This window comes from Schistocerca nitens, chromosome 4 (assembly GCF_023898315.1).
Source record: "Schistocerca nitens isolate TAMUIC-IGC-003100 chromosome 4, iqSchNite1.1, whole genome shotgun sequence".
Classification (NCBI taxonomy): Eukaryota; Metazoa; Arthropoda; class Insecta; order Orthoptera; family Acrididae; genus Schistocerca; species Schistocerca nitens.
Window position 1 is genome coordinate 576,474,445 of NC_064617.1, and position 254,948 is coordinate 576,729,392.

Here is a 254,948-nt window from a genome sequence, read left to right on the forward strand (position 1 = left end):
TCATTCTCGGAACAGTATTGCTAAGTTATGTGCAGAATTTCAGGATACGTTTTCTCAGGGCTTAGGTGAAACTAATAATTTTGTTGACCATGTCACAATGAAGAGCAATGCACAGGCACGTTTTGTTAGACTTCGTCCTCTTCCTTATGCTCTTCGGGAACAGTCCATAGCACCCATTACTGTCAGTCACTGGGCGTCCCCTCCCCCCCCCCCCCCCTCCTCCCGCTGTTACTGTGAAGCAGCCGTCCGGCAGACGCCGGTTATGCTCCGGTTTTAAGAAAACTGTGAATCCTCAAACATTATTGACAGTTATCCCTTGCGACAACCAGAAGAAAAGATGGATGAAGTATGTGCTCGTCGTTACGCTTCCAAAATAGATGTACGCGACGTTTTTGCAAAATCCTCTGCATGAGCAGTCAAAAGAGGTCTTTGTCATTAACATCCATCTGGGTCTCTTCAAATTTTTGAGGTTGCCGTTTGGCAGTGCTTCCACACCAGCTGTATTTCAGCGCTTGCTGGAGCAGCTGACTACGAAAGTTGCTTTACGCTCTATGATAAAGACTTTAGCAGTCTTCGCACTCTGTTTCAAATACTGTCTGTAGCTGATCTGAAACGTAACAGAGACAAATGTATGTTTTTCTAGACCGAACTTGAGCCACATTTGCTTGCTATCCATGACCTTATATCCCCATGCAATGTGTGGTAATTGCCGTCTGTGTTAGGGAAGCTCACACATTACACCCGGTTTATTGCTAACGTCATTCAAATGGAAGCTCTCCTGCATTTGGTTGTGCAGGAAGAATGTTCCTTTTGTTTGGTTGCAAAAGTGTCAGTTTTCTTTCCAGAAATTGAAAGATGCTTTGATTAGTGATCGAAGCCTTGTTCGTTCTTATCCAGTCAAACCTGTGGTCTTGGCTATGGATGATCCTCTCACAACATCGGTGCACTTTTGTCGCGTAAATTTGTTGCTGTTGACAGGCCAATTACCTTTACTTCGAAGTTGTTGAACGAAGCTCAGTGCAGTTATTCACAAACTGAAAAGGAGCCTCTCGCCATTGTATATCACTGTTTCACCACTATCTTTTGGTAGGAAACTTTACTTGGTGACTAACCATATACCTCTACAATCTTTATTTACCCTTTCTTAGTCCCATCTCGCACAGCGCAGAAGCTGCAACGGTGCGCTCTTTTTTTCCAATTACCAATATGAGATTGTACATAGGACCACTTCTAAGCATGCCAATACAGATGCACATTGTCACCTCCCTGTCGGTCATGATTCCACATTCGACGAGTCCTCTGTTTCTTGTTGCAGCAATGATACAAGACACTGATGACTGCAGAGCTTTCCGCTTAATCACCGGAAACTTGCCTGGGCCACAGCAGGGGATCCTGATTTGAAGATTCTGTTGCACTGCATCCTCAGTTGTTGGCCGCATTCAGCCAGACGGGTTCGTAGCTCTGTAATTCACCAATGTCTCCAGCCTGACGTGCTTCGTTTGCTGAACCAGGGTCACTGGGGCGTCGTTAGCAACTACCAGTTGGTGCGACGTCAATGCACTTGGCGTGGTCTGGACGTGCAACTTGAACATTCGACTTCTCATACCGACCCTATGCTGAACATCTGTCAGCCCCACCTCAGCAGTTTTTTCAGTGACCCAAACCTCAGGCAATTTGGCACCGTTTGTACTTGGATGGCATGGGACCTTACTGGAATATATGCTGGCTCACCGTAATTGCCACTTTCAGCAAATTTCCCTTCGTGATTTCTATGCACTATACTACGGCTCGTTCTACAATCCAAGCCTACTGGTCGACAATGTGCCTCGAGGGTTTGCCTGCACTGACTGCGACTGACAACGGACATCAGTTTGCTACTGTCGAATTTGAATGGTTTTGCATTGCTTCTGGCATCAACCACAACATGACTGCGCCGTTCCACCCACGATCCAATGGCAAAGCTGAATGCTTTGTGTGAACATTTAAGCAACAGAAGCACAAACGTTTTGCCTCCCGCACATTGGATCAAGGTCAGTTGATCTTCTTGCCTTCCTACCACTCCCAGCCACGCAACAGGTCATTGCCTACGGAGATGTTACATGGATGGCGCTACTGCACGTTGGTTCCGTTGCTGCACCCGTTCCAGCGGGAACCACTCACTCCGCACAGACAGGCAAAGTTTCACACTAAGATTTGGCCTTTTATAGATTATGGGGCAGGCAGAGGCACTGGGAGCGAGGCACCATCGTACGCATTCTTGGATTTCCCTCTTTTTACTGCAGAGACTGCGAGGATTGCTGAGACTCACCAGAATCAAATTCTTCCGTGTTAATTGCGTAATCCTGCCGCAGGCTTTATACTTTCAGATTCCGTGCCTTCCTGGACACAGCAGACACTGCTGCATCCAGCTCCTGCAGTCGACGCGGCCTCGACACTGGTCCCAGAACCAATGGAATTCCACACCCTTTCACTATCGTCGCTGTCTCGAAAGGCAGAGTCGCCTGGGGATGAGCCCCTCCTCCCAGTGGCTGCCACATCTCTCCTTGGGTCCCTCTGTGGTCATCGAGATGCCTCCATCTTCGTTTGCTGCTCTGCCCTGCAAAGGGCTGCGTGACCTCTGCCTGAGCGGGCCCCGGGCACACGTCAGGTCCCTGCAGGGGCTTGGCCCAGTCTCAGTTTTGGCTCCCGTCTCTTCATTAGTACCTGCATCCAGCCCTTCACCATCGTCGTTCACTCATCTACACTACACACTGACTGCGAGCGGGTCTGTCAACACCTGCTTTCTTTGCGATTGGAATTACTATATTCTTCTTGAAGTCTGAGGGTATTTCGCCTGTCTCGTACATCTTGCTCACCAGATGTTTGAGTTTATATCGATACCGCTCTACAGGCGTCGTGAAGTTGGCAACAGAATTGCAACTTTCCGTGTGATGCCAACAGCGGTCTCGTGGGATGTGGAGTACCCAATGGTGCCCACCCACTGAGACATGCTTCCAGCGGCTCTGACCTATGAGTGCCCTCTTCTGCCACAGTAGACAGCCCATATGCACTTGGAGCCAACTGACTACGACAGCATCGTTTGTACTTAGTTCAGGGAGTCTCATCCTCGTTGACATTATGATAGCTCAATTTTATTCCTTGCTGCAATACTTCTAATGAACCTTCATTCACTTGGTGAAATAAAAGTTAAGTAAATCTTCTGTTTACAATGTTCTGTTTTTCTCTAATCATTTCTGTTCTGTCCTGCTCTCTTACAACAACAATTCCCGCACCACTCTTTAGCCCACCTCTTCTTACCGTTGTGTATGAAATCTTACACAACACTGTAAATATAGTATACAGATATTCAGCAAGTAGAGGCAGGATTTAGTTGATAATATTTGGAAGGTAATAACTCTGTAAGATGTGGAAAGAAGAGGTAAGAGTACAACCGGACCGAATATGGACAAGAAAAGAATGATGTCGCTTATAAATGTTTAACTGCATACGGAATTGTGTCTTTTCTCCAATACTAAGGAATACAGCACATAGTATGCTACTCTCTTTCTAATCTTACTGGGACAGTACTCGAATCTGATATGAGAACACTGAGGAGAGAGAGACTGCTCAGTGCCACGGTCATAGCTGTTGTTGTTGTTGTGGTCTTCAGTCCCGAGACTGGTTTGATGCAGCTCTCCATGATAATCTATCCTATGCAAGCTCCTTCATCTCCCAGTACCTACTGCAACCTACATCCTTCTGAATCTGCTTAGTGTATTAATCTCTTGGTCTCCCTCTACGATTTTTACCCACCACGCTGCCCTCCAGTGCTAAATTTGTGATCCCGTGATGCCTCAGGACATGTCCTACCAACCAATCCCTTCTTCTAGTCAAGTTGTGCCGCAAACTTCTCTTCTCCCCAATCCTATTCAATACCTCCTCATTAGTTACGTGATCTACCCACCTAATCTTCAACATTCTTCTGTAGCACCACATTTCGAAAGCTTCTATTCTCTTCTTGTCTAAACTATTTATCGTCCACGTTTCACTTCCATACATGGCTACACTCCACACAAATACTTTCAGAAACGACTTCCTGACACTTAAATCTATATTCGATGTTAACAAATTTCTCTTCTTCAGAAACGCTTTCCTTGCCATTGCCAGTCTACATTTCATATCCTCTCTGCTTCGACCATCATCAGTTATTTTGCTCTTCAAATAGCAAAACTCCTTTATTACTTTAAGTGGCTCATTTCCTAATCTAATTCCCTCAGAATCACCCGACTTAATTCGACTACATTACATTATCCTCGTTTTGCTTTTGTTGATGGTCATCTTATATCCTCCTTTGACGACAATGTCCATTCCGTTCAGCTGCTCTTCCAAGTCCTTTGCTGTCTCTGACAGAATTACAATGTCATCGGCGAACCTCAAAGTTTTTATTTCTTCTCCCTGGATTCTAATACCTACTCCAAATTTTTCTTTTGTTTCCTTTACTGCTTGCTCAATATATAGATTGAATAACATCGGGGGGAGGCTACAAACCTGTCTCACTCCCTTCCCAACCACTGCTTCCCTTTCATGTCCCTCGACTCTTATAACTGCCATCTGGTTTCTGTACAAATTGTAAATAGCCATTCGCTCCCTGTATTTTACCCCTGCCTCCTTTAGAATTTGAAAGAGAGTATTCCAGTCAACATTGCCAAAAGCTTTCTCTAAGTCTACAAATGCTAGAAACGTAGGTTTGCCTTTCCTTAATCTTTCTTCTAAGATAACTCGTAAGGTCAGTATTGCCTCACGTCTTCCAACATTTCTGCGGAATCCAAACTGATCTTCCCCGAGGTCGGCTTCTACCAGTTTTTCCATTCGTCTGTAAATAATTCGTGTTAGTATTTTGCAGCTGTGACTTATTAAACTGATACTTCGGTAATTTTCACATCTGTCAACACCTGCTTTCTTTGCGATTGGAATTACTATATTCTTCTTGAAGTCTGAGGGTATTTCGCCTGTCTCGTACATCTTGCTCACCAGATGTTTGAGTTTTGTCAGGACTGGCTCTCCCAAGGCCGTCAGTAATTCTAATGGAATGTTGTCTACTCCTGGGGCCTTGTTTCGACTCAGGTCTTTCAGTGCTCTGCCAAACTCTTCACGCAGTATCGTATCTCCCATTTCATCTTCATCTACATCCTCTTCCATTTCCATAATATTGTCCTCAAGTACATCGCCCTTGTATAGACCCTCTATATACTCCTTCCACCTTTCTGCTTTCCCCACTTTGCTTAGAACTGGGTTTCCATCTGAGCTCTTGATATTCATACAAGTGGCTCTATTTTCTCCAAAGGTCTCTTTAATTTTCCTGTAGGCTGTATCTATCTTACCCCTAGTGAGATAAGCCTCCACATCCTTACATTTGTCCTCTAGCCATCCCTGCTTAGCCATTTTGCACTTCCTGTCGATCTCATTTTTGAGACGTTCGTATTCCTTTTTGCCTGCTTCATTTACTGCATTTTTGTATTTTCTCCTTTCATCAATTAAATTTAATATTTCTTCTGTTACCCAAGGATTTCTACTAGCCCTCGTCTTTTTACCTACTTGCTCCTCTGCTGCCTTCACTATTTCATCCCTCAGAGCTACCGATTCGTCTTCTACTGTATTTCTTTCCCCCATTCCTGTCAATTGTTCCCTTATGCTCTCCCTGAAACTCTGAACAACCTCTGGTTTAGTCAGTTTATCCAAGTCCCATCTCCTTAAATTCCCACCTTTTTGCAATTTCTTCAATTTTAATCTATAGTTCATAACCAATCGATTATGGTCAGAGTCCACATCTGCGCCTGGAAATGTCCTACAATTTAAAACCTGGTTCCTAAATCTCTGTCTTACCATTATATAATCTATCTGATACCTTTTAGTATCTCCAGGATTCTTCCATGTACACAACCTTCTTTTATGATTCTTGAACGAAGTGTTAGCTATGATTAAGTTATGCTCTGTGCAAAATTCTACCAGACGGCTTCCTCTTTCATTTCTTAGCCCCAATCCATATTCACCTACTATGTTTTCTTCTCTCCCTTTTCCTACTGTCGAATTCCAGTCACCCATGACTATTAAATTTTCGTCTCCCTTCACTACGTGAATAATTTCTTTTATCTCATCATACATTTCTTCAATTTCTTCATCATCTGCAGAGCTAGTTGGCATATAAACTTGTACTATTGTAGTAGGCATGGGCTTCGTGTCTATCTTGGCCACTATAATACGTTCACTATGCTGTTTGTAGTAGCTTACCCACACTCCTATTTTTTTATTCATTATTAAACCTACTCCTGCATTACCCCTATTTGATTTTGTATTTATAACCCTGTATTCACCTGACCAGAAGTCTTGTTCCTCCTGCCACCGAACTTCACTAATTCCCACTATATCTAACTTTAACCTATCCATTTCCCTTTTTAAATTTTCTAACCCACCTGCCCCATTAAGGGATCTGACATTCCACGCTCCGATCCGTAGAATGCCAGTTTTCTTTCTCCTGATAACGACGTCCCCTTGCGTAGTCCCCGCCCGGAGATCCGAATGGGGGACTATTTTACCTCCGGAATATTTTACCCAAGAGGACGCCATCATCATTTAACCATACGGTAAAGCTGCATGCCCTCGGGAAAAATTACGGCTGTAATTTCCCCTTGCTTTCAGCCGTTCGCAGTACCACAACAGCAAGGCCGTTTTGATTAATGTTACAAGGCCAGATCAGTCAATCATCCAGACTGTTGCCCCTGCAACTACTGAAAAGGCTGCTGCCCCTCTTCAGAAACCACACATTTGTCTGGCCTCTCAACAGATACCCCTCCGTTGTGGTTGCACCTACGGTACGGCTGTACGGCTATCTGTATCGTTGAGGCACGCAAGCCTCCCCACCAACGGCACTGTCCATGGTTCATGGGGGGAGGACGGTAATAGCTAGTTAGAGGAAAATATGTTTGACGGGAGAAATGTGCGCCACACCATTTTGAAAATCAAATTTTTTCAGGGTACGTGTAAATGGTAGAAACCATGATGTAACTGTCGTAGAAGAGTTACGTGAGTTTCCTTTGTTATGGAAGACAGCTCTTGGAACAGCACCTTAAAAGTGGAAGATGAAATGTTTTTGCATGTTGTGTATCGCCTCACCAGGGAGTGGCGTGCAGTTTTGTTTATGGTCTCACAGTAGAGTGTTTTTGTCTCTCTTGGAAGGGACAAGAGGTATCACAAGGTGGACTGCTCTGCGCGAAGACGTACGAGCACACCACTACATTGTGGATAAAGATGTGGTTTTATTTTGTCTGCTGTGAAGCGCCGAGGGACGTTAGAAGGTGGCTCGCTCTGAAAAAAGAAGCATGAGCGCAATGTCATTTCATGGATAAAGGTGTGACTTGACAAAAGGACGATGAATGGAAATTACGTTGCTGGCACGTAGTATGTTAGTGTAATGGGAGGCCTGGTGTTTTTATAGTTGATGGGGGGAAGGAAGTTACAAGTAAATGTAAAACTTGAATACATGAAACAGATGCAACGTAGTTTATTACAATGTCAGCTGTAATTGTAAGAAGAGGAAGTATAGAGATATTTGTACTAAAATGATTGAAATAAAATGAAGTAGTGTTCACTAACAAAGGGAAACCGCTATGGATAAAGGGACGTGACAGGAGAAGCGCCACAGAAAAGGATGACAGTATGGAAAAGCAGAATAGAAAAAAGTAGTGAAAGGTATTAGAAATGCATTTTAAAGAAGGAACGTATTAAATTACTCTAAAATTTCTTATTGTGCTGTGTCATTTTATTGTTCTAACGAACTTCGCAACAAAGAAATGCTGGAAATGGCGCCCACGAACAAGCCTTAACTTATAATGCGCACAGTCGCGTATTCTGCCCTGTTGACAGATGCTACACTACTGGCCTTTAAAATTGCTACACCACGAAGATGACGAGCTACAGACGCGAAATTTAACCGACAGGAAGACGATGCTGTGATATGCAAATGATTAGCTTTTCAGAGAATTCACACAAGGTCGACACCGTTGGCGACACCTGCAACGTGCTGACATGAGGAAAGTATCTAACCGATTTCTCATACACAAACAGCAGTTGACCGGCGTTCCCTGGTGAAACGTTGTTGTGATGCCTCGTGCCAGGAGGACAAACGCGTACCATCACGTTTCCGACTTTGATAAAGGTGGGCTAAAATGGCTCTGAGCACTATGGGACTCAACTGCTGAGGTCATTAGTCCCCTAGAACTTAGAACTAGTTAAACCTAACTAACCTAAGGACATCACAAACATCCATGCCCGAGGCAGGATTCGAACCTGCGACCGTAGCGGTCTTGCGGTTCCAGACTGCAGCGCCTTTAACCGCGCGGCCACTTCGGCCGGCGATAAAGGTGGGAATGTAGCCTATCGCGATTGCGGTTTATCGTATCGCAACATTGCTGCTCGCGTTGGTCGAGATCCAAATACTGTTAGCAGAATATGGAATCGGTGGGTTCAGGAGGGTAATACGGAATGCCGTGCTGGATCCCAACGGCCTTGTATCACTAGCAGTCGAGATGACAGGCATCTTATCCGCATGGCTGTAACGGATCGTGCAGCCACGTATCGATCCCCGAGTCAATAGATAGGAACGTTTGCAAAACAACAACCACCTGCACGAACAGTTCGACGACGTTTGCAGCAGCATGGACTATCAGCTCGGAGACCATGGCTGCGGTTACCCGTGACGCTGCATTGCTGACAGGAGCGTCTGCGATGGTGTACTCAACGACGAACCTGGGTGCACGAATGGCAAAACGTCATTTTTTCGGATGAATCCAGGTTCTCTTTACAGCAGCATGATGGTCGCATCCGTGTTTGGCGACATCGCGTGAACGCACATTGGAAGCGTGTATTCATCATCGCCATACTAGCGTATCACCTGGCGTGATGGTATGGGGGGCCATTGGTTACACGTCTCGGTCACCTCTTGTTCGCATTGACGGCACTTTCAACAGGACGTCACATTTCAGATGTGTTAAGACCAGTGGCTCTACCCTTCATTCGATCCCTGCAAAACCCTACATTTCAGCAGGATAATGCACGACCGCATGTTGCAGGACCTGTACGGACCTTTATGGACACAGAAAATGTTTGACTGCTGCCCTGTCCAGCACATTCTCCAGATCTCTCACCAATTGAAAACGTGTGGTCAGTGGTGGCCGAGCAACTGGCTCGTCACAATACGCCAGTCACTACTCTTGATGAACTGCGGTATCATGTTGAAGCTGCATGGGCAGCTGTACCTGTACATGCCATCCAAGCTCTGTTTGACTCAATGCCCAGGCGTATCATGGCCGTTATTATGGCCAGAGGTAGTTGTTCTGGGTACTGATTTCTCAGGATCTATGAACCCAAATTGCGTGAAAATGTAATCACATATCAGTTCTAGTATAATATATCTGTCTAATGAATACCCGTTTATCATCTGCATTTCTTCTTGGTGTAGCAATTTTAATGGCCAGTAGTGAACCATCATAACATCCGCAGGCAACGAGCAGCTGTGTATCTGATAACCTCGAGCCAACATGCGTCGATATTCCACCTTTGGGAATAAACATCCGTACTGAGAAACCTTAATCTACTTTAATTCATAATATGCTGGCACTAGCTCTAAATACGAGGGTAATTCCAAAATAAGGTCACCTATTTTTTTATAAGTACATAGACCTGTTTATTTCTACAATGGCTTACATCAGTATTCAGCTTGAGGATTTAGCTATTTTTGGACATAATCACCATTTCTGTCGATGCATTTTTGTAGACGCTGTGGCAGTTTTTGTATGCCCATGTCATACCAGCTAGCCGCCATGCTGTTCAGAAAGTTATGAACCTCATCTTTCATCTCGTCGTCGGAGCTGATCGCTTCCCCGCCAGATGTTCTTTTAACCTAGGGAACAGGTGATGGTGACGGCGCCAAATCAGGACTAAATGGTGGGTAGGTGATTATGTTCCACTGAAACTGTTGCAGGAGGGCAACGGTTTGCCGAGCGATTGGCGAGTGTTGTCATGGAGAATGTGTACGCCCTTGCTCAACATTCCTCTTGTCCGGTTCTGAATTGCCTGTTTGAGTTTTTTCAGAGTCTCACAGTACTTGTCAGCGTTAATTGTACACATTCTCCATGACAACGCTCGCCCACACAACGCTTGGCAAACCGTTGCTCTCCTGCAACAGTTTCAGTGGAACATGATCACCCACCCACCCTATAGTTCTGACTTGGCGCCCAGTGACTATCACCTGTTCCCTAGGTTGAAAGAACATTTGACCGGAAAGCGATTCAGCTCTGACGACGAGGTGAAAGAAGAGGTTCATAACTTTCTGAACAGCATGGCGGCGAGCTGGTATGACATGGGCATACAAAAACTGCCACAGCGTCTACAAAAATGAATCGACAGAAATGGTGATTATGTCGAAAAATAGCTAAATGTTCAAAGTACAGGTCTATGTACTTATAAAAAAATAGGAGATAACCCTCGTACGAACAACTCATGGGTGCGTAACACGTAATAAGTACTAACGAGGATATTGCATGCGAGGTGTAGGAATTAGTTGTTCCTAATCAATCTATTTTTGATTTTTCTACCATGTAAACAAGTAAACTAATTCATTATAGCACATTAGGAGACAGTAATGAATTAGGATATTTTCAATGCTTTTGTACATTACAGCCCTTTGTCGCCACAGATTTCGTTAACAATATGTGAACTACTTGAATACAAGTGAGAGTCTTGAGCAACTTTTGTAAAATTGTGTAGCAGCTTGTTGCTACAGAGATAAATCTTGAAGGGTCTCACTGTTGCTTGGACATGAAATTTTGTGACTGCAGTCAGGAGAGTGTTCTAGAGTATAGCCACCCACTACACTTCTGGTTAATTAGACTTCAGAGCTCCGTGTACACAAAGCTCCCTGTTGCATGGGAAAGGCGTCTACTCCGAAGAATAAATGAAACCCGTGAAATGTAGGTGCAGTTATCACCGACTCGCCAGTACTCTCTATTTGAAGCTATGACGACGAGAAGTAAAAACTCGTTTAAGGTGAAATGAATATAAAAATTGGCGGGATGGAATTACATAGTTAGTTAAATTTAGAACATGTTATAAGTTTAATTAGTGAACTGAATAAAATTAACGCTCGTCAGCTCACTAAGTGAGCAATATTACTGTTATTATAATCACTGCCTGTTAAAGGTGATAATCTTACGTGAGAATGCTTGGTTTTGTTACAAGGCGAAAACAGTGCAAAAATGGTGAATATTGTTCTGGTGATTTGAAATGGTATGTCACAGTGATCAGATACCTTTCAGTTAAGTAGCAGCTCATGGAAATCAGTTAGTGACAATCAAAGAAAGACAAAATCCTATCACTAGTAAACAGTTATGTAAGTGCAAAAATTGTTGACGTTACTCAATGTATTGCTTAATCGCTTTAGTTTTACTCAGAAAGGTATACATGTTTATTCATTACTGCATGCTGTCATCTAGCTTGAAAACTATCGTGATGATAAGGCGTAACGGAGTAATCACTTTCCTGTGAGTTACACTTACGTAATTAGCAAAGTCCAAATTTCGACTGTAAAAGATAGCAAATTTCGTGATGTGATTTTACGGATTCATTGGTTTCTTGTAACTTCAACTTTTAGTGCTATTCATTAATGATTTATGCTAATTACTTTGTACAATTTCAACAGTTATTGGCTCAAGATGTTAGCACATTTTGGACTGATCGCAGTTGCACAAAAATAAAAACTTATTTATCCATGGAAAAGTGCAACAAAAAGTATCTTTTACTGAATTTTACTTTGTTAAGCATTGTTTTTCAAACTGCTGTTTACTAGACTGAAACACTTGCGTTAATTATTGTTTTGCGAATTACTGAACTTTTAATTACTATTATTTCTTTAATAAAAACACAGTAATAGTTTCTCAATTATTAGCTCCCTCTCGGACCATGAATAATGGTTAGAGTGGATCCTACTTACGTTATATAGTTTGCCTTAGCTAAAATTAATAGTCAGCACTTGGAATAACTCGGTATTATTCAAACACGCAAATGAACTAGACACTATCTGGCCGTATACAAGTCTGGCCAAGTAATAGTTGGATCATGCTTCAGATTGAGATGTCACACCGGCGCAGTGTAAGGCACTGATCGTTGACAATGTGTAGCTCCGTAACAGATACAATTGCTCCCAAGGTACTCTTCGTAGTACTTAACATCTTCTTGCAGTAATTGTACTGTGCCCACTTAATGCCGCATATTTCGCCTCCTCACCAAATATTCGCTAAATCATTACATATTTAGGCACCGCTGCAATACGACCATTTCTAAACACAAGAGTCGCAGCGCGATTCCAATCGACTTTCTCACTCTCTCTCTCTCTCTCTCTCTCTTCTCTCCTACGTTCTGCTCTGCACTCTACTCAGTTGCTGGTGCGATTGCGCGCCCAGCGGTAATGCAACTGCCAGTTAACTATACTCTCTGCCGCTGTCGCATCGCCCTGACTATACCAGGATGTTTACTTACAATTAGCTTACAACCAACATTTATTTAACTTCACAGTGAGAAAACATTTCATTTCACCATACAAACGTTAGTACGCTTATTTATAGACTCTGACTGGTAGAACTGCAAGCAAAAAAAATGTGGTAGCCCACTGAGTTGTTGTGATGGGAGGGGATAAAATTTTATTTCATTCTGTATGTGAATGTCCTTGTATTAGTTTTTGTAAGTGTTTCGATCTCTAAAATCTTATATATTAGTGAGTCCAGATCGTGGATTTTGGTGGTCTTGGACGGGACAGGCACGTGGTTCATCATCGGGACACGCGTACATACGGGGACAGAACGGGACTGTGGGAGTGGGGTGCAGCATGCCTAGCACTGAGGGTGGATGGCGACCAGGCGACCACTGACGGCGAAGGTGTAGACCGGAGCACGCTGCAGACCGGCCGCGGCCTCTCAGCTCGACAGGTGGCACGGTAACACTGGCTGATTCCCTGAGGATTACGAGGTGCATTCAAGTTCTAAGGCCTCCGATTTTTTCCCTAATTAACTACTCACCCGAAATCGATGAAACTGGCGTTACTTCTCGGCGTAATCGCCCTGCAGACGTACGCATTTTTCACAACGCTGACGCCATGATTCCATGGCAGCGGCGAAGGCTTCTTTAGGAGTCTGTTTTTACCACTGGAAAATCGCTGAGGCAATAGCAGCATGGGTGGTGAATGTGCGGCCACGGAGAGTGTCTTTCATTGTTGGAAAAAGCCAAAAGTCACTAGGAGCCAGGTCAGGTGAGTAGGGAGCATGAGGAATCACTTCAAAGTTGTTATCACAAACTAACTGTTGCGTAACATTAGCTCGATGTGCGGGTGCGTTATCTTGGTGAAACAGCACATGCGCAGCCCTTCCCGGACGTTTTTGTTGCAGTGCAGGAAGGAATTTGTTCTTCAAAACATTTTCGTAGGATGCACCTGTCACTGTAGTGCCCTTTGGAACGCAATGGGTAAGGATTTACGCCCTCGCTGTCCCAGAACATGGACACCATAATTTTTTCAGCATTGGCGGTTACCCGAAATTTTTTTGGTGGCGGTGAATCTGTGTGCTTCCATTGAGCTGACTGGCGCTTTGTTTCTGGATTGGAAAATGGCATCCACGTCTCATCCATTGCCACAACCGACGAAAAGAAAGTCCTATTCATGCTGTCGTTGCACGTCAACATTGCTTGGCAACATGCCACACGGGCAGCCATGTGGTCGTCTGTCAGCATTCGTGGCACCCACCTGGATGACACTTTTCGCATTTTCAGGTCGTCATGCAGGATTGTGTGCACAGAACCCACAGAAATGCCAACTCTGGAGGCGATCTGTTCAACAGTCATTCGGCGATCCCCCAAAACAATTCTCTCCACTTTCTCGATCATGTCGTCAGACCGGCTTGTGTGAGCCCGAGGTTGTTTCGGTTTGTTGTCACACGATGTTCTGCCTTCATTAAACTGTCGCACCCACGAACGCAATTTCGACACATCCATAACTCCATCACCACATGTCTCCTTCAACTGTCGATGAAATTCAATTGGTTTCACACCAAACAAATTCAGAAAACGAATGATTGCACGCTGTTCAAGTAAGGAAAACGTCGCCATTTTAAGTATTTAAAACAGTTCTCATTCTCGCCGCTGGCGGTAAAATTCCATCTGCCATAAGGTGCTGCCATCTCTGGGACGTATTGACAATGAACGCAGCCTCATTTTAAAACAAAGCGCATGTTTCTCTCTCTTTCCAGTCCGGAGAAAAAAAATCGGAGGCCTTAGAACTTGAATGCACCTCGTACAAGCGGCGCGTCTGTCCGACACTTGCCAGCTAACATCAGGCAACTTCGAAGGGCTGATACACTCCGGGCTTGTTGAGACGCCACCACAGCGAGTGGAAACTACAGCTAAAAGCCTTCTCAACACCGGTACCTAAGTACCGGGGCAGGAAATATTTACACTAACAAGCACAGTCAGTAAACGGAACGTATTTCGTCTTCTTCCAAGAGATCATCAGCTGGACAGAGAGTAACATCACAATCACTACCTGTACCTCTATTGTGAGCTAGCACCAACTCCTAAGACACCACAGCCGTATACAATGGCTTGCGTTCCGAAAATGATCTGATCTCTCAGCAAACACACCTGCAATTCTGTAACTGAGCATTTCCTAATTTTAACCACAGTGGTAACGAAACAAGAGTAGAACAACATGAAGAGATGAAGGGTAGGTGCAAAATCAAAATTACGAGAGCTGAAGAACACGAAAGAAAGACTACGTACATACACATATTTATCGCTGGCCATTGCAGAACAAATCGTAGGGCCACCAAAGATACACCTGACTGTCACCCGGCTTTGCGCATATATTATTTGTCTTTGGAAGTACACAAACGGTAACTGAGATAGTAGGATCAGCAGTATGCCCATTAACCTACGCGCATCTCTGAGGGTCAGAGTACATCCTCCGAGAGCCATTGTAAAAGCGAGAGTCCTTGTTGAATCGCCAGAGAGCCAAGGGTCTACGGATTATTCTTCGCCACATTTCTCCTCACATGAACTACCCAGTTTGCAACATTATGGAGATGGTATCGGTAGATTCAGTAAAACTTTCTAGTTCATCTTTACAATCTGTTCATACTGTTCATAAAATGGTTCAAATGGCTCTGAGCACTATGGGACTTAGCTTCTGAGGTCATCAGTCCCCTAGAACTTAGAACTACTTCAACCTAACTAACCTAAGGACATCACACACATCCATGCCCGAGGCAGGATTCGAACCTGCGACCGTAGCGGTCGCGCGGTTTCAGACTGGAGCGTCTAGAACCGCTTGGACACGTTCATACAATATTTCGATAGATAACATTTGTAGAAAGACTGTAAGTTCTGTAGACAAGAAATATTGGTAGGATTTTACAGCTTATTGAAAATTATCTGCAATGTAGACTTACAACCAAATCTACAACCACACAGTTGTCAAGGAAACATAAATTATGGTAACAGACAAAAAGCATATCACATGTAAACAAACCTCTGAGCACTAGTATCATAGAAACAGTCCATGTTAATTTCCATAACGAAACAAAAGATGAAGATTACAAATTGTGCAATACTGTTAAATTATTAATTAAATGTCCGCCCCTGCTAGCTGAGTGGACAGCGCGACGGAATGTCATACATAACGTCCCGGGGTTCGATTCCGGCTGCGTCGGAGATTTTCTCCGCTCAGGGACTCGGTGTTGTGTTGTCCTTATCTCATCATTTCATCCCCATCAACACGCGTCAACTCGAACGACTTGCACCAGGCGAACTTCTACCCGACGGGAGGCCCTAGCCACACGGCATTTCCATTTCCATTAATTAAATCATCTTTTGTAACTCATCCGAACACTTAGAAGACACAGACACTGAAATGCTTCCTAGTTTTTGTTAGCTCTATTCCAAATAGAAATTGGCCAAATTTTAAATACGAAAATTGCGTCGTAATTTTGAATTCAAAAGCATCGTTGAGCCTCAGAATCGTTCACACGAAAATTACTTTTATTATTTATAAATCCTGAGGGAGAACATGAAACAGACGTAATCTGTTCGTAGAAAACAGAAAACTGCAAAAAACCGGTTTGATAATCAGAGTGGGAGACTCGCCAAAGTCAACTTAAGTATACCATTGTCAAGACAATATCAACATCATATTTCTGTAAATAAATACCAATATTTTCTGTAAGCATTATTCTCAGCCACTCATATAAATTCGTGCTTAGCTATCGCGCTACGTCTTCACTTGCTGTCGTACCAACACAAATTATTAAAACTTGGAATATTGTCTTCTTAGTGAATAATATAAGTGGATTTGATTTACTGACACATTAGTATATCCTGCAAACCATTCATTCTTGCTGCAGAGCGAGTTTTTGTATGTGTAATTAGTTAATCTTGGATATATTCGTTCAACGGTATTATTTTTTGTCAGTTAAGACTGTGAAAACTGAGAAAGCTTTTCAAAAACTATTGGGGAGGGAAACACACACACACACACGCACACACACACACACACACTCACATTCGGCTGTCCTACCCCCTCCCCCCCTCTCACCCCCCGGTCCCATCTGACCCGGCCGTGAAGCTCAGAAGCTCATCCCACGTCAATACCTTTCTGCACTGAAAAAATAGAAAGAGAGAAACGTCTTAAATATTATTTACGTTACAGGATATCAGAAACGTTGTTCAAACGAAAGCCCTCCTCAAAGCGTCACAGTGAACGCAACGAAATATTAGTGGGACGAACTGTTATCCGTTTCACAGTGACTGACCACTGCTTTTCAGCTCATCTTATGATTACACAGTATGACTAACAGAACATGACGACTGCAATAGCAGCTTCGACGAAGCCAGCAGCGAAAGCGATTAAGGTAGATTTTACTTCATTCATTATTCTTTCCAGCAAAATTCATTTGAAGTAATAGATTTTGGTAAACGTAGGCTTCCGCGGCTGTTGTCATAGTCAATAAGATTCTTCTGGGTTTGAGGCCGCATTTTCATGTGTAAAATTCCGACGTTTCAGCGACTGTTGCAAGGCGCCTTCCTCAGGTTGTATTGCTAACTGCAGTTAGCAATACACCCTGACGAAGGCACCTTGCAACAGTCGCCGAAACGTCGGAATTTTACACATGAAAATGCGGCTTCAAACCCAGAAGAATTTTACTGACTAATAGATTTTTCTTTTGCTTTTAAAATATACATGTCATTGTCAATGTATTGAGATCTGCTCGTGTATCGAGTGTCCACATGCAATTTTCCATTTTATTGCCCTCTATTCGCAACAACTGAACGCTGCAGTGCTTTATTAGGATGTGAATACGACGTTGCCATTTTTCACTGAGGCATAAGTGCTAGTCGCCTATGACAAATACGCTCCATCACAGCATCGTATAGAGAACAAATGGCTCTGAGCACTATGGGACTTAACATCTATGGTAATCAGTCCCCTAGAACTTAGAACTACTTAAACCTAACTAACCTAAGGACAGCACACAACACCCAGCCATCACGAGGCAGAGAAAATTCCTGACCCCGCCGGGAATCGAACCCGGGAACCCGGGCGTGGGAAGCGAGAACGCTACCGCACGACCACGAGATGCGGGCGTATAGAGAACAACTATTAAAGCATTTGTTTTACAGAGTCTTCATTGACAAACACGGAGTATTCACTAATAATAACTTAATTTATAACGAAAAGAAAAATTCAAACTTTACACACGTGCTTCCTCAGTTGCAATAGCTGCAACGATAATCTCTCAGCATCTTTTGTTTGATAATACAACGATTTAACGACTAGTCAGAAAACAATGGAAATCCGCCTGCAATTATAAAAAAAGCCTATTCTCCAACTCTGCAGAATAAATTTTTTTCTGATAATTACGTTTTGGCATTTACGACTCATCAAAGTAGGTATTCGCCACATAAATACGCTTCTCTGCAAAACTTAAGGACGAAGTAGATAAAGTAAAATAAAACATTAAGTACTCGGTAGCAACGCATGAAAGTTCGGTAGGATGCTGCCAGAGGTCTCCCTGTCGCCACAGAAAGTTGGGCAACACATGGCAGGAGATCAGTGTGACTATAGTGACAAGTGGGGCTTGATTCGCAGCATGAGGCGGTTGAAGGTACGGAAAAAGTCAGTGTATATCAGTGAGGGAGCGATTACAGTGTGCTCTGATGGTATTCTTCGTTACAGCATGGCCCGGAGACGATATCCGAAGAGCGCCACACGGGGGACAGCAACCGGAAGAACGACGATGTGTGACGAGCGTAGGCAAGAAGCTTTGTACTGCATACAGCGTTGTTCCGAACCTCATGGCTTATTGCCCGAAGGAGAGAGGGTGGTCGACCACGGTCAATTACAGCAGCAGGTGACCGCTGATCTATATAGCAGTCAAGAATGAACCCTGATCAAACGCGCGTCAAATTGTAACCACATTTATCAAGACTGCACGACACTCGCTCTCAGGGAGCACGGCGACTGCATCGGTGTGGTCTCTTTGCATGACGACCAGTACGTCTTGTTCCGTTGACACCTGCGCATCGGCGGCACTGGACCAACGAGGAGTGGGGTCCTATGCTCTTTTCGGATGAGAGCAGACTCAGTCTGAGTAGTGATTCTGGACGTACCCTCATAAGGCAATAGGTGACAAGATGTACTGGCCCCAGGAACATTATTGGACATGAGCGTTTTGGAGATCCAACTGCTATGGTGTGGGGACGCATAATGTTGCATGGGCTTAATGATCTTCAAATCTTCGAACTCGGTACACTCACCGGTCGACGTTATGTGACACTGTACTCTTTCCTCACTTGTGCCTTTTCAGGTGTGCATTAGGCTCTCACTTACATTTTATGTATGATAATGCGCGATCGCTGCCAGCAGCGCAGGTGGAGGAACTCTTAGAATGAGAGGATACTCGGCGAAAGAAGTGCCTTGCGTGCTCCCCGGATTTAAATCGCATAAAGTGCGTGTGGGATGCATTAGGAAGATGTACTGCACCAACTCCAACCCAGCACTACGGGAAGAACGTAACGCTCTACCATAAGAACTCCTTACCAACACTGTGGTGAGCATGGGAGTGTTTTGTAGAGCATGCACTGCCGTCCGAAGTGGCCACACACCCGCCTTTTCTAATGTCCAGGAGACCATTACAAATCGCCGTGAGTTCTGTGTAAATTTTGTCTTTGAACAAGAGTATCATTTCCGTTCATATCATTGATTTTTTCTTAAAAGTAACTTCTGCACTGAACTGTAACAGCCTTTTTCTGTTCACGGTCCAAGTTTCATAGAAAAATGTGTTACTTGGCAGACACATCATGTGAAAGACGGTTTTGTCCTTAAGGTTTGCACACCTCGTATCACCCCATTTTTCAACTCAAACGTACTATCCATACAAGAAATTAAAGAAGATATTTCCATGATAACAGGAAGGTACAACACATCGACGATCACCATGCGGTGTAACCAGCATATGAGTTCAAAATGAGGGGTCAGTCGTTGTGAAATGGGTAGTAGTGCTGATGATACCTACGTCCTCAGTTAGCTCAAGGCACAGGCAAAAGTTATTCACAATGCGTGATAGATGCCAAACAATTTTGTTCTTAACAAAATCTGTCTTTTGAAATTCTCTTTTCACCCACGTTCGATTTAAACACACACCAAAGTGACAAAAGTCATGGGATAGAGATATGCACACATACAGATGGCGGAAATATCGCATACACTAGGCACAAAAGGGCTGTGCATTGTCGGAGCTTTCATTTGTAGTCAGCTGAATCATATGAAAAGGTTACAGACGTGGTCATGGCCACACGACGGGAGTTAACAGACTTTGAGCGCGAAGTGTTAGTTGCAGCTAGACGCATGTGACATTCCGTTTCAGAAATCGTAGGGGAATCCAGTATTCCACGATAAAGTGTGAAGATTGTGGCGAGAATACCAAATTTCAGGTATTACCTCTCACCACGGACAACGCGGTGGCCGATGGCATTCACTTCAGGCCACCGAAAGCGGTGGCGCTTCCGTAGAGTTGCGCAGACCCCACGAAGCTATAGACCCAAGTTTTCAACAATACACTGTGCAAGCTGTTGGTGGCTCCATAACCGTCTGGGCTGTATTTATACTGAATGGACTGCGTCCTGTGGCTGTACTTGGACAACATTTGCATCCTCTTACGGACTTCATGTTCCCAACGAACAATGACATTTTTATCGATGACAACGCGCCATATCACCGCGCTGCTATCGTTCGCGATTGGTTTGAAGAACATTCTCGACAATTCGAGCGTCCAGTTTGACCACCCTGATCGCCCGAAATGAATCCCATCGAAAATTTGCCAGCCGAAACCGAAAGGCCAGTTCGTGCACATAATATTGCACCAGCAAAACTTCCGCTTTAGAGACAGCATGTGCTCATTATTTTCTGAAGTCGACTTCCATCGACTTGTTAGTCCATGTCACTTCGAAATGCCGCATTACGCCGGGTAAAAGAAGATCCGACACGACATTAGGAGGTATTTCACGATTTTTTCACCTCTGTGTAGGGAGGCAGTTACATTCTAATGTTCTGCGCTTGAAACTGAAAGTCACGGCACAGTAAGACTTATATTGTAATGCATTTACGTTATTCACGCAACGGAGAATTTAAAACTCTCAGCTATACCTATGTCGTCTTCCTTTTTCGGCTGCTATTCTATTGACATACCGCAATGCCGTATCCGAGCTTGGTGACAGTCTCTGTATATCAAAAATAAACTGGAGACGTTCCCTATAACAGCAACAGAGGTGGACATAATACCGTTGTTCCTGCGCTAAATGACCACCTCAGCCATCATGGTGTCTTTGCACTGTTCCTAAGAAGAGGCAGCGATTTCTCTCAGTGTGAATAGCGAAAGCAGAGATGGAAGAGTCGTGGTAAATGTCTGTTGACTGCGGAGACCCCACTTGAAGCCGATTACGTAGTCCATAAGGTGACTAAAAACATAGCACTCCAGACACTGTCAAAATGCGCGATCCCACGGGTCGGCCTGTTAACGGTACTGTACCGTAGGGAGCCATCAGCTCAGTTCCCGTCGTCGCAGTAGGCCATTTGCCGGCATAAGCCCCTTGCTTTCGCCAACGACTTCAATTAATTGGTGCGGTAAGACCCTTAATGCTCCCAAGAGCTCCTTCTCGGCCGTCGGAAATGGATCGCGCTTAAAAGGATCGGCGCAAGCAGGCCCACAGGAGCGTCGCGCGCCCCCCAACACTCCACGATTGTGCTCTCCGGGGAGGCCCTCGAGGGAGGCTGCAAAGCACAGTTTCTAGCAAACGAGTGCGTCTTACGCTGCAGCGCCACTGCTTCTCAAACACAGTCAGTAACTCTGAAGAGCTCGTTTTGTGCTGCTGCTGCGCGATCGCTTCCACTGTCCCACACAAAAAATGCGACGCTTCCCTAGTCTTCTGCAAAATTTTCTGTCTCCCTTCGTTGAGTGGCCAGTCAACACACTTCACTCCTCCAATCAGTCAGCAAGGTTTGTTGCTGTTCTGCCACGGAAAGTAACATGAGTTTATCTATGATGTACCTACCTCCTGTCTAATTTTGAGTAATGTTTACTTTGGCAATACCTACCGTACTATATGTCATGTTGAGGTGCGAAATGTTCTTATCAGCTTCAACTAGTGCATCTACTGTGCAATAATTCACCTGATTGCCTGAAGACGCATTGTTTCTAGGTAACATTTTCTTCTGTCCCCAGGCGGCTTTGATTCCTTCGGAGATCCACTTCACAGCATTGAAGAAAACCTGAAAAACTCTTCTCACACGGAACATGGTAAAAATGTTAATAGTAGGATAGCAGCAAAAGCGTCTAGCACCAGTTTAAAAAAAATGGTTCAAATGGCTCTAAGCACTATGGCACTTAACATCTGAGATCATCAGTCCCTAGACTTAGAACTAATTAAACCTAACTAAGCTAAGGACGAACCCATCGAAATGAAAGGGAGTTTCGTCGCTAAACCAAACCATACAATGAATACTAATTCCCATCATGCTCCGCAGCCAACCGTGTAGCTTGCACGTTCTAACGCAAACAGTTGAGAAGTTACGATGATTTTATTTCATACAGATCGATAATTGTCACACCGTGTATATACAGGGTGTTACAAAAAGGTACGGCCAAACCTTCAGGAAACATTCCTCACACACAAAGAAAGAAAATATGTTATGTGGACATGTGTCCGGAAACGCTTACTTTCCATGTTAGAGCTCATTTTATTACTTCTCTTCAAATCACATTAATCATGGAATGGAAACACACAGCAACAGAACGTACCAGCGTGACTTCAAACACTTTGTTACAGGAAATGTTCAATATGTCCTCCGTTAGCGAGAATACATGCATCCACCCTCCGTCTCATGGAATCCCTCATGCGCTGATGGAGCCCTGGAGAATGGCGTATTGTATGACAGCCGTCCACAATACGAGCACGAAGAGTCTCTACATTTGGTACTGGGGTTGCCTAGACAAGAGCTTTCAAATGCCTCCATAAATGAAAGTCATGAGGGTTAAGGTCAGGAGAGCGTGGAGGCCATGGAATTGGTCCGCCTCTACCAATCCATCGGTCACCGAATCTGCTGTTGAGAAGCGTACGAACACTTCGACTGAAATGTGCAGGAGCTCCATCGTACATGAACCATATGTTGTGTCGTACTTGTAAAGGCACATGTTCTAGCAGCACAGGTAGAGTATCCCGTATGAAATCATGATAATGTGCTCCATTGAGCGTAGGTGGAAGAACATGGGGCCCAATCAAGACATCACCAACAATGCCTGCCCAAACGTTCACAGAAAATCTGTGTTGATGACGTGATTGCACAATTGCGTGCGGATTCTCGTCAGCCCACACATCTTGATTGTGAAAATTTACAATTTGATCACGTTGGAGTGAAGCCTCATCCGTAAAGAGAACGTTTGCACTGAAATGAGGATTGACACAATGTCGGATGAACCATTCGCAGAAGTGTACCCGTGGAGGCCAATCAGCTGCTCATAGTGCCTGCACACGCTGTACATGGCACGGAAACAACTGGTTCTCCCGTAGCACTCTCCATACAGTGACGTGGTCAACGTTACCTTGTACAGCAGCAACTTCTCTGACGCTGACATCAGGGTTAACGTCAACTGCACGAAGAATTGCCTCGTTCATTGTAGGTGTCCTCGTCGTTCTAGGTCTTCCCCAGTCGCGAGTCATAGGCTGGAATGTTCCGTTCTCCCTAAGACGCCGATCAATTGCTTCGAACGTATTCCTGTCTGGACACCTTCGTTCTGGAAATCTGTCTCGATACAAACGTACCGCGCCACGGCTATTGCCCCTTGATAATCCATACGTCAAATGGGCATCTGCCAACTCCGCATTTGTAAACACTGCACTGACTGCAAAACCACGTTCGTGATGAACACTAACCTGTTGATGCTACGTACTGATGTGCTTGATGCTAGTACTGTAGAGCAATGAGTCGCATGTCACGACAAGCACCGAAGTCAACATTACCTTCCTTCAATTGGGCCAACTGGCGGTGAATCGAGGAAGTACAGTACATAGTGACGAAACTAAAATGAGCTCTAACATGGAAATTAAGCGTTTCTGGACACATGTCCACATAATATCTTTTCTTTATTTGTGTGTGAGGAATGTTTCCTGAAAGTTTGGCCGTACCTTTTTGTAACACCCTGTAGATACGAAGTTACGAAAGTTTACAATTCAGTCAGTATTCAGTGCAATGACTATTCCGTAGATGACGAGTCCTGTCCTCTTTGAACGTTTGTAAATGGGCTCTGTGCATAGATGATCGAATTTAATTAGACCCGCCGCTGGAACTGCCAAGAGACGAGGCTTGCATATCGTTGGCAGCGGCGTAAGCGTTCCGTGGCAGCGCCCTCTTGCCGCAGTGGCGGCTGAATGGAACGCGGCAGTGTGAATGCTGGCTCGCTTGTTTTGAAGTGCGGCCGATCGGATGGCGGCCGATACCTCAATATCATGGTTTCCATTGTCATTCAGTGTCATACACTCTGGTTTCTTCGTGTCCACTTTTAAACCTCAGATGAAATATTGTACACACAGATTCCCCAGCATATTTTCGTTACTATCTTCCGTATCACCTGGTCATCAGCGAGACGTAAGGGAGGATATGGTTCATCATCTCCGACTGAAATTCTCATCGGACTAAATTTGCTTCTCCAGTCTTTATTATTTCTTCTACAGAAACTTCAAACAAAGGAGGAGTTAATGTTCACCCTGTCAAAGCCCTTTGCTAATTTCGAATTTCTCTGATTACACATTACCCAGTTCTACTGAAATGGTGCCTCTACAACATAAGGCTGGAATTAAATTAATATATAAGACACTGATATTCCTCATTCTACCACTACCATATGTGGACGCAGCTTGCCGTGTGTCGAGGATCTCCCTTAAGCCCGTCTCACACGGAGCAAGGTCCGGCGTAAGTTCGCGAGATGGCGTGCATGCCTGCCGGCTTGCAGGGAAAGGAGCTGGCTATCTTCCATGCCGAAGCTCTCCCACGGTTCAACATCGGCAGCTAGTTGTGTTATGATCAGCTGCATGTTGTATCGAACGAAGATGGCTGCTTCAGGTACAAATGTTATTAGCGGTTTTGGTGCTAAACGATGCAGAAATGCATGCTAATGAGTGAACAAGAAAGAAAGAATGGACGAAAAACTGGATTAAGAGGAGAAACGCTGGAAAACGTGTGCTCTCCGTGCTTCATAAAGAGTTGAGGTTAATTCGCATAACACCTACTTTTGTTTGAAAAGTATCACCATGTCATTACTGTTTTTATTTTATAAATATACCGATAATGACTGTTATATACGACTTTATTTTATAGGATAGAAGATCGTACATCCTTTGCAAATTTTATACGAATGTATGTATTGGTATTTCCAACTCTTTCGAGTGCCTCTGCACGCAAGTGTTTATTATAATAGTTTGCGCTTTTCACGACGTATAGACACTGTTCTTCCCTATAAGTACATATCAATGCTTCAATCGCTTACTTGGACCACTGCGGTGCCATTATTTAATAATTATAAGAACTTCCTACCGCACCTCACAACAGCAGAAAAGCGACTATCAACAAAGGCTCCCCGCCCAAGCTTTCCGCGTCTGACGTCACAAACGAAACGCCTCATGATTGGCCAACTCAGGTAGCACGCAGGGAACCTTGCAAGAAAAATAGCACCGGACCTATCCTGGAAATCTTACAAGGTTCCCAGCAAGGTAGCCCGCTAGCAGACGACGGAGCCGGCAAGGTAGCCGCCGCGCGAGCCAACAAGGAAACTTACAGCGAATCTTGCTCCGTGTGAGACGGGCTTTAGTGTGCATCTCGCGGCATTAAGCAGATTACCTTCCAGATTATACTGTATTTAGTACATGTCTCAGTTAGCACATAATTCTTTTGGAAAATGTCTTTGCGAGGTAACTTGCTGCGCGTCAGAGCCAGAGTGACGCGGAAGTGCCGTCGCGCGTCACGAGCCTCCATAGGTCGCCCTCCAGCGAGCAATTCGCGGCGGCAATATCCTGCTGGGTGGCGTGTTTGCGTGTTTGCCCTGCCGGGGACCACGCACGGCTAATCGGCTATACGAGGTGCGGGGGCCGCCCACAGAGGTTCCGCGCTCCGCCGCTCGGCGCGCTGTAAGCACCCGGCAGGTACAGTAAGTTCGACAACCGCCTGCAGCTGGCGCTGGCGTTCACGCACGCAGCTGGCCGCCAGCCCCGCACGTCTGCATCCAAAAATACTCGCTCTCTGCAGCGCCAGCATGTGGTGTGTTTGGAAGCAGCAGCCGACGCTTGTTTACGCCACATGTGCTGCGCAAGCAGTGTTCGTCACACAGTTTGTGACAAGCAAGTATTAGCGGAGTTACGAGCGGTGCTCAATAAGTAATGCAATATATTTTTTTCTGAAAGCAAGTTTTTTTTGTTTTTGTTTTTTTAGGATTCCAATACACAATGTTATTCCTCACGCTTTTAGCTACAAAACCATATTTTTCAATATTATCTCCATTCAACGCCACAGTCTTGCACCACTTTGCTGGGAGGGTCTTTATGAGTGGTTGGTACAACTGTACTGGTCGACGCCGGAAACAACGTCTTGCTGCATCACTAACCTCCCCCACGCGCTTTCCGCACTTTCATTGGGCCAAACGGATAGAAGACTAAAACTGCGAGATTTGGGCTGTAGGGAGTATGAGGAAGAAGAGTCCAGTGAAGTGTTGTGAGCTCCTCTTGGGTGGGCAGACTTATGTTAGGCCCAGTGTCGTTATAGAGAAGGAGAAGTTCGTTTGCATTTTTCTGCCGACGGACCCTCTCAAGCTGTGTCTTCAATTTCCGAGTATAGAACAACACACTTCAGAGGTGATCGGTGCACCATGAGGGACGAGTCTGTGAGCACTACCAAGAAAGACGTCCATCTGAGCAGCGAGGTGTTTGATTGTGATCCGACGATTACCTCGAATGAGAATGTCTGCAGGTCCCAAAATTGTGAGACTCAACAGCTGTGTGCAGCCGGCCGGCACGCTGGAGGTCAGACAGCTTTGCGTGACTTTGTTACGATGATAACACATGCCATGGCTCGTAAAGTACGCGTTTTAGAGCCCACATTTAGTTAACAACTTCTGAAAGTTGCTCACCTACAGTTTTAGCATGTATTCCACAGTCAAAGGTATCAGAGTGAGTTTCGCTTACAACATTCGACTCGGTCGTTTACGGATCAGGGTCTCTTATATCAAGTTGACACGTCTGCCGTTCTCCATCATCCCCTGAAAGTTTGTAACATTATTTCGGATTCACCCGTCTATAAGTTTAAAAGGAAAAAACAAACCATGAAACTTGACAATGTATGTACCCTACGGTATCGCTAAAGACTCGATCGATAAGTTTTATTTTCGACAAACGACAGGTTTACAGTTACGTTTTGCCTATGGACTTATAGTAAGGGAGAGGCGCTATAGATTTACACTGTATGGTGCTCTGAAGCCGACACCGCAGTGTTAGATGCCCCAAAACATTAGCGGACTACTGTTTATACTTACATCGTGTTCTTAATTTCTGTGGTGTGCACGCAACAGTTGTTTTAAATAGAAACAATTCTACTGCTTTCGTGCATAACACAATTGGTTAGTTTTGGCTGAATTGGGGGGGGGGGGGGGGGGGGAGGAGACCAAACAGCGAGGTCATCGGTCCCATCAGATTAGGCAAGGATGGGGAAGGAAATCAGCAGTGCCCTTTCAAAGGAACCATCCCGGCATTTGCCTGAAGCGATTTAGGAAAATCACGGAAAGCCTAAATCGGAATGGCTGGACGCGGGTTTGAATAGTCATCCTCCCGAATGCGAGTCTAGTCAGCTAGCCAATGCGCCACCTCGCTCGGTCATAACACAGTGTCACGAAGAGCAAATAATACGACGCGTTTGACCTCCTTAGTGTAACTTTCTTTTTGTTATATGTCTCGAATAACCAGGAAGAGATGTATTTGATGTGAAAAGGCTGCTTTCGTAATCCAGAAAAATACGAATTGACAAAAACGATGACCACAAACAGTTCTGGAGTCATCAGACGGTGTTCACTGTATGTTGGCAGCAAAGAAGGAAACTACGTTTTCTATTGTAAGTTTCCTGGAACAATTTGTGAGTAAATGGAGTGACATTTTACGACAGATAATTACCGTACCGAGTGAGGCAGTGCAGCTCTTAGGACACTGACCTCATATTCGGGAGGATGGAGCTGCTTTATGTGGCCATCTTGATTCGGATTTTCAGTGCTGTTCGTAGATCGCTAAGGCAAATGCAGTGATGGTTCCTAATCAAGGCCACGGCCTGCCACCTGTCCTATCCCATTAGGTTGCCTGTCCTATCCTATAGGAGTACATTATGTACGCTGCGTGTTATATTTTGGCCTATTGATTGATACTGTATTACCCTGACAAGTCCTATATTACTCTGAGACGATCCTTGGATGAATAAAAACAAATAAATTAATGTTCGATCTATGTCTTCTTCGCGTCAATTCTGAGAATATAGTTTGCTATGTTTGTTCGGTTTCCAAACTTTCTTTCTCACAGTTCTCACTCAGAGAGCTTTTTGAGTTGAATTAATAGGGAATCTAAAGTCAAATGATAGAAATAAAACGACTACAGTAATAGTAAACAGCACAACAATAACAGATCTACAAAAAATAAAATGTCGCTTGAAGAGTCCGCTTACAAATGAAATGTGATTCCTTAGACTATAATCAGAGTGATTAATACACCTGTAAATGACACAAGCTGCAATTATTCTTTTATCAAAGCACATTCATCAGAACTTGATGTTCGGAACAACTGACGTGGTGGACGTCGACTATAAATTCGTGACGTTATCACAACTCCCCTAATTATAGCTCCGTGGTCTTAAAGCTGACTAGGATTGTCTCTACCACTGATGTGTTACCTTTCACCATGCCACTTTTTCACAGCACTTATGTGGCTCTGCCACGTCCGACTCTTCAGTCGGCAACACTCAGCGGAATCAGAAGCATTACTGAAGACATCCAATGCAGCTCTGGACGAAACGTCAGGGACGAAAGAGTTCGGTGGACTACAACTGTACACCCTGGAAGATTCACCAGCGATTAAGCCACATAACTGTAAAATGATTCTTCTAACTTAATTAACCTGTGACATTAACAGGCATGTTTAATTTCAACCATTGACAAGCCTACACGATGTTATTCTCTTTCCGGTAGAATATATAAGTAAAAGATTGGTTTTAAAGATGAAATTGTGTGGTAGAGCATGTAAGTTATTAATTATCTTTATCTTACTGAAATATCCAGACAATCTGTCATGTTCTTGAAACTTGAGTGTCATCTTTGAAATTAGGTATGTTGAACGTTTGAGAGTTACTTCAATGTAATGTCATATACAAAAGAAATCAACGAAATTCACATATATATTGCAAGTTTTAGCGAAAAGCTAGGTATATCAGTCTGTAATTTCGTATACATTTGATCACAGTTTCGCTAGTTTCAATTAAAAAGTAATTAAAGCTTCCAGAGGTATGCGTTTATACAAGCTCTAATAAGGAATCTGTGATTTGGAAATGTGCATTGACATAGTGATAATGCACTGCGATCTAAATACGAGGAAGGAACGAAGCTACACGTTCTCTGCGTCTTGCATGGCATTTATTACGAAGGAATATGCTAACATTGTCGTTCGATACTGTTTCATTTCGTAAATGTTAACCTTGAGCTTTATCCAGGTATTAGATGTTTTCTGTATAAAGCAGTACAAGAATAAATACATTTAATATTACAGGCGCAGTAATGCACGAACTACGGCGTTGTTGCGTATTTCCTGGGTCGTGCTGTGCGAAGGATAAATTTCACTGAAAGACTGAACAGATAGGACCGTTGCTTGCAATACATAAAGTCAGTAAAGCTGATTTTTTCCTCAAGCATACGTTCGTTTATAATTTATTAGTATTTTTTGCGGAGACAGTGAAGCGACAACAAATTCTATCTTCGCGTGCATTCAGCAACAGTGACAGTAAGAGCTTGCGATCAGAGCTAGATTTGCTTACGTAAACATTGAAGGCAAACGGCTATGATGAAGTTTTCTTAAACGAAGCGGTAATGATAATAGTGCAGACAAGAAGAACATGAAACCTGTTAGATATGCTGTAAACTTACCTACAGAGACTACAATAACCGACCACATAAGCGGAATCCTTCGCAAAAATGGGACACAATCTTCAGTCAACACAAGATGAAAGACTTCTTCCGACCTACGACGGACGTACCCGACCGTCTCCACGTTTCACGAGTGTATGCTGCAAAGTATATGTCGGCGAAATTGGAAGGACAATGAAGGAAGGTGTTGAGAGCGCGAATACTATACACGTTTAAGACAAGATTTGAAATAAGCGATAGCAGAGCACCAAGAAAAATGTGAACAGATTATGGATTTTAAGAGTATTCGCGTGCTAGACAGAGTATGTAAAATTTATTAAAGTCCCTGAAACAGTAGAAATATCGAAGAATGAGACGGTGACTACAGGCTTCCGTCTTCGAGGCTACTCGCTGTCACGGTAGTAAATACCGAGCCACAGCGAGTGAGGAACAGAAATAGCTATCAGATAACAATTACGGTGATAAAACCACAACAATATTTTGAATTCACCCCTCCTACCCCCATCCCATCTTTCAGTATGTACCCAATGACGACGGCCTACCAATAGTAGCCTCAACATTTTTATCCAATAACTACAATGCTCCAAAAAAAAGTGCAGGTAAATAGCTTCATATAATTGAACACTACACGATCTTTTCTAGTGTTCTGACATCCAAGAGCTCAGTGCAGTCCTGAAGACGAGCTAAATACAGCAGTCTTTGTCACCAATATAATGTTGATTAACATCTCGGCACTACGACTTTCGGGATATCGCAGTATCAGATCTGTCAAAAACCATGTACAGTCCTATGTGGCGTCTTACTACGTTATGGGAGGCCATCAGCGCCAAACAAGAAGCTCCTAGGACAGGGATCGAAACGTCGATCATTGGAGAAGTTTGTAGAAGATGTGACGCAGCCTAACGACTCGTGCTTTATCATCAGTGATAACGGGCACGAAAGCCTGGAGACTTACGTAACAACAAACAGCTCGTTAGCGCCACGTATAGGAACGCTTCACGGCCCTACACAGTCTTTACTTGTAGCCCATGGAACCTTAGAAATGCAATTCTAATTACAGAAGAAGCTGAGAGTTGTTGCTGGCGTAACCTCGTGAGGGGCGAGAGAAGTTTTGCTGAGATTTTGATATGGGTGTTTTCCGTCACACAGACAAAGCATCGGCGCCAACGGAGCGCCGTCTAGTAACTGTGACATTGACGTAGTCGGAGATCTAAACCATCTGTTGTTTTCTTGCAGCAAGTACGAAGTTGCGAGGGAACGATTTATGCTGCAGTTAAGTTCAAAACATATGCAGTTCCAAGGAAGATTATGCTCCTTTTCAGTAAGAACAATGCGCAAGTTCTTACAGCAACTATTGAAATCATTTCAAACTGGAAATTTGCTATTTGAATTTGTCGGTAGTTTAATGCATAATGATAGCACTTTCGGATACGATATTCTCTATTGTGTTTCATGTGGTCTGTGTTTTAGCTTGTATTAATATCTGCTGAGCATTCTAGATGGTTGTTGAAAGATATTTTTTCTGAAGAAATGATCTTAAAAACTGGGTGTAACTAATTTCAAACACAAGAACGATACTTGCAGTGTCCAACTGGCTACACCTCAATGGGATGACATTAAGGTCATATACACAAAAATCTAAATACAATAAATAAAACAAGAAAACGAATTCCTTTCCTGGTTTGATGCGGCCCGCCACGAATTCCTTTCCTGTGCTAACCTCTTCATCTCAGAGTAGCACTTGCAACCTACGTCCTCAATTATTTGCTTGACGTATTCCAATCTCTGTCTTCCTCTACAGTTTTTGCCCTCTACAGCTCCCTCTAGTACCATGGAAGTCATTCCCTCATGTCTTAGCAGATGTCCTATCATCCTGTCCCTTCTCCTTATCAGTGTTGTCCACATATTCCTTTCCTCTCCGATTCTGCGTAGAACCTCCTCATTCCTTACCTTATCAGTCCACCTAATTTTCAACATTCGTCTATAGCACCACATCTCAAATGCTTCGATTCTCTTCTGTTCCGGTTTTCCCACAGTCCATGTTTCACTACCATACATACAATGCTGTTCTCCAGACGTACATCCTCAGAAATTTCTTCCTCAAATTAAGGCCGGTATTTGATATTAGTAGACTTCTCTTGGCCAGAAATGCCTTTTTTGCCATAGCGAGTCTGCTTTTGATGTCCTCCTTGCTCCGTGCATCATTGGTTATTTTACTGCCTAGGTAGCAGAATTCCTTAACTTCATTGACTTCGTGACCATCAATCCTGATGTTAAGTTTCTCGCTGTTCTCATTTCTACTACTTCTCATTACCTTCGTCTTCCTCCGATTTACTCTCAAACCATACTGTGTACTCATTAGACTGTTCATTCCGTTCAGCAGATCATTTAATTCTTCTTCACTTTCACTCAGGATAGCAATGTCATCAGCGAATCGTATCATTGATATCCTTTCACCTTGTATTTTAATTCCACTCCTGAACCTTTCTTTTATTTCCATCATTGCTTCCGCGATGTACAGATTGAAGAGTAGGGGCGAAAGGCTACAGCCTTGTCTTACACCCTTCTTAACACGAGCACTTCGTTCTTGATCGTCCACTCTTATTATTCCCTCTTGGTTGTTGTACATATTGTATATGACCCGTCTCTCCCTATAGCCTACCCCTACTTTTTCCAGAATCTCGAACAGCTTGCACCATTTTATATTGTCGAACGCTTTTTCCAGGTCGACAAATCCTATGAAAGTGTCTTGATTTTTCTTTAGCCTTGCTTCTATTATTAGCCGTAACGTCAGAATTGCCTATCTCGTCCCTTTACTTTTCCTAAAGCCAAACTGATCGTCACCTAGCGCATTCTCAATTTTCTTTTCCATTCTTCTGTATATTATTCCTGTAAGCAGCTTCGATGCATGAGCTGTTAAGCTGATTGTGCGATAATTCTCGCACTTGTCAGCTCTTGCCTTCTTCGGAATTGTGTGGATGATGCTTTTCCGAAAGTCAGATGGTATGTCGCCAGACTCATATATTCTACACACCAACGTTAATAGTCGTTTTGTTGCCACTTCCCCCAATGATTTTAGAAATTCTGATGGAATGTTATCTATGCCTTCTGCCTTATTTGACCGTAAGTCCTCCAAAGCTCTTTTAAATTCCGATTCTAATACTGGATCCCCTATTTCTTCTAAATCGACTCCTGTTTCTTCTTCTATCACATCAGACAAATCTTCACCCTCATAGAGGCTTTCAATGTATTCTTTCCACCTATCTGCTCTCTCCTCTGCATTTAACAGTGGAATGCCCGTTGCACTCTTAATGTTACCACCGCTGCTTTTAATGTCACCAAAGGTTGTTTTTGACTTTCCTGTATGCTGAGTCTGTCCTTCCGACAGTCATATCTTTTTCGATGTCTTCACATTTTTCCTGCAGCCATTTCGTCTTAGCTTCCCTGCACTTCCTATTTATTTCATTCCTCTGCGACTTGTATTTCTGTATTCCTGATTTCCCCGGAACATGTTTGTACTTACTCCTTTCATCAATCAACTGAAGTATTTCTTCTGTTACCCATGGTTTCTTCGCAGCTACCTTCTTTGTATCTATGTTTTCCTTCCCAACTTCTGTGATGGCCCTTTTTAGAGATGTCCATTCCTCTTCAACTGTACTGCCTACTGCGCTATTCCTTATTGCTGTATCTATAGCGTTAGAGAACTTCAAACGTATCTCGTCATTCCTTAGTACTTCCGTATCCCACTTCTTTGCGTATTGATTCTTCCTGACTAATGTCTTGAACTTCAGCCTACTCTTCATCACTACTATATTGTGATCTGAGTCTATATCTGCTCCTGGGTACGCCTTACAATCCAGTATCTGATTTCGGAATCTCTGTCTGACCATGATGTAATCTAATTGAAATCTTCCCGTATCTCCTGGCCTTTTCCAAGTATACCTCCTCCTCTTGTGATTCTTTAACAGGGTATTCACTATTACTAGCTGAACCTTGTTACAGAACTCAATTAGTCTTTCTTCTCTTTCATTCCTTGTCCCAAGCCCATATTCTCCTGTAACCTTTTCTTCTACTCCTTCCCCTACAACTGCATTCCAGTCGCCCATGACTATTAGATTTTCGTCCCCCTTTACATACTGCATTACCCTTTCAATATCCACATACACTTTCTCTATCTGTTCGTCTTCAGCTTGCGACGTCGGCATGTATACCTGAACTATCGTTGGCGGTGTTGGTCTGCTGTCGATTCTGATTAGAACAACCTGGTCACTGAACTGTTCACAGAAACATACCCTCTGCCATACCTTCCTATTCATAACGAATCCTACACCTGTTATACCATTTTCTGCTGCTGTTGATATTACCCGATACTCATCTGACCAGAAATCCTTCATCTCGTGGTCGTGCGGTAGCGTTCTCGCTTCCCACGCCCGGGTTCCCGTGTTCGATTCCCGGCGGGGTCAGGGATTTTCTCTGCCTCGTGATGGTTGGGTGTTGTGTGATGTCCTTAGGTTAGTTAGGTTTAAGTAGTTCTAAGTTCTAGGGGACTGATGACCTAAGATGTTAAGTCCCATAGTGCTCAGAGCCATTTGAACCATTTGAACCAGAAATCCTTGTCTTCCTTCCACTTCACTTCAATGACCCCTACTATATCTAGATTGAGCCTTTGCATTTCCCTTTTCAGATTTTCTAGTTTCCCTATCACGTTCAAGCTTCTGACATTCCACGCCCCGACTCGTAGGACGTTATCCTTTCGTTGATTATTCAATCTTTTTCTCATGGTAACCTCCCCCTTGGCCGTCCCCTCCCAGAGATCCGAATGGGGGACTATTCCGGAATCTTTTGCCAATGGAGAGATCATCATGATACTTCTTCAATTGCAGGCCACATGTCCTGTGGATACACGTTACGTGTCTTTAATGCAGTGGTTTCCATTGCCTTCTGCATCCTCATGTCGTTGATCATTGCTGATTCTTCCGCCTTTAGGGGCAATTTCCCATCCCTAGGACAAGAGAGTGCCCTGAAGCTCTATCCGCTCCTCCGCCCTCTTTTTGACAAGGCCGTTGGCAGAATAAGGCTGACTTCTTATGCCGGAAGTCTTCGGCCGCCAATGCTGATTATTTATCAAAATTTAGGCAGTGGCGGGGATCGAACCCGGGACCGAAGATGTTTTGATTATGAATCAAAGACGCTACCCCTAGAGTTATCAGTGCTCGAATACGCCAATCATCTTCCCTTGAAGCGTTATAGTCTTCCCGGCTGCTCTGAGTAATTTTATGGAGCGATTGTTTCAAATATTTTGAGACGGATAATGCTGGAAGAATTGCAGGTGTTTCTAAAGGCGAATAATTCGTCTCATATACTGATCTAGTTTCTGACAGGGTCGGAAATTAGCTAACAACGTCATTCGCAAGTAGGTTTTTATTCGCAAGTAGCTTTTTATTCGCAAGTAGCTTTTTATTCGCAAGTAGCTTTTTATTCGCAAGTAGCTTTTTATTCGCAAGTAGCTTTTTATTCGCAAGTAGCTTTTTATTCGCAAGTAGGTGTGTATCCTTTTCTAAAGGAACAAGTGCAGCAATCCTTCAGTGTATAACAAAAAGTTGCTCTATTTGCATACACAACAAGAAATATACACAAACCTACACGTACACGTTCGCATTCGCAAACAAGGTGGAGGGACAGGATTATTTAAATATCACACCCTACCAGAGTTATGCAGTGCAATCGATCTTTTAGATTACGTTGTTAACGGGAACCTATCGCCTTCATTTTGTCATGTATAGAACTTAACGTTTACTGGGTGTAATGCTTGTAGGTGACATTCTGAGAAGGATCAGTTGTGACAGAGTGAAGTATTGCAATTTACTGACGGATAGACACTTCCGTTGTTCAAATAATAAGTACAAATGAAATTTCGCTCATTACCTCTAACTTAATTACATTAAAATAAGTGTGTGTGGCTTAGGGTTGAACGTAAAAAATTTTAACAGCAGATATTTTTTGGTAGTTATCATGAAACAAATGACAAATTAAAATAGAAAAAGGTAAAGCGGCACAAGCAAACTCAACAAACGGTGCTAGGGAGTATTTAGCAGTTACTGATTACCTGGTGACGGTCCACTTTTACTTGGGACATTCAGAAATGTTTGGTACTACATTTTTTTATTTTATTTTATTTTTACCAGGAGCCATTTACTGGAAAAACGAATACAGATTATATTACAGGTACTCCCTGCCAATGTCTACGCACTTTTGCCATGCTTGTGGCAGCTTCTATTGGCGTGGAAAATCATTCTTCTGGGGCATCCCGGAGCCACTGGTGGACGAATGAATGGTCATTGGTGGTGAACTTCTTACTCCACATGATCTCTTTCATTGTGTAGAATAGGGCATAGTCGCTAGAAGCCAGAACAGGCGAATATGGAGGATGTTGCACCACAGTAAACTTTGTTCAGACACGGTGGCAATGGTCTGGCTGCGCATTGTCTCGCTGGAGCAGAATGCGACGGCAGCAGTTTCCGTGGCATTCTGCACAACTGATCACTGTTGACGGTCGTATTTGGAGGGAGCCAGTCCACCAGCAGTATCTCTTCCAGCCACCTGAACATAGTCGTCATTTGTTTCTGCACGAACAGTCTGGCCATGACTTGTTGCTACGAGGGCTCTGCTCCCTATCCTTAGACTCGTGTTTCTTTTCTGAAGTCTTGTGGAAGAACGATACGGCGACCAGACGCTCGAAGAACTCTGCTGGATCTGCGCTTTACTGTTGCACGAATTGTTGGCATATCTCCACACGCTTCTGTTTCTCTGCAATAGTGAGAAAATGGGGCACACCTCTTCAAATCCTCATGGATAATGGGGTGGAGGGTTCCCCGTGATGGACCTGCTGCCTTCTCTAGCTCATCTTACCCCGCATATTTCTTTCAGTGCGTCAAATAGAGCATGGTCACCAGGAGTCTGTTCTGGCAAATATGGAGGATGGGGCTGCACAGTAAACTCTAGTTCAGGCACTGTGGCAACTATCTAGCGGTTGGTACATGGCCGCACATTGTCCTGTTGGAGCAGAACGCAACGTTCCCATTTTTCGTGGCGACGTTGTTGAATGCTTCGGCGGAGGTGATGCAGTGAACTGCAGTGCCGATCGCTGTTGAGATTCGTATTGCATGGAAGCCCATCTACCAGTAGTTTCCTTTCGTGATCCCAGAACACAGTCATATTTTGTTTACATATGTACATGACTTCTTGGGACGAGGGCTCCCAGTATTCTTCCACTCCATAGACTGGCGTTTCTCTCAAAGAACACTGCTGGATCTGCACTGTTCTGTTGCATCAACTGTTGGCATATCTAGAAACTCTTCTCTTTCTGCATATTTGTGAGGGAGTGGGGCACCCATTGCGCATACGCTTTCTTCATCTTCAAGTTCTCGTGAATGATGGTGTCGAGTGTTCCCCGTGATGAACCTGTTTGTTGCCTTTTCTAGTTCATCAAACATGATACGCCTGTGCCCTGTTACCAAGTCATTGACTAGCTGGACATTGTTTGGTTTGCGTGCAGCTGCTGGACTCCCAGTGCTTTTAAGTCTTTTAGTAGTGTCCCTGCCGTTCCTGAACTGTGGTACATAATAAAACACGGACCTGTGATTTGATGTTGTTTCCTCACATATGGCGACTAACCTCTTGTGGATGTCTAACTCAGTCACTCTTCTCTCCACAGAAATCATACTGCAAACCGTTGCCCATGGTCGTCTGCTTCCATATTGCAATCCGTAACAAATGCTGCTGCAGTGCGCCACGTACGGGGAGCAGCAACACCAGCTAGTGGCAGTAGGTAGTACTGAAGTCTATTTCAGACTGCTGCTTTGATGGAGTTAAGAAGGGGGGGGGGGGGAGCGCCAATCAGTACTGAACAAACTAAATACATAGTTTTGGCTTACTACAATGCGTTACAGTTGACTACAATTCGAGGCAATCTGTGAGCACTGGAATATATGAGGGTAGTCTGTCCTTTAGTCACAGAGGGTTGAGCATAAACACCATGAGCTTATCTTACGCGTCGATTTAGCAATACCTCACGTAACCTGTACGGTCATTTACATATCGGTGGCGATTTTAATACCCGAATGTAAAGCATTCTAATGAAGGCGGTCTCATTTCCAGAGTCTCCCCGTGTGTAGTTCTTCCACACATTTATTAATGTTTGCAACACCTTACGGTCGCAGGTTCGAATCCTGCCTCTGGCATGGCTGTGTGTGATGTCCTTAGGTTAGTTAGGTTTAAGTAGTTCTAAGTTCTAGGGGACTGATGACCTCAGAAGTTAAGTCCCATAGACCTCAGAGCCATTTGAACTATGATGAACATGTAGAACTGGAAGATAAGGTCGTGTTAAATGCGTTTCGTTAAAAGAGAAGAAGTTTAGATTTCAATGTACGCTCGACGTCGAGATTTTTCTAACGCAGTAATTGCTTCGATTGTAAAACGGCAGACAACGAAATCGGTTGTGGTCCTAATTAATGGACCATCCAGGCATTCGCTTTATGTCATCTGAAGAAACTACAGAAAACATAACCAGGAATACCCGGACGAAGATTTCTACGCAGCTTCTCCCGCAATAATTGCACCATCTCGCAGAGTATGTTCAGATTAATTTCGATTTGTTCTATTGACTGCTACTTTTTCTGGATAGATTCCCAAGAACCGATTTCTGATTATTGACATCGAACCCGCAGCTCGCTGATAACTTCGCTCTTGAGCGCTCTAGATCACCAGTTTACGTAAAGCTGCTTAAGGTCGTTGTTATATTTACAGTTGCACGAGAAAGATATGATTCGTGTTCACATTTCATAGCTTGACAGCATATTTCTTTCCCCTGTAAATTTACAGAATACGTTACCAGTCCCTTTGTGAACATCTGAAAGTCAAAGAGGTACCGGCTCGGCAGACGGAAGCGGTAGTTAACTTCTGCCGCTGAATAATCTTATCGTTTCCTAATTGTTCTGACGATGTAAGCAGTTGTAACACGCACCGCTACGTGAGAAACCTCACTCCAGAGGGGAGGCTCTGCAGTAAATACAATTACCAAGTTCTGGAACGTCAACTGGGACTGCGAGATCACACAGCTGAAGCGTACAATGACTGAAACCGACTCTCTGCGATCCAAGTGTGTCTAGTGTTAACTTATTCGGTTATTCTTCTGTTACCACTACAATATCAGAAGCCGTATTTCACGCTTAGCAGCGGCCTTTATCAGATTTCCATCTTATGTTTGAACCTCGCATTGAAAAGTTCGGGTAGAGTCGTAAAACACTTTACTACAGGGACACGTAGTTCATGCTGAGTACAAAATGATGTAGTAATTGTGCCCATCATCAGCAACACAAGTACACAGTTGAAATATATCTCTACCTTTTCGTTGTTATTTTAAAGTTTTAAGTACTCGTGATGATCCAACGCGCAAACGCCTCTTCTGCATTTTTCTTCTGTTGCTTACGTTTTCTTAAAAAAAAAATTATTTGTATTTTTTTTGCCTCGTGGACATCATTCAACTTTTCCGACTATTACCATTCCGTAGACGGCTACAGCGTTTCCTTTTTACTTTTAATTCTTATATTAAACTTCGCTGATACAATTCGCTACCTCCTGAGGAAAGGTACACTAGGTAATACATAAAATATATTACAACCGTCGATGTTAGGCTGTTCATACCGAGATATCTTAGAACTTGAAACTTCCTGGCAGCAAAAACTGCGTGCCGGACCCAGACTTGAACTCGAAACCTTTGCCTTTCACGGTAAATTGCTCTCCCAACCGAGCTACCCAATCCCGGCTTACAACGTCTCCTCACAACTTTACTTCAGGGAGTAGCTCACTCATCTCCTACCTTCCGATCTTCATAGAAGTCCTGCCACGAAACTTGCCGGACTACCTCTCCTGGAAGAAGGACTGTTATGGAGACATGGCTTAGCCACAGCCTGGGGGAAGTTCCCAGGACGGAGTGTGCGCTGATATGAAACTTCCTCGCAGATTTCATCCGTCACGTAGTTTTAATGTGCCAGGAAGTTTCATCATACCAGTGTACATTTTGGTGCAGAGTGAAAAATTTCTTTCTGGCAATATAAGAACTTGAACTCAAATAAACTCTTCAAAATGTATTGTGAATAATGTGCATATCTGTGAGCGTGTTGCCTCCTGTACACAGTCAGATACCTGACTGAAAGTTTTTCAAAGGGCGACAAGAGAATGAAATACATGAATTTCAGTAGGTTAATTGTCGCGACAAGAAAACAAACTACGCTGATAATGGAGTACAGTTTCTTTTTAAGGGCAGCGTGTGATACAGGAAACTGCTAAACCTGTAGTCTGATTGAATTTTTACCTGTACTGGATCATCATCTAATATCTTATAAGCAGTGATGTATGAAGCCGTTGAGTAGGTTGGTTGGCGTCATTGTTCTATGGCAGGAGATTGATCAAACCCGCCCAATTTTTACGAGAAAGTGTTAAGTATAGTATTGAAAATGATCAGTAAAAATATCTTACGGGGGTCTAGCTTCTGTTAAAGAAGCATTTATCGAAAGTGCGCAAATAGTGTTCGGTCGTTCACCTTCGAACAATTCGCCTCAAACTTTTGTTAGTTAGCCGCTGAAAAACATCCAAAAGACAATGAAATTTATTTATGTGACAAGGAGGTAGGATGGTAATCACTTTTAAAAATTAACGTGGCTAAATACGCTGTGGTGACAAAAGTCATGGGATGCCTCCCAGTACCGTGCCAGCCCCCCTTTTGTCCGGTGTAGTGCGGCAAATCCACGTGGCATGGACTCAACAAGTCGTTGGAAGTCCCTTGCAGAAATACTCAGCCATGCTGCCTCTGCAGCCTTCCATAATCGCCAAATTGTTGCTGGTGCAGGATTTTGCACATGAGCTGCCCTGCCGATTAAGTCCCATCAATGAGCGATGTTATTCATGACGCGCGATTTGGTGGCCAAATCATTCGCTCGAATTGTCCAGGATGTTCTTCAAACCAATCGCGAAGAACTGTGTCATCCATAAAAATTCAATCGTTGTTTGTAAATGTGAAGTCCATGAATGGCTGGAAATGTCACCAAGTAGCCGAACGTAACCATTTCTAGTCAATGATAGGTTCAGTGGGACCAGAGGATTCAGTCCATTCCATATAAACACCACCAACATAATTATGGAGCCGCCATCACCTTGCAGTGTGCCTTGTTGACAACCTGGGTCCATGGCTTCGTGGAGTATGCACCACATTGTAACCCTGCCATCAACTCTCACCAACCGAAATGGCGTATCATTCGACCAGGCCATGGTTTTTCAGTCCTATAGCTCCCAACCGATATGGTCACGAGCCCAGGAGAGGCATTGCAGACGATGTCGTGCTGTTGGCAAAGGCACTCGCATTGATCGTCTGCTGCCATAGCCCGTTAACGTCAAATTTCGCCGCACTGTCCTAACGGATATGTTCGTCGTACGCTCCACATTGATTCCTGCGGTTACTTCACATAGTGTTGCTTTTCTGTTAGCACTAACAACTCTACAGAAACGCCTGTGCTCTCGCTGTTTAAGTAAAGGCCATCTGCCACTGCCTTATCCGTGATAGGAGGCGATGCCTGATATTTGGTATTCTTGGCACCCTTTTCAAACTGTGGTTCTCGGAATATTGAATTCCCTAATGAGTTCCGAAATGTAATGTCCCATGCGTCCAGCTCCAACTGCCATTCCGCGTTCATGGTCTGTCGTGAGGCCATAATGACGGCGGTAACATTTTCAGGTGAATCACCTGTGTACAAATGACAGTTCCTTCAGTGCACTGCCCTTTTGTAACTTGTGTGTATGCAATATCGCTATCCCATGACTTTTGTCACCTCCGTGTATATTAAATAAAGCGGTTACTAAGCCAGCAAATGCAGACGGGCTTTGCTTGAATGTTGTCAGTACATGCTCAGAGGGCAGAGAGAGTAAGAAGGAAGGCAGAACAGAAGTGAAGTAAAATTTATCGTGTTTACTCAGAAACATAAAACTCCAATCCCCCCACAGTTCTAGAAATTTCGTTAAGCATAAATATTAACTATGATAATAAAGTTTCCGCTTGTTACTTTACAAGTAACACTCCAGCAAAGTGTGTCATCAAATACATTCCAGAACAAATAGGCTTTTTATAAGTTAGTTAAATGAAAAAAGGGTAATCCTCTATCACCCTCTTAAATGCTTCGACTTGCAGTGGCAAAGTATACACTTCGAGCATTTATTTACAGTAGAGATAATTTGTTTTTCACCACAATACATATATTTAAGCTTTTAGTAAGAATCAACAGTTTCGCTACAAGTTTTACAATTGTGAGAATCATTTGAAGACAATTTGGATGAGCGTGTATGCGTAAGTAAGTGAGCAACGGCAAGATTGAGATAACATTTTAGCGCTTGATGAGACCTTGTATTAGCTTATATGGCTACTTTTAAGTTCTCTCCCTCCCCATTAGGACACAAGTCACGGAAAAAAATCGGTGCGACTAGGGTTATTACATCTAAGCTGATATTTTTTAACTTTAGAACATTTCACATGATGTAGCAGAAATAAAAAGATATGTGACTGAAAATGTTTGACATGATTTTACATACTTTTCTTGAGTTCTAACTTTGCGCTCATAGATAGATCCTACGTAAATTATTAGATTTGTTCATTTTTTAAAATATAGATTGCTCAACAAAACTCATTGTGTTTCTTTGCTTACTACATGCATAGGTTTCGTTGGAGAGTCCTGTTGTGGTGAATGTAGTTCTAAGTTAAAAATCAGATCGTTATGGTTTCACTGACGGCTGAGGAAACGAGGCATCGCAGTATAGTGTATGTGGAATGAGATTCCGTCGTTGCCATGCGACGACAAGTCGACGACATCGTTGCCAGTTGATGTCCCGCAACAAATCCAGGCGCTGCAGTCGCGAAGGACAGCCGACAATCATAGAGTAGGTTTGACAGGCTGATGGTCTTCAAACAGCTCACAAGGCAATTCATAAAATAATAGAATCGGCAGCATCATTTTTACATGAAGGTTACATATACTTTGCTGCCCTGAAATAGAGATTGATTAGTACATTTATTTTATGAGAAAATTTCAGTTGCATGCAAGTACACTCATGCGATCGGAATCCGTTTGGGACTTACGTTCTTTACTGATCAGAGGTTGGTAACCCAGATTGCTTGCCCTACTTGCTTGAAACTAAACCGTCTTTCCCAGTTCATCTACATCTATACTCTGGAAACCATAGCGAAATGCATAGAAAAGGGTACGTCCATTTGTATCAGTTCTTTGAGTATCTTCCCGTTTCATTTGCGTATGGAGCACTGGAAGAATGATTGTTTTCAATGCCTCTGTGCATGCTGTAATTATTCTAATCTTGTCCTTAGGATCCCTATGTGAACGATACGAAGATGTTTGTAGCATATTCATAAAATCATCATTCAAAGCCGGTTATTGAAACTTTTAGTAGACTTTGTCGGGACAGTTAATATCTATTTTCAAGAGTCTGCCAGTTCAGTTTCTTAGTATCTCTGTAACACTTTAATTACGTAATTGGGGCCGATCTTGACTTCAGTTTCCCAACCAGGTCAAACAAACCTGTGTCCATTCGTGCAGCCCTTCTCTGTATACGTTCAGTATCCCCTTTTAGACCTATTTGGTACGGGTCCCATACCCCTGAGCAGTATTCTGTAACCGGTCGCACGAGTGAGATTCTCCTTCGTAGGTTGAACCCATTTCCCCAGTATTCTACCAATAAACCGGTGTCTACCCCCTGCTTTACTCACAACTGAGGCTGTGTGATCATTCCATTTCATATTCCTCCAAAATGTTACACCCATGTATTTGTATGCTGTGGCTCATCGATACTATGATACTTAGAATACTACGTTTTTTTCGTTTTGTGAAGCGCACAATTTTAGATTCCTGAACATTTAAAGAAAGTTGCCAGTTTTTGCACCACCTTAAAACCAGAGGAAAAAAAAGCAACCTTATCAAGATCTGACTGAATATTTGTTCACCTTTTTCAGACAGTTCTTCATTATAGATATGTACAACGTCTGCAAAAAGTACAACACGAACAGCAAGGGTCCCAGCAAACTTCCCTGGGACACAACCAAAGTTACTTTTACATCTGATGATGACTATAGATTGAAGATAATCTCCTGCATCCTCCCTGCCAAAAAGACTTCAACCAGTCACAAATTGCACTTGCTATCCCTTGTGATCGAATTTTTTACAATAAGCGTAGGCGTGATACTGAGTCAAATGCGTTTTGGAAAACAAGAAATACTGCATCTACCACACTGCTTTGATCTAAAGCTTGCAATATATCAGGTGAAAATAGTGCAAATTGAGTTTCACATGATCAGTGTTTTCAGAAACCATGACAGATGACGTGGGGGAGGTCATTCTCTTCAAGAGACGTTATTATGTTTGAGCTCAGAGTGTGTTCTAAGATTCTGAAACAAACCGATGTCAAGGATATTGGACGGCAGTTTTTTGAATCACTTCTACTACCCTCCTTATTGACGGGAGTACTAGGGTAAGGACGCAAGAGCGCAGTTTCGATATCAAACTGACAGGAAAGTGAATTGATCAATTAATTACCCTACACGCCCACCCACCCCTACCCACACAATCACCCACCCTACAAATGTCATGTGTTTTCCCCCGCCAACATGTGGGTCCCTGCCCGTCCCCTTTCCCATCCCTCTCCCTCCACCTACTACACCTACCCTATTGGCGGGAATTTCGAATTTTGAAGCGGAATTCCGTATTTTTTCGAGAATTTCGAATTTTTGAGGGAATTTAATTGCCCCTGGGCTGTGCTGGAATCTCACCTCATCCCGCACAGGGGAAATGGTGAGAAATTAAAATTGCAGTGCCCTTCCCGGGACATGAACCGCAGTCCTTCTGGACAGAAAGCCTAAGCGCATCGCCTGTCGCGTGGAAACTGCCCACAAGCAGGAGAGAAATGTTAGGTTAGAGCACTTTATTTATTTTCCTTGAGAAACTGAAGTAAAGATTGGACCTAATTACGTAATTAGTCACAAAGCCTAATTACACAACTATATGTGCAGTGCTACACAAGCAGCAACTAAAATCGCAATACAGCTCAAAAATTGACAATTCTATACAACTGGTGTTATCCTTTGCATCCTGGAACGAGAGAGTTTCAAATGGCTCTGAGCATTACGGGACTTAACATCTGAGGTCATCAGTCCCCTAGAACTTAGAACTAACTAACCTAAGGACATCACACACATTTATGCCCGAGGCAGGATTCGAACCTGAGACCGTAGCAGCCGTGTGGTTCCAGAGTAAAGCGCCTAGAACCGCTTGACCACACCGGCCGGCTCGTAAGAGTTTCCCTTCTCCATACTTACAGAGTGCGCATCCCCAGCAGCGTAATTTATAGACGAACGGTTAGTAAGTTACGGATTCTAACCGCAGCAATCTGCTGTTGGACAGCTCTCCACACACATATATATAGAGCCTAAGCATGCATATTACTAATTGTGAAGTCGCGATTCAGACCACTTGTTCATTATTTTCGACAGTGTTTACATCCTCTACAAAATCATTTTGCGAAGAGTTTCTCGTAATTTGCAGTGGATGTACACCGACCATGCCTTTCTACGACACCAAAATAGAGTAGAATGAAGTAGTTTTATCATTGTAAAGTTTGTCACTGTGGTGATTGGGATAGGAAACTTGCAGGGTGGTTGTATGCCTGACATTAGACAAACATATCCTATGTTAGAGTATTAAGAGCATTGCATCCTGCATGACTAATATTTCAGAAACACTATTGCTTTAACAATATAGCATTTTTAGGTGCAGAACCTTATAGCCATTGGAGTGCGTCTTTATGCTCTACGATTGTTTCTCTCATGCCAGTACCTTCCTGGTACTGACTCCAGGACACTGAAATAATACTACAGAATTGATAACACAGTTGATTTACGTCAAATGTTTCAAATTTCATCCATTTGGAGCTCTATCATGTATAAACCACACGTTTCTTCTTAATAATATTTTATATACCATAATACTCTCATGTCTACTATACACTGATAAGGTGTGCTATCCTCCTAGACAGGCACATATCTGGAGGGATCCTGTGCACTTGGATGGGTGCCATGGGTAAGACGTGTGGAATAGTCTTCACTGAACAGCAGTTATGGACAAAGCTTGCTTTGTTCCTTCACGAGATGTGCGACGTGGTAAGCACAACCCTCATACTTCTGGTCAGTTGCAGATTAAATTGGCGATCGTTTTACAGGAGGTTTGGTCAGGGACAATGGGAGAAGGGACCTGTCAATATCCGTCTTTATCCTATGAGTGCAAGAATACTCTGTGATGTCCATCCACACAGGAAAAGATGGCCAGTCATAATAGTAAAACCTGCACTATGATTGATGTGGAAATATTTACGAGTAGATAACATAAATGCATCGGTATACGACGCTGTCTGGTATTCTTTGGTGTATACGACCAAATGGACGTATTGCACAGTCATTTATCTGCATTACAAATTTAATTTATGGTACTTGTAGAGTTGTGGAGGGGTGATTTAGAGATGATACAGAAACCGGGAAGCCTTGTGCTCTGTCATTGCCTGGTGTTGAAGTAACAGAACAACTGGTAAAATTGCTAAAACTGATCGCGGTATCAACTGCAGTGCATATTACAGTACATCACCCCATATCAATGGTCTCTTCCCCATCCCATCCATCCACTGGTACGATGTTGATTACAACACAACAGTTCACTGATACCACTTGGTTGAGATGGAGCATGAGATTAAATGTAGAGCTCAACACCTTCAGAGAGTTGTTTGGAAGTGTTCCTCAATGCCGCTGACTCGTGCTATTTCCATATGCTATGATGCCCTCCACGTTTTTTCGCCAATAAGATAATAGTACCTCTTTTTATTTCCACTACCTCATACATGTTGTGAACAGCACCTTCTGGCTATGGTCAGTACCAGAACAATAATCATATATACGACTGCAAAATGAGGAAACAGTGCTCTTCGAAACAGAAGACAGAGATATCCCTGTCACTGTGGAAGATGACATCAGCTGTACAGATCGTCACCTCAGACAGCTGTTTGGGAATGCTCTACAATGCTGCAAACTCCTCCAGTTTCCCTATGTTACGATGTCTTCCACATTTTTGTCAATGTGAAACACCACCTCTTTGTTTTATTTCTACCATCTTGTGTGTTGTGTGAATTGCATAGCTTACACTATGCAGTATTTAGCTTTCTGTGAGAGCTGATGTATCAAAACATGTTAATGTCGGTTTAGCACCTGACACAGACCTTGAAGTTATGGTAGTACAAAACTGTAGTCATACACTGCTTGGATCCGTTACAGCTTAAAAAACGATGTATGAAACTGTTTATGGAAGAACAACATAGGAACCCTGTCTTGTAATTGATAGTTTGTTGGATACAGCCTTCATCTGCTACAGGCATCAGGTATGTGCAAGCAACTTCGACCACTGGCCACCTGCTCTAATGGAGCAATATGTGTATAAGTAATACAGTCGGATATCAACAGGTAGACTCCGGCCGGTGTGGCCGTGCGGTTCTAGGCGCTTCAGTCTGGAACCGCGTGACCAATACGGTCGCAGGTTCGAATCGTGCCTCGGGCATGGATGTGTGTGATGTCCTTAGGTTAGTTAGGTTTAAGTAGTTCTAAGTTCTAGGGGAATGATGTTAAGATTTTAAGTCCCATAGTGCTCAGAGCCATTTCAACAGGTAGACAGTATTTGTTTTGTAGGTATATTGGAAGGGAGAGATGCATTAAGTCTTATAAGATGTTCTTTTACAAAGAGTGGTATAACTGGTTAAAGTTTGGATGCAGACTCTTCATAGTTTGTTACCTACATTGGATGTTACAAAATAGCAATGAAGAGTGCGCTCAAACGTACTAAATGACTGCAGAGATGTTGATGTATATTGGTATTTTATAAGTCTGAAATGAATGTAAAGTCACCGTGCGTGATAATTTGCAATTTGGACATGTAGAATGCTCTTAAAAGTATATCAATTTTGCTCATAACACTAATAGAATTCGATTGTATTTATTCTCATGACATCGTAACTGTTTATATTATTATCATCACGACTGCATGTTTAAAAACACATATTATCACAAATCTTGTGTTATTTCATACTACATAACCTCTAACTATAAAGTATATACCACTTGAAATATAGCTCATTGTAGAACCTAGAAATGATAATGTTTTCCCTGACTTGTGAGTATGTTGCGTGAAACATGCTATTCTATGATGATCAAATTGCTTATGACACTAGAATGCAAGAATCGGCTGGTATTGCAAAAGATTGTCTGCTGGATGTAAGAGACTAGAGGGCGAGTTATGGAAAAAAAGGTCAGATGTTGCAAAATAACAGTGGGGAGGGGCGAGAGAGATGGGAATTACATCATGCAGTAGAACATAAAAACTATACCGATTTTGCGCACAAAACTTAAAGAAAATGGACTGCTCCTATTTTCATGGGAAAAGGAAATTTCTTATCGTCGTGACTGTGTGTGTGTTTTTAGTAGATGCTCGCTTATGGGAGATGCATTGATATTAAATATAATTGTTAGAGTGAAGTGTTTTCACGCTCAGAATGGTGGGCACTTGAGGGGATGCTGTGGGTGACGGTCCAGTGTGTGTGTGTGTGTGTGTGTGTGTGTGTGTGTGTGTGTGTGTGTGTGTGTGTGTGTGCGAGGAGGGGTCTTCCAACACAGCTGTGCTCTGACAAGAGTGTAGTTACATTTTACATGAACAAGCAAGTTGTGCTCATCATTTATCTCGCATTGTTTGGTGGGCATTATAACTACTTGTGCCAGTGGAGAGCTGCCGCCTCTACCACCCAGCCAAGTGCCCCACCGTGGGTGCATTGTACTGAAGACTGCCGCCAGTTTGGAGGGAGGCTGCTCTGACAGCAGCTGGCCGAATACTTTGCTCCCAGATACGGAGGGGGCTATGGCCTTTAGAGGCAGTACCAGACTGCCTTTAGAGGCAGTACCATTTGAAAATGTCTGTACACCTACCGTAGGTGGAGGGAGGGAGGGAATAGGAGGGATGAGGGGAGGTAAGGGTGCCTCTAATTCCACTACTTCCTGACCGCACAGCAAGGAGAATGCACATTCAGCTGCCGCCTCTCTCTCTTGTTGCAATCTTACGGGGTGACGATTTTCTTTAGTCCCCCATACCTGCATTGCGTTATGACCCATTTGAATTCTAATTTCTTTCACTACTATTTTGATGTGTAATTAGATCAGTGAAGCATTTTCCATCAATTGTGTTAGTGTGCAGTGGCTTCGATTACCTAGGCTGCGGGGTGATTGCCGAGCAATGTGAGGGGACGCGTCTGTAGTGAACTCTGATGTCAAACAGTGACAGACCTAGCTGTCACCTGTACGCTTGCAGGTAATACACTTATGAAACTCCTCTCCGTCCAATGCCAACATCTCGGCAGTTGAAGACAATTCAGCCGGCCATGGTGGCCGAGCGGTTCTAGGCGCTTCAGTCCGGAGCCGCAAGACTGCTACGGTCGCAGGTTCAAATCCTGCCTCGGGCATGGGTGTGTGTGATATCCTTTGGTTAGTTAGGTTTAAGTAGTTCTAAGTTCTAGGGGACTGATGACCTCAGATGTTAAAACCCATAGTGCTCAGAGCCATTTGAACCATTTTTGAAGACAATTCCCACCAAAACATAAGGATAATAACTTCCACTGCAGACTTTTCCCACCAGCTTGTAGGTGAAAGGTCGAGTATGAGTATGTCTGTCACTAGTTTATAGTGGTATTGTGAATTTTTTTCCCGGTAGACGAACACCAGCTGTATGACATCATCACTTTTTGAGCTGTATCGCAATTTTAGGCGCTTCTTGTGAAGCGCTACGCATATAGTTGTGTAATTGGGAGCGATCTTTATGATTCATTACGTAATTAGGGCCAATCTTTACTTCAGTTTCCCAACATAAATAAAGTACAATTGCACAACCTTTCTCTCCTGCATCTGGGCAGTTTCCAAGTGTTGGGGATTGCACTTGGGCTTTCAGTCAAATTCCAGAAAGGGAACCGCAAAATTGCGTGTGGAGGCTGGTGTGGGACGTCATTACAGCTCTTGGACAATGTATTTCTCATCAAAATTCGAAATTACCACAAAAATTCGGAATTCCTGTCAGAATTCGAAATTCCCACCAATAGTGTAGGTAATGGAAATGTCATGTGGCTAGGCCCTCCCGTCGAGTAGACCTGTCGCCTGGTGCAAGTCTTTTGAGTTGACCCAACTTCGGCGATTTGCGTGTCGATGGGAATAAAATGATGAAGATAGAGACAATACAACACCCAATATCTGAGTAGAGAAAATCTCCGAGCCAGCTGGGAATCGAACCCGGACCCCTTGGTATGACAGGCCATTGTACTGACCACTCTGCTATTGGGGCGGAATACGGTAGGTGGGGGAAGGGGAAAAGTGGTGAAGGGGAGGGGGGCAGGGACCCATGTACCAACTGGGGTAAACACATGACGTTATCTGGGGTGGTGATGGGTAATTAATTGATCATTTAACTAATTTGCAAATCAATTTTACATCAAAATTGCACTCATGCTTCCCTTACCCTATTCTTAATAGGTGTTACCTGTGTTTCTTGCTGTCAAAGTATGTAGCATACTAACATTTAATAATCACTGGTGTGATCATCACAGGGAACTGGCTAATGTCACGGTAGTGCAAAAACGTGTGTAACATGCATGTGATACTTTACACACAAGCTGCAAAGATTAACATGTGACAACACTATTGTCTCTGCAGCGTCATTACTAGGGGCTATCAGTGGGGCAGGCGGTACCTCACATCGCTCTCATGAATGTTTGTAAGGGCTTGGATTTCTGACCACGGTGTGTGTGGATTAACCATGCGATTTAACCTTACTTCTAGATCGTCAGAGGTGATTACGCTGGCACGGTGCATTTTCAAATGGTTTTGAACCTTTGTTTGTTTGTATCACTTAACACTGTCGCTCACGAAAGTGTCATATATTTTCTGTTTGTCTGAGTATCACTAGGTTCACACATATTACTGTCCTTTTTCCATTCATGTAGGAACATATGCTGTCTCTTTCCTTTTCGTTCACAACATCATAAGTCCGCCCCGATAGCTGAGTGGATTGCCGGCACGGTAGCTCAGCGTGTTCGGCCAGAGGGTTTAGCTACCCTCTGAGTGAATGGATCAAAGAAACAACCTGAACGAGTGTCATTGGTGGTCAGTGTGACGGATTGCCATCCTACGGGCCCGGGTTCGATTCCCGGCTGGGTCGGAGATTTTTCTCCGCTCAGAGACTGGGTGTTGTGTTGTCTTCATCATCATTTCATCCCCATCCGGCTCGCAGGTCGCCCAATGTGGCATCGAATGTAATAAGACCTGCACCAAGGAGGCAGGACCTGCCCCGCAAGGGGCCTCCCAGCCAGTGAAGTCAAACGCTCATTTCCATTATACCAGATCATAAAATTTTTCTTTATAATACATGGGTCGAATATCATTTACTGTCGTTATTTGGATTAGACTAAGTACATAATCTTTCTTTTCTGAATGTTGCAACCATGTAGCCTGATACAAGTAAATTTGTCACTTTTTCTTTTACAGCAGCAGAAATGTTGAACATCGCTACTTGGTAGATTGTCGTTCTACTCTCACATGCAATAAATCCATTCATGCTTCACCACGAATTGGACAGGAAAAAGAATCAGAAACAAATCCGAGTATACGAAAGAGAACATGCGTCTAAAAGCATGGGAAATAACGAATTCATGACCTCAAATTAAGATGAAACATGCACTGAAATATTAATGGCTCTTATTACATTGAGTACCATGATGTAACACTATTTATAGAATCAGCAACTGAAAAGTCATTTAAGATGTACCACAGAAATCACCTACTTATCTTACTCGAGATAGAGAAATACGAAATATACTTCATTCATAATAACATGATGAAAATACGTCTCTTTTGTCTTGGTATGACTTAAAACTAAAGTGATTTGTGTTGTATCATCTGTATATTTCACATTGGACAAACAAGCAAGTTTATGTGTACTACAGTTCCATTTTGTGATTACATTATACAGGAGATTTTATTTGTGTGCCACAAAAATTCATGACATGCCACAAAAATGACATTTTCCTTTTGAAACTTGCATTATTGATTTATCTGCTTTTACTGCATGTACATGCAGTTTTTAATATGCAAGCTTAACATTTTCTGCTCTCACTGGAATTGTTCATATGTCAAAACCATTTCCTTTGCAGAGACTAAAGCAAATGTCCATCCACTTTCAGTTCTTAGATAAATGTCTTACATGTACATAAAAGGGGAGATTCCCTTATCCATGTATGATCACTTATACTCTAAGAGGAGTGCTGTATATGGGTATGCACAGCATGAGAAATAATAGACATTTACAGCTTGGATCTCTGCAGTAAGCAATGCCTCACATATGCTCGTAGCAGGAAAAAGTTGTCCATGTATATACTCTCGTTCCGACAAAAATAACAAGCTATGCAGAAAATTTCTTTCCGATCTCTCACTTTACTGCCTCCATTCTAGTGCACATGATGAAATTTGTTGCATGACAATATGTTTGATGAGGAACTAATTCCATATATATCCCTTAATTACTACTGGTTTGCAAAAGAAGACATTGCCACAATGTAATCATAAATCTGCTAATTCCTTTCTCTGTTGCTCAGTAAAACATTCAAGTCCATGGTTTCATCCACCATTTTACAAAACAGGTGGGTGATTGTTGTGTACTAGCACTCATAGTTTTTATCTCTTTCACTTTAACCTCTTGGTGGAATCTCTCATGACGTTACTTGTTTCTTATTAAATTCAAAACAATCCACTTAACATCCACTATCAAACGATATTTACTGCCCGGAATGTCTATTCTCGCTTTCCTACCATGCAAGAAATCCTTACCTAATTAATCAGTTCACAGATAAGCTTCTCACCAAGACAAACATGCACCTAATCGCTCTATCCTTAAAGTATATGGTAATCTGCGCCTGCTTATGCACCCTTTGACCTTTGGCGCCAGAAGAATCGCTTATCATGCAGTTCTGCACAGGCAGAATGGGGAATAAAGGGGGGAATAACTGAGGAAAATTGAAATAATGTTATATTTTTTGTTACCACTTTCGGTCACCAACCATCATCAACAGCAGTTTTACAACATACGAGGGTCACTCCAACAGAAATGCACACTATTTTTTTAAAATCCATCTTTTATTCTACATCTTTGAAAGTTTTACAGTGTGTTGATACATCCATTAGGAACAATATTATCATTTCTCCACATAATTTCCCTCCCTCTCAACTGCCTTACGCCATCTTGGAACCAGCGCCTGTATACCCGCACAGTAAAATTCTGGACCAACCTATTGCAGCCATTGTTTGGCAGTGTGTACAAAGGAGTCATCATCTTCAAACCTTGTTCCACGAAGAGAGTCTTTCAGTTGCCCAAAGAGATGATAGTCACATGGAGCCAGGTCATGTATGTAAGGCGGGGGTTTCAGTGTTGCCCATCGGAGTTTTGTGATCGCTTCCATGGTTTTTTGACTGACATGTGGCCGTACATTGTCGTGCAACAGCAAAACATCCTGCTTTTGCCGATGTGGTCGAACACGACTCAGTCGAGCTTGAAATGTCTTCAGTGTCGTCACATACACATCAGAATTTATGATGTATGACGTCCACAAGAAAGGGTCCTTCGGAATCGAAAAACACCGTAGCCATAAGTTTTCCAGCAGAAGGTGTGGTTTTGAATTTTTTTTCTTGGGTGAATTTGCATGATGCCACTCCATTGATTGCCTCTTCGTCTCTGGTGAAAAATGATGGAGCCATGTTTCATCACCTGTCACAATTCTTCCAAGAAATTCATCTCCACCATTCTCGTACTGTTCCAAAAGTTCGCTGTATACCGTTTTTCTTGTTTCTTTGTGAGCCACTGCCAACATCCTGGGAACCCACCTGGCACAAACCTTTTTTAACGCCAACACTTTCAGTATTCAGCAAACACTTCCTTCTCTTATCCCAGCGTAGCGTGACAGTTCGTTCACTGTGATGCTTCTGTCAGCAATCACCAATTTGTCAACTCTCTGCACATTGTCTGGAGTGTGTGCAGTATGAGACATGCCACTGCGAGAACAAGCCTCAATATTGCCATGCCCGCTTTCATCACTTAACCTGCTTGCCCACCGACTAACTGTAGTGTATTCGACAGTGGCATCTCCGTACACCTTTTTCAACTTCTTGTGGATGTTTCCCACTGTCTTGTTTTCACAGTACAGGAATTCTATGACAGTACATTGCTCCTGACGAACGTCAAATGTAGCAACCATCTTGAAGACATGCTGTAACGGCGCTACACGCCGTCAGGTGGCTTGCGGAGTATGAATGTAGATGTAGATGTAGATGAACAGGTTGAACTAAGTTTGAAAACAAGTGGGAAGGATGTATCTACACACTATTAAACTATCACAAATGCAGAATGAAAACTGTATTTTTACAAAAGTAGTGTGCATTTCTTTTGGAGTGACCCTTGTACAAAAGTTGACAATGTGATAATGCCCAACAAAATAAGGAAAACATAAAAAACATAAAAGCGATCAAAATACTCATGGATATTATCGCAGATGTACATCTATTTTAACATTGCCAGTATAATATACAATCAGAAATTGTAACAAGATAAAAATGTGATGCCACATTGACACAAGGACAACTAGTGCTGTACAGGAATACAGGTCAAAGAACTTCAAGGTCAAATATGATGGTCTTGGCCAAATCGAAAGAAGTTCCAATTAAATAATTATGCAATAATCAGATTACAAAACTGAAGTGTTAACTGTTGTGCGCTTGATTGAGATTACATAAAACAGCAATAAAATAAAATATAAAATAACAGCTAAGCAAGACGGGTGATCAGAAGAATAACAAATACTTAACAACCCATTCAAAACACATAAGCGAGTGAAATACCACGTACAGATCAGTCCATGAAATTAAAATTAGTCAAGCCATGTTGTTCTTGTTGTCTTCAGTCCTGAGACTGGTTTGATGCAGCTCTCCATGCTACTCTATCCTGTGCAAGCTTCTTCATCTCCCAGTACCTACTGCAACCTACATCCTTCTGAATCTGCTTAGTGTATTCATCTCTTGGTCTCCCTCTACGATTTTTACCCTCCACGCTGCCCTCCAATGCTAAATTTGTGATCCATTGATGCCTCAAAACATGTCCTACCAACCGATCCCTTCTTCTAGTCAAGTTGTGCCACAAACTTCTCTTCTCCCCAATCCTATTCAATACCTCCTCATTAGTTACGTGATCTACCCACCTTATCTTCTGCATTCTTCTGTAGCACCACATTTCGAAAGCTTCTATTCTCTTCTTGTCCAAACTAGTTATCGTCCATGTTTCACTTCCATACATGGCTACACTCCATACAAATACTTTATATCTGAAATTTTATACACATGACAAAATCTAACCAACAAGTTTTATGAAGAAACATGGTACGCAACTAAACTTTTAGACATTGATTAGAAAAATATTTCATCCAAATGACTACACAATCACAAAATGAAATTAAAATTCCATTTATCATACAGATAATAACTAATAAAATGATATGGTATGAACCTAAACTTCAACACATTGGTTAAAAATTGTATCACCAACATTAGTACGTAGTCATAAGACAAAACTAAAAAAAGCCATTTAGCATTTCTATAAAAATTAATGAAGGAAGACATTATTCAATTATAAAATCAAAATACAGAAAAATGACCATAATATGTGACTCCTCCTACACCCACACCCACACACACCCACACACCCACACACAACCACCCACCCACCCACCCACACACACACACACACACACACACACACACACACACACACACGTAACTCCAGAGTAAAATGGGAAAAAATATGAGAGGGCTTTTAATCCTCATCTTAAACATATTGTAACAGTAATGTAACTCTCAAAGTGCTGTGAGCTTGGGGGAAGTTTATATAAAGGGGTAAGGGAAAAGAAATATATGATGAAACTTACAAAGTTATGATATAAAAAAAAATGAATACAGTTATAAAAAGTTAAAAAAGTACAGAATTAAGGGCTTTGCACCTACAAAGCTACAGAATGTACAGAAATGCTAAAAACTATGACCACAGTAATTATAGTCAGTTTAACCTACATGGGATTTCTTACCAAAAATAAATGAAAATGGAATTATGTAAATATATGGAATTTTATCAGAGTTACTGACAAAAGAGCCAAACACATTAATGACTATATCTGCATCCAATGATGATACTAACCACAAATTTGGGATATGCGTAAGAAAGGTGAATTATAAACGCAACAGTATTAATATTACATCAATTTAGAAACTGGATGAAGAAAAGGAAGATGTAAAAAAGTGAAAATGAAATTAACAGGTGATGAGGAATGTGTTTGGTAAGGAATGGAGGCTAAGGGTTAAAAGGAAAAAAACAATTTATGTGCATCCAAAACTGTGGATTAACAGCCATAGTTTTTGGTTTGCACATACGAAAAATCTATTAGGAAGATAATAAATGATAGTGGATTCTTGAGTTATGCAGAAACTAATTCAAATATTATTTGCTCTATTAAGTAACAAAAAATTAATGAAAGTGAAAAGTAAAATTATTATTCATAAGGTAAAGCCCCTCAGGTTGACAGTAAGTCAAAGAAAAACGTGTATGTGAAAGAGCCCAGTAGGCTACAAAACAAGAAGGTGAGTAAGAGCAAGCATGGGAAGGGGGATGGGATATGGGTACAGCCGAAATAGTAAAATTGGATCATAATTGGGGTAAGTTGTATTAAAGTAGCTTAAAGAGGTCCACTCAAATATTTGAAAATGGTCAGTGCAATTGTTTACATAGCTTTAGGTTTTCAAAAATGGGTTCAAATGGCTCTGAGCACTATGGGACTTAACATCTGTGGTCATCAGTCCCCTAGAACTTAAAACTACTTAAACCTAACTAACCCAAGGACATCACACACATCCATGCCCGAGGCAGGATTCGAACCTGCGACCGGAGCGGTCACGCGGTTCCAGACTGAAGCGCCCTAGACGGCACGGCCACACCGGCCGGCCTTAGGTTTTCAGTTCCACCTTCTCATTCTGGATGATGGGGGATACAGACAAAATAAAGGGAGGAATAACTGAGGAAAGTTGTATTAAAATAGCTTCAAGAGATCCACTAAAATATTTAAAACCTACAATGAAATTGTTTAAGTATCTTTTGTTTTTCAGTTCCACTTACTCATTGAGAACTTTTTCTGAATGGTAACCCTATTTGCAAAAATCTGTGTTTCTTCTAGAAGGTTCATAACCACATTCATTTCATCTCTATGCAACATCTCCATCTGATCAGCAATTTATCCAGTTTATGTCGGTGCAATCTTAAATGCAGAGCTACTATTTGGATAGAAATGTTCATTAGATCTAACTTTTTATTTCCATCCTGTTTGATCATTGCACATATTGTCACATTTCGGGATAATGATTTTGTCTTATGATTATGTAGTATTGTTACTTGATTAAAATTTTGTTGACTGTATACGATTTTAGATGTTTTGCATCTACATATTCTACATTCCTTTTATACTTTCCTTCACTCCTAAAAACTGTATATTCTTTGTATTAATGTAGTTTAATGTGTGTTTTGGTCTGATGTGGCTTGACTGATTTTAATTTTAAGTAATGAACCGTAGCTGGCATTTCACTTGCTTATGTTTTTGAATGGATTGTAAAATATTTTATATTCTTAAATTCATCAGTCTTCCTTATCTGTTACTATTATATTTTATTACATTGGCGTTTTCGGAGGTGGGCGGAAGACACATTTGATGTTACGCCGAGCCAGAAATATGCCGATTCCGTTGGATACTTTGCCGGCGTAAGGCAGGTACGGCATTGTCTTCTCGTCCTCTTCGTTCTCTCTCTGCTGGGCTTGCGCATTCTACCTGAAACCACGTCGAATTTGACTCTCCTTATATACATTCTTCTAGAAAACGTCCTTGAGGTGGTTAAGTTCTCGGCAGAATTCTGGCTCAGCGTAACATCAAATGTGTCTCCCGCCCACCTCCGCAAACGCGTGCCATGCTAGGTACAGTAAAAGATGACGTGAGACTCCGCAAACCGGGTGTTTACCGTATTCCGTGTTAATGTGGTTCAAAATGGTTCAAATGGCTCTGAGCACTATGCGACTTAACTTCTGAGGTCATCAGTCGCCTAGAACTTAGAACTAATTAAACCTAACTAACCTAAGGACATCACACACATCCATTCCCGAGGCAGGATTCGAACCAGCGACCGTAGCGGTCACTCGGCTCCAGACTGTAAATGTGGTAAGGCATACATCGGGCAAACTGTACGGACAATCGAAGAAAAATGCCAGGAACACAGAAGGCACACTGAACTGAAGCAGCCTACAAAATCTTCGGTTGCGTAACACTACATGGATACTGGAGATACTATGGAGTACGCGAAAACGGAAGTTTTACGGCAAGCCTCGTCTTTTTGGGACTGTCTTGTGTAGGAGGCGATTGAAATACATGTAGCTGATGGGCTGGTCAACAGAGACGCCGGGTTCAACCTCAGCAAAGCCTGGGACCCAGCACTCAGCCAGCCAAAAGCACAGCGCCGATCCAAAGCGACTTCCGCGAGCAACGAAGGCCACAGGACATCTGATGGTCCAGAGTTCGCATCCAGCAGCCAGGGGCTCGCCCCTCCCCACCACCACCCCACGCACCGCCGCGTGCGACAGGAGGCGGGGGAAGCGGTGGGGAGCGATCAGAGATAAAGGGGAGAAGATTCAGCGGAGACGCTCAGTCTGCAGGTATCACCTGAAGATGACAAGGAACGCTGTCGAAATATCCTGGTTTGAAAACGACTGCAGCCGGCAGGAGACCCGACAATAGTACAAAAGCTAATTCGCCGGGAAAGCCTAAGGTCATACAAAATGGGCTTGTCTAAGTCAAAACAGGGGTTTCTTGCATTTACTCGGTGTCTCGTTCACAATCTTTCGGATCTATTCTCTGCGTGTCACTTGAAAACAGCAGAGAATATTGGTGATTTGGTTGCAGATAGAGTGAGATGGTCTTTGAGTCAAATTCGAAACTTATAACCCACAACTGTACACAGTTCTCTTGTCACTGCATTGCAGCAGTGTAGAAGTTGAACGGACTCCACAATCTAATAATTAATGTATTGAGCAACAGCGTCTGACAAGGTCATCAGGACGTTATTGGTAATTCGATTACTTGGATCAAAATGTACTTTGTGATTCGAGCCGGAAAACTCTAGTATGCGCTCAACCAAAATTAAAACAAATGTGCTCATCTGTTCACAGAACTCTCCGAGCACATGTTTTTTAATATACTAGTTGTGATATGACGAGCTACTAGTTTGCAAAGATACTTGTGTGAGCTGTGAATATCTGAGTAGGCGGTGTTGCGTCCCTGCACAGTTCCTCTCACTAACGTGGTCCATGGTGTGACCTGTGCAGCACAATCAGCACGTTGACGACTGTGTGAGTTGAGGTCTACTAATCAACCTTTAAAGGAGTGAGAGGGAGAAGGTCTCCTAGGACGCTTAACACAGGTGATTTTGAAACAGAGAGGAGGAATTGTTGGTTTCGTAGAATGTGAGTAAGGTTGCAAGCACTTAAGGATTCAGTTTAAGAACAGGTTATTTCCCAGCAGTTCAACTTTATTTGGAGATGCGCCCTACCATGTTTTCATGTTCTCCTTCTTCTTCTACACTTCAAGGGTTAGGAACCTGGGCCTATACTGTCTTCACTTTTCATTGTCACCTCGTTCTTGGCCTTCGTGCACCCCTTTTTCTTCTTGGTTGGAGCAACATGGCCTTACATGTGATTCCCTCTACACTCATTCTTTGTAGGCGATGTCTCCATAATCTTTTATTTTCTTCAATCTTTTCATTAATACTGTAAATATCTAGTGCATTCCCAAATTCTTCCCTAGTAACACCTCTCACTTTCCTAAGAAATCTCATTTCTGCTGCTTGTAGTTTACTTTCATCGCATTTTTTAATGATCGTTTAATGTCCCGTCGACAACGATGTCATTAGAGCTTTTGGTGATCCATTACTCATTTGCACAAAGCAACACAGATGTAGACAGGATGTTATAAAATTTTAGTTTTGTTTCCTCTGTTTTTTTGTTCTGATATCTCTTATCATTCTGCATATTAATTGATATTCGTTATTCATGTCTTCTATATCCTTGTTCCTATCGTAGCTTATACACCATCCTAAAAATTTAAAGATAGTGTTCTGCTCCAGTAGTGTTTTATGTTTTACTATTTCTGAGCAGGTGGGGTATTTTCCATGATGGTCCATGATTTTAGTTTTTTTATTAGCATTAGAAGGTTATTTTCTCTTTTCCCTAATTGATGCAGTTTATACAGTGCTTTTTATAGCCCATCTTCACTTTCTTCCAAATTTGTAACATCATCTGCATACACAACGCTACTGACATTTCTGTTTCTATTAATCTGTACATCTAGATTTACATCTTGTCTCGAGTAAGAACTCATTCATGTATATGAACATTAAATAAGACTACTGACGGGCAACAGCCTTGTTTAATTCCGTTATTGGTAGTGATTTCTTCGGTTTTATTACTACCAGTTGTTATTATTGTTATTATTATTGTGTCTTCATATGAGCCTATTATTGTTTCCATAAGATGCCTAGGATATCCAGATTTAGTCATCATTCCCCATGTTTTCTTTCTGTTCACACTGTGAAAAGCTTTATCGAATCCAATAAAAGCTATGTTGTTGTTGTTGTGGTCTTCAGTCTTGAGACTGGTTTGATGCAGCTCTCCATGCTACTCTATCCTGTGCAAGCTTCTTCATCTCCCAGTACCTACTGCAACCTACATCCTTCTGAATCTGCTTAGTGTATTCATCTCTTGGTCTCCCTCTACGATTTTTACCCTCCACGCTGCCCTCCAATGCTAAATTTGTGATCCCTTGATGCCTCAGAACATGTCCTACCAACCGATCCCTTCTTCTAGTCAAGTTGTGCCACAAACTTCTCTTCTCCCCAATCCTATTCAATACCTCCTCATTAGTTACGTGATCTACCCACCTTATCTTCAGCATTCTTCTGTAGCACCACATTTCGAAAGCTTCTATTCTCTTCTTGTCCAAACTATTTATCGTCCATGTTTCACTTCCGTACATGGCTACATTCCACACAAACACTTTCAGAAACGACTTCCTGACACTTAAATCAATACTCAATGTTAACAAATTTCTCTTCTTCAGGAACGCTTTCCTTGCCATTGCCAGTCTACATTTTATATCTTCACTACTTCGACCATCATCAGTTATTTTGCTCCCTAAATAGCGAAACTCCTTTACTACTTTAAGTGCCTCATTTCCTAATCTAATCCCCTCAGCATCACCCGATTTAATTTGACAACATTCCATTATCCTCGTTTTGCTTTTGTTGATGTTTATCTTATATCCTCCTTTCAAGACACTGTCCATTCCGTTCAACTGCTCTTCCAAGTCCTTTGCTGTCTCTGACAGAATTACAATGTCATCGGCGAACCTCAAAGTTTTTACTTCTTCTCCATGAATTTTAATACCTACTCCGAATTTTTCTTTTGTTTCCTTTACTGCTTGCTCAATATACAGATTGAATAACATCGGGGAGAGGCTACAGCCCTGTCTCACTCCTTTCCCAACCGCTGCTTCCCTTTCATGCCCCTCGACTCTTATAACTGCCATCTGGTTTCTGTACAAATTGTAAATAGCCTTTCGCTCCCTGTATTTTACCCCTGCCACCTTCAGAATTTGAAAGAGAGTATTCCAGTTAACGTTGTCAAAAGCTTTCTCTAAGTCTACAAATGCTAGAAACGTAGGTTTGCCTTTTCTTAATCTTTCTTCTAAGATAAGTCGTAAGGTTAGTATTGCCTCACGTGTTCCAACATTTATACGGAATCCAAACTGATCTTCCCCGAGGTCCGATAAAAGCTATATTTGTCTGTAAATTGACTTTTGATTGTTTCTCAAAAATTCTTTTCTGGTAAATGTATTATCACTACGCGGATGGGCTGTACGGAATACACGTTGTTCCTCTGTTCTCGGTCTTACAGGATTATTGATTATTTTTGAAACACTTTATGGGTTGAGTTTAGGAGGTTGACTCCTGTATAATTTTCACTATTGTTTTTTCGAACTTCTTTAAAAAACTGATACCACTGCCTATGTTTTTCAAGAGTTTGGGATTCTACACCATTGCCAAAATTCACGAAACAAATGGAATAATGTCAAATCATAAAAGGGACTGGAACGTTTTAAACGTTTCATATTAACACCATCTTGTCCATATGATTAGTTTTTTTAACACACTCTCCAACTACTTGAAGTTCTTCTGTTGTGATTGAATCCATAGTATTATTACGTAATGTGATCTCTTCTTCCCTTAGTTCTGGATGTTCCATTTGCCGCAGTTCTATACAAAATTCTTTTCATGATCTTCGCTAATTCTTTCATTCGTCTAGGTAGCATATTTAAGTGATTAACTGTGCAAGATCACATGTTAATGTAAGCGTGAGGAAAGTCATTGCAAATGCGAAATGGTGGTACATGAATAACCATATAACCGACAGAATGTCGAATGCAGGCACGGAAATATGCATGCATTCTCTCGTACAGGTGTCGGATATCCGTTTGTGGGACGGAGCTCTGCTCTTGTTGCACTTGGTCGTTCAGTACAGTGATGGTTAATGCTGTTTGTGGATGACGCTGGAGTTATCGACCGATGGTGTCTCATATGTGTTCGACTGGAGACAGATGTGGTGATCGAGCAGGCAAAGGCAACCTACAGAATGTTGCAATGCAACTGTGTTAGGTGAGAGAGCGTTTTCCTGTTGGAAAACACACCCCCAGAATGCTGTTTATGAATGGCAGCACAGCAGGTCGAATCTCTATAATCACGACCAGATTTGCCGTCAGGGTACTTAGGACAGTCTCAGGAGTGTCGAACAAAGTTGCATACCAATCTCTAAGTCCGGGACCGAGCGAGGTGGCGTAGCGGTTAGCACACTGTACTCGCATAAGGGAGGAAGATGGTTCAATCCCGCGTCCGGCCGTCCTGATTTAGGTTTTCCGTGATTTCCATAAATCGCTACAGGCAAATGCCGGGATGGTTCCTTTGAAAGGGCACGGCCGACTTCTTCCCCGTCCTTCCCTAATCCGATGAGACCGATGACTTCGCTGTTTGGTCTCTTCCTCCAAACAACCCAATCCTCTAAATCCTTGTGTAGGTCCAGTGCATCTAGGCAGCAGACAGGTTGGTTGCAGGCCCTCATCTAGCCATCTTCTAACAAACACACGGCCATCACTGGCACCGAGGCAGATCTGGTTTTCATCAGAACACACGACAGACTTCCAATCGGCTCTCCAATGAGCTGTCGCTTGAGAGAACTGAAGTCGCAAACGGTGGTGGTTTGGAGTAAGTGGAACGCAAGCTACAATGCGTCTGGCTCGGAGCTGTCCTTGAAGTAACCGATTTGTAACAAAAATGTTCAAATGTGTGTGAAATCTTATGGGACTTAACTGCTAAGGTCATCAGTTCCTAAGCTTACACACTACTTAACCTAAATTATCCTAAGGACAAACACAGACACCCATGCCGGAGGGAGGACTCGAACCTCCGCCGGGACCAGCCGCACAGTCCATGACTGTAGCGCCTTAGACCGCTTGGCTAATCCTGCGCGCCGATTTGTAACAGTTCGTTGTGTCACTATGGCGCCAACTGCTGTTCGATTTGCTGCTGCAGGTGTAATATGATGAATATGATGCATCACAGCCGAACTCGATGGTCTTCCCTCTCCGTAGTGCCACGTGGCTGTCCGGAACCGAGTCTTCTTGCGACCACACCTTCCTATGACCACCGCAGTTTGCAGTCATGTAAAGTGCTTAAATTCATGTCAAGTCATTCAGCAGTACCACGGAAGGAACATCAAGCTCCTCGTACCCCATTACACGACCTCGTTCGAATTCAATGAGCTATCGATAATGGCGTTCTTTGTTGCCTTAAAGGCATTCTTGGCTAACATCGAAGGTAACTAACTCTCACAACCGTTACGACGTGTATTTAAAGCAAATCTGATTTGCATCCTCATAGTGGCGCTACTAGCGTCACTTTTAAACTACTGGCGGGAAATGGATGTGGAAACACACCTACCAGCTTTTGTTTATCTACAATGGTCACTCCAAAAGAAATGCACACAACTTTTTTAAAAATCCATCTTTTATTCTTCATGTTTGAAAGTTTTACAGTGTGTATATACACCCTTTAGGAACAATATTTTCATTTCTCCACATAATTTCCATCCCTCTCAACTGCCTTACGCCATCTTGGAACCAGCGCCTGTATACCCGCACGGTAAAATTCTGGACTAATCTGTTGGTGCCACTGTTTGGCAGCGTGCACAAGGGAGTCATCATCTTCAAACCTTGTTTCGCGAAGGAAGTCTTTCAGATTCCCAAAGAGATGATAGTCACATGGAGCCAGGTCAGGACTGTAAGACGCGTGTTTCAGTCTGTCCATCCGAGTTTTGTGATCGCTTCCATGGTTTTTTGACAGATATGTGGCCGTGCATTGTCGTGCAACAACAAAACATCCTGCTTTTGCCGATGTGGTCGAACACGACTCAGTCGAGCTTCAACTTTCTTCAGTGTCGTCAGCAGTCACCAGTTCGTTAACTCTCTGCACATTGTCTGGAGTGTGTGCAGTACGAGGCCTGCCGCTGCGAGGACAATCCTCAATATTGCCGTGCCCGCTTTCATCACGTAACCTGCTTGCCCACCGACTAACTGTACTGCGATTGACAGCAGCATATCCAACACCTTTTTCAACCTCTTGTGGATGTTTCCCACTGTCTCATTTTCCCAGCACAGGAATTCTATGACAGCACGTTGCTTCTGACGAACGTCAAGTGTAGCACGGGAAAAGGTTGAACAAAGTTTGAAAACTAGTGGGAAGGATGTATCTACACAATGTAAGACTTTCACACATGCAGAATGAAAACTGTATTTTTACAAAAATAGTGTGCGTTTCGTTTGGTGTGACCCTCGTAGCTCAACTCCTTCTTGGGGTTATGTTTCTTTCCTTTTTTTTTTTCATCAATGTATTTAGTTCTGCAGCATCTTTCTCTGCTCTGTTTAAGTGTTCCATTACCTAATAGGCAAAAGTTTGCCTCCTTGGTGTATTCAATTTTGCTCTAGTTATAAAATGATACAACGCCTACCTTTATTTGGCATGCTTCCGCCTTTGTTTATATTCTTACTCAGTTTCTGGTGTTTTATTCTGCAGTTGCTTTTTGTGCCTTTGGACTCTATCTTTTGCTTCAACGGCTTTTTCTTAGAAAATCAATGCGTACACCCTATCATCCTATGAGTTAGTTTCTTCGAGCAGTTCCCGGTTTCTGAGTTCTAACTTTCGCTATCAAAGATGAGCTCTCTACCTACAACTCGTTGTCAGTACACAAACTAATACTTTACGCGCAATGAGAGACAAGTGCGAAACAGCGCTTCTTCCTCTTTATATTCTGACACGCAGAAAGTAGTAACTATTAATCATTGCTACTACTAGAGACAAACTTTACAGACCTTGCTTCTCCCCAAAGATAGTACCTGTTGCTGTATAGTTATAGGAAAATCAGATTTTCTTCTTCGAATTTGTACTGACTGCTAGTTCTTACTGCATCAGCCCCACAGTGTTCCTCTGTAGTGACTCCTCTCGTTGTGGTACTGCTTTCTGGTTACTGCTTACTTCCACCAGTCACTGCTCCACCCACGGTACCGACTGCTTCTAACCCATACTGCTGACTGTCTTGGCCCTGTGCGTTAACTTATAGACTGATTTTTGAGGGGCTTTTGGGTGAGTGCTTATCGCAACGTTACGACCCCCCCCCCCCCCCCGCCACTTTTCCAAGGATTTCTGTTATGACCGAAATCTGTCCAGAATCTCCTAGAATGTTCCAGAACATCCTTGCTGTTAGGCCTGAACCTGCTAGTCACCTTGGCACCGGAGGATGTTGGCCTCACTGGTCATTAGGCCTACAGCACGGCCATTTCGTCAGCAGGCTGTTAACATGTCTTACTTCATACAGAACACTGGCTCCCTTCCTGAAACACGACAGGTATCACTCGTTGTGCGTTACCTCAGTGTTAACGTTTCTCTCCTTTACTCGCAGCCGAGTGACTTTTTACGTTAATAAGATTACGATAGCCATGACAGCAGTTTGTGGCCGGTGAGGTCTTGGCATCTCCAGTCTATATTAAGCAGCTTTCTGCTTGGGAGCGAGTGGACGGGCAGTGAGAAGCAGTTGTCAACGGGGTATACCCGACCTGGAAAGGGGAGTCCGGGGACCCAGCACGTTTCATAAGCGAGCTAAGTGACTTAACCTAGAATGAATTAGAACATGTACCAAAAATTGTTCTATACATTGAAAATACGTAAAATGCCTTACAGACACAACATGAGAAAACTAAATACGTCTTATTAAACTTGACAGTGAGACGAGCTCACTGGAAATCAAACCACGCGTGTATGAACACGTTATTCATAATGTTATTAACATTTACAAACATTTTGGTTGTTATGGCCTTTAGTCCGAAGACTGGTTTTATGCAGCGTCTAGCCTGTGCAAGCCTCTCCATCTCCGAATAACTGCTGCGACTTACTTCCTTCAGCATCTGCTTACTGTATTCATCTCTTGGTCACCCCCCACGAATTTTATCCCCCTTCCCCCCCTCCCCAAACTTCCCTCACCTACTACGTTGGTGACCGCTTAACGTCCCATCAACCTGTCCGTTTTTCTAGTCAGGTTATACCACAAATTTCTTTTCTTTTCAATTATATTCAGTACATCTCATTACTTACATGATCTACCCATCTAAAAATAAATAAATGTCATGTGACTAGGGCCTCCCGTCTGGCAGACTGTTCGCCAGGTGCAAGTCTCTAGATTTGACGCCACTTCGGCGACTTGTAAGTCGAGTCTACCCATCTGATCCTCAGCGTTCAGCTGTAGCACCACATTCAAAAGCTTCTATTCTCTTCTTGTGTAAACTGTTTATCATCCATGTTCCACTTCCATGCATCCCTACTCTCCAGATAAATGATTTCGGGAAAGACTTCCTAACAGTTAGATCAATATTCTATGTTAACAAATTCCTCTTCTTGTGACACATTTTTTCTTGCAATTTGCAGTCTACATTTTATATTCTCTATGTTTCTGTCATCATCCGTTATTTTACTGCCAAAATGACAAACTCATCTACTACTTTACGTGTATCATCTTCTAATCTAATGCCCTCAGCTTAACCTGATTTAATTCGACTACATTCCATTATCCTTGTATCACATTTGTTGATTTTCATCTTATGTCCACGTTCCAAAACACTGTTCATTCCGTTCAACCGCTCTTCGAAGTAATTTGCTGTCTCTGTCAGAAGTACAATGTCATCGGCAAACGTTGGTTTCCTTTAGTACCTGCTCAATGTACAGCCTGTATAATAACAGGGATAGGGTACAACTCTCTCTTCTCAGTCATTGCTTTTTTTCCCAGCCCCTCGACTTTTATAACTGCCGTCTGGTTTTTGCACAAGTTGTAAATGGCTTTCCACTTTTTAATCCTGCTACTATCATAATTTCAAACAGAGTATTTCAGTCAACATTGTCAAAAGCTTTCTGTAGGTCTACAGATGCTATAAATGTAGGTTTGCCTTCCATTAACATACGTTCTAAGTTAAGTTGTAGTGTCAGTACTGCCTCGTATGTGCCCAAATTTCTCCAGAATCCAAATAGATATTCCCAGAGATCTGCTTCCACCAGTCTTTTCATTCTTCCGTAAAGAATTCTTGCTAGTACTCTGCAACCATGACTTAAAAAACCTACAGGTTGGTAATATTCACATCTCTCAACAACAGCTTTCTTTAGAATTGGAATGCCGGCCGCGGTGGCCGTGCGGTTCTGGCGCTGCAGTCCGGAACCGCGGGGCTGCTACGGTCGCAGGTTCGAATCCTGCCTCGGGCATGGGTGTGTGTGATGTCCTTAGTTAGGTTTAAGTAGTTCTAAGTTCTAGGGGACTTATGACCTAAGATGTTGAGTCCCATAGTGCTCAGAGCCATTTTTTTTAGAATTGGAATTATTACATATTTCTTGAAGTCTGAGGGTATTTCGCTTGTCTCATATATCTTGCACACCAGACGGAAGAGTTTTGTCATGGCTGGCTCTCCCAAGGCTATCAGTAGTTCTGACGGAATGTCGTCTATTTCTGGGGCATTGTTTCGACTTAGATGTTTCAGTGCTCTGTCAAACTCTTCTAGCAGTATCATGTCTCCCATCTCACCTTTATCTACGTCCTCTTCCATTTCTGTAATACTGCCTGAAAGTTAATCTTTCTTCTATAGATCCTCTATATATTCCTTCCACCTTTCAGCTTTCCCTTTTTTTGCTTGTTACTGGTTTCCCATCTAAGTTCTTGGTATTCACACCACCACTTCCTTTTTCTCCGAAGGCCTCTTTAATTTTCGTTTAGACATTATCTAGCTTTCCCTCAATGACATATGCTTCTAAATCCTGACATTTGTCCGCTAGCCATTCCTGCTGAGCAATTTTGCACTTCCTCTCAATCTCATATTTTACACGTTACTATTCTCTTTCACCTGCTTCATTTGCTGCAGTTTTTGCTTTTACTCCAGTATCTCCTGTGTCACTCAAGGATTTGTCTTTTAACCTATTTGATCCTCAGATGCCTTGTATATTTCACTTTTCAAAGCTACCCATTCATCGTCGACTGTATTCTTTCCCCTGGTCCAATCAATCGTTCCCTGATACTCCCCCTGAAACTCTTTACAACCTCTGGTTCTTTCGTCTTATCCAAGTCCTGTCTCCTTAATCTTGTACCTTTTTTGAAATTCCTTCAGTTTTAATCTGCAGTTCATAACCAATAAATTTTGGCCAGAGTTCGCATTTGCCCCTGAAAATGCCTTATAATTTAAAATCTGCTTCCAAAATCGCTGTCTCACTATTATATAGTCAGTCTGAAACCTTCTGGTATCCCAATGTCTCTCTCACGTGTAATACCTTCTTTCATATAACTTAAACCAAGTGTTAGCGATAATTCACTTATACTTTTTGCAAAATTCTACCAGGCGGCTTCCCCTTCCATTCGTTTCGCCCAGTCCATATTCGTCTGCTATATTTCCTTCTCTTCCTTTTCCTACTCTCGATTTCCAGTCCCCCATCACAATTAAGTTTTCGTGTCCCTTAAACATGTGAATAATTTCTTTCATCTCAATCTCTTCATCATCTGCGGAGCTAGCTCGCATATTAACTTGCACTACTTTAATGAGTGTGGACTTCATGTGTACCTTGGCTACAGTAATGCGTTCACTATGTCGTTCATAGTAGCTTACCCGCATTCCTATTTTCTTATTCATTATTAAACCTATTTCTTCATCACCCCTGTTTGACTTTGTACTTATACCCCTGTATTCACCTGACCAGAAGTCCTGTTGCTGCTACCATAAAACTGCACTATCCGCACCATATCTAACTTCAGCCTATCCATTCCCCTTTTTAAATTTTCTTATCTGCCTGCCAGGTTAAGAGATCTAACATTCCACTCTCTGATCCGTAGAACACCAATTTTGTTTCTCCTGATGACAGCGTCCTCCTGAGTAATGCCCGCCCGGAGATCCGGCTATGGGACTACTTCACCTTCGGAATATTTTGCCCAAGAGGACGCCATCATCATTTAACCATACAGTAGAGCTGCAGGCCCTCGGGAAACATTTCGGCTATAGTTTCCCCCTGCTTTCAGCCGTTGGCAATATCAGCACAACAAGGCCGTTTTGATTGATGTTACAAGACCAGCTCAGCCTCAGAAACCAAACGATTGGCTGACTTCTCAACGGACACCTCTGCGATGTGGTTGTACATACGGTACGGCTATATGTGTCACTGATGCAAGCAAGCCATCTCAACAACGGCAAGATCCATGGTTCACGGGGAGTTACAAATATTATACACTCCTGGAAATGGAAAAAAGAACACATTGACACCGGTGTGTCAGACCCACCATACTTGCTCCGGACACTGCGAGAGGGCTGTACAAGCAATGATCACACGCACGGCACAGCGGACACACCAGGAACCGCGGTGTTGGCCGTCGAATGGCGCTAGCTGCGCAGCATTTGTGCACCGCCGCCGTCAGTGTCGGCCAGTTTGCCGTGGCATACGGAGCTCCATCGCAGTCTTTAACACTGGTAGCATGCAGCGACAGCGTGGACGTGAACCGTATGTGCAGTTGACGGACTTTGAGCGAGGGCGTATAGTGGGCATGCGGGAGGCCGGGTGGACGTACCGCCGAATTGCTCAACAGGTGGGGCGTGAGGTCTCCACAGTACATCGATGTTGTCGCCAGTGGTCGGCGGAAGGTGCACGTGCCCGTCGACCTGGGACCGGACCGCAGCGACGCACGGATGCACGCCAAGACCGTAGGATCCTACGCAGTGCCGTAGGGGACCGCACCGCCACTTCCCAGCAAATTAGGGACACTGTTGCTCCTGGGGTATCGGCGAGGACCATTCGCAACCGTCTCCATGAAGCTGGGCTACGGTCCCGCACACCGTTAGGCCGTCTTCCGCTCACGCCCCAACATCGTGCAGCCCGCCTCCAGTGGTGTCGCGACAGGCGTGAATGGAGGGACGAATGGAGACGTGTCGTCTTCAGCGATGAGAGTCGCTTCTGCCTTGGTGCCAATGATGGTCGTATGCGTGTTTGGCGCCGTGCAGGTGAGCGCCACAATCAGGACTGCATACGACCGAGGCACACAGGGCCAACACCCGGCATCATGGTGTGGGGAGCTATCTCCTGCACTGGCCGTACACCACTGGTGATCGTCGAGGGGACACTGAATAGTGCACGGTACATCCAAACCGTCATCGAACCCATCGTTCTACCATTCCTAGACCGGCAAGGGAACTTGCTGTTCCAACAGGACAATGCACGTCCGTATGTATCCCGTGCCACCCAACGTGCTCTAGAAGGTGTAAGTCAACTACCCTGGCCAGCAAGATCTCCGGATCTGTCCCCCATTGAGCATGTTTGGGACTGGATGAAGCGTCGTCTCACGCGGTCTGCACGTCCAGCACGAACGCTGGTCCAACTGAGGCGCCAGGTGGAAATGGCATGGCAAGCCGTTCCACAGGACTACATCCAGCATCTCTACGATCGTCTCCATGGGAGAATAGCAGCCTGCATTGCTGCGAAAGGTGGATATACACTGTACTAGTGCCGACATTGTGCATGCTCTGTTGCCTGTGTCTATGTGCCTGTGGTTCTGTCAGTGTGATCATGTGATGTATCTGACCCCAGGAATGTGTCAATAAAGTTTCCCCTTCCTGGGACAATGAATTCACGGTGTTCTTATTTCAATTTCCAGGAGTGTAGTTTAAAAAATCGTAAGAGCTCAAGAAAATACCCTAATTAAAGACATAATATGTAGTTTAAAAGCTGATAATGACAGAAATTATGACGAGAAGTTATCTTTACTATTAAACTAATTTATTAACATCTATAAACAATTTACTGTGTAATATGAAAAGATGTGCCTAAACTGTGATTCCTCGACATGCACACACTTTATAAAACTTTATGAAAACCAGCACGAGCATCTCATTCTATAATTCAACTGATTCCCATATTTAGTTAACTACTATTCGATGCTATAATGTATTTAAAGTCAATATTTTGATTAGTCAGGCAGCAGTATCAGACGTAGTAAGAATTTCGTGAAGTTGTTCTTTATTATACAACTTAGATTTAAATGTTTTTTATAAATCACGAACTGAATAGTTTTTCTGTATTTTAATGTGTGTCTATTGGAAGTCTTACGTCACAAATAAATAATGGTGATCGCTTTCTAAATACCTATCGTGGTTGACGCAGTGGTCATGTAACCATGTCTTTAAATAATCAAGCACAACATAGTTTGGTCCGTGTTCGTCAGTCCGTTAATTTATCAACTTGATGTAGGAGCTCTGTTCAAACACAGCCGTGAACATATTTAAAATAAATTTTTGATTAAAATTAGAAGAACTGTAATGTTAAAAACGTCACTATTGGACGGGAACCTTTTCATACATTTACCTTCCCTTTTAATTATTTCTTTACAGCTCATTTCTTGTTTTTATTTGTTTTTCTTTTATTTTTGTCTGTTTATACTGCTCTCCAAAACTAAGAACGATGTAGATAAAGCAACATAAGATATCAACAAGTCGGTGAAACGGCATGAATATGCGATATGCGAGAGTATGTTGTCAGAGGTCTCCTACTGGTGCACAGACTACTGGACGTTACATGGGGTGAGGTCAACGTGACTGTCGCGCCTAACTCAGCTGGTCCTGCGACACGGGGAAGCTGAAGGAGCGAGAAAGACAGTGTGACCTGTTCTTCATTACAATATGACCCGAAGACTACATCTGGATGACTTGGCAAGTGGAATAATCATTGGGAAACTGGAATAAATGCGTACGACGAGTGTAACCCAGGAGTTTTGTATTGCTCACAACATTGTTTCACGTGCATGGGGAGCGTTTCTAACTGAACTGCAGGCACCGCTGCCTGAAGGAGATAAGGTGGTTCGCCCATGATCAACAGCTGGTGACCCTTACATTCTGTAACAGGCAAGAAGGGACCCACTGCCAAAAAGCGGTTGCGATTGTAACCACACTCAACAGGAGCGTAATACACGCAATCCTACCCTCCACACTTGTACGGCTACTGCATGGGTGTGGTTTCTTTGTCCGACGACCAGTACGACGTGTTCCGTTGACACCTGTACATCGGCGTTGGTGCAGGAGCGTAGGGACTGTACCTACAAGGAATGGGGTCAGCTGCTCTCCTTGTACGAGAGCCGGTTCAGTCTGAGTAGTGATTGCGGACGTACCCTCATTTGGCGGCAGGTGGGCACATGTAATGCACCCAGGGTGATCGCATTGGTCGTAAAGGTTTTATGGTATGGCGAGGCATAATGTTGCGTGGACTCACTAATCTCCAAATCTTTGAACGCGGTACACTCACACGTCGACGTATATGAGGTGTGCGGACATTTGCCACGCCGGACATTTGCCACCATCTTACCTGCTTCGAAGGGTTGGGTCTCTTGTCTCCCCATCTTCCTCCTCCTCCTATATTATGTTTGCACCGGTTCTCATTTCGAATTCTAAACTATTTACTTCGTCTTCTTTGGTGAAGGAATTTCGGAAAACTGCATTTAGTAACTCCACTTTAGTGCCACTGTCATCAGTAACTTACCGTCGCTATCGCGCAGTAAAGGTACTTACTTACTGATTTACTTAACATAGGACCAGAATCTCTTTCGATTTTCCGCCACATTTCTAGAGAGAGTTTCGTTGTGAAAACTATTAAATGCATCTCGCATTGAAATCCGCACCAGATTTCGAACCTCAGTAAAACTTCGCCAATCTTGGAGATTTTGCGTTCGTCTAAATTATACGTGCCTTTTTCGGTGCTCTTGCAACAGCTTTCTGTCGTGTTTTGTGTACCATGGGGGATCAATTCAATCTCTTATTAATTTATTTGGTATGAATCTCTAGAGTGCTTTGAACTTAAGTCACATATGGACTTCACTTACATAGTTTGGAAGGATTGGAGACTGTCTCATAGAAAGACGTCAACCGAATTTTTAGCTGCTTTTATAAATAGATATATTTCACGTTTAGTTTTGGTGAATTTCTTTGTTACGGAATTGAGCCTCGCTACGACTGTGTGTTCACTAATCCCTGTATCCGTCGTGATGCTCAGGATTATTTGTGGCTAAGAGGTCAAGTGTGTTTTCGTAACTCTTTACAATTTGAATGGCCTCGGGAACTAATTGTTCAAAACAATTTTTAAAAACGCATTTAGCACAATTACGGAAGTTGTTTTCTATCTACAATAGGGTCTGAACATGAATTTTTTGCTAACATACGGAAGGTAGTTTGAAGTCACTGCCAACTATAATTGTATGAGTAGAGTACCTATTTGTGATGAGACTCAAGTTTTCTTTGAAGTGTTCAGCAACTGTTTCATCTGAGACCGAGGGTCGGTAAAAGGAGCCAGTTATTAATTTATTCCGGCTGTCGAATATAACCTCTGCCCATACTAAGTCACAGGAACTACCTGCTTCAGTGTCGCTTGTGAGCTTTAACACACATTACATTATTTTTCCTTAAGTTATGCATCTTATTTCTGTTGTAGCGCAGACCATTACAATTACGGCTTTTCTCTCCAAAACCTAGACTGCTTTCTCTGTGACCCTGTAAATACCAGAGCCAAACAATGTAGAACAACAACGTACGTTACAAGCATAGCATTCTGTATTACTTCATTTCCTTATTTCTAACATTTTAAAATTGTACGTCGACTTTAGATGACATGTCAATCATAGATGTTCTTATCTCTATTTAGTGAACGTATTTTCAGTCATGTTTTGAACATTGTCCCGCTACACTTTATTAACTAATGTTTCGCCACAAGGGACATCGGATTTTAGAGAGTAAATTAATATGTAGTATGTCGTTCTTCTTTTCAAAGATTCACATACCCATTTCTTCTTTCCTTATTGTCTTTTGGGCATGCAGTTGTAGTAATTAAAGTAGGCGCAAATGCAGTGCTTACCTTCGCATTCTCTTTACATCGTTCCTTTCTTGTTGCTGCCATGGCGATGGACTGTTTCTATCGCAATCAGTAAGCGTGAAAGGAAGCTACCGTACAGACAGAGGGATCTATATTTATACTTGGCAGAACTAATTACATGCTGACATAATCGTCGGTATTGCTTTCGTTTCCCAAAAGTTATAAATATTTCGATTTCGGAAAAGAAGCTCTGTATTTCGCCAAGATGTTGAAGAAGAAGGTCCCTTACATACTGGTTGTATCGAGTAAGATGCGGAGACGGCGGTTTGAAAGCGGACAGAAGTACGAGGCAGGGTGTCCTTTACCTGAGGGATCGCTACTCAAGCTACCTGGCGAAGGGGCAAGTGTGGCAAATGTCCGGCGCGGCAAATGTCAGGCATTCGTATATGATACTGTATTACTTCCTCGTGAGTCTCTTTTCAGTAGTGCAACCGCCCTGGCTTCTTTTTTACGGATTACAATGCGCAACCGCAACGAACAGCACAGCTGGAGCAGCTCTTGGAACGAGAGAATATTCGACGAATCGTCCGAGTTGCTCGTTCCCCCTACTGACCTTCCATCTAGTACGTGTGGAGTGAGTTGAAAGACGTATTGCAGCGTGTCTTACATGCACGAAAGACCGTCCAGCAGTCCTCAGCCGCTCTGGTGGATGAATGGAACGCCCCACCACAAGAACTCCTTACCAACCTTGTGGCCAGCAGGGAACACGTTGCAGAGCATGCATTTCCGTCCGTGGTGATCACAAACCCTATTAAGAACCATGTCCCATCCCTTAAAATGTCCAGCGCGCCATCAGATATCGTGGTGATTTCAGTGTAATTACTATGTTTGTATAAAAGTTTCCTTTCTTTTCGTCTCGTTGCGCATTCCCTTCAGTTACCTTCTGTACTATACAGTTACCATGCTTTCATTGTATCGTCCCAGTTTCTTCGAGTTATGTTGGCTGGCCGCGAAAAATGATGTCGAAGTTGCTTTCGTCCTTAGGTGTTGCCCACCAGTGGAGTAACAAGCTTTAGGGTTGATTTTGTACTACAATTTGCGCTTAAAATCAACTCCTACTGCTTTCAGTGAGCGAAATCTGACGTATTAGATCGTGCACTGCTTACAGAAAGTTTTTCGTCCAACCCCAGACACGGTTCTTCTGCTAGTACAACTAAAAGCACACAGCCGGTTCCGTTGCACGATACGTAACACATTTCCATACACATCGTACGCCGGCAAGAAAAGTGAGACAAATTTAAAAATGGTATGTTTAGTTTATGTCATTGAAAAACTAATGTGAAGTGCCCCAACGTGCACGAAAATATAATGTAATTTAATGCCAAAAATTCTGACTTGAAATTTGAAGATAACTCGTACTGTTTCTATATAAGTTTAATAAAATGATTTATTTAAGTCGTGTTTTCTCAGATATTGAGTTTTTGAGTGGGGTCTGTTCTTGCCAGTGTGCCATGTATCAACCCCGGACGGAGTAAACTATCTTCAATTTTGTACACGTTGTTCATATACTCTGTAGATGCTCACTTGACACTCTGCCAGATTAGCTACTATAACAGAACAAAACATCTTATAAATTTGGTAAAGAAGTTCCAAAACGTGACTGTAGAATAATTCTGTCCTATTATGTAGATTTCATTAGCAAAAATATTTCCCGAATTCCTGTAATAGAGTCTCTCATTACGATTATATTTCATGTTGACGTTTGTTTAGTTATAACCCTTGCACAAATATGTGCCGTTTATCATCTTCAGAGACAACAGTTCCCTTGTTTGCACATTTTTTCTTTCGGTTATGTTAATGCTTCTTATCAAAATATTATTTGGCACTGTCAAATTTCATATCTATAGTATATATTAGATCTTTCTGTTTCCCGAGTAAAAGGATGGCCATAAACAAACTATAACGCTAGATATGAGAACTTCAGGCACACATTTACATGACAAGGAAATGAATATTTCGTCCGTAAGGGACGGCGTTATGATGGCTGCGACTGTTGATAAATACAAATAAAACAGTTTTTTCCTCAGTCATTTGTTTATTTTGCCACTACCTATACGATGGTTCAGACCATCATCCTCAAGTGGAGAACTGTTTATTTGTTGGTGAAAAGTACAGACCTCTTTTCACTGTAGTAGACCAAGGGCAGTGTAGGTTATTTTGTATCTTTTGCTAATATTACCAATTTAGAGAAGGCGCTTTTGAGGTTTTTAACATAAAAAGCGCCTTATCTAAATAAACAGTTATCATTAACAAAAGAAGAAAAATAACCTACATTGCCCTTGGTCTGATACAGTGAAAAGACGTCTGTACTCTTAACCAACACCAGATATGTAAATAAACAATTATCCACCTGAAGACGACAGTGTGAACCGTTGAAACGCACAGCGGCAAAATAAAAAAGTGACCGACGAAGAAACTGTTTTATTTGTATAACAGGGAAAGAAACTAATTGCACCAAAAATTAAATTTTCGCAGCTCTAGCATGTTAATTCTCTAAACAGACTCTCATGACAACGATACGAAGTTAACTTAAAAGAGGCGTAAGGATTCCGCCATTCTCATCCCACCCACATTGGTTACTCTACATGCAGAAGTTTACTCTTTGCACAGCGTTCCGAATACAGAATCAGTTTATGGGATGTTGCTTCGTTTCCACTTTTTCCGCTTGCCTGGTGCGCTCTGGCTTGTTGTTCCGTTCCTTTGGAGAAAGCACACTGTCCAGTGAATAATTCTCACCATTAACATATTTCGCGTACATGTTAAGCTGCAAGTCCCAGAGCCGAGGAGGGTTCCATTCATTTGCAATTGTAACAACAGCGTTACGTAAATTAGAGGAGTGTATTTCCGGTTACGAGATGTTGTAGTTTCTCTTTTTCCACGGAATTCGTACACGCAAGGACGAAACACACAGAATCGTGTTAGGTTATAACAAAATTCACATATCACCTAAGAGCTATCCCTGGCTGCTCGCCTCGGCTTACTGCGACGCGTCGTGATCCAGTAACGCGCAAAGTGACAGAGGTTCGCATTCCTTTCTGGGCTTGTAGTCCAGCAGATCCGATTTCCATTCGCGGTAAGAAGTGGATGGTAGGTTCCATTCGCTGGTGTGTGCGCCACAGGGCAACAGGCCGTAAGAGACGAGCACGTTCGTAGCGGCGCCCACACTGCAATTTTTTTCACCTGCTGACCGGGCACATAAGTTACCGGGCAGGAACGTGCAGCTCTGATTCAAACCGCGTTTATTCCATTATGCAAAGTGGAGCTTTAAATTTCGGCAGAAGCGCTCCCGTGCATTACGCAGCTAGAAGTTCAGTGTGTGTAGTAGTGGAACGCATAACGTTTTGCTGTAATCGTGAGTGATTGGCGATACTGCGCATTTGGTACTTTAAAGTGCATACCGTACGAGCTGTGGTCACTTATTCACCTTTTATACTGTAAAACACATCTCTTTGTCTTCCATATCCTAGGACTAGGAACTATGGACCAAAACAAGAAAAAGATGTCAGTAAATATGGGCTGTAAAACCCATACCTTAAGGGCTGTGGACACTTGATCAATTGAAGACCTGTGTTTCACAGTAACGAAGATGAAGAAGTGCACATATACCTTAAGGGGTGCATTTTAGAGCCCGTATTTGGTAGACTTTTTTTCTGGTTTTGATCCATACCTTTAGCTCTGAAAGATACCTATCCTACAATCTTAGCAACAAAAGTACCGCTGCATGCAACCCTCTATCAGAGGTACCAGAACGATCTTCGCTGATGACTTGAGACTTGCTCGTTTCCGGAGCAGGGCATCTTATCTCAAAGTTATACATTTCTCATTTTCAATCATCCCTGAAAGTTTGTAACATCGCGGGATCACACTGCATAATCCGCGGTGGTCGGTTGGTTGGTTGATTTGAGGGAGGGGACCAAACAGCGAAGTAGCCGGTCCCACCGGAATAGGAAACGATGAGGAAGGAAGTTGGCCGTGCCCTTTCAAAGGAACCATCCCGGCATTAGCCTGAAGCCATTTAGGAAAATTACGGAAAACCTAAATCAGGATAGCCGGACACGGGTTTCACACGTCGTCCTCCCGAAAGCGAGTCTACTGTTCTAACCACTGCGCCACGTCGCTCGGTAAAAACAGGGTACATTTGAAAAATTGTGGAACCTACAATTTCATGAATACGTTATAACAAATGAAAATTCTTAATGTACTGTAAAAATTGTAAATACATACCAGACTGCGAATCGACGCCTGATTCTTGCATTTCGTAAGCAGTAGCCGTCATTGGGCTGTTAGAACGCCAATAGGCATGACTCAGTCATTGTTGTTGATGTTCCAGCTGTCACACCATCTTTATATTGAATGTACCTCCATTCTAACTGTTTTTCATTGATTATGTGGGTTGTGCCAGACCCAGATGGAACTCGCACAGCCGTTTCTGTGCGGTCTCCTACGCTCCTTTATGCAAAACCTAGACTGGTACCCAGATTCAACCTTAAGAAATACGAAACACAAAAGGTTAAAATACGACAGTCCCCAGCTGAAATCTCGGGACAAGAATTAATAGCCGGTCGGTGTGGCCGAGCGGTTCTAGGCGCTTCAGTCTGGAACCGCGCGACTGCTGCGGTCGCAGGTTCGATTCCTGCCTCGGGCATGCATGAGTCTGATGTCCTTAGGTTAGTTAGGTTTAAGTAGTTCTAAGTTCTAGGGGACTAATGACCTCAGATGTTAAGTCCTATAGTGTTCAGAGCCATTTGAACCAAGAATTAATAACATCGTGAATACGCTCCCAAAAAATGATGGAATAGTCGACCCGCTCGAAAAACTTCAAGAAACACAATATTCTCATTACTTGCAGCCGTTTTTCCTAAGTTGGAACTTTAATTACACTTTATTGTGATCAGTTTATTATGTGCAGTGTGCTAAATTGTAGTTTAAGTGTTGTGAAATGCTTAAACGTGATCGAGTGGAAACATATACTACGTGCAGAGTTGTCAAACTACCGTGATATACCATAAAGTACCATAAGTTAGCCTATACTACGGTAGTTTTACTAGTAGGTTTGGTTAGTTAAGCTCATATCTTGGCTAAAAAAATGGTTCAAATGGCTCTGAGCACTATGGGACTTAACATCTGAGGTCATCAGTCCCCTAGAACTTAAAACTACTTAAACCTAACTAACTTAAGAACATCACACACATCCATGCCCGAGGCAGGATTCGAACCTGCGACCGTAGCAGTCGCGCGGCTCCGGACTGATCGCCTAGAACCGCGAGACCACCGCGGCCGCCCAAGCTCATATCTACATTACCTCATATCTGCATTACCTGAAAATTGCGTATGTTACCTACGTGTATGACGTCACCTCATAATGATCGCTTTCTTTATACATGCGATCGGGGTCCTCTAAAAACAAGAGACAGTGAATTGTCTAGAAACTGCGTTATGATATATAAAAGGCTGCATAACCCACGGAACATTTTTCATCTACATACTTATCCATCTACCTGTTACATAAGAATAAACAGTATTTATAGAAAAACTGAAGCTGCCAATGTGTATTTCAGGTTTTATTCGAAAACTGTTTATTTGTAACGTGAAAGAGAAGTATACTGTAGCACAAATAAAGAAAAAAATAGCGCTATTAAACGCAATTTGCTCAACAAATAGGTAAAATAAAAAATAAAAACGCAGAACCAAAATATATCAAGCATCGCATAAATACTTCGTTGAACTTGCTTAAAACATGTTTCTGTTATTCGTATACAGCTTTTGCGTTTATCAATGCTAACAGGAAACTCTTGCCTTTGATCACAATAAACCTTCTACTGAGCGCAAAATAACGACAGTTATATAATGTCTGTGGATGTAAAACGTACTGCCGGCCGTAGTGGCCGAGCAGTTCTAGGCGCTACAGTCTGGAACCGCGCGACCGCTACGGTCGCAGGTTCGAATCCTGCCTCGGGCATGGATGTGTGTGATGTCCTTAGGTTAGTTAGGTTTAAGTAATTCTAAGTTCTAGGGGACTGATGACCATAGAAGTTAAGTCCCATAGTGCTCAGAGCCATTTGAACCATTTTTTTTTAAAACGTACTTGTATTAAAGGTAATTGCTTTGGTTGCGTAAAAGCGCAGACGTTACGTGTCAGTTAATCTTTATTACTTATAAATCGCAGTTCATATTCTCTAAGGATGTAAAAGAAACAACAGACTAACACTGGATGATGTGCAGTTCCAATTATGTGCAAAGCAAAGAGGTCGTTGGCTCCCCTTTTCTCTCTTACACATTCATTTACGTTTCTTTCTGTACCAAGTGTACCAATACTACCGGTAATTCTACCATCTACTACATCATTTATGTAGTGTACCAAAATTACCGGGCTGTAGTTACGGTGTAGCCCAAGTCTATGGTGCGGAATGCCACTTGGATGCATCAAAAGGACCTACAAATGAATGTGTAAAAAAGGAAACACTACCATATATTTCTAAATAGATGGATAATTTAAATGTGCTGCGAAAAATCGCTAAACATCTCCTATCAAAATTTGTATAATTAAATATTTTTTAAATATTATAAACAACTGAAGATGCCTAGCATTAGGCAAACCAAGTTTGTTACACAAAAATAAAACATTTAGTTGAAAAAGACAGAATTTTTATCCGTGTGATAACGATTTACAATATTACTTAGGTTACCTTTCATGCTGAACGGCATCCAGCCACAGAGATAAATAGTAAAATAAAATTTGCCAAATCCTGGAAAAAACAGATCCTGTACTAGATGAGATAAAAGCTGGGGAATAGAAGATACCACACTTCGTTGCTTCTTTACTGATTTCATCCTCCTTGACTACATATTCTTTTCATTGTAGTCTGTTTCGTTTAAGTCAAACCTTGGGGTAGGGTAAATCAAGGTCGCCCACCAAATCCCTTCGCCCAGCTGCGCTATATGCACAAACGTCGAGGGAAATCCTTTGGATGAAGTGGTCAAAAATTTATAGATGGAAACATAGATGATAACGAAATTTTGGAACCGATCTGGCGGGGTTCTCAAAAAGCAAATCCTGGTTTGCTTCTCCGTCTGACCAAGAAATTGATATTTACCTAAGATAAAATGACTTACCATGTAAATAAATACACCAAAAACCTAAATGCTGACTCAGTAAGTTGCTTTGAACAACCCCATGTACTTTGTGTGTGAAGTTTTTTTATCAAAAGGTGGAAGTGTATCACGCAGTAAGAGAAAGAGAAAGTTTCATTGCAAGGGTGTTAAAGATGGTGTGTCATCTTGCATGTATTTCGGCAAATATCAGATTTTCTCTGAAGCACAGATGGAAACGACTTTCACTGAGTCTTAAAACAACTTGTTTACAGTCTTCGTAAGACAACTTAGTAAGACAACTCTCATTCATTGCACTTCTGTCAGAATTTCAAGATAAAAGGAAAGAAGCATATCCCAAATTGTGATGAAAAATTCTGAATTATGTTTGCAGAGCAGAAATCGAAATATGCACGGTTTTCACACTGTGCCTGAGAAAGACACACATTGAAAGAGAACTGGAAGAGCTTTCAGGGGTTTATTTGACTTTGAGGTCATGCAATACACGGAGACCCCATCACATCAGTTTACTGATAGATACCGAGGGAAAAAAATAAATAAATAGTAAAATAAAATAAAGCGGTGGCACATCGGAAGCTTTGTAGCACTTAGGTTAAGTAGCCATACGTATCTTCAGTCATGTAAAGTACTTCTTCAGTGTTCCATAGAGAATACACACATCCAAATAAAACAAAGTACTGGAAATTTTCTACCTTGTGAATATGTAGTCACTTTAAATGCGAAAATTTTTAGGTTAGGCTTTACCGTGACTGTTACTGACATTAAATGAAACAACAAGTTCACTGTTACCAGTCACCGTTCTGGTGACTGGTAACAGTGAACTTGTTGTTTCATTTAATATGTAGTGAAACTTCACTGCAAATGAAAATACTGAAAGGATGATCTATCCCCTCCATATGCATGATGTACTCGTAAATTAGTTATGAATTATGGACGCCTAACCAACCACTCCCCTCTCCCCACCTCACCTTAATAGTGGTGCTCTTATTACCCCCTTTTCGTTCAGTGGAGCACTTTTTCTGCAAGTCCTACAAACTGCATCGAAATTTAAATATAACTCTATGGGAGGCTGTTTTAGTAAAGCCGCCAATCGATTGGTACAGGAACCAAGACGTGCTGAAACCTAGGGCGACAAGAGTTCAGTTCGAAAAGGCCCTTGAAGTTTCAAGGTGGAACATATGTGTCTAGTGGTCTGTGTTGTTAATAGAAGTATAGAATTTGCCGATATATTAAGTTACTGGAGAACTGAATGCCTGTGGAAGTCAGGTAATATGGCTTACTTAAATTTTTAGGTGTTGCATTATGAGCACCGAAGTGTACCATTTGAATCGCTATGGCAGATGTTCCAGTGAGACTTTCATGTACTTTGTGTGATAAAATAAGTGAACTCCGAAAGTGGTCGGCTATCCCTGCCCACTCCTTTCAGGAGCCAGTCTTCTGTTACCTTCAGAAGAGTTCTTACAAACTGTACTCTCCGTCTGGGTGCGGCATTTTGTTTCTGTGTTGCCGCATATGGAACGTCTCGCAGATTTCAAGGACTTCGGTCTGCAGGAATCAACAAAGGTGCTCCCGGTGGAACTTCCAGTTGAAGGCAACGTGGTCGCACAGCAAGGCACTTCTTTTGTATTATGTGCACGTTGTGCGAGTTTTCGGACTGACGATGCTAATCTGTGGTTTCAACATACTGTTCTACATGCTTGGATGAGGGCGCAGCCTGCTTTTCGCTGAATCTTTGCATTTCACGGGGTATCACTTTCGTTCCATCCAGACTGTACTGCTTTTGAGTCACTTTTATGTAGAGTAATTCTCACGCCGCGGGTTTCTTCAAACTGTAATGAAACCATCGTTACATTCTGATCAGCTTCCGAACAGTGTGCTCAAGTATATGGTGATATCCAGTTGCGATTAACACATGGGTGAACACTGGTAGCATGTATATAAACATGTCTGCATTAAAAGAATTGGAAGAACTATCTCATTCTATTACTTGATCTTTTCACATAGGCCTACCATTGATAATTCTCGTGCCATATGTGAGACAGATTCCAACTGCGCGCATGGCGTTACCTCTCTTATAAATAATCTTTTGAAATATTAGAATGTCTTTCTGTGCCAAATTGCATTCGCCTGTTCATTGCATTAAAAGATGTACATTGTCTGAATTTACAACCACGTTTACATCAGCGCTGAGTTTCCTCATGGTACCTGGACACTTTTAACTTTTCCGCTTCGCTAAGAAATGCACTTGATTTACTTCGCCAGGAACGCTTATGCTGTCTTCCATTGCATATACAGTTATCACGTAGGTCGACGTGTTGCAGTTGCGGATACAGGCATTTCGGAGCAACCATGTAGTCACACAACCTATTCAACACAAACTTCGTCATTGTTAGTTAGGATTTGAAAGTTCATCTGAGGACTTAGTTTCATAACATACAGACGGAAATTACATTGTCTTTTGCGGGTATCGTCTACAAGATGAAGCTTATTATAGAATTATGCATTAATGTTACAAGATTCTTCATCAAAACTTATTAATCTGTTTCTTCCAGAAACTTGTTAATGAAATTCTCGTTGCACTTGCGCAAACAATGCCGTTGACATAAGATTTTCTGTGTCTAATGGCACTATTAGGGAATCATGACTGAAAAACCCGTTAAATTTGTTTCAGAATTTTAACTGAACATTTTGCGTAATTTTTCAAAAAGGTGGTCGGCTTTCAGTTTTTACCGGGAATCGATAGGTAGACTTGACTAACATATTCAGCGAAGCAACCATTCCATGATAGCACTCAGTTAGTACTTAGCTTGTGAATAGTGCAGCACGTCATATGAAGGCCTACTTCTCTAATAGAAAATACGCATCATCTTACCAGTACTTCGCGGCTACTTCTTCGCAGTGTCTGCACATGCCCCCAACGACAAGGTACTCAACGATTTCAACAAAATATTTCAGTGGGTAAAAAAATGAGGACTTACGGGTAATATTACGTACTGCATGACTACAGCATGTGGAAATAGAAACCAGACTTCAATGTGGAATGTCTGTGGAAGGCCATATATAAGCAATTAGCCTACTGAAAGCATAACTTCTGCTGTATAATTTCCACTATCCTTTCCACTATCTCCAGACACGTTACCCTTGAGTTTTCATCATATTTTTTGCGTTTTTTGACATCTCAGGGGACCACGAAACGATGACTGCATTCCATTCAGTATTAATGTTATCACAGCTCTCCTTCAGCAGCAGGTCACGTTGTATCATTGCTTGTCATACGGAAGTGGATGGAGGTAGTCATCCTCAGAGTCACTATACAATATGTCTGCGTTTCCAACCGCGGGGGCACCACTTCTTTACTTTCGCAGACACAAGGACAAATACAAACTAAAACTAAAAAGAATATGTACATCCAGTCTACTCCCCCACACTAACACTACCTGTTAACCAGAACAGATTAGTAAGTTTCTAAATATGTAAAGGGATTGATCAACAAATATTGGTTGATTTGTTCGCTATATCACCACAGGTATACGTATAATATACAGTGGGAATCATCCACGTAGGTCTCATCTGTAGACCTTGTCTTCAGTACATCCTCTGTTAGATGTATCAGAATTTTGTCACCATTGAATACAAAACTGGACAGTACAGAATACATCAATGAAATCAAGGAACTTTTCTGGCAGACTCTAGTAATACTGTACAGAAAACATAGCTACCAACATAACCTGTAATAATAGTAGTTCAAATCATTTCATAAAATGGTGGGAAGCGATTGTGTTTAATGTCCTGCTAACGATTATATCATTAGACATGAACAATAGGCTAGTTATTAAATACGAGTGAGAAACTGACAGTTTTTTTGCTATTGAACCACACCGCCATTCTTCTTGTGCCTTAACCAGCACATTAAAAATTTTCAATTAATAAAACCATTCTAATGCGCCTCATTTCAAACGAAGTAAAGAACTGTGTTGGATTACATCAGCAGATATGAGCCAGTTACACATTCAGTGATCTTATGCAGAAAAAAAGATATGGACTAATCGTAGACACTGACAAAGCTTCAGGATCCGATATCAGAGACAACCACAAAGCCGTTCCACCATTTGTTTTCGCGTACACAATGTAAGGCTGTAATGTGAACAACAGAGAGTCCACTCAAGTACATTAATTTCTCACAATAGTAACTAAGTCTTCTTAAGAAATGCCTCCAATATTACCGAAATTCAACTCTGAATTCCCGATTTACTAACAAAACTCACGGATGAAAATTGGATGCAATGGCGCAAAATACAGCTAATTTACTCAAAATAAAATTGTTGTTAAAGGAGAAAGCGCTAACAGAAAAGCACAAAAAAAGTCTTAAAATTATATTCACAACAGTTATCATTATTTAAAAATCCATACATTGTGTCAAATAAGAATATTTTTTATACCAGATGTATTATTACAATGAAAAGTTAAAAAGAGAGCATTTTTTTAAGTTCTGTGATGTAAAGAATATAAACACATAAGCGTAATGAATTGCAATAAATATCACTTGAAAAAACAGATGCAGACAACGATTGTGCGGTGTCTATTCCTTTTGGTGGTAGTTTTGCAGTTGGAAAGTCCAGTAGCTTATTGTTATACAGCTTGAACGCTCTGTGAAACAGTGTACGGAATCCGCTTAGTGGAATTCACTTGAATTTTCATTATTTTTAATATAGAATATCATTACACCAGGATATCAAAACATACACTTTTGTAGGAGAGTTTCAATAGTATCCAAATCATTGACTTCTTCGAAGGAATAATTGAACATTCTCTGTGATAATTATAATTACAGTGCCTATCAGGTCTAATTAAGTCACCTTTAGAGAATTCGTGTTTCCTATGAATAAACAGACATTAACAAATTTATCATTTTCTGTAGGCACTTGATATTGCTCTGAAGACAGTGACATGTACATTCAAAGAGAATAACAAACACAGCGTTAAACTTCTTGTATACAGTCTTGTTTCAAGAAAATTTTAGTGTAAAATCGGCGTCCATTTTATCTAAAATCACAGTTCCTCTCTGACTTTGCTCTGATGCTGTGTTTCTCTGAGAGGCAGCGATCTCCAGAAGTCTACTCGCTCTTGGAAGAGCCCTTTCTTCACCTGTAGTGTCTGGCCTATATCCAGATACTCCAACAGGTCGTCAGAAGTCACTCTCGGCCAATTCACCAGCTCGTCGGTTGGTGTTGGATTTCTGCAGAATATGAACCAAAACATTCAGTAAATCGGGTGATATTGAAGAAACGTCAATAATTCTCAGATGTTTAAGAAATTAGGTAGATTTTAAAATAAGGAAGAAATACTGCTTTTTCAGCTACACCTATGTAACTAAAACTTAACTCAGCAACGGACAAAACTTCAAAGAACCCAGTTTACCGATAGCTCTTAACTCGTACTTGTCGCTCAAACAGTCAGTTGTGTTAATCCATTGCTAACTAATCGCATTTATCTAGTTCAATCTTTGCTTCTTGGGAACTGCTACAAGTAGAAAGTCTTCGCTAAGTAGAGCAATTCATCATTCTTGTAGACAGAAAAAGGATATTTAATTAAGATCGAGGACTCTTAGCTCTCATATAAGAGGTACTGTTGTACCTTGGAACACTTCAGACTTTCGCCTCTAGTCAGTCCTAATAAGAGTTTAACACATCTTCTTATTCCATTTTGAAATGATAGCATTGATTTATGTGCGGTGCAGTCTTTTTTGAAATTACAGATGTTACTTCAGAAAAGTAAGTTTTTTTCAAACATGAAAAAGTGTTCAAAGGTGCAACATGATTATGTACCTAACAACACACATCCTATTCAAATTTAAAAGTGACGCAGTCAAGAAAATTTTGTGATTGCAGTGTTAAATAATATGTGTCTTGAATTATACAGTACTACACATAGCTTTACTGTATGATTAAATGATGATGGCGTCCTCTTGGGTAAAATATTCCGGAGGTAAAATAGTCCCCCATTCGGATCTCCGGGCGGGGACTACTCAAGAGGACGTCGTTATCAGGAGAAAGAAAACTGGCATTCTACGGATCGGAGCGTGGAATGTCAGATCCCTTAATCGGGCAGGTAGGTTAGAAAATTTAAAAAGGGAAATGGATAGGTTAAAGTTAGATATAGTGGGAATTAGTGAAGTTCGGTGGCAGGAGGAACAAGACTTTTGGTCAGGTGATTACAGGGTTATAAATACAAAATCAAATAGGGGTAATGCAGGAGTAGGTTTAATAATGAATAAAAAAATAGGAGTGCGGGTTAGCTACTACAAACAGCATAGTGAACGCATTATTGTGGCCAAGATAGACACAAAGCCCACGCCTACTACAGTAGTACAAGTTTATATGCCAACTAGCTCTGCAGATGATGAAGAAATTGATGAAATGTATGACGAGATAAAAGAAATTATTCAGGTAGTGAAGGGAGACGAAAATTTAATAGTCATGGGTGACTGGAATTCGTCAGTAGGAAAAGGGAGAGAAGGAAACATAGTAGGTGAATATGGATTGGGGGGAAGAAATGAAAGAGGAAGCCGCCTTGTAGAATTTTGCACAGAGCATAACTTAATCATAGCTAACACTTGGTTCAAGAATCATAAAAGAAGGTTGTATACCTGGAAGAATCCTGGAGATACTAATAGGTATCAGATAGATTATATAATGGTAAGACAGAGATTTAGGAACCAGGTTTTAAATTGTAAGACATTTCCAGGGGAAGATGTGGATTCTGACCACAATCTATTGGTTATGAACTGCAGATTGAAACTGAAGAAACTGCAAAAAGGTGGGAATTTAAGGAGATGGGACCTAGATAAACTGAAAGAACCAAAGGTTGTAGAGAGTTTCAGGGAGAGCATAAGGGAACAATTGACAGGAATGGTGGAAAGAAATACAGTAGAAGAAGAATGGGTAGCTCTGAGGGATGAAGTAGTGAAGGCAGCAGAGGATCAAGTAGGTAAAAAGACGAGGGCTAATAGAAATCCTTGGGTAACAGAAGAAATATTGAATTTAATTGATGAAAGGAGAAAATATAAAAATGCAGTAAATGAAGCAGGCAAAAGGGAACACAAACGTCTCAAAAATGAGATCGACAGAAAGTGCAAAATGGCTAAGCAGGGATGGCTAGAGGACAAATGTAAGGATGTAGAGGCTTGTCTCACTAGGGGTAAGATAGATACTGCTTACAGGAAAATTAAAGAGACCTTTGGAGAGAAGAGAACCACTTGTATGAATATCAAGAGCTCAGATGGAAACCCAGTTCTAAGCAAAGAAGGGAAGGCAGAAAGGTGGAAGGACTATATAGAGGGTTTATACAAGGGCGATGTATTTGAGGACAATATTATGGAAATGGAAGAGGATGTAGATGAAGATGAAATGGGAGATAAGATACTGCGTGAAGAGTTTGACAGAGCACTGAAAGACCTGAGTCGAAACAAGGCCCCAGGAGTAGACAACATTCCATTAGAACTACTGATAGCCTTGGGAGAACCAGTCATGACAAAACTCTACCATCTGGTGAGCAAGATGTATGAGACAGGCGAAATACCCTCAGACTTCAAGAAGAATATAATAATTCCAATCCCAAAGAAATCAGGTGTTGACAGATGTGAAAATCACCGAACTATCAGTTTAACAAGTCACAGCTGCAAAATACTAACGCGAATTCTTTACAGACGAATGGAAAAACTGGTAGAAGCGGACCTCGGGGAAGATCAGTTTGGATTCCGTAGAAATGTTGGAACACGTGAGGCAATACTAACCTTACGACTTATCTTAGAAGAAAGATTAAGAAAAGGCAAACCTACGTTTCTAGCATTTGTAGACTTAGAGAAAGCTTTTGACAACGTTAACTGGAATACTCTCTTTCAAATTCTGAAAGTGGCAGGGGTAAAATACAGGGAGCGAAAGGCTATTTACAATTTGTACAGAAACCAGATGGCAGTTATAAGAGTCGAGGGGCATGAAAGGGAAGCAGTGGTTGGGAAAGGAGTGAGACAGGGTTGTAGCCTCTCCCCGATGTTATTCAATCTGTATATTGAGCAAGCAGCAAAGGAAACAAAAGAAATATTCGGAGTAGGTATTAAAATTCATGGAGAAGAAATAAAAACTTTGAGGTTCGCCGATGACATTGTAATTCTGTCAGAGACAGCAAAAGACTTGCAAGAGCAGTTAAACGGAATGGACAGTGTCTTGAAAGGAGGATATAAGATGAACATCAACAAAAGCAAAACGAGGATAATGGAATGTAGTCAAATTAAATCGGGTGATGCTGAGGGGATTAGATTAGGAAATGAGACACTTAAAGTAGTAGAGGAGTTTTGCTATTTAGGGAGTAAAATAACTGATGATGGTCGAAATAGAGAGGATATAAAATGTAGACTGGCAATGGCAAGGAAATCGTTTCTGAAGAAGAGAAATTTGTTAACATCGAGTATAGATTTAAGTGTCAGGAAGTCGTTTCTGAAAGTATTTGTATGGAGTGTAGCCATGTATGGAAGTGAAACATGGACGATAACTAGTGTGGACAAGAAGAGAATAGAAGCTTTCGAAATGTGGTGCTACAGAAGAATGTTGAAGATAAGGTGGGTAGATCACGTAACTAATGAGGAGGTATTAAATAGGATTGGGGAGAAGAGAAGTTTGTGGCACAACTTGACTAGAAGAAGGGATCGGTTGGTAGGACATGTATTGAGGCATCAAGGGATCACAAATTTAGCATTGGAGGGCAGCGTGGAGGGTAAAAATCGTAGAGGGAGACCAAGAGATCAATACACTAAGCAGATTCAGAAGGATGTAGGTTGCAGTAGGTACTGGGAGATGAAGAAGCTTGCACAGGATAGAGTAGCATGGAGAGCTGCATCAAACCAGTCTCAGGACTGAAGACCACAACAGCAACAAATGAATAATTAATAAGTGAATTAAAATTAAGAAAAAGTAATATCAAAAACTAGTTACAATTGACAAATATTTTGAAGCAGAAGCTATTGGTAACTAACAGAAATTTCCATTTTCAAGACAGGGAAAATTGTTAAGACATTAAATAAACTCAGTTCATTTGCCAATATCAAGTGTATTATGCCAGGAGACCTAGTGTTTCAACGTATAAGATGGTGCACGACCAACAAAGTATGGCTGAACTGTCCAACCGTCGGTCTTAGTTTCAAAATTATGTATAAAACTCGCCAAAAAACACTAACAGAAGAATTAAATATATTCTATGAATAACTTTAATATATTTTACAGGACTTAAATGATATTCACAAACGTTTCACAAAACAGTTTCACATCTCACAATAACAAAAACAGTAGAAAAAGCTTACGGCCGTTTCTAGTGCTCATTCCACCACATGATTAAAAAATCGGTCACTGTTTTGAAAAAGCGACCATAAAACGCAGTATATTCTTACTACTATCCTCCAGGTACAACATTTTCCACTAGAAAATAAATGTCGTTATGTATAAAGGCGTGCTAACATTTAAAAACTGCGAATTATCTGTTAACTTGCAATAGCATCATCAGTTCAAAAACCAGTTTTCTCATGACAAGGAATTTTGTCATCAATGATTTGTAGAAAATTAAGCTGGGAAAATGGATTTCTACGCTCATCAGATGAAGACTCTGAATATACCCCTGCCATTTTCTTGGAACACCCAGGGATAAACTCATCACAGGCAACCTCTGAACTCTGCATTCTTCAATCAACTGCGTTCTTAAATAATAGCTGCATTTTAAGCTGTAAAGAATTTGGTACGTAATCATGAGCGAAACGCACCTAAAGACTAATTTATTCTCAATATCTTTGTTAAAAATTTGTGTGCCACTTTTTGTGCCTCGTTGCTTTGTGGATAAGAATGTCTGAAATGGCATACCTCTACATTATGTGGAACGAACAATTTCCTAAACTCGTAGATGATACTAACACCTTCATATTTATTCATGATTGCACCTTTTTCATTTTAACATGATGTCCACAAGCAACACCACTCCAGGACATTGGACTGTCTGACCTCTAGAACGTCATTAATGGTGGACTTAGAGCTCATCAGACATAACATCATTTGAAATTTTATGTAGGCAACATAAAAGATACGTGTTTATCCCATAGATTCCTGACACACCTGAAAATTGTGATATCTAACACCTGAGGCTGAGATTTCAGTAACTAGGAATCAAATAATTACTGTGCATCGAGAGATGTGCTGTCACTTTAATATCTGATAGTTCTCTCATCAAGTTCATTTTCTTTCTTCTTCTTTCTGGGGTTTGTCTCAAAGTGGATTGGAGCAGCTCCTTTGACTTGGCGTTACCTTGTGCTTGATCAGTTTGGAGACCCGCTACCATAAGTTCTACATTAAGGGTATCCAGCCAATGTTGCCTCAGTCTCCCAATCTTTCTGCAGTGCCACAAAATAATAAGCTATACGTAATTGAGTAAAAAATGTCAAGTCTTCCCTTGGAAACGCAGGAGCTGAGCGAAGGAGGTCAATACACAACAGCTAATTGGAACACCAGCTAGAAAGAAACACATGACAGACTTAATTGCTACACACCGTAAGTGTTACATGTACAAATCACCAATGCATAGCATTACAGAAAGAGGAAGATGTCATCATTGTGTTGGCCTGCTGCGTGGAGTAAGAAGGCGTAACTCGATCCAATAATAACGAGTCAGTACACTGACTCTGCTAATTATGTCTACCTTCATTCTCTTGTTGGGAAGCTACAGCATGACTCAGCACGTCTACACACACTTCAAGAAGAATTAGAAGGTTGCCTTTTGAGACCTCATCTACAGCGTGATCGTACATGTCCTGGTTACCCACTTTACAGGGCTGCTAGCAACTCTGGAAAACGTGAGTGAAAACGCCAGTACAGTGTCGCCAGCAACCCTGTGACATCGCTGGGCGCTGACTCCATGGCTCCTCTTGCTGCCATGAGTGACACTCCATGCTGAACCCATGGCATGTGCTATCTGCAGCCCATTGCCACTGAAAGCTCCCATTACCAAGATGACTGTTTATCTTCCAATAATTAATATTTACTTAATTAATGATGTTTCATTAGTGTCTTCAGGTGTTAGGCCATCTCACACCTGGTTTTTGTTCATGCACACCAATGGTTGGTGTTCTATAAAGATTTTCACCCTGATGACCTAACATAGTGTCCAATTCAATGGCCATTACAGCTCGTTTACTAACGACTTACAATGAGATCCTGTGAATTGCTATTGTTTCTTGATCTGTTCAAAGTGTGTGTCGATACTAGTGTACACAGCTTTGTATCATCTTCTCAGTGGTGGTGCCAGTCTGTATTGCATGCGAATTTCATCATCTGTCACATTATCATGACGTGTCAGAACGGATGTCCAAGTGTCTGGATGTGGTTAATGGCATTTAGGCTCTTGACATTATCTTACCAATGCAGAACTCACTGCAAAGCATAAGCTTTGCAGTTGGTGGTATGTGTAAGCCCTCAAGTTCATGTCAATGCTCTGTGGGCCTGTGTAATCTTACAAATTCAAAACTCACTGCTGTGCATCAGCTGTGCAGTTGCTGGTACTTGTAAGGTCTGAAGTTGATTCAATTACTTTACCAATGATGGCCTTGCTGCGAAGCATTAGCTGTACAAGTGCTGCTATATAGATAATATACTGTGGGCATATCTTACCTAAGCAGAACTCACTATGCAGTTGCCAGTATGTGGACACTGGAAATCAAGTTTGTGGCATAGTCTTACCAATGTGAAACTCACTGCTAGATACCATCTGTGGAGGCGATGGTATGTGGACAATGGGTACCTGAGCACTTTAAAGTGGATAAACTCTAGTGCACCAACTGCCCCTCACCATTGCAGTCCTAGCCCTGTTACTGTTTTTGAAGTCTCAGCTTGAATACAATGATTCCAGTGTTTCAATGATATGTGATGCAGTGCTCATTACAGAGTGTTGACCATCCATGCGCTCCCCCAGATTCTGTATAGCATTTTAATTCCAGGTCTTAGCATATTACAAAAAATGGCTCTGAGCACTATGGGACTCAACTGCTGAGGTCATAAGTCCCCTAGAACTTAGAACTACTTAAACCTAACTAAGGACAACACACACATCCATGCCCGAGGCAGGATTCGAACCTGCGACCGTAGCGGTCGCGCGGTTCCAGACCGTAGCGCCAGAACCGCTCGGCCACCAGCTGCCGGCTTAGCATATTACAATGATTATATATCAGTAGAGGCATATGGCTATGGAGAGGTTAGTTTATCCTGAATAAATGGAGTATTTATTTTATTTATTAATCCTGAGCAGATTAATTCTCTGCAGTAACCATGTAGAGGCCACGGCCAGGAATTTTTCCTTATGGAAGACCGTACATTCAGCCTCCCAAACCACTAAATCAATTTCAGTCAAATTTGGTACAGAAACAGCAGCTCACATGAGTGGCAAGGCAACGCTGTGAGATTTAGAACCTTCTAACTACAAAAGGGGCACAGATGCAGTCAGAACCGTACTTTTCCCAACCCATGGCGTACAGGTTACAATGAATGACAGATATGTTATGCGGGAAGAGTGATCTGCTAAATCAACCCGCTTCGCTGGGCAACCTGTACATCAGGGGCAAATAAATGATTTTCAAGCTCTTGATATGTAGCCTGCCAGCAATTACACCCATGTTGTGGGAGCAGCATTGGCCTGCTTTATTGAACTGTGCTGCAGGGGCTACATATGCTGGTGAGTGTGGCTGCAACAGTTGGAGACTGACTAAGGAAGCGACGAGAAGAAGAAGGGGGATGAGGAAATGAAAAGAGAGAAGGGAGAAGGGCCAGGTGCATGAGGCAGGTGGAGGGTGTAGAGGGGTAGCAGGTAGGTGGAAAAGGAAGAGTGGTAGGTAGAGACAGAGAAAATGTGGTCAAAAGGGGGATGAATCTAAGATCAGAGAGAGGGGGTGAAGAAACTACAAAGACAGGGGAAGGAGGAGATGAAGAGACAGAAATAGTGGGGAGCAGGAGATAGACAGTTGGAGGTGGGAGGATGAGGTGGACAGACAGAGGGAGTAAGAGATGAAACAGTGAGAGAAGGAAGAGGTGTTTTCAATATACATGTCGAATGCATACAGAGATGAAGCTGCAGGGATAAATGCTAGAATATAATAAAAACCGTATTTGTCTTACAGTTTATTCAGTAACAAATATAAAGTAGATATTACTTAAAGATCTCATGTATTGTGCTCATAAAGTCCAAAAACTAAATTTCCGAAAAGAAATATTCATATCAGCGACTAATTTAACGTATCTTTATTTTTCATTAATATTAGATGATTGAAATTGTTTAAGCAACACTGATGTTAACGAGTAAATAATGGGGCGAATTTCGGACATGAAATCATTTACCCTAACTATGTGAGACCTTTCAGTTGTGTATTGAATAACCCTAACTCGTTCCGATTTTGTCAAGCCCTAGTGTTGAAAAACTGTAGATGTTTTATGATATACGAATCACATTTTGGGCACCTTAAATTTAGTGCTAAGAGAAGACACATAAAATACTAGTCTACATATAGACGCCACTCTATCTTATATGCGAGCCTGTATTTGTACTGTAGCATTCTAATGAAAACCTTTTATGTATTTAACTATATCTATATGTTGATACATTAGTGAATTACTAGTTTTGATTAAATAAATTTCCATCTTCATAAATGAGAAAATATGTTAATGTTACAGGCTGAAGGCCTAATGTATAAACATGGCGATGTTAGCAAAGAAATGAAAAGTTCTTAAGAAGACTACAGCACAAAGTTGTAGATCGCCTCCTGCACCGACTGCTCATTTTAGCTAACAACAATACAGTGCAGTGCCTAGCCGGGCTACAGGAGCGTATAATAGTTTTCTTAAACATCACAAAAAAAGTAAGAATTCAGCTAGTTCAACCAAAAGTGTTTAGTTTACAGGTTACCCAAGACTATGCTGTAGTAAACATTAGGAATTCCTCCAAAATTGCAAGAATGATCAAAGTGTAAAAGTAAAATTGTATGGCTAAAATTATAAATACGAGAATTTTATAAATAAAGATGTATGATGTTGAAGAAAGCTACACAGATTGAACTGCTATTGAAAAGTACGTTATCAGGTCGAACGTTTAATGAAACGCAACAAGGTATTTCTAGCAGGATGCTTAGATATTGCATACCAATTATGACTAGACATGATAAGAAACTCAGAAAGTTGCCTGAAGAACCTAGTCAACCTTTAACCAATAGTAGCGCCAGTACACTTACATTCACTGACAGAGTAGTTGATTTAACTGAGAAAACACTATTAAATAAAGTCTTACACTCTAATTTACAGAAAGGGGTCCAGTCAGGTGAACTAATAGAAATTGTTGTTGACACCAAAAGAGTCACTAAGGAAGCCAAAATGCAGAAAGACCAGGCATTTAATGCCGCGATCAAAACAAGTAAAATTTTAAATAACGAAAGATTTCACATACTCTCTAAAACGAAAATCGATTGCTAAATAACATTAATAATAAATTTTCGCGATGACAAGTCAAATGTAATGACAGTAGCTAAAAGTAATGTGATAGTCATCATTAATGACAACTATTATATAAATAAGAAAAAATATCGCAGAAAATAATATAGTTGAAGCTAAGAAACACCCAATTAAAAACTTCCATAACACTACAAAAAAGGAATTAGACAGTTCGACTTTTTTGATTCAGGATATGAAAAAAAAACTGAGAAGAGCGTTTCTTTACCACATTTACGTTTGTTGAATAACATATTTAATACAAGTAAATCACTACATCCCATACTGGACGACAGATCATCCACCAGCTACGCGTCATACAAGATGATTCATAAAAAGTTGAAAGAGGAAAATATCTTTAAAAACCCCACCAATGTAAAATATAGTTACGAGCTCGCATATTTTTTACAAAGTGTTCCTGTACCAAACACTTCCACTTCAGCACTCTTTGATACAACCAATCCATATAAAAGCGTACGTGTTCATGAATGCTTACAGGTCATTAAACACAACTATTATCCACCATAAAGCTTAGTCGAGCAGTACTAGTAGAGTTAATTGCTTGTAATAATGGTATAGAGTTAAGTGCTTGTAATACATGCTACTGATATACATGTAACTAATAAGCTCAACAGTATACGACAGATACAGTCACTATTACTAAACAAATTAAATAATGTTGTGTTGTTCATGTTGAGTTATTCTGGAGGTGAGAAGTATCATAGAATTGTGTAACATAGCAGGCCGGTAAGTGTAACTTTGGTAATTTCCCTCATGTATTTTCAGAACTGGTGTTTAGGGGTTTTGCAGACCAACTACAGTTTTACTCATACAGTGATAGCACGTTAATTTAAGAAATAAAATTATATTTTTATTTGTACTGTATATTTATTTAAAAGGATATAAAAATTATACATTACGTGGCAGCTTGTTTTACAGGTTCCTGTTATACAACTGTTACTTTCGTCATAATTTGCTGGCAGCTAAACCGACAAAATAAGGTCAAATCCTGTTTCTTTGCAAATATCGGTTGTGTAGTTTACCTCTAAAGGCATTTTATTATATTTCATGTATAACGGAATCTGTTAATATTACATGTATTCTATTGATGCCAAATACATTCGTTAATTTTAATGTTGTACGGACGTATGGCCCTATCTCATTATTTCCAATCGACGTTATGCTTTTCGGGCTTCCTTCTGGTCGTATCTTTCAACACATCGTTGTAGTCAACATGACATTAAGGCATGAAACGACATTATGCGGCATGTATCTAGATATAGTGCTATTCAGTGAAGTGAAATGGATAGAAGACAAAAATCTCTGTTCAGGCGAGTACAGGGAAACATCAAAGGCAGCAGAAAATGATACGCCGGAAGTAAGATTCGCTATGAATGGAAAGGTGTGGTAGAGAGTGGGCTACTGTGAACAGTCCAATGATAGATATCCTCATTACAATCGACAGCAAACCAACACCTACAACGATAGTCCAGGTATATATGCCGAAGAAGATGAACAGATACAGTATATGAGGATATTGAACGGCTAATTCAGTACGTAAAGGGAGATGAAAGTATAATAGTCATGGGCGATTTGAATGCGGTTGTAGGGGGAGGAGTAGAAGGAAGGGTTACAGGAGAATATGGGCGATTGGAATACGGTTGTAGGGGGAGGAGTAGAAGGAAGGGTTGCAGGAGAATATGGGCCTGGTAATAGCACTGAGAGAGGAGAAGGACTAATTCAGTTGTGCTGTAAATTTCAGCAAGTAATAGCCAGTACTCTGTTCAGGAATCACAACAAGAAGAGGTATACTGGGAAAAGGACAGATGATACAGGAAGACAGAGATCCCGAAATCGGATACTGGACTGTAGGGCATACCCAGGAGCAGATATAGACACAGGTCAAAATTTAGAGGTGATGAAGAGTAGGTTGAAGTTTAACAGACTAATCAGGAAGAGACAATGCGCAAAACAGCAGGACATTGAAGTACCAAGGAATGAGGAGATATGCTTGAAGTTCTTTGAGGCTATAGCGACTGCGATAAGGAAAATTTCAGTAGGCAGTTCAGTTGAAGAGCAATGGACATCTGTAAAAGGGGCAATCACAAAAATTGGAAAAGAAAATATAGATACCAAAAATGTAACTATGAAGCAACCATGGGTAACAGAAGAAATACTTCAGCTGATCGGTGAATTCAGGAACACAGAAAAACAAGTCACTTGTTAATGAAATAAACAGGAAGTGCAAGGAAGCTAAGGCGAAGTGGCTACTTGAAAAATGTGAACACATAGAGAAAGAAATTATTGTCGCAAGGACTGACTCAGCGTATAGAAAGGTCAAAACGATCTTCGATGAAATTAAAAGAAAGGGTGGTAAAATTAAGAGTGCAATGGGAATTCACTGTTAAATGAAGAGAAGTCAGTGGGTAGTTGGAAAGAGTATACTGAAGACCTGTATGAGGGGGAAGACTTGTCTGATGACGTGATGGAAAAAGAAACAAGAGTCGACAGGAAAGAAGCATGGGATCCAGTATTAGAAATCAGAACTTAAAAGAGCTCTCGAAGACGTAAGCTCGAATACGGCAGAAGGCGTAGATTATATTCAAGGTAATCAATTTCTAAAATCACTGGGCAGTGGCAACAAAACGAGTATTCACGCTGGTCTGTAGAATGTGTCAGTCTGGCGATATACTATCTGACTTTTCGGAAAGATATCATCCACACAATTCTGAAGATAGTAATAAGTCACAGGTCCGAGAAGTTTTCGCACAATCAGCTTTGTCATTCTTGCATCCATGTTGTTGACAGGAATACTATACACAAGGATGGAAAAGACAATTGACGGTGTGTAAAATGTCGATCCATATCACTTTTTGGAAGAAAAAGGCACCAAAGAGACCATTCTCACGTTGTTGTTCATAATGAAAGCAAAACTAAAGACAAATGACGATACGTTCATAAGATTTGTCGACCTGCAAAAAGCGTTCGACAATGTCAAATAGCGCAAGATGTTCTAAATTCCGAGAAAAATAAGCGTAAGATAAAGGGAAAGACGGGTGATGTACACTATGTACAAGAGACAAGAAGAAACGATAAGAGTGGAAGACCCAGAACGAACTGCTCAGATTAAAAAGTGTTTAGGACACAGATATAATCTTTCGCTCCTAATGTTCAATCTATTCATTGAAGTTGCAATGACGGAAATAAAAAAAGGTTAATGAGTCGAATTAAAATTCAAGGTGAAAGGGTATCAATGATAAGATTCACTGGTGACGTTGCTAGCTCAGTGAAAGAGAAGACGAATTACAGGATCGGCTGAATGGAATAAACAGTTTAATGAGTACAGAATATGGATTGATAGTAAATCGAAGAATGGCGAAAGTGATGAGTAGTAGCAGAAATGAGAATAGCGAGAAACTTAACAACAGAATTGATGGTCACCAAGGACATGAAGTTAAGAAATTCTGCTACCTAACTGCAGAATTACCACAGCCGGACGGAGCAAGGACGACATAAGAAGCAGACTAGCACTGGCAAAAACGCATTCCCGGCCAAGAGAAGCCCACTTGTATCAGACATAGCATAGGCTTTAATTTTAGGCAGAAATTGCTGCGAATGTATTTTTCGAGCACAGAATTTTAAGGTAGTGAAACGTGGACTGCACGAAAACCGAAAAAGAAGAGAATCGAAATATTTGAGATGTGATGCTACATGAAATTGTTGAAAATTAGGTGGATTGAGAAGGTACGGAATGAGGAGGTTCCCCGCAGAGTCGGCGAGGGAAGGAATAGATTGAAAACACTGACAGGAAGAAAGGAGAAGATGGTAGAACATCTTTTAAGGCTTCACGGAATAACTTCCACGGTACTAGAGAGGGCTGTAGAGTTTAAACCCGTAGAGGAAAAGAGCGTTTGGAATACATCCAGCAAATAATTAAGGACGTATGTTGCAGCTGCTTCTCTGGGATGAAGAAGTTGGCACGGAGCGGAATTCGTGTCTGATCGCACCAACCCAGTCAGGAGACTGATGTAAAAAAAAGACTGCGTCCGTGGCCTACAAATTTTGAGTTCTACATAGAGTATGGCTCGACATCTGGCATGTTATTTTAATCCCTCGACTTTATTGTGGTATTATTTGGTTTTACTTATCAGGTACACTGATTATTATATGTAGACTTTCCATTACATCCGTTCATATGAACTGAATTTTATGAGAGGTACTTTCTTACAACACATCGTATGATCTTGTTGTGACAGAGTGTTGTAAATCATTGTGTGATGTAAATACAACTGACTGGTTTTTTTGGTATGTAAATGTTCGTCACTGAGTTTTTGTGTACAACCTACTGTGCTTTTATAAGCCTGTAACTTTGGCATACTTTCTGTTTTTATAAATCAGAAAATAGGAATTCGTAATGCTGAAACTGGTAGTCCACTAATATATTAATATAGCGATCCTGTCAAATAAATAAACGGTTTTCATAAGAATACTACAGAACAAATTTGTAGGTCGTCTCCTCCACCGAGTGAGCATGTCAGATCAACTACAAATAAAGCGATGTTGCATTGTTCCATTCGATACAGTTGTCGTCGCTTTTTAACTGAACTACCTTGTAACGTTATGTTTATTGGTCATGTTTGCGGGTGTGTGTGTGTGTGTGTTTGTGTGTTTGTGTGTGGGTGGGTGGGTGGGTTGGGTGGGTGGGGAGTGATAGAGAGAGATTTCATTTTACCCTTGATATGGTGACGAATAAACGTGTTTAAGTCCATAGGTACGCATAACATATCAACTGATTTGCGCTAAGCGCTTTCGCTGAAAATTATTTCGAATAGCTAGTTCATGAGAACAGAATCGTAAACAGTTGTGAAAACACACTTCATCTCTTAGCAACAAACAATCCTGAGGTAATAATGAGCAACAAAACGGATACTGGGATTAGTGAGACAGGATTGTCGTAGCGAGACTGAATACCTCAATTCCCAAATCCGCCATAAATATCGAAAAATATCTGTTCAAAAAAGCAGATAGAAATTCGCTTGATGCCTTCCTGAAAGAAACCTCCACTTCTTCCAAATTAACAATGTAAGTGTAGACCAGATGTGGCTAGAATTCGAAGAAATACACTTGTATTAAAAATTAATGCAACCAACGGAAATTTTGCAAGTTTGCATTCATTTTGGCACAAAACAGCATAAACAGGTGATAGCAAAGTGGAAACAATGTAAAGAATACAGAACGTTAGCAACTGTGACATACATAAAAGCAGACGAAAATGTTGTTCGTTTTTCCCTTGTTTAACAGATTTGTACATACATCGCGGCAACTCGTTAATGTGTTCACTATTCGATGTGACCACCTCTGGCAGCAACACAGGCCTGACAACAACGGAGGATGCTGTGGATAACGTCACCAATGTCATTTCGAGGCAATAACGCCCATTCTTCTTGCGAATGTGCTCGCAAATCTTGTAGAGTGGATGGTGGACGTTAACGTGGTGCAACTCCTCTCCCTTCTACGTCCCAGACATGCTCTATGGGATTCAAGTCGGGAGAGCGAGCAGACCACGTCAAGCGTGCAGTATCTTCTGTTTCGAAGAAAACATCAACCACTCGATGTCTATAAAGTCGAGCGCTATCGACCACCAGTACGAGATCTGGGCGCATATCACCTCGCAGCAACAGTACATGAGATCCCAAGACCTCGTCACGATACCGGACAGCAGTTAAACATTTCCGATTCATCCGTACCGTTTCATGAAGTGGTCAACACAATGACTGCCCACACCATTAGCGATCCTCCTCGATACTGGTCTCTTTCCACAACGTTCGGGTGTCGAAATCGTGTTCAGATGCGAAACCGTCGAGAATCACTCTCCAAACCAAATCGGGACTCATCTGTGAAAAGAATATTGGCCCACTGTTCGTCGCTCCAGGTGGCATGTTGACCACTCCAGACGTTTCCTTCAGTCAAGATGCGTTAGAAGCACACATACAGCAGGTTTCCGACAATGAAGGCCGCCGGCCGAATTGGCCGTGCGGTTAAAGGCGCTGCAGTCTGGAACCGCAAGATCGCTACGGTCGCAGGTTCGAATCCTGCCTCGGGCATGGATGTTTGTGATGTCCTTAGGTTAGTTAAGTTTATCTAGTTCTAAGTTCTAGGGGACTAATGACCTCAGCAGTTGAGTCCCATAGTGCTCAGAGCCATTTGAACCATTTGACAATGAAGGCCACTCTGTCGAAGCCTTCTCTACGCCTGTTGTCTCCATACAAGTACAGTGAATGCTGCGGGGTCAGATGTCAGCTGCTGCGCAGTACTAAGGCGGTAAGGTCGTGCCCTTACAGCCAGATAACGGTGCTCTCTTTCTGATGTCGCACGTGGTCGGCCCTGCCCTGATTTTCGGGACACAGTTTCATTCTCTATAAACTGTCGCCAAATCCGAGAAACGACAGAATGATTCACGTTAAGCCATCGGGCCACCTTTTTCCAAAGCTGTTTCGCAGAGGAAGACCGCACTGCAGTTCCTTCTCTAAATCCTCGCACAAACGAAAAAATGGTTGACATCGAAATAAGTGTCCAAGGAATAGAAAAGCAACTGGAATCACTCAACAGAGGAAAGTCCACTGGACCTGACGGGATTCCAATTCGATTCTACACAGAGTACGCGAAAGAACTTGCCCCCCTTCTAACAGCCGTGTACCGCAAGTCTCTAGAGGAACGGAGGGTTCCAAGTGATTGTAAAAGAGCACAAAAAGAGCACAGGTAGTCCCAGTCTTCAAGAAGGGTCGTCGAGCAGATGCGCAAAACTATAAACCTATATCTCTGACGTCGATCTGTTGCAGAATTTTAGAACATGTTTTTTGCTCGAGTATCATGTCGTTTTTGGAAACCCAGAATCTACTATGTAGGAATCAACATGGATTCCGGAAACAACGATTGTGTGAGATCCAACTCGCTTTATTTGTTCATGAGACCCAGAAAATATTAGATACAGGCTCCCAGGTAGATGCTATTTTTCTTGACTTCCGGAAGGCGTTCGATACAGTTCCGCACTGTCGCCTGATAAACAAAGTAAGAGCCTACGGAATATCACACCAGCTGTGTGGCTGGATTGAAGAGTTTTTAGCAAACAGAACACAGCATGTTGTTATCAATGGAGAGACGTCTACAGACGTTAAAGTAACCTCCGGCGTGCCACAGGGGAGTGTTATGGGACCATTGCTTTTCACAATATATATAAATGACCTAGTAGATAGTGCCGGAAGTTCCATGCGGCTTTTCGCGGATGATGCTGTAGTATACAGAGAAGTTGCAGCATTAGAAAATTGTAGCGAAATGCAGAAAGATCTGCAGCGGATAGGCACTTGGTGCAGGGAGTGGCAACTGTCCCTTAACATAGACAAATGTAATGTATTGCGAATACATAGAAAGAAGGATCCTTTATTGTATGATTATATGATAACGGAACAAACACTGGTAGCAGTTACTTCTGTAAAATATCTGGGAGTATGCGTGCGGAACGATTTGAAGTGGAATGATCATATAAAATTAATTGTTGGTAAGGCGGGTACCAGGTTGAGATTCATTGGGAGAGTCCTTAGAAAATGTAGTCTATCAACAAAGGAGGTGGCTTACAAAACACTCGTTCGACCTATACTTGAGTATTGCTCATCAGTGTGGGATCCGTACCAGATCGGGTTGACGGAGGAGATAGAGAAGATCCAAAGAAGAGCGGCGCGTTTCGTCACAGGGTTATTTGGTAACCGTGATAGCGTTACGGAGATGTTTAATAAACTCAAGTGGCAGACTCTGCAAGAGAGGCGCTCTGCATCGCGGTGTAGCTTGCTCGCCAGGTTTCGAGAGGGTGCTTTTCTGGATGAGGTATCGAATATATTGCCTCCCCCTACTTATACCTCCCGAGGAGATCACGAATGTAAAATTAGAGGGATTAGAGCGCGCACGGAGGCTTTCAGACAGTCGTTCTTGCCGCGAACCATACGCTACTGGAACAGGAAAGGGAGGTAATGACAGTGGCACGTAAAGTGCCCTCCGCCACACACCGTTGGGTGGCTAGCGGAGTATAAATGTAGATGTAGATGTAGATTCGTCCTATGGCCCTGTGCCATACTGCACCGTCGGCAACAGTGTGCACGGGATAGCGATTGTGGATGTGGGGCTACCCGGCAAACACTGCTCCGTTTGATAGGTGCCCTGACGCCATTGTTAACGTGGTTTTCCGTTCAGCGAAATGCCATCTTACATGCAGAATACGATCATGCGGACATCTGTTGACAGTACAGTACGGGGAAATAGCGGCTTGTTGCTTTAATTTTGGACACCAGTGTTGACAGCAATTTAGAGATTTATATAAAAACAAATTCACAAACAACGGAGCTCATTCCCCATGCTACACAAAACTGGTCAGAACACTGCTGAAGAAACAACGAAAAAAGCATGCCAAATTTAAACAAACGCAAAATCCCCATGTCTTCCGATATTTTACAGAAGGTCGATACTTAACGCAGACTTCAGTGCGAGATGCTTCTAACAGTTTCCACAACCAGACTTTGTCACGAACCCTGGCAGAAAACCTAAAGAGATTCTGTCTGTATGTAAAGTACGCTAGCGGCAAGACACAATCAATGCCTTCTCTGTGCGATAGCAATGGAAATACTATCGCTAACGATGCTGCTAAAACAGCGTTACTAAACACAGCCTTCCGAATTTCCATCACCAAAGAAGACGAAGTGAATATTCCAGGATTCAAATCAAGAAGAGCTCCCAACAACAGTAACTTACAACTAGATGTCCTCGGAATACTGAAGCATCTCAAATCCCTTAATAAAAGCATGTCTCCCGGTTCTGACCGTTTGCCAATTAGGTTCTTTTCAGAGTATGATGGTGTAATAGCGCCATACTTCGTAATCATATACAACTGCTCCCTCGACGTAAGATCCGTATCCAAAGATTGGAAAGCTGTATCATTAACGTCGATATGCAGCAGGATTTCGCACATTACAAAATACCTCTAACAGAACGGTCTGTTTGCACATACTCAACACGGATTTAGAAAACACCGTTCTTGTGAGAAGCTTTTCACTCACACGAAGTGTTGAGTGCTATTAACAAGGAATGTCAAATTTATTCCGTATTTCTACATTTCCAGAAGGGTTTTGACACTGTACATCACATGCGGCTTGTAATAAAACTGCGTGCTTATGGAATATCGTCTCAGTTCGTGATTTCCTTTCAAGGTCACAGTTAGTAGTAAGCAACGGAAAGTCATCGAGTAAAACAGCAGGGATTTCTGGTGTTCCCCAAAGCAGTGTTATAGAGCCTTTGCTGTTCGTTATCTATATAAACGATGCAGGAGACAATCTGAGCAGCCGTCTTAGATTGTTTGCAGATCATGTTGACGTCTATCGTCTAAAGAAAGTCATCAAAAAATCAAAACTAATTGCGAAACGATTTAGAAAGGATATTTGAATAGTGCGAAAATTGGAAATTAATCCACATTATGAAAAGTGTGAAGTCATACACATGAGTGTTAAAAAGAATCCGTTAAACTTCGGTTACACAATAAATCAATCAAATCTAAAGGATGTAAATTCAGATAAATACCTAGGAATTACAATTACGATCAACTTGAACTGGAAATACAACATAGAAAATGGTGTGAGGAAGCCGAATCAGAAACTGCATTTTATTGGCAGAACACTTTTGGAGTACTGCTGCTCTGCTGCTCGGTGTTGGAGCCTTACCAGATGGGATTAAACGAGCCCATCGAAAAACTCGAAGAAGGGCAGTGCGTTTTGTATTATCGAGAAATAAGGAGAGAGTGTCACAGAAATGATACATGATTTGGGGTTGCCATCATTAAAACAAAGGCGAGTCTGGTTGCGGCGGGATCTTTGCTCGAAATTTCGATCACCCTACGTAGCAAGAGAAGTTAATTATACTAAAATAAGAGAGGTCGCACGAAAAGATATAGGTGTTCGTATTTTCCTCGCGCTGTTCGAGAGTGTAGAAGAAGAGAATTATTGAGAAGGTTGTTCAGCGAATCCTCAGCCAGGCACTTAAGTATGCTTTGCAGAGTAGCAATGCTGATGTTGATAAAGATGTAAATGTAGATGTAGATAGAGTTCCTAGTAACTGTGGAGTGCTGTTAACTTTCTATTCAATAGTTGCTGTTCTGTCACATAGCTTTCTAACAAAGTTTGTTGATAAGAATAAACAGTTTCTGTGGGGTGACTTTATTGTTTTATAAATTTGAAATTTACGTAACTCGTGGATTGTGGTTCTTGTAAATAAGCTATTTTGTAAATGTCAAATAAGGACTCTCACATTTTGGTGCCATATTATCTTCGACCCCCTTCCCCATGAACCATTGACCTTGCCGTTGCTGGGGAGGCTTGCGTGCCTCAGCGATAGAGATGGCCGTACCGTAGGTGCAACCACAACGGAGAGGTATCTGTTGAGAGGCCAGACAAACATGTGGTTCCTGAAGAGGGGCAGCAGCCTTTTCAGTAGTTGCAGGGGCAACAGTCTGGATGATTGACTGATCTGGCCTTGTAACATTAACCAAAACGGCCTTGCTGTTGTGGTACTGCGAACGGCTGAAAGCAAGGGGAAACTAAAGCCGTAATTTTCCCGAGGGCATGCAGCTTTACTGTGTGGTTAAATGATGATGGCGTCCTCTTGGGTAAAATATAACCGGAGGTAAAATAGTCCCCCATTCGGATCTCCGGGCAGGGACTACTAAGGAGGAGGTCGTTATCAGGAGAAAGAAAACTGGCGTTCTACGGATCGGAGCGTGGAATGTCAGATCCCTTAATCGGGCAGGTAGGTTAGAAAATTTAAAAAGGGAAGTGGATAGGTTAAAGTTAGATATAGTGGGAATTAGTGAAGTTCGGTGGCAGGAGGAACAAGACCTTTGGTAAGGTGAATACAGGTTCATAAATACAAAATCAAATAGGGGTAATGCAAGAGTAGGTTTAATAATGAATAAAAAATAGGAGTGCGGGTTAGCTACTACAAACAGCATAGTGAACGCATTATTGTGGCCAAGATAGACAGGAAGCCCGCACCTACTACAGTTGTACAAGTTTATATGCCAACTAGCTCTGCAGATGATGAAGAAATTGATGAAATATATGATGAGACAAAAGAAATTGTTCACGTAGTGAAGGGAGACGAAAATTTAATAGTCATGAGTGACTGGAATTCGAGAGTAGGAAAAGGGAGAGAAGTAAACGTAGTAGGTGAATATGGATTGGGGGTAAGAAATGAAACCGTCAGGTAGAATTTTGCACAGAGCATCACTTAATCATAGCTAACACTTGGTTGAAGAATCATAAAAGGAGGTTGTATACCTGGAAGAATCCTGGAGATACTAAAAGGTATCAGATAGATTATATAATGGTAAGACAGAGATTTAGGAACCAGGTTTTAAATTGTAAGACATTTCCAGGGGCAGATGTGCATTCTGACCACAATCTATTGGTTATGAACTGCAGATTGAAACTGAAGAAACTGCAAAAAGGTGGGAATTTAAGGAGATGGGACCAGGATAAACTGAAAGAACCAGAGGTTGTAGAGAGTTTCAGGGAGAGCATAAGGGAACAATTGACAGGAATGGGGGAAAGAAATACAGTAGAAGACGAATGGGTAGCTCTGAGGGATGAAATAGTGAAGGCAGCAGAGGATCAAGTAGGAAAAAAGACGAGGGCTAGTAGAAATCCTTGGGTAACAGAAGAAATATTGAATTTAATTGATGAAAGGAGAAAATATAAGAATGCAGTAAATGAAGCAGGCAAAAAGGAATACAAACGTCTCAAAAATGAGATCGAAACGAAGTGCAAAATGGCTAAGCAGGCGTGGCTAGAGGACAAATGTAAGGATGTGGAGGCTTATCTCACTAAGGGTAAGATAGATACAGCCTACAGGAAAATTAAAGAGACCTTTGGAGAGAAGAGAACCACTTGTATGAATATCAAGAGCTCAGATGGAAACCCAGTTCTAAGGAAAGAGGGGAAAACACAAAGTTGGAAGGAGTATATAGAGGGTCTATACAAGGGCGATGTACTTGAGGACAATATTATGGAAATGGAAGAGGATGTAGATGAAGATGAAATGGGAGATACGATACTGCGTGAAGAGTCCGACAGAGCACTGAAAGATCTGAATCGAAACATGGCCCCGGGAGTAGACAACAATCCATTAGAACTACTGATGGCCTTGGGAGAGCCAGTCATGACAAAACTCTACCATCTAGTGAGCAAGATGTATGAGACAGGCGAAATACCCTCAGACTTCAAGAAGAATATAATAATTCCAATCCCAAAGAAAGTAGGTGTTGACAGATGTGAAAGTTACCGAACTATCAGTTTAATAGGTCACAGCTGCAAAATACTAACGCGAATTCTTTACAGACTAATGGAAAAACTGGTAGAAGCCGACCTCGGGGAAGATCAGTTTGGATTCCGTAGAAATATTAGAACACGTGAGGCAATACTGACCTTACGACTTATCTTAGAAGAAAAATTAAGGAAAGGCAAACCTACGTTTCTAGCATTTGCAGACTTAGAGAAAGCTTTTGACAATGTTGACTGGAATACTCTCCTTCAAACTCTAAAGGTGGCAGGGGTAAAAGATGGGGAGCGAAAGGTTATTTATGGTTGGGAAGGGAGTGAGACAGGGTTGTAGCCTGTCCCCGATGTTATTCAACCTGTATATTGAGCAAGCAGTAAAGGAAACAAAAGAAAAGTTCGGAGTAGGTATTAAAATCTACGGAGAGGAATCAAAAACTTTGAGGTTCGCCGATGACATTGTAATTCTGTCAGAGACAGTAAAGGACTTGGAAGAGCAGTTGAACGGAATGGACTGTGTCTTGAAAGGAGGATATAAGATGAACATCAACAGAAGCAATACGACGATAATGGAATGTAGTCGAATTACGTCGGGTGATGCTGAGGGAATTAGATCAGGAAATGAGACAATTAAAGCAGTGAAGGAGTTTCGCTATTTGGAGAGAAAAATAACTGATGATGGTCGAAGTAGTGAAGATATAAAATGTAGACTGGCAATGGCAAGGAAAGCGTTCCTGAAGAAGAGAAATTTGTTAACATCGAGTATAGATTTAAGTGTCAGGAACTCGTTTGTGAAAGTATTTGTATGGAGTGTAGACATGTATGGAAGTGAAACATGGACGTTAATAGTTTGGACAAGAAGAGAATAGAAGCTTTCGAAATGTGGTGCTACAGAAGAAGCTGAAGATTAGATGGGTAGATCACATAACTAATGAGGAGGTATTAAATAGAATTGGGGAGAAGAGAAGTTTGTGGCACAACTTGAAGAAACTACCGGTTGGTAGGACATGTTCTGAGGCATCAAGGGATCACAAATTTAGCATTGGAGGGCAGCGTGGAGGGTAAAAATCGTAGAGGGAGACCAAGAGATGAATACACTAAGCAGATTCAGAAGGATGTAGGTTGCAGTAATTGGTTCAAATGGCTCTGAGAACTATGGGACTTAATATCTGAGGTCATCAGTCCCCTACAACTTAGAACTACTTAAACCTAACTAATCTAAGGACATCACACACATCCCTGCCCTAGGCAGGATTCGAATCTGCGACCGTAGCAGTCGCCCGGTTCCGGACTGAAGCGCCTAGAACCGCTCGGCCATCACGGCCAGCGGTTGCAGTAATTACTGGGAAATGATGAAGCTTGCACAGGATAGAGTAGCATAGAGAGCTGCATCAAACCAGTCTCAGGACTGAAGACCACAACAACAACAACATTAACTTCGAATTGCTACTAATACGGTCGATATATGGCAAACTGTAACTTGACATTTGATGTGATCAGTTATCACAGCTACTGTAGAATGGTGTTCACTACGCTTGATTGACAAAAGTGTTATCAAAATATCCAGTACAGACAAGAGACGAGTGAACTTTCAAAAACAGTGGGAAAATGTGGAAGATGGAGCGAAACTGTGAGGAAAGCATGGGTTTCTTGAAAAGGACCTGTGTGTACTTACCCAATTCTTGCGAAGTCCGTCCACAGTTTAGTCATGATTTTAACCATCTGAATGTCGTTCTCGGGCCTCTCGCCAATTATTGGAAGGTATGTGTTGTTTGAAAGTAAGTATAACAAGTCTTCTCCATGACAAATACCTGTAACATAATGTAAAATTCCATGGTAAAAAAAAATAAGAAGAAACAGAAAGTACTAGTATTCAGTTAGGCACCAGTTTTCTTATTACGTTGTATTCTTCAATACAAGGACAACAGATAACCTCGAACAGCAGGCCCGTGATATACGGGGTGATCAAACAGTCAGTATAAATTTGAAAACTTATTAAACCACGGAATAATGTAGATAGAGAGGTAAAAATTGATACACATGCTTGGAATGACGTGTGGTTTTATTAGAAGGGAAAAAAAGTTCACAAAATGTCCGACAAATGGCGCTGGACAGCAAAACGTCAGTGACTGCGCATGACAATCGTGTATAAAAGGAGCTGTAATGAGAGAGAGAATCAGATGCGCCAGCGGGTCGGAGCATGTTGACGTTACCTGAAAAGGCGCTTTTAGTGAAGCTGTACTATCAGAACGGGGAATGTGCTAGTTCAGCGTTACGATCGTATCGCCATAGGAAGGGATTCTAACGGGTTAAAGTCCGTTGACAAATGCAGCCGTGGCGAGAATGATTTCGAAGTTCGAAACCACGGGTTGTTTAGACGATAGGCCCCTTTAGTGGCCGACCGAGCACAAGGCGTAATGCTGCTGAGACAGTTCAGGAAGAGATGGAGACTGTAGCGGGTTCGTCTATGCACTGGGAAGTCAGCGCTCGAACAGTCGCACGTCACACCGGCATTCCGTACACTACTGTTTGGTTGGCACTGAGGCGTACCCTCCGATAGTATACGTACAAAATCCATCGGCATCATGAACTGTTACATGGAGATTTAGTAAAGCAAAGGGCATTTGCGGTGTGGGCGTTTCAAAGATGGCGGAAGATGTCGATTGATTGAGTAACGTGTTGTGGACCGACGAAGCTCATTTCACGCTCCGAGGGTCTGTCAACGCCCACAACTGCAGAATTTGGGCTACCGAAAATCCTATAACTGTCGTGGAAACTCCATTGAACGACGAGAAAGTCACGGTATGGGTTGGATTTACCACATCTGCAGTTATCGGGCCTTTTTTCTTCGAGGAAATGCGTGATTCTGGTTTTGTAACTGCTACCGTGACGGGTGAGAGGTACGCCGATATGTTACAGAATCGCATCATCCCCAGCCTGGCTGATAAACACCTGCTGGAACGTACGATGTTAATGCAGGATGGCGCTCCACCCCATATTGCTAAACGCGTGGAAGATCTCTTGGACGCGTCGTTTGGTAATGATCGTGTGCTCAGCCGCCACTTTCGTCATGCTTGGCCTCCCAGGTCCCCAGACCTCAGTCCGTGCGATTATTGGCTTTGGGGTTACCTGAAGTCGCAAGTGTATCGTGATCGACCGACATCTCTAGGGATGCTGAAAGTCAACATCCGACGCCAATGCCTCACCATAACTCCGGACATGCTTTACAGTGCTGTTCACAACATTATTCCTCGACTACAGCTATTGCTGAGAAATGATGGTGGACATATTGAGCATTTCCTGTAAAGAACATAATGTTTGCTTTGTCTTACTTTGTTATGCTAATTATTGCTATTCTGATCAGATGAAGCGCCATCTGTCGGACATTTTTTGAACTTTCGTATTTCTTCGGTTCTAATAAAACCCCATGTCATTCCAAGCATGTGTGTCAATTTGTACCTCTCTATCTACATTATTCCGTGATTTATTCAGTTTTCAAATTTATACTAAGTTTTTGATCACCCGGTATGTAATGAAAACTGCGGATAACGATCTCGATTCTTACACATCACGTTGCTTGTGGAAAGACATAGTTCTGATTTTAATCACTCTGGCTGTGGCACCGTACTAACTCATTTTCTTCATGTTTTATTTGTGATACAGTACACAGAAGTAGGCAGAACTGCTGTAACAGAGGCGTCTTCCAGTTATTTGACAATGCTAGCAAAAGTCGCAAGACATGTTTTGTAGTAAACCACTTGCTGCCCGTACATTTCCTACTGTCTTGTAGCCTCACTAGCCAGTATTTGTGCAAAAGTAATAACAAGTAGTGAGAAAGCTGCCGTGAAGAATTGTGTTAGCAGCCGCAGCCAGCAGCTGCAGTGTGGCGCCATGTGCGTCAGAATAAACATGTCTCTGTCACCACACCAGGACAAGCGTCGGGTGTTGGGTAACGTGACTAGGGGCCTGTTTTAGTGAAACAGATGCGCCCTGGAGCGATGTAAGTATCTCTGGATTTTGCGGCAGGAGCATTCACGTCGCTGGAGAACAGCAGCACCTCCACGACGTGACACGCCTGACAGTGAGACGACTGGGCATCGGCAGCAAAAGCCGTCGGTTCGAGACCGGGCTGCGACTGAGTTCCTGCAAGGACTTAGAAGGAAACATTCCCAAGTGTCAATAAGCGACCTTGATGAAACTTTGCGGGTGTGTTAAGGGAGCAAAATAGTGCACTACGCATTTATTTGTTTGGGCCCATTCTCACTTTTAAGGTGAAAAACCCACCCCGAAAGGTAATTTGGCATTTTGGTTTAGAGGGAATATTTTCGAGACGATGATACGTAAAAAAAGTTTATGATATGAAGGTCGATATGTAATTAACGTTTGGTATTAATTTCAAATTTTGCAAAATATCTCACAACCGTTAACTAATTTTGAAAAAAACTTTTTTTACTATATAAATTAAGAAAACCACTTACATCCCTGCGTATTAAAACTTTTTTCAGAAATACTATTTCTGAAAATCAGGCTGTACGGAATGTGGTGTCAGAGCATTTCCTACATAGCTAATTGAGTTTTCTAAACATTCATTACAGTTCTAATTATTTATTTTACATATAATTGTTTTACGCTTTAAATCGTTATTTTACGTTCTGAATTCATGAATTTCTTTTGTTTACCGTTTCACATACTTGTACTTTATTAATTGAAAATAATACGTAAGTCATTACTATGATAGAAAATACGTAGACTAATAATAATCTGAAAGGAAATGCTTAGAACATAACTTTTTTTTTATATTTAGCACACAAAATGAATGAAATTTCTTCACGTAATATACACGATGGAGAAGACGCTATAAAACGAAATTCAGTAGGATTTCAAATGGTCACGAGTGCACGAGTGATCCTCTAAATATCCTTACTTGTATTATCAGGAGTATTCCAGTACAATGGTGAGCCTTGACGAAGGAAACTGGTCATGTATTAATGATTACAGGCTGCTTATATTGTTTCTGAAGTGGAGATTGACATCATAGTCATTCAGCATAACACGATCCGAAAATCTTCTCATGAAGTTCCTCCAACATCGAAAGCTATATACATCCGCGGTTGTACCTGCGCCGTCGAGCAGCCACTCAGGGAGAGTAGTTCAGTAACTGAAGCACTGTTATAGTGTTATGGTTAAGTGTTCTCATGATTTGATTGTGTTCCGCGCAGAGCAAGGAATAGTGTTCAGTATTTAAGCACGTAAGATAGTCAGAAGTTAGGATAGTGGTATTTATGAGTGTGTAACTCATAAGAGATAATCATGTCGTGGTTAGACCAACAGGAGCACAATTCTCGATACAGCTAGCGGCTGCTACAGAGGAGGTATTGAGAATTTTATGAGGCGAAGTGGATAAGTTGTCAGCGAAGGTGGCAGAGCGTTCTATGAGATCTGAAGCACTTGATGCTGAAGTGAAGGAAATAGCTTAATACAAAACTCCCGAGTGTAGGGAGAAGATGCAGGACAGTACGAACAAAGAACAAACCTCGGGGTATGAGGAATGTGTTGACTATGGAGAGGATGAAAAGACGGAAAAGGAAGGGAGCAGAGAGGAGGAGAAAAAGGGAACCGAAAGGCAGAGGAACAAGCTTGTGGGTAGTTTGCCTGTTCCTTCAGAGAGATCCCCTGCCTTTAATGTATTCGAAATTTTCGGTCCTCGGAAAATTAAATTAGTTGTAGATGTTGACGAATTACACGTTCCTTAGGCTTTATGTAAGGTGCAGGATAATGTTGGTGTTAAGCTAGAATAAGTAATGTAGAAGTACTATCTCAGATATGCAGCGGAATTGTGGAGTCTGAGGTAGCAGAAATGAGTGTAGGCTATATCGAAGTGACTACATATGGGGATGCCAACACGAGTGATCGCTATCGCTGAAGAAGCAGTAGTTTGCCACTAAGACGTCACGACCGCGGCCTACAGAGGCCACTGAAACCCCCACGGATCTGCCAACAGCACTGCGGGCATCCTAGGCAGCATCCTCGCACCAGGAGGGAAGCCGCTGCCTGTACGTGACTGCTAGCCAAGGACAACAGAATGAGACGTGTTGTGCCTCACAGAGTCATGTCTAGGCATGTACCCTGATTGAATAAAAGCCTTCTTTATTGTCAGCTGTGCTTCCACTAGGCCCTGCGGTCTGCCACCAACACAGCTCATGCCTCCGAGTGCAACTGCGGTCTTGTCTGTTCCTGCAATGAGTGCCGTCTACTCAAAACCTGTTGTCACCAAAGAGGTTCTTACTGTCTGTGCATACGCTGCGTTTAACCAATTACAATGCAAAATGACTGGTTTCAATGGAGAATCCTCTTGCTATGAATGTTACTCATTTACGGTACCACTTTCATTCATATGTGTTTTACATAATCGATAACTACTTCACTGATACAAATGTACAGTATCAGATTTTCGTCTAGAGGGACAATATACTGAAGGCAGAGCAGACTGGGGAAATTTTAAATTGTATTTGTTTCTCGAGTAATAAAAAAGCAGTGGCTTCAGCGTTTATGACAACAACAGTATGTGCTTGGCGTCTTATTGTGTTTTGTCTGTAAAAAATATTTTAAGCTTTAAACGATAATTTTGTGATTGTAATCTCCTGTACTTAACATCCTATACTCCTATATCTTTATAAATACATACTCTGCACCAACACTGATACTATCTGAAGTCTTGACTAACATTCGTAAACAGTAATGTTCCACTTTTATGTAGGGCATACTGATTAAGAGGATAACTGGTCGAAAACACTTTAGGTATCCTATGCGTATAGAAATGATGCAGAAAACATTAGCTGTGTCTGCCCCACTATACCATAGGAGAACGTTGTATGTGTCCATGAAATTTGTTGTTTTTTACACTTCTGTACTGTGCATATAACAGCAGGTAATTAGTGATGACTGAATTTTAGGTTTGTATAAAAACATTCTAGTAGTTGGTCTACGGATGTTGTAACGTTAGAAAGTTTAAATTAACCAAAAGTGAAAAAGTCCAACAATCGATGTTACAACGAGTGGTCAGGGAACAATTTACAAACACCTAGTGTAAAGTGGCTGTTCTACATTTACATCTACATCTACATTTAAACTCCGCAAGCTACCCAACGGTGTGTGGCGGAGGGCACTTTACGTGCCACTGCCATTACCTCCCTTTCCTGTTCCAGTCGCGTACGGTTCGCAGGAAGAACGACTGCCAGAAAGCCTCCGTGCACGCTCGAATCTCTCTTATTTTACATTCGTGATCTCCTGGGGAGTTATAAATAGGGGGAAGTAATATATTCGACACCTCATCCAGAAACGCACCCTCTCGAAACCTGGACAGCAAACTACACCGCCATGCAGAGCGCCTCTCTTGCAGAGTCTGCCACTTGAGTTTGCTAAACATCTCCTTAACACTATCACGCTTACCAAATATCCCCGTGACGAAACGCGCCTCTGTTCTTTGGACCTTCTCTATCTCCTCTGTCAACCCGACCTGGTACGGATCTCACACTAATGAGCAATACTCAAGTATAGGTCGAACGAGTGTTTTCCAAGCCGTCTCCTTCGTTGATGGACTACATTTTCTAAGGACTCTCCCAGTGAATCTCAACCTGGCACCCGCCTTACCAACAATTAATTTTATATGATCATTCCATTTCAAATCGTTCCGTACGCATACTCCCAGATATTTTACAGAAGTAACTGCTACCAGTGTTTGTTCCGCTATCATATAATCACACAATAAAGGATCCTTCTTTCTATGTATTAGAAATACATTACATTTGTCTATGTTAAGGGTCCGTTTCCACTCCCTGCACCAAGTGCCTATCCACTGCAGATCTTCCTACATTTCGGTGTAATTTTCTAATGCTGCAACTTCTCTGTATACTACAGCATCATCCGCGAAAAGCCGCATGGAATTACCGACACTATCTACTAGGTCATTTGTATATATTGTGAAAAGCAATGGTCCCATAACACTCCCCTGTGGCACGCCAGAGGTTACTTTAACGTCTGTAGACGTCTCTCCATTGATAACAACATGCTGTGTTCTGTTTGCTGAAAACTCTTCAATCCAGCCACACAGCTTGTCTGATATTCCGTAGGCTCTTATTTTGTTTATCAGGCGACAGTGCGGAACTGTATCGAAGGCCATCCGGAAGTCAAGGAAAATGGCATCTACCTGGGAGCCTGTATCTAATATTTTTTTGGGCCTCATGAACAAATAAAGCGAACGATCGCTGTTTCCGGAATCCATGCTGATTCCTACAGAGTAGATTCTGGGTTTACAGAAATGACATGATACGCGAGCAAAAAACACGTTCTAAGATTCTACAACAGATCGATGTCAGAGATATAGGCCAATAGTTTTGCGCATCTGCTCGACGACCCTTCTTGAAAACTGGAATACCTGTTCTCTTTTCCAATCATTTGGAACCTTCCGTTCCTCTAGAGACTTGCAGTACTCGGCTTTTAGAAGCGGTGGGGGGGGGGGGGGGGGGCAAGTTCTTTCGCGTACTCTGTGTAGAATCGAATTGGTATCCCGTCAGGTCCAGTGGACTTTCCTCTGTTGAGTGATTCCAGTTGCTTTTCTATTCCTTGGACACTTATTTCGATGTCAGCCATTTTTTCGTTTGTGCGAGGATTTAGAGAAGGAACTGCAGTGCGGTCTTCCTCTGTGAAACAGCTTTGGTAAAAGGTGTTGAGTATTTCAGCATTACTCGTGTCACCCTCTGTTTCAATGCCATTATCATCCCAGAGTGTCTGGATATGCTGTTTCGATCCACTTAATGATTTAACGTAAGACCAGAACTTCCTAGGATATTTTGTCAAGTCGGTACATAGAATTTTACTTTCGAATTCACTTATCGCTTCACGCATAGCCCTCCTTACGCTAACTTTGACTGTTACGATATTTGAAGGCATAATTCTCCCAGACAACACTAATTCATCGACATATCTGTCAAAGGGAGGCGCAGCACTCAAGACAAACAAAATTCCGTCATCTATTTACACTGTGTTCCGAAGAAACGTCTTTTCTGTAGCGTGAAGTGTCTTAAGAAGCTACTTATTTGAAGTCGGATCTGAGCCTTTCTCATAAATTAATGTAACCCTAATTTTACTGTGCTGAATGATATTTTTTTTGCTGTGCATACTTCAAAACTTTTAGTGATAACATACATTATTGGGAAATAAGAAAAATGTCGGGGTACTCTTTCTGCCTGTTTGGTGCACGAATCCTGACACTTTGGAAAGCAACTAAAATTGTCATTTCCCTTGTAATGTGAATCTATACAGAAAAGAAATTGATTTCATTTTAAATTAAGTACATTTTATGTTAAATGCATTTTCAACATTAATTTACATTCTTCTAAACAAGTACCTTCACGATCATTAGTATAAAGAATAGATTAATTAAACATAAGACACATCATTTGTTATTTTTCTTCAACAGTTAAAGGTTCTGCTTTATCTTCTTACCTAAATCTTTTATTCCAAACACATGATGCATCCGCAGGTTCCCTTTATATGAAAATAAGTAATAATAGACCGGAGCTGTGTCTTTGTACTTCCTAATAGCTTCATCTGTGTTCCAGACAAAGAAGGCATCCGAAAATAACTGAAAAAGAAAACAATGAAAATTTTAGTGGCAGCAATCACTAAATATTTGAATAGCCTTCAAATTATGTCTTCTATTTATTTGTTACTTATTGTGTTATGAAATACCTCTGTTAACATGGAACGTATCACAGAATTCTCTTTGACATACCGTTGAGTGACATTACTTCCAATGAAAGGGAACGTAATGAAACATATTCAATGAAGATATTCAAGACATTACTAAGTCGATAGAAGAAAAATATGTGTAATCTACTACAAGCACTGCGCAATTCGCACTAAAATGCTATACAGCTTGTATTTTGCTCCCTTATGGCATCGTATTGCACGTCACAGCACTCTGTTATATAACTACACTGAAATACGTGTTGTCTTACTTGAAAATTCTACTTAGAATACTCGAACAATACACTTCATGTCCGATCAAATAATTAAAATTAAACAGACACAAGTCTCGTTACAGCTGGCTAAGCACAAGAGCATGCATCTGCATGTTTCTGTGCATTCTGGCAAGTGGCCGATTTTCTGGCATGTAATGAGACTGTCACTGAACAGAGCAGTTGCACCGTATTGATCATTGCTCAGTTAGGTGGTGCAGGGGGGGGGGGGGGGGCTTGTGATGTAATCTTCCGAGCAAACCTTACATACGTTCCCCAAGGGGTGACTCTGAAGATAGCACGGACAAATTTTGTCAGACAATGAAGCCAAAGTTTGCTTCATAACATTCTGGACATTAAGGAAGCGACTGGACAGTTCACAGTGGAGACAGGAAACTAATACATCAAGAAGTCCGAGATAGGTTCGAAATAAAACAGAAAACCCGTAATACGTGCATCCAAAGTCATATGCTCAGGTGAGTATGTTGATGATCTCCGCAAACTGGATTGTTATTGCAAAGTCACCTGAGAGAGATGCTTTATATTTGTGCATATCCAAATACATCAGTGGGTAACCGTAGTAATAATGACTTTGCGAACCAATTCCTGCCCTGATACAGCTAACAGGAGTGTAGCTGGGAACATGTACAGTATAAATACAGTGCCAGTATTACGATTTTCGGCTCTTTCGCATTACAGGAAGTCAATATTAATGATTATTAATGTTTAAAAAGCTATCATTGTCCTTCCTGGATTGAGTACCACTATGTTGGATTGAATGCGCAGTGTCCAGAGACGGAAAGTGCGTTATCGCCACGTGCAATGGCTAAACATGGCGGCACAGTCGTATTCCTGGTTTTGAGCACAATTACACGCACGTCCTGCTTTTGTATTATCAGCGGCTGCCTCAAGTCTGAGGCATTCCTGTTTCTTCTGCATTAACACAGTTCACTTAAGTAATTACTCAAAGACATCACCAATCGACAAAAACTTATCCTAATACACTTCGTTCATTGGAATCTTTGCTTCATGAAATCACTCCTACTTTTGTATCACGTACAAAATACACTGAAGTGACAAAAGTCATGGGATACCTCCTAATATCGTGTCGGACCTAATTTTGCACTGGGTAGTGCAGCAAATCGACGTGACACGCACTCAACAAGTCATTGGAAGTCCCCTGCAGAAATATTGCGTCATGCTGCCTCTAGAACCGTCCACGACTGCGAAAATGTTGGTGGTGCTGGATGTTGTGCACAAACTGAAACCTTGATTATGTCCCATGGATGTTCGATGGGATTCAAGTCTAATGATACGGGTGGTCAAATCATTCTTTCTACTTATTCAGAATGTTCTTCAAACCAATTGTATACAGTTGTGGCATGTTAACATGACATCCTTGTTGGGGAACGTGAAGTCCTTGAATGGCTGCAAATGGTCTCCATGTAGCTGATCATAACCATTTTCGGCCAATGATCCGTTCAGCTGGAACAGAGGACACAGTTCATTTCTTGTAAGCACAGCCCGCACCAGTGTAGAGCCACCACCCTTTTGCGTTGACAGACTGAGTCCATTCCTACGTGGGCTCTGCGCTACACTTGAACCCCACCATCAGGTCTTACCAACTCAAATCGGGGTTCACCTGACCAGGAAACCGTTTACCAGTAGTCTTGGGTCCAACTGATACGATCGTGAGTCCATGTGAGGCCCTGCAGACAATGTCGTGCTGTTAGCAAAGGCCTCGGTCGTCTGCTGTCATAGCCCACCGTTAACGCCAGATTTCGCCGTACTGTGCTTACGTATATATTCGTCTTACGTGCCACATTGATTTATGCTGTTACTTCGCCCAGTGTTGCTTGTCTGTTAGAACTGACAACTATAAGTGAACCCTACTACTCTCGGTTGTTTACTGACGGACGTTGGCTACGGCACTGTCTGTGGTGAGAGGCAACCCTTCTACGTAAACGATGTAAGTATATAGCATCGTAAGAGCGGAACTGTCAAACTACCCTCACACCGTAATTAAAGTTTTATTTTCAATATATTACGTCATTTACTATCTTATTGAAACAGTTAGAGCTATAAAAGGGTTCACTAACGATGTAATATTGATGTCACTTCAGTCTAGACGTACTTGACAATCTACATCTACATCTACGTGGTTACTCTGATACTCACAATACAGTGCATGACAGAGGGTTCAATGAACCACCATCAAGCTCTCTCTCAACCGTTCTGCACTCGAACGGCATGCGGGAAAAACGAGTGCTTAAATTATTCTCTGCGAGACCTGATTTCCCTTATTTTGTCGCGATGATCATTTCTCCCTATGTAGGTCGGTGCCAACAGAATGTTTTCTCAGTCGGAGGAGAAAACTGGTGATTTAAATTTCATGAGAGGATCCCGTCGGAACGAAAAACGCCTTTGTTTTAATGATTGCCACTCCAATTCACGTATCATGTCTGTGGCACTCTGCCCCCTATTTCGTGATAATGCAAAACGAGCTGCCCTTCTTTGTACTTTTTCGATGTCATCCGTCAGACCCAATTGATGCGGATCCCACACCGCACAGCAGTACTCCAGAATAGGGCTGACGAGCGTAGTGTAAGCAGTCTCTTGAGTAGACCTGTTGCACCTTCCAACTGTTCTGCCCACGAATCTCAGTCTTTGGTTTGCTCTACCCATAACATTATCTAAATGATCGTTCCAATTTAGGTTATTTGTAATTCTAACCCCTAAGTATTCGGTCGAATTTACACAGATATGTGTGACTCACCGCGTAATCGAAACTCAGCGGATTTCTTTTAGTATTCATGTGAATAACTTCACACTTTTCTTTATTCAGGGTCAACTGCCACTTTTTGCACCATACAGATATCTTATCTAAATAGTTTTGCAATTCGTTTTGGTCATCTGATGACTTTACAACACGGTAAATGACAGCTTCATCTGCAAACAATGTAAGACGGCTACTCAGATTTTCTCCTATGTCGTTAATATAGATCAGGAACAATAGAGGGCCTATAACTCTTCCTTGGGGAACGCCGGATATTACTTCTGTTTTTCTCGACGACTTTCCGTCTATTACTGCGAATTGTGACCTTTCTGACTGGAAATCACGAGTCCAGTTGCACAACCGAGGCAATATTCCATAGGGACGCAGTTTGGTTAGAAGACGCTTATCAGGAACGGTGTCGAAAGCCTTCTGGAAATCTAAAAATGAGAAATCAATTTGACACCCCCTGTCGATAGTGCTCATTACTTCGTGAGTATGGAGAGATAGTTGTGTTTCACAAGAACGATATTTTCTGAATCTGTGCTGACTATGTGTCAATAAATCGTTTTCTTCGAGGTAATTCATAATGTTCGGAAACAGTATATGTAACACAACACTAATGCAAATCGATGTTAGTGATATAGGTCTGTAATTCAGCGGATTACTCCTACTTCCCTTTTTGAGTATTGGTGTGACTTGAGCAGTTCTCCAGTCTTTAGGTACGGATCTTTGTGTGAGCGAGCGGTCGTATATAACTGCTGAATATGAAGCTATTGCATCTGCATACTCTGAAAGAAACTTGACTGGTATACAATCTGGACCGGACGCCTTGCCTTTGTAAAGTGATTTAAGCAGCTTTGCTACACCGAGGATGTCTACTTCTACGTTTCTCATCTTGGCAGTTGTTCTTGATTGGAATTCAGGAATATTTACTTCGTCTTCTTTGGTGAAGGAGTGTCGGAAAACCGTGTTTTATAACTCTGCTTTAGTGGCACTGTCATCAGTGACTTCACCGTTGTTATCGCGCAGTGAAGGTATTGATTGCGTCTTGCCACTGGTGTGCTTCGTGTATCTCCTTGGGTTTTCTGCCTGATTTCGAGACAGAATTTCATTGTGGAAATTATTAAAAGCATCTCGTATTGAAGTACGCTCTATTATTCGATTTTCTGCTAAGCTTTTTCCAATCTTGTGGATTTTACGTTCCTTTAAATTTGGCATGCTTTTTTCGTTGCCTCCGCAACAGCGATCTGACCCGTTTTATTTACCATGGGGGAGCAGTACCATGAAGTATTAATCTGTGTGGTATATATCTCTGAACTGCCGTAGATACTATCTCTTTGAAATCATACCACATCTTTTCAATTCATACATGATCAGATCGGAAGGAGTGTAGACCGTCTCTTAGAAAGACGTTAAGAGCATTTTTTATCATTTATATCGTGTTCAGGAAGGGATTCGATACAGTTCCGCACTGCTACCTAATGTGAAACACACGAGCGTACAGTATATAAGATCAACAGCGTGACTGGATTGAAGAGTAACCAGAACACAGCATGTTGCTCTGAACGTAAAGAAGTCTTCGGACGTAAAGGTAACTTCTGGCGTGCCTCTGGGGATTGTTATAGGACCATTAATTTTCACAATATATAATATGTAAATGACCTAGTAGATGACGTCGGAAGTTCCATGAGGCTTTTCGCAGATGACGCAGTTGTATACAGAGTAGACAGCCAGAGTGAAACGCAAGAAGACCAGCAGAGGATCGAAGCTTGGTGCAGGGAGAGGCAACTGATCCTCGACATAAATAAATGTTACGTATTGCGAATACATTTACAGAAACACCCTTTATTGTATGATTATACGACTGTGGAACAATCACTAGAAGCAGTTTTTTTCATAAAGTACCTAGGAGTTTGCGTAGGAACAACATGAAATGGAACGACCACGTGAAATTAACCGCCATTAGGGCAGATGGCGGACTAAAGCTCATTGGAAGAACCCCAGGAAAGTCCATCAGCAAAGGAAGTGGATTACAAGACACGTCGTCGACGAATACGTAATGTTGCCTGTCACACGCAGTCGACGAATACGTAAATGTTGCCTGTCAGTATGGGATCCGTACCAGACAGGAGAGAGAGAGGAAATAGAGAGGATCCAAAGACGAGCGGCACGTTTCGTTACAGGTTCATTTAATTGTCACGCAAGCATTACAGAGATGAACAACCATTATACGGCGCGTGAGTGAGTGTGCGTGTGTGTGTGCGTGCGTGCGTGTGTGTTTGTGTGTGTGTGTGTGTGTGTGTGTGTGTGTGTGTGTTCTTTCGGACAAGGCATCCCAATGATCCCTTCAGTGCGGATGGATAATACGCTACATCTCTTAAAGGAATCTGCCATACGCTGCCAATAATAGGAATAACAGGTAGCAGCACTACGTCAGAATCGTGTGGTTAAGCTGGAAATTTGAGTCGCTCAGGGACCGTGGCAGAGGTGGTGGAGGTGAGCGTTCCCTAGAAACGGAATTTTTCAGGTTTAAGTCCCGGTCCAGCACTAATTTTCAACTTTCCCTATTGATACACATCAATGCCCAATGGCAACTAATGTCTCCATTTCGTTTCTATAACTCAGTGGCAGACGCTGTAAGAGTGGCGTTCTTCATCAAGGCGTAGTTTATTGCTACAGTCCCGAGAGCGTGCATTCCTACAAGAGTGAACCAATATTTTGTTTCATCCTACGTACATCTCGCGAAAAACCCATGAAGATAAAATCAGAGATTCGAGCCCACATGGAGGCTTACAGGCAATCGTACTTCCCGCGAACTATTCGTAACTGGAACAGGAAATGGGATATGTGACAGTGGTACAGGACACACCACAAGGTGATTTGCAGATTGTAGATATAGATTTAGAGGACATTAGTTGCGCATGGAAATTTTCTAAGGCTCGTCCGAAAATATGTTGCAGTTTCTGGGACGGAATGTCGTGCGTGATAGAAAATGACAACTGGATCGTCTCTAGAAACATCATAGAGTATTCAGGACGCTGGGAAATATGTAGCATGCGTAAAAATTGTCTGAAAACGCACTAGAAAAGATGGAAGCTGTAAGTAATGTAAATAATACCCTACCACAATACTAAATCACATTTTGTCGACTAAGGTTTTTACATCAGTTTTCAACATTTTTACCATCGATAACTGACATTGTATGTTCGTATATTACACTACAGCTTACACTTCAGTATTAGACGCATTTTGTAAATGAGGTATTTGACATAAACACGATAGCCTACGTAGTATTATGAACAGCGTTAATTAGGAGAAAAGTTATTATGATATTGTGTTGGGAAGGAAGATATTATGCATTAGATGTGCATCAACAACGGACATACACTATGTGATCAAAAGTATTCGGACACCTAGCTGAAAATGACTTTCAAGTTCGTGGCGCCCTCCATCGGTAATGCTGGAATTCAGTATGGTGTTGGCCTACCCTTAGCCTTGATGACAGCTTCCACTCTCGTAGGCAAACGTTCAATCTGGTGCTGGAAGGTTTCATGGGGAATGGCAGCCCATTCTTCACGGAGTACTGCACTGAGGAGAGGTATCGATGTCGGTCGGTAAGGTCTGACACGAACTCGGCGTTTCAAAAATCCCAAAGGTGATCTGTAGGGTTCAGGTCAGGACTCTGTGCAGGCCAGTCCATTACAGGGCTGTTATTGTCATGTAACCACTCCGCCACAGTCCGTGCGTTATGAACAGGAGCTCGATCGTGTTGAAACATGCAACTGCCATCCCCAACTGCTCTTCAACAGTGGGATGCAAGAAGGTGTTTAAAAAATCAATGTAGGCCTGTGCTGCGTTAGTGCCACGCAAAACAACAAGGGGTGCAAGCCCCCTCCATGGAAAACACGACCACACCATAATACCACCACCTCCGAATTTTACTGTTCACACGCTGGCAGATGACGTTCACTGGGCATTCATCATATCCATACCCTGCCATCGGATCGCCACATTGTGTACCGTGATTCGTCACTACGCACAACGTTTTTCCACTGTTCACTCGTCCAATGTTTACACAGACGAAGTTTCATTTGGAAACACTTATTAATTACTATAAACACTTCAGGACAGTTTTCGTTTGATGTTTACATACATTGACGGAAAAAAATCACAACACCAAAAAATTATTAATGTAGAGTAATGATATCTAGGGAATACATCTATCTAGGTAACATGTGTAAGTGATTAACTTCTCAGGATCTCAGGTTAATGTAAGCTTCAGATAAACCATTGCAAATGTGAAAAGCTGGTAGCCGGCCGCGGTGGTCTCGCGGTTCTAGGCGCGCAGTCCGGAACCGTGCGACTGCTACGGTCGCAGGTTCGAATCCTGCCTCGGGCATGGATGTATGTGATGTCCTTAGGTTAGTTAGGTTTAAGTAGTTCTAAGTTCTAGGGGACTTATGACCACAGCAGTTGAGTCCCATAGTGCTCAGAGCCATTTGAACCATTTGAAAAGCTGGTACATTAATAACAAGTGTAACCGTCATCACCGGCATCGAGGCGGAATCAGCTTTCATCGGAAAACGCAGCAGACCTCCACCCTACCCTCCAATGAACTCTCGTATGACACTACTGACGTGGCAAATGGCGGTGGTTTGGAGTCAGTGGAATGCAGGCTACAGGGCGTCTGGTTGAGTGCTGTCCTTGAAGTAACCGATTTGCAACAGTTCGTTGTGTCACCGTGTTGCCAAGTGTTGCTCAAATTGCTCTGCATTTGCAGTACGATGCACGAGATCCATACGCCGAGTACGATGGTCTTCCGCGGTAGTACTGCACGGCCGTCCGGAGCCCGGTCTTCTTGCCACTGTACGTTCTCTTGACCACGGCTGCCAGCCACCAAGTACAGTGACTACATTCCTCAAGTCTTTCTGTAATATCGCAAAAGGAACGTCTAAGTTCTCGCGACCAGTTACACGACCTCATTCAAACTCAGTGAGATGTTGATAATGTCCTCTTTGCCGCCTTAAAGGCAATCTTGACCAAAATCAACTCACGAAATCCAAACTCAAAGGTACACTACTGGCCATTAAAATTGCTACACCAAGAAGAAATGCAGACGATAAACGGGTATTCATTGGACGAATATATTATTCTAGAACTGATATGTGATTACATTTTCACGCAATTTGGGTGCATAGATCCTCAGAAATCAGTACCGAGAACAACCACCTCTGGCCGTAATAACGGCCTTGATACGACTGGGCATTGAGTCAAACAGAGCTTGGATGGGGTCTAAAGGTACAGCTGCCCATGCAGCTTCAACACGATACCACAGTTCATCACGAGTAGTGACTGGTGTATTGTGATGAGCCAGTTGCTCGGCCACCATTGACCAGACGTTTTCAGTTGGTGAGAGATCTGGAGAATGTGCTGGCCAGGGAAGCATTCGAACATTTTCTGTATCCAGAAAGGCCCGTACAAGACCTGCAACATGCGGTCGTGCATTATTCCGCTGAAATGTAGGGTTCCGCAGGGATCGAATGAAGGGTAGAGCCACGGGTCGTAACACATCTGAAATGTAACGTCCACTGTTCGAAGTGCCGTCAGTGCGAACAATAGGTGACCGAGACGTGTAGCCAATGGCACCCCATACCATCACGCCGGGTTATACGCCAGTATGGCGATTACGAATACACGCTTCGCTTCCAATGTGCGTTCACCGCGATGTCGCCAAACACGGATGCGACCATCATGATGTTGTAAACAGAACCTGGATTCATATGAAAAAATGACGATTTGCCATTCGTGCACCCAGGTTCGTCGTTGAGTACACCATCGCAGGCGCGCCTGTCTGTGATGCAGCGTCAAGGGTAACCGCCGCCATGGTCTCCCAGCTGATAGTCCATGCTGCTGCAAACGTCGTCGAACTGTTCATGCAGATGGTTGTTGTCTTGAAAACGTCCCCATCTGTTGACTCAGATCCGTTACAGCCATGCGGATAAGATGCCTGTCGTCTCGACTGCTAGTAACACGGGGCCGATGGGGTTAGCACGGCGTTCCATACTACCCTCCTGAACCCACCGATTCCATATTCTGCTAACAGTCATTGGATCTCGACCAACGCGAGCAACAATGTCGCGATACGATAAACCGCAATCGCGATAGGCTACAATCCGACCTTTATCAAAGTCGGAAACGTGATGGTACGCATTTCTCCTCCTTACACGAGTTACCACAACAACGTTTTTACCAGGCAACGCCGGTCAACTGCTGTTTGTGTATTTGGAATCGGCTGGAATCTTTCCTCATGTCAGCACGTTGTTGGTGTCGCCACCGGCGCCAACCTTGTGTGAATGCTCTGAAAAGCTAATCATTTGCATTTCACAGCATCTTCTTCCTGTCGGTTAAATTCCGCGTCTGTAGCACGGCATCTTCGTGGTGTAGCAATTTTAATGGCCTGTAGTGTAAGTAGTGCTCACGACAGTTACAGCTCGTATTTAAAGCAAACCTGATTTGCATCCTCGTAGTGGGACAACTAGCTGCATTTGTATGCGACTGACATGAAATTTGGACATCATTCTTCACCGGTGGAAACACGCCTACCAATTTTTTTTATGTTGCGCAACTCCTTCTTAGTGTTACGTTTATTTTAGCCGTCAGTGTAGCTCAGTAATATAAAAAAAAGACAACGAAGATCAGATACGTTTTCCCAGTTCAAGGATCTGAAAAATTGCACTTTGATTGCTGATAATAGTTTTGGTGATAATTTGAGGGACTTCTCTCTCTATCTTGATTCTCCCAATACCCCGTAAACAGTAACTGGAGCTGTAGGACTGACACGTATATTCTACGCTGTACTGTACCAGCATGACTTAGTCGGTCCCTATGAACTGCTCCTGTGACACTCAGCAAAACAGAGGGAACCGAGGGTTGGCGTGACGTCGAGACACAGTTTCATCAGGTGGCGTGTTAGAGCGCCTGTTCACGAAGCTGACGAAAGCATTAAAGGCGGGAAAAGGCCTCTGAAGGGCGAAGTAGGGCAATTCTTCAGCTCGTGATTGGCTCATGTAGCAAATGCCTAAAAATGAAGTCATGGTCTCCCAGTGGCAACACCTGGCTGCTATAGCCTGTTCTACCGTCTGGAGATGTAGAGGCCAGCAGGCTTTCGTAAGTATGAAATGAGACCCTCATTCTCAGATGTTCTCAGATGCTCGCCGATGTTCTCTGTACGTACCGTATTGGAGTGTGTATGTGATGCCGAGTAGGAGCATCTTCTCCGGCTGTTAATTTTGAGGCGAAGACCGCTACAGTGCCAATAAAGCATCCAGTCGCCCTCCGAAGACACTTTGCCTCTGGTAGCTGCAGGCGTCCTTCTGGACTGAGGACGGTATGCAGACAACTTGATGCCTTCGCCCTGTTGCGTCAGCTGCCGACTGACTTCCTGATGGGTCAAATGTGTTAGCCTGCTCTAGGGGCTACCAAATGTCTTTACACCAGTTCGTGAGGGCTTCCATCATTGCTGATCACGACCCACTGCAGGAGTACTTCGGCTTTGGCCACGCTGGGCACTACATTTTAAACAACGTACTTCGGTTGTGGTATGCAGCGAGCAGTGGCCAATGGTGTTTATTCCTATTTCTTATGTCTGAGATCGACATATTTTTAACTCGTTTTTAACACAAAGTCGACTTCAAGACGAAGTTGATGATTCTAGCTCATTTTTGTTTGACAAAGTACATTTATTTAATAATTGTTATGTTTGTTACCTAATTTACTTTTCTATACTTTCAAGTCTTCACTAAATTCTCATTATCTTGTCTGCGGAATTACTACCTGTTGAACGTGTTTTTTCAGTTTTATGTCTATTTTTACTCTCTGTCCCATTAATTTATTGTAACTTGCATACATAAGTTGTTAATAACCCACACATACTGTACATCATCTTAAATGTTCGATATTATAACGTATGTTTCACATTTTTACCAACAGAGTTCTTGCCAAGTTCATATATCGTTTATTTTCTTTGCAGTCAAGTGTTAAGTACAGCATGCCGGAGTGGCCGAGCGGTTCTAGGCACTACAGTCTGGAACCACGCGACTGATACGGTCGTAGGTTCGAATCCTGCCTCGGGTATGGATGTGTGTAATGTCCTTAGTTTAGTTAGGTTTAAGTAGTTCTAAGTTCTGGGGGACTGATGACCTCGGAAGTTAAGTCCCATAGTGCTCAGGGCCATTTGAACCATTTTTTGTTAAGTACAAACATATGGTTCCCAGAATATTCTACAAGCATTTGGTGTTTGTAGTAGCTGGTACAACGTCTGTAAGTTCCCAATGATGTAAAAATATGGAATACATTCATCTAAACATCATGTCCGAGAGTAACACTTGCATTCATCCCTTTCTCAAGTATTTGAATCTCGTATGCTGATGCATTCGTTCCTGATAAAGGTGCTAGTAAAACTCTGATGAAGCTGTAGTTCTACGGAGTAAAGTACGAGGGCAGTTCAATAAGTAATGCAACACATTTTTTTTCTGAAACGGGGGTTGTTTTATTCAGCATTGAAATACACCAGGTTATTCCCCAATCTTTTAGCTACACAACACTATTTTTCAACGTAATCTCCATTCAATGCTACGGCCTTACGCCACCTTGAAATGAGGGCCTGTATGCCTGCACGGTACCATTCCACTGGTCGATGTCGGAGCCAACGTCGTACTGCATCAATAACTTCTTCATCATCCGCGTAGTGCCTCCCACGGATTGCGTCCTTCATTGGGCCAAACATATGGAAATCCGACGGTGGAGATCGGGGCTGTAGGGTGCATGAGGAAGAACAGTCCACTGAAGTTTTATGAGCTCCTCTCGGGTGCGAAGACTTGTGTGAGGTCTTGCATTGTCATGAAGAAGGAGAAGTTCGTCCTGATTTTTGTGCCTACGAACACGCTGAAGTCGTTTCTTCAATTTCTGAAGAGTAGCACAATACACTTCAGAGTTGATCGTTTGACCATGGGGAAGGACATCGAACAGAATAACCCCTTCAGCGTCCCAGAAGACTGTAACCATGACTTTACTGGCTGAGGGTATGGCTTTAAACTTTTTCTTGGTAGGGGAGTGGGTGTGGCGCCACTCCATTGATTGCCGTTTTGTTTCAGGTTCGAAGTGATGAACCCATGTTTCATCGCCTGTAACAATCTTTGACAAGAAATTGTCACCCTCAGCCACATGACGAGCAAGCAATTCCGCACAGATGGTTCTCCTTTGCTCTTTATGGTGTTCGGTTAGACAACGAGGGACCCAGCGGGAACAAAACTTTGAATATCCCACCTGGTGAACAATTGTGACAGCACTACCAACAGAGATGTCAAGTTGAGCACTGAGTTGTTTGATGGTGATCCGTCGATCATCTCGAACGAGTGTGTTCGCACGCTCCGCCATTGCAGGAGTCACAGCTGTGCACGGCCGGCCCGCACGCGGGAGATCAGACAGTCTTGCTTGACCTTGCGGCGATGATGACACACGCTTTGCCCAACGACTCACCGTGCTTTTGTCCACTGCCAGATCACCGTAGACATTCTGCAAGCGCCTATGAATATCTGAGATGCCCTGGTTTTCCGCCAAAAGAAACTCGATCACTGCCCGTTGTTTGCAACGCACATCCGTTACAGACGCCATTTTAACAGCTCCGTACAGGGCTGCCACCTGTCGGAAGTCAATGAAACTATACGAGACGAAGCGGGAATGTTTGAAAATATTCCACAAGAAATTTCCGGTTTTTTCAACCAAAATTGGCCGAGAAAAAAAATGTGTTGCATTACTTATTGAACTGCCCTCGTACTTATTTATAAGTTTCCCAAACAGCTTATCTTGCATACTTACACATTCACAGCTCAGTTGATGAGGGCACAACAAAAGGTGTCACTGAATTTTACAAAGAGATCTACTTACTTGTGTTAGTTTGTCTGGAGTAATCTCCCCAGAGGGGAAGTAGAAGTCGTTAATTTTCTCGGTTATAAAGTCCGCCTGCTGCGACGAGTCGTAAGATAACACTAAAGGAAGCAGCCTCTTGCTCTCCTGCTGTAACTCTTGCTTCATCGTGTCGTTTCCGAGGATAGCTGAAAGACAGAACAGGATGTAACATAAGTAATATGAAAAGTTTAGTATTGTTGTAGGATGTATATTAAGGTAGGTTGAAAAACACTACCAAAGTTCGTTTGGGTTAAGTGTATGTATTCATCCCAAACGATTTTTGTAGTCATAGTGCTGTATGTAATTAATATAATAGAGTATACTAATAATTAGAATTTAAGAATACGAAACAGTAGAATTACTTGCAAAAATTTTATGGCAAGCCAAAGACGCGTAATAGAAAGAAAAAAAATGTTCAAACGTGTGTGAAATCTTGTGGGACTTAGCTGCTAAGGTCATCAGTCCCTAAGCTTACACACTACTTAACCTTACACACACACCCATGCCCGAGGGAGGACTCGAACCTCCGCCGGGACCAGCCGCACAGTCCATGACTGCAGCGCCTGAGATCGCTCGGCTAATCTCGCGCGGCAGTAGAAAGGAACCTCAAATATAATAATAATAGGATAGTAATCACCCTTATCCAGAATGCTATATGTAAAAAATAGTTCATATGAAATATCACTTCAAAAACTAAGACAAGACAGAATTTACGATTATTTCTCCTCCAGAAAAGAGGTCAAGTAGTTTTGAAATTTTGAATATACGAAAATCTTTAACCGGTAGTCAGACCAGGTGCAGAAATAGCTGAGCAGCCATCCTTACTTCTACTTTCTCGAAACAGTGGAGATCGTGATAAGATGTTTGTATTAGCGTTACTGAAACCGATAAAATATGTTTCAACGATAGTAATCTCACCACCAAACTGAATTTAATAGGTACAAGGTCACATATAAGCGCTCACCGCCCTCTCAGTGAAACGAGGCAGTGCTTAAGATGTTTGCACGACTCTTCATTCTTTCTCTTATTATCTTTTTCTATAGATACCATAGTTAAAGAGTTCTTGCATTGAGTAAAGACATAAAATAACAAAGCGAATCAGATATTTCAAATTCCGTTATTAATCAAGAGCCTGTAAGCTACCTGTACCGACTAAATGAAACGTAGCGCTTTACAGTTAACAGGATATCCAACAGAATTTTTGAACCCAGCTGACCCGATAACTTGTTGAAAAAGTGACTAGTAAGAGGTGTGTTCAGTTATCTTACGAATTTCTATGGATTTTTAATTTTTTGCTTTGTGCCAGGTGGGAACTAGTCGAAGACATTCACTTCAAAATAAGGGACATTATTCTACATTCAAGAAGGCAACGTTCACTTGGGAATTATTTTCTACTTTGTATTTTGGTAGAGTTAATTACAGTTTTACTACAAAAGACGTTTTTTATTTACTGTAAACAGCACCATGGAGCTAATATACTGCAAAATTGGTCTCAGAATACTATGATGTTCCAGATCTCTACAGAATGCGCTTCTATCTATTGCCAAAAATACTACTTCTACCGCCTTGTGCCTACTGAACTCTTTAATTAGCTGGGTTGTCCTGTAAGGCAAAAGGAAGTGAAGGTATGCAAATTACGTTAGCTCTCATTTATTTGAGAATATACAATTCAAACTGCCGATCTGGTCTTATACATTAGTTTTCTATCAGTTGACTGCTTTTTGAAGTAGTCTCTTGCTGGAGTGTAGGGAGTATCATTCAACGTGTTTCATTTCTTTCGTCCATTTATATCAATTAACAGAACCAACAAGTCATTTGTATATATATGAAGATAGTAACTGTTCTCGAAAGAACAGATACCGTTCATGACCGTGCCGCTTCTCTAGAATAAATGATAAGTAATTGAAATCCCCAGCTGCCGACAGGTGTTGGTGATATACCTCGCTGGGGAAAGCTGAAAATGTGTTCCCCGACCGGGATTCAACCCGGGATCTCCTGCTTACATGGCAGACGTTCTAACGATCTGAGCCACCGAGGACACAGATGAACTGCGCGACTACAGGGACTTATCCCTTGCACGCTTCCAGTGAGACCCATATTCCCAACTGTTCACATTCTACATATGTAATGTACCTATTTGTTTGCATGATATAAGCCTTTGTGAGATTAAGAAAACTTGTTTACAAATAAAACTTGGGCGACTTATTATCAAAGTCACGTCCCTCCACAGCCCCTCTCCACAGGGAACCAGGAAACCATTAGCACGTGTATGTGCTACATTCCAAGTAATCAGGGAGACCCCCACCCCCTCCATCCCCTCTCTCCCACCACCCCTCTCCTCTCTCCTGGACCAACGAGATTGAAGCACCCGTCCCCATCTTCATCTTTTACAACTGGGGCACTTCAGTGGGTGGCTTCACTCTGTAATTGTGCAGCATAGCGAGAGAATCAGCATGTGTCTATTTGTCGAAGAAAATTAATGTAATTACATTAAGTCACATCCCTTGAGGTTTGTTTGCTAATAACAAATCAAATTTACGAGACATTTGGCGCTCGAAGCGCCAGCAGAGACCATACCAACGCAGTTACATACTCATTTTTGCACAATTTTTCCTATTTTCCCCATTTTTTATATTTTTCCACATTTTCCAAAAATTTTGCTTATTTCTCCAAATGTTTCGTATTTTTCCGCGATTTTATACAATTACATTTGAGATCCATGCCACTGCTCTCTGCGTCACGACACCATCGCACTGCGTCATGGTGACGTTCGCCACAACAGAGCAGTGTTGCTTCAGCAGCGCACTAATATCGTTATGCTCACAGCCAATCACAGTGCAGCAGCATTTGCCTGGACATACACGATTTATGTATCATTGTTAAGCCACCATTACATTAATAGTGTGTGTGTGTGTGTGTATGACATTATAGTGCATGTGTTACGAAAGAACACTTTTCCCCTGTTGGTAGAGATAACGACGCCACACAACACTAATGAGTCAAAGCAAATTCTATACACATTCCAGTTTAATCTATTTCCAACGGAAATGTACTATTATGAACAGTTTGAACGAGAAGAAAAGTTATTATAATACTGTGTTGGGAAGGAAGATATTACGCATTAGACATGCATCAGCAACGGACATACACTATGTGATTAAAAGTATTCGGACATCTAGCTGAAAATGACTTTCAAGTTCGTGGCGCCCTCCATCGGTAATGCTGGAATTCAATATGGTGTTTGCCCACCCTTAGCCTTGATGATAGCTTCCACTCTTTCATTTAATATGAGATTGATGCTGAAGTTAGCGGCTGCAACGGTTCAATTTTGACTGGCAAAGTATTTATTAAAATACGTCGGATCACAGTGACAATTCTGTCTAAGCTCTATATGGCTTTATTTCTTTTCGTTTAACATGGTGATGGACTCACTTGCTTTTTTGGATGATTTTTGTGTGCATGGAAAGGAACAACACGTTGCGTTTCGGGACGGCACAGGTGGAGAATATCGGACTGTATTTGCATTTTCCACTATTGGCAGTCAGACACTGTTAGCCAGGAAAGTACACTCCTGGAAATTGAAATAAGAACACCGTGAATTCATTGTCCCAGGAAGGGGAAACTTTATTGACACATTCCTGGGGTCAGATACATCACATGATCACACTGATAGAACCACAGGCACATAGACACAGGCAACAGAGCATGCACAATGTCGGCACTAGTACAGTGTATATCCACCTTTCGCAGCAATGCAGGCTGCTATTCTCCCATGGAGACGATCGTAGAGATGCTGGATGTAGTCCTGTGGAACGGCTTGCCATGCCATTTCCACCTGGCGCCTCAGTTGGACCAGCGTTCGTGCTGGACGTGCAGACCGCGTGAGACGACGCTTCATCCAGTCCCAAACATGCTCAATGGGGGACAGATCCGGAGATCTTGCTGGCCAGGGTAGTTGACTTACACCTTCTAGAGCACGTTGGGTGGCACGGGATACATGCGGACGTGCATTGTCCTGTTGGAACAGCAAGTTCCCTTGCCGGTCTAGGAATGGTAGAACGATGGGTTCGATGACGGTTTGGATGTACCGTGCACTATTCAGTGTCCCCTCGACGATCACCAGTGGTGTACGGCCAGTGTAGGAGATCGCTCCCCACACCATGATGCCGGGTGTTGGCCCTGTGTGCCTCGGTCGTATGCAGTCCTGATTGTGGCGCTCACCTGCACGGCGCCAAACACGCATACGACCATCATTGGCACCAAGGCAGAAGCGACTCTCATCGCTGAAGACGACACGTCTCCATTCGTCCCTCCATTCACGCTCGCGACACCACTGGAGGCGGGCTGCACGATGTTGGGGCGTGAGCGGAAGACGGCCTAACGGTGTGCGGGACCGTAGCCCAGCTTCATGGAGACGGTTGCGAATGGTCCTCGCCGATACCCCAGGAGCAACAGTGTCCCTAATTTGCTGGGAAGTGGCGGTGCGGTCCCCTACGGCACTGCGTAGGATCCTACGGTCTTGGCGTGCATCCGTGCGTCGCTGCGGTATGGTCCCAGGTCGACGGGCACGTGCACCTTCCGCCGACCACTGGCGACAACATCGATGTACTGTGGAGACCTCACGCCCCCCACGTGTTGAGCAATTCGGCGGTACGTCCACCCGGCCTCCCGCATGCCCACTATACGCCCTCGCTCAATGTCCGTCAACTGCACATACGGTTCACGTCCACGCTGTCGCGGCATGCTACCAGTGTTAAAGACTGCGATGGAGCTCCGTATGCCACGGAAAACTGGCTGACACTGACGGTGGCGGTGCACAAATGCTGCGCAGCTAGCGCCATTCGACGGCCAACACCGCGGTTCCTGGTGTGTCCGCTGTGCCGTGTGTGTGATCATTGCTTGTACAGCCCTCTCGCAGTGTCCGGAGCAAGTATGGTGGGTCTGACACACCGGTGTCAATGTGTTCTTTTTTCCATTTCCAGGAGTGTATATAAGCGCATAAGAACCAACTAAATTTAGTGGAGTCGGTGGTTAGGAACTGAGGTGAGCAAATTAAGGGGAGCGTCGCAAAGCTGTGAAGGAGAGCGTATCAGAAGAGTTGACTGGTAGTAATGGCATAAAGGGCATCTTAGCAGACGACCAGGGACAGGAATAGTAGCAACACCAAGAAGCCATCGTCCAGTATCACAGAGCCATTCGCCTAATGGCGGGGTTCACCAGGGTAGTCGGATCAATAATTTACGGTGAAGGTTAACGATAGCACTGGCGTGGTAGGGCGTTCTTAGTCCACCCTTTCGGAACTGTGCATGATCACCCATAGCAAATCCAGAATTCCTGTATTGAGTGTATGAGCTTTTTAATTTGCCATCAGGTTTACCGTCACTGTTCTTCACTTGGGTTTAACAAGGTTTGAGACTCATTTTCTGATTGACATTTGTGTCAGGAGGGCAGTAGATAGACTCTGCTATGCCAGCACTACATTAGTAGGTTGTGTGAGCTCTTAGTCTATGCGTTAAAACGAGCGCATTTTAGGAAGTTCTGTTGTCATGGTAAATTTATTACATTATAGCAAAATTCTGAGGTTTGGTTGATTGATTTTGGGGAGGAGACCAAAGAGCGAGGTCATCGGTCCCATTGGATTACGGAAGGATGGCGAAGGAAGTCGGCAGTGCGCTTTCAAAGGGACCATCCCGCCATTGCCTGAAGCGATTTATTTAAATTAAGGAAGACCTAAATTAGGACGGACGGACGCGGGATTGAATCGTCGTCATCCTGAATGCTAGTCCAGTGTGCTAACAACTGCGCCACCTAGCTCGGTGAATTCTGAAGTTTACCGATATCCAAGAAAAGATGCTGACTGTATAAGAACTAGCACACTGCTGCAAAATACGCGCCAATGGCATTGCTTTGCCGCAGTGATAACGCCGTTTCACGTCGGATCACCGAAGTTAAGTACTGTCGGATTCGGCTAACATTTGAATGAGTGACCGTCCGTGTCTTCCATGCACTGTTGGTAACCAGGGGGCACTCAGCACTTGTGAGGCCAGCTGAGGAGCTACTAGACTAATAAGTATGGGCTCCGGTCACGAAAACTGATGAGGGCAGTGTGCTGACTACACGCCCCTCCATATCACCATCCAGTGATGCTTATAGCCTCATGATGACACAGCGGTCAGCCGGTACCTTTGGACCTTTCGAGTCCTGTTCGGGCGGAGAGAGAGACAGAGAGAGAGAGAGAGAGAGAGAGAGAGAGAGAGAGAGAGAGAAAATATACACCTAGAGAGGTGACGAATATCTCCAGCGGAAAGTGCCGCAGCTGTAGGGTGGACAACACTCTGCCACTGCAGCTGCCACCCTCACTGACCTCCGGGCCATGAAGAAGAACGCTCTACATGTTTGCCCAACACTAGACTAGCCACTCACCCATCATCCCCCCTCCCCAACCCCCTCACGAATGTTGGAGAAATATGCACTATCGTCTCCGTTAAAATAGCAGACGCTACAGGCAGAGCCATCCCGTCCATTACAAATGGATCCCAGCACGTCGCCGGAAATATGTCGCTGATTTTCAGATAAGCGCCAAGCATTGCCCACCTTCGTTTTCTTCTGCCCAGTCAGAATCAAGCTCCCCCAACCATGGCGCTCTCAAAAAGTAGCGCTTTGGATGGACAACGTCAGTCTCGGTCCGACAGAGTTCCCAGCCAAAATGGATGGTATATAACCTACCAAAACACTGTATAAACTATTGCAGTAGCGTTAAGTGTGGGACATTGCTAGAAGACTAGAAAATAACCATGAAAATCAATGTGGGTAGGAAAATACTAATCAGTTTCCACCACTCGGTAACGGGTAACGGTAGTCTGTGGCTTCGTTCAAACTTGGGCAGGAGTGATGCCACGCTGAGTAACCGCTATATAACCTGCTCCCGCCCCCCTTTTACACGTGAACCGTACAATCCTGGAGGCAAACTGACGATGGGCGAGATCTGCCTGTGCTTCCAATCAGAATTAAAAGACATGTAACACGAAATATACTCTTGCAATTTTAGAATGCGACATCACTACAAGACCTGTAAATAATCCAAACTATGTACATCTGCCGTGCACAGAGTTCGATACCTCTCGCTCGGCGTATTGAGCGGTGCGACTGTTGACGTGCCCTGCTGGCTGTACTCGTTCTCACAGTTCCTCCAGGAGAATTTGGAGCGATTCGGCGAATCCCACCGGCCGTGTCCTCTTCTGCGCTAGACGACCGGAACGCCTTCACCTCAGGATTTTGCCGGGTACTGAGCCAACGCCTTCTTCGGGTTGCTTGGTCGAAGAAAGAGCCCGGTTTCGCTGCCTTATGTTCATGGTGAGCGTCATTTGTGTGTTCTCCAGCGACTTTTCTGCATTGTCTGCTGTTGGTTACGTTTGAAGCTGCTTAGCGATGGCCTTCGATTTGCCTTTTTCAATTTTTTATTGTGCTGCGCTATCCCATTTCCATTTAACGTAACTTTGAAACGCTTTGCGGCACGAGCTCAGCTCTCTCCCGTGGGGACCTCGGCTTGTATTTAGGGTAATTTTTTTTTTAATTCTGGGCGCACAATTTTAAATAAAGTGCAGACTGTTGTTTTGGTGCTTTATTTTTAAGGCTTAGAACCCTATGGCTAATTATATGGCGCATCTTGTCTCTATCTTAGCCTCTAGGAAAGAGATCCGCTTTATTAACTGGCACTAGCTTGTTTCTAGCAGCCAGTAAGATTTTTGTTTCCCCTTAGATACCATAACAACCCTTGAGAAAAATGGTGCTTAAATGATGTCGCCTGTGTTAAATTATATGTAAACTGTCCTAAAAACAATTCCATAGGGACAACTGAAATTCTGAAGAACCTCTGATTTGATCGTTAAGCTAATAAAAGGTCACTGGAATACCTTGAGTTGTGGATGCTAGTTTGAGGGCTGCGTCTACATTTATTGAGATTGTGCTGATACTGAAAAAAATTTGAAATTAGTGGTAAGTTCATATGGGACCAAACTACTGAGTTCATTGGTTCCGAGGCTTACACACTACTTTATGTAACTTAAACTAACTTACGCTAAGGACAGCACACAGACCCATGCCCGAAGGAGGACTCGAACCTCCGACAGGGGGAACCGCGCGAACTGTGGTAAGGCACCTCGGACCACGCGGCTACACCGCGCTGCTGTTAATATTGGTTATGCATTTAAGATTATATTAGTTTTCATCCTTGGCCGCTAGGAATTACGTGTGTATCTCGCTCGAACTTGTTCAAAATGGCTCTAAGCATTATGGGACTTTACATCTGAGGTCATCAGTCCCCTAGAACTTCAGACTACTTAAACCTAACTAACCTAAGGACAGCACACACATCCACGCCCGAGGCAGGATTCGAACCTGCTACCGTAGTGGTCGTACGGTTCCAGACTGAAGCGCCTAGAACCGCTCGGCCACACTGGCCGGATCGAACTTGTTAACTTTAAGTTGTCACAGGAGGTGAGCTAACCTTCAGTGGCGCTTGTGAGCTCTGCAACATCCATGTACTAATTTATATTTACATGACAAACCCTATTTTTAGGGCTATATTTTAATTTGGACAAATGGATCTATGCAGACATTTGTAAAAACGGCGATGATACATCAGTCCATACTAATGTAAAATTGCCACCTTCTGAAGAAGACAAATTTAAATTTGTTGAAACCTCGGTAAAGATTTCTTTACCCATTGCAACTGGTCGGCTGTTCATAATTCTATTACGTGGAAGCGTTGCTGTTGTGCAGCTATGTTTAAAATACTGTTTAAAATACTTAATATTAGTTATTGGATTTCTTTTGGCACCGTGGCCAAAGCTTTGGCTTTATTTAACCTATTCACCGCTTAAGGGAGCTCACTGTGTACGCTGCAGTGCACTACCTGTCCTCTGTCGGCTTGTTGTCACGGTGGGCTTGGTCTGGAGTCTGCTGTGTCGTCTGCGGTTTTGTGTCCTGACCTGACGTAGGGCCGCTCTATTACTTTATTGTAATTTTAAAATTACAGCGTGCCCCGGCATGACTTTCGACGTAAATTATTAAATGTTCTGATGAACGGTAAGTTTTTGTGAAAACTGTAAAGAATATCTAAATTGCGTCGCTTCTTGGGTTTCACATTTAGTGCCTTTGTATAAAGGGTGAAAGCTCAAGTTTAAACTCTAATTCGTTCTTTTTTGTTGAGCCTTGAGTTGTTGGTGAATATATTATTTTAAAGAGTTCTCGGTAACAAATTATGTTCAATCGTTTTCCCCAAGCCTTTGTACAGGACCTGTTGGTTGGAGTCCTCCTAAGACACGTTGCAGAAACGAAATCACATGGGCTATCAAGCATACCAACGCTAGGAAAACCCTTGGACCTGATGGCATTCAAAACCGTTTCCTCCAGGAGTTCACGGATAGAGCTGTAAAATACCTTGCACACGTAACGAATGCCATCCTAAATCACCAACTCTTCTCTGACCTTTGGAAGGCGGCGAAGGTCTTGATGTTCAGGAAGCCAGGGAAAGACCACTCCCTCCCACAAAATTACCGACCCATGAGTCTGCTGTGCTCGATCAGCAGGGCTGTTGAGACGGTAATCACTAGGCACTGCATCGCCAATGACACCCTAAGACTGGAGCCATTCAGCTTTAGGAATCGCCACTCGACAACACAACAACTCCTCCGAGGAGTCGAACATATAATACACGGCTACAACATGAACAAAGCCACAGGGGCCGTGTTCCTGGACATCGAAAAAGCTTTAGTCCGTCTCTGGCACAACGGCTTTATACACAAACTAACCGAAGCTGGTTTCCCAGACGGAGTCTTACGTCTCATACACTCATATCTACGGACAGATGTTTCAACACTGACGTGGAGGGCAAACAATCAACACAACATAGTATCGAAGCTGGAGTACCCCAAGGAAGCATCCTAGAGCCCATCTTGTTCAACCTGTACATTAACGACTTCCCACCAACTCAAAACACGGCGTTAGCCATCTACGCGAATGACACAGCCATCCTTGCGCAAGACTGGAAACCGTCACGAATACAGACGGCACTCAGAACCGCCGAGCCTTGGCTGGAACGAAGGCGTCTTAATGTAAACCGAGCGAGGTGGCGCAGTGGTTAGCACACTGGACTCGCATTCGGGAGGACGACGGTTCAATCCCGTCTCCAGCCATCCTGATTTAGGTTTTCCGTGATTTCCCTAAATCCTTTCAGGCAAATGCCGGGATGGTTCCTTTGGAAGGGCACGGCCGATTTCCTTCCCCGTCCTTCCCTAACCCGAGCTTGCGCTCCGTTTCTAATGGCCTCGTTGTCGACGGGACGTTAAACACTAATCTCCTCCTCCTCCTCCTCTTAAAGTAAACTTCGACAAGTGCGAAGCAGTTCTGTTTACACGCACACCGTAACTATTGCGCAAACATCAACACAGTAGACAGATAACGCTACATACACGCCCAATACGTTTCCGAGAGAAAGTCAGATATCTTGGTGTCTGGCTGGACCGGAAACTTACATGAGGGGCACCACATCGAATACGTTGCCAACAAAGCGCACTCGAGGCTCAAACAACTCTGCCCAATGCTCAACAGGGAAAGCACACTGAATAGGAGGGTGTCGAGCTCCATATACGTGACACTGATTAGACCTCTGATCACGTACGCAGCTCCCGTCTGGGGATATGCAGCTCCTACAAGACTGCGCCGCCTGCAGATCATACAGAACAAAGTGCTACGAATTATTAGCAACGCTCCACGCTACACACGCACCGTGGATCTTCACAAACAATACCGCCTTGAAAACCTCAAGGAAGTATTCAAAAAACACGCCACACGACTACACAGGAACTCGAGACACTCGAACAGTCCTTTCATCTTTAATCTGGGAAACTACGATCACAGCCATAGGTGGAAGCATAAGTGGCCAAAGACACTAGTAGCTATGGCAAAACCACCTACGGCAAGCTAACATACACCAACAAGCGACAAACGTCGGCAAGCCCCTGCGTATCAGCAACGTTGACGGGAAATTACCAGCTGCTATTAGAGCCGACCAACAAGCCACGGCAGGGAAACCGCTCGCCCAGTGACGCACAAACAAATCGCCAACATCACCCTACACTGTGAATCCGATATATGAACTATCGGACTCAAAAACGATGATAAATCTAACTGTTGCAGGTTGCTGACGCTGATCGAGAGTTCAACACCGGCACCCAGCGGCAGCCGCCGAGCAAACAGCACGGCACGTCGTCAAAGGTATCGACATGCATGATACCCACTACTAACAAAGCCTGCCCTTGCATGACCTATGGCAGTCAGCAAGACAACCGCTACTGCTCTTACCACCCGACCTAACTATCGCAGAGGTTTTTTTCCCTTGGCTCTTGCTTTGGCACTTTTTTTCCTCTGCCCTTTAAACCGCTTCCCTTCGTTCAACTTCGACCCAATGTACCTCCATATGAGCGGGTATTAATTGTTAACCGTAACCAGACGCACGCAAATATCGCAGTACCCACATCCTGCCACACCTCACTCTAGTGAAAACTAACCCTTATGAAGAGATGGCAGTAGACCTTTTGAGTTGGCCATCATGCCTGTGTGGGCGTGGAGGGGCTCCACCCCTTGTTTAAAAAAATCCTAAGATACAAGCTCTTGTTGCCTGTGCCAGTATACACGTCGCCGCCATCCAAATAATCTACAGTGCAGCAAAAAAGTAAACTAGTTCTACATACGAAATCATGGCCTCATGGTACCTCTGTGGCTATATGATAAATGTGACCTTAGAGGGAGCTGGGGTGTAAACTAACCCGCGTACGTAGTAGAATACTACTCGTGCACTCTGGGTAATGCTAAATGGGCTGGTACGAATTGGCAGCTAGAACAAATATTGGATTACCTAGCTACAAACATGCAGACAAATAAGAATAAAAAAAAGCCTTAAAAATGAACCTTCTCAGGACCAACTAATTAAAAGACTTCACTCCGAATATGTCATTTGAACAGAGAAGGCATTAGTCGAGCTAAAAGCTCCTTGTAGATAATTCCAAACTCCTTGTAGATAATGATATTGAGTTTCTTCTAATGCAGGAAGTACATACTCCAACTGTGGATGACCTACGTAAAAGAGGTAGGATCTATGGCTAAAATCTTATTGCTGCTAAACATCACCGTGTGCACACCTATGTGAGGAGCAATACCGACCATGCTTGCCTCATTTCAACAAATACAGGAAATGAATTCCAGTATGTCTCGATACAAATGGAGGAGACCGTTATAAATAATATTTACAAGCCACCAAGTGTGCCGTGGATCCTCTGCCGATCACTGTCCACCCATCGATTTATGCTGGAGATTTTAATAGTCACGATGGTCATTGGTCCTATGCTTGCAACAATGAACGTGGTATGGTGCTCAGCGACTGGGCTGAAAACGAAAAGCTATGCCTGGTTTATGATTCCAAGAATTTGAGAACTTTCAGATCTGTCGCCAGACGAAGTGATTACAACCCAGATCTCTGCTTTGTGTCTCGGGACTGCAAAGGGCACCCAGTGCGTATGTCCAGAGAGGCCATACCTAATTTCCCACACAGCCAACACAGGACAGTAATCCTAAATATGAGGCTGTCTGTCCGGATAGCGAGATCCGTACCGCGACCCAGATGGAATTCCCGCAGGGGCTGATTCGCGGTATTTACCGACCACCTAGATGACTATATATCTATTCTATTCCACTAGAAACTAAAAACTACCAGTACGAACAATAGACTAAGCACAGTTTGTCATGTGGGTGTATAATACTAAATGTTATCTATCCAGCAATAATTTTGATTCAGAGGGTGCATAGGCACTCGAATAAGTTCCTAAGTCTGAGTTAGACACGTCTTAGTTCCACTTACAACGATATGCATAACGATATTCATAAATGACGGATACCCATTATGCTAGAGTAACATCAAGTTTTTCCATATGGTTATTGGGCTCGGGATAATATCTCGCATTTTTAGGGACATCAGGACTGATACTTCAATAATAAATATACACCACTAAGTGTGCGTTTGTGCATGCCGAGTAGCACTACGCATACATCGTTGCTTGCCGTTGCTGGATCTACAGACGACCCCGTAGCCTTGGGTTATGCATATTGCATAAATATAGTGTATCTGGATTGCAAATCCAGTAACGTTTGAAAGGTAGTACCAAAAGATCATGTTACTAAGTTCTGTCATCATGACCATTATCGATAAGATTTTGCTACTGGTACGAATAATAACCATCTGTAAAAATCATTTGCTGAAGGTGGTCATTCTGATCATACACCATGCTACAAATGAGTTCCAGTGCGTGTTTTACACATTTAGGAATACTAAGAAGACTGAGATTGGATCTAGCCCAACAGCGTGCAGAGAATGAAAGTAATTACTGTTGAACCGTGCGGAAGTACACACATTTCAGGTAATCAGAAGCAATACAGGTCACACGAAATAGCGAACAGGCATACTGACAGTGGTATTACAGAATTATACGTTGCATATTTGGTCATAAATTCACCACAAGTAAACTTCATTTCTAAATCAGTATGGGATGTACAAGCATTACAAGAATGCAGATTCAACAAAGCACTTGCTTACGAGAGAAGTGTGTGGCAGACTATTCGTGTAATCAATTCGTGAGCCACGTCGTGAGCGGTGGATACTTCGTATAGAGCCAAGTTTGAGAACATGATTTTATTATTGTTGCACAACGACCATATTTGATCATAAATGCATGAAGTTGGAAGTGAACTGCAGCAGCACCATCCACGCACAAATACAGGTGTCATGCTTAACAAAATTTAATGTAGGCTTCGCAATGTTGCGAGGCAAGCCAGCCTGGCAGGGTGTGGAAACGGTTGGCACAGCAGTACCCAAGTGGTGGATAACATAATCTTTTCCACACTGACGGCCGTTTAGTGCATTGATTAATTTCTCATGGTCAGTGTTCACAGTCACGTAGATTTTTTCAAAGGGCTTCATATTCACGGTTGACTGTAGAAATTATTTATTTCACAATTGCGATTTCAGCCTTCGGGCCATTTTCAAGTGATACTTCCACAGATTTCGCGTCAGTACATGTCAGACTTTAAAATCCTCAGATATGTACATACGTCAACATACGTCATCGTAAAAAATAAGCATTTTCACTGTAGAAATACATGTGCAGCAAAGGCATAGCGAAGCCCAAACAAGCACAGCTCTGAGGCATACAAATACTTCGATATTTTATACTAAGTCACTTCTGTTAACACACGGCTGTGTTACTTAGGGGCTGCGTCACCTTTCGCCATCTGGAATGCTGTTCACGAAGCACAGCTTGATACTGCATCATGGTGGTCTGCCGTGAGACGGCAGGACCTGGGCTGCCACTAGGTTGGTCCTGGTTGCCCTGGAAAACCAACTCGTCGGCCAGTGACTGGGGGCCAGTGGGTCAGTGTCACTATTTCACCGGTGTTGCGCCTTTTAGACAGCGTTGGGTGCATGAGTCGCACCACAATACACATGGATGCAGCTGGCCGAAGCTGCCTGGAGCTGTAGTCGCCAATGACGGAAGCAGCTAGTTCGTAGGCCACTGAAAAGCCAATGCTGCATTCTGTCAGCACAGTGGAACAGTAACATGCAGGAGGCCATCAAATTCCTCTACCAAGTTGCGGCTTCCTGTGTAGTGCTATTGTGGGGTACCATAATAAAGCGTATGGAATTACAGGCTGGTTAATTTTCATGAGGCACCCTCCCCCCTCACCCCCAACCCATCTCCACCAGTCTCTTACAACTTGCCTTTTCAGTGGAATGTCTGAACCTATGGTCTTTGATACAGTGGGTCAAGAAATTTAATTGTTGTTGAAGTATCTTTGCCATGGAGAAGATGCTTGACTACAATTCTTTTTCTATGGTGGATTTTTTAAAAAGTTAGAAGCTGGTGAATTTGTTACACCTTAGAGGTAGTGAGGGACAAGATACACTAGTACCTATCTGATGTATGCAGCATAACTTGGAAGATCGTTCAGCACCATGTTCAGAATCAGTAGCAGTAGTGTGTAAGCATTATGGCACATGCTATACAGTGCTGGGAATCAAGTTGGCAAGACGTAAGAATTAAGTTAATGTATTTTAATTTGTGTGTTTTATGATTGTTAGTGTTCCAATAAGAGTAATGAGAAGATCAAGGCTTTGGGAGAGTCAGGGACGCCGGCCGAAGTGGCCGTGCGGTTAAAGGCGCTGCAGTCTGGAACCGCAAGACCGCTACGGTCGCAGGTTCGAATCCTGCCTCGGGCATGGATGTTTGTGATGTCCTTAGGTTAGTTAGGTTTAACTAGTTCTAAGTTCTAGGGGACTAATGACCTCAGAAGTTGAGTCCTATAGTGCTCAGAGCCATTTGAACCATTTTTAGAGTCAGGGACGCAAGGAGTGTCAGAGCCAGAGGCATGTGCATTTTACTGAAACGGACAGCACAATTTATAGCAGACTATAAGGCATTCTGTGGACAGTTGGGAACACTGTGAAATATATATATATATATATATATATATATATATATATATATATATATATATATATATATATATATTTGTCATTTGCAATTTCTCCCTTCTCTTGTAAGTCAATTGAGAATGTGCTAGCGTTTTTGGTGGGAGATGGAAGGATGGTCTGATGGAGAATGTTTGAGGATAGCAAAATGAATATGAATTGGAGAGACAAAAGATATTGGGGTTATACACAGGCTGTCAATGGAGCTGAAACATTTGAAGAATTTAAAAGTGGGTTAGTTCAAGGGGTTATGGAGCAGAACGGAGCCAGACATTTTAGAGAACACTTGGAATGCAGAAGTGGTAGAAGAACTTGCAGATAGAATAAGGAAGGTCAATGGTTGTACATACATGTTGGGGCAGGATGTTGTAAATGAAGTAAGTTTATGGGAGGCTAAGCAGAGGGTGTTTTAAGCATTTTCAAGAAGATTCCATTCGGAAATGTCGAGAAGAGTGTGAATAAAGCTTCGAACTGATTCGCAGTCAGCTTTCAGGTTGGCAGTGGAATGTGAGGAAATTGATGTATCGACTGGGTTGCCAATAAGGCAGGCAGTGTCTTGAGCAGGTAGAAGTTGTTATGGGTATAGGCAGATGGGCATGTGTAGAAGCAATCTCGCCAGCCACAAAACAGGGGAAACAGGGTTGAAGGTTAGAAACGTGGCAACAGTAGCTTCAGAGACAGGGAACTAGCGACGAAACAAGTTTTAAACGCCAAAGGGAACTCAAGGTCTACCTGTGGGTAATCCCAGTGAAATGTGATGCTACAGAGTCGTATGCAGAGGTGGTTAGGTTAGGTTAGGTGTAAAGTGGAAGGGTCAGTGTGGAAGAAGAATTGCGGGATGTTATTGGAGACAGGGCCGCATTTGTGAGTTGGCATTGGGAACCTGGTGGAATATAGACAGTGGAACTCGTCACAGTATAGACTGTGTGTGAGGGATAAGGATGTCGCACCATTGGGATTGATGGGCATAGAGTTTTGCCTGGTTTTGGTTCAGGTCAGACAATATGTAGAATTAGAGCCACATGTAACTGAGGACTATGAAATGATTCTGGTGTAGGATTCCTTGCACCAACAAATTACCAAAATTGCTCTTCGGTAATGCACAGTGGAGCCAGACAGAAAAATTTTTCAGTTGGCAAAACTGTTGCCAGAGTAGCAATGTCACAAGGGGAGTCTATCGCATATGACAAACCATTGAAACAACGGATACACGAAATCTCATTTCACACAATTGTGTATCTAAGGATACTAGGAAAGTGCTTTGGGTTAACGTTAAGTCAAGTTTACTGGTAGGGATGCTGTGTGTGGCGAAACCACTGATAGTAGGAAAACTGCTAGATCAGACAGGTTGCTTAGTGAAAAGAAGTGCTATATACGTTGTTGTTGTTGTGGTCTTCAGTCCTGAGACTGCCTTGATGCAGCTCTCCATGCTAACCTATCCTGTGCAAGCTCCTTCATCTCCCAGTACCTACTGCACTCTACATCCTTCTGAATCTGCTTAGTGTATTCATCTCTTGGTCTCCCCCTACGATTTTTACCCTCCATGCTGCCCTCCAATGCTAAATTTATGATCCCTTGATGCCTCAGGACATGTCCTACCAACCGATGCCTTCTTCTAGTCAAGTTGTGCCACAAACTTCTCTTCTCCCCAATCCTATTCAATACCTCCTCATTAGTTACGTGATCTACCCACCTAATCTTCAACATTCTTCTGTAGCACCACATTTCGAAAGCTTCTATTCTCTTCTTGTCCAAACTATTTATTGTCCATGTTTCACTTCCATACATGGCTACACTCCATACAAATACTTTCAGAAACGACTCCCTGACACTTATATCTATACTCGATGTTAACAAATTTCTCTTCACCAGAAACGCTTTCTTTGCCATTGCTAGTCTACATGTTATATCCTCTCTACTTCGACCATCATCAGTTATTTTGCTCCCCAAATAGCAAAACTCCTTTACCACTTTAAGTGTCTTATTTCCTAATCTAATACCCTCAGCATCACCAGACTTAATTCGACTACATTCCATTATCCTTGTTTTGCTTTTGTTGACATTCATCTTATATCCTCCTTTCAAGACACTGTCCATTCCGTTCAACTGCTCTTCCAAGTCCTTTGCTGTCTCTGACAGAATTACAATGTCATCTGCGAACCTCAAAGTTTTTATTTCTTCTCCCTGGATTTTAATACCTACTCCAAACTTTTCTTTTGTTTCCTTTACTGCTTGCTCAATATACAGATAGAATAACATCGGGTAGAGGCTACAACCCTGTCTCACTCCCTTCCCAACCACTGCTTCCCTTTCATGCCCCTCGACTCTTATAACTGTCATCTGGTTTCTGTACAAATTGTAAATAGCCATTCGCTCCCTGTATTTTACCCCTGCCACCTTTAGAATTTGAAAGAGAGTATTCCAGTCAACATTGTCAAAAGCTTTCTCTAAGTCTACAAATGCTAGAAACGTAGGTTTGCCTTTCCTCAATCTTTCTTATAAGTCGTAAGGTCAGTATTGCCTCACGTGTTCCAACATTTCTATGGAATCCAAACTGATCTTCCCCGAGGTCGGCTTCTACCAGTTTTTCCATTCGTCTGTAAATAATTCGCGTTAGTATTTTGCAGCTGTGACTTATTAAACTGATAGTTCGGTAATTTTCACATCTGTCAACACCTGCTTTCTTTGGGATTGGAATTATTATATTCTTCTTGAAGTCTGAGGGTATTTCGCCTGTCTCGTACATCTTGCTCACCAGATGGTAGAGTTTTGTCAGGAGTGGCTCTCCCAAGGCCGTCAGTAATTCTAGTGAAATGTTGTCTACTGCCGGGGCCTTGTTTCGACTCAGGTCTTTCAGTGCTCTGTCAAACTCTTCACGCAGTATCGTATCTCCCATTTCATCTTCATCTACATCCTCTTCCAAGTCCTCAAGTACATCGCCCTTGTATAGACCCTCTATATACTCCTTCCGCCTTTCTGCTTTCCCCTCTTTGCTTAGAACTGGATTTCCATGTGAGCTCTTGATATTCATACAAGTGGCTCTCTTTTCTCCAAAGGTCTATTTAATTTTCCTGTAGGCTGTATCTATCTTACCCCTAGCTAGATAAGCCTCTACATCCTTACATTTGTCTTCTAGCCATGCCTGCTTAGCCATTTTGCACTTCCTGTCGATCTCATTTTTGAGACGTTTGTATTCCTTTTTGCCTGCTTCACTTACTGAATTTTTGTATTTGCTCCTTTCATCAATTAAATTCAGTATCTCTTCGGTTACCCAAGGATTTCTACTAGCCCTCATCTTTTTACCTACTTGATCCTCTGCTGCCTTCACTACTTCATCCCTCAGAGCTACCCATTCGTCTTCTACTGTATTTCTTCCCCCCATTCCTGTCAATTGTACCCTTATGCTGTCCCTGAAACTCTGTACAACCTGTGGTTTAGTCAGTTTATCCAGGTCCCATCTCCTTAAATTCCCACCTTTTTGCAATTTCTTCAGTTTTAATCTACAGTTCATAACCAATAGATTGTGGTCAGAGTCCACATCTGCCCCTGGAAATGTCCTATATACGTACAAGAGCTAAATGGGAAGAAATTGTACCTGTGTTGGTGCATAATTTCAGTGTTGAGGATTTCAGGTTAACAAAGGGGGTTGTCAACCACTAATGTGGATAACCTGGAGGAGGAAGAGTGGAAAAAGGTGTGTGTCAGCCACAAACAAACGCCAAACATAATTCAAACTGCTTTAGAAGGGAAAGTAACAGCTTAAAGAAGACTTTTAAGGAACAGGTGGATTTCAATCATTTGTTTCTTCCAAAAGGGTGTGTACCAGCAACGTATTTTACACAGCACTGAATACAACAGGGAATGAATCACTAGTTTACCACGAACCGTGTAGGGTACTGAGGTATCTGCAACCGATTCTGGAGAAATTCATTGCTCACGAGTGAAGGATGGGATTATTGAGGAAAGTGATAGCCCCTGAAGAGGGGAGGGGGCTGAATTGTCATCGTACACAAACAGTCAGCAGATGGATCACGAAAATACAGATTTTGTTGTGATTATTGACACCTGAATGCCACGACTGATGGATGCCTGCTCCTTTCTGAACAACCCTTTTCTGAAAACTACAACGAACAGAGACTGTTTAGGCCAGTGAAAGTATTTTTTGAGCAATGGACTTAAAACTTCAGTGCTTGGTGTGTCTTGATGACTTAATCGTCTTTGCAAGTGACATGGAGCAGCACATACAATGCCTAATCGAGGTATTCCTGCTGCAAGTTCAACGTTGAGTACAGAGAAGAGAAATTTTGTGTTACAAGAAGTGGTATCCTTGGTAATATAATTAGTAAGGATGGGGTTAAGACACAACCCAAAGTTAGTTACTGCTGTACGTAAATTTCCTGTACCTGAATCTGTGAAGGAATTCCAATCGTTCCTTGGCATCTCGAATTATTGTAGAGACTTTGTAAATGGATTTGCAGATATTGTCAGACCATTAACGCAATTTCTAAAGAAAGGTAGAGCGTTGATTGGTCGGATTGTCCGCGTGCTTTTGAGAAACTGAAAGAAGCTTTGACAGAAACCAGATGGCAGTTATAAGAGTCGAGGGGCATGAAAGGGAAGCAGTGGTTGGGAAGGGAGTGAGACAGGGTTGTAGCCTCTACCAGATGTTATTCAATCTGTATATCTTGCCACGTGATATGGCTTACCTTGCAATCAGTTGTATTAAGTCAGGAGGTTGACGGTATGGGACATCTGTTCGCATATGCACAGGGCAGATAAAGTCAGCCAACAAGAACTACTCCATGATGAAAAAGGAAATGTTGAGCCTTATTAATGGAATAATCTACTTCAAGTGTTATCTCTATGGAAAGAAGTTTCCAGTGATAACAGATCATGCAGCACTGAAATGGTTGCTGGGGTGAAAGATCCGTTTAGTAGGTAGTCACGATGGGCAGTACAGTTGAGTGAATTTAGTTTTTATCTACATCTACATTCATACTCCGCAAGCCACCCAACGGTGTGTGGCGCAGTTTTCTGGGAAGGATTGGCTAGTGTGCAAGAAAATAAATTGGGAACATGGGTGTTGGTACCAACAACATTGAGAGGTAAAGTATTAAAGGAGGTACATAATCACATATTAGAACGTCATGGAGGATGTAGTTCTACTAACAGGAGGGTAGCAGAGAAGTACTGGTGGAGGAATGGTGAGGCAGACATGGACCAATATGTGCGGAACTCCAATTAGTGCACACAGAAAGTAAATCTATGTCACACTTGAATCCCACTGCCAGCATTCATAAAGCTGAAGAGAAACACAGGAATGTAGATGGATTGAGTAGGAACCTTGCGGTGTTGCAGATAGAAGGTAACGATCTTAAGGAACGACATGTAGCACAGAAGATGAATGACAAATATAAAGAGTGGATGGCAAATGTAAAGAATCTTGTAAATAGTCGCAGTTTTCTGGGAAGGATTGGCTAGTGTGCAAGAAAATAAATTGGGAACATGGGTGTTGGTACCAACAACATTGAGAGGTAAAGTATTAAAGGAGGTACATAATCACATATTAGAACGTCATGGAGGATGTAGTTCTACTAACAGGAGGGTAGCAGAGAAGTACTGGTGGAGGAATGGTGAGGCAGACATGGACCAATATGTGCGGAACTCCAATTAGTGCACACAGAAAGTAAATCTATGTCACACTTGAATCCCACTGCCAAGGTTATCTGAAGCATTAGCACTATTTCAGTTGCTCACAACTGATTTCTTTGGTCCTTTCAACAAAACACCCGCAGGGAACAAATATGAAATTGTATCTATAGACCACATTTTGAGATATGTGGAAATGGTCGTGATAACCAACTAACAGTGGTGCAAGCACTAAAGTCTGCGTCATGTAGGAAGACGGCCCAGTTTTCAGCCGTTCTGCGAATCCCCCTCCACTAACCACTGACAGCCAATAATATTCATTCTCTTTCCTAGCAGCGTATAACAGCTAGGCAGCAAGGATCTCGCTCCTACATGATGCACTCGTGCTGAGCAACCGAATTATTCATTCAACTGTCACTTTTTGTTTTCTTTTTATTTCTTGCAGCAGTATAGCTGTGAATGTGTTTCTGTAAATGTTTAAGTGCGATTAAAACAAATCAGATGACTGCAATAAATGGAAGTGCTTCACAAGCAGGCGAGGCGGATTATTTACCGCAGTTATAACTTTGTACCGCATGATCATTGCCAAAGTGAGGTCCTCGAAGGTGTTCTTTAAGTTTTGGATGGGGCCAAGTCGGATGGGGCCAAGTCAGGACTGTATGGAGGATGGTCGATGAAAGTGAACAAAAGGCGTTAGATTGTTCCAGATGTCGCAGGGCCCGGCCGTGGCCTGGCATTGTTATGCTGAAGGAGATGGTGGTCCACGTGTGGACGAACTCTTAGAATTCGAAACTCAATTACAGCACATTGTTTACTCACAAATATAGTTTTGTTACACAACGCTATGTTACATGCTACAATTCTGAGTCTTCTAGCGACAGAAGGCTGCAAAAACGTGGACATGAAAAATAAAGGTCTGAACGTTAATAATGTTTGTTTTATTTAAAATGTTTTCACATTAAAAATTCAGAGGAATTGCTTTTCAGCACGCACTTCTACAACACATAATATTACACTGATGAGACAAAGCAGCTGGTACACCTGCCTAACATCGTACAGGGCTCACGAGAGCACGCAGAAGTGCCGCAGCACGACGTGGCATGGACTCGACTAATGTCTTAAGTAGTGGTGGAGGGAAATGATACCATTAATACTGCAGGGCTGTCGACAAATCCATAAGAGTACGACGGGGTGGAGATCTCTTCTGAAAAGCGCGTTGCAAGGCATCCCATATATGCTGGGGAGTTCGGTGGCCAGCGGAAGTGTTTAAACTCAGAAGGATGTTCCTGGAGTCACTCTGTAGCAATTGTGGATGTTTGGGATGGCATATTGTCCTCCTGTAATTGCCCAATTTTGTCGGAATGCACAATGGACTTGAATGGACGCAAGGTATCAGATAGGATGCTTACGTACGTGTCTGCTGTCAGAGTCGTTTCTAGACGTATCGGGGGCCCCACATCACTCCACCTGCACACGCCCCCACCATTACAGAGCCTCTACCATCTTGAACAGTCCTCTTATGACATGCAGGGTCTATGGATTCATGAGGTTGTCTCCATACCAGTACATGCCCGTCCGCTCGATACAATTTGAAACGAGACTCGTCCGAAAGGCAAAATGTTTTCAGTTATCAACAGTCTAATGTCGGTGTTGACGGGCCCAGGCGAGGCGTAAAGCTTTGTGTCGTGCTGTCATCAAGGGTACACGACTGGGCCCTCGGTTCCGAAAGCCCATATCGATGATGTTTCGTTGAATGGTTCGCACGTTGACACTTGTTGATGGCCTGGCATCGAAATCTGCAGCAATTTTCGGAAGCGTTGCCCTTCTGTTACGTTGAACGACTCTCTTCAGTTGTGGTTGGTCTGTTTCTCGGAGAATCTTTTTCTGGTGGCAGCGATGTCAAAGATTTGATGTTTTCCGGGTTCCTGATACAGTACATTCGTGACATGGTTGTACTGGAAAATCATCACTTCAACGCTACCTTTAATATGCTGTGTCCTATCCCTCGTACTCCAACTGTAACACCACGTTAAAACTCACTTAAATCTTAACAATCTGCCATTGTAGCAGCAGTAACCGATGTAACACCTGCTCCAGACATTTGCTGTCTTACAATAGGCGTTGCCAACCGCAGCGCCGTATTCTGCCAGTTTACATACCGCTGTATTTGAATACGCATGCCTGTACCAGTTTCTTTGACCCTTTAGTGTCTATCTGGAAGTGTGGAAGTGCGACACAGCTCCATACCGTCATGCTAATTTCAGTATTCTGTCACAGATACCAATGATTATCAATTATGAATAATATAGTCTGTAATTATTTATCACTTACATACTACGTTTCGGGAATTGATTCGACACGTTTTCCGACATTTTTTAAGTAAAAGAAAAGAGAGAAAAGAAAAGAGGACTGCTCGCGTGATTTGATCGTCGGTGTAAGGCCCATAACAGGTTGCATTAATAGATGAGACGTATTACAGGAAGTGACGTGATTCACTTATAATACGTAGACGTGAATAATGCATACGCGAAGTAACGTGATGAACATGTCGTCTTGTAAGGCTATGGATATAGTTGCATGCATTGGTCTGTAGTCTTACAACTAAGATTCCATGACATCCTTAAACTTCTAGAATTTTTTTCTCCCGATGGACTTCTCTTTTATCAGGCGCTGAGAATCATGACATTCGCCACATTCCCTATTGAGAATAATTACGCTTGTGATTAATAGCTGTGTTATATTATTACCTTAAAGTTATACTCCAAAAATAAATTACCCATGGGTTAGTTAGCTGTAAGAGAGATTCTTTACATGCAAGAGTTATGAGCTATTTCCAAAATAATTCTTACATAGACCATCATAGAAGAGAACTAAAACAAAAATTTAGTAATATCCTATGTACGGACTCCTCTTGGCAGCATCAGAATATCAAATTGACTCTGATATTACCCGACGTATGCATCATCTTGAATGACAGTGTTGTGACCTTCTGCAGTTCTGACGATATATGAGAACCATGAGAGAGGAGGTTTCGTGGTAAAATCTTAGCGTCCAACATCCTGCGCTTGATGATGGGTACGTGTTGGAATGTATTTGCTTCCAAAATTATACATTTTATTTGACACAAGATATCGTCGTATTTTTCTTAATAATAGCGTACGTGTAAATTCAGCAGCTCACGGCTACTTTTTTGAGGTCGCCTTCATACCGAGTTCATTGACTGATTCAGAGAACACGCATGCATCTCTATCACAGTGCGTAGGGACCTCATTTATCAGTTTTCCATAGGACGGTTTCTGCCCGTTACTGACATCCAGTGTCGACACGCTGTGGATCTTCCACAGGGCTAGACGTTTCACTTATGCGAGGAGCACCGTTGCATCGACAGGTGTAATCCTCTAAGCTATCTGGAGACACACGGTGGTGATGGAAGCAGCGTTCACTGGGGGCGATTGTGGTATTCGAGAAGACATGGTGGTGATCTGCATGCAGTCATTGTACGTGTGTTGTTCGTAAGTTGCTTCCTGTTTGTGGAAGATGAATTCAAATAACATGCGTGTGTCTGGAGAATCGGCTTATCATCTTATGATATGCGAACTCTGCAGCTCTCTCTAAAATCGCATTTATTATATAGCGAGAGAAGTGGCGACCTCAGCCAGTCGATAACTTCATATGTAGAAATAACCGTTTTTCTGCGCTATGTTCATTGCTCAGTTTTATTTGTTCGTCGGCGACGTTTCTATACGCTTTGGATTATTTACAAGTCTTACAGTGATGTCACTCTGTAATACTGTGATAGTTCATATCATGTTGCGGTAGGTTAGACACCTTTTCCACTGTGGCTGACCGAGACTGATGCCACCCGTGTACAAGCGCTAGTTTTGAAAGAATGATGACTGGGGCAGCTTAGTTCTAAGAGTTCCAGAGAGAAAAGGGGAGGGGAGTGTTTGACGCTGATCAGCAACAGAGTCCACGTATTTCCGGGGATGTGTTTGGATCTGTTTGTCATGGGTGGGATGATTCTGCCTGGTGTAACCTTTTTCGCAACAGCTTTTTCTTCCAACCATCAGCCAGCACAGTCGCATCGGAGACGATTACACGTAAATTGTGCAAATTTCCCCGAAAATCCTGGTGGGATGATGGGTGTTGGGCAGAAACTCTTCTTCACGGCCTTGGGGTCGGCAGCTATGGTAGTGGCAAAAAATTGTGCTCTGTCTTATAGCCATGACTCATTTCGCTGGACATATTCGTCACCTATCTAGGTGGGTATTTTGTAGCAGTGTGCTACTTTTCGTACACTCAGAATCTTCACTTGGAAATTGATAAACCTCAGATGTAATTCTGATAGCGTTTGCTTAAACATATGGACTGATTTTTTTTCAGGTTCATGAACATTTATTTTTATCTGTTATTACTTTTATGTTGTAAGTTCATGTACTGACACGTTCCATGACCTTGGAGATTTGCTCCTCAATTTGGTCATACGGAACTTGACATGTAAATAAAAAAAAAAAAAAAATTACTATGACGTCATAAATTTATCATTACATCATTATTGCAACAACGTGCTCCTTTTAGCAAGATAATGTTGGCTTAGCAGGGTTATCTATCAAGTGGTATTTCCTACACATTCTACATCTTTGGTCGGAAATTGGTAAAACTGCAGTGCCTATAGCACTTGCTAAAACGTCATTAATACATCGTGACGCCATTATTGTCACCAATAGGGAAACGGTTCATTTCTAACACATATACCATGATTTCATGCACACTAGTGGTCTAGTGACAGCTTATCAGCGATAAATAATTCGGATACGTTGCATGGGGGCTTTATTAAAAATGAAATGCAAATAATTTTAATTTCTGCTTTAGTAGCTGTCTGTCCGATTACGAAGTCTCGTAACGGTTGGCCCTGACTATTATTATTACGCTATCTGACTGCATAGAACAACAACAAGGAATGAAATAGAAATTTTCATTAACACACTTAATTAATTAAGTCCCCAGCAACTATAAAACCTACGAAACCAAAGCACAAGTGTAACTGTTCTGTGTGTGGAAGTATGACTCAACGTACACATCTGGCACGGTTCTTCTTCAAAAGACAAGAATTTCAAATACCATTTATACTGAATTAATTAAAGAAAATACGAATACCATAATTACTCAAGAGAACCACAATTACACTCTAATCCAAGAACACAAGCCAGATGCTTTGTTGACTGAACCTGTTATGACACATTATTTAAAACATGGAAATAATGAAAAATAAATCAAGTTTCGTTACCTTCATATATTGACCAAAATCACTCTCATAATTACAATATATCTCCACACCGATTCGCTATTACAACATCTCAACAAGAATTTTTCAGTATCACATCTCAGCAAGCACATCTCAACACGAACTGACTACTACGAGCTCTCCCCAAGCACTCCTCTAGCACATCTCAATAATGACTGCCCGTGGAGGCGGCGGAACAATGCTCTCTAGCGATCTCTGGCGCTGTGGCTCAGTGTAGCCACCTTTCATATGCCCTTCCTCCACGGCTAGAATTTGATGGTATTTTTGCCAGCATTGGTGGTGAAAATACCACCAAATTCGTCAAAAAAATACAGACAAAAATAAAAGATAATATTAATACGTAAATATCATATAACTAGATAAAATTTTGGCTTTGCACTGACCTTTCAATAACCTAATATATAAAATACAGTAAGCAATACAAATTCTTTCTTTACATGTGACTTTACATAATAGTTTACACAAGTATTATGTGGTTAAACAGTTCAATCAATAGCGTCAGCAATGACGAATATGTGCAAGTAAGAGTCTCATAATTTTTCACTAACAGTAATACACAAAAAATCAGTTTATACAAATATTCACATAAACGCTTTCCATAGCTCAAGAATAAGCAGTTGACAGTTCCAGCAGTAGCACCCAGCAATGGTCAACAGGTGCAAATACCAACAAGTAACATTTTTTCAATAGAAACAGTCCATCAGTGGCACCCAGTACTGTTGAATAGGTGCAGACACCAACAAGTAACATCATTTCAGTAGAAGCAGTCCATTAGTGGCACCAGCAATGTTGATCAGGTGCACACAGCGACAGGTGACTTCATTTCAGTAGAAGCAGTCCATCAGTGGCACCCAGCAATGTTGAGCAGGTGCACACAGCAACAGGTGACTTCATTTCAGTAGAAGCAATCCATCAGTGGCACCCAGCAATGTTGAGCAGGTGCAGACATCAACAGGTGACATCTTTTCAGTAGAAGCAGTCCATCAGTGGCACCCAGCAATGTTGAGCAGGTGCAGACACCAACAAGTAACACCATTTCAGTAGAAGCAGTCCATTAGTGGCACCCAGCAATGTTGATCAGGTGCACACAGCAACAGGTGACTTCATTTCAGTAGAAGCAGTCCATCAGTGGCACCAGCAATGTTGATCAGGTGCACACAGCAACAGGTGACTCCATTTCAGTAGAAGCAATCCATCAGTGGCACCCAGCAATGTTGAGTAGGTACACACAGCAACAAGTCACATTTCTCAGCAGAAGCAGTTCCATAAAATACACTGTCACTGATCACACTGTTCATCAGAGTTTATAAGCAGAAATTAAACATGTCCTAGTGGCACCAATATTGTAGAAAAGGTACAAGTAACAGTCCATAATTTTTTTTACAATCACTGATCACACAGTTCATCAGCAGAAATTAAACATATCCTTGTAGCACCAATCATGTAGAAAAGGTGCAAGTAACAGTCCATACTATTCACCATAACTACTGAGACAGTTCAGTCATGAACAATAGTTTGAATGCACATACAATTTCTTTAACAAATTATTATCAATGCTCTTACACTAAACATACAAATCATAATAAACACACAAATGATATCAGGTAATTGTCACATTAACTATTACAGTACACAATAACAGTTAACCTATAATATTTATGGGTGTCAGTGCAAGCCACAACAAACAAGTGAAATAATATTTAGGAGATAGGTTGGGATCACTTCTCTGGGATTACAAAAGGAAAACACACAAAACACACTCACTCATCTTTCATCCACATTAGTGCTACTGTGTAATTGAATAGTGTTAACTGTGTAAATGCAATTCTGTCGAAATTTTATGTTCATTATGTGTATCAAGTAGTAGTGGCAGCAATGTATAACAGTCAATAATAGTTAGTCAACGTCATAGTCATCATGTCTAGACCAATGTTTGCCAAGCCAGATCAAATTGTACTGTTGCTGAACAACTGTCAGTGAGCCAAGATATGCAAATACTTCCTCTCTTCAAAAAAAAGTGTATACTGCTTAGTGATTTGACAAAGTGTGTGTGTAGACAATCTTCCTTCTACTTGAGTGTTCTAGTCTGCCATCTTTATCCTCCTTGTTCCATATGGACCAACAAAAAAAAAAAAATATGCTCCTCATTTACTTTACCTCTTATCCACCAAAACTCCAATAATCATCAACTTAATCTCAATACTTCACTAATACCTTTTCAATACGTCGATCATCAATATCATTTATCTTACCTTTTGTCCACGAAAACTCCAATAATCATCTACTTCACCTAATCTCAATACCTCAATAATACGTCGATACATATAAACCTCAGCACCAATATCATTTCACTTCCATAACAACTCTTTCCTCTAGTCAGTCTCCTCGAACAAGTACAGACAAAATCCTAGTGCAACTTCAATTCATCATCCCATACAATCCGAAGACACAGTGTCCACACACAACCTCTGTGTAATCCATCTGACCCAAATTTTCTACTCATTATAAATTATAAGATACATTTTGGTTCCTTGTCCATCATTAAATAAAAGAAATGCATACATGACCTCTAACAGACTTTAGTTCGAATAACTCTCAGTAATTAAGTACGATTACGGAGTGTGAATGATCATAATATTTCACAGTGTGTACACCACTTCAAGAATCATAGCAGAAGCAAACATGTGGAGTATTTTTTGTGTCAAGTGTCACTTCCAATTTCAATTGCTCACGAAAATGCAGTGTAATACTGTCAATGGTCTAAACCTAGTTTTGGTCTGTCATGTCGTTAGCTTCCTTCCTATTAGCATAAATTTATACAGCTTCCATAAAACCTCAGCTCATGTGACTTCTATGACTTTCTTTTACTAATGTCGTTCGTCGAATTATAGCAGTTCATTTTCTTATCTTAAAAATATAAGGCACTGAGCGTAAGCAAAACATGCAATAGCGAGTAAATATACCAGTAGAGAACAGAATGTCAACAAGTGGATGCAGCACAATCCCTATAACGAGGCTCTGCCAAGCGAAAAATCTATAATTAATACCACAGTGTAACCTAAACTCTATGTTCGTACACAGTATATCAGCATTTCTATATACTAAATTGAAGAGTAGTTATGACAACAAAACAGAAATGTGTAAATGTGAAATCCATACGCACAGCAGCAAACATGCCTTACACAATAAACAGGTCATTAGCATCGCATCGACATAAGCAAATAAATGTTCATATGTAATCTTAATAAGTAAACATGAAGGCGCAAGCAGATAAATCACAAAGTGTAACTTACATATCTAACCACATCAGCACAATTAATCAGGTGACAATTATAATTTAAATAAATAAGCACAGCTGGCACATAATAAAAAAAAAATATGACGTCAGTGAAAAAGCATAGCAGCCAAGCGATGCATAATATACGCAAGTAATAACACTGTTCATTAATCAAAAATTGTCAAAATCAGTAAATGTACACAAGCACGTCGCTTCACAAGTAAATTCATAGAACATAAAATTTAGCACAAAGTATGAGTCACGTAATCGCGAGCAGCAAATTACGTCTAAAGTACGTACCTAAGTGAAATTATGTTACCTGAAAAATAAACTCAATTAATAGTTACCCTTTTTAGTTTATTAGTTTCATCTTCGAAATGACCTTCTTCCTGAAAATTTTCTCCAAAGCAAGTCGTCTTAACGTCGGACACGCACAGAATTTACCTGAAGGTCTTAAATACTTTATACAACCGTATCCTGAAAAATACTGAACGTTAATAACATAATTTATGAAGTCCTTATAGCTTTATACAGAATTTATTCGGAGAAATTAAACTGTGTATTTATTTACGTCTGTCAGTGCATTCGCACTGAGCGCTCGATCAGCTGTAGGCGCGTGACGTAGGAAGTGATTGTTTGCGGTCAACGACTGCCTTGTGCGACGCGCAGACTGACTGTTGCTTTGAGTATGTGCCGCCGCCAAAACACAGCGCGGTATCCTTGTACTCTCTCCATGTTTACGTAAACTGTTGGTTTCTCACAAGTAGGTCATTCCACAAAAATTTTTACGTTTGATATATGATGTATTCCTTTAGAGCGTCGTGATTTAAGAGTTCAACAGTGTTATCATGAATAATTTTGCGAACTCTATATGGACCGTTATAAAGCAGAAAAAATTTGCGACACAAGCCTTTTCCTTTATGAGACAAACGGTGGGACTTAATTAACACCTTCTGGCCAACTGACAAGATTTTTAAACGACCAGGACGTTTCGCTGATTTCTCTCTTCTAGCAGCCGCAGACGCAATATTTCGTAGAGCCAGGTTGACAACTTCAGAATGCCGCAGTTTCCGTGAAGGCGGAAAAGGAACGATTTCAGAAATGCGATTTGTTGGTACTTTATTTTTTAATATCAATAGAGGCGGTAAAGAAGTTGAGTCATTAGGAAGTTCATTCAGAATGTTTTGAAAAATATGAAGATACTGATCCCAAGTTCTGTGATTCTGATGACAATAAAGACGGCACAATTTATTGATTTCCTTCATCCATCTCTCTGAAGCATTAGATTGAGGGTGAAAAAGTGAAATGAAAATTGGTTTAATCTTCCGACGCCGTAGAGTACGAAGCCAAATTTTAGAGCGAAACTGTGATCCATTATCTGATATAACCTTATCAACATGACCAACTTCTTTAAGAAAATGTTTGATGAAAGCGTTAGATACTGAACGAGCTGTTGCTTTGCGTAAAGGTGTAAAACACACATATTTTGATGTCAACTCCACTGCTACGAAAATGTACGCAAAACCATTAGTAGAACGAACCACTGGACCGAACAAATCGACTGCAGCCATCTCCTTTAATTTCGCTGGAATGATAGGAAACAACGGTGCTCTGTGAGAAACAGTTGGCGGCTCAGCCATTTGACATAATTTGCATTTGGCAAGAACAGATCGAATACGTTTTTCCATATTACTGAAGTAGCAATTTTCTCGTAATTTATGAAAGCATTTTCTGGGACCAAAGTGCGCATAACTAAAGTGTGTGTACCAAATCAATTTATTGACCCACTCATCAGGAATACAAACTAACCAAACAGAGTTGTCGACCGATTTTCGTTTGAAAAGAATATCATTGCGAACTAAATAATACTGTCTGATCGCTACGCTTTCCTTTCTCCTCCACTTCTCCTTAATGTCCTTCCAGATTGGATCCTTATTTTGCTCCTTAGCGATGTCCTGGAGCGAAGATGAAATAAAGTTCTCAAACGCAACACCTTGAATGTACATCAAACAATAATGGTTTTCTTTGCAGTCCTCTTCAGCACATTGTTTCAAACCCATAGGTGCACGTGATAAAGCATCAGCAACAATATTTGAAGATCCCTGTATGTAAACAATACTAAAATCAAATTCCTGTAGGTACAACGCCCATCGTGACAATCTGCCATGAGTTAATTTTGTCGACATAAGAAATTCCAGAGCTCGATGATCGGTGTAAACCTTAGTATGTCTGCCAAACAAAAATGTGCGAAATTTTGTGAAAGCCCAAACAACAGCCAAAGCTTCAAGTTCCGTAATCGAATAATTCTTTTCGGATTTAGAGAGAACACGACTTCCAAATGCAATAGTCTTCTGTACTACAACGCCGTTTTCTTCTATCTCTTGAAATAAATGTGCACCTAGGCCTTTGTATGATGAGTCCGTCGCCAAACAAAAATCTTTAGATAAATCCGGATGTGAAAGAAGTGGGGCAGCAACTAAAGCATCACGAAGTTGTTCAAATTCTGACTGAGCTTCCTCATCCCAACACCAATTAGAATTTTTTCCAGATAATTCACATAAACGAGGTGTGGCCAAATTGTCCAATCTAACAAAGCGTCTAAGAAAATTACAGACACCAAGGAAACTACGAACATCACGTTTTGTGGTAGGAACAGCATAATTACGAATAGCGTCTAGTTTCTCTAGATCAGGGAGAATACCTTCTGTAAAAATAATGTGACCGAGAAATTTCACCTGAGAACGACCAAATTCTGATTTTTCCAAGTTCAATGTCATGCCAACTCGTGCAAAAATACGTAATAATGAATCCAAAATTTTGTTGTGCTCACTCCAAGAACGTTTAGCAATAAGAATGTCGTCAACATATGAAGTAATATTGTCACGAAGATAAACAGGTAAAATTTCGTTTAAATTACGAATGAATGCTGCAGAAAATATAGTAAGTCCAAACGGTAATTTCCAAAGTCACTTTTGGGTAAAACAGTCAAATCCGGTTAATTTTTACCTACTGTGTAGATAGATTGATAGTAGAAGAGTTGTTTTTATAGATGCAAAGAATAGTGAAAGAGTAGGCAGCGGTGCAGAAAACTAAAAGGGAAATAGCACCACTACAGCTCGGGGCCCTATGCTCGCTACGGCACATATTCACTTAGTGTAATGAATCCCCTGAGGACTTTAATAGCTGCACATAAATTTCAGTTTGTGACTCAGTGGCAAATTTGGTGGAAGTGCGCACGTAAATCGATCCAACCATGAACATGGACGTATGTCATTCCTAGAATTGCAAAAGATCTTAAATTTCCGAACAGTCAAGAAGTGTTTACAGTCAAAGCTTCCGCCTCGCGGCGACAAAGACCTACCGCGTCTGTCCCAGTCCCAATGTCGATTATTGTCAAGTTCCCGCGCCTGGCGCTCTCTTGTTGCATCCCGTAAATGAAACAAATTATTATCTTCAAAGCCCTCTGCTATCTGTGATTCTAAATTTCTTCTACTGTCCTTTCCTACAATTTCGCCTTCGATTTGTTTGACTTGCTTTCGTAATGCCTCAAATTCCCTTTTCACGCGTTCATTAAATTTTCCCTGATTTTCAACATGTCTATTTATGTTCTGGTACTCTTCAGTTTCCGCAAATGGCAATGGAGCTGTATCATCCGATTCTCTGTCCCCATTTAAACTAAGATTTGTCAATTTATCTGAAATCTCAACTCTTTCCGATAAGTTTACGTCTTCCGTCAGTGTCGCAACTCGGGTTTCGGTATTGTCACATTTAGTAGTTGACTGTTCACACTGTTGCGTTAAGTCATTTGTTACGGATTCCTCGATTCTCTCAAATATTTCTTCCTTATCGTATGCTCGTTGTAAATTTAACTCTGAAAAATTTTGTACTATCACGCGATCTTTTTCTTCCCGTTCTCTGTCCTGTTCCTCTTGTCTAATTTCTGTTGAAATTAAGCTATTATTGTGAGCCTTCAAAATCGGTTGTACTTCTTCTCTAATTTCTTTCTTTGATTCATCTTTCATGTTTTTGAAACATGTCCCTGTTCGTGAGCCTAACTGTGTTTCCATTGTTTCCATCTCGGTTTTACTTGTTCCTATTTGTGAGCCTAACCGTGTTATCATTGCGTCCATCCGTGATCCCAAATTTAATATTGCACTCATTAACTGCTCCATAGTAACTGGTTCGAAATTCTTTTCGCCCCTAACATTTCCCGCAAAACCAGGTTCCTTCGTCATCGCTGTAAAGCTATCTGTGTTCGATACTGTTCCAGGATCTTCTGTCGTTAATCTCGTATTCTGTAAATTTTCTGATTGAGAAAAATTTTGAACTGGTTCCGGACTATTTTCCCGACTTATTACATTGTTTTCCACTTCATTATTCAACATACCGTTCTCCTGTGTTGGCGAGTTCGCCATGTCAACAATTTCGTCATTCTCACTATTCATCATTTTTGCCTTTTTCATTGATCGCGTAATCATTTACAAAATATACAAAACTCGTCGCTGTACGAAAATTACACACAATGGCTCTTTATCTCCAACAATATCATTCACACGAAATGTTTCCCTCAAACACGATTAACGAACAATTGAAATGATTGCACTAAATCGTCAAACGCGTATACAAGACAACAAATCAAATTCAGAGAAGAAAAAGAAAAAAAAATACCATTAGAAGAATGCCAATTACCAAATCTACACATGCAATATAGACTACAATTACTAAACTACGCCCGCATCTCGTGGTCGTGCGGTAGCGTTCTCGCTTCCCACGCCCGGGTTCCCGGGTTCGATTCCCGGCGGGGTCAGGGATTTTCTCTGCCTCGTGATGGCTGGGTGTTGTGTGCTGTCCTTAGGTTAGTTAGGTTTAAGTAGTTCTAAGTTCTAGGGGACTTATGACCACAGCAGTTGAGTCCCATAGTGCTCAGAGCCATTTGAACCATTTGAACTAAACTACAAATTACTACAACAATACTACTGTCTACTATTTTTACAATCAGAAGAATTCCAAGGGACGATCCGAAGCAGTGGTCGCCACGTGCATGGGGGCTTAATAAAAGTTGAATGCAAATAATTTTAATTTCTGCTTTAGTAGCTGTCTGTCCGATTACGAAGTCTCGTAACGGTTGGCCCTGACTATTATTATTACGCTATCTGACTGCATAGAACAACAACAAGGAATGAAATGGAAATTTTCATTAACACAATTAATTAATTAAGTCCCCAGCAACTATAAAACCTACGAAACCAAAGCACAAGTGTAACTGTTCTGTGTGTGGAAGTATGACTCAACGTACACATCTGGCACGGTTCTTCTTCAAAAGACAAGAATTTCAAATACCATTTATACTGAATTAATTAAAGAAAATACGAATACCATAATTACTCAAGAGAACCACAATTACACTCTAATCCAAGAACACAAGCCAGATGCTTTGTTGACTGAACCTGTTATGACACATTATTTAAAACATGGAAATAATGAAAAATAAATCAAGTTTCGTTACCTTCATATATTGACCAAAATCACTCTCATAATTACAATATATCTCCACACCGATTCGCTATTACAACATCTCAACAAGAATTTTTCAGTATCACATCTCAGCAAGCACATCTCAACACGAACTGACTACTACGAGCTCTCCCCAAGCACTCCTCTAGCACATCTCAATAATGACTGCCCGTGGAGGCGGCGGAACAATGCTCTCTAGCGATCTCTGGCGCTGTGGCTCAGTGTAGCCACCTTTCAACGTGTGGACACGTGCTGCTGAACTGTGATTGGCCGAGGCATCATGTCACTGACACGACGTTGATGTAAAATTGACGTGACATGGCACAACTTTTATTTTAATAATAGCGTATCATACAGTACTGCCATTCTTATCGAGCCTCGTATCATACAGGATTTTGTTTGTTTTGGTTAGTGTAGCTCAATGTCGTTTAGACCGTTAGTAAGAGAGCACTTCGAATTCCTGCTGCCAATGAGTCAAGTACACCATTCGTTTATTACATATTTTTACGGGCTTCAAACAGGAGCGACTGCAGTAATGGATAGACACTGTGACTGCTGTATACAGATGCAAGCTGAGCTGGCGACCCCTTCGCTCGCAGCTACAGGCTGCATTGCCTTCCGTCACACAGCTTGAGGCTGCTGCCAAGCGGCATCACTGTCAGGGGTTGGACGCTGGGATGCAAGGGACGTCGAGCACGTCCCACGTGTCAACTGATCGGTCCACTGCTGTATCCGCCCCGGGTACTGCCTGCACTGAAGTTGACCCCTCATTCGTGCGGTTAAAGGCGCTGCAGTCTGGAACCGCAAGACCGCTACGGGTGCAGGTTCGAATCCTGCCTCGGGCATGGATGTTTGTGATGTCCTTAGGTTAGTTAGGTTTAACTAGTTCTAAGTTCTAGGGGACTAATGACCTTAGCAGTTGAGTCCCATAGTGCTCAGAGCCATTTTTTTTTGACCCCTCATTTGTGGTCGAGTGGGAGATCATTTCAAAGTCTGGCAGGCAGCGAAAAACTTTCTGAGGGGCCGATCGTAGGGCCTCCCCAGTTCGTTTGACGAACAGGTAATGGGCGTTTTCTGTGGCTGACGATGTCACTGAGCCGGATGCAGTCGTCCACCTTGTTCCACAGGAAGCTTCTCAACCCTCAAGGTCTGTGCATTCACAGAGGGTGGGTATGCTAGTAGTTTTTTTTTAATCTCATTTTGTTCGTTTTCATTCGTTGTATCTGCTCGGGGCGGACGTCGCAAGACATCCGTTTCAGTTCGTCGTTGATCCATTAACTCAGTTTTTTTTATTACAGAGGGCAGCTAACCCTCTGACTGAACACGCTGAGTTACCGTCCCGGCATTAGTTGGGAGCTCCTACGTTAGGCGCGTGATGGGGCCCCTTAGGAACATGCCTGCCAAGGAGGGGAAGGAAGCCAGTGTGCACACCGAGTGCATTCTGGGGGGTCATTCTGGATGTGGAAAGGGTGCTTCCAGATGCCATGAAGAGTGCAGGGTGCAGCCAACTGCAGGTAGTGGCTCATGTCGGTACCAGTGACGTGTGTCACTTCGGTTCGGCTGAGGTTCTCTCTGGTTTTGGGCGGCTAGCGGAAATGGTAAAGACTGCCAGTCTTGCTTGCGAGATTAAAGCGAAACTCACCATCTGCAGCATCGTCGATAAAACCGACTGTGGTCCTTTGCTGCAGAGCCGAGTGGAGAGTCTGAATCAGAGGAGGTTCTGTGACCGTGTAGGCTGCAGCTTCCTTGACTTGCGCCATCTGGTGGTGGGTTTCCGGGCTCTGCTTAATAGGTCAGGACTCCAATACACACAGGAAGCAGCTACAAGGGTAGGAGGGAGTGTGTGGAAGGGACTAGGCGTTTTTTTTAGATTAGTGAGTCAGGGAACCACAGAAAAGACGTCGGTCTAAGAGGTTAGTTGTCGATATGGTTGGTATAGTAGTTGTAAATTGTCGTAGCTGTGTTGGGAAAGAGCCAGAGCTCCAAGCCCTAATAGAAAGCGCTGGAGCTCAAATAGTTATAGGTACAGAAATCTGGCTAAACCGGATATAAGTTCAGCCGAAATTTTTTCAAACGACCTAACAGTGTTCATAAAGGATAGATTAAATACAGTTCGTGGTGGAGTATTTATTGTTATCAGAAGTAGTTTGCCTTTTACTGAAATTGAAATTGATAGTTCCTGCGAAATAGTATGGTTAAAGGTTATACTTGACCATCGGACTAGACTATAAATTGGATCGTTTTACCGAACCCCCGACACAGAAGATATAGTTGCTGAAAGGTTCAAAGAAGACTTGAGCCTCATTTAAAACAGGTACCCAGCTCATACAGTTATAGCCGGTGGTGACATCAATGTACCCTCGACATGCTGGAAAAATTATACGTTTAAAGCCGGCGGCAAGCATAAAACGTCATCCGAAATTGTACTGAATGCTTTCTCAGAAAATTATTTCGAACACAGTTAGTTCATGAGCCCATTGGAAGCGTATATGGTTGCGAAAGCATACTTGACTTCTTAGCAACAAATACTCCTGGACAAATAGGGAGCACCGTGACGAATACAGGGATTAGCGACCACAACGCAGTTGCTGCTAAGCAGAAAGCCGTAGCACCTACAACCATCGCCGGCCGCGGTGGTCTAGCGGTTCTGGCGCTGCAGTCCGGAACCGCGGGACTGCTACGGTCGCAGGTTCGAATCCTGCCTCGGGCATGGGTGTGTGTGATGTCCTTAGGTTAGTTAGGTTTAAGTAGTTCTAAGTTCTAGGGGACTTATGACCTAAGATGTTGAGTCCCATAGTGCTCAGAGCCATTTGAACCTACAACCATCAAAAAGCAACGTAAAGTATATGTATTTAAAAAAGCTGATAAAAACGCTCTTAACGCCGTTTTAAGAGACAGTCTTCGTTCCTTCCAAACTGGCCATATAATCATAAAATGCTGTGGAATTATTTCAAAGATATAGTATCGACAGCAACTGAGAGAAGTGATGGTACTGATCCCCCATGGTACACAAAAGGGGTCGCTGTTGCAGAAGCAGCGAAAGAAGCATACCAAATTTAAAAGAAACCGAAATCCACAAAATTAGCAAAACTTTTACAGGAGATCGAAAAATAGCGCGAGATGCTTTTAGTAATTTCCCCAACGAAACTCCGTCTTCGAATCTGGCAGAGAATCCAAAGAGATTCTGGTCATGCATGAAGCACACCAGTGGCAAGACGCAATCAATACCTTCACTGCGCGATAACAACGGTGAAGTCACTGATGACAGTGCCACTAAAGCAGAGTTATAAAACACGGTTTTCCGACACTCCTTCACCAAAGAAGACGAAGTAAATATTCCTGAATTCCAATCAAGAACAACTGCCAAGATGAGAAACATAGAAGTAGACATCCTCGGTGTAGCAAAGCTGCTTAAATCACTTTAAAAAGGCAAGGCGTCCGGTCCAGATTGTATACCAGTCAGGTTCCTCTCAGAGTATGCTGATAAAATAGCTCCATACATAGCAATTATATACAGCCGCTTGCTCACAGAAAAATCCGTACCTAAAGACTGGAAAATTGCTCGAGTCACACCAATACCCAAAAAGAAAAGTAGGAGTAATCCGTTGAATTACAGGCCCATATCACTAACGTCGATTTGCAGTAGGGTTTTCGAACGGATACTATATTCGAACATTATGAAATGCTGGAAGAAAACGATTTGTTTACACATAGTCAGCTTGGATTCAGAAAATATCGTTCTAGCAAAACGCAACTAGCTCTTTATGCTCATGAAGTAATGAGTGATATCGTCAGGGGATGTCAAATTGATTCCATATTTTTAGATTTACAGAAGGCTATCGACACCGTTCCTCACAAGAGTGTTCTAACCCAACTGCGTGCCTATGGACTAACGCCTCAGTTGTGCGACTGGACTCGTGATTTCCTGTCAGAAAGGTCACAGTTCGTAGTAATAGATAGAAAGTCATAAAGTAAAACAGAAGTAATATCCGGCGTCCCCCAAGGAAGTGTTATAGGCTCTCTAATATTCATGATCTATATTAACGATACAGGAGACAATCTGAGTAGCCGTCTTACATTGTTTGCTGATGATGCTGTCATTTACCGGCTTGTAAACTCATCAGATGACCAAAACGAACTGCAAAATTATTTAGATAAGATTTCTGTATGGTGCAAAAAGTGGCAATTGAACCTGAATAAAGAATAGTGTGAAGTTATTCACATGAGTACTAAAAGAAACCCTCTAAATTTCGAGCCCGCGATAAGTCACACAAACCTGAAGGCTTAAATTCAATTAAATACTTAAGGATTACAATTACAAATCACCTGAATTTGAACGTCCGCCGCCGGTAACTGAGTGGTCAGCGCGACGGAGTGTCGTACGAAGGGGACCGGGTTCGATTCCCAACTGAGTGATGTGTTATCATCGTCATCTCATTCCCATCGACACGCAAGTCGCCGCAGTGACGTCAACTCAAAAGACCTGCACCAGGCGACCGATCTACCCGACGGGAGGCCCTAGCCACATGGCATTTGCATTTTACCTACATTTGAACGATCACATAGATAATGTTGTGGGTTGTTCAAACCAAAGACTGCGATTCATTGGCAGAACACTTAGAAAGTGCAACAGGTTTACTAAAGAGACTGCTTACATCACGCTTGTCCGCCCTATTGTGGAGTATTACTGTGCGGTGTGGGATTCGCATCACGCGGGACTGACGGATGACATCGAAATACTTCAAAGAAGGGCAGCTCGTTTTGTATTATATACAGCGAAATAGGGGACATAGTGCCACAGACATGATACGTGAATTGGAGCGGCAATCATGAAAACAAAGGCGTTTTTCGTTGCGTCGGGAACTTCTCATGAAATTTCTATCACCAGCTTTCTCCACCGATTGCCAAAATACTCTGTTGTTATCCACCTGGATAGAGAAAAATGATCATCACGGTAAAATAAGAGAAATGAGGGCTCGCACAGAAAAATTTAAGTGCTGGTTTTCCCGCACGCCGTACGAAAGTGAAACGGTAGAGAGACAGCTTGAAGGTGGTTCATTGAACACTCTGCCAGGCACTTTATTGTGAATAGCAGAGTAATCACGTAGATGTAGATGTAGACGAGAACTTCCACGCGAGGTCCTGATATGACCTGATGCTACACAATTTTCATGTGACATGGAAAGCAGTGGCTCGGTACTCACATAACTAGGCCAAGTTCGGGAAAAATACGGAAATAACGTAAAATTGTGGAAAATAAGGGAAAATACGAAAAAATTTGGAAGAATGAGTAAAATTGTCGAAAAATGAGAGTACTTGCACATTTTTTACCTGGGCTGCCTATGTCTCGACTGGCGAAAAGCAAGAACATTTAATTCTGTTATTAACAAACAGACCTCAAGTGATGTGACTCAACGTAATTACAATAATTTTTTATTAACACATAAGTACCTGCCGCCCCTCTCCTCGTTCTGCAGTTCCGGAGTGAAGCCACCCACTGAAGTGCCTCATTTATGAAAGATGGAGAGAGGGAGGGAGTGCTTGAATCTCATCGGGCCAGGAGGGTTGGGAGGGGCAGAGAGGGAACGGAGGGGAAATGGGCCCCCCGGATGACACCACATACACATGCAAGCGGTCCCCAGGGGGAGAGGACTACGGGGATGACCTAGATTCAGTTCGCCCAAGTGCGTGATATGACACTGGAAATCCTTATCAGTGACATTGACCCTACACTCATTCTACCTCGTTTATCTAACTGTAATCTCTATGGGTGGTAACTAGTGTGATTGCCACTGGACCCTCTGTTATTATCCTCTTATCAACCATAAGCATGAGACGTGAGTACTGTTCTTTAAAGTCTTGTTGTTTGTTGTTCTTTCCTTTTTTAAGGTCTCCCAGCCACTCTCACAATTTCACAGATATCATGGGAGTACAGAAGTGTACAGAAGAATGCATTGAAATAATACAGGCGACAAAAAACATAGGTTATAAAACAGTCACTTTAAAAATGAGAACTGTTTATTATTTAGTAAAACCGATATATAAACGAAACGCTCATCGTTACGGTGACCAGTTAACATGCTTTAGATTAAGCAAAATGCGTTGGGGCGAAATAAGGCTTTATACAGTCGTAAAAGACGACATAATATCCATACTGTTTTTCATTTCATGGTTCTTTGTGTAGGGCAGGAAATGGATCCAATTCAATACCGATTCCAAAGTTCCCCATCATTAGCTGAGTGCTATACATACTGTGCAATTGTCAGTTTCACTTCCTACTGTATTTAATGGCAGACTCCCTTCGTTCAATTAATGTCTTAACATGTAGATTCCCCAAGGTGTCACCGTCGAAAGTGATGGCAATGAGGCAGAATACGCCAACATATTTCGTGCGGTATGAACTTCAATCACCAAACCATTTGCTCAGCAATACATGTGAAAGACCGTAAATACACTGTGAAGTTCAAAGTCTTACCTCCTGCAAAGATGCTTCCTTCTTCTTTAGTGACCCCTAACAGCCATGGGACAGCAGTGTGGGGCTGTAGATGAACTGGATGTCTGGGGAGGAAAGCGTCCTCTCCGTCAGCCTCCACAACTGGTCGGAATGGTATGAGAGGAGCATTCATGCCCCACTCCTGAAGCAAAGCCGTCATCCATCATGAAACAGTTATACTTTACCACACAGGAGATTTATCTTATAGATATTCAACACTTTTGGTGAATAATCCACCCACAGAAAAAATATGATACGTTAGACAGTTCGATATGTGTGCTTCATGCATTGTAGCCAACTCTTGTCACTGAATTCACTAGGATGGTGAGCATGTTTTGTTTTCTTATTTTTCACTTTGCTGAAAAATTGCTTAAGATATACTACATGTCCTCTTGGTAAAATTTAATATTTTTCGGATAGTTTTCCCTAATAACACGATATAAGTATTAGTCATGTACGACAAAAAGTCCTCATGGCGGCTGGCAATAAGCCAATATGTCCTCTGCCAGTCGTAGTAGATATCACAGATAGAGAACCTGTCGTTAACTGGATGTTCTTTAGGTCTAAATTTACGGAAGACCATCTCAATTAACTGGATGTTCTTTAGATCTAAATTTACGGAAGACCATCTCAATTGAATTCATTCTCACTGATTTAAAATTTCCACAGGTAGCATTATGTTCAACACTCCCTTGTGAGCAAAATGTAGACTAACCAGAGGATTAACACCACACTTTTTAAGTACTGCTTATGTGTGAACAATGTAGTCCAGATTGAGAATTAAATGTCACAGGCCGGTGCTTATACTCTGAAGCTGGCATCTCTAATCCACTACGTGCAGTTACGTGCGTTTAAGAGCAACTGTCAAAACTTGGAAGTATACGCACCAAAGTTTGATATGTAAGTGAATACTTTTAAATATGTGGTTTGCACCCTCACAAATGTAATACACATAAAACAGATCAATAAATAACGAATTTATTTACATCGATATCTGTACCCAACATGTTGGGGGGACATATGAGTAGTGAGGGCAAAAGTACCTGTGACCCTTGTGATAGCTGCAAACAGTAAGTACAGATTGGCCCGAAATTCAAATAGTAGTGGAGGTGTACCAGTACTGGAGTAAAGGACTATTGTTCTCCATATGCAAAGTGTTATCAGTTGACTTGGCTCCAAATCACATAAATGTTCTCTTCCAAATATAAACAATGACATCATCTATGTAAACCAATCAGTCACTGGGTTGAGCCACTTATATAAAAAACGACATAGTTCATGTAAACAAATTGACCATTCGTTTTTTATCATTTATTAAAGTCCCAGATGTTAATGTCCTTTTAAGTTGCGACTTCCCCCCTCCTCTTCCCCATACTCTCCATCCTCCCACTCCTTTACCCCAAGTGTGTGTTGTACAGGTGGTATGACAGGCTGAATTACTATGCTTTATGTCAGTAGAAGTGTGAGAAATGATGGGGTGTTATCCTATACTTTATGACTCAGTACATCAATTTCAGTTGTCTTAATTAATATAATTTGTTACTTGTTTTCAAAATGTTGCTGCCTCTGTAGTTACATCACTCTTATCTTAATTAGTAAGATTTTTTTCCTTAAAAGTGCTTGAGTCACATTGTCACCAGAGTGATATGGAATCAATCTACCAGTACAGTGCTCTTTATATTTTTTGGGCATTTTTAGCTGTTTTGGGGTATTTTTCTGATATTCTCCCAAGATTAAATATATCCAATTTTCCATCCAAAGACACACACAAACATGAGACTATAAATCTTTAACAGTTTATACAGTGCATTACTTAAACAAATACACTCTTGCTACATACCACACCAACGTTTCACTGCCATGAAGTTGTCCCTGCATAACAAATTAGTGTGTTAAAAACAATGGCTTACACATTATCACGCCACCTAAGAGGAATCTAATACCATGAAACGTCTGTGGACTTGTAAAAGATGGCGGAGAATTGAAATATCCATGTAGAAACGTTTCTGCAGACAGAAAATGACTAATATCCCACACTTGCTCTGCCACCACCACAAGTGGCATAGGACACGAACTATTGGTAAATCTTTATTATAAAGACGAGGTGATTTTGACCATATGACTTCTGATGTGGGTATATCTATGTTCAGGTAGAAGGACAGTAGAATAAGACCCCTTCTTCCTAATTTCCAAGAGAATGATGTAGCTACTGTCAGTAGAAATCATAAAGATGGTATAGGGGTACATATTCATTGTCCAAATTCAGCTAGAGTTTAGAGTTTATAGGAGATATATAGTGTGGAGATTAACTTCGGTCATTGTACAGTGTTCATTGTAAGACACTAAAATGGTCGACATAATTGACAGAGTAATCATCAATGTGTACGTTATTTATTGAAATTTATACAGAAAAATGCATATTTTATAGTTCAGAAGACATGTTTGATAGGGGCAGGTAGCTAAGAAGGATATTGGAAGGGTGAAGGGGATTGGAAGAAAAGGTAAAATAACTTGAAACACATCATCAAGAGACGGTTCTAGTATTATGACCAAAACGAAAGAATTTCCCTCTACCTAAAGATGTTACACTGAACAACAAAGGAGTACACTGGCCAGTGTCTGTGAAAAATGGAGGACGCTCTGAAACGCGTGCAGATAACAATACTTAATCATGAACTTATTTAATATTTACAGTACTTAACGTTTTCCTACGTCTGGACGAGAGAATATCGTATTTCTATATGTACCATGATATTTCATCATAACAGCCAAGCTCTCCATACGTTTTTCATACCTGTTCCGTAAACATTAGTTATCAGTTAATCCAATCACATACGATAATCATATCCTCCCAGGACTCAAAAGCCCCACTTGTGTTTTGTACACGAATTAAAAAAATTGTGTGGTGACTGCACAATTCTGTTTTAGTTGCCTTGATAATATTCTCCCCAAATATTAAATCCTTCATAGTTTGGACAGCACTGGGTTGAAGAAGCAGGGAGACTAGCTTGTGTCATGAAGCAGGTAAATGTAGTGGTAAAAATTTCGATTTCTTTTATTCACCCATTTACTACAGCAGACTACTTCGCAGTGGCAGAGTGAACATACTAAATAGCAAAACTGAAATCAGCTCGACAACTTTCTTTGAAATTCATTTTGTCTGCAGTCGATCCTGTCCTGTAATCTGTAAGGAAAAACCAAAGACTTGACAGAAATATCACGGAAGGAATATTGTATTCGAAAAATCTAAGTACTTTAGCAAATTCGGAAAGGTTTGCTTCATTTTCACATCAGTGGTGAAATCAGATAGTCAAAAAAACAATACTCTTAGACTCCCATAATCTATTGATGTTATATTTGCTGTGTAAACTATAACATTCACTGTACATGCCAAACATGTTCTACATTCATTCTTTTTGGGTTTTATTTACGCTGAGTCATACATTCTACATTTAATAAGTTTTATCACATAGCCTCTTGACTTACTATTTCCTCAATTCTGGGAACGAAACTTTGTAAAGGAAGAGGATAATAACTCTCTCTGCAGAGCCAATATCTCACTACATATTGGTATCTTGTTCAGATTAAAGGTTTCTTCTACATTATTAGGAAGAAACGTTGTAATTATAATTAAGTTTTTCAGCATAGCAGTAAATATAATTTATGTGTTGACATAGTTTGAAAATAAAACTCTTGTGCTCCCATTGACATCTGTCGTAGCATATTTCTTCACCTACACCTACACACATACTCCGCAATCCACCATACGGTGCGTGGTGGAGGGTACCTCGTACCACAACTAGCATCCCTGTTCCACTCCCAAACAGAACGAGGGAACAATGACTGCCTATATGCCTCTGTACGATCCCTAATCTCTCTTATCTTATCTTTGTGGTCTTTCCGCGAAATATAAGTTGGAGGCAGCATCAAATGCTGGTCCTCTAAATTTCCTCAGTAGCGATTCACGAAAAGAACGCCTTCTTTTCTCCAGAGACTCCCAGCCGAGTTCCTGAAACATTTCTGTAACAATCGCGTGATAATCAAACCTACCAGTAACAAATCTAGCAGCCCGCCTCTGAATTTCTTCTATGTCCTCCCTAAATCCGACATGTTAGGGATCCCAAACGCTCGAGCAGTACTCAAGAATAGGTCGTATTAGTGTTTTATAAGCGTTCTCTTTTACAGATGAACCACATCTTCCCAAAATTCTACCAATGAACCGAAGACGACTATCCACCTTTCCCACAACTGCGATTACATGCTTGTCCCACTTCATATCGCTCTGCAATGTTACACCCAAATATTTAATCGACGTGACTGTGTCAAGCGCTACACTACTAATGGAGTATTCACACATTACGGGATTCTTTTTCCTATTCCTCCGCATTAATTTACATTTATATATATTTAGAGTTATCTGCCATTATTTACACCAATCACAAATCCTGTCCAAGTCATCTTGTAATCTCCTACAGTCACTCAACGACGACACCTTCCCGTACACCACAGCATCATCAGCAATCAGCCGCACATTGCTATCCACCCTATCCAAAAGATCATTTATGTAGATAGAAAACAACAGCGGACCTACCACGCTTCGCTGGGGCACTCCAGATGATACCCTCACCTCCGATGAACACTCACCATCGAGGACAACGTACTGGGTTCTATTACTTAAGAAGTCTTCGAGCCACTCAGATATTTGGAATCCATTCCCATATGCTCGTACCTTAGTTAGGAGTCTGCAGTGGGGCACCGAGTCAAACGCTTTCCGGGAGTCAAGGAATATGGCATTCGTCTGATACCCTTCATCCACGGTTCGCAAGATATCATGTGAAAAAAGGGCGAGTTGCGTTTCGCAGGAGCGATGCTTTCTAAAGCTGTGCTGATGCATGGACAGAAACTTCTCTGTCTCAGGTAAATTCATTATATTCGAACTGAGAATATGTTCGAGAACCCTGCAACAAACCGATGTTAAGTAATTATGAGGATCCGTCCTTCTACCCTTCTGATATACAGGTGTCACCTGCGCTTTTTTCCAGTCGCTCGGGACTTTACGTTGGGCAAGAGATTCGCGATAGATGCAAGCTAAGTAGGGAGCCAATGCAGTAGAGTACTCTCTATAAAACCGAATGGAATCCCATCAGGACCTGGCGATTTATTTATTTTCAACCCATTCAGCTGCTTCACAACCCCAGGGATGTCTATCACTATGTCCTCCATACGGGAATCTGTACGAGACTCAAATGGCGGTATATTTGTACGATCCTCCTGCTTGAAAGATTTCTCAAATGCTAAATTTAAAATTTCAGTTTTCGTTTTGCTGTCTTCCGTTGCCAGGCCAGACTGATCAGTGAGTGACTGGATGGAAGCCTTTGACCAGCTTCCGATTTTACGTAAGACCAGAATTTCCTTGGGTTTTCAGCAAGATCTTTTGCTAAGGTATGACGGTGGTAGTGGTTGTATGCTTCGTGCATCCCTCTTTTTACAGCAGCACGGATCTCAACTAACTTTTGTCTGTCCTCATTCTCCCGATATTTCTTGTACCGGGAGTGCAACTGTCTTTGCTTCCTGAGCATTCTCCGAATTGCGCTGTTAAACCACAGTGCGTCTTTTCCGTCCGTAACCCACTTTTTCGGCACATACTTCTCCAATGCGTGATTTACAATGTGTTTAAAATTTGTCCATAATTCTTCCATGTCCATCGTACCGGAAGTAAATTAAGTCGATTCGTTTACTAAGTGGGATGCTAACAACTGCTTATCTGCTCTTTCTAGTAAGAATACCATGTCTTTTTTTTTAATACAAAATCAGTGATACCATGGGATAATATGTGCTACAGCAAGTTACAAGCACGTCTACAGCAAATGTTTTACTCCAAAGAAGCCTAACAGCGATGTGATTGAATAATTTAAGTTTTATCAGTGCAAACAGCTGTAATTCTTTAATTCACCATCATTTAAAATAACATTTTCAGTCACCAGGATCCCTGTTCACCGAAGTATTTGGAATTTAAGGCACTGCTTGCTAGATCTCTTTGATTTCTTTTTTTTTGACCTTGAACTTTAAGTCCAGTCCTGAACGTTGCTTTTATTTCCGCCATTGGTACCTTGATAGGTATAGAATGAACAGCAGGAATCAAAGACTACATACCTGTCTTACACCTTTTTTAATCACGTTGGGCCACATCAAATCAGTCAGAAAGTGGTTTGATGCGGTCCTCCACGAATTCCTCTCTTGTGCCAACCTCTTCATCTCAGAGAAGCACTTGCAACCTACACCCTCAGTTATTTGCTGGATGTACCCCAATCTCTGTTTTCATCTACTGTTTTTACCCTCTACAGCTCTCTCTAGTACGATGGATGTTATTTCCGGATGTATTCATGCATGTCCTACAATCCTGTTTCTTCTTCTTGTCTGTGTTTTCCATATATTCCTTTCTTCCCCGATTCTCCAGAGAACCTCCTCTTTCCTTACCCCATCAGTCCATCTACTTTTCAAAGTTCCTGTTGTAGTACTACGTCTCATATACTTCGATTCTCTTCTTTTCTGATTCTCCAACAGCCCATGTTCCGCTACCAGTTGTATATTCTCAGCAATGTCTTCCTCCAGTTAAGGCCTCTGTTTGATACTAATAAATTTCACTTGGACAGAATTCCCTTTTTGCCAGTGCTAGTGTGCTTTTTATGTCCTCCTGAGTTACTTTGCTGCCTAAGTAAGAGAAGTCCTTCTTCTGCTTCGCGATCACTAATTCTGATATTAAGTTTCTCGCTGTTTTCAAGTCTGTTACTTCTCATTACTTTCGTCTTTCTTCGATTTACTCTCTGCCCATAATCTATACTCATTAGACTGTTCAATCCATTCAGCACATCCAGTAATTCTCCTTCACTTTCACTGAGGATAGCAATATCTTCAGCGTATCTTATTATTGATATCTTTTCACTTTCAACCTTATTTCCACTCTTGAACTTTTCTTATGTTTCCAGCATTGCTTCTTCGATATACAGAGTGAACAGTAGGAATGAAGAACTACGACCCTGCCTTATATCTTTTTTAGTCCGAGCACTTAGTTCTTGGTTTTTCCAGACTTACAGTTCCCTCTTGGCTCTTGTACATATTGCACATTACCCATCTTTCACTATACCTTACCCCTATTTTTCTCAGAATTTCGAACTTCTTCTACCTTTCGACACTGTCGAATTCTTATTCCAGGTCGCCAAATCCTATAAATGTATCTTAGTTTTTCCTTAGTCTTGCTTCAACTATCAACCGCAACGTCATAATTGCCTCTCTGGTTTCTTTATCTTCCCTAAAACCAAACTGATCGTCATTTAACACATATCAGGTTTTTTACAATTATTCTGTATATGATTCTTGTCAGTAACTTGGAAACTTGAGCGATTAAGCTGATTGTGCGATAATTCTCGCACTGGTAGGCTCTTGCAATTTTCGGAATTGTGTGGATGATGTTTTTCTCTTTGATATCAATCAGCTATTCATTGACTTTACTGCTGGAAATATTAAATGTGTGGGTTCTGATTATATTTCGACAATGTACAGTCGAGCCATCCATAAGCAAAATGTGGAGACTAAGAAAACAACCAACTTTCGTTTTATTTTTAGCGTTCAAGGACTGACATGATTTAGCTTTGTTTTGTTCAAGCATAGGATCATATGGTGACATCCATTAAATGTACGTAGTTCATATGCCTGTTAATTTTACCATTATGTATTGCTGATCTATTTTATTTACTGGGGTCCTTCTTTATCTGTTAATTCCACACTGAAACTTGTTGTTGGCATGAATTTCCTCATGAAATTTAATTGTTTGAGGTGTGCGGATGCGTGAGTATTCTATATCCTGCACGTAAAGATATTTATTATTCTTTGCGATATTTGGTATTACATTTATGGATCTCCTACACCACATAGTGTACACTACGTTAATGCGACTACCATTGGTTTAGGGAAGTCCAGCATGCAAGAGTAGTCGCTGCCCACTAATAATACTTTTAAGGTTTCATTGTAAAATGATTACTGTCATAGGATACCATGCGCAATATTGCTAAAAGTAAATATATTTCAAAGTATTTGAAACAAGTAACAATTTCGGTGGTAAATCGTACTGTTAGTGATTCACTAATACTAACTGTTCTCAGTCGAACCTGTCATTGCCTGCTTCCTCAAACTTTCAGTAAATGATATAAATATATCGTTAACTTCTTGGAGGGAGGCAGGGTCGTGGTAAAATAGCACACGTAGTGGTTCAGATACGTATGAAGGCTGGTGACAAGGACGTGGCATCCTGCAACAAATTTCAGATCCGCAGCCTGAACACCAGCACAAATGTATGGTGAGTGGTTAAAATGAGAATGATGACATAACTGATGGAGAGGACATTGTTAATGAGGAAGAGTTGTCATCGATCTCAATATGAAATTGACACAGACTGCCAGAAATCAAACTGCAGATGCAACAGAAAATGAAAGCTCAGATTTGGATGTTTTCATCGAATCAGGAGATGCAGAAGTAGAGAATCATGTTGAGAGTGAAGGAAAAGAGGATGTGTTAATGTAGTTTTGACAAAAGAAAAGTAGGGGTATTTGAAAGCTAAATAATAATAATAATAACCAATATTTTTCAAAAAACTAGACGATAATAAGAGAGAATCGAAGTCATATATCAAAGGGTTGAGCCCAAATTTGAACAAGAGGTTGGATCAAAAGGTGGTAGTTATACGTAACGACTTGGAGCGGCTGCTCACTGGTTTGAAAAACGGGATTAGAAAACCGAAGAATATCGAACATTCTCCTCATACTCAGGACAGTAAATAATATGGTGAAGAGATAGAAGATGAAGTGATTGTTGTTCAGTCTCAATTAAAAATACAGCCACAAGAAAGAACATCAGTCTATAGAATCGAGTGCAATATTTCATGCTCCCGTTCTTAACATTGAAAGACCATGTAATGAAAATAGTGGATTTATGATACACGACAACGTTCTTTCGAGTTCGGAATTAACATTAATGAGCTGGAAAAATTTATATATGCAAAACATAATTGTAACTCTGACACTGATCAGTGTTCGGTACGTGAGGCTACTGAGTTATCAACGCAAGGAATCTATAATGATAACTGCTATTCTGACATTTTTGTGCAGAGCAAATTATGTTTTTCAGTACACAACGGGGATGTTTGGCGTGGAATGTGTTATGACTTCTAAAAAATTCAAAACAACCTTCTCAAGTGGATATTCGGCAAAGGATCAGCAGAACAGAGCACGTAATTTGCTAAGCCCCAACGAGCGTGCCAAAAATCGCAATTGTAACTTTACATCTATTTCTGAGAAGAAATTCAAGTGGAACAATAGACGAAATAGAAGGAGATTATACTCTCACTTTGTGAAGAAGAAGAAGAAGAGAGAAAGCGAAGGGAAAGGGAAGGGAAAGAAATTTCATGTGTACTTTCAAGTGATAATAATTACTAATGACTTTGATATCTGTACAGTTTTATTTACGTTTTCGTAAATGAGTGAGTATTTAATGTCATTTCAGTGCTTTAATTTTTTTTACGTGTGACTGTTATTTTTATGATACGGCAGTGTCATTTTTTTTATGTGACGCTGCAGCCTGTTTTTTCTCTGCATTTTTGAGATGCTGGTGTACAAAGCTATGTCACCTTTATATCACGAATGAAGGCAACAGCTTCGTGGGAGCAATACCACGTTACTACGTGCAAGACTAATATTTGGCATACTTTCAGCCGAGCGGCGCTCCAGTCTTCGCTGCGCAAACCTGGAGGCGCACTCTACTATCCTGTGCGGATTAGCTGTGCACTTGTCGTCCCACAGTAGGCAACACGAAACTGTTTTTCAACAAGATCATACGGAGTGGAGCGACGATGTCAGACTTCAACTTTGTGTGACGATTTTACAGTTTTTTTCGTGTACTTTACGTAGCACAGTACCTGCGAGTGCAGTGAGTGCTTAAAATAAAATAGTGCAATGCAAGATTGTACCTGTGGATATTTCACATTCTAACGTATTTATGTAGTCATGTGATTAGATCTGTAAACCGTATGTCACAAAAATAGCTTCCCCCCATCTATTTTCTTTTTGCATCTCTGAATACATTAACTGTTATCATTTTCACATGAAATTTTGGATAGGTTGGGATTGGTTTGTTTGGGGGAAGAGACCAAACAGCGAGGTCATCGGTCTCATCGGATTAGGGAAGGACGGGGAAGGAAGTCGGCCGCGCCCTTTCAAAGGAACCATCCCGACATTTGCCTGGAGCGATTTAAGGAAATCACGGAAAACTAAAATCAGGATGGCCGTACGCAGGATTGCACCGTCGTCCTCCCGAAAGCTAGTCCAGTGTGCTAACCACTGCGCCACCTCGCTCTGTAATTTGGTATTTTTACACATACTGTCTATTCATTTTGTTAATGATGTGTTTCTTTTTATTGTGTTACTATGCAAGAGGTCGATGTTTGCTGCCGCAATAACACAAAGCAGAAAATTCATACTCTGTGATATCCATTTTATTAATCATGATAAACCTTACTTAATGATCGATGGGCAAAACAGAATCGGATGTGATGATTTACCTTCTTCTGTAAAAAAAAAAAAAACAAAAAAAACTGTATTTAGAGAATTCTTGGTTATTTAAGATACACATTTCGTTATTTTGCTAATTAACTTTCTTGAAAAACAATGTACACATTTCTTAATTGCGCAGAAAGAGCTACAGATTGTGAACTAAAATTCGCCTCTTATTTAATAGTTCGAATCACATTAATTACTACTCTTCTTTATCATGCGCACTTACTGTAAACAGTACGTTTAGACTTGGTTTATCGGCATTGTCTTCAACTGCATATGAGAAATTTTTTCATTAATGTCATATACACTTATGCTTCGAAGTTATATTTCCATATGGTGACATCCATTATATGTAAATAATTCCAGAGCTTATCAGTTTACCACTTTGAATGAAAATCATTAGCAATGGTGGCCGAAGACTTCCAGGATAAGAAGTCACCCCCATCCTGGCAATGCCCCTGTCAAAGAGGGCAGAGGAATTCACAGAGATTCCAGTGCACTCTCTAGCCTTTGGAGCGGGGAACTGCCCCTAAAAGGCAGAAAATCGCCAATGATCAAAGATCAATGGGACGCAGAAGGCAATGGAAACCACTGCATTAAAGACAAATAATGTGTATCCAGAGGACATGAGGTGTACAGCTGAAAAAGTATCATGATGATCTCTCCATTGCCAAAGGAATCCAGAACAGTTGCCAATTTGGACCTCAGGTAGGAGACTGCCCAAGGAGAGGTGACCATGACAGAAAGACTTAATAACAAATAAAAGAGTAACATTCTATCATGTCAGGGCATGGAATTCCAGAAGTTTGAATGTGGTAGTGAAACTAAAAAATCTTAAAAAGGAAATGCTAAGAATCAGTCTACAGCCACTGAAGTAAAAGGGAATGAAGACGAGTGCTTCTGGTCAGAAGTTGTAGGGTAATATCAACGGCAGCAGAAAATGACATAACAGGAACAGGATTTCTTAAGAACAAACCGTTAGGGCAGGGAGTGACTTAATGTGAACAGTTCATGGTAGGGCTGTTCTCACTAGAATCGACAGGTAACCAACACTGACAACGTTAGTTCCAGTACAAAAACCAAAGTTCCAAACAGAAGAGGAAGAGGTAGAGAAAATATATGGTGATATTGGACACATAATACAGTATGGGAAAGGGAGATAGAAAATCTAATTGTCATGGGGGATAGGAACACAGTTGTAGGGCAATGAATAGAACAAAGGGTTGTGGGAGAAAATGTGCTTGGTAGTAGGAATGAGACATGAGAAAGACTGAGTTCTACAAAAAATTTCAGCTAGTCATCGTGAATACTCTGTTCAAAAATCACAACAGGGAGAGATATACTTGAAATGGAGTGGGACATATGGAAACTTTCAGACAGGTTACGTCATGGTCAGGAAGAGATTCTGAAGTCATATATGAAACTATAGATACTATGATAATGAGTATTTAGTAGACATGCCAGTTGAACAGGAATGGGAATCTCTAAATTTGGAAATCACGGAAGTTGGTAAGAAAAACATAAATCCAAGGAAGGTAATTTAGAAGAAGCCATGGGTAACAGAAGAAGTACTTCAGCTGATCGAGGAAAGAAGGAAGTACAAAAATATTCAGGGAAATTCAGGAATACAGAAATACAAGTCACTTAGGATTGATAGTAATAGGAGTGCAGGGAAGCTAAGGTGAAAAGAGTAAATGAAAAATGTGATGAAAATCTAACGAGAAATGAATGTCAGAAGGACTGACTCAGCATATCGAAAAGAGGAAATAAAACTTGGGGGAATATAAAAGGGAGGTAAGACCTCTTTGGCGGGGAGGTATTCTCTGATGACGTGGTGGAAGGACAAACTGTAGTTGACAGGGCTCAGATAGGGAATCTAGTATTAGAATCAGAAAGTGAACGAGCTTTGGAAGACTTAAGACAAAATAAGGCAGAAGGGATAGATAACATTTCATCGTAATTTCTAAAATCATTGTAGGAAATGGCAACACAACGACTATTCACGTTGGTGTATAGAATGTACGAGACTGGCGATAAACATCAGGCATTCGGGAAAATATCATCGACACATTTCTGAAGACTGCAAGAGCCGATATGCACGAGAAATATCACACAATTAGCTTAAAAGCTAATTCATCCAAGTTACTGAAAAAAGTAATATACAGAAGAATAGAAAAGAAAATTGAGGATCTGGTGGATGAGGATCACTTTGACTTTAGGGATGGTAAAAGCACCAGAGAGTCTGTTCTGATGTTGTGGTCGATAATGGAAAGAAGACAAAAGAAAAATCAAGGCACTTTCTTAGGATTTATTGACCAAGAAAAAGCGTTCAATAGTATGGAATGGTGCAAGATGTTCGAAATTCTGAGAAAAAGTGGTGGTAAGGTATAGGGAAAGAATGGTGATATACAATGTGTACAAAAACCAAAAACAAACAATGAGAGTGAAAGAACAAGAACTAAGTGCTCGAATTAAAAAGGGTTTTAGACTGGGATTTAGTATTTCACCCCTACTGTTCAACCTATACATCGAAGAAACAATGACAGAAATAAGAGAAAGGTTCAAGCATGGGATTAAAATTCTTTGTGAAAGGACACCAATGATAACATTCTCTGATGACGTTACCATCCTCAGTGAATGTGAAGAATAATTACAGAATCTATTGAATGGAATCAACAATCTAATGGGTATAGAATATATAGTGATAGTAAATCGAAGAAAGGTGAAAGTAATAAGGAATAGCAGAAATGGGAACATGAAAACTGGGGATCATGAAGTACAAGAAGTTAGGGAATTCTGCTACCTAGGAATTTAATTGATGAAAGGAGAAAATATAAAAATGCAGTAAATGAAGCAGGCAAAAAGGAATACAAACGTCTCAGAAAAGAGATCGACAGGAAGTGCAAAATGGCTAAGCAGGGATGGATAGAGGACAAATGTAAGGATGTAGAGGCTTGTCTCACTAGGGGTAAGATAGATACTGCCTACAGGAAAATTAGAGAGACCTTTGGAGAGAAGAGAACCACTTGTATGAGTATCAAGAGCTCAGATGGCAACCCAGTTCTAAGCAAAGAAGGGAAGGCAGAAAGGTGGAAGGAGTATATAGAGGGTTTATAGAAGGGCGATGTACTTGAGGACAATATTATGGAAAGGGAAGAGGGTGTCGATGAAGACGAAATGGGAGATAAGATACTACGTGAAGAGTTTGACAGAGCACTGAAAGACCTGAGTCGAAACAAGGACCCGGGAGTAGACAACATTCCATTAGAACTACTGATGGCCTTGGGAGAGCCAGTCATGACAAAACTCTACCATCTGGTGAGCAAGATGTATGAGACAGGCGAAATACCCTCAGACTTCAAGAAAAATATAATAATTCCAATCCCAAAGAAAGCAGGTGTTGACAGATGTGAAAATTACCGAACTAGCAGTTTAATAAGTCATGGCTGCAAAATACTAACGCGAATTCTTTACAGACGAATGGAAAAACTGGTAGAAGCGGACCTCGGGGAAGATCAGTTTGGATTCCGTAGAAATGTTGGAACACGTGAGGCAATACTAACCTTACGACTTATCTTAAAAGAAAGATTAAGAAAAGGCAAACCTACGTTTCTAGCATTTGTAGACTTACAGAAAGCTTTTGACAATGTTAACTGGAATACTCTCTTTCAAATTCTGAAGGTGGCAGGGGTAAAATACAGGGAGCGAAAGGCTATTTACAATTTGTACAGAAACCAGGTGGCAGTTATAAGAGTCGAGGGGCATGAAAGGGAAGCAGTGGTTGGGAAAGGAGTGAGACAGGGTTGTAGCCTCTCCCCGATGTTATTCAATCTGTATATTGAGCAAGCAGTAAAGGAAACAAAAGAAAAATTCTGAGTAGGTATTAAAATTCATGGAGAAGAAGTAAAAACTTTGAGGTTCGCCGATGACATTGTAATTCTGTCAGAGACAGCAAAGGACTTGGAAGAGCAGTTGAACGGAATGGACAGTGTCTTGAAAGGAGGATATAAGATGAACATCAACAAAAGCAAAACGAAGATAATGGAATGTAGTCAAATTAAATCGGGTGATGCTGAGGGAATAAAATTAGGAAATGAGACACTTAAAGTAGTAAAGGAGTTTTGCTATTTAGGAAGTAAAATAACTGATGATGGTCGAAGTAGAGAGGATATAACATGTAGACTGGCAATGGCAAGGAAATCGTTTCTGAAGAAGAGAAATTTGTTGACGTCGAGTATAGATTTAAGTGTCAGGAAGTCGTTTCTGAAAGTATTTGTATGGAGTGTAGCCATGTATGGAAGTGAAACATGGACGATAACTAGTTTGGACAAGAAGAGAATAGAAGCTTTCGAAATGTGGTGCTACAGAAGAATGCTGAAGATAAGGTGGGTAGATCACGTAACTAATGAGGAGGTATTGAATAGGATTGGGGAGAAGAGAAGTTTGTGGCACAACTTGACTAGAAGAAGGGATCGGTTGGTAGGACATGTTTTGAGGCATCAAGGGATCACAAATTTAGCATTGGAGGGCAGCGTGGAGGGTAAAAATCGTAGAGGGAGACCAAGAGATGAATACACTAAGCAGATTCAGAAGGATGTAGGTTGCAGTAGGTACTGGGAGATGAAGAAGCTTGCACAGGATAGAGTAGCATGGAGAGCTGCATCAAACCAGTCTCAGGACTGAAGACCACAACAACAACAGGAAGCAAAATGGCCCACAATGAACAGAGCACAGAGGACATTAAAAACAGACTAGCACAGGCAAACAGGGCGTTCCTGGGAAAGAGAAAGCTACTACGTAGTACCAGAAACAGGCCTTAATTTGAGAAATAAATTTCTGAGAACGTACGTCTGGATCAGAACTTTGTATGGGAGAGATACAAGGATTGTGGGAAGCTGGATCGGAAGAGAAGCGAAGCATTTGAGAGACATGTACTGTGGAAGGCCGGATCGGAAGAGAACCGAAGCATTTGAGAGACATGTACTGTGGGAACCCAGTACAGAAGAGAATCGAAGACTTCGAGATATGGTACTACAGAAGGATGTTGACAATTAGGTGGTTTGATAATCTAAGGAATGAGGAGGAAAGGAACGTATGGGAAACAGTGTCAAGAAGAAGTGGCAGGATGATAGGGCATCTGTTAATACATCACAGAATAATTTCCATGGTACTAGAGGGAGCTACAGAGGGTGAAAACTATAGAGGAAAATAGAGACAGGAACACATCCAGCAAATAATTAAGGACACAGGGTGCAACTGATAGTCTGAGATGAAAAGGTTGGTGCGGGAGAGGAATTTGTAGCGAGTTGCAATAACCAGTCAGAAGACTGATGAAAAAAAAAAGTAAAGAAAACTAAATGATTTTCCATTTTACTTCAATTTATGGTATTGTGAAGTCGAATGTCTTATATTGTGCAGAAAGTGTACGAGTGATAGTTACTATGAAATTACCCTTGCATCAGTTAAACAAAACACTAGGAAACCAACCGCGTATTGAGTCTGAGCCCCAGCAAGCTTGTAGTCGTCTACGTTCCTGAGGCAGTCAACCAGCGCTGCACTGGGCTCCGTTGGACAATCCATCAGGACAGCCAACTTTCGCGCATTCTGCTCACCGCCGGTCTGAGAAACTGCCCACGGCGACAGCGCTACGCCGCTCTGGGATATCGCCCGGTGGAAAAGACCTGTAGATTAAACAAAACTGTCACTGAAGTTTGCATACACTCTTGTAACTACAAATTACTTTACTATAGAATTCTAATTTCTTACGAGCATAGGTCGTTATCATCTGACTGCTTTTGTGTCTTTCCTTTTATGTAACGAACCAAATGTTTTCTTGTATATGCTCACCACTGATGACGACAGTTGTTGGTGCTTTTTTGCCTGAACGAGATATGAAGTTTGATTTATGTGGAAAAAAACCCATGAAGACAAGCATTAGAAACTGCAATCGTGTGTGGGTGGGCATTGTCTTGTTGAAATGTAAGCCCAGGATAGTTTACTATGAAGGGCAACAAAACAAGGCGTAGAATATCGTCGTCGTACCGCCGTGCCATAAGAGTGCAGCGGATGGCAGCCGAAGGGGGCCAACTGTGAAAATAAATGGTATCCTAGACCGTTACTCCTGGCTGTCCGGCCGTATGGTGGGAGACAGTCAGGTTGGTATCCCACAACTGTCCAGGGCGTCTCTGGACACCTCTTTGATGGTCATTGGGGCTCTGTTCAAAGCGAAACTCATCACTGAAAGTACTACTCCAGTCAATGAGATTCCAGGCCAAAGACATGTCTGCCTTCGTGCTTGCCAAACCTTACCTTGGCCAACAAGGTAGCTCCATTTCTCCCTATTCGAGAACGTTTGGAACTTCACGGAAGAGTCCTCCAACCATCTAGGGACTCTGACGATGTGATGCGCCAGTTGGACAGAATATGGAACGATATCCTTCAGGGGGACATCCAGCAACTCTGTCAATCACTGTTAGGCATAAGGGCCAGAGATCAACCAACACATTACTGACTTGCTGAAGTTGTGAAGCTCTTTCTCTTGAATAAATAATCCAATTTTTCTTAAATTGTAAATATTTGATTGTCTGTACATTCTGCCTATCGATTTCTGTCCCATTCGGATAATTCCTTCATAGCGCGATTTTTTAATTTCATTCTTTTTATTTTTTAGATTGTATTTGACGTTAAGCATGTAAGCGAGAAAAATCTTAGAAAACTTTTGATATTATGTTTGAATTTGGAGAAAGCCGCTAAGTATTTTCAATAGCAAATAAGGATTCGTATAATACGGATTGTTTGTGCATCGTTTTAAGCAAAAGATAATTTTTCCCTCAACCCCTACGTTTATAACATCGTATCTCCCGAATTACGTTTCGCACAATGATACAACTTTACAGGTACATTCAGTGGTATATGTGGACACTATTTGCTAAATTTCTTGCGAATACAGTCAGCAATAAAGAAGTAATGTATTAAAACATCATGTTCTATACTGAAGTTTTACATCATGAACTTCCGAAATAAGTAAGCAATGAATTTTCCTTTCATCATTTTGTGGCATTTGACAGCGAGAAAAGTTTCGTAAGGATTTGAAATTATGTTTACAGTTTGTCCGAAGTCGCTAATCAAGGACGTTTCTTGGCTCGAACGGGAATTTCCCTTTGAACATGCAACGGCATGTGTTTGTGTTTTCCTTGGTTTTTACACGACAGCACTTACAATTTTAAACACGCCAGTCAGTTAGTTACCTCAGCAAGTAGTTCAGGTGTTCAGTGTACGTGTGTCAGTACTGTCACTCATACATACACACTTTGTTTTTCGAGGATATGAATACTCAGAAGCATGAACTCCTCGACTGAAGTTACTTGTTTAGGATAGTGGCTAAAGAAAACTACTTTATAGACGATCTGTGTATCAATAGTGTTCAAGACTGCGGTGCTGGTGACTGTGGCGGAAACACTACTACTCAAAGAGAAGCTAACAGTTGCGGTCACAATAAAATTCCACCAGAAAGTAAATCCATCACAGTTATTAATTTAAGAAAGTTTTTCGAAGAACGACTTGAACGTATTTATGATGTTTATCATACACTTCCAAGTAAAGTTGTGACCTATAACTCGTGTCTGAAGGGACACCCATATATAATAAGCATATCGAGCATCAAATTAATATTTGATTATGTTGAGAAAAAAGATCTAATGAACATCTATTTCGACGGAACAGAAATGGAGATAAAAGAACACATTCTATCTTAATGTGACATCAATGCAATGGCGGAAAATGTGTCTGTAATTGACACATGAAATTTTGGGCAGTGCAAACAAGCAAGAGAAATTACGTACATAAAATTTAAATGTTCTGCAGCTTCAAGAAAGAATACAGCAAGTGCCGTAGGTACATCAATGATTACATGATAGATAGAGATATACAGTCTGGTGCCCGTTTTGTCGAAGAAGTAAACCAGAAAATTTGCAAGTTTCCAAATAGAAACATATTGCATTTGGTACACTAGTTAAAGTCGATTTAGTTATGAAATAACTTCTAGTGAGACACTGTCGAAAAAGGAGAAAAAACAACAGCTGCCCTGGTCCAGTCTGCGCACAGAACAGCTCATACTCAAACAGCAGATATTGGATTTTGAATGAGTGGACACATAACGAAAAACTGTATGTTTGTCGTCCACAAAAAACATTCTGCCCGAAAGTTAAAAAGGCTGTTGCCGATAATCTTCCATCAAACTTACGTTTGGAGGCTATCACAAACGAGAAAATGTCAAGAGACCATTTAAAATCCTTGTTCGTGAATGTTATTGATACAATGTCGCAAATAGCCAGAGCCGGCAGTTGTGGCCGAGTGGTTCTAGGCGCTTGAGTATGGAGCCGCGCAGCTGCTACGGTCGCAGGTTCGAATCCTGCCTCGGGCATGAATGTGTGTGATGTCGTTAGGTTAGTTAGGTTTAAGTAGTTCTAAGTGTAGGGGACTGATGACCTCAGATGTTAAGTCGCATAGTGCTTAGAGCCATTTTGGAAATAACCATAATTTTATATTACAGTGTGATTCATTGCGTGCTCAAGACCACAACCTCTAGTAAATGATTCATTGAATGCATGATCTTTCCATAGAAAATAACATAACACGTATATCCTTTGGAAGCATGTTTTGTTCCGGCAAGATGAAATACATGCAAGAAGGATTACAGACTGTTTGAGAGCTCTCTGCAGTGACATCAACACTAAATAAAGAAACAAAATTTCCATAATGAAAATGCATTCTCTTATAAGCAACAGTCTGCAGCCTGCTCGTGTATCAACCTAAGCTTCAAAATCCTAGCAAACGGCTGAATACAATGCTCCCATACACGTTGCTGAATTCTAGAACGTGATTCAAGTGGCATCTCATTTAGCAGCTCAAGAATGTAACTCTGAGGATTCCCGAGATATCCTTTTGTGATTCTGCATATTGTTTCATGCTTTTTTTGAGAAACTTCACGTACATTTTTTACGTACGATAGAAGGCAAACTAGGAATGACACAATCGAATGCTTCAACCATCCTAATCACAGTGGTATGCAAAGCTCCTAAATGCAACTGGAACACCGTTCCTGTTCGAGCTGTGAGACCTCCCTTGTAAATGCTCTCATTCTCAAACGCTGGATGAGTATAGTCTGGGTATTTTTGCATGCTTTGAGTTGGATGCCTCAGGATATACACAGTTGACAAAAGTAATACTTATCCTAATGTGCTAACATTTAACATAAGATTATAGCTCTTAATAAATGATTATGGCAGCATTTTAAATTTCCTAATTCGGTCAATAACTGAACGAAATATTGAAAATCAATATTTTTTTGTTTTCTTTTCCGCCTCTAGGCAATCAATCTGCAATTGGGACTGGGTGACCGTGTCCCGGGATAGATATTTAGTTATATAGATAGTCTTTAATTAGACATAATACAATCCACTACAATCTTTGACGACGATTTCTACTACCGTTATGACATCTCATTTTGAAGATTTGTAACGTTTTTATTTTGAACGTTTATGATCTCTCTTCATTCGGAACACTGAATGAAAGTTAATTTGGATAAGAATTTCGATTCTTGCACAAGACCATAAATGCGCTCTTGAACATATTGCAGAACAAATAGTAAATATGAAAACATCAGCGCTAAATAGGAGGGTTAGTCAAATGAAAACCGAATACCTGCGACAACCGGATCATGGAATGGGGCGTCGTTTTGCAACAGGATGATTACGATCGACAGGATTCCGACTGCTGGAGGGGAAAGGGCCGAGCCAACAGTGGAAACATCCCACATCGCACCCGCTAAAGAAATTGAAAGCTAGGATGTTTCCACTCCCGGCTCTGCTGTTTGTCCTCGGGCTGCTGGAATGTTGTCAGATGGAATCATCTTGTTGCACGATAACGCCTGTCCCCACACTGCCAGTCGGATCACGGCTACAATTTAGATATTTAGTTGGGAAGCACTGCAACATCTTCCGTAGAGCCCTGATCTTTCACCGTGCGATTGTAACATCCCTAACGACCTGAATAAAGACGTCCGTGGATGTCGGTTTCGGTAGGAAGAGAAAGTTCAAGAGTGAGTGCGGTTGTGGATCCGTCAGTGGCCGACCGCATTCTATGAAACAGGAAGTGATGGTCTCGTCTCCAAGCGGGATAAATTTGGGTGTGGTTATTAGTTTTTAATGGAAACATTGCATGGGCCCGTTGTGGGAGGTGATCGGTTTTCATTTGACTACAATACGAGGGTTGGAACTTTAATAGTGACAACTATTTATTCACAACCAATACAAAAGAGTTACATGTTTGCACCTATTACTGTCTGTCAAAGTAGTCACCAGCGCTGTGTAGAACCCGTTGCCAGCCAGCGATGTGGAAGGCGTAGTATACCGTAAGCAGAGCCAATTAAGTTGATCGTCCGAATGGAGCAGTCTACTGCCTGTCGAATCTCTGCAAGAGTTCTGAAGCGAATGCCACGAAGCCAAAACTGAAACGCCAGTCTAACTAATGGCGTCATTATGGGTCGCCGGGAAAGTCGAAACTGCGTCAGAGCCCCCAGTATGGTGAAAGTTATGGTGATTGTCGTGTACGAGTGTGATGGTGTTATCCTAACGCATTACGTTCCTCCACGGCAGACCGTCAATGCACCGTATTACTGTTCGTTTTTGGAGCATCACCTGCGACCAGCTTTGCGAAAGAAGCGGCGACACTTTCTGCACAACCCACCCATCATTTTGCACGACAGTGCGCGGGCGCATACAGGGCAAGCTGTGCCTGCTCTGTTCGGTCGATCGGACTGGGAAGTACTGTAGCATCCACCATACTCCCCGGACTTAAGTCCTTGTGACTTTGATTTGATTCCGAAGATGAAGGAACCACTTCGTGGCATTCGCTTCAGAACTGTTCCAGAGATTCGACAGGCAGTAGACCACTCCATCAGCACCATCAACAGAACAGGCTCTACTACGAAATACTACGTCTTCCACATCGCTGGCAACGGGTTCTACACAACGCTGGTGACTACTTTGAATGACAGTAACAGGTGCAAACATGTAACTCTTTTGTATCGGTTGTGAATAAATGGTTGCCACTATTTAAGTTCCAACCCTCGTATATTATGGTTTGCAGCTTTCTGCAGGGTGCAGTTTAACATTTTATAACTTTTCAGTCTTCTGCGTGCATTAAAACGCTTCCGATATCACAGAGCAGAACGTTGTTGACATGTGACTACATTTATCAAGAAATTTCACCAGGCTATTTATAGTTTTGGTTGTTGGGTCTAGTTGACTCAAAAAGTAAAGCAGTCGCCAACGTGATAGTTGGTTTGCACATAGCAATTCTTTATTATACGTAGTCCTAAAACTTGAAATGTTCCCTTGCCTTCCTCAGTGGCGCGGGATTAGCCGAGCGGTCTGAAGCGCTGCAGTCATGGACTGTGCGGCTGGTCCCGGCGGAGGTTCGAGTCCTCCCTCGGGCATGGGTGTGTGTGTTTGTCCTTAGGATAATTTAGGCTAAGTAGTGTGTAAGCTTAGGGACCGTTGACCTCAGCAGTTAAGTCCTATAAGATTTCACACACATTTGAAAATTTTCTTCCTCAGTGGCTGCTGTAGCCTGTTCTAACAGCAGCCAAACGTTGACGTGGTGTAGGAAGAATGATGTTAGCCAACGTGTTCCTCACTACCAAATTGCAATGACGAACGAAAACAAGACATTTCTGCTCTCTGTGTTCCATTGTTAAAGACTAATGTCTCTGAATGCCAGAAAATATTTTAATATTGAAGCCAGTCGTTACCTGCAAAACAAAATTTTCGCTCGTCAACTACAAGATATCACTATGCGATTCCAAAATCCAACAGACTACAGTACAATCTAAGACAAAAAAAACGACAGAACACGAAGGAATTATCCGAAGAGAACGGAACGGAAACACGTAAATGTGATGTATAAGTATAGACAAACAAGTGATTACATTTTCAGAAAAATTGGATGATTTATTCAAGAGGAAGAGCTTCACAAATTGTGCAATCAGTAATGCATTGGTCTATCTCTGGCACTTATACAATCAGTTATTCAGCATGGTATTGATTGGTAGAGTTGTTGTATGTCCCTCTGCCCTGTCCTCATGCCAAATTCTCTCCAATTAGCGCGTTTGATGGTCAAAATTCCGAGCTGGCTTGAGGGTCCTCCAAACATTCTCAACAAGGTCCTTTCTAGCAAAGGTAGGGCTTGGCGAGCACGAAAACAAGCAGTAGAAACGCTTGCTATGTGCGGCTGGGAATTATCTTGCTTAAATGTAAGCCCAGGATGGCTTCCAAAGAAGGGCAACAAAACGGTGCGTAGAATATCATCGAAGTACCGCTGTGCTGTAAGGGTACCGCGGGTGACAACCAAAAGGCTTCTGCTACGAAAAGAAACGGCATCCCAGACCATCACGCCGTGTGGAGTGCGACTGTCAGGTTGTTATCCCACTGGTGTGCGGGGCCCCTCTAGACACATCTTCGGCCTGGAACCTCATTGACTTGAGTAGAATTGTCTCCAGTGATGATTGGAACTAAGTCCCGATAACCAATGAAGGAGTGTGAGGGAATCCTCGCAGGTAGCGGTGGGAACCAACCTGAGTGTCGCCAGCGATACGGACCGGCAGCCAGGGGTGACGGTCTGAGGTGCCAATTCTTTTCATAACGTGTCCTCTCTGACTGTCATACTCGGCACCCTTACAGACCGCGGTACGACGATATTTTGCGCCCCATTTTGTTGTCCTTCATCCAGGGCTTACACTTCGTCTAGATAATCCCGCCCGTACGCGGCGACAGTTTCCACTACTTTTGTTTGTACTTACAAAACCCTACATCGTCCAGAAAGATCGTCAGATCTCCCCAAGTCGAGAGCGTTAGGAGCATTTTGGCCAGGGCACTCCAACCATCTCGGCATTTCGACGATCTAATGCTCCAATCGGACAGAATTTGGCTCAATATCCCTCAGTAAGACATCGAGAAACATTGTGGAGAGAGTGTATTAAGAGGATTCCGCCAGTGAAGTTCGATAATAACAGCATTGCCAAGATAACATCAAATCAGTTTGCTCCAGGTTATATTAGATTACATTTCTTGAAGTATATATCAAAGTGCAATGTACACGTCTTACTCCGTACAGCTCAAAGCTGCCAGTGCGGCGGCGCGGTTCTTTCCGTCCCTTTACGACGAACCTGCACCTACCTGTGAACATTGTCTCAGCAGATCATCAGTAGGGAAGCCGAGCGAAACCTACTGTACCTCGACGTGAACCAGGTTGCAATTAAAGTCACTAATCTACGTTTCGGGAGAAAGTTTTCACATGAAATGAAAGGTTGGAAATTCTGTCCTTAATTAATATATTCTGAAACTTAGGTGAAAAAGTATTGCGGCCAAGCCCGTGCTAGTCTTAACACAGTCACTCACAATCCCTTTCACACACGTTAGCAAGTTTATGGTGTTGCATTTCCCGAAAACGTAATAACTACAAAAATACTGATTGTTTTTGATTGATAATGCTCGCCAAATATTAAGTCTGTCGGTACCAAATGCAGTCACAATTTTTTAGCCACCGACCTGCTCAATACGCCACTCGGTATAATGTCTTTTCTCGTCACAAAATTCACTTAAAAGTTCCGAAATTTCTACACACCCATCGGAATTATTATGCCGTCACTTTCCAACACTTTTGAGGTATGAAGCACTGCTAGATCCGGCAACTTATCACTTCCATCGGAACTACTACCACACACGTCCGATCTGTTTCATGGCTAGGCTTCCACTCTTCCTCTAGAATACTCTCAGTCTTCTCTACCAGCAGAGAAAGGCACGCGAAGAATATTGCTTTACCATTGGTCAGTTTACTCAACAGCCAATAGCGTCAGTCCGTTCTTTTCATCAATAACCAATGCAAAATAGTAAACCTAACGACTGCACTTTTTATCGATGTAGTTATCTACTATGCTGAAGTTTTGTTTATGCATAAAGTTATTTACTATTGTTATTTATACCTGAATTAACTTTCCCTTTACCATAAACTTATTTTACAAATCTATTCTACAAAAATCCGCTTTGTCCATATCCATACTTCTTCGAAATGTTCCCACACTAAATCCTACTACATAACTCGTTAAACAATTATCTTCATATTAACCTTAAACGACACTCACGCATCATTAATACTGCTAAAACACATTTATAACATTTTACATACACAAAAAGACATAATAACACTTTATGAAAATACTAGAACAGTTCATGAAAAACATTCTATTACTTTAGTGCACTCTAGTGGGCACAATCGAAACTAAAATCACAGTCCCTTATCCAATATTGTCCTCTATCGGCTGATACATAAACTACGTGCGCGTCCAGTCTTGCGTCATCATCTGTCACTATCCAGCTCTGAGACACATCTCCCACTTAACCGCCTCCAAGGCAGGATCGTTATACGGCGCTACGCCTCACCAGATTAATTTTGCTTAAAGTTGTGGGTCACTTTAAATATCGCACAATCCTGTATGCCTCCCGTAATAGACAGGCAGAAAGATGCTGGGCCTGACTTACCTTTGGCGAGCGGAGACAGCATGAGGTAGTGAGTACTGGCACCACCAGCACTCTCCCCAAAGATGGTGACGCTCCCAGGATCGCCGCCGAACGCTTCAATGTTCTCTTTAACCCACCTAAGGGCTGCCACCTGGTCTTTCAAGCCATAATTTCCAGGAGAAGCCTCATCGCCTGTACTCAGGAAGCCTGAAACAACAAAGTACATTTGTGGTGCATAAATAAAGATGTAGAATTGTAGTAATGTCATGTACCTAATCTCATATCTGGGGTTGGTCGCACAGTACGTTACGTCTCTTTTGTTAATAGAACGAAGAGAATAACAGAACAGCCCGCATCTCGTGGTCGTGCGGTAGCGTTCTCGCTTCCCACGCCCGGGTTCCCGGGTTCGATTCCCGGCGGGGTCAGGGATTTTCTCTGCCTCGTGATGGCTGGGTGTTGTGTGCTGTCCTTAGGTTAGTTAGGTTTAAGTAGTTCTAAGTTCTAGGGGACTTATGACCACAGCAGTTGAGTCCCATAGTGCTCAGAGCCATTTTTGAATAACAGAACACCAGTTTCGGCAAATGATAGCACCCCAAAAAGGACGCATTTTTTTTTTTTTTGTATTTAATCCTCTCATCTAAATCGACACCTTCATTATTGCTCTGCAATTCACAGTTAAGTGTCTGGCAAAGGGTTCATCGAACCACCTTTGAGCTACTTCTCCACCGTTCCACTGTCGAACAGCGCTCAGGAAAAACGAACACACAAATCTTTCCGTTATAACATCCACGATAAATATATTTTTTTTTATTACGAGTGGAATATGAACGTGTGGAAAATTACGTAACTCAATAATATTCATTCAATTAAGTAATTATTTCTTAAAAAGATGATAATTATGTAAAACAGAGACAATATTTGTCTCACATTCTTTGTTAATTTTTGTCATTATTTTTTTTGTTTTGTACCCTTTTGTCGTCTTCTGATGTACGTCGCCGACGCAAGACGCCAATCGATTTGAGGTCTGTTGAATGAAAAACATTTAATGTAAAATTATTGTACTTTTATGTTCATTTGCTGGTAAAAAACAAATAGAGCTAAATGCGTTAAAACTATTTAAGATTAATTATTGAAAAATCACTTCCTCTTTTAATTTTAATTTTTTATTAATTGTTTTATCATAGCTGCAAGAAGCGCAGTCATTGTTAGTTGCGATTGTATAGCTACTTCGTCTGTACTTCTAGTTCAAAAATGGCTCTGAGCACTATGGGACTTAACATCTGAGATCATCAGTCCCCTAGAACTTAGAACTACTTAAACCTAACTAACCTAAGGACATCACACACATTCATACCCGAGGCAGGATTCGAACCTGGGACCGTAGCGGTCGTGCAGTTCCAGACTGAAGCGCCTAGAACCTCTCGCCCACTCCGGCCGGCCGTACTTCTAGTTGAAAATAGCATGGCTTTGTGTTAAACTAATTTGCAAAACAATTTAACATTTTTTTATTGGTGGCATCAATTTAAATGATTAATTATTTATTGAGCAAAGAAAAATCTTAATTAAAAAAGAAATCCTCTATCTTTTGTTGGCCGCCATCTTAACTTCTATCACAGCGGCAAATTTAAATTACTTGAAACTGCAAACAATATTCCGATGTGTAAGAAATAAATGTGCACCGGTGGTACTGAACTCTATTTGTAAAAGAAAAAATTAATCTAATCAGACTGCATTTTCTAAGAACAGTGCTGATGGTATTTATTGTTGAACAAGATTTCATTGCTGATGTATGATACCAAAATTAAAGTATGCACGAATCATGGAGAAAAATATTTCTGGTAGCATACGTCAGTGTTGTGTGCGGGTCGTATTCCGTGGTTCCTTTTCATGATCAATTTGCTAAGAATAATTAAATCCATCGAAGACAAAAATTATAAAAGCTCTGATGTACGATATGTAATTTTAGTGATATGAACACAACTTACAGTCAACATTATTACACTACGTCAGGTGGAATTCTTGTTCAATTTGAACAAAATAATTATCCGGGAGAAGTTGTAGTATGAATAATGCATTATACATGTGTATAACATTGTCAGTATCATTTACAAAATCAAATCAATGCAATTGCTAAATAACAGAGTGAATTCAAACCGCAGAATACCATAGAGTATCATATCGTCCATATTCATTGCATTTGTCCATGTTGACGATACGCATAAACCGCCACACCGTGCAAAACTTTCTTTTATTTTGATGATAATTTCTCCCTATGTAGGTGGATGCCAACAAAATATTTCCACACTGTTAGGGGAGAGATGGTACCTGAAATTTCATGAGAAGGTCCTGCCGCAACGGAAAGCGCCTATGTTTTAATGGCTGCCACCCCAATTCGCGTATTATTTTCGTGGGACTGACTTCCTTATTTCGCGATAATACAAAATGGGCTGCTGTTCTTTCAACTATTTCGTTACCCTCCATCAATTCTCTCTGATGGTGACCCCACATCACCCAGCACAACTCCAAAATAGTGAGGACAAGCGTAGCGTAAGAAATCTGTTTAGTAAACCTATTACTTTTTCTAAGTGTTTTGACAATAAATCACACCCATTGGTTTGTCTTACCCACAACATTATTTGTGTGCTCTTTCCAGTTTAAGTTATTCGTAATTTTAATACCTAAGCATTTTAGTTGAGTTTACAGCCTTTAGGTGTGTGTGATTTATGGTATAACTGAAATTTAGCGTATTCTTTTTAGTACTCATGTGATTTAGAGCCAATTGCCACTTTTTGGACCATACAGATATCCTGTCTAAATCATTTTCCATTGCGTTTTGATCATCTGATATCTGCGAACAATAAGAAGGCTTATCAGACTGTCTCTTAAGTCTTTTGTGTATATCAGGAACAACAGCAGACTTACAACACTGCCTTAGAGCAATCTGTTTTACTCGATGACTTTCCGTCAGTTATTACGAACCGAGACCTTTCTGACAGGAAATTACAAACCCAGTCACACAACTGATACGATACTCCATAGGCATGCAATTTGATTAGAGGTCGCTTGAGTGGAACTTTGTCAAAAGCCTTCCCGATATCTAAAAATATGGAATTTATTTGACGTCCCCTGTCATTACCTCCGAGAATAAAGATTTAATATTTTCTGAATTCCTGTTGGCTATTTGCCAAAAAATCCTTTTTTTCCGAGTTGATTCGTAATTTTTCGAGCACAGCATGTATTCCAAAATCCTACAGCAGATCAACGATATTAACATGGGTCACTAATTCCGCGGATTATTCCTAATTACTTTCTTGGGTGCTGATGTGACTTGTTCAACTGTCCCGTGTTTGGGTGCTGATCTTGCGAGTGGCCTGTTGTGTACGAGTATAATTATTAAGTATCGATCTATTGTATCAGCATACTCTGAAAGGAATCTGACTGGTATACAATCTGGACCGTGAGCCTTTCCTTTGTTAAGTGTTTAAGCTGCTTCGCAACATCGAGGCTATCTACTTCTAAGTTACTCATGTTGGCAGTTGTTCCTGATTCGAATTCCTCCGTCAGCTGAAACACTGAAAACCATTTCTTTAATAGAACGATATACTTTTCAATGGCATATGAAAACTTTCTAAAGGACGATTACAATCATACGACGTTCGTTAAAGTTAGCGTTGAAACTTCTCGCTATAATATCGAGAATATCCCAGAACATTGCGGCGTAAACATCACCAAGTCGAGCTCTCATGGGAGGCTCTGTCGTTGCATCAAGGTTTCTGGCTGTTTATTGTTCCCACAACAGCTGTTTAGCTTCAAATGGCTCTGAGCACTATGCGACTTTACTTCTGAGGTCATCAGTCGCCTAGAACTTAGAACTAATTAAACCTAACTAACCTAAGAACATCACACACATCCATGCCCGAGGCAGGATTCGAACCTGCGACCGTAGCGGTCACGTGGTTCCAGACTGAAGCGCCTTAACCGCACGGCCACACCGGCCGGCAGCTGTTTAGCTAAATGTAAGCAAGGGTGTACATTTGCATATTTGAAATAACTCTTCCTAAGTACCTCTCGTTGCACTAGATGTTAGCATACAGTTACAGTCACTAAAATGCGAGGGGAAATCAAATGAAAACCTTAAATATTTCTATTGAACGAAAGTGGAAAACAAGAGTATCATTTTCCGTCATAGTCTCCTTGTCATTCAACACTTTCTCGAGCGTGCAGGTAGTGTATTGATTCCTCTGTAGTAAATTTCTTTTGGTCTTCTGTGCAGGCACTCAATGTACCGACTGTCGAACCTCTTTATTACATCGAGATTTCTTTCCTACCATCGCTTCTTTGAGTGGTCTTTGGGTACGAGGTATAGTAAGTATGATGGATGTAGAAGAGTATCAAAGTGCAGGTCGTCTATGGTTGCAAATGCTGCTTGGGCAGTATGAGACCGAGCACTTTCATCTTGAAACTGACACTTACGCCCCGAAGTCTACGTTAACTTGATCTTATTGTAGGTCGAAGCTGATTTTTAACGTATTGAAATGTGACGCACTGTTGATGATGTTTCCCCTAAGTATGTAGTTTCAAAGACAAAGCCTCGTTCATCCCTAAAAAGAGTCAGCAAAACTGTTCTTGCAAATGACTGCAACCAGAACTTCTTGCGTTTTGTTAATGAATGGAGTCATTTCTTGCTTGCCCTCTTTGTTTCAGGTTGCTGGCTGTATACTTAGGTTTCGTCTCCTGTAACAAATCTTCTGCTTCAAAGCGCCGCAAAAGTCTTTCACAGACGTCAACGCGTCCCTCTTTTAGTTCTGGAATGAGGTGCCGTTGCACCCACCTTGCAGACACTTTGCGAAACTTATGCACTTGATGAATGATATGATATGCTGAACCATAACAAAGTTTCAGATTTGAGGCTGTTTCACCCACCATGACATGGCGATTTTCCATCACAATCCCTTCAGCTATTGCAATGGTCTCTGTTGTCAAAACGTGGCGTGGGTGACCCATGCGTTGAGCGTCTGTCACAGAAGTCACGGCATTTCCGAACTTTCTACTCCACTCATACGCTGCTGCAGACATGCAACACTGTGCTGGAATTCATTCACTGATGGCTTTTGATAGATTTTGTACCTTCACTGCTCAGAAAACGTATGGTAGGATGCTGCTGCTCCTCCTTGGTGCATGTCGCAAGCGGGACAGCAATTTTGAATTAGTGCTGTGGCAGCGTTTAGCTTATCTGTAGTATTATGTTTCCTGTAAGGGAATTTCTCACATCACTGGTTACAGTCCTGCCAATTTATAAACAATGGCGCGAGATGTCGAGTTTTAATTCCACTTTTAAGGTTTTCCTTGACTCCCCATTGGGCGAAGAGAAAATACGTTTCCTATTAGAAACATGGTCCTTTCATCTTGGTGCATACAACAACAGAGTGTGGTACGAGTGCATCACTCGGCGATGTTTTTACCGCAATAGCCGAGTCCGGACGCATTGCCATTCAATTAGAGAACATTTATCTGAAGCGGTCGCGAAAAGTTTCAAGAATAACGTAAGCTGGAGCTTTCGAATTCCGTTCACAAAGCATGAGGTTCCAGCTGAATCACATAGTACTCGTTGTTTGTAAGAGCTGAATGAAACAGTCACGAAGGCCTCCACTTGTGTCGGAAACATCTAGGAGAGTTAACAAGCTTATAAAACTTCCACAAGTTCTGCTGCATGCAGAGCAGTGTGCCGTAACGTTTAACATAAGTGGCGTCTGGCGTACTGTACCACTTCAAATCCAACCGCCAGCGATTTATCGAAGGTTCTAGAAATACGTTATTTCTGTAATGTTTATGTATTCAGGGATATTCGATTTGTGTATAAATAGTAGCAGTCTGACAGCAAGGGGAAACTACAGCCGTAATTTTTCCCGAGGGCATCCAGCTTTGCTGTATGGTTAAATGAGGATGGAGTCCTCTTGCGTAAAATAATCCGGAGGTAAAATAGTCCCCCATTCGGATCTCCGAGCGGGTACTACTCAGGAGCATGTCATTATGCGGAGAAAGAAAACTGGCGTTCTACGGATCGGAGCGTGGAATGTCAAATCCCTTAATCTGGTAGGTAGGTCAGAAAATTTAAAAAGAGAAATGGGTAGGTTACATTTAGATGTAGTGCGAATTAGTGAAGTTCGGTAGCAGGAGGAAAAGGACTTCTGCTCAACTGAATACAGGGCTATAAATACAAAATCAAATAGGGTAAAGCAGGAGTAGGTTTAATAATGAATTAAAAGAATAGGAGCACGGGTAAGCTACTATGAACAGCGTAGTGAACGCTTAATTGTAGCCCAGAGAGACACGAGGCCCACGCATACCACAGTAGTACAAGTTTATATGCCAACTAGCTCCGCAGATGACGAAGATATTGAAGAAAGGTATGATGAGATAAAAGAAATTATTCAGATAGTGAAGAGAGACGAAAATTTAATAGTCATGGGGGACTGGAATTCGATAGTAGGAAAGGAAAGAGAAGGATAAATAGTAGGTGAATATGCAATGGGGTTAAGGAGTGAAAGAGGAAGCAGCCTGGTAGAGTTTTGCACAGAGCATAACTTAATCCTAGCACTTCGTTCAAGAATCATGAAAGAAGGCTCTTTACGTGGGAGAGGCCTGGAGACACTGGAAGGTTTCATATAGATTATATAATCATAAGACAGTGATTTAGGAACCAGGTTTTAAATTGTAAGACATTTCCAGGGTCGGATGTTGACTCTGACCAAAATCTATTGGTTGTGACATGTAGATTTGAACTGAAGAAACAGCAAAAAGGTGGGAATTTAAGGAGGTGGCACCTGGGAAAAACGGAAAGAACCAAATGTTGTAGAGAGTTTCAGAGAGAGCATTATAGAACGATTGACAAGAACGGGGGAAAGAAATGCAGTAGAAGAGGAATGGGTAGCTTTGAGAGATGAAACAGTGAAGGCAGCAAAGTATCAAGTAGGTAAACAGACGAGGTCTAGTAGAAATCCTTGGGTAACACAACAGATATTGAATTTAACTGATAAAAGGAGAAAGTATAAAAATGCAGTAAATGAAGCAGGCAAAAAGGAATACAAACGTCTCAAAAGTGAGTCAGACAGCAAAATGTCTAAGCAGGAATGGCTAGAGGACAAATTTAAGGATGTAGAGGCATTTGGGGTTCTGATAGATAATGCTTACAGGAAAATTAAAGACATCTTCGAAGGAAAGAGAAGATAACGCTTACAGGAAAATTAAAGACGCCTTCGAAGGAAACACAACCACTTGTGTGAATATCAAGGGCTCATGGAAAACCAGTTGTAAGCAAAGAAAGGAAAGCAGAACGGTGGAAGGAGTATGTAGAGGGTCTATACAAGGGCAATGTACTTGAGTATAGTATTATATGAATGGAAGTGGACGTAGATGAAGATGAAATGGGAGACATGATACCGCGTGAAGAGTTTGACAGAGCACTGAATACCTAAGGCGAAACAAGGCCCGGGGAGTAGACAACATTCCATTCGAACTATTGATAGCCTGGGGAGAGCCAGCCCTAACAAAACTCTACCACCTCGCGAGCAAGATGTATGAGTCTGGCGAAATACTCTCAGACTTAAAGAACAATATAATAATTCCAATCCCAAAGAAAGCAGGAGTCGAGAGGTGTGAAAATTACCGAACTATCAGTTTAATAAGTCACAGCTGCAAAATACTACGTGGAGAGGAATGGAAAAACTGGTAGAAGCCGATCTCAGGGCAGATCAGTTTGGATTCCGTAGAAATATTGGAATATGCGAGGCAATACTGACCTTACGACATATCTTAGAAGATAGATTAAGGAAATGCAAATCTTCGTTTCTGGCATTTCTAGACTTGGAGAAAGCTTTTGACAATGTTGACTGACATACACTCTTTCGACTCTGAAGGTGATAGGGGTCGAACACAGGGAGTAGAAGTCTATTTACAATTTATACAGAAACCAGATGGCAGTTATAAGAGTCGAGGGGCATGAAAGGGAAGCAGTGTTTGGGAAGGGAGTGAGAGAGGGTTGTATCCTATCCCAGATGTTTTTCAATCTGTACATTGAGCAAGCAGTAAAGGAAAAAAAAAGAAAAAATTGGAGTAGGAATTAAAATACATGGAGAAGAAAGAAAAACTTCGAGGTTTGCCGATGACATTTTAATTCTGTCAGAGACAGCAAAGGACGAGGAAGCGCAGCTGAATGGAATGGAAGTGTCTTGAAAGGAGGATATAAGATGAACATCAACAAAATGTAGTCGAATTGAATCAGATGATTCTGAGTGAATTAGATTAGGAAATGAGACACTTAAAGTAGTATGACTTTTGCTATTTGGGGAACAAAATAACTGATGATGGTCGAAGTAGGGAGGATATAGAATGTAGACTGGCAATGGCAAAGAAAGCGTTTCTGAAGAAGAGAAGTTTGTTGACATCGGGTATAGATTTAGGTGTCAGGAAGTCTTTTCTGAAAGTATTTGTATGGAGTGTAGCCATGTATGGAAGTGAAACATGGACGATAAACAGTGTGGACAAGAAGAGAATAGAAGCCTTCGAAATGTTGTGCTACAGAAGACTGCTGAAGGTTAGGTGGGTAGATCACATAACTAACGAGTAGGTACTGAACAGAAGTGGGAAGAAAAGATTTGGTTGGTGGGATATGTTCTGAGGCATCAAGGGTTCACAAATTTAGTATCGGAGGGCAGCGTGGAGGGTAAAAATCGTAGAGGGAGACCAAGAGATGAATACGCCAATCAGACTCAGAAGGATGGAGGTTGCAGTAGGTACTGCGAGATGAAGAAGCTTGCACAGGATAGAGTAGCATGGAGAGCTGCATCAAACCAGTCTCTGGACTGAAGACCACAACAACAGTAGCAGCAGTCTCCGTCCAGGAGTTCAGTTCTGTTGTGCCTTCAGTAGGTTAACGTGCTTTAAGTGCTTACAAGGCAAAGACCTCAGACACGGTCAACCAATTGTGCTCATACCTGTTATGGTAGCTCAGGCCAAAATTTTCGAATGTTCTACAGTATGAGACAACCTTTTGACTTACAAGCATCCGTAACTAAATTAAATATATTAATTTTGAGTACATAAAATAAACTGTTCAAATGTATTTAAACTTTGTAATTAATCGTTTAAAATTATGAGGGATAAAATAAATGGAAGAGGAACTATTGCTAGCAGTGGTAATCGAACCTAAGCCAACGAATCGTGTCTGTGCGGTAGACCATTCAGCCATAGTGCCTTCACACCAGCTGTTCCTCGAGACTCCCTCATACTCTACGCTTGCACAAGGCAATACTGACCTGGGGCTGTGAGCAACGCAGCACCCATAGGGACCGCGAAGGATGACGTCACAGCAGAGCATGCGGAGCAGAAGACAGCGGTGTCCCTATTTTCTGAGTTGATTGTAGTGCAGGAACATAATTTCAGCATTCAGCACTGGTTTTTAGTTATTGCGGAGAGACTGCTACAAAACATATTTTCATCCGTTTTATTCGCATACCAGCACGCATTATAAGAGAAATGGCGTGAATTTGGTGTGATTTCCGGCTCGCATTCGAAGAGAAATTGTAGCGCAATTAGCCAATTGGCAGATGATAATCAGGCGCCACTTGATATTTGGCACATGGCTTGAGTATAAATTAAAATGAAAGACTACGATACTCGTATTTTGCTCAACACCCCATCGTTTTTGAGAAAACCACCCCGAAAATTTATTAAATTCAGTCGACTCAAAATTGATGGGATCGATAGATAATTGTTAACTGCACGTTTTTCATCAGCGCATTTGTGATCTGCAAACTCATATTTTCCTACATATTTCTGGTCTGCAAACGCATATTTTCCTAGAAATTGAGGAAAGGAACTTATTCGGTTTTCACTTACATAGCCATAAGGCAAACGCTCCTCAAAACAAGCGCCAATTGCTAATCTGTCAAGTCATCTGGCTGGAAAGCAGAGAATCCGCATTCGGTTGCCAAATGTACTAGACATTTTTTTATTTGCAAGTTTTTGCAGTTCCGAAATCAGCAAGAACAGGAGGGTTAATAAGGAATGTAAATCAGTAAGGAATACTAATGAGTCAAAGAAATAAATTTCTCAAACGACTACGATTAGTAAAGAACTAAAAATTTAATCCTGGTCACTTGACAATGGTTATTTCCTGACTTTGTTTTACGTCTTCCTTTACCTTCGAAGAACTAGATGGACCTGTCACACAAATACTGAAGCAAATTGACGGCACCAAGAACACCTAAAGAATGCAATTTCCGTGCAACTACATCGTTCTTTCCGAAGACCCGGCTGAAAACAGACTAGGTTCACATTTAAAAATACTTTTTTCGGGAATTAATTTTGTTGCATACCACGCATAAGATAATATCACCTGAAAAATCGGTGCTAAAAGTTGGTAATGAATTATGCTGCATCGGCGCGGATGTACATTTCCTGTTGGGTTTCCAGACGCGGATTTCAAGTCGTAAGCTTTGAAATAATTTTTTTTTTTTTTAATTTGACGATGAAAGTAAACGTCACAGGGCTGGCGCACAGGTGTGCAATTTGATGAAATTATTTCTACTGTACAAGTCGGCTGACCGTCATACAGAAACTTGCTGTCATGCATGACTGTATTAGATTGTCCACCCCATGAATCCAACGGCAGACAAATACTGTTACCAGCAACGTATGGTTTTAGAATGTTTTCAGAATGCATTTTATACATCGACTTTATCAGTTTCCCGTACTTCTAACAACTGATGTAAATATTTTTAACGAGTCGCTTAAGCCACTAACCTTTTTCGAAAAACTAAGACAAAATTAATCATTAGTCTCTTATAAGCAGAGAAAAACTTAGATAACAATTTGCCACATGTTGTGATGGAATATTGATCCGTGTGCGGAGTGCGTTATTTAATTCATGCTACCAACTGTGATAAGGGTTCGTTTTCCTTCTTTATGCGACAACGTGCGACGAATGTTCGTCATCGCAGAATTCTTACATGGAACTGCTTTCTTAGAATTAGGCTTAAGTTTTTAATTCCTTACTAAACCAAGTAATTTGAAAAAATTGTTTGGCTACCTCGTTACTATTCCTTATTAACCTTCGCATTCTTACTAATTTCAATTCAGGAAAAAACACAAACGAAAGAAAAATTGAACAGCATTTATCTTATCGGCTCATAAGCGGCATTCGTAAACGTTTCATTCCCCGATTTCTCGGAATATTTAGGTTTAAGAACCCCATAAGAAAAGATATAAAATGTTCAGTTTTCATTTGTCTCTCGATCCCTGCAGTTGCACGTTATGAAACTTACAGGTGCTTTCTCATAACCAGAGGGCGATGAGCCAAAATATCTTACAGTCTTTCATACCAGGTCGTGCACAAGCCACTTACTAGATACGAGCCGAATCGTTTGATCGTGTCTGAGGCCCTCTCCTAATTTAGTATGGTACTTCAGTGACGATTCTGCTGTCGGATTTGGACTCGATTGTAATTCCGATACTTTGTGGTTTATTGCATAGCGTTGCAGATTCTTGAACGTAGGCTTTTGGGTTAGATTTCCAGCCCGGTCGGGATTTCCTTCGCTCAGGGGTTACGTCCTTTTGTTGTTCCAATTATTTGATCTCATCTTCATGGTGCACAACACGTCTAAGTGACGTCAAACAGAGACACTTGCAGTGGATAGCCAAACGACACCCACATTCAAGATTTCCAAGACGTGATATTTTTGGTGGAGACCCAAGGAAGTTAAAAAGTTAAAACCATCTGCATCACCGTGGCTCCAATCAGACAAACTAAAAGCCGTCGCCTACACGGACAGGAACTCGAATACAATCGGTACATTGTTCCCCGGATCAGCATGTTCATGGAACCCTCTGCCAGGCACCTAATTGTGAACTGCAGGGTAGTCCTGTAGACTTAGATGTAGAAATTCCAAAACAGCTTTAAGTCAGCTTTATATCAGGCATCCATCAGTGTAGAAGACATTGGTCAGGACCCTGCGAACTGGCCCAAAGAATTCGAAAGAGTCAGCAAATACAATAGGTGGGATGACATAACGTTTGGGTAAATACGTACTTTTACTTGGACGGCACAGTGGAGGAAATAGTGGTTCGAGAACAACGAGAAGAGACTCGATAGCTGAGACAAATGGCAGGCCAAACTCAATAAAACATTTGCAGCAAATCCACTTAGCGGAACCACAAATAGAGAAAAGGGTTCAAAATCTTGGGGAAACGACACGGTCTAACATACTGAATGCTTTAGCGTTATGTAGATGTAAATGTATGCCATGCTGTGAATCCGAATACGGCAGGAGCCAATAAAATCTCATACCTGATGAATGCACTCGCAGAAGATATGTACCAACCTCCTCTGGTAAAGTACGTTACAAGAACCTAGGATTTCATACAGCGGAGCATGCGCTACGACGAAATGCTACAAAAGCAAGGTGACACACTCCAGAATGTGGTCGTTATGCTAGGTTTGGATAACAACGACTTACGACCCGTCCTCACAGTTTTATTTCAGCCAGTACCTCATGTCCTACCTTTCATTCTTCGCAGAAATTCTCCTATGAAACCTGGAAGGCTAGCAATCCTGGAAGAAAAGATATTACGGAGATATGGCTTAGTCAGAGCCTGGGGGGTAACCTCCAGAACGAATTTTTCACTCTACTGCGGAGTGGCAGATTAACACTGTGTGCCGTGAAGATGCGTCGTGAATCGCCCTTGTGTAGGTCAGTCGGTAGAGCACTTGCCCGCGAAAGGCAGCAGTCCTGAGTTGTAGTCATAGTCGACACACCGTTTTAACTGCCAGGAAGTATCATGTCTACCAAATCCCGTTCATGCAGCTCAGCTTCAAATATTAGCCACTCAGTTTCTGCATCACTACATCACTACTGGGTTATTCTAACCACAGGAGAGCTACAGCTGAGCTTCACCAAAATATTCATGTAGATTGTCTATAAATTACTTAAAAATCCAATTAAATTCCTCAGTCTTCCTTATTTTGCCTTATAGTCGAGAGACGTCTTTCGTATTCTGGCACCATTACTGCTACGAGTTTCTCTCTCTTGCCCTATACTTCAAAAATTTCCTCATTCATATAAAATGTCTGTAAACTTTTTCGATATTTTTATTTCGCTGTATATGCTACCACTACTTTCTCTAATACTACTCACCAACTGTTTCGCATGTGTTTTACGTTCTTACACATACACCACAGCTGTTACTGTCATTATATTGTAAATTTAAGTATTCTTTCCCGTTTGTTCTTTGCATAGGTATCACAGCGTCTGAAATGTTTGGAGTTTTCCATTGATGTCGGCATTCGGTGTGTACGGCACGTTACACCCAAGATCTATACGATTACATTACCTGTTTATAATAAACTATCTTAGCAAAATGCGGCTAACTTCCTTTAAATGTCAAAAGCTAGTGATTCTTATAGAGATATTCAGACTGAATCCCTGTTATCTATTCAGCACGAGAGCCTCTCAAAGATCAGGCACTGAAATTTTTTTAAGGGAAGTCATTTCCCCGTGTCCAGAAAGCATAGTACGTAATACAATGCAATTAACTTTAAACAATGTGTGTAGTATCGTCTGCCATATTTTTTTATTTTTTTATTTTTTTTTTAGCACTATGTGACTTAACATCTGAGATCATCAGTTCCCTAGAACTTACAACTACTTAAACCTAACTAAACTAAGGACATCACATACATCAATGCCCGAGGTAGGATTCGAACCTGCGACCGTAGCGCGTCTGCCGTACATGAATAAAGTTCACAATAATGAAATTATACACTGAAGCGCCAAAGAAATTGGTATAGGCATGCGTATTCAAATACAGGGATATGTAAACAGGCAGAATACGGCGCTGCGGTCGGCAACGCTTATATAAGGCAACAAGTGTCTGGCTCAGTTATTAGATCGGTTACTGCTGCTACAATGACAAATTATCAAGATTTAAGGGAGTCTGAACGTGGTGTTGGTCGGCGCACGAGAGATGGAACACATCTCCTAGGTAGCGATGAAGTGGGGATTTTCCCGTACGAACATTTCACGCGTGTACCGTGAATATTAGGATTCTGGTAAAATCTCAAATCTCCGACACTGCTGATGCCGGAAAAAAGATCCTTCAAGAACGGGACCAACGACAACTGAAGAGAATCGTTCAACGTGACAGAAGTGCAACCCTTACGCAAATTACTTCAGATTTCAATGCTGGGCCACCAACAAGGGTCCATTCGACGAAACATCATCGATATGGGCTTCCTGAGCCTAAGGCCCACCCGTGTACCCTTGATGACTGCACAACACAAAGCTTAACGCCTCGCCTGGGCCCACCATCACCGACACTCGACTGTTGATGACTGGAAACAAGGTAACTGGTCGTTTCAGATTGTATCGAGCAGATGTACGTATACGGGTATTAAGACAACCTCATGAATTCGTGGACCCTGCTTATCAGCTGGTAGACCCACTGTAACAGCGTAAGGCGCGTGCAGTAGGAGTGATATGGAACCCTGAGACATCTAGATACGACTCTGACAGGTGACACATACGTAACCATTCTGTCTGATCATCTGCATTCCTTCATGGCCATTGTGCATTCCGACGAACTTGGGCGACTCCAGCAGGATAATGCGACATCCCACACGTCCAGGATTGCTACAGAGTGGCTCCAGCACTCTTCTGAATTTAAACACTTCTACTTGCCACCGAACTCCCCAGACATGAACATTACTGAGCATTTCTAGTATGCATTCAAACGTGCTGTTGAGAATGGTTCTCCATCCCTCGTACTCTTACGGATTTATGGACAGCGCTGCAGAAATCAGGGTGTCAATTCCCTCCATCACTAGTTCAGACATTAGTCGTGTCGCGGCACTTTAGCGTGCTCGCGGGGGCCCTACACGACATTAGGCTGGTGTACCAGTTTCTTTGGCTTTTCAGTGTAGATACTGTGCGAAGGTGTGCAAGCATTTGTCCGAGACCATGATATGTCTCCATTTCTGTACCGGCATCAGAAACAACTATTCATTGTCTGTTGCACATACATACCACTACTCTTACTCTTGCCAAATGGATTCTAATAATCAGAGAAATCGATAGTTAATAGTTTATGTTCCAGGTAATTGTTTTCTTAGGTAGTCTATAAAGCTTATTAAGTCACTGCATGATCTGTTTTTGCGAAAGCCACCTTGAATGACATTTGTGAGATGTTCTTCCATCAAACGAACAAGTTATTGAGGAAATTGGCGTATATTATAATTTGAATGACATTTGTGACATGTTTTTCCATCAAACGAACAAGTTATTGAGGAAATTGGCATGGATTCTAATTTTTGTGTACTGTAGATTCTGGTGTCACTTCTGTCATTATTCCTCGCTGTTTTGTCCTTTGTGTTTTCTTCACTCTCTCTTTTCCCTTATGGACATTTGCACATACTATGGCCCGTTCCTCTGAGTTGCATCTGCAACTCGTACCACATTGTGATGTGATGGAGGTGAGTGCTGCTCGAAACCTCCGACGTGTTGCCATCAGGGCAGTGAATATTTCAAACTGCTAGCGTCTGAGGAGATACACAAGTTGGACAAGTACAAAAATACATCACTTGTTATGTTTTGTCTGCACACTAATTACAACGGTTGCTGTGCATCTTGCTGGCGATACCTGAATTTGCATATTCCAGTAATGTGTGATGTAGAACATTTATGAATTTCGTTACTTTAGTATAAATTTGCAGGAGATTGAGCACTAATCCCCTTACCTATTTTTTTTTACTATAAACGACTAAGTTCAACGACAATCAGTTGCTGATTGACATTATAAAAAGCTCCTTCGATATTAGTACTTACCTAGAGGACCAAGACGATAGTTAATAGAGACAACAACTACGTCGTAGTCCATAAGATATCCATATTCATAGGTTGTGGCACTGCCTAGCATGAAACCACCACCGTGAATCCACACCATTACCGGAAGGAGCTCCGTAGGGTGTAACTAAAAAAATAAAACAATCACAAAAACTCATTTAGGACTGTTGCTTGAGATATAATTTAAGGAATCGATTATCTATTACGGCAGCAAAGTCGATTGCAGCATCTTGAAACAAACTCTCTGATTCTAATCTAGCATGAAATTAAGTAAATTCTTCTTTTGTAGTGCACATGCTTATGGCATCAACACAACATTTGTGACTATTTGCTGATATCTTAGATGCCAAACAAACCTTCTGAAATTATATTTTCAGATCCTGTAAGAAATCAATATTTCGAATGTTAAAGGCAGAGAAATCCGTTACCCCATATTTTGCTAAATGACTTGAGGATATATAGCAACTAAAGATCGCTGTGGGATAACAGGTTTCCTGAGGGACCTACTCTTTTTATTTCACGGCCAATTTCGGCTGCGAAAGTGGGGAAATTGTTGTGGGACGTCGCGGGATACACCCGCTTCATTTCATAAAGTTCTGGTAGGTTTCGGCGCTGTACGTACCCTTCAGAATGACGCCCGTAAAGGAAAGTGCACAGATTCAGAAACGTTTGCAGAATGTCTTCGGAGATCTGACAGTGACCAAAAAGCACGGTGAATCGTTGGGCGGGCCGCCTGTCACCACCGCGACAAGATGGCACAAACCTGCCGGATATCTCGCGTGCCCGGCGGCCGCACGCGGCTGTGACTACTGCACTGTTCGGAAGTGCTGACACGGAATCAAACACCTCTCTGCTCAGCTGGAAGTCTCTGTTCGTATTGCTGACACACTCGTCCACCAACTGGGAATTCAAAAATGTTGTATAAAACTATCAAATGTGTGTGCCAGCGGGGTACCTCCCGGCGTAACAGGAGACTTAGAGACCAACGAAGGGCCGTCTCTGCGTAATTTCTTGCGGATTACGAGGCTGACAGTGACAATTTTTTGTCAAACATCATCACAGGAAGCATGGGTTCATCGCTTCGAACAAGAAGACAAAACGAAATCCACCGTTTGGTACCAGACCACCTCGCCTCGGTAGAAAAATTGAGCTACCGTCAGGAAATTGAAGAAACGCCTTCAGCGTGTTCGTCGCCCCAAAAAGGCAAACGAATTTCCTTCTCCGTGACAAGGCAAGGTCTTACACAAGTGTGAGCACTTGAGAAGAGCTCGCTAAAGTTCACTTGTCTGTTCTTCCTCATCAACCCTACAGCACGGATCTCGCAGTTTCCGACTTCCATGTGTTTGGCCCAAAGAAGGATGAACTCCGCGAGATGCAGAACATAGGGAGTTTATTGATGCAGCTGGAGGTTGGCTTCGACATCGACTGGTAGAGTAGTGCCCTGCAGGATACATGCCCTCCCAGTAAGGTGGCTAAGGCCATCACACTGGTACGATATTCCGGCTTCCGCTACGCCATTACAGCAAAAATCTTCACGTTCACTCAATTGCATTTGACAACAACAACACTCATTCGGTGTCCTCTGGGCACGACTATCGATTCTTGACCTATCCTATTCGTAACATATGCGTGTAAAATATGCCTATAGAACCCTCGAAACGCTGAAGGCTTTGGGGAGCCATATGACCCATATACTTTCATTTACTGCCAAAGACTGCACATTTCGTATGAGCCTGTTTTTAAAGAGATTAGTGAAGTGAATGGGTTAAGTAATATCTACACGTTACGACTTATATGTTTAACGCAAAACACGAGAAGCTGTGGTGAAACAGGTGTAAAGCATAGTAATCATTTATCTTACTGACATAAATACTGGACATGCAGTAGAATCGTAATATTAATACATACTATTGACTTATCACATTCTGCCCCCACAGAAAGTATACAGCGGAGCATAACAAACCTCTGGCGTGAATACATTGAGGTACAGACAGTCCTCGGTTCCCTCCAACCCTTCTAATGAGAACTGTGAACACGAAGGCCCAGGAGTTGTGGCATCACGGATGTATTCCCACTCTTCCGGTGGTTGAGGACTCTGTAAAAAGAGATCAAACATAACTCTATATTGTGAGGCATTCTGACGTAGCACATTTCAATGTAGTTTTAAAAGTACAAACTGTTCATCACATTCTCGAACATGGATATTGTTATTTGCCAGAACAGCTTCGTGAAAAAACATTGCAACAGAAACCGTACACGAACATCACAATCATACAGATACTACAAATGATCCATTTGTTATCAGAATTCTATAGTTTCTAAGATAATGCATGTACAGATATGACTGATGTGTAATAAGAAACGTAATCTCTCGAGTTTGCGCGGTGCCTACCAGATAGCGTTACGAGTGCAGAGCCTTGGAAAAATGGCGACAAAGGAAGAGAAAGGCTTTTGTGCGTTGGAATGTGCGAAATGTTTATGAGTTACAACAGTGTAGAGTGCATTCAGAAGGTAAAAACCACCTGCAGACAGACCACTGTGTGTTGATATCAACATTTTGGGGACTCTGGTCGTCACTGTAAACAGAATAGCACCGGCTGACAAAGTGTGTCAGAATTATAGAACCGTGGAGAGGGCGAAGGGAAATTTCTCCCCCGAGTCTTTTTGCTCTGCCCTCCATTGCCTTTCCCACTCCTCGCGTCCGTCTAGCCTCCCCCCCTTTTCCCCTTTTTCTATGTCCCCTCCCTCCATCGACTCCCCCTTTTTTCTTTTCTTCTCCTCCCGGTCCCCCTTTCCCCCTCATCGGTCCGGGTCCTCCCTCCCCCCGTCGGCCACCGTGTCGCCTCTATAGCGCTGTTTTCAGTGAGTTTTCGGCGTTGTGCGTCCCCTGCCAGTGTTGCGAACAGCCACCATACTGTCGCTAGTTGTGTTTTTTTATCTCGTGTGAACAGAAACCAGACTGTCGGTCTGTTTTTTAATTATGCCTGTCTATTTACTAGGTCTTTTAATCAGCATCACCGACAGTTTCTTTTTATACTTTCTTTCCTATCTTTTTCTCCATGTTTCAATTTTAACAGTCCCCGTTTTATCACCTGCTTTTATTGTTCTCATATCTCCTAATTCTGTTTTTTAACTTTTCTGTAGGCTGCAGAACGGCGTATTGTGCTGCTGCCTGCCGCCCACCCTCTGGGGGGAGAATCGAAATCCAATAAAGTAGAAAAAAGGAAAATTTCGTACCCAGATTAAAAATATGAACGATCCGTGCATGCCATGAACTTGAAACACTGTAGCATGATGTTTGGAAGATTTATCGAAGGCGGTTGCACATGAAACCGTACTGTCTGCAGCTGTGCTTCAATTAAACCGGAATAGTATGGCCTGCACTTTCAGTTTTAATATTTTAGCTAGGTGACTTTCTACAGTCATCAGAAACTTAAAGAACAGCATTTTTAACCATAAGCTGTAGAAATAAAACATTATTCTCTACTGGTTTCGGTTTCTCTGGTCATCATTACGGGAAGAAAAGCAATTCGTCTTTCCCTAGGCTGCTTCTAAAGACCTCAAAGTTTCAATAAGTATGCATGACCATCTATTGTAGATCATGACCTTAAACGACTTCAAATTGATCTTACAATAATACACGACCAAATGTAAAGGGACTGGCACATTCGGTTTTATATTACTGTAAGACCAATTTGATGCTATTGAAGGTCATGACATTTAATACATCGTCATGTACACTTATTGTATCGCTGAGGACTTTCGAAATAACTAAGAGACAGGTGAACTGCCTTTCCATCTGGAACGCGAGACCCAAACCGGTAGAGAATAAAGGTTTATTTGCACAGTTGATGATTAAAAATGCAGTTTTTTAAGCATTCAGTACTGCATCACAGTATAGGAAGCAGCTGAGAATTAAAGCTGATTTTCAGCAGAATATAGTACACGTAGCTGTATGGACCGTTTTTGTTCTGTTTGAATACTCGACAGATACCTACACCCTCGATACGTTGCAATTGTGATCGCTTCCACAACTGACTGTTCATTACGACTATTTCGTCTTCCAGCAGGACGGGACATGCCGTGACTGTAGCATCAATATTAAATTTTATCACTACCGTAACGATGAAGGCCCGCATGACTGAACGCCTTGGGACTTTTTCCTTTTGGGGTGAAAAAAAAAAGTTTAAATGGCTCTGAGCACTATGGGACTTAACTGCTGAGGTCATCAGTCCCCTAGATCTTAGAACTACTTAAACCTAACCAACCTAAGGACATCACACACATCCATGACCGAGGCAGGATTCGAACCTGCGACCGTAGCGATCGCGCGGTTCCAGACTGTAGCGTCTAGAACCGCTCGGCCACTCCGGCCGGCTTTTGGGGTGCATTACGGAACGTATTTACGAACACCTCCGCTCTCCACCCCCCACCCCCACCCCCAAATGCAAAGAAAAAAAAACACACACACATTAGAAAATCTCAAGGAACGCATCTGTGCTATCTATACTGCTGACAAGATGTTCCTACGGAAAGTACGGAATGAACTTGTCTACATTTTGGACGTGTGTGGTGTGACCAGAGTTGCACTCACACAAATTTGTTGAGTGCACAATACTACAGACATGGTGAGTTTACAGTTCTATTTGTGCATCAATCATAGTTGTACGTGTAAAACTTTGGTAAATGTAGAGCGTTGAAAACTAATGTATCATTTGTAGTAGACCAGTAATTTAAATTTGCCGCTTAAAGTAAACTCTAGACACATTTATTAAAATGATAAAATAACAACAAGGATAAACTGTTAGATTAACAAATGTAGTTGTAAAAACGTAAAACCAGAGATATTTTGTCGAATATGACATACAGCTGCATAGTACTTATCCAATTTGCCATAAATCGGCAGCAGGCAAGTGTATGGGTAATGCGATGGTAACTTATACATGTTGTTCGGATATGACTGTAAAAGTAATGTTGTCTTCGTCGTATGACAACTGGCACACGTGACCAGTGAATGTATCATATTTAAGAGCCACGCTACCACATCAGTACGTAAACCAGTTAACATTTATGAATACGTGGTTGATGTCCATATATAATTTATTCTGCTGCGTCTGATGTGCTCAAGGATTCATTCTCAAATCGTACTAAAATTATGTTGAGATATGTGAATTAAAAGTTTTTAAAAACTACGCCTACTTTCTGTAGAAGTCATGAAACACTGCCATTCCTTTGTTCTAATGTCGAGCTTCTGAGAATACCTATCGAATATGAATAAAGTGTTCAAGTCCTGACGGGCCTATGCTCATGAACAAAATAGCGAAGTCTTCAGTTCTTGTGCTAAGATGTCAAACTACACGGGCCGTACTGATTAAATACAAATCATTATTACGTGCAAAGCAAACTATTTACCTGGCAAGGGTGTCAGCGCCCGAGAAGCAGGGAGGGCATTAGTAACAGTGGGCAGTGTTGTACAGCGCAACAGTTAAACACTGGCCCTCATTTCCCTCTATCAAAACTCCTTCTACACTGTGCCAACATTTATTCACAGCGTTTTTTCGAATTTGGCCTACTGTGGACGAAGGGAAACACTTGATCCCCTTCATTTCCTCTGTCAAGTTGATCTAGGTCCTCGTGCTTCCCTTTTTCTGAAACCCCATAAAATTGTCAACCTTAATTCGAAATACCTCATTATCAACGATCTCTTCCTGACCGATCTCAACTTCTTCAATGTCCCTTCTCATTTCTTCAACCTACTACGAGGGCTGACTGAAAAGTAATGCCTCCACCCTCGTAACTTCGACAGTTGGCAGCATTCTACAGCTCCAGTTGGCGGGAAGCCTTAGCATTGAACGGTTATGTTGCTACAGTGTGAAGTATGGAACCCTACGCAGACGGTCGGTCAGAGCGATTTAAGCAACGTGCAGTCATTGAATTCTTGACAGCATAATGTGTCACCCCCATAAGAGATTCATCCAAGAATGAAAGCAGGTTATGGTGATTGTGTTGATGTGAGTACTGTGCGCCGTTGGGCGAGTGAGTTTAAAGATAATGAGGCGGGAACATCTGACCTGCCTGACAAAGAGTTGGACGGCCTGTGACAGCAGCCACTGAGTTTCACAAGCAAAATGTTGACAGACTGATTCAGGACGATCGTCGCATCACTCAGAGAGAAACTGCAAGCACAATAAGCATTTCACAAGAACATGTGGGTCACATTATTGCTTTGCTTGGCTATCGGAAGATCTGTGCACGATGGGTAACCCGGATGCTGATTCCTGAAATGACAGGACGCAGACTTAAAATTTTCCATGAACTCCTTTTGCGTTACGAGAATGAGGGTGACGCCTTTCTCCATTCAATTGTGACAGGAGACGAAACGTGGGTACACCATTACGATCCGGAGACGAAACATTGGTCTATGGGATATCGACACAAAGACTCGCCCCAGAAAAAGAAATTCAAGACGCAGTCTTCAGCTGGAAAAATCATGACCACAGTTTTCTGGGACGCAGATGGTGTCATCCATGTTGACATCTGTTGTGTCTAGACAAGACAGCCTAGACACAATGAGAGGAAGCCGAAAGGCACGCGCTTAAACTCACGCAGGCTGGCGTGAGATCTGAAACAGGATACGTAATGAATGCTATAAAGAAAAGTACGTAGCTTCTGGAATACTTAACTTTAATCCACATTTGTAGAACATCGCTCTTGATGATACATTAATAGAATCTCAATATCAATTGAATACGGCGCCTTGCTACGTCGTAGCAAATGTAGCTGAAGGCTATGCTAACTATCGTCTCGGCAAATGAGAGCGTATTTGTCAGTAATCCATCTCAGGCAAAGTCGGCTGTACAACTGGGGCGAGTGCCAGTACGTCTCTCTAGACCTGCCGTGTGGTGGCGCTCGGTCTGCTATCACTGACAGTGGCGACACGCGGGTCCGACGTATACTAATCGACCGCGGCCGATTTAAAGGCTACCACCTAGCAAGTGTGGTGTCTGGCGGTGACACCACAACATCCTTGATCGTGGAAGGACAACAATAAATTCAGAGCGTTACATCACAACGCTACGAACTCTGAAACTACGGATAACAAGGGTCCGAAAGGAAAAGGGACATGTTTTCCTGCACCATGACAATGCCAAACCACACACTTCACGTGCCGCCACAGCAGAACTTCAGAGACTGAATCTCACCACCGTACGGCTTCCTCCATACAGTCCAGAATTAGCATCATCTGACTTCCATCTTTTCCCGATAGTGAAAGACGATATGCGGGGATATATTATGCATCTGATGAAGATGTTGAGAGAACTTTGAGACTGTGGTTTCGGGAACAGAGTGTCGACTTCTTCTGTGAGGGCTTCAGAAAACTTGTTCATCGTTGGCAGAAATGTATCCAACTAGCTGGTGATTATGTGGAAAAGTGAATATTGGTAATTAAAGATCACATTCTAAGGATTATTTCTGCGCCCAAACCCAATTAACGAAGGTGGAGGCATTACTTTTCATTCAACCCTCGTATGTTGCCACCTAGTTTGGTGACGTAGTTCAAAATTTTCTTTGTCAATCTGCAGTCACTCATTCTGAACTAGTGCGTACAAAATTTCAGCCTCGTCTTGCGTGTACTGTCTGTGATCTTCTCCTTCTGATTAAACATGTCTTCATTTTTCCTCTTCTTCCGAGTACCCTAGTTTCCTGTTCTGCGGTCCAAGGCTTTTCTTAAAAGTTTTCTTTCTTTCTTCTCTAGTTCATCCGTTTTTCCTTTCTTATTCAATACCAGGCATTTTGAGCTGCAAGTACTTCATGTCAACAACCGTGGTGTAGTGCCTGATCTTTGCATTCTGGAAGATAGTTCTTTTGCTTTAACTATTCTGTACTAATATGCAAGATAAGTCTATCTTTCTGGGTAACATTTTCTTTGCTTCTTTTGGACGCCTTGGAGTGCCAGGCTGTGTCTGTAACAAGCCAGGAGAAGGAGGAGTTATCGAGGAGTAACATCTGGTTAAAAAGCTTGGTTCACCTGCATCTTGTGAGGGCCCTTACCAGGATTACGGTGAAGACATCAATGTCACTACAAGCGAACATGATGCTAATGAAATCGGTTGAACTGGCAGAAGAGGTAACACTTTCCAAATGTGGTTGATGAATTGGGGACACTCTCTTGTGGGAAGAGAAGGGTTTTTCAAAAGCTTTGAGACGTAACCACTAGAGGAAATGGGCTCTAGGGCTTCAGATCTCAGTTCTCTTTTCGAAAACAATATCCAGTTTTTTCAGGCATTTACTCACAGTATAGTATCTATCAATCCAAGTTTTGTCAACTTAAACCACTGGTCACTTTAAATTTGACGCATGGTATTTTTTTAAAATTTTACATAGTCTGTCTTTTTTAACACAATTTTATCTCGTTCGTACATAATTACTCATTTATTCTGGAACGTTTAAAAAAATTCACGGGAAAAACTATTATCTCTAACGGAGGGAGAGAGGGATGGGAGGGGGGGGGGGGGGGCGCTGGTAGGAGATGGGGATCAAAGAACGGACTGAATGCTGATCTAGCTTAAGGTGTCAGCTCACTCAGCTACCGTAGAAGGTGAATTCTGTACGATCCATTGAAACACAGGCACGGCTAGTCGTGTCTGGTGTCACATTATCATGTTTTGAGAAGTTCGGTTCACTTCTGGTTGCATGACAACTACTTTTTCATTTTATCGGTGAGAAATGCGTTGGTGTAAATATTTAAGGGAGAAGACGTCTGAATTTCTTAGATTCTGCTTCACAGCTAAATATTAAGATATGAAAAGCCAATATTGCATAATCTTAACGACAGGTTCCCTCATAAATTCATTGATATTTAAATTCTGTCGTGGTATTATGTCCACACAGTCTTTATAGTGCATGTTACAATTTTTCTATGATAACAATATTAAATCGGTAGTATTTTACAGGAATATGTCCACATGAACAAACACCACGAATTCCTATAAAATATAACTAAACACATCCACACCACGCTTTCATATAACTGATGCACAGCGACGGGCAATGAATCGAAATGTTCAGTGCTGATGTACATTTCGTTCGCCCTCCTGCGAGATTCTCGAAGTAACGGACGTCAAGGACAGGGACGCGACTGCGGACAGGTGGCGCTAGGTGTGAGCGTGGCTAGATAGACCAAGCAATTACGGTAAACGCTGTAGTCTTGTGATACAGTGGTCAACACAACTGCCTAGTAAGCAGGAGATCCCGCTGTCGTGTCCCGGGCCGGCACACGTTTTCTCCCGTCGCCTCTCATTCCGCATAAAGTCCCGATGCAGCTGAGTTAATAATTTCCTTTCGTTTTCTTTATACCCCTCCACCTTCAATCTACATAATAAGTTATATTTTATTTTTGTCGTCTGCTTTGTAACCAAAGTAATGAAGGCGGTTATCATAAGTGCATACATAGTGTAAGTAGCGTGAATAAAAGGACGCTATGTGTAAGAAGCATGAAGCGCCCTTTGAATGTATCCTGATAGCTAAAAGAGCCACGCGCACTTTGAATAAGAAAATGCTACTTGACACTGAAATCAATATAAAAGATAGGGTCGCCACCAACTCTAGCCACACGACAAAGAAGAAGTAGCACTGAGTCGGAAAATTACTTTATTTATTAATAAGAAAAACTCACAAAAGAACATTCATTGTAAAGTCATTGATAAAGAATGGGATGTAGTTATTAATATGATCCAGGCATTCTTCCCGTGAATCAAATATTGAGTAAAGTAAATAGGTCGTGAACACCATGCGTAAGTGCAGCCTGCAGCAAGATTCGTGAAAACACGATCTATTCCAGAGCATTTGTTTCAGATAAAAAAAGGGACACTAATCACTACACCTGTGCACATGGAAACGCTATAGGTGGGCCAACAAGGAAAACTACAAGGTAAATGGCGAAGGTAACGGCGACGTAACATCGGTACACAAGATAAGATTGAAGGCAAAATTATTTATTCCTTAAAACATTGATGTAGTGCATCTATAGACTGCTGTTGCATGCTAACTATGTACAATTGCTTGTGAAATACTATACGTTTCATAACAGACTCGCGTGCCCACTCGGTCCGCGGAGACAATTTCTATGGACCGTGGCCAAATTTTAATCACATGAGACAAAGAAAATTCACAAATACACAAAAATTACCAAGATCCGGAAAAGATTAGAAGCATACACACACAGTTGTAGGCACATAAACATTCACACTGAACCGAGGGCACTTCAACATATGCAACTCCCTTGTGCTGCGTTCCTCTCACGGATCAAAGTCAAGACTGCATGGGGAATCAAACTGAAAGTCTACAAAAGCCTTGCATTCCCTGCTGCAACCCAGCAAGTAAATCTTTATAAGACGAAATTCGAGACCAAAAGCTAAAAGCTCCCCTCTCTATGTGACAACGCGCCACGCGATCAGTCCAACTCACCCTTCTTCGACTGGAGCACAGCTGTGTACGCTTCCCGTACCGGCGGCAGACTGCCTCCCGCTTCTCCAGCCTCTTCCACGCTCCGCGTGGACCGGAAAACCCCAGGATGCCATTTCCGCCACCAACCTAACGCAGGTGGATTTCTCCCAAGTAGCGGAAACCTTTCTGCCGACTTGACCACTACGAGCGTTGGCAATGAAAGGTGGCTACAGGACCCTTTCATCACCCCAAACGTCCCGGAGAAGACTGTGCCGCGAATTTTCTCGCCATGCTAGGAGATTCGCCAACAGTCTTCGAAACAAACATACCCTAACGAGTAACAATTGCAACAGTAAACAGCAGCACAAAGGAGTTGATTAATCTCTTATATCCAAGTGAGCTTTATCTGATCTTAGTCAATAATTGTGACCTCATGCGGTCCGCAAAGCAAACAGAACAAATTAAATTAAGCGTGATATACTACGCTAACATCATGTCATCTGACCTACTACGACCACAACCATGAGATATTATTTTAAAATTGCTTTAACCAACTATCAAAAGTTAACATAGAGACATAGGTGAAGAGGTACATAATATATATAAATATATAAACAAATACAATGATGCAAAATCATTATCACGAACCAAAGCAGTATCATCTGGTGCTGACATATATAAAAACATGCAAGTTCAAAATACAATATTCACAACAAATACAGTGATACAAAATCATTAATGAACCCAGTGGTATGACAGCTGGTAAATAATCACCTATGGAAAATAAGACATGAGTACAAAAACACATCCAGAAATCAACTCGTTGACACGCTGTCATTTTTCAGTTTCGCCACATGGTTGTTTCACTGGATATTCTCTTTAGGTGCTGGGGTGGGCGTCTCTTCTAAAGGCGACTTGGAGGATAAGCTACTAGGGGACCACAACACTGAACTGGGGAGTTCGCAGCGGCGTTGATTGTAACGTCCGTTGTAACCCAGGTTGTTCATCCTAGACAGCACCCCGCGACGTTGCCTCGTGCCCGTTTCCACCCTCTGCGTCCATACTGTGGGATGGTTCGGCGTTGCAGATTTGCAGGACATCGCCACTTGTGGGCCCTGCCTCATCATCGAGAAGGCGGCTTGGCGGTCGTCATCCGTGTGTTGTGGAGGAATGTGTTTTACCGACACACGCCCCCGTCTCCTGTCGTGTCAATGGGGAGACACGCGCTCTTCTGCGTCGCATCGAGGTCGACGTAAACTCGTGCAGGTGTCGGGCTTGAGACCCGCTTGTCACCTCTTTGCGGCGTCTCAGCTGATGCGTCAGTGGTGGGACCCGCGTCCCTCCGGGCAGTGGGCGTTACCTCACCGCAGCAGCCGTCTGGACTAGCGGCGCTCAGGGATCGGCGGCCTCGCCTGGTGTGCGTCATACTTTCCCTTTCGCTTGTTAGATGACTAGCGCATGGGGTGGAACGCCGGCCATCAGCTGGCGCTGCCGTGGTGACACGCCTGCGGGCTCCGGTGTGAGCCGGCACCTGGGGGAAGACCAGCATCCCCTCCCCTCTGACGGGGAAACAGCTGTGACCGCTCGCCGCATCACTGCTTCGCCGTTGATACCAGGGTTCGGCAACGCCTGCCGGTGGACCAAGCCCTGTGCTTTCTGAGGCGGAGGCTCCCTAGGCGGCCTTGCACCCACTTAAGAACTGCGCTCACAGGGATCGTTACAAAATATCATGTGTACAGATTACCACAAAATCTTCGGAGTTTCTCACTCCTGATCAATACATGGAATAGTGCCCAAAATTAACTTGACAAAAAGGGCCTTCTTAACATTACTAATAAGAAGAACAACGAAGAAAATTAAATAACCAATATTCAAACAAACAAAAAATCCTTTTTATAAAATATAGTTCCAGCATTACATCTGCTGTCAATCATTCAGGGTATATCTTGTACAAGGTTTGGTCAGGATTTGGATAGGATTTGGCGCCGCTGCTAGCTACAGACACAAAACTCTACCTACTCCTAACTACGCTCTCACGCACAATCTACACAGCTCGTACTAGTCACCATCACCATATAGCCCGACTACAATTCCCACATATAAACAAAACATTCCTTTCAACACCAATACCCATATCGTTGTTCATTGACTGCTCCTCCAAGGTTTGCAGAGCATGTTTTGCTGATCTGTGAAAAATTTCCGAGACTTCTTTTCTATGGACATTGCATAATAGAAGTTATGATTAATGAGACACAGAAGGTTCATTCAAGTCACATCTGGAATGGTAAATGTTTCAACATCTATTCATCAGACTAATGCAAAAGGTCAGTGGGCATAAAAATGAAAATAAAAATCATCCTATCCTATTAGCAAACACATAAACACTTCGTCCTATAAGTACATAAAAAAATACTGTCAAAAGAAATCCATTGTCCAGGGCCATGAGTACCCAACTTACTGCTATCATAAGATACTCATAATGATTACACACTTACTCGCCACATGTCCCCAGGGGTCCTCACCTACCGTCATGTTATTTTAGCTTGGAGGTAGTCGCATTGATTCTCTATTAAATATCAAGCTGCTTGAGGTTATAAGCTGTTTCCATATACGTCTTCTGGGGTTTCACACCCTGGTGTCCTCAACCGTACCTAGTAGTATGTGACGGCAAGTTACACTCTCCAAATATCTTATAAGATGGCAACTCTGAAAATCAAACACTATTAATCTCCCTTCATACACATGTCCTTCACCTACAAGTCACCAAGTGGCTTCATTAACATCGCAGTGCATTTGAAAAATCTCACTGAATCATGCTCACCTAAGGGGAATAAGAACACTAAAACTGTAATTTATCATCAAGAATTACCTTACGACCATTGACTCGCCACGCCAACACACCCGATACCTTTTTAGTCATCAAAAAACAAAAGCCATCTTACTGTAATAGGAAACGCTTCATATGAACCTCATAATCATTCACATTCAGACGTTTTGAAGCTGCACAACACTACTCCTTTCTGCTGACAAGTAGAAATAACTACACACATATTGGGGGACCCTTTACAATTCATAGAAAATATACACTTTAATTTTAATCACACCAGAGTGAATCAAAACATTGGAAAATATGCACTGTAATTTTACGAAACAGAAGCGACTGGGTTTACCGCGGGCACACCAATACTGTGGCCCTCCCTCAAGAAATCTTCCATAATAACGTCTTCCTCTATCAAATGCACATCAATATCACTGGTCCTCATTAAGTTGTCGCCAACCGAGTCAGCCGCTAGTCATTGATCCCTTTGATTAGGGTCATGTGGCGGATTGTGACGCGGGTTTGCGGGACGAATTTCAACACCCAATGGCGGACCACCCGTACTGTTTACAGCACCCCTGCTGTCGCTTGTTCGATAATTATTTTGTGGTCGGTTGCGACTACCGTTCCTAGGTCCGCTATAATTGCTCCAATATCTCTGGTCATTACCATATCTTCTAAACTCCCGGGGGTGTCTTTGATTTACTCTCGGCGAATGATGACGATTGGCATCGTTCGTCCTGCCCGCGTTCCGTGAGGAATCGCGACGCTGCCAACGCTCGCGCGCCCTGTAACTCTGAGGCGACCCGTTACGTCTGGAGTTGTTGCTACACACTAGTGAAATCAAGGACACAGTAAAACTTCTGCTCACACACACCTTTATTCTCACACGTCCATTTTACAGTTACTCGAAATATATCCGCTGCAGAGGGCAGCACAATGTACAGACTTAACAGAACACCAACAGATGGCGTAGGAGTCTTCATTCCCCGACATCCTCCCCACCCTGGTTCATCTCGAGGGGGATGACCAGCTGGACCGGTCGACAGATCTTCATACCATCTGGCTGGCGAAGGATGATGCACCGTATTTTACTGTCTCTGCCATGCCGCACTTCTTCTACCACAGCCCTCTTCCACAAGTGCCGTGGTTTGCTGTCTTCTTGGAGCAGAACAACCTCTCCAATTCTCGGTTTCCTCTGCGAAGGGTATCCCTTCACCTCATGATATTGTCTTAGCAGCAGGAGGTATTCTGTCTTCCACCTGCGCCAGATGTCGTCATTGACCTTTTGTCTGAGTCGGAACTCCTTGGCAAGGTCCTTTCTAGTTGCTGGCTCTGGCCCACATGGAATTGTTACTAATTTCCCACCATTTAGAAAGTGAGCTGGCGTCAGTGCAGTGTCACTCTCTCCTTGAGTGATGGGTCGTGAGTTTATTGCGGCTTCTATGCTGATCAAGGTGGTGTTTAAGCTCTCTTCATCCACCTGGGTGCGACCAAGAACTTTCCTCAGGCAGCGCTTGACTGAGCCTATCATGTGTTCCCACCAGCCTCCCCACCAAGCCGCACGTGGTGGTATGAATTTCCAAGTGATTCCATGGTGGGCACAGTAGAGCTGTACGTCAGTATGCTGCATGGTTTTGAAATGCTCTGCCAGTTCTGAGTTGCCTGCATGGAATGTTGTAGCATTGTCTGAGTAGACAGTGACTGGTAGGCTCCTACGTCCTGCAAAGCGTTGCATGGCCAACAAAAATCTGTCAGTGGACATGTCAGTTGCAAGTTCAATATGAATGGCCCGTGTTGTTGCACATGTGAATAGGACCATGTAGGACTTTTTTGTTTGATGTCCAGATTTGATATATAATGGTCCGGCAAAATCGATGCCTGTTACTGCAAATGGTCTTGAAGGCTGAACTCTGTCCAGTGGTAGTGGGGCCTCCATCTCTTCATACCGGCGACTGTGTATTATCTTGCATGGTAGACAAGAGTGAAGAACTCTCCTAACAGCTTGTCGTAAGGCGCGAAGACGCGCTTCAGCAGTTGTGCGGTTGCAGGAGAGAGGCATATCCTTCTTTCGAGGCAGAGATACAACTCTGCGACCGTATTCCACACAGTATGATTCTCGGAATTCCTGATAAATAGGGTGGTCCATGGGTTTTAATGCTCGCTCTTGATGTCCTGTTATCCCGATTGTCTCCAGGTCCCAAAATCGGCGCACTGACTCATCAGATATATCACTGCAGCTGCCCTGAATAAAGTTGACAGTTGCTCTGTTGACGGTGGTGCTAGATCTGTTTCCACTGAGAACATATCCAAAGATTGTTGGGAGAAGAACCAATGATGGTGATACCTTGATTGGTTGTTCCAAAATCACGATTCTCCAGTAATAATCAGCTCCAATCAGGATCTCAATAGGTAGATCTTCAGTGTCTCCTTTAGGATCTGCGAGTGGTGTACCACCCCTCAAGACCATATCTCCTACATCTTGTGGCACTGTTGGTTGCTGTGAAAAATTATTTGTGGTTTCAAAGGCTGTCACTGATATGTGGGAATTAGTGGAGCATCCCATCATATTAAACTGCACCTTCTTCCGTGAGAGTGATGAACTGTAACTGGATTCGAAAGTAGTTACCTCGAGAGTAGTGCTTCCAATGACACTTAGTTGGAGAGATTCGATCAGTGAATGATGAATGAAACTCGATTGACTCCCTGTGTCCAGGATGGCACGTGTCTGTTTGCTCTTACCAGTGGGTCCTGTGATACTCACACGAGCAGTCTGCAGGTATGTGAAGTTAGAAGTCATAGTTTCAATTTTATTTACTGTTGTGGTATGGCTACTGCAGATAGAAATGTGATGCTCCCCCTTACATTTCGCACAGGACGCCTTTCCCCGTTTGAAACACTGATTTCTGTTGTGGCCCCGTCTCAGGCACAGAAAGCAACGGTTCATTGTCTTGAGGGCGTCGATTCTTGCCTGCAAGCTTACAATCTTTTGGCAGTCTTGGCCCCAGTGCCCTCTTTCGCCGCAATACACACAGAAGGGTTCTGAATTCTGTTGTTTCTTCTTGTCCCTCTTCGTTTTAACCTTTACATGGAAGGCAGATGAAGTTGGTACGTAATTTTCGTGTGGTACAATATCTCCACGAATTTTGCGTGTGTTGATAGCTCCTTCCACCTCTTCATTTAAGAACTCCATTAGGTGGGTGAGGTTCCCTTCTTCAATCTTTTGCCTTCGGGCATGAACAAGCCAATTTTTGCAAATTTCTTCAGGAAAGGCTCGAAGAAGTTTGGGTGCAAGCACTCTCCCATAAGAGTCCACATTTTCTCCTAGTGCTCGTAGTGCTTGGATGCGCTTATGGCACTCAATGTAGGTGGAATTGAGAGCCTCTGGACTGCCTGAAGTCGAAGTGTTAAGATTCTCCAAGAAATCCAGGTGACTTTGGATAATTCTGTTCCTATCCCCATATTTGGATTTCAGAATTTGCTTAGTCTGCTCATATGTATCAGCTGTAACAGCAATGCCATCGACCAAGTCCTTAGGTTCCCCATCAAGGTAACCACGGAGGAATACATGCTTGTTCATTGTTGACACCATCGGATTCTCGTCTATGGAAGCTGTGAATTGCTCCCAAAATCGAGGCCAAGCTTCTATATCCCCTGAGAATGCGTGCAGTTTGATAGTAGGCAATTTTATGTCCATACAGGCGTGTTGTTGAGCCGCTGACGTCGCGTTTCTGTCTCCCGAGCGCGCTCCTCCTAGAAGGCCTTTCGCCTTTCGGAGGGCGCGTTTGCATTTATCAGTATATTCCTCACAAGCTTCCGTGTCGGCTTCGTATTCAGAGTCATCCAGCAAGTCCTGTATTGTATCGTTCAGTCGGCTCAACTCTTCTAATGTTTCCTGTAGGCGTTCCTGGAAGTGTTCTACTTCTTCTGCAGCTGTAGAACCATCGAAGGCGTTTATTTGGCTGACGAAACGCGTCGCATTCGATCGCAAGGTCGTCCGCTTCCGGCGCAGCCTCCCCAAGTTCGGAGCTACTGCTTCTGCCATGGTGAGTTGGTGGTTTTGCTTTCTGTCGCGAGAGTGCGTTCAAGGTCAAGACACCCCGTCAGTTGGATGCTATCGCTAAGGGATGGCGCTGTCCAGGAGTGTGAACCGTTAGCAGCCCCTAGTGATGTTTGTAGTTCTCAAGAGATGGCGCGACCGTGCAGTTTTCAACTTCCGCGACCTTTAGTAGTGGTCGCTGTTGCTAACAGATGGCGCTGCAGTCTACCAATACTTTAGCAAGTCCCCTTTGTGCTTTGCAAATAATACGCCAACTGCCCTCTATTGCTCTGCCACCAACAAACATGCACCAAGTAACATCACATACAAATCAATCGCCCCGCAGTGTCCTTTGCTACAGTTTCAGAGCAATGCCGCAACTTATCTGTGTGAGCTGAACGTGGCGTGACGTGACCGGATTTTGAGATTGAAGTCGCTCAAAACCTTCTCCGCCAGCGTCGAGTCCTCTTTAATGTGTAGTAGCACTCTATCTCTTCATGTTCTCCCGGGTTTCGGCACCAAAATGCTGCTACACACTAGTGAAATCAAGGACACAGTAAAACTTCTGCTCACACACACCTTTATTCTCACACGTCCATTTTACAGTTACTCGAAATATATCCGCTGCAGAGGGCAGCACAATGTACAGACTTAACAGAACACCAACAGATGGCGTAGGAGTCTTCATTCCCCGACAGGAGTGCCACCTGTCTCTACGGCTGCGGCTTCGCTCGCGCGGCCGCTGCTCGTAGGCGCTCTGCCCGTAATTCTGCGTGGTGCCATTCGCATCGCACTCAAGCTCTAAAAGGAAATTGCGAAACCCCTCTACGTCATCCTTACATTGTCCTGCAAGGATAACGTGCCGCAACTGCATTGGAAACTTTCCCAGGCAAATACGAATAATTTCTGCAGGTCCATAAGGATCGTCAAGATGTTCATTCGCCTGCAGCATGTGCTCGAACATCTGCACAGGGCTGGAGAATTTTGACCTGTATAACTCTGGAAGCATAATGAGTCCGTGTTTTACACGACTTTGCGCTGCCACTGACCAATATATCGACAGGAAGTGTTGACGAAACTCCCCAACAGTGTAGCAATTGCGTGCAATTGACCTCATCCGCGCCGCTGGCTCACCTTCGAGGTAGCCGCACATATACTCTATTTTGTGCTCACTGGGCCACGTAGGAGGGAGGGAGAACTCGAACTGCTGTAACCAGGCCTGCGGGTGAATCCCCGTAGCCGAGTTACGGAAGACTTCAAACTTCCTCACGGTCAGAAAATGTTTAAAGTCAAATTCGTGAGTTTCCCTTGGCGAACGTTCCTGAGGGGATCCGCGCCGTTCCCACCTGGTACGGTATCCGTGATCATGACGATGATCAAATTCGCCATCGTTCCCGGAATCATCGTCGGAATAATGGCCCTTTCGTTCATTTCTTTCAACTTCATGGGCCTTTAACCCTTTTAGGTGAAGTTCTAAACGGGCCATGCGCTCACATATTCCCTCGGTAACCCCTCTTTGTTGTATATTTATTTCACACTGTCCACGCGGACATTTCGTTATCGACCGTGTTTCGTCTGCATCCGCTGATGACGAGGTAATCGTTTCCATATTATTGTCAGACTTACGCGCCACTGCGTCTGAGATCCTGGCTATTTCTTTTCGCATCTCTCGGTGGGCCGTGTCTTGTTGTGTTTGCATAAGCCCTTGCTCTCGCTTGAGAGCTATTATCGCCTGGCTGAGGGTTTCTACCTGCGCGCTAAGGTGGACCGGGCACTTAGCCGCAGTGTCCTCTATTCGGGACACAAGAGCCGCGTGGTCACTCTGGCATTGTTCTGCTAACGCGCGGAGATCCCTGGCGGACTTTTGTCCTACTCGGGACTCAAGAGCCGCTTGTTCACCCTGGCATTGTTCTGCTAGTATACGTATATTCCCAGCGAACCTTTCTTCTTGCTCCATCACCTGCTTGCTAATGACTTGGTGCCCCTCTTCTAAGGCGGAGATGCGTTGGTCAATGATCGCCAGTTTCTCCCCAACACCCTGTACTATTTCACTACTCAATCTTTTATTTGCTTCCTCGATATCCCTTTTATTACTGTCTAGTAATTGCCGTAGCATAGTCTGTAATGAATTTGCATCTATCGACTGATTCAAAAACACTACAGCGGGCTCAGGATGGACAACACTTGTGCTAGCGTTTTCTGCGTTTCGTTCCTGGTCGGACTCGACGTTCTGATCTCGTCCTTGTTCAGAGTTGTTGTCTGACTGGTTTTTCCGATCGCGGCTCCCTGAACAGCTACGCGTCTCCATCATAAGGATAGTTACTCCGTGCTCCAAAATACAAGAATAGTACCAAAGTCTCCTAATGGACTCACAGTCCCCACAAGGCAGCCAAGATTTACTATATGACACCGATACACGCCACAGGACAAGAGTCAATCCACACTTGTAACACAATTGAATACTAAATCACAATATCTATACAGTAATACATATACAAGATACGACATGTAAGAAAATGCACACCTATATCATAAATTCACGTAAATTCTGTATCACAGAAAGACAATATACCAATTAGCACATCCAACCGAAAATAACTAATCCTCACTGCGCATCAGAAGATCTCTGGTTTACCGAAATCCGTGAGCAGGGTAAGCCATGTGTAAGTAGCGTGAATAAAAGGACGCTATGTGTAAGAAGCATGAAGCGCCCTTTGAATGTATCCTGATAGCTAAAAGAGCCACGCGCACTTTGAATAAGAAAATGCTACTTGACACTGAAATCAATATAAAAGGTAGGGTCGCCACCAGCTCTAGCCACACGACAAAGAAGAAGTAGCACTGAGTCGGAAAATTACTTTATTTATTAATAAGAAAAACTCACAAAAGAACATTCATTGTAAAGTCATTGATAAAGAATGGGATGTAGTTATTAATATGATCCAGGCATTCTTCCCGTGAATCAAATATTGAGTAAAGTAAATAGGTCGTGAACACCATGCGTAAGTGCAGCCTGCAGCAAGATTCGTGAAAACACGATCTATTCCAGAGCATTTGTTTCAGATAAAAAAAGGACACTAATCACTACACCTGTGCACATGGAAACGCTATAGGTGGGCCAACAAGGAAAACTACAAGGTAAATGGCGAAGGTAACGGCGACGTAACATCGGTACACAAGATAAGATTGAAGGCAAAATCATTTATTCCTTAAAACATTGATGTAGTGCATCTATAGACTGCTGTTGCATGCTAACTATGTACAATTGCTTGTGAAATACTATACGTTTCATAACAGACTCGCGTGCCCACTCGGTCCGCGGAGACAATTTCTATGGACCGTGGCCAAATTTTAATCACATGAGACAAAGAAAATTCACAAATACACAAAAATTACCAAGATCCGGAAAAGATTAGAAGCATACACACACAGTTGTAGGCACATAAACATTCACACTGAACCGAGGGCACTTCAACATATGCAACTCCCTTGTGCTGCGTTCCTCTCACGGATCAAAGTCAAGACTGCATTGGGAATCAAACTGAAAGTCTACAAAAGCCTTGCATTCCCTGCTGCAACCCAGCAAGTAAATCTTTATAAGACGAAATTCGAGACCAAAAGCTAAAAGCTCCCCTCTCTATGTGACAACGCGCCACGCGATCAGTCCAACTCACCCTTCTTCGACTGGAGCACAGCTGTGTACGCTTCCCGTACCGGCGGCAGACTGCCTCCCGCTTCTCCAGCCTCTTCCACGCTCCGCGTGGACCGGAAAACCCCAGGATGCCATTTCCGCCACCAACCTAACGCAGGTGGATTTCTCCCAAGTAGCGGAAACCTTTTTGCCGACTTGACCACTACGAGCGTTGGCAATGAAAGGTGGCTACAGGACCCTTTCAATAGTCCAACAGTAATCATCGCAAAAGAAATATTTTTTATTAACCTAGCACCCCACTTAACAAATACTGAAATGTAGGCTGAAAGTGTCTCCCCTTCCTATCTCGCGACGCTGCCTCCACCTTCAGCAGCTCTTCACCTCGCTTTGTCGTACAATAAATAATGTTTTCAAGTAGGAAATTGTTTTGGAGTAGAAAATGTAAACAGAGAAACAGATTATTTCAAAAAGTGTAAAGAATTATGTGTCATTCCTTGACAGGTTCAGTACTGTGTCGTACCGGTAGGAGACTCACCTTAAATCGCAATGGCCCTACGGGTGGCTTCGCGTAAGGAATGTTGTGGAAGGCCAGCGTGTGGCGCCCACTGCTGGACAGCTGGGCGGTCCCCCTGATGGCGCCCTGGCGAGTCCGCACCACGGGTGCTCCACCGCCCACACACGACTCCAGCAGCAGCAGCAGCGGCAGCAGCGCTGTCGTAGCGGTCAAAGAAGCACGCCACACCGCAGCCATTGTGGCTCTGACCCGCGACCGGTCGCGCCCGCTCTTATCACGCCGTAGCCGCAATGCCAAGTCACGCTCCTTATCGCGCAGTCGGATTCCTCGTATCTCCAGACTGAATGGCCTGTGATACGGGTGCCCAATTACATTGGGAATTAAGTAGTTCATCTCAACTTCTTCACTCCCATTACGAAAACATAAATAGGCTGGAAAGAAATAGGCAGGAAAGAACGCATGGGATATATACAGTTGATGTCTAGCCTGGCAGACTAGAAGTAAAACCCGTACCTGGAAAAGAAAGGCTGTGGGATTGAATCTCAGTCGGACCACCCAATATTTTTAGGTCTCCCGTTAACCTACGTTTCACCTCTCAGGGATCTGAAGCTTCGCCAGAACGACACGTGGCCCGACTCCAAGTTAAACTGCAGATCTTTTTCTGCTGTTTGGTTATCGGAGTAGCTGACGGAGAAGTAAGTCGCAGAAGTGGTGCCCTGTTGGGAGACTTCTACCAGGCAATAGATCCAAACGGAATTATTGCTATACAGCTGCTTTGTTGAGCCATGACAGCCCTCTGCTTTCTATCCACCTCCTACGATAAGGGCGGCCAAGAATTCGGCTCTCGAACGTGCCCTGGCACGAGTCTCAGGCTGGATGAACGTTTCCCCAGCACCAATGCACGCTATGTGAACGCTAGGAGACGGAAACTGTGAACACACCACTTTGAAATGGCGACGTAGTCGCGCTACATATGATTTGGTTTTATGCACTGACCAGCCAGAACTTAATGACCACCGACCTACTGTTCCTGCAATGGGGTAGATGTGCGATCTACCTTTGAGCGAGGGCAGATTGTGATGGCTCGGAGGCTCGGCACGAGCATTTCGAAAACTGCACGACTTACTGGGTTTTCGAGGAGTGCTGTGGTGAGTGTCTTAACACGTGACGAAACCAAGGTGAAACAACGTCCACACGTCATGGTGTTGAGCGGCCGCCCCCTCATAACAGACGTCCTAGGCTGGGCAGATTGGCAGAACAGGACATGCGGAGTACTGTTGTTGAGCTAACATAAGTCTTTAATGCTGGGTAGAGTACAAGTGTTTCTGGACACACAGTGCGCCAAACACTCCTAACGCATCCGACGACCCACTTGCGCCAACGTTAACGCCATGACATCGGCAACTGCGACTGAAATGGGCACGTGAACATCGACACTGGACGTTGGCGCAATGGCAGAGTGTTGCATGGTCTGATGAAGCCTGCCAGTGAGAAGGCACGAGTCCTTCGTCTTCCAGGGGAACAGCTCCTTGACACCTGCAGCACAGGAGGGAGACAAGCAGGTGGCTCGTACACTGGTTTCAGACCATGTACACCACGACGATCATGTTCGCCAGAAGCAGTGGCGTTTTTTAACAAGACTTGCAATCCACTTCGGGTGTTCTAATTTTCGCTGCTGCATTCCTTTTTCCCTCCTTAAATTCATCATTAGCAAGTTTTAAATCGGCAAATAGTTGCAGGAGTGACCCTAAATTTAACCAACCCATTTTGAAATAATATATGAGGTCTCTATTCTCTTGGTTCAGTTCCATCGAAAACTGTGGCATCTGTCAGTAAAATATAGCATGCGACTCCATAAATTCTACTATTCGTGCCTTCGCGTCTTCCATCTCTGTAAATTTAGCACTGAGTGCTTCTTGATGTACAGAACAACGAGTCCCGTCTGTCGACCGTTGTAATTTTTTGCCGTTTCACTATTACCTAAATCTTTACATTACTTCTGTACTGTAGTGCCTTTCATAGTAAATTTGCAGTACCGGTCGATTAAGAGACTGCGTAATACATACTGGGATTTTTTATCCTGTCTTCTGTAATTCCCATTCAGTTTTAAAGGACTGTGTCTATATATCTTTATACTGCCACTTTTTGCGCAAACAGCCACTGGATATGAGCGTTCTCCATACCAAAAACAGATACGGAAAGTAAACAGTGCTGGGAGACCAGGAACGAAGTGCTCGACTCTCACCCCTTCTCCCCACTGCTGCTCACTCTATACATCAAACAAGCAATGACGGAAATAAAAGAGAGATTCGAGAGTGGGATTAAAATTCACGATGAAATGATTGGTACTCAATATATGCGTCAGGCTGTCAGTGGTAGGAGGGAGAGAGCCAAAGGGAGGTTTTGACAGAAAACACTAAGTCAGATTTATTAAACATCTATTGCAGAAACGCCTCAAATGGTACTTATTACTAAGAAACAGAATAATTTACTATCATAAGAATGTACCATACAGATTAATAATAAAGAGCTTAAATACCAAAATAATCCGGAAATAAGCAGCATATAATAAAATTATTGAACCACCGGATAGCGGAGGTGCGCAAGGCACGCAAGAGAAATAAACAGACAAAGCTGATGTTGAATATTGAGTCGTGAATGGTACAAATAGTCAGTGAGAACCTTCATGAAATTAACATATCTTGAATCTCCTATTATTTGGCCAAATCAAATACCAACAATGCATACAAGGAGTAAGATTGATAACTGCTCAGTGGGCCGTGACAGATACAATTGGTTTTGTTGCAGGATTTTGCTTTGGATTATTTGTTTGGTCTGACCCACAGTTGTTTGTAAACAGTGGCTCATGTAATGCTCCTGTGCGCCGAGTGTGGCGCAATGTGTGTTGTCTTTTTTACAAACTGACGTCCTGTTTCGATATAAGAAACTCTGTACAGAAAATGAAATAACGATGCTCGTATAATTTCTCAGCAGTGTGACTTAAACAGTCTTGTATTCATTATTTTGTTGCACTGATGATGATCATGGTATGCAGTACAGACTTCCCTAAAAGTCCGATAGGGGCGCCACGTACAGAAAATTTTCTTTATGCGGACTGAGGTTAGACCTTTAGTTTCTGTCTCTATCTCGTTTCATGATCACTTGCACTGTACTTCTTTGGATGATGATTGTCACGATTTTTTGCTATATGGAGTAATATTTACTCTGATTAGATGGTACGTGTTTTGAACCGTAGACATTGCATTTTATGACACACACTGGCTATTCTGTACTATATGTAACAAACTGTAAATTTTAACTTATCGTTCCACAGAATGGTTCGAGAACCGGTTATCAATAAAAACCCGAAAGTAGTCAGCCTCAAGTAACAAAGGGCCATTTTGCAACTTTGCCTGTTTGATAAACTGCGATAGTATCACAAGTTTGCTGACCATTCAACATCTCAGCATGCTGGAAATCCGTAGGTATCAAATCTATTTTTCCTAATATAATAACGATGCATCTTTGTTGTAGAATAGAGCTGACCCATTGAAACTCTTTCGTAGCTCTGAACCAGTGAACACACTGACGATTCGCACAACCTTGCCAGCCGTTTGTCAAAGTTAAGACCAATGATGAAATGAAAGGCATCTGCAGTAACATCCACCCGCTCACTCTGTACAGTGACAGGAAAGGATATATGGCACGCTTTTTGCAGATGTTTTTCATACGTAAGAGATAACTGTAGTGCAGAAATAAAACACTTTCGTAAGTTTCAGGCCCAGCTGTTCATTGTTAAAGATAGGCTCGGTTACAGTGACTCCCCTGAAACTGCACCCTAAGTGCCGCACGCAGTTGCTGCAGCCGCCGATGAGCCTCTTCCTTCTCTGCATGCAGCTCTTTCTGCCGCCACGACGGCTTTGAAAGCAGTGTTTCCACTTTTAGCGATAACGTCCGTTCTAGGGCAAAACGTTTTATGTTACGTGAGGTTTCGGGATGTTTTATTTTGACAGAAATTTAGGGAAATCTGGGGTAAAATCTAACTACAGGTAGTAATCCTGTTATCTACAGTAACGACCACTCGATGTATTACTTTATGGCCTCCACCCATTTATTAAAGGTGTTCGCCTCAAAGTCTTATTGAATGCAATACGTCTAATTTTAACTTACTGTAACAGCCGTCTTGGGTTGTTTGCAGATGACGCTGTCATTTATCGACTAATAAAGTCATCAGAAGATCAAAACAAACTGCAAAACGATTTAGAAGAAATAGCGGGATGGTACGAAAAGTGGCAGTTGACCCTAAATAACGAAAAGTGCGAGGTCATCCACATGAGTGCTAAAAGGAACTCAAACTTCGGTTACACGATAAATCAGTCTAATCTAAAAGCCGTAAATTCAACTAAATACCCAGATATTACAATCACGAACAACTTAAATTGGAAGGAACGCATAGAAAATGTTGTGGGGAAGGCAAACCAACGGCTACGTTTTATTGGCAGGACACTTAGAAAATGTAACAGACCTACTAAGGATACTGCCTACAATACGCTTTCCGTCTTCTTTTGCAATACTGCTGCGCTGTGTGGGATCCTTCAAATGTTCAAATGTGTGTGAAATCTTATGGGACTTAACTGCTAAGGTCATCAGTCCCTAAGCTTACACTCTACTTAACCTAAATTATCCTAAGGACAAACACACACACCCATGCCCGAGGGAGGACTCGAACCTCCGCCGGGACCAGCCGCACACTCCACGACTGCAGTGCTTTAGACCGCTTGGCTAAACCCACGCGGCTGTGGGATCCTTACCAGATAGAACTGACAGAGTACATCGAAAAAGTTCAAAGAAAGGCAGCACGGTTTGTATTATCGCGAAATATGGAAGAGAGTGTCACAGAAATGATACGTGATTTGGACTGGAAAGTATTAAAAGAAAGGCATTTTTCGTTGCAACAGAATCTTCTCACGAAATTCCAATCACCAACTCTCTCCTCCGAATGCGAAAATATTTTGTTGACACCGACCTACATAGGGAGGAGCGATCACCACGATAAAATAAGGAAAATCAGAGCTCGTACGGAAAGATATACGTGTTCATTCTTTCCGCGCTATACGAGATTGGAATAATAGAGAATTGTGAAGGTGGTTCGATGAACCCTCTGCCAGGCACTTAAATGTGATTTGCAGAGTATCCATGTAGATGTAGATAGATGTAGATGTAATTGTGCTGTTCTATTAATTGCGCTGTTACCGTTCTTAAGGGCGGCATCTGAACTTAGTATTGTTGTACCAACAGTAATCACATGAAAAGTTTACTCATTACAACGGCTGTATAACAAAAACTAAATTAAAAGTCTACAACGCTTGTGTTATAAGCACCATTCTCTATAGCTGTGAGACATGGACAACTCATTCTAGGTGTGAATCTCGACTCAACAGCTTCCATTTCCGCTGTCTCCGGAAGATACTTCAGATCTCTTGGAGAGATAGAGCACCCAACACCGAAGTCTTTCACCGTGCAAGCACAACCAGCATCTTTGCACTCCTGAGTCATCGACGTCTAAGATGGTTGGGACATGTCAGGCGCATGGATCCTGAACGGATACCGAAACAACTGCTGTACGGAGAACTTCAGGAGGGTGTGAGGCCAGTGGGACGACCGCATCTTCGTTTCAAGGATGTCTGCAAGAGAGACCTGACCAAGACCAGAATCAATCCAAGTCGCTGGGAAAGCATTACAGATGACCGTGTCAAGTGGCGAGTAACTGTGCGCAACGGCGTCAAGCTCTCAGAGGACGAACGCACACAGGAACAAATCAGGAAGAGGACAAAGCGAAGAGACAGAGCGGCTTCTGTTCGAAGTCCCTCAAATTTCACATGTCCAAACTGCAGTAGGGACTGCCACTCTCGAGTGGGACTTTTTAGCCACAGCAGACGCTGCAGACTCTGAAACAAGCATGCTACACCATCATCCCTAAAGGATGGATGGATGCCATTAATAACAGTGTAATCCACAAGTAGCGCGAAATCTGAAGAAACAGTCTTTTGGTAACCAAGAGCAACCTGCTGAAAGCAGACGATGAATGGAGACCTCAAACTCTCATCAAAGCCCAGCGTTTTGGGGTTGAAGCTGAGGAAGAAATGGTTAAAATTGACCGCTGAAATCTGCTGGAATAAGATTCTAGGCTTGAAGAACCACTACGATAATTTTATTAAGAAAACCCCATTTCATTTGTACTAACAGTACCATTTTCAAACAGTGAGGGATGAAGAAGTGGAAACACTGTTTGAAAGCGGCAGTTCTCTAACCGCCAGCCGTAGACAGCAAGACGCGCTTTTCAGGCACAGGCTTCATCCTTCACAGGATGTAGAGAGGGAGGACATGCGTGTGGTCATCGTCTTAGTTCTTTTAGGAGAAAATTCCCTGAGCAGATCTACTGACGGGCCCTTTACCGAGTCGTCGTCCATTGCCCATGCGGCAAGCGCAATATATGACAAATTCTGTTTGTGTTGTGAAAACAAGACGTACGACAGTTTAGAGTGTTTGCGATCGCTAGCAGCGGACTAGTATAGGCAAAAACAGCAGTCCTGGACAAGAAATATCTTTTAGTATCAAAGGCAGAAACTTCTGAGAATATACATTTCGAGCACAGCACTGTGTGGTAATGAATGAGGGACTGTGGGAAAAACGGAACATAAGAGAATCGAAGCATTTGTGATGTGGTGCAACAGAAAAATGCTAAAAGTTAGGTTGATAAATAAAGCAAGGAATGAGGAGGTTCTCTGCAGAGCTGGCGAAGAAAGGAGCATATGGAAAATACGGACAAGAAGAATGGACAGCACGCAGCACATGTGATAAGACGTCAGGATAAAAAACTCCCTGGCAAATTATAACTGTGTGCTGGACTGAGACTCTGATTCGATACCTTTACTTTACGCAGTCTGGTGCTCCTGCGACTTAGCTACCCCCTCGTCCTCAAGCTTTTCTACTCTGCACAGTGAAAAGCTTAGGTCCGGAGTTCATATTGGTCCGGCACACAGTTTTAATCTGCCAGGAAGGTTCATGTCAGTGCACCCTAAACTGCAGAGTGAAAATCACACTCTGAAAACATCCCACATGCTGTGGCTAAGCCACGTCTCTGCAGTATCCTTTCCGCTCGAGTAATGTTTGTTTACTTCCACGTCACCGTCTTTCTAAGTCTACCAAACTATCATGGACAAGTCTTACAGGAAAAACACGCTCTGAAGATCACCTTTTCGAATGAGTACGCGTGACTCAAAGCACTGGCTGTCGAGCAATTCTTACGTAATGCTGTAAAGGTCTTCTGTGACGATCTCATCGGCATTCACCGATCGATCGTTAGTGCGTCGCTTAATAATACTTGTGATACTGCCTGCAACGATATTGTCCAACGCACGCTTCAAGAACTTGTATTTCACACTCCAACGACAACATAGGGCCAGTGGACATGGCTTCGAACAGTCCGTGTTTTTCAACTGCCTTTCTTGGTTCAGGAAAACGATCGCTCTGCTAAGCCTGCATGGAAGAGTCCACAGTCATGTAGCCGAAAGATGTGCACAATTTACGACGTATTAAGTGCTTAAAATGATGTGAGACAAGTCCGAACAGATCTCAAACGGTATCTCACATCACAAATTTTTGTAGGCGCCTGCCGAGCAGTGATGATTTACGAAAGACAACCTTGAAAATGTTCCGCCTGTGGTAAAGGAGACCACGTCCGCAATGAATGTTTGCAATGACACATCAAACCATAATCATTTTTCCACTCACGTATGTGGTTGCGCTGTACGTCAAATCCTCTGAAGACGCAGTTCATAACCCTATCCCAGAACTGCCACAACCGGATGTGTCACAGCACCTTGCCACCATCCTGGCGAATTTCACAAGGGCGCTTGCGATAGTTTATGGAGATTGAAAACCCCATTATATCAGCTCAGGCTTTTGTACTCGAACGACACAAATCTCTTCCTCCCTCAGACATCGAAGCACATTGCCAGAAGCAAAACTCGTGCAAATACCGCAAGAAACGCAGCAAGATATCAGACGCGACCAGAGAGCCACATTCGCCGGATGAGGAGATGTCGTACAAACCTAAGGGCGTACACGATAAAGCTTTTTCCGCCGCCACGGAGACGCGTTCTCCACGAGACTGTGAGTCGTCCACCCGATATCGTGAGCAAGAAGCAATCCGGAAGCCACGCAACATAGCACGCCCCTCCTTGCCGAAACGATTGATCCGACGGTCAGTGTCGCCACCACTCACGAATGATGATGCTGACGGATCGTTTTCGTGGGCGGATAATGGGGATTTTCCACCTTCACCCGACGCGGAAATGAGACCTGTTTCTCCGTTAGGCCACCACTAATATGGGGGATCTTCCCAGGACGATTCCTACGACTGCTATGGAATTCCACAATCCTCTACGACAGCCTCCGACAGCAGTAAGCATATCGGTAGCACGGATCCCCCACCAGGCATACCGAATAGCTACTGTCAGTTCCAATAACATCGAATCCCACGTTAAACTTCAACTACTCCGTGAAACATTAAGAGCAAGGGACATCGACATCACCCTGCTACAAGAACAGAGAATGGCAACTTGGTCCAGGTCTTATGGATACGAGACGTATGACACTCTGTCGGATGTGAAACACACAGGTGTGGCCACCCTCCTCCAAGAAGGGATTGCAATTTCCGATGTCACATATCTACCAATGGCACGAGGGGTAGCCTTGACAGTTGACAGAACTAGAGTATAAAACTCTACGCCCCATGGGCACAGATAAATGGGAGGATCACTTCCATTAATATCCAGAAGATAACACGCCTTTATTGTTTGGCAGGTACGATCACGTCATCGTGGCCGGACATTTCAAGTGTGTTCTCGAGCCAAAAGAGCAATGCCGACATTTGATCATATGACTAGAACTTAGCTTCCCCGCTCACAACCTTCATCTCGTCGACACTTTAAGAGCACTACACGGTGACTGCCTGGGCATGCACACATCACAAGCCATTCCTCCAACCGACTCGACAGAATGTATATCACTGACGGTCCAACACCCAGTCTTCGCGATGCGGAAAATTAGCCGTCTGCATGTTCAGATCGTGACATCTACATCTGTACCACCAACCTTTGTAGACAACCTATTTGGCGCAGTATGGGACCCTGGAAACTCGACACCCTTCTATTGAGAGATCCTGAATGTCGGTCACAGGTCACATACACAAGACATACTTGTGTTAAACGCATAATGTGTTATGAGACCACATGGCAGTAGTGGATACTGTGCCCAAACAGGCCATCCGCCACACCTTTACACAATACGGTAGAGCCAAAGCCAGGTAGAACCACCACACAACAAATTTCTACCATAGCGCTCTGCATGATCTCATAGACCATCCCGCTTTCCTAGACTGTCAAAAAGAAGCTCAACACATTAAGAACAAAATTTTAACCTTGACCAAGTGCTGTTGTTTGGAGCCATTATTCGAGCATTCAGCCAAGACAGGATAAGCAGTGAAGAACCTTCTTTGCTTCGTATCTTTCAATACGTTCGACGACGTCGACAGGCATTAATGTCAACATAGGACCTACCTGAAAGACGACAGCTGAAATCGCAATCTCCCATCACCGACAATATCACAATGTGCTACAGATGCCTCACTGAAGAAATACCAACCAGTTCAGAGGCTGCTGCGAGGTTCCACAGGAGATTCATCATACATTCGACGTAGTGACAGCAAGCCTCCACTTTGCAGAAGTGACCATCAACGATGTTCTTGCAGCTGCGGACAAAGGATCACTGAATCAATCTCCTGGCCCAGATGGTTTACTGATTGGGTGTTACAGAAGTTTCCAAAATCTGATGCTGCCACAGTGAAGAGACACATACTGAGAACTTTTGTTCGGCGCAGCACTCCCACCACCAACTTTCATGGTAGACTTACCTGTGCCAGTCCCAAAATCCGCTGGAGGAACACGGCTTCATAGTTACTGTCCGATCACGTTACTAAATTCCAATTTTTTCTTACGCCCCTTCTAGCTGTGTGACTTAAACATGTGTTACAAAAAGTTGTGTCCCATGGGCATGCCTCCTTGGGTTTTGATGACAGCATCCAGATTGCCCTCAGTGAATACCGAGATGTGACTGCCATGGCAACACACTCCCAACTGACTGGTGTTTTAATGTCAGTCGGCTTCAGCCAAGACCTTGACCATGTCAGTCACGCATTCCCCAATGCAATGATGGACTAGATGGCGATTCCCCCCATGTTCACACAGGTGATCATGCACATCCTTCGAGGGGCCACGCCCAGGTTTCTCGTCAATGTAAGACTCACAGAACCGATCAGACCTAACGCTCAGTACAAGAGGGTTGCCCACCGTCAGCCGTGTTTTAGGCCACTGCGATGAAACCATTCATTTGCCGATTACGGCGACGCCTGACGGCTATTCCATTCCATTAAAGGAGTACTTGTTCCGCTGCGTTGCCTACGCGGATGACTTAGCTCCCACTCGCACATTCAACGACCGAAATGCAAGACACAATGCAATGGGTTACCTGTTACAGTGGAGGGGCAGGTAGCACTATGAACTTCGCAAAATCTTTCGCCTTGATGATCGGCAGTGACTGTGGCCTTCCCACAGCTAGCATAGCACCCATTCAACCCGTGGACACCCTCCGCTGTCTCGGAGTGGCGTACACGAGAGACATTCGATCAGACGGTCAGAGATCCATTCTCGGATGCTACTGCAACGCATCAGGACAGACATACAGAACCATCTATTACGCCCACTGAATATGTGCCAGAGAGTTACCTCTGTCAGTACACTTCTGGTAGCACAGATATCTCACATTCTGAAAATCACTGCGACAATGGCGGCCAGATTGCAGCCTTCAGATACTTTATTCCAGACACTTCTTCAAAGACCAGTGTGATGTCCTCTCCTTACCGACGTGGGATGGTGGCCTTGGTCTGGTTAACGTGAAACCTAGTACCACGGCACTTCACACCAATGCTACGCCCCGTTTGTGGAAAATCCAGGATATCAGTTTGACTGGAATGTTCAACGTTGAGTTAGCACCTGTTTCTAGATGCCTGCCAACGTCATTGGCACACATCTCACCTCCAATGTCACACGTTTCTTTTTGGAATATATCTATACAAGCAACGAGCTTCCCACGACCAGGAAGACGAGCACCCATGACATCTACCACCTTCTGCGACCGTCCCCACTCCAGAACTCTGTCACTCCTAGGTTTCATGGCCTACAGTTAGGGAAACGATCTATTAAACATACCACACCACTGAAACCGTCGCGAAGTGGTACATTCTGGTCAACAGCAAATATACTACAAGGCAGAAAATTAACAGCATCTTACTGGTGGACTCAGCACTGTCCCTCAGGCGCAATGTCAATTATACGGATTTACAACGATTCGAGTGGGGGCAGCGACAGTTATCTGGGCTCTTGTACAGGAGATACTGCTTTCTACCTCTGAACACCTCCATATCACGTCTCTCTTACCACGCTCATGTATCCTGACGCGATCTACTTTCCATCGTCTAAGAGGCACAATATCACATGTGCAGTAGCATAACTATCAACTGCCTCTTCCGGGACGACATCCTCCTTCCGGTGAACCTCTCGAAATGTCTCCAAGTACAACAACACATCCTGCGCAGACATCGACAGTATCGGGACACTTTCGCGAACTATTTAGAGAGTATTTTCGCCAGCCCACCCAGGAGCTGGAATCTCGACGAAACGCGCCAAGGCAGGGTACCCCCCTGCCCCCCCCCCTCCCCAATTCCCCTTCCAGTTATAGAATGGACGTTGCTCTGAAGGCGAGATAACGTGGAGCATGTCGCAGCAAGTCTTCTTAGTTTCCTTAACTCACCTTTTCTCTTCATCTTCCCAACATTTTTCCTTACACATCTTTCTTCATAGATGGCTTTGCATCTGCAGCCTCATCTATTTTTCTTTCCCATGTGCTCTGTTATTGTAGCCATATGCTTATCATGTAAAACAAGGGGAAAAAAGAATAAAAGGATCAACAACAGAGATCATATATGCTGTATAACGTCTGCTATTTCTTTTTTCTTAGATATGAAAATACACAAGACTGTAACAGCTGAAAGAAAGAACTTGTGCAATCTATTTTTTTTACCCTAGCTAATATTTCATCTTGTGTTGAGTTTAAATAACAAATTTATGCAAAAAGTGGAAACGTCAAACAACGCGTGTTTAATTTGTTAGAAAAGTCGTTAGAGACTTTACACGAGAAAATAAATGATTAAAAATAAAAAAGTCAGTAGAGCACTTGCCAGGGAATGGTAAAGATTCCGAGTTCGAGTCTCGGTCCAGCACACAGTTTTCATGTGCCAGGAAGTTTCATATCAGCGGACACTTCGCTGCAGACTGGAAATCTCTGTCAGGGTGTAACTACCCATGGTTCTAGAGGGAGCTTTAGAGGGTAAAAACTGTAGGGAAAGACAGAGATTAGAATACATAAGAAAACAATTGAGGATGTAGGTTGCATATGCTGCTCTGAGATAAAGAGATTGATACAGGAGAAATTCGTGGACTGCCGCATCAAACCAGTCAGAAGACTGAAAAACAGCACGAGTACGTCTTCTCAGTTCGCTTTCAGTGTCAACAACAATTGCTGAGATTTACTGGACACACGATTCCCGACGAGCGTGTCCATGTAGGCTGCAGGGTTAAATGCAATGTGTTTTCTGCAGTCTCTGCTCCTGCGTGCTATTGTGGGCTGTCTTGTTCCTGAGTCATTGGGACTACACAGGCATCGTGAGGACGTTGCCTGTACCTATGTATTCTGCATGATGTTTTTCTTCTATGGTCATTTCCATGCTGCAACACACTGAAATGTATGGTGGGAATTTGCTAATAAGCCCAGATAGGAGTAATAGTTCATTCCCTGGTTTTCAGTTGCATAGATATGCATTGTTTTGTATCCAGGGTTGAGATCTTTATTCGAAGAGAGTGAGGCTTTTTTCTGTTGTGTTCTTGCTAACGGACGCAACCGGAGCTGGCCCGCTGAGACAGTTTCCGACTCGTGCCAAGGGCGGCGTTTTGTAGTTCGCCGCCAACCACAAGCGAGGCCCAATCAGCAATCTCCGCGCCGCCCACAATGAGATGTGTTGTATCCACGGACCCAACCAACCAACCAACTCGCGCACGCGCGCCCTGACCGTGACATCGCTGGCCACAGTTCCTGTCGCGGCCGTCGGCGTCTCAGGGCTTTACCGCCGACGGAAGAGGTCGCGCCATGGCTGAGCTCGGGTCGGCAGCGCCCTCTGCCTTCTGCATATAAGGAGGGGCGCTGGCCCCGAGACGCACAGTCTATTGTCGATTGTCTATTGCTAGCCTTCCGTGGAGTTTATAACGGAGCCATTGTAGCGTGATATTTGCTATTGTATTCGACTAGGCTCAGTACACGGGTTACTATTGGATATTACTTGGACTTTTATTGCTAGTGCACGTTTCGTCAGAAATAAAGATAAGTTATCTCTTCATTCTAGCTGGCGCAATTCTTGTCATTAATTATTTTTCGGCCAACAGACATAGCTACATCCTGGTCACTGCCCACGCTTTATACAATTTGTGGTGGCTGCCCCAAAACTCCACCGAGGACCTTGGGCTTGGGAGCCGTCACAAAAAGATGGACTTCCACGTTGTGAACAGCGGCAGCCACAAGCAGCAACGGAGTGCTGTTCAGCACTTCATGGTGTACGACAGTTGTAATACAGGGTCCCAGGGTTGCAGTTCGTAGCTACAGTTCGTAGTGGAGATCACCCTGCGGGACTTAGTTTACAAGTGGAGTCTCCTATAGCCTTCGCATAGAAACAAGTGTTACTACAGTGAATGACAATGTGGCGCCAGGACGGACATTGTCTTGTTGACATTGAGTTCAGAACAGGCCACTGCTAGTTGTATCTGTCTGTAAACGCATCTACCGAGTTGCTGTACAACGTAAGTATCGCAGAGCTATAATGCGCTTATTTGTGTGTCACTGATTTTTCGGCACTGTCACATTCCCTCCGGCCACGTCGGAGCATCTAAACCCAATACGACGTAAGTGAGCCATTCTAACCAGAGGGAAACGAGAATTCCGAGCTCACCATGCCGCATGCTCTTCGTTTTACTATTCAATTGCTGTGTTGCCATAGTTCATAAGTTCGTTTTAGGATTTTTTGTGTGTTTGTGTTAGCATTTGTTTACCATGCCAAACCAACCGTTCCAAACCCTTCATTTCCCTGCTTCACAATTAGCAGCGCCACAAATGCAAACGCCTGTGACACCACCGATCGGTGTAAATCAGTTTATTCAGTTATGCGTGCAGTCAATGAACCAGCTTACGGAAATGATGAAGTGGCTCATCCAAACGCAGATGACAGCAACTGTGATGCAGAAGCAGACTCCGTCACCCATTGCACAGCCACAAGAAGCCAACCTTTGCTACTGTCCCCGTTACGACAATTTGAAGAAGGAAAGGAAGACTAGTCAGAATATTTGCCACAGTTTGAAGCACACCAAATTCAAGATACTGTGAAGTAGTCTTTATTCCTCTCCCCCTTTGGTGTCTCCGTTTACCGCATTTGTGCGAAGATGGTGACACCATACACAATAGCCGATGCCTCTTTCTCTATTTGTGAATACCCTGAGCTTTCGGCAACACCTTTGATGCGAAAGCAATAGTCCTGTCTTTATCAGCAAAACTGTGCGAAAGTACTGCACCGATTCTTTAAGAGGAAGCATAACCTTGCAATACAACTGGTTTGTCAGGATCAAAGTGAACCATGCTTTTTGGCACTCATCCGTCCAAACAAAGAGGATGTTCTTGCGACGCAAGCCATGCAGTAAAGCTGCGATTTGTGCCGCATTCGGTATGAACCGAATATAATGGTTCATTTTCCCTAAAACTGACTGCAATTCTGTGAATTGCGAAAAACTGGTAGTCCCGAATGTCTAACAAGTGTGACAGAACGGGACGTACTCCACGACTGTTTATGACATGACCAAGACACTGTAACTCATGTTTAAAAAATCACACTTGTCCAGTCTAAACTTAAGTCCTGCATCAAATAACACACGAAACAAAGCACGCAAATTTGCAAGGTGTTCTTCAGGCATACGACCTGCTACGACAGTATCGTCCAAATGGTTTGAACAGTTTGGTACTTAAGCAGTCAGCTGTTCCAGATACCGTTGGAAAATGGCTGGTGCGAAAGCACTGCCAAAATTCAAACGCAGATATGCAAAGAAGCTCAAATGACCCAAATGAGTGTTCACAACACACACACACACCTTTTGAGATTCTTCATCTAATCCTATTAACCCTTTTTTTTTTTTTTTTTGAAATGTAGCGACCAGTGCCTAATATTTCCATGTCCATGAGATCCTCTAGGCGTGGCAATGGATAAGTATCAATTACAGTTTGTGAGTTAACTGTAGACTTAAAGTCAACACAGAGGCGAATGCGACCTGAAGGTTTGTGGAGCAAACCCTCTGGAGTTGCCCATTGTCTAGCAATAGCTCCTCTATCTTCCGTTTCTTCAAGTTCAGCAGCGACTTCGTCCCGTAATGCAATGGGAACACTTCTGCCCCGGCAAAATTTCGCCTGAGCATTGTCTTTAATTGTAATATGTGCAACAAAATTGTTCGGCTGGCCTAAACCTTCATAAAAGAGTTCAGGGATTTTTTTCAGCAAGCTACACTGTCTTTCGCCTTGAATGCAGTCGCTGAGCCGCGCGGGATTAGCCGAGCGGTCTTAGGCGCTGCAGTCATGGAATGTGCTGCTGGTCCCGGCGGAGGTTCGAGTCCTCCCTCGGGCATGGGTGTGTGTGTTTGTCCTTAGGATAATTTAGGTTAAGTAGTGTGTAAGCTTAGGGACTGATGACCTTAGCAGTTAAGTCCCATAGGATTTGACACACATTTGAACTTTTTTTTTTTTTCCGGTCGCTGACCACACATTGGCCTGAATTTGAAAGCCAAACAAATGAAATGAATCAAGGTCAAATATGTTCTCACAATAGCGTGATTGTAGTACAGTGACAGTTTGTAAGTAGCGTGAATATAAGGACGCTATGTGCAAGAAGCATGAAGCGCCCTTTGAATGTATCCTGATAGCTAAAAGAGCCACGCGCACTTTGAATAAGAAAATGCTATTTGACACTGAAATCAAATAAAAGATAGGGTCGCCACCAACTCTAGCCACACGACAAAGAAGAGGTAGCACTGAGTCGGAAAATTACTTAATTTATTAATAAGAAAAACTCACAAAAGAACATTCATTGTAAAGTCATTGATAAAGAATGGGATGTAGTTATTAATATGATCCAGGCATTCTTCCCGTGAATCAAATATTGAGTAAAGTAAATAGGGCGTGAACACCATGCGTAAGTGCAGCCTGCAGCAAGATTCGTGAAAACACGATCTATTCCAGAGCATTTATTTCAGATAAAAAAAGGGACACTAATCACTACACCTGTGCACATGGAAACGCTATAGGTGGGCCAACAAGGAAAACTACAAGGTAAAATGGCGAAGGTAACGGCGACGTAACATCGGTACACAAGATAAGATTGAAGGCAAAATTATTTATTCCTTAAAACATTGATGTAGTGCATCTATAGACTGCTGTTGCATGCTAACTATGTACAATTGCTTGTGAAATACTATACGTTTCATACAGACTCGCGTGCCCACTCGGTCCGCGGAGACAATTTCTATGGACCGTGGCCAAATTTTAATCACATGAGACAAAGAAAATTCACAAATACACAAAAATTACCAAGATCCGGAAAAGATTAGAAGCATACACACACAGTTGTAGGCACATAAACATTCACACTGAACCGAGGGCACTTCAACATATGCAACTCCTTTGTGCTGCGTTCCTCTCACGGATCAAAGTCAAGACTGCATGGGGAATCAAACTGAAAGTCTACAAAAGCCTTGCATTCCCTGCTGCAACCCAGCAAGTAAATCTTTATAAGACGAAATTCGAGACCAAAAGCTAAAAGCTCCCCTCTCTATGTGACAACGCGCCACGCGGTCAGTCCAACTCACCCTTCTTCGTCTGGAGCACAGCTGTGTACGCTTCCCGTACCGGCGGCAGACTGCCTCCCGCTTCTCCAGTCTCTTCCACGCTCCGCGTGGACCGGAAAACCCCAGGATGCCATTTCCGCCACCAACCTAACGCAGGTGGATTTCTTACAAGTAGCGGAAACCTCTTTGCCGACTTGACCACTACGAGAGTTGGCAATGAAAGGTGGCTACAGGACCCTTTCATCACCCCAAACGTCCCAGAGAAGACTGTGCCGCGAATTTTCTCGCCATGCTAGGAGATTCGCCAACAGTCTTCGAAACAAACATACCCTAACGAGTAACAATTGCAACAGTAAACAGCAGCACAAAAGAGTTGATTAATCTCTTATATCCAAGTGAGCTTTATCTGACCTTAGTCAATAATTGTGACCTCATGCGGTCCGCAAAGCAAACAGAACAAATTAAATTAAGCGTGATATCCTACGCTAACATCATGTCATCTGACCTACTACTACCACAACCATGAGATATTATTTTAAAATTGCCTTAACCAACTATCAAAAGTTAACATAGAGACATAGGTGAACAGGTACATAATATATATAAATATATAAACAAATACAATGATGCAAAATCATTATCACGAACCAAAGCAGTATCATCTGGTGCTGACATATATAAAAACATGCAAGTGAAAGTGCAAAATACAATATTCACAACAAATACAGTGATACAAAATCATTAATGAACCCAATGGTATGACAGCTGGTAAATAATCACCTATGGAAAATAAGACATGAGTACAAAAACACATCCAGAAATCAACTCGTTGACACGCTCTGATTTTTCAGTTTCGCTACATGGTTGTTTCACTGGGTATTCTCTTTAGGTGCTGGGGTGGGCGTCTCTTCTAAAGGCGACTTGGAGGATAAGCTACTAGGGGACCACAATACTGAACTGGGGAGTTCGCAGCGGCGTTGATTGTAACATCCGTTGTAACCCAGGTTGATCATCCTAGACAGCACCCCGCGACGTTGCCTCGTGCCCGTTTCCACCCTCTGCGTCCATACTGTGGGATGGTTCGGCGTTGCAGATTTGCAGGACATCGCCACTTGTGGGCCCTGCCTCATCATCGAGAAGGCGGCTTGGCGGTTGTCGTCCGTGTGTTGTGGAGGAATGTGTTTTACCGACACACGCCCCCGTCTCCTGTCGTGTCAATGGGGAGACACGCGCTCTTCTGCGTCGCATCGAGGTCGACGTAAACTCGTGCGGGTGTCGGGCTTGAGACCCGCTTATCACCTCTTTGCACCGTTTCAGCTGATGCGTCAGTGGTGGGACCCGTGTCCCTCCGGGCAGTGGGCGTTACCTCACCGCAGCAGCCGTCTGGACTAGCGGCGCTCAGGAATCGGCGGCCTCTCCTGGTGTGCGTCATACTTTCCCTTTCGCTTGTTAGATGACTAGCGCATGGGGTGGAACGCCGGCCATCAGCTGGCGCTGCCGTGTTGACACGCCTGCGGGCTCCGGTGTGAGCCTGCGCCTGGGGGAAGACCAGCATCCCCTCCCCTCTGACGGGGAAACAGCTGTGACCGCTCGCCGCATCACTGCTTCGCCGTTGATACCAGGGTTCGGCAACGCCTGCCGGTGGACCAAGCCCTGTGCTTTCTGAGGCGGAGGCTCCCTAGGCGGCCTTGCACCCACTTAAGAACTGCGCTCACAGGGATCGTTACAAAATATCATGTGTACAGATTACCACAAAATCTTCGGAGTTTCTCACTCCTGATCAATACATGGAATAGTGCCCAAAATTAACTTGACAAAAAGGGCCTTCTTAACATTACTAATAAGAAGAACAACGAAGAAAATTAAATAACCAATATTCAAACAAACAAAAAATCCTTTTTATAAAATATAGTTCCAGCATTA

The 254,948-nt window shown here is 42.5% G+C and overlaps 1 protein-coding gene across 1 annotated transcript; it reads right to left on the reverse strand.

Annotated features, from left to right (window-relative positions):
* Positions 1 to 86,236: 86,236 nt before the first annotated feature.
* LOC126251317 (esterase FE4-like) lies at positions 86,237 to 236,164 on the reverse strand. Its single transcript, XM_049951646.1, has 10 exons — positions 235,942 to 236,164; positions 216,415 to 216,546; positions 214,434 to 214,578; positions 198,577 to 198,762; positions 189,467 to 189,660; positions 173,358 to 173,517; positions 131,537 to 131,703; positions 118,301 to 118,439; positions 110,472 to 110,607; positions 86,237 to 87,112 (listed from the first exon to the last, which is right to left on the reverse strand). Exons 1-10 carry the CDS (start codon positions 236,155 to 236,157, stop codon positions 86,926 to 86,928), a joined length of 1,662 nt encoding a protein of 553 aa, XP_049807603.1. The 5' UTR covers positions 236,158 to 236,164; the 3' UTR covers positions 86,237 to 86,925.
* Between the last annotated feature and the right edge of the window lie 18,784 nt (positions 236,165 to 254,948).

Excerpts from the sequence above, each read along its gene's own strand:
- LOC126251317 (XM_049951646.1), bottom strand. The coding sequence starts at position 236,157 with ATGGCTGCGGTGTGGCGTGCTTCTTTGACCGCTACGACAGCGCTGCTG. Across the intron at positions 118,440-131,536 it reads CTCCAGACAAACTAACACAA|TTATTTTCGGATGCCTTCTT; the intron begins GTAAGTAGATCT and ends TTTCTTTTTCAG. Across the intron at positions 110,608-118,300 it reads GTTTGGAATAAAAGATTTAG|GTATTTGTCATGGAGAAGAC; the intron begins GTAAGAAGATAA and ends ATTATGTTACAG.